General features: G+C 37.9%; 1 protein-coding gene across 3 annotated transcripts; it reads left to right on the forward strand.

Annotated features, from left to right (window-relative positions):
• The first annotated feature begins 26,930 nt into the window (after positions 1-26,930).
• GABRB2 (gamma-aminobutyric acid type A receptor subunit beta2) lies at positions 26,931-168,254 on the forward strand. 3 transcript variants are annotated; one of them, XM_068159563.1, is made up of 12 exons: positions 26,931-27,017; positions 27,966-28,083; positions 28,912-29,141; positions 29,267-29,358; positions 30,354-30,421; positions 72,997-73,217; positions 100,363-100,445; positions 142,549-142,686; positions 143,634-143,786; positions 144,900-145,144; positions 158,297-158,347; positions 161,912-168,254. In XM_068159563.1, the coding sequence occupies exons 3-12, from the start codon at positions 29,065-29,067 to the stop codon at positions 162,257-162,259; spliced, it is 1,476 nt and encodes a 491-aa protein (XP_068015664.1). In that variant the 5' UTR covers positions 26,931-27,017; positions 27,966-28,083; positions 28,912-29,064; the 3' UTR covers positions 162,260-168,254. The 3 variants fall into 3 exon arrangements, with proteins under 3 accessions (XP_068015664.1, XP_068015655.1, XP_068015673.1); XM_068159554.1 differs by lacking the exon at positions 26,931-27,017 and having other exon boundaries at positions 27,420-28,083; XM_068159572.1 differs by lacking the exons at positions 26,931-27,017; positions 158,297-158,347 and having other exon boundaries at positions 27,420-28,083.
• Positions 168,255-288,358: the final 120,104 nt, after the last annotated feature.

Here is a 288,358-nt window from a genome sequence, read left to right on the forward strand (position 1 = left end):
ACACAGTACTCAAGGTGTGGCCTAACCAATGCAGAGTACAGGAGTACAATGACTTCCCTGCTCCTGCAGGGATCCTTAAGAACTGTTATTTGAAATATTCTTGTTGCTTCCATTTTCACAACACAAAGATCTTGATCATGGGAAAGTTTGACAGCAGAGGTTCACCTGTGACATGAAAACTTAATCAGGTTTGATTTTCTAAGTTGCAATAGCATCTCCATGTCCCAGCAGTATATATTTTATTTTTTTTTTTCTAATTACTGAATTTAGGCAGTGCAAAAAACCTCAAAACCTTTCTGTGAAACTAGTCATCCTTTTCTCAGATGCTGGCCAGCAACTTCTCTGGAAGCAGAAATTCCATTCATTGTTGCCTGCAGTATCTACAGTTGAGAAAGACGAGTGGAAAAAGCTAGGCTTTTCTGATGAGCATGCAGGACTGGAACTTCTATTTGAATGGTTAACACCTTTTTTTAGGAGTTTCAAAGAGCATGAGAAATTGCTTCTGTCCCTTTCTCCAAGCAAGGAAAAAAAAAAAAAAACCAACAAAACACCCTTGAAAGGGAAAGCCATACATTATAACTAAGGTACCTGAAGTGTATGCATTTTAGAACCTGCTTTTCTAACTAAACTATCTTTTTACACATATTTACAAAAAAATAAATTTCAAATCCACCTTTCTGAGGTCTGAACAGTTTTCTGCTGCTTTCCCCTCTTAACTTCAACTCTCTATAGCAAATCTGATCTCTTCTGTAAAAACTTGATAGGTGGATGGCTTGGAAAATTAGTAACCTTGTTAATCACAACTGATTGCTAAGTGTCTGTTTCACCTATCTTACTAGTCCTTCTGATTATTTGTTATTTTTTTACACCATTTTACTATGAAGCCTTGACTCTTGAGTGACTACAAATAGGCCGATATTGTGTTAGCAGTATTTTTCCTAGCTTCCCATTTCAGGCTCTCAGGTTTTCAGTGGCTGGAGACAGAAAGTCCCAACATAACTGGCCACAGCTGAGTCATGTAAAACAAGGTGTGTGTGTGTGGGGATTGTTAATGAGGAAAATAAGGCTCCTTCTGTTGCGTGTGCCCGAACTTGTTTCCTGTTTCTAAGTATTATTTTCTGATCTGGAGAGGACTTTGCAGTGGGAAGTAAAGAGGTGAGTGATGAGTGTCTAGTTCTTGCAGCATATAGTAATGCAGAACCTGTTCTCCTTGTACATATGCTATCAGCTAGTCAGAGCTAGCAGGGCAGAGCCTCACAAGAAAGATGCTTTAATGCATTTTTTTTTTCTCAAAAATACCAAGTCCATTAATTCCAAAATAACTTTCTTATTAGGTTGCAATGTGAATCTGAATTAAGGAATCCAGCAGTGCACTCTTGGATATGTGTGTTATGACAGTTTCACCTCTTCCTTTCCCCAGCCCCTCCAGGTGTGTCATTTACTATAGCATAACAAGAAAGTGATATTGAAATGAATATAATCAAGTTAGTGTAAAAGATATATTTTTAATGTAGTGAAACTAATTGAAGAGTTCATTCTGCACAATGCAGTCTATATATTCAAAGTTTGAAAGCATTCTGGCTTTAAATTTGAAAGACATCAATGGAATGTGACTTCATACTGCGAGACACTGTACTTTTTAGTCACTTTGAGTAGTGTTTCCAAATGACCTATTACTTCTCAATATCTCAAAGCTGGTGTAATTGCTAGACAGAAAGAAAAGATTTATAAGAAAAAGATTTATAACACATTGTCTAGCATTGCTGGAAAAGACAGGTTTACTAAGGGGAAGATCTATTTAGGTGCTTTGACGATACAGTCAGATGTTTAACAGAATTATTTAAAGGCAATTTAGACAGCAGTATCTACTTCCCACTGAATTTCACTTAGTCACTTCTGTAAATCCCATATGTATCTTCTGTATCTTTAGGCACTTCAAATATCTGGCACAAAGGCAGTTAAATAGCTGGAATCTGTTATACTATGAGCAGATGTCTTTTTTCCCACTACTGGAAGAAAATAGCTTTTTTAAGGCTAGTCTTCATATTAAGAAGATTTTCTACCTTGGAGACTTTTGTTCAACAGGGATATTAAAATTGTTTGTGATGTTTTTAACAGGCCACTATGACTAAACATCTATCCATATTGCTATTCCTATCATGAATCCATAGTCATACTTTAATGTTGAGTTTTCAGACCAGAGAGAGGTTTTTACTGTTAATCATTATGAGTGTCTAAAAATAGAATTTCTTATAAAGCAATGTTATTCATGGCTTGTTGATACTTGCATTTTAGTAAGGAACTGATGTTTGCAAGATTATAAATTAAAAGGTAGCACATAAATTTGCAAGTGAATATGCCTGGCAAATATTTGCATGTTTCCCAGTAGGTTTTGGGACAATCTATTCAGGAAGCAAAAGAAATGTCAGGTAACTTAAGTGACACAGTTAAGTTAACTGAAAGGTTTAAAAGACGAATGCATAAAGCAACAGCACTTACTAGTTCATAAGTAATCTAGTAGCATTGTTTTGACATAGAAATATATAAAATATCTATTATATATATAAAAGTTATTAAGTAGTTGTGACTTGCAAAAATATTTTATTTGACAAGAATAATAGTCATCATTTGTGCATAAATGCAGACTTGTTAATGGTTTACCAACTGCAAACAAAAGTGTGGAGGAGAGTCCAATGAGAGAAATAGCTTGCTGATGACCTACAGAGACAGTGAGTGTTCTTATTAACTTTATAAACGGCTCTTGGGTGCTCATGGCAAAAAAAAAAAAAAAAAAAAAAAGAGCTCCCTTCTGTTTTGTTTCTTCCTCAGCTATATTTATCTAACATGAATTGAATGACCATTTTACTTGTTTACCAAATGATTCTGAGCAACCTGATCTAGTGGAGTATGTCCCTGCTCACTGCAGGGGGGTTGGACTAGATGACCTTTTGAGGTCCCTCACATTTTGGAGATCATTATTCATAAGATGACACTTGACTCTACAGTAACTTTTTTATCTAATCCAGATCTTACAGCTTTGATGCTATGGTTGTCTAATTCTTAGAAGACTGTAACTTTACTAAGACTAAAATAGGCCTTTCTGTCCCCCATGTGCCCTTAAAGAGATGCACTTAAATGAAAAACTACATGACAAATGGTTAAGGAAAAAAATAAAGTGGAAAACAGAAAGTTGCACCGTATTTGTTAGAGTAGCTTGCAACACATTTCAGATTTAATGTTTTCATAGACTTAGAAATTTTGGCATCTTTGTCATCCTGGGGTTCCTTGTGATATGTAAATCGAAGTGTAAGCACTGCAGTGGTTTTCAGAACGAGACTTCAATCTACAGCACAACTATAGATTATCCTGAATATGCAAGTATCATCTGCTCTACTCAGGCTCAGTGCTGATTTGACCAAAATAAAGGGGCTCTAAACTATCAGAGGGCACAACTGATCACAGCAGCTGTCGATCTGCAAATCTTAATGATTAATAACTTGAGAAGACTGTCTGAAACTTGTTTTATTTTGGTGATCTACAAATGGGATAAATAAAAGACAGTGATGAAAGAAACTCATTGCAAAAATAGTATTTCTAGGAGGGTTATATTCTGTAATCATAGCCCAAAACACAGTATTTCTAATGTATTTATTTTACAGAGTTGAAAAATAAATTGACTTATCCTGCATCAGAATGTGCATATATAAGAGCTGACATTTTCATAAGGCTGTGGCTGATTGCATGGAAGCAACACACTCCATTCTAGCTAATATAATCTATTTTGGTAACAGACATTTGGGTCAATCTGTTCTCATACAAATTCTTAATAAACACATTCTTTCCCATGCCCCCTCCATGCAGTCTGAATAGATGGGCAAATGTAAAGCAAATGGGCAAGCTAGAAGAAGTGCAGCTTTGTATTTCCTAAAAATGTTATTGTTTACTACTATATAGTATGAGGACTATAAAAGTATATCACTGTTTATTGTGTTCTATGAAGTTTCAGGGTACAATTTTAAAACTGTATTTTCTGAATCAAAGAAGAAAAACTGGTATGTGTGCAGACAGATGGCTAAACATGTAGTTATCCTGTCTGCATTTGCAAACAAAGGTTATTGCAGTTTCATTGCCTGCACCTTGCTTTCAAAATTTGGCCTTAATTTTATTTACAGAGCTGTTTATTAATAGTGTAGGAAGTTGATTCCACTGTGCCTGTTTTTTTTTACAAGGGCTCTAGAATGTAAAAGAATGAGAGTTATATCCTTAAACATTTTATCTTAAAGATATGTTTAATATGAAGTACATGTAATTAAAACTTGAACTTGATTGTCAACTTCTGATCTATACTAATGCACATATATATTTGGTTATCTTAGTGCTAGCATTAAACTTTTCAATATTGGCAAAGTATTATTGCATTAAAAATACTTAGCAAGTACTGCACAGTTGCTAAATTTAATAACCTAACCAGTTTGACTAAAATCATTAACAATCATTTTACCCCATAGTACATTTCAAACCATTCACACCAAACTGTGAGCTTGAAGAGTCAGTTTCACAAGCTTGTGTAATTCTGCACTTCATAAAATGCAACATAATGAAATGCCTTCATGAGGGATTTGTCTTAATGAACAAGAAATATTTCTATCTAACCACTGAAGAATTGCCTTGTAAGATACAATAATCAGAGGGTAGAAATAGTCTCAGTGACTGGAATCTTGTGTGTGCGTTCTGGTTTTGGTTTTTCTGGTGTCCTGGGTTAACGCAGCCCTCTCTCACAAGACCCCCTCCTTCCTCACACAGATGGGAGGGCTTTCCCTCCCAAAAAAACCTGTGGGTTGAGATAGAGTTTCACTGGAAATGTTACAATGCACAATTACCTTAGACTGCAGAAAAGTGCAGCAAAATGCAGAAGCAGCAGTAGTCCCATAAACCGCAACCAACACATTTCCTATCATACAGTGACCATGATGTAGAATACACAATCTGGCATGCTCTGTTACTCTGTGCCACTGTGGGAGTGAGGGTAGCCCTGTCCTCCCATCCTTTGTCCCCCCTACTGGGGTCAGTCAGGTTAAACCAATACATCTAGTTTCTTTGTTGTGGTTGTTCTGGGCATGGTGGTGGTGTTTTGTTTGATGGTTTGGGTTTGGGCTGTTTTGGGGTGGGTTAGTTGGTTTCTTCTTTTTTAAAAGGCAGCTTTTGCCTGATGCAGAGAATGTGCCTCTTTACTAGACATCAAAGATGCATTTTTTGATGAATTCACAAGAAAACCCAAGCCTCAGGATCATATCAGATTCTGGGGAATGTGATGCCTATGCACAGTGTGGCTTTGTACTAAGAAATGTAACTGACAATCTCTGGTCAGGAAAAGTCCAAAATTAGAGAAGATATGTTGAGAACTTCTCAAGAAAAGCTTCCTGTGTCAGAGCCCAATATCACATATAAGTGCTTTATTCTTAATAATTATTGAAAAAGGTCTCAATATATGTATATATGACGCTTGGTGCTATTGTCACAGAACCTGTGTATCGCTAAATCCCAGTTTTAAGTCTTTAACTAATAGAAGCTCAGTTGGGCTCTCACAGATGCATTTTGCAAGTCATGATTTTCTGAGATATATAAAATAAAATAAACTAGCATCTGAAATTCTGCTCTCAGTATGAAGAGGAAAAAAAACAAACCACCCACCCACCACAAACCGACAACAAAAAAAGCACCAAAATAGAAGAAGCAAAACCCAAATACAACCCCACCCCCCAACAAATCAAAACCAAAACACTTTACAAAACCCAAACAAACAAAAAACACGATTTCCCCCCCCCCCCATATATTCTGTTTTCAGTGATAGGAATGGATGAGAAAAGACAGAGGAGAGAGAGAGCTTATCTAATGAGTAATCTGGGGACTCCTCTTTCACACCGAAGTAATATTGCTCTCTTTCGTTTAGGGGCTGGTTCTTGCTTTTGGGATTTTTTTGTTTTGTTTTATTGGCTGACAATTTAAAGTTCCAACACATATCTATGTAAAAATCAGTGTCTTATACTGCATCATGACAAAGGCAGTTCATTTCTGCATGGATCACTGATAAGCAAATATCAATTTAATAAAGTATTTACAGGGACAAAACAGAGAGGGTGTCCTAATTGTGATAATGAGCTGCTGCTCTCATTTTCCATGGCTAATCAGGGAAGGGAGGGGTCCATACTGTAGTTCATGAAAAGCAAAGCTTCAAGAAGGCTCTGTAACCCTTCTGAGTCACTGAAGGCACAAGTGCTTCATCACTGTCTCTAATTCTGCTTTGTTTTTTTGCTACTGGTTTTGTCAATACTGATTTAGTTTTTGTAGCAGTTTATAATATACAATCCAAAGTACTAAAAAAAAGTGGAAATGCGGCAGTGGTTTTTTGTGCATTTTTTTCCCACTGCATGCAGTCCATGTCGGTATCTTTGGTTACCTTGGAAACTATCGTGGGATGAATTTTGATTGGCTGCATTCTCCAATTGATTATTAAAGTCGTGGGCAGTTTCAAGTGGCAGACATCTCATAGGTTCCACAAAGTAAGTAGCACAAAATGATTCACAATTTAAGATTGTTTTGTTTTGAAGCAAGCCACATGAAGTGGTATGTCTGTAATGCCTTGAAAGTTTGTTTGGAATGAGTAATGGATTGAAAAATTCATATTTATTTTTTTTTTTAAGATACAGTGGAGTTTGGAATTTATTCCCCCTCATGGATATTTCTAGCTGTTCATGTCTAGAAGTATTCCTTGATTTCTTTTATTTATTTATTTTTATTTTATGGGACATGCTTCTAGCACTAAGAGGGAGGAGCAAAGAAAACCCCACCAAACCCTAAACACAAAAAGCCCCCAAACAATCCCCCAAACCTATACTGAAAACAGGACAGATCTTTAAGAAACTATTGACTCTTACAAAATATTAGAATATATTTTGTATTGTCAGAGGAGTAGGAGCAGTTCACATTCTTTGAGCTGCTTATATTCTTCCTTTTTTTGTGTGTGTCTTAAGAATTTGTAAAAATTCTTTAATAGCCTGTGCTGCTCACTGCTGACTTCATGAATACTGATAGGCTAGAGTGATGCATTCAATATCCTCGTCTGTGCTCTGCTGAATTTTGGGTTTTTTTCAACAGTATAGGAACACAATTTTTGTTTTCAATGAAAAATTGACTGGTGACTGAGGCCTCCATATGTCAGATTGTCTCAGTTACTTTTGAAAAGGCAAACTGCATGGTGTAAAGCAAAAAATATTGTCTCAAGAAGTTCTTTAGAAAGCCACAGATAATGATGCAATTCATCTGTACTTTGGTGGTGTTTTCAGTATCTTCAGTTGTCTTCACCGTCATTGTTTGCCAACAAAGTTGCATCTGATATTACTGAAGAGTTTATATCACATTACAAAGAGCTAATGACCCAGATTACTCTAGGATTACTTATATATTTGTACTAGGAGGAAAGAATGAGCGTGAAGTAAAATTACTATACCATTTAGAGAGATACTTAACATCTCTATTTTTCAGCTGCTACCTTCTTAGGAGTAACATTTCATTTTAATTCTTGAATGTCTCAAATGTTTTTTTCATATTTATCTGTATCTTTCCAATTCAGGAAATAATGTATTGCTAAGGTATATCTTCACCTCTGTGCTCAACCATGATAGCAATTAATAGCCATGGAACAGGTTGCCCAAGGAGGTTAGAAACACTCCACCTTTTTTAAATTTTCATGGCTTGACTGGATAAGGCCCTGAATTATTCTCACTGATATCAGAGTAGATTCTGCTTTATAGCAGGAGATGAGCTAAATGTCCACTGAAGTCTCTTCCAACTTGAATTCTCTTGTGCTATGAACTATATCCATGATGACTGTGTCTTATTTCTAGCTAATCTGTAGCATTTACCTTTGTTTCCATGATTCCTTGTTGTGTTAAAGAACTCTTTTGTACCTACTGCCCCTCCCATTGTGAGGAAATACTTAAATACAAGCAAGTTACCTCTTAGTCTATTTCAAGATAAGCACCTAGACAGACACTTGTCTATGTTATTTGCTCTAGTTCACCCTGGATAAAAGAGGGGGAAAAAATCTGAATAGGAAATATTCTGATCAAATAATTTTCTATGCAATTTAAAAAAAAAATATTATTATTATTATTCTTTCTTTGTGGAAAAGGTCTCTGAAATAAACTGCTGGTTTAGTTCTTACAAGTTTACATACTAGGTGAACAGTCAGATATTAAGCGTAGACAGCCAGACATAGATACCTGCAAGGCTGCTCTAATCTCCCAACTCCATTCTAACTATATCACTCATTCTTTCAAAGCAGGAAATCCCAAGAATTCAAGGGCTAATGGTCCAGAGCAATCATCTACCTTTTTCTGCATGGGTGGAGCGCAGTGCTGGATTGTGTTCAGTTTTGATACTCCTCAAAAGTTAAGTTTATTACAGGTAGGCAATTCCCTTCATCAGCCAAATTTGTAATCTGTTGAAAGGATAAAGTCAAGCTTTTTGTCCAGGCCAATTGTCTCTAAAATTATGTAGCTGGGAATTAAGTATTTTTCTGTACTTTAATTTGTCAGGCTGTTGTAGCAGCTTTCTGTTATTTTGCCAAGAACTGAAGTTGGGCGTCTGGCCTGTGGTTACCTGATTCATCCCTCTTGGCATTTTTATTATGGGCACAACATTGGCTCTCTTCTAATCTTCTGGAGTTTCTCCAGTTTTCCATGATTTATTAGAAAATTAACACTAGCAGACAAGAGATTTCTCCTGCCTTCTCTCCTTTACTACTCTTTGGGGTTTTCATTTGTTTGTGATTTAGGTGGTTTTTTTATTTCTGGATTTTCTGATTTTTATAGTGTTTATCTTTGGTAATATTTCCTTAGCATCCTTCCTAATAATTCATTGCCAACAAATGATTTTGTCATCTTCCCCTACAACAATTTATCTTGGGTTTTATTTTGTTTCATTTCGTTTGGTTTGTTGGTTGGTGGTTGTTGTGTTTTGGTTTTTTATACAAAGCATTACTGCTTGTACTTTTAAAATTGTATCTCTAATTACTAAGCTACTAATTATATTTCTCTTTATGTATAGAGTTTCCATTTTTCATGAAATTGCACTAAATTATTTAGAATAGCCTGCTAAGTTTCTCTGTACCTAGGAAGCATCCAAAATTTATTCTAATGTCAAAATGGCAGCATTTACTTAATCTTAGCAGTCCAAAAGTTGAAGAGGAGCAGGTTCAGACTGGATCTTATGAAGAAATTCTTGAGTATGAGGGTGTGCAAGAGGAAGGCTGTGGGTGCTTCCTCCCTGGGGATGTTTAAGGCCAGGTTGGATGAGGCCTTGATCAGCTTAGGGTAGTTGAGAGGTGTCCCTGCCCCTGGCAGGGAGGTTGGAGTAGATGATCTCTAAGGTCCCTTCCAACCTAAGCCATTCTGTGATTCTTTCTTTTTTTCTTTTGATTCCTTAGTATCTCATTAGGTCACATACAGTTAAATGCTTTTTTTGATTTTCCCCCTCCTCTACTCAGGTCATTAGCTTCTTTATATCTAAATCCCAGAATACTAGAATGCACTGGGTTGGAAGATACCTCTAGATATCATCTAGTCAAACCAGTCTGCAGTAAGCAAGGACAAAAAGAGTCTCTGTTTCTCATAAAACCTGTATTTGATGTTATACAAATTAATGTCCTGATCTTCATACCAGCCATACAACAAACAGTTTTCATCAATGGTGTGAGCTATAAAAGTACTACCTGCACTTCCCACACCCCCACTACTCCTCATACCACCCCCTACTTAAGATCTACCTGGAAATAGTCTTCCTATATGTTACATTTAGCAGGCTGAAAAAATACTTAACTTTATATGGTTTGCAGTATTACCTTTATAACCTTTGTTTTCTAAATTTGTTGAAATCCTGATGCTTGTGCACAATTCCCTAATGCCATCTCAGGTACTTGGAATGTTGCTTAGTGCTTTCACTAACGGACACTTCAATGTTTAAAGCCAGATTCTGACACAGAGTAGCACCCTCAGGTGTCATTAGCTTGACAGGAAATCTTACCATACTGCATTATGGCAGGAACTGCTGCTGCCTGTTTCTCTTGTATTAAGCTGTTGCTTTTGCTGTTTCTTGTTCCCTGGACAGTCTCTAGGTTTATCTTCTCCAATGGACCTTGTTCTCTTGCTTCAGTTTTTCTCCATAAAATGTTGCTTTTGTTCTGTTTCTAAGATTTTGTGGTGCCACTGTGTGCCTGATGTAGACAGGACTGGACATACAATCTTCATTATCAATACAGGCTGGGGGATGAGGTGATAGAAAGCAGACCTGGGGTAAAGGACTTGGGAGTGCTTGTGGAGAAGCTGGACATGAGCCAACAATTGGCACTTGCAGCCTGAAAGGCCAATAGCATCCTGGGCCACATCAAAAGAAGTGTGGCCAGCAGATCACCTCAGGTGATTCTGCCACTTTACACCTGGAATACAGCATCCAGCTCTGGATCCTCAACACAGGAAGGACATGGAGCTGAAGGAGTGGGTCCAGAGGAGAGCCATGAAAATCAGGGGGCTGGAACACCTCTGCTATGAGGACAGGCTGAGGGAGCTGGTGTTATTCAGAATGGAGAAGTGAAGGTTCTAGGGAGACCTAATAGCAGCCTTCCAGTGCCTGAAGAAGGCCTAGAAGAAGGCGGCAAAGGGACTTTTTGCAAAGACCTGCAGTGACAGGACAAGGGGCAATGGTTTGAAGTTAGAGAAGAGTAGATTTAGATTGGATGTTAGGAACAAGTTCTTTATCATAAGGGTGGTGGAACACTAGAACAGGTTGCTAGGGAGGTGGTAGTTGAGGCCCTGTCCCTGGAGATATTCAAAGTCAGCCTTGCCAAGGCTCTGAGCAACCTGATCTAATGGAGGATGTCCCTGCTCACTACAGGGGTTTGGACTAGGTGACAGTTGAACTATCTGATCAATATTATCTTTCAACTCCTTTGAACTGACTTTGAAATCAATGGGATTTGCACATCAGGAATTTATTAATTTTTTTTTTTTTTTAACAGCTATATGCCCAAATATTGTTTAAACCACTTTTCATTTGTTTCAGGACCATATTCATACCTCAAAGATTTACTTTTGAAGGTTAAGCACTAGAGATTTGAGAGGCATTGAAGTACATACACCAGATAAAAAAAGCTGCAGTGCCACACAGCTCTCCAACAGCAGGCTTGTTTACCAAATGATTCCTTTGCTTGTAGCAACAAGTGCCTTTGTGTGTGAAGCAGTGACAATGCAATAATACTTAATAGATGGTGCTCTGAATATACAGTTAGCCTGGGAAATTCTCTCTGGTAGCATCTCAACAGCTGCAAAAATGAACTGATTTAGAAATAGTGCTGTCAGGTTATGCCTGACTTCAGTCATCATCTCTTCATGAAATCAGCTGTAAAATTCTCAGCCTGTTCATACTTGCATCGGTTTGTATTTGCATCCTTTGAAACATCACTACAATGATGCAGTAGATACAGAGCAGCTGTAACAGCTGGTTACAGAAAAACCCAAATAAAACAACCCCCCCCAACCTTAAACCAGTGAATGTCTATCAATTTTTATTGTGTGTAAACTGTTTACAGGTAATTAAATCTTCAGTTGACTGGATTTACATAAGAAAGGGTTGCTTCATGTAGTCCAAACCTGATGATAGGCATTGTTAGAATGCAAATATATAGTGAATAGCTTCGTATAGCAATACTTTTTTCAAGAGGAAATAGGTGAATCAGATTGAAAGTATTATTCCTTGTCTATGGGAATTCTGAAATGAAGCATGGTTTTATCTCCCTTTTACATTAAATTAGTCAAGTTCATTTACTGCATCATACTAAACATGATCTGTTTCAGATACTTAAATAGTAGATGTTTGCTCTTAATTTCTTACCTGTCTGATAAGTAAGCTACTCTGAACCCTTCTTTCAGCATATTATATCTATGATACCTTCCCCCCCCCCCCCCCTCCCCCCCCCCCCGCCTCTGGACAGAGTATTATATTGCACTGTAAGAAAAATCTAATGCTCTGGACATGCAAGGATTAGCTTTCTGATTGGTACTCTTTTGTCTAATTACTGTTATTCAGTACTTCAGGCAAGTAATAGAGAGATCTTGTCTGCAGATGCTGTATCATATCTTGGTGTCTTTCCACCCTTCCTGGAAGGAAGCAGCACAAAAGTGAGGGCAGGCAATGACGGGTTGTTCAGACTTCAATTCCATGCCCCCTTATATAAAAGTTCATCAAAATTTCCTTCCAAAGGCTCTCATTTGCCTGCCAAATTTTCTATCTGGTTTTGCTAATATATTTTTTTCTTTAAAGCAAAAGCTAACTGGGCCACTTAGATTTGTTATGCTGACTTTTGGCTGAAGCCAAACTAAAGACAAGAAATTCAGAGAAAATACTTCAGAATTTGTCTAAGTTTGAGGTTTGTGATATGCTTATTGTTTTAACATGGGCATGGCTACAATGTTGCTACTTTGTTGAAGAACAATTAATGTCTTCTGTGTCCTCAAAATTAACCCCTTCTGGAATTTCAGATTATCACTGCTCTTGAATCTGTTTATTCTAAGTACCAGATAGACTTAGTGATAAAAAAATATATTAAAGTGAAGAGTTCTAATGAAAGATGGAATTGTTTATTCTTGGTTTTTTTTTGTCTTGTGCTTAATAAGCAACAGTTAGAAGATTTAACCTGGGATGCTGGAGATTAAGTCTGATGCAGTGCATTGAATATTCACAAGTAATTGTCAAATACACCTTATCTGTGGTAAGATCAAAGCCAAAAGTTAAATGCGTGAACTTGGAAGAGATGCTTAATACATAACACTTAACAGTTATTGTGCTTGCTGTTACTATCTGACACCTTTGTATGCATCTTTATTTACCTGAAGTGTTGAAAAATCCTTGACAAATTTGACAACAACAACAAAATATCCAAAGATGTCAGTTACCACAACTATAGCACTCATTTTATCATATAGCAAAAATAATAACAATTGGCAGATGAGCTACTGCTTCTCTGCACTGCCTCACACAGCAATCACAAGAGGCTTCCCACTTTGGGTTTCTTTTCCCAAGCCCTAAGAAGGCAGATTACCTAATGTTATAGTTCTACTTTAAGGGCAGAAGAAGAAACAGAGAGATAAAAATAGGTATGCAGATGGAAACTGTTTCACTTTTCCATATGCTAATAGCAAACTACCAGGCCTCTTAATCATCCCTCTCATTAGTGGCTGCATTTTCAAAATGGTCTCAAAAGGACCTTTAAATGTGAATAGCCAGAGAGAAATCTGTGCAGATGAAACTGAGCAAAATTTTGAGGAAGAAAAAAATAGATACAAAGTTTTAGTCTTGTTATGGAATAGCTGGAATGTAATCCAGTGTGCAAATGGCTTGCACACAATACAGCATTTTTTAATCTAGAAAACATATTTAAAGGCCCATCTCTTTGAACAGTGCAATGGGATGGTATTTTTTAACATTATTGCCTATTGTTAAAGGTGGAAACTTTCTTAAAACATTTGAATGAGAATTTTTGCTCCTTTAGAAATTTTGAGTATTGAAGAAGGGGCCTACTGATGTCAAAGCCAGCAGGTGAAAACAGTGTTCATAACATACAAATGTGATCTCAGTGTATCAGTGAATATATGTGGCAAAAATTGCAACGTGATCTGTCTTCAGACCATGAGTATGAGTAGAGACCTACAGAAAAGAAAGTAATATTCAACATATCTGTATATGCACAAGAAAAGCCTCAGATTCAGATGTCCAATTGCATATTTTTCTGAGAAACAGAAAGCTGCTCCTCAAACACAGGGGGGGAAAAAACCACCACTACCAAAACCCAAAACCCACCCTCAAACACAACTAGCTCTCCAGTGCTATCAGTGGTCACTGCATAGTTTGTTATTATACATTAGTTTGAAACAACAAAAACCTTGTTTGTTTAGAATTATGTGAGGTATTATGAATATCAAGTAAGACAGCTCCATTTATTTGTGATTTATAACATGGTTGAGTTTCTTAAAATGGACATTATTAATTTCTTAAGTTATGATATTATGGCAGGAATCAGTGTCAAGTGTTAGCTGAAATTTCCCTTGGAGTCCCTGTACCATAACATGCAATGTCTTAGCATTTGATTTACTTTGCAAAAAGATTTATACTGAGCCTTCTAAACACCAAAATCTTCTTAACATAGATCCTATCTTTTCTACATTGTATGTGATGGATTTTGATAGATTCTGTGGAGCACAGCAAATATAAATTGTATCTACCCAGTGAATATTTACTAGTTCCCTGATTTATCTATTTCATTTGCAGATGGACTTTTCTGATTGTATTTTGAAACAGCCATTTGTAAAAAGGTTCTGTGTTTAAAAATAATCATTTTATATTGTAAATAAAAATATATCAGATAATATGCAGTCATATGAATGTGTTCATTTCAAAGCCTGTTTCTCGAATAATACAAAACATTTATACACATTCTTTTTGGTTGTGTTGTTCTTCGTTATTTCTGCCCGTTGGACCAAATGAAACTTGCCAGTTTATAGGACTGGTTTTAAGAACAGTTTTCAGGACAGTTAGTAATCAGGATGTCACTGACTGCAATAGTTCATATAAAATGGAACAAACTATTCTGAGTCTCACAGCTGGGCAAAGCATGCTTTCCCCAAATCCAAGCAGTTCTTAGGAGATTTGTGGGCTGTGTAGTTAGAAATTCAGGTTCTCCAATTCAGTGGGAAAAGCATTCTTACTCATTTTAAGTTTACAAAGCAAATAGCACACAAACAGATTTGTGTTTCTGAAGCCCATAGTAATGATACACAGAGCTTGCAGGCGTGTATTTTAATCTTAAGAAAGCTGTTCCAAGCACTGAAATGAAACACTGTTTTCCCATCAACTGCTACCTCTTCAGTTATCAAAGAGTTTCTAAAAGTGATTGCTAATGTCTCAACTCTTGAATTTCTAATCTTGGTTGTCACCTGTAGATGCTAATTAATTGCTGCTTTTACCTTTATCCAACCTTACTTCACTTCAGTTCATCTTTAAGAGGTATGTGTGCATTGTAGAAAAGAATAAAGTATGTTGCTATACTTTAAATTTTATATAAAGCACTCATTTCTTCCTGTATCATCTACCTCTTAATTAATAGTTCTTCATTCTGTGGCTATTTGGAGGGCCTTTAAAAGTATCTCTGTTATAAACAAAGCTTCCTACCCAGTTTCTTGCTGGACTGAGACATGAGATGGAATTACTCCAGAAAGTAAAAGACAGCACCACAATTTTGAAAGTATCTATCTGTTGCCAGAATTCACTAGTCCCTTTCGTAAGGGTGTTTTTATTTGGTTTTCTGTTTGTTTGATTGGATTTTAGGTTTTGCTTGTTTGTTTTAGTATTTTGGCTTTTTGTGGTGTGTTGTTAGGGTTTTTTCCATTTTTATTGTGGGGGTTTTTTGGTTGCTTTGTTGTTAGTTTTTGGTTTTGGTTTGGATTTAGTAAGCAATGCCTATTTCTTAGGAATTATGTGGTTGTAGTGGATAAGGATCAATTTGCCAAAAATCAGAAAGTTGTCTTGTGAGTATAGTGACACAGAGGAACATATTTAGAAGGCATATGGTAGAGAAAGCAGGGTATGCTGCACCCTGGGAGGTCTCTTCCTATTTTTCTGTGGTACTGCACTGAATAAAGCACATGCATATGGGGCACTCTTGAATGTGTATTAATTGAATAAGAGACTATTTCCTAATGATGAATTCTATGCTCATTTAGTTCCTTTCTTATTTACAAAAATAACACCCTTGAACAGTCAGTATATAATAATTTCTGGTCTCCACGAAGAGAATTAAATAACATGTCTTTGTTAGTCATGATTTGGTTGGTTTGTGCATAGCATATAACTCTCAGCAGAAGCAAAGCAAAAAAAAACCAATAGTAATACTAAAAAAGACATGTCTCTAATATTAGACCTGAATATGTATATAGTCTATTTCTATAAATGTGGAGACAAGATATAATTAAGATACGACATTGTGTATATACTGTATTAATTTTTGTCTGCCTAATCTCTTGTTTTCAAGCACATTGACACCTTCACTCAAGGACAAAATGCATCTTGTTGCAGCATCTCCTATGCTGCAGCTACATGAAGAGCAGGCTAACTTTTAGGCTAGCACGTATTGGAAATACTAGCAGCAAGCTGCAGCATGGCAGAGCTCAGTGTCGCCTGCAAGTGCTTTCTGAGAAGCCTAATTAGTGCATGCTGAGTTTCATGCTGCTATAGCTGAGCTCCTCATACCTATGCTAAATATAGTTCCACAGGAAGCCCCTCCAAAGATGCAGTAGTGTAGATGTGTTTGAACAAGTTCAGAGGCAATGCACTGCTTGAATCTTTCTTGAGGGATCAAAACAGGGCTTCAATGGGATATGTATAACAGAACTTTTTGTAGCTCACTGTAAACATTTTAGTTTCCCTATCATTCAGTGGAAGTATGTCTTGAATTATACATCATGATTAAGAATAAGCCATGGACTGACTCCAAAGATAGCAGAAATTAAACCAGTATGAGTACTCCACATAGTGCATATAGGCAGGAATGATCCAGACTAATGGATGTATTATGTTCCTAACATACGTAATAGTATTCTATCCAATGTAATGGTCAACAACAGAATTTAAAAGGAAGCTGTAAAAACTCATGATGAAACTACATTGGAAGTCATATCCTATAATTGCAATCCAGAATTCACAGAAGGAAAGAGGGCCTTAGGTATACCCCTTTTACTTTTGACTAGCTATTTCTTCTATAGAAAGTCTCAGCCTTTGACAGATGCTTAATCTGATAGCAATAGTTTGAAGTTGTAATGTATGGTATTTTTTATTTATTTTACTAATCTTGGCATAAGGCTTTACTATAATGTTAACATACCTATATTAAGAGTCCAGATAGCAGCCCATACATGTCTCAGGTCAGACTTAACCTGGAAGAATGTCCTTATTCTTTAAGTAGTCCTATGACACTATTTACCAGTCTTCCAAATATCTCTGAGAAGTTGGAGAAATATAGTTCTGTCAGAACCTAGTCCGGCATATATATGACATGAAGGTGTTAACTTGGTTTCAAAGTTTGTGTGATAGTGCATGTTACTGTTCTTTCAAAACTCATGGATAAAGTAATATCATCATTAAGACAGTTGGATTCCTCCTCTTTTTCCATCTACTGCTCTTGTTCTTTTTGATACCTCTATCTTTGGGAATGCCTCAGAAGCTGCTCCTGTGTCATTTCTGTATATAGGTATCTCACATTCTCTGTGTCTGAAAAACTAAGCAAAAAATACTATCTCACTACAAGATGTCTGGGGGTACTGGTATCCCATGTGTATTCTGCCAAGCTTCCAAAGTATGTTTCTACTGTGTTTTGTTCTTATTTTGGGCAATCATATTAGAATTGCAACTTCCTGGTCACCATTGGTTTAAAATCTGTCCTGGGTTACACAGCCTGCTCTCAGAAGCCCCTCTCCGCCCGAGACAGGAGGGAAAGTAGCCCCCAAAAAACTGGGTTGAAACAGAGTTTTACCAGAAATGATGCATTACACAGCTGCCTTAGCCTATTTGCAGAAAAGTGCAGAAGCAGCAGCAGAAGCCAGAGACTTCCCCTACCCCCTGACCTGCAGCCCACCCAGTGGAAAGGACCAACCTGCCAAAACCAGCAACTGGAACAAGAAGCTTCTCTTGTTACAATCTGAACTGCTGGTTTTGGTACTTTGCTCCAGCAAGCACTTTCATTTTGAAGCTGACATGATGGTGGCATGGTATTGAATATCAGCAGCAGACTCAACTCAACCCGTAACACTTGCTGCTGTAGTTTGAGTTCCATTCAGAAAAAGTAGCTTGAAGTCATACAAATTTTATACTTAAATCACTTCAGAACCTGCACTGTTCACTTCTTTTTTGGTTAGGCATACAAGAGTTTTCAGACCTCTTCCCTAACAGGATGGTATCCAGGCTGCTTCCTATGGATTTCTTTTAGCTACATTGTCTTTCAAACTGCTATAGTACATTTAAAAAGAGTCTGGGTCCTGAATTTCAGTGTCACAAACTAACACTTAGTTTGGTCTCATGAAATATGTCAAATTTAATTATATTATGTTTTTTTCTTTAGCACTTCAGTCATACTTACAGGAATTATTTCAGAATGCTACTTAAGGCAAAGTCAAGAATAGCCTACTCTCTTGTATGCTTCAGAATCATTCCAAGATGCTAGTGTTTATTACTTTCAAACTTGTCTTTCCAATTTATGTTGTGATGTGACATCCAACTCATTTGTATTTAGTATGATAATTGTCCCAACAGACTTTGCTACAGACTTCCAAATCGCTCTGAAGATCAGCACTCTCAACTCTAAGAGTATTCTACAACTTGGATCATGCTGTACTGTGGACCTATCTAGATTCTGAGGTATGACCTACATATACAATATTGTTTACAATGTCTCTAAACTGGCCCAAGAAAGACCATCTTAGAATAAGAGTTATCCCTCAGGTGCACAGAACCAGAAGTTTCATATACTAGTCCAGTACTCATCTAGTGGAGGGAGGAAAAAAAAGAAACAGACATGGTGTAATTTCTCAGGTCACATTGATACTGAATCACATAGTTGGTGCAATGTAAAAAGACAATATAAGTTGTTGTGAACTTCAAAATAGTGTAGTGCTGAATTGGATGTATATAGTCATCAACAGAGTCATTTTCATCAGTACAATGCAAAGAAGAGCTGTAGGAAACATTAGTAAACAACCTTTGACTTAGAATTTGCATTTTTCTTTTCAGGATATGTGACACATGCATATCCTACTGTGTGTCCAAGTACATATTCCCAAACATTTACAGACACTCTGATTTTCTTCATAGACATGTTTATGTATCTGTCTTTTATCACTGCATGAAAATATTTCTCTTACCATGTTCCAGAAGTGCAGATTTTCTCACAAATCCTATGAAACTTACCTTAAATCTTCTCATGCATGTAGATTGCTGTTGTGTATTTATTTATTTACTGTGCTAATGCATCTACTTCAAAATTATTTATTATAGTATTCACCATTTTATGTTCTGGCAGAAACTATAGGAATGAGAGTTTTAAAATCCTTTTCTTAAAAGAAAGGCAGAGTTACTATGAGGATATTCAAAACAATGGCACTAGAGTTCCTGCATTCCTTGTATGACATAAGTTGGTTGTTGCAAGTAAATTTATTATAACAATGTTTGAAGGGGATGAAATAGAGGAAGGAAATGGAAGGCAATTAGTGTGAGGTTTTTTCCTCGAAAGTCAGAAGTGAAGGAATGTTGAAAGAATCACTTTGATTGTAGAGGCAGTATAAATTAGAATTATAATAAACTTTTTATTGTAATAACCTTAAGGAAAAAGGGTCATTCATGCAGAATTATATCTGGCAGTAATGGACAAATCTCCTGTGCATATGGCGTGTTCCCCTGTGGGGCTATGCACTCATACAGCGTCATCATAAAACTGATGGGTTCAGAAAAAAATATTGCAAGTGAGTGACAGCAACATCCATCAGCCTTGCCCTGAAAAGAGAACTGTTATCCAGAGTCTCAAAAATAAGTTGTGACAGTGTCAACTGTATCCTTTGCTTAAGGTTAAGCATCATAATAGGGACTAATTCTGGTAAGAAACTGGTCCAACTCACAAAGAATTTAAACGGGACCTAAACCTCAAGATACAAAGTGTTTAACCCTTAGTTTCTTGACATGTTCAAATGACCCTTGATGCCTTATTGTTATGTAAATCATTTATATTTATAGTTTATTTATATTTATTTGTATTTATAGTGTGACTGGAGAAATTAAAATAGATTTGAAAGGCAAGCCCAGCTCTTTCCGAGCATGAGCTCTGTGGCACGATGGACATACAAGTTATTAATGTATAGAGGTAGGATTATGAAGCTTTGTTGTGGAACTTACCTAAAGCACACATGTTTTCACAGTGAGATAAAGAGTATGTATTAGTAATGGTATGTATTTGGTTAAGCTAAATACATACATAAAATTGCATAATTATTTTACTATGCAGAGGAGGGCTTACTCTAAACTCTGCTTTGGGCAGGGGCGTAGTGGTGGGGGTGTGTGTGGGATGGTACTGGTAGAGATATTTCTGATTTATGCTGGCAGATGTCCAAAATCACCTTTTTCAGACATAAAATGCAGAGTGGTGCTTTGTCTGCTGTGTCACATCATCAAATATGGATATTACTCAGCTGCTTTTTTTCACCTGTGAGAATAAATTTGCAAAATTAATTCTGTGATTAGTATTACTACCCACAGCTCTTCTTCTGTTTCCAGTGACAGACTCTTGGTCAGACTGGTTAATTTGGAATTCTTAAAGCAGCTCTGAAGATCGTTTTATTGGCCTGTTTAGGATTTCACTGATCTGTTCATTTATGGAAGAGTAATCAATAATACTAGTTGTTAAAATTACCTTTTATTGGCATATAGGGGACAGGTAGGATATATGCCTAAACATTAGGGGGCAGGTCACCCAAATCAAATTCAGAATGTCAATTTACAATTGCTTCGGACCCTCTCTAAGCTCCCTCTATCACTGCTTGAGGACAGCATACCCATACCAGACTTCTACCTTTCTACAGCAAGACATGTCCTCTATTTTGGAATCTCTAGCTTCAAAAATTACAAGAACCTAAGGATGTTTTAATGCCCATCTAGTACTTCATTAGATTAAAAAATCACAAGGTATTTCTTTGTAATTTCTCTGGAAATGTGCTACCATATTGGTAAAAAGTTATTGGATAATCGTGACTCTTGAACACTTACATTTTTGTACCATGTAGTGCTTTGTAAGATGGAGCTTGATGTTCCTGAGCTGAACATGGATTTTGCCATTGGCTTGAGTGTTTAACCAATGTCTGCTTTATCTACCTCATCAGTGAAACTGGCAGAATAATATTGTAGAAACTTATTTGCCTCAATGACATCTCTTCCAGGTCATGACTTAGTAATTTAGCACATATGGGCAAATAATGGGGTGGAAAGAGAGAATGAAAGATAAATACCCAAAGAAACATTGAGGTATTTTAGAGAGATTCTTGGATGCAAATGAGAGTATTACAAAGTTTTGTTCTGTATATAGCCTCTAGAGAGGGATTATTCCAGTTAGTTTTGTTGTTGGTTTGGCTGGGTTGTTTTTGTTTTATGCCCTAGCATTCTGAATTATTTTCTCACGATTATGATAATTTCCTCTAAGACTGAGTTGCAACTCTTATGTACTCTATGCTAACTTATTTTCTGCTTTCAAATTCCACTGTAGTTCATTCACTCATCTGGTCTTATCTATTTTACACTGCTTTAGAAGTTCTTTGATGTATGCAAACCCTTACAGTGTACGTGGCTTCTTCAAATATTCTTTAAGATAAGTAGAAACAGTGGTTTTGCATTTGCTGGACAAGTGCCTTGCTGTCTAGAATGGCCTTCAGCCCCTTTCCATGGTATGCTATTTAAGTAAAAATACCCTTTCTGTAGAGGATTGGGCAGCTTTACAAAAACACCCTCAAGTCAGCAAAACTATTCTATTCATACTTATTAATTACTGCTGAACAGAAACATCAGTCTGTGAAATTTCTGCCTTCTAGCATCCATAACTAGAGGCTGATCACATGTAAAGCAAGTGTTGATTTCATAAAACACTTGGCCTGTATGCACAAAGTTAGAAAGCATCAGTTGAGGTCAAAATGTGTTACAAAACATTTATTTATGCTTACTTGCATCACTGTGGGATATATCTCCATCACTAGGACTAGTTGAGATTTTAGGATAGCAAGGGATGAATAAGAATATTGACAAAAGCACATTTGGGGTGGACGTGCAAGAAGGTGAAAGATGACCACAAGCACTGCATTCTCCATTTGTTCTCCAAGAAGGCTTGGAGTAATAGTGCTATACATGTGCAGAAAGCAGTTTCATCTCCCTTTCTAGCACATCAATAAAAGGATAGATGTAATCTGTCTTAGAGTGAGATACCAACTTGTATTCTCATAATTCTTACTGGAAAATTCTGCTTGAAGAGCAGGGTATTGATTATACTCATTGATAGCATTTCTCCTTGAACTCTTTCCATTACCATGTTTTTCACCTGGGGTGTTGCTTACCAGAAGATACAAGGAGCTCATCTGAGTTAGAAAGTGCATTGCATAATACTGGTATCTTTTAAAATAAACACATAAAATATTTTTCATTGTTAAAATAGAATCCACTGATTATGCTTTGGCTGTTGTACCCTGGTCACAGCTGATTTCTTTGGCTTTTGCTTACTTTGATTAAGATATTTTACATGTGACAATATGTTTTTGTAAGTAGGAATGGCAAGTTAGATGGAAGTATCCTGTGAAGTTTCCAATTTACAGGAAAAATAATTTTTTAAGTCGCAAAATATTTCATCTGGATCAAAACACATTTGATAGTTGGTATCACAGTGGTTGGGAGTCTCAGTGATCACTTTTTAGTGGTCTCCCTTTGTCTAGAGAATGCAGAATTGATGTAGGAGCTGTGTTCAATTTTTGAGACAGGACTGTTTCATATTTTACACGTTAATTTAAATAAGCAATTTGGTCTTTTTTAAAGTGTTTTGCCTTTCTTTAGTCCCAGAAAAATAAATAGCCCTCCTCTCTTCATATTTCTTTGTGCCATGGCATCACGCTTGCCTCCACTATTCTTCCTTTTCTTTGACACCTTGTTCATATGCACTGTTACTTTACTTATTTAATTTTCCTAACTCAGGTTCCACTACTTTTTTTCCCAAGTGTTGTTCCCTCACCTGGTTAAGGTGATGGTAACAATGAGGAATTTTCTGAAGTGGCTAAGAAAAATCCATGTTAAACTATGTGGAATTCCATTTTACTCATCAAACTTACATACCAGAGCAATTCTGATATTGGAAGCTAAATGGCTTTAAAACTATAACAACTTCCATTTTTCATCAAAGGTTCCAACCTAACAGTTTTAGAACCCTAAGATAGTTTATAGCAGTGTTCTAGAATGTATTAGTCAATATAAAACATTTAGGAAACCAACACTCTGTGCAAGAGAGCTTAGAAAGGAAGATCAAATCCTTCAATCAAGTGATGCAGACAAATGCCATTCCATTAATTTAATAACAGGTTTCTGCAATCTGCTTTCAGAGCTGAATCTTACACAAACAGCATGGAGGAGATTTAGACACAGAGTGACATAATTTTGGTGTGCATTTTTTCTTTTAAATGTTTTACTATCCTTACCCTATACAATCACTCCTTGCACCCTGCCATCAAAGGATGTGCATCAAAGGATGCACACACTGTAGGTATTTCTTAGCTAAATGCCTATGTAGCTAAAATTGAGGAATTAATAAATTGATGTGTATATAGCTATTGAACTATTACATTCCACCACTTTGAATGAAATAGAGCATTTTGTGCTGCTTTCATGATTTGATAAGAGAACTGCAGATTTCATTCCATCATAATTCTAGGTGCCAGACATTTTGAATGCCACTCCAATCCCCATTGAGCTGCTAACAATTGTCTGCAATCAAAGCACTTGTAGATGTCTAGCACAACCTTTTATTTCCACTTTTTTTTTTCTTTTAATCTGTAATTCAGTTTCATACTAAAAGACCTTCCTTAATATACATCCAAGATATTTTGATCCCAAGCTACACAAAAGATTTTAGTGAAAAGCTGCAGCAGGTCTTTTACTCATAAAGTACAGCCTAGGTCATGATCTGGGGGTAAGTTCTTATTCTATAGCATCTTTAACCCTGTGGGGATGCCATGCAGTGAGTCACAGAATGAACAAATATGAACTTCAGCAATTAAAGCCCTGCAAAAGGATGTAAACGAATAAGAGACTTGCCCCTCCCATTTGCTGTTCTCTTGCAATTAAGTGAAATTCGTGCTTTTATCAAGTGGTACTTGTTTCCTAAGCAACTTGCCAGATTCAGTTTCTGTGCAATACTAGCAATACTAATATTTTCATATTTTCTAAGGGCCAAGAGCAGTATAAGTGGCAGGCCATTTATATCAACAAAAGCTACACCATTGCTTTTATTGATAGTTTTACTAGGTTGAATACTTGTGAATATATAGTAGTTGAGGCTAATACCACTCTGTTAAGTCCCAGATGACTGTCATTATGCAAAAGTGAATTTCATTGCTCATGAAAAGCAGAATCAAGAAACACCTGCATAATTTTGTATTTTTTTTTTCCCCTGTGTGACATAACAGGGATTTTTATGCTGACAGGCTGATTGCTAATGGGATGGTGCAGCATATGTGGACTGTGACATACTAGATCTGAAGACCTAAAATGACAAGTGGAACCAAGTATATTGAAACCTTGTTCAGGAAATTTCTGCAAGGGTTGACTGTTTTGTTTTATTTTACATGAATTTGTATCTTTACAGGAGTTGGAACTGGAAATAATCTGGCAAAGTAAATTATTATTCACTTTCTTCTGTAAATGAGAAGATCTGATGAGATACATGGAAACAACTCCCAATCCGAGTGTTTCTCTTACTACTGAATCTTATCCAAATGCTCAAAAACTCAGGAAACCTCACTTTTATGGAACTGTATTCACAGCAGCTTCTTGAGCTGCAGTCAAAGGAATTGTTGAAAATGTATATTATCAGTGTTATAGTAAAAATTATTGGGTTTGTTGTAGTTAAACTTACATTTATTACTGAAGTCTTGTTTTGCATAATCTACGTATTTACAGCAAACCATCTGAAAACCACTTTAGAGCAGTTCTCAGTACATGGCCTTGGATGTTGCTTGTGGTGACAAGCATATACTGCTACAGTCCAGGGCTGACAAGATAAACAGAGTATGATATTCTTGCATGGTGTCACATAGCAGTTAGCAAGGATTGTGGGTTATTACTTTAGAGTTTTTTAGTTGGGGATGAAGGGGGCTATTCTTTTGCACTTCTCAAACTGGAAAGCTAAGAATCAAAATAATCTGCAGCTGGCATTTAAAATTACTTTCTGCTGGCTTCTCTAAAAGATTATAGTACTTGTAATCTAATTTTAGAGATAGAAGTATCATATCCAGCTAGGAACCAGGTTGTTTCCCCATTGTAAGACACCCAAAATCTTAGATAGGAATCCTTAAACATCTTACATGAACAGTTCTACATCTTGCCAATACTGGTGTTCACACCAGTTATTTCCTCTCCTCTTCAATCAAACACACAGACACAAGTGAGAAAAAGAGGGGAATGATTTCTTTGACAAGTTGCTTAAAATAAATGGGAGATTTTGAAAGTGTGGAGAAATTTTGAATGACAGAGAGAGATTAGAATCCTGTGGCCAGAGAAGTAGTACTGTCATAAGTGCATAGCAAAGCATGCAGTCATTTACACAAGAAAAAGCATTGTATGTATTGTATGAGTTTGTACTCTGTCAGTCTATAATGATGATATGCCTATTGCATAGACTCCTTTGGGAGCAGTGGTAAGGAAGTGTTACTGTGGTATTTAGACAGTGGTGCACTTACAAATAACAAAAATAATGGGTTCTGCAGAGAATCCCAAGCATGGCTCAATAGAACCTTTAAGCTTCCAAACCCTGAGGATATGCATTGATTTTCCATGTATTACGCAGCATGGTATCCATATCTATTGAACTTGACTGAGATATGTTCCTTTCCTTTTGGCTGTAATAGCCAGACTAAGAACAGGTTTCACTACAGGAGTAGCAGTGGGCCCAGAAAGAGTACTCCCTGGTGATTAGTACATACACCAGATCAGAACACAAATGCTAGATATACTGGCATAGCTTGAATTCTTTGGGTATACTATTCTGACAATCTCATGTAAATATAGTACTTTGAATATTACCAGCTTTCAGTTTCAAGTTCCTGTTTATATCTATTTTTAATATTCAAACATGGTGAATGAAATGTTTCTGTGATGTAATGGTAACTAATAGCAGAGCCTCAGAAACAGCTCAGAACTCAGGAGTGTAGTCCCAAGTTAGAACCTGGAGGTCAGTTTCACAGTGCAGGATTAAAGCATTTTACCTCGAAACCTCCCATTCCTGTCATACGATTGCAGAAGAAAGAAGGGGGGGGGGGAACAGGGGGACGACAAAAAACACCCCAAACTAAAAAAAAACCTCACAACTGCCTACTAAACATCTAAAGTAAAATGATTCCCTGCACAGACTATCCACCATCTTCCTTCCAGGGCTGTATTTCAAGAGGTTTGGCAGTGAAGCAGACTAGCTGCGTGAGAACAGAAACCTCCACTGGTGAACAAGGAGAGTAGCTCTGTAATACCAGCCCTGGAACAGAAAGATGAAAAAGGGGGGTGGGGTTTTAAAATTTTAACAAATACTTAAATGTTCTTTAACTCAATGTTTGGGGGTTGGTTTTTGTTTGTTTTGAATGCTCAAATGAGATATTTATCACACACATCAAATCTTGTCTATCTGGAAATGGGTGGGTTTGCCCTCTTGTAGAATGCCAGTTTCTACAAATGGGAGAAAATGGTGAAACTGTCTTGGTGAATTCCTCCCCCCTTCCTTCTCTCCCCCTCTCCCACCCTGCCAATTTTTGTTTTGTTTTGCTTTGTTAATTTTTTTTTTACCTTCTGGAAGCAAAGCCCAAACAGACACTTACTTGCTCTCTCACACACACGATGTGCTGTTTTAAAGCATTGACAGTGTGTGGGGGGAGCGTGGCACAATCTGTCAGCCCGCTGGCAATGGTGCCGGTGTGTTCGGTCGGCAGGACCGTGCATCCCGGAGTGCGGGAGCCGCTCCCCGCTGGCTGGACGCGCCGCTGGGGGGACTCGGCGGGGGGGGCTGCCCTGGCCCCGCTTCAGCGGCAGGTGGATGCTGCGGGGCTCGTCGCGGGGCTTCCCCGCTCTTTAGCGCTCCAGTCAAGGTAGCTGCCTGTCCGTGTTAAATGGCTGCTTGCTTTTCGGGGCTGCTGGCTGTTTTACGGCTGTGCTGATTATCTTTTCAGCAGCCCTGCTGTCTCTCGGTGGCAGCGACCCCCGTTCTCTGCCCCGCCGCTCCCCGAGGTGAGGCTTCATCCCAATGCTTCCCTGCTAGCCCCCACCTCAGCCCTTCCTCCCTTGTCTTTCCCGTGAAGTCGCTGCCGCTGCCCTTTCTCTCCGGGCAGCCCCCCAACGCGAATTGCACCCCGCCCAGCTGCTCCTGCTCCCGGGCCAGAGTGCGTGTGCCGGCACCTCGGGCACGTCCCGGCCGTGAGAGCCGGCTGCCTCCGCTTCCTGCCAAGTACCCGCGGCGGCAGGAGGCGGTGGCGCGGGCCGGAGGCGGCGAGTCAGGGCAGGGAGCTCCAGAGCGCCTCAGCCCTGAGCGTGCGGAACCCAGCGGTGCCGAGGAAGCGAGGGAGAGGGCTCTGAGCAACACCCTCACCCTTGTCCCATCCCCCCTGGGGGGGTGTGTGTGTGTGTTTCGTGGAGGGGATTTTTGTGTGTGTGGTTTGGGTTTTTTTGTCCTTTTTTTTTTTTTTTTTTTTTTTTTTTATTTCTCTCCACCTCCTTCCTCCTAGCGCGAGTTAAATATTTCTTTTGTTAATTGACACCCCGAGTGTTCCTCGCCCCTTCCCAGCGCAGCCCGGGCCGGCCGAGGACGCGTGTGCACGCCCAGATCCGCTCGGCGAGGCAGCTCGGATCCGCCGGGCCGAGCGGCTGTGAGCGGGAGGAGGAGGAGGTGTAAAGGGAGCTACGAGCACAAAGCAGATTTGCGAGGAATAATTTAACTCCAGTGTTTGTTGTTTTTCGGGATTTTGCTTTTTTGCTTGTCTCCTTCCTTTCTATCTTTTTTTTTTTTTTTTTTTTTTTTTCTCCCTTCCTTCGCTGCTCAGGATTTAAATGTCACTCAAAGCATCCCCAAATCAGCTTTCCGCTCGTCTCCGGTTTCTTCCGAGATACTAATTGGATCACACGCTGCATTTGAAGAGCCTGGGTGTTCTACCCCCGAAGGTAAGTGGGTTTATGTACCTGCACCGGGTCTGGATGGTCACTAAATGCTTGATTGCCTTTCTGGGTGGTGTTTTTCTTCCCCTTCTTCCCCTCCCCCAATCCCGTGGCCAGGCGTAGCTCTACCTGAGGAACTTGTATCCCCTTGTTAAGCATCGTTCGATACATGGAAAATGCGCCGGCAGGCCCGGCCGGGGGTAGTAGGGCCGCGGGAGCTCCGCGCCCACACCTGAAGCACCGGCAAATTACCCGCTGGAGCCGGCGGCGGTAGCCGGCGACCCCCTCAGTCTTTAGTGCCTCTGCCCATGGAACGGCGCCTGGCAGCACAGTAAGGAAGGAAGCCGCCTAATCCCCTCTTACAAGAAACTATTCGTCATCATTTTCTTTCCTTTTTTTTTTTTTTTCCTTCGGTGAGAGATACTGTAGGCGCCCATCTCCCCTCCTCCCCCACCGCCCGCCCCCGTTGCAAGCACCGGCTCCTTCGCCCGCACCTCGCCTCGCTTCAGGCGGTTCTTTCCAGGGACCAAAAAGTTAAACTGCCCCCTTTCCTCCCTCCCTGCCCCTGTGTATTCTCTTTTTAACCTATCCCACCTCTGTCTAATCCGAGTCCGTCCAGCCCCCACCCTAACCCCCCTCCCCCTTAAAGTAGATTACAAAGCCGCTGTAACCCGCAACTCCTAAAACTTCTCTTCTTGCTGTGATTTATATTTTAGACTAACAAAAAGAACAACAAAAATATATTCGATCCTCCTGCGGATGATTTCTTATTTTTTCTTTTAAAAATAATGCATTTTCTTCTTCCCCTTTAATTTTTTTTTTTTTTTTGGCAAGGAAATTTGCTCCATCTCCAGCAGCAACCACTGCTCCTTTTGATGTTGTGGTACGCCGTGCGCATGCGCTTCACATTAGAATTACTGCACTGGCCAGAATAAGTTGGATCTCTTCTCTTCACTGAAACCCTAAATCATATCAAAAGCTAAAGGGATGCTGAGAGTCCGGAAAAAGGGTTACTTTGGGATTTGGTCATTCCCTTTAATAATAGCCGCCGTGTGTGCACAGAGGTAAGTGATGAAGGTATCTCTTTTGATTTACTTCGAATTGCACTGTATGCTGCTGCTGAGAGGAATGTACAGCTTGGGTCTGAGAAACAAGAAATAATACAGTACTATTCTTTTATTTTATTTAGTGTCAATGACCCTAGTAATATGTCACTGGTAAAAGAGACCGTGGATAGACTGCTGAAGGGCTATGACATTCGCTTGAGGCCAGATTTTGGAGGTAATTTGACTGCTTTTGAATAAGAGAGATTACATATCTGGGCTGTGTACCTTCGGTGTGTGTGTTTTTTAAACATGTTGTGGGTGCTGTTGCTTTGGTGTGTGTGTGTGTGTTGCCATTTTCCCAAGATGAACCAAAGTTAAGCCCATCGTTACTCAGTTTCTTAGCACGGAATGCTCCTAATGCGATCACTTAAATCACTTGCATATTTGTAATCAGTCCCTCATTTTCTGTGTGTGGTGATACTTTATTAACCTGCAATGAAACCCTTGTTTAACTGGCTTTATCGAGATGCAAATCTCTTAAGTTTACCCACCGTTTGTTCCTCTCAGTCTAATGTGCCTGTGATCACAGTTACTATTTTTGAGTACAAGATGTGCTGTTAACTGATACAAAAATGTCATTTAACCCCCTCCGTGCTCCGACTTCGAACTAGTTTATTTTGGACGTGTTCGCTGTGGGTGTCCCCTCCTCCTCCCCCCACTTCCCCACCCCCCCCTCCCCGGGCCTCAGTGGCCACTGTCCCCTGGGCTGTCCCTTCCGCCAACGAGCAGGACTGAGCGTGGCGAGCTGGGTACCGGAGGCCGGCATCGCACCCAAGCTTCCCGGCTTGGGGGGCGGGGGAGTTTCCTCGCCACGGCCGGCTGTCCCTGAGCCTCTGCTAGCTCGGTGTCCCCGGTGCGCTCTGCCGGCGGGGCGCGGGGAGCCCCGCGGTTCACACGTGTGTGCCCGTTACATAAACACCGCTGCCGGGGGGCGCGCTGGGTGAACTCGGTGCCACGCACGTTCCCCGCGGGCAGGCGGGAGCCGGGTTGTTCTCGCTTCTGGGAGGGTCGGGGGGGGAAGGGTTTGGGGAACACATTTTCCCATCCTCCTGACTTTCTGGTTTCGTTTAAACGTAGTTTTATTTCTGCGCTGATTTAGTGGTGCTAACTCTGGTAAGAATGAGTTAAGTTCTTGGAGATCACAATGCGGACCATCTTGTTGGTTTGCAGGTCCCCCAGTGGCTGTTGGCATGAACATAGACATTGCCAGTATAGATATGGTCTCAGAAGTCAATATGGTGAGTATTTAGGGTTTGGGGCTGGTTGCTTTCTGAGGGGGTGGTTGTTGCTTCCTCCCCCCTGCCAAGGCGGAGCAGGTGCCTGCGGGCGCGTGGGAACCCGACGTGGCCTCTTGTCCCGGAGCACCGCCGGGGCCAAGCACGCCGCCTCCGAGGGAGTCAGGTGGTGGGAGCTGGCGGAAAGAGGGTCGCATTTCCCACATCCCCAGCGAGGGGACCGGGGGTGGGCGGCAGTAGCCCGGGGGCGGCAGCGCCGGCCGCGGGTCTGGCTCCTGCGGCAGCACTCCGGAGGCGCTGCGCGCACCGTGCCGCCTTGCCGCGAGCAACGGCGCCCCCTGCCGGCCGCGCGCCCGCATGGCACCCCTCCGCCGCCTGGCCGCGCTGCCGCTCCGCGAGGCGCCGCGCTCGTGGTCCGCTCCCGCGTACCTGGCCGCGGGGCCGCGCCTGCCCTCGTCGGGCCGTGCACTTCGGCTTCGTGGGGAAACGGGGTCCGGGCATGAATGGTTACTTGCTTGTGTGACATTCTTGTTTTAATTTCTTGTTGTGATATTAAAAAGCAGCTTGCTGTTCTTAAGCACGATGTTTGGTTGTCTGTGTGTCCAAAGCTTACCAATTGTTTTTCTGTAGCCTGGCACTGTCTGGGATGGTCATGATTGAGGCAGTGTTATTACAAGTTTAATTTTTCCGAGTTCAATTTTCTCTCTTATCTAAACGGTTTGAATTGGGTGTGCTTAATTGCTGAGCTGGTCCTTAGCATACCCAACTCGATGCTTTCTATGTTTTACTTTCGTTACCTGGGAGACGAATGAAGTGTTCAGAAAATTGGAGAAGGCTCAGGTTCATGCTGTAGAAGAAGCTGTTCTGGTTTCAGACTAAACTTCTCCAACATTTGCTTTCCTTATTTGAAAATGTTTGGGGTTAAGTTTAAAAATCTTGGTCCTAACTTACATATTACTTAGTTAAGGACCCATAATTTGGCCTAATACTCTTGGGGAGCTGTACACAAGGAGAAAACCAAGACACTGCAGCATGGTAGCAGCGACTGATGCAAAATAAATGTGGGGTTTTTTTGTGAAATATTTGTTACTAAAGTTTTATTATCTGAAGCAAACTTTCCATTATTCTTGAAGAAGTTGTAGGGAAACATCTCCCTAAATACAGATATGATTTTAGGGCTTCTGCTGTAGCTGTGTGGGTGCACTTGAAAATAGAATTTTGAAACTTACCAGTTGTGTTAATATCATTGTACTACCAAAATATTTTGGTTTTAATTCCTCAGTGACATGTTTGGGTTTTCAGACATGGTGGACTGAATGAATTGGCAGGTGTTTGTTCTCAAACTGGCTGTACTGTGTGATGTGATTTATTTTTTTTCCCCATAATCTAAACTATAGCCCTTGGCCTAATCTGAGGATGACATTACTGGTGGTTGTACTTTGAGACCTGGAGGTCTGGATGCCAGACAACTTCAGCCTGCTCTTTTTCAAGATACCAGGAAAATTCTGAAGGATTTCACTTTGAGCAACATTGTTTGTGGAAAAAAAGTGGCTAAAATGGGCTTCCAAACTTTGTTTCACTAAGCTTGTAATTCAGTATTATACCTTCAAGAGATTTAGGAGTGAGGAAAAGTTGTATTCTAAATCACTTGCTTTTCATTAAAAGAACTATGTGTAGGAAAGAAACAGATGTACAGAGTTATTTTTTTGGACTGTCTTTGTGGGGATGAGGATAATTTTCTTGATGGAACTGCAGTCTACTAGGTCAGTGTTTTATCCTCTCATCTCTCCAAAACTGGTTTTCTTGTAAAAAGACTGCAGATTCTTGTGAATCTTCTTCCTTTTTTTCCCTTTTTTTCCTTTTTTTTTTTTTTTTTTCCTTTTTAACTTTAACAAGGATTTCTAGAAATTTGGTCTCTAGTTAAAGGTGGTAGCATATTACTGCAATCCGATGCTTGCAGACTAACTATAGTGTTATTTTTAGTATCTTGTAATCAGTTTATTGTGTTTCTATAAGGAAGTGTTTGACCTTTGTAAAGAAAAGTCTTTTCAGACTCTGCAGAGCTCTGGTGGGAGGAGGGGAAATGTAGAGGCAATTTTTACCCACACATTTGCCTAAAGCTCTGCGTTCATTTTACTCTAAGAAGGTACTTATTGCTTAAAACTGAGCATTCCATCTACATAATACTTGCCACTTAGAGTTTCGGAAGAGATTCCAAACTGAGATTTGGGTTTTTCAATCCATTTAACTGCAAAGTACAACATGCAGCAGTTCATCTTATTATGGTCTGTATAGCATAGCAAGTACTAATGCACCCTGATAGGACTGAAATAAATGAGGAGACGTGCAAGCAAACAAGATACTTAGAATACAAGGTCTTGACTTCTTCCTTGGAAAGTCACCAGAAACTACAGTAGAAACCAGGAGGAATACCACTGAATGCTATCTGATGCAAAGCCTTCCAAGACAGAGAGATACGGAAAGAATCTTCTGAGTTATGGACCTATTCCTAGCCTTAGGCCTGCTGTTGCTTTGCCTGCTGCCATGGCTAACACCATTGACTTGAGATAAAGGCAGATCATTGCCTGTGGTCATGTATTAACATAATGGGATCAACCTTTTGTCTTGAGAGGAAGGCTAGATAATCATAGTTATTTAGCTTGAGCTCATTTCTCTTAATTCCAATATTAATTCATTTTAAAGTTGTCATTCTTATATTTCTTTTCCAATCCTAATGCATTCTATCTATGCTATACATTTGTGCCTCTCTGCAGGCACAAGGCATGTCTCCAGTGTCATGAAGTAAATCATAAAGTTTTTGCTTTGAAAAAAGAATGTAGAGTTGCTGCTGTAGAAAGTAAATGTGTATTCAGAATGATCAAGAATGATATTGGTGACTTTGAATTCTTAAAGAGGAAATAAAAACATCATAACAAACTTGTAGACAGGCTTTACAGCTGCCTTCCAAATATTTGTTTATATGCAGCAGAGTTGAACCTGTAAACTGTTCAACTTTCTTTAGGCAGAAACTTGAACTGGCAGATACTTTACTTTTCATAAATGTTTTCTAATCACTGGTACTTGTGAACGTTTCTCTCTAGCTGTGGGGAGTACACTGAATGTACATGAAAGAAATGGGATCTTTAGGCTTATGTGGTTGTTGACAAATGTCATGACTATTTGGACTAATTTCTTGTATTTTAGGAAGGAAAAAATGTACATGCAGTACAATAATGACTATGTCTAATTCCATTCACCTCTCTGGACCAGGCCCTGCAGTTTTGTTGAGTGTATGCTTTTATGCTTATTATACTGTAGATTTTATTAAGGTCTCTCTGACTCAGTTAACAATAGACAACTAACATGGAGAGGTGTGAAAGCTGCTAAAATGGTTTTCCTGGGCTAATGAAATTGATCTTACATAAGATCAGCTGTATTGCGGTGAGTCTAATGCACTGGTCTCAAGGTAGTTTCCAGATGTTTCTTGCTGTACTTCAAGTTTCTTCTTAGCCTCTTTTTCCTTAATACTAAGTCGTTGTAAAAATAATGCCTAATGCCTCCAGAGGGCTTTCCTTTTTTTTTTTTAAATAGCCAGTGTTAGCTGGTATGTCACATTCCCATGTTTTCTTCTCCTCTGTTAGTTACTGGAGTAGAATCCTAAATAACACAGCAGCTAAGATTGTTTTCTATCTTAATTTTCTCCCCTTTCCTCCCAACAGTTCCATTATAAACTGTTTCAAAGAACTGGTGCAGGTCCATTAAGAAGTACAGAATTATTTTTTTCCCTAGACACCACTGAAGATTCTGTGTAACATGTTATGCATTTGATCTCTCTAGATAACACATGAGGATGTCCATGGATGATGTTGGTCGTGTGGTGGTTTTCAGTGTCTTGACTTTTTCCCTATTAAATAGGTCAACTTTTTTTTTCTTTCCCCCCTCCCCCCCAACTTCCTTGATCTGTGGCTATTCTGGGATTCTAGTACAGCATGTCTTGAAAATAAAAGAGAGAAAAGTTCTATAGGTATGTTTTTATGCAGGACATAAACACTTCTTGAGGTAATAGCTTGTGTATTTAATTATATATAATTATTCATCCTGTGGGAGTCTGCAGAGAGGAATCTGAACAGTTTGTTTTAAAGTATTTGCTTGCCTATCATTGCACAGATGTTGGCAGGTAGACTGGATATGTATAGGTGGAGTTAAATAGATCCAATAGATGGGTTTGTCTTAGTGGGAGCCATTAGGGTTGATTGAGTGCATTATCTTTCTATCCAGTGGGAGTTGGAGAAACAAAGGAGCTGTTATCATCTATAAGGGAAAAGTTTGCTTGTTGGTGTGTGCCAAGTTTTGCACAACATAACTTAATAACTTCAGAGCTCTAAAAAGAAAAATAAGTTGGTTTTTTTTTTTTTAATTATATTTGACTTCTATGTTTGAGATATGCCAAAGTTGTATAAAGTACTACATGTAATACTCATAGATCAGAATATTGTCAGTCTAAAATCCCAGCTGTAATTTGCTGACAGACTACTGAGTTTGACTTGCTTTTGAGAACTGAGACCCATTATTGATTTTCTTGAAATCTCATGCTTTCTTGAGGTATTTTTAGTAAGGGACAGTAACAAAGCTCAGGAGACACAGGTTTAGATTATGAGAACAATAGGAGCTGTGCAGCTACCTCTTGAGTGGCAGCAATTATCATTGTGTGTAAAAAGGGAAGGGATGGCTTGTGATATTAAAAGAAATGGGGGTTAAATGGTACGAAAATAGGATGGAGCTGTTCCAAACTCAGGGGAAAAGTCCAGGTAGAGAAAAATTAGGAGAAAGAAAATCATAAACCAGGAAAAAGTGTCCTATATAGGCTGGTACAGAAATAGGTGAGGAAAATGGTTCCTGTCAGCAATATCTTTTTTTGTCAATCCATTCTAGTTGTACATGTTGCTGTACGTCATCCCTAGAGAGAATAAGGAGAAGACAGGACTGATAATGCATTGAAAACAAAGTATTAGAAATACTGGGAGAGTGTTGCTTCCTTAACCCTAAATAATTCCTGCTGCTAGAGACTGTTGGTTTTACTATTTCCCCTGTCACAGGTGCATGTGCTTCTTCACATAAAATTACATTTCTCAGAGGACACTTTGAATGAGGCTCTTGCCAAATTACTGTGGTTGTACACTACTGACTCATTCTGAAGTGTCTACAGAGACTCCTGTGAATGCTGAGCAAGTGAGGTACACCTTAGAGGAGAATACCATCTTTACTCAAAACCTTGTTTTACAAAACCTTCAGTTATTGTCTGGGATAGCATCACAGGACCTTTATTTTCAAACTGGAGTAAATTACCTTAGCATGGATGTCTATTTCTTTTTTACTACATGTCTCTCATTTGAGTGTTTTCTTAGTTTTAAGGTGTGTAAAAATAAATGAGGTCCCAATTTCAAGTAAAATGTTTGTTCTTGGGGACCAAAAGCCAACATTCCTATTGATAATGTGATATGTAAATTGAACTTTTCATGTTGGTTTAACTGGAATATATGTAGCTACAGTATGGAGTGATTTCTCTAGAACATATATGCAGGAATGCAGTGAGCTTGTGAACACTTTTATAAGCTAGTTCATAAGCAGGGACATATGTGTATAGATAATGCATAAATATTACGGATAGCTGGAAACATGACCATTCTTGTTGTTTCTTTTTTAAGGTCAGTATAAATGGTTTGTTAATTGGATTGCACTTTCAGTATGCTGTAGTGTTGAAAAACTTTAATCAGTAGAAAATCTTTGTGCTGGTGGTAATTTTTCAGTGATCACTCCCTACAGCAGATGAGAGGATGGTTGTCAGTAATTTAAAGAGATTGCCTTGGAGGTGATTTGTATGACTGAATTAATAATTATTGCCTTCTTGTTTTTAGAAAGCCTTGACTATAAATATTTAAGTAATTTGGCTCCTGACATAGAAGAAAAGATATATTTATCTTTAACATGTTTTATGGGTGGTGTCTTGGCATTAAAGTGTGGGAATGAACATGAAGTGTACTTTGCTAGTTCCCACTGTAGGCTGTTTTATTTCATAACTTCTCTATTGAAAATCACATAAAATCTTTATAGATAAGCAGTGTAGCAGAATGAAAGATTTTTATATTGTGCTCTGCAAACTTGTTGCAAGCTTAAGCTATTCCAATGGTCATATTTGTGCTTCTTAGTGACTCTGAAGTCTGTCAGTGCACCATGACTAAATCCTTATTATTCCTCCCTTGCTTTTTTATCCTCATACCCTGTGTAGCCATCAACCGTGTTGAAGTACAGTTTTATACAGCAATAATTATATTACTTTTCTAGAAGTAATCCAGATTCCTTGTAGGCTCTTAGTGGTTAATGTTGTAGGTCTCTGCAAGTCTTTGTATGAATTAGGTAAGAAAAATTTAGTCCCTTTATTTTAAAACAGGGTCATCATCCATGAGACAATTTTTTTAATGCCTCTTTTGAGTAATGGAAGATACCATCTCATTTTTCTTCAGAGTTAAGAACTTCAGAAATAGTCAAATGTCTTGAGTTACTAATACTGAGAAATTTGCTACTATGGGTGGATGCAATCTGTAATTTAAAAATAAATGAATGTACATGATTACATTAAAATTGTAGGCACACTGTGGGCTGACAAGAAGACAAACAGGACAGAAGCAGTCTTTGTGCTTTATTGTGATTACTCTTAGTGTGCTTCTATAGGGATTCCACCCTGCTTGCATTTTGTGACAGCAGTGCTGTATGCAATGGGCATATAACGGCTCATATAACACAAGCCCTGTAGGTATAGTGATATAGTAGGCATACTTGCAGTTTATACTCTCTGAAGGCCAGGCTGTGAAGTAGCAGTGCTCTCAATCTGTTTTGTCTATGAAGATCTTTGCATGCAAATTGTATGGCTAAGTATTTTTCAGCTAGTTAAATCAATGTGAAGATTCTCCCAGACTTGGAATCACAATTACTGCATATCAGAGTATCATAGTATCATCAGGGTTGGAAGGGACCACAAGGATCATCTAGTATATATCCTTTTTGTATGAGTTTTGCAAATAAATATGTGATTACTTCCCAAATAAAACTAAAATTTCTGCTCCGAATATGAAAACATAGTTGACAGCCAGGGGGTTCACACATATGCAACCTTACACAGAATTTGTAGCTAATGTTTAACAAAGGTTATCACAGGCCAGATAAAACATTCAGAGTGTGAGCTCTTCCCATGTCCCTGGACCTAAGGAACTTACTGTCTGCTTTGTGCTGCTTTTTTGAGTATTTCTATCAAGCATTAATCTATTAATTTTTATTCTGTAAATTCTGACAGTGATTCATTTGCTAGTTTTCAAGTAATAAGAGTTTAACTCTATGGGGGAAGAAGCAGCCCTTCTGAGAGATGCATTTCAAATGTGTGCTGTTGTAGTAGATGGAGCAGTTCAAAGTATTTCCACTTATTTTCCTATAGGCAAGTCACTGATTCATTGGGATTGCACTGAAAGAGAATTTTAACTCTATCAATTATGAACCAGTGGGGAAAAATAAAATACAGGAAGTTTGGCCTTGGACAGAGCAGTATATTGAATAACCCTAATGGATGCATATTAAAAAAATACAGCTGCTTGATGTGGCAAGTCTTTGTTCCACCATCTGCTTTCTGGACTACTTCATTCCTTTCTTCTTTAATGAGCAGGCAACTCTGAAAATGGATTAAACCCCATTTTTCCTTCACAGTTCAGTGTCTGGTTTACTGCTCCTGAATGCTTTCTTCCTGCAGTCATGAGCTTTGAATTCTTTGCTGCATAGTAGCCTGGATGCACTGGACCTTTATTCTAGTTGTGAGTGGAAGTATTTAGAATAGAATAGAATTAACCAGGTTGGAAAAGACCTTTGAGATCATTGAGTCCAACCTATCACCCAACACTATCTAATCAACTAAACCACAGCACCAAGCACACCATCCAGTCTCTTCCTAAACACCTCCAGTGATGGCAACTCCATCACTTCCCTGGCTTGAAGAGAACCAGGAACAGAGGTCTTCCATGTCATTAATTAAATTAGGAAAGGCACCACCACATCCTTTATCTTCTCCTCTGTTGCTGGAAATGTTTTTGAATTACAGTAGCCATGGCTTACTACTGTGTTAGGCATGACTTAAGCATACTATGAGATTTAAATATTGCAAACCTGTCTGAATGGTTTATCTGTTTGCTCACCTGGAACAGCTCCATCCTGAATAGAAGTGCAGTACAGATCTTTGGGAATTGGGAAGCTAGTCAAAATGGCAGGAACTTGTAACTACAACCTTTTCCAGAAGTGAGTCATCACATATGTAGGGCAAAGGGCCCTAATGTACAAAATGCCCTAAATGTCGTTGGTTAGGTTGTTTGTTTGTTGTTTTTTTAAGATATGACCCCCAAAGAAAAATGGAAAAAACCTAGAGTTAGGTGAAGGTCATGCTAAACCCTTTTGAAATAAGAAGGTCTTTAAGAAAAGTTTGTGGGTTTTTGTATGTCTGAGAATTGTGATGTGACTCTTGTCATACTTGGAAGTGATTTTCATTCAACTTCTTCCATTGTGTACAGCAGTGAAGTAGCCACAAGTTCCCATTTCTTTCAAGGAACTGAAAACATTTGATTATTTTTATTTTCCACAGTGAGAACTACATGTATTAAGCATCTGAATAACACATTGAAGCCTTTAGAAAAGCTTCACTGGCACAGATGCAGAATCCTTTTGAAAATCTGCTCCTAACTTCTATTTTATATATTTTATTTTCAATGGATGTTTACATGGTCTTAAATACCTTTAACAGAGATCCTTTCTTTTTAGCTGAGTGAAATTAGTGCTCAAATTTATTTATTCTTGATGTACCTCTTTAAAAAGGTATTTTGTAAAAATAATATTTTTTATATATATACACAGACAGTACTGCATCCAATTAGTGGAACTAGTGAAATACTGCTAATTCCTTATGGTCCTTAACAGTAAATATGTGATGTCAGTTGTATAACAGTTACTACCTGGTGTAGTATAGATCACCCTGAGCACAGCTTCCAGGACAAGATGTAAGCAGGGGAAGACATTTATTATGTTATACAGCAAGGCTATATACTCTATCAGAAGGCACATGTGTCACATCTTAAGTGGTTATTTTCTACTGGCATGCTTGCAATTAAGGCATACAATAGGTTAAAATAACAAAACAATATTTTAACACATCCAACCAAATTCTGCCCAGTTTCTTCCCTCACTCCCAAGATGTTTACATTCTTTTCTAAGTCGGAGACCAAACATAACCTTCCAAAGCTATCCAAGAACACCCTTCTCCTACAACTACCCCATAGTCCTGAAGTTACTATGGGCCCTGAGCAACCAGGTCTCATGGAAGGTGTCCCTGTCTTCCAACCTAAACCATTCTATGAATCTATGAATTGTGTAAACCATATTTGTTTCTTTTAAAAAAAGGTATTTTTCAGTTAATAGACCCTGCAGCTTCAAGGAGTTGTAGAACACTGTGGAAATCTTAATATTTTTCTTAAGGACTGCTGATCCAACAGGCTCTCTTGGCTCCCTCAGGGACGTCAGAGTAAGAGTGTTAATGCGTGTTTGACAGGATGTGCACTGAAGGAGTCACAAAATTTAAGCTAAAAAAAGAATTAGTTTGAAGAGCTTGTAGACCTTAGAATTTCTAAATAAAATAATTTTAGAGTGTAACTCTTCCATTATTCCTTATTATGAGACGATTTAGTCTTTTAGATAGTATGAAGGGAAGAAGGAAACAGGATTAAACAAAAAAAGCAGGTCACATACAAATTAAAAGCGACATTTTGCCACTAATTGCATCATTGTTTCACTAATCGTGTAAGTCCAGAAGGGCCAAAGAAACCTTTTAATCAGTCAGAAATCTTTCTAAAATGTATATGAGTATTCAATCTGTTGTACTGTCCTGTTGCTCTTCTTCACTGATGTTTTGCAATGCAAGATGCTTTTAGGAATTCCATCCCTAATAGAATTAGAGATGTAACGTTCATGTCATGGAGCATATGCCACTTTAGTTTGCTCAGGATAAAATGCTGAACAACCTAAGTAGATAGAAAAATTACTTGCAAAATTACTTCATTCTTTTCAATCTTGAAGGAAGCCTTTTCAAAGGTGTAGGAACGTTTACTGAGTTAAGCATACCTGAGACCTTTTGTACCAAGTTGCAGTCAAAAGTATATTATAGCTGAAGTGTAAGTCTCTGAAAAATAGATTTGTAATGGAAATGCCAGGAGACCCTTAACTGTAATCATTCTTGTTAGTGTAAATGCCTAGAAATGAATATGGTTTTCATTGATTGGCTATTATGTGACACAAGTGACCACTTACAGAGAAATCCATAATTCTAAACTAGCTGCATTCAAAGATGCAGTTAAAAGTACCCACCTCTGTGCATAGGCTTTGAAAAATGCTTTTGTGAGCTCAAGCCCCACATGAGGTTTGTTTTGAAGCCTTAAAGTATGTAAATCCAATGGTGATTTTTCCCACTGAGGCTGTTTCTGCCCTGTTTCCACAGAAGATTTATTGGGTGCTTAAATGACTGGAAATGCCTTCCAAGATGGTTCCTATGATACCTCAGACATTAAGTGTGAATGGGGACCAGGTAGTAGTCTCCAAAATTGTTGGTGTGAAGTAGGTACTCTCTTGAAGTGAATGGGTGTATTTGTTGGGGTTTTTTTGGCTAGAAAGTCTTAAGATCTTGCTGACAGCTTTGATTTAAGGATAATTAAATGCTGATGAGTCCAATCATAGGAAAAGTGTACTTTCTTTACTCTTAGTCTTGAGTCTGTACTATAACCAAAATGCATCGGTGAGGCAGCATTAGGAGGCTTATGTGGTTCCTACCAGTGCCAAACTTGGCTTGTTGAGAAATGGAAGACATCAGTATACATCTTTCTGGCATCCTTTTACTTTGAGTTAAATGAATAAAAATGAACCTTTTTCTTCTGAATCAAAGCCCCATCTTGGCAAAAATAGATGATAATGCAAAGTCTCAAGTGTAGAATTAAATTTAATTAACTTTTTAATTGAATTGACTTTTTGAGAACACAGTGATGTATGAGCTTTTAACGTGGTATTGGAAATTTTAGTCATCTATGCCACAATAATATGCTGACTAGATAACAGTTCTGTTAAGGCATGAAGGCAATAAATATTTAGTAAAGATTCAGAATGAGAGATTTCAATCAAAATTGTTGCTCTTGTATAAGAAAAAGGTTTTCTTTAATCAATTTTCAGGGGACACAATTGCTTTTTTAAGGAACTGTTTCATATGTCATGTTACTTAAATTATGTCAAGTTTAACTTTTATGGAAGCAAAGAATGTATGCATGTGGTTTCCCATTAGGTAATTCATGCCAAAGAACATTTTCTAATGGAGCATGGAACACTGGTGGCAGATAAAACTATTGTTAATTTTTATTTCCTAAGTTGAAATACTGCATCCATTCCTTACAGTATCCATTAGAAAATTATATTGGAAAAAGCATTATTTATTTTTTTAAACTGCATATCATATCATTATTGTGACATAATATATTGACTGCAGTATACACTTAGCTGGAGAGATTAGTATTTCTACTTTTCTGAGGTTCTGTCTTGGGTTTTGGTGGATTTTGTGGGTTTTTCTGTTTGGGTTTTTTGGCTTGTTTTGGTTTATTTTGTTTTTCTTCCATTCTCTGTCCAGACTTTGCTATGCCTTTCTTGACAAACAACACACAACCACTATGCTCACATCACCATCTTAGAAGTGAATCTCTGTATGTTTGTGGCTATTTGTAATTATTGGAAAGCTTCACTGAAAAAAAAAATGGTTAGGTTCTAGGCAGGGTTTTGTAAACAAGCTTTTCTGTATTTTAGTAAAATCTTATTTATAGTTTCATAATTTCATAGTTTCATTCAGGGTTGGAAGGGACCACAAGGATCATCTAGTTCCAACCCCCCTGCCATGGGCAGGGACACCCCACACTACATCAGGCTGGACAGAGCCTCATCCAGCCTGCTCTTAAACACCTCCAGGGACGGGGCCTCGACCACCTCCCTGGACAACCCATTCCAGGGCTTCACCACTCTCATGGTGAAGAACCTTCTCCTCACATCTAGCCTGAATCTCCCCACCTCCAGCTTCATTCCATTCCCCCTAGTCCTATCACTACCTGAGATCCTGGGAAGTCCTTCCCCAGCCTTCCTGTAGGCCCCCTTCAGATACTGGAAGGCCACAATTAGGTCTCCTCGGAGCCTTCTCTTCTGCAGACTGAACAGCCCCAACTCCTTCAGTCTTTCCCCACAGGAGAGGTGCTCCAGCCCTCTGATCATCCTTGTGGCCCTTCTCTGGACACGTTCCAGCACCTCCACATCCCTGTTGTAATAGGGGCTCCAGAACTGGACACAGTACTCCAGGTGGGGTCTCACCAGGGCTGAGTAGAGGGGGAGGATCACCTCCCTCAACCTGCTAGCCACACTTCTGATGCAGCCCAGGATCTGATTGGCTTTGCGGGCTGCAAGTGCACATTGAGATACTTGATACAGATCTTGTGGATCTTTAAAGAGAAAAGTATACATTTCCATTTTAAACATCCCTATTCTTATTCACAACTTTCCTCTTATGTTAAAGCATCCTTAATAGGATCATTAGTCTGTTCTTGAATTGCCAGTAATACCATTTGTGAAACATCAAGTTGGTTTTGAATTTGAACCATTCGTTTGCTTTGTAATGCCCTCTATAATACTGAGTGCTTACTTATATTTAGCTTAAAAAGATACATCTGAGATTTTATTTTGATTGATACATGATACTCTTCCATATTGTGTGAAGTGACATGACATTTTCTTGAGAATTGTGGCCTTTAGAAAGTTGTGGGGTTTTAGTTTGTTTGTTTTCCCTCTTTTAAACTTTTTTTCATGTGCAGTAATCCAGTTGTAAGCTTTCCCCCTTGACTTTTTTCTGATACTACTGTATCCTTTTAATGCAGGATGGTAAACCATAACATAATTTGTTCCTTAGTCCCTACCCAGTCTCTGCATTATGGTAGGTTCCCATTATTGCAGGCAGCATATCTGGCAGACCATTCTGCATTTTAAAAACAGATTTTGTTTTTTTCTCACAGCTTATAGAATAAATCTAGGGAGGGGTAGTCTCCTGGGGTAAAGTTAGCCCTTGTGACTTTTGTGTCCTTCATGAATTTTCCTATCATAGTTTTTACTTGTCCTTTGACCACAGCGTTGGGTAATACAGGCACACAAATAATGCATGTATGAAAGATGAAATGCATTCATGGGTTTCTTTGGATTGGACTGATTTCAGCTGAGGTGCAAACCTCTCCTTTTCATAGCTGATCTGTTTCTCTGCTGTTCCGTCTTGTTCTTATTCTTTGTTGTTTATCGATTTCTGTCAGTTTGGCCTGACTGCACCACTTGTTTCTCTCTTCCTCTTGAATGCGTGTGTAACAGCTCCCATTCATTCAGTTCCTTGGCTAAGTTTATTCTGCTGATGCAGTAAAATGATGGAGCATCAATGGTTCAGAAGGCTGTAAGCATGTTTACAAACAAAAATGAGAAGTTGAATTTGTAGTGTGTAAATGTCTGACCACTGGCCTTAATCTGGCTGGCACTACTGTTTTTATCGTGGCACTGGCTACAGCAATAGAACTGCAGAATCATAATGGCAACCTGAGTGCTTAGCAAGACAAAAAAGAAATTCTGCATGTTCCATTCTCACATCTTCATTTGCTCATGACACATATCCTTGAAGATGTAAGCATGTGCTAGAAGATAATCTTGTAAGTGTTTTGCTCAAGTGTCCTTTCAATCATCCTGCAAAACCAAATATAGCTGGGAGATGGGAGAGCTTTCCGTTGTAACTAATGCTAATGTCATAAACAGGATTATGTCTAGAGTTGTAAGTGGCAGATTAGACAACCATCAAGAGAGAAAATCTGTTTTCCAGCAAATATTCTTGGTGATAAGGGACCTTAGGAGAGAATGCTGAAATGTGATATATAGACAATTATTTTTTTTTCTATGCAGAATATTTTTTCCAAATTTCCCTTGAGGCGTCAGCTGTTCTCTGAACATCCAAGAAGTTCGCTGTGCTTCTGATCAGCTTCCCACACATTCTCACCCACACCACTTTGCTGTGTCATCTTAATGTCATTTTTAAATACTAACAAAAGAAACATTTTGTTTATAACACAGAAATATTCTTTCCCCTCTCAAGATTTTTGTCTTTTGTATGTTATTTTAGCAGATCAGAGCTGACTCATGAGTGGCAAAAATGAAATGAAGTAACTAATGTATTTAAAATTCTTAATTCCTGAGTTAAGGATTTGTTTAAGAAATGGTTTAATTATAGTCATTAGACTTCATAGACTTTTTTTCTTACATGATAGGTATTGTATTCAGATAGTTTACCTAGCTGTGAAGTATTGCATTTAGAATATATAACAGTATATATATCTGGTAAAACTAGATACAATTTCTACTTTAAATAATTAAGTGTGCTAAACTGAACAGTGGCCAGGTACACTGGAGGCCAACTGGCAAGATGGAAAAGCAACCTTTTACTGGGATGAAAAAACCCCTAGGGTATAATTTACTTGGCATGGAAAGTTTTAGTCAACCCTTGTCATTAGCTACATTTGTGGTGGTTCCTAGGGGAAAAAAAAAAAACCACAACAAAAACAAAACCAGAAATAGGTTATTGGCACCATTACCAGCAAGTGCTCATGTAACTTATTTGCACCAAAACTAAAAATTTTCAAGATTAGTGAGGTTACACCATGTAGTCTTTAGGAATGACAAGGTGTAAGAATGATTCCTTGAGAGGTCAGTGAAGCTTGAACTAGTTTCTTCCTGGGAAAGGGAGAAAGGTGTAGATTCTGGAGAGCTTGATCTTGGTGTTGCAACATAACGTGTCTTAAAAAATGTTCCACTTGTGTCTAGAAATCATTGGCAGTATATGAATAGCACTGGAAAAAAAATTACTTATATTAACTATATCACATCAGCTCTATTACATCTCTCCTATACATGTCTAGAAAAAAGTCAGTCCAATTCTGAGTTTGCATTTGATGAAACCTTTAAAAATATTGAGATGGGTTTCAGAAAGGCCTCTCAATTCTACCAAACTGTTACCAATCCCATTTTACGGAAGGCTGAATCAGCTTCTTTTTTTAGACTTTTAGCAACATGGTTGTGTTAATTATCTGATGTTAATCATCTGATTATAGTAAGTTATGTGAGAATAGATTTTTCTCTGACTGTGAAATTTCTGCTGTCCCTTGTGCATATGCTCCCAAGATGCTACTTATCTCTTTTTAAGTGATGTGGAACAATGCTGCTGTTCATTGTATCACCCTCGTACACCTCTGATACAGCATTTTACGCAAGCCTCCACATTAGAAATGAGACTTGAACTTTGTGGTTCCATACCTTTATCACTGAATTCAGAAAATACTCACTTCCTTTACCACCTAAGTTACAAGATTTAACAAATATCTGTATTCTAAAAATAATGATTACTAATTCACAATTGGGATTTACATAGATCTTTATTCATGAAGGCAAGAACAGTTGCCATATTGCTCCTCTTTCAAACGAAGTCTTCACCAGCAGAAAAGAATTGCTATGTTGGGCTGTTTTTCCCTCATGTTTTCTAAATATAACTCAACTGCAGTCTGGTTTGCGAAGCCATCTACATTAATATGCTACAGGAAATAAAATAACATATTAGTCACTTTATAAGTGAGCATAACTTGGCAAAAATGAGAATAATTCTTCATACAAAAATAACATTTTAAGCAAAGACTTCATATGCTACAGCACAGAGGTTTTTATGGTATTAGTGATTGTGCTTGTCTCCTGTTTATAGGCACCCAACTGAGGAGGCACTTGAAAAACGATTTTTTTAAGACCTATTTTTGACAGAGTAGTAATTATTCACCACCTTCTGAGATTTTTCACTTCCTCTGTTTTCAGCCTAAAGCATTGTCTAAAAGGAAAAGGGTAATGATTACTCTAAAGGTGAACCAGAGTAGCAGAAGGGGGAAGGAGGTTTAAAGTGAACAGGTGGTGCTCAGGTAAGCCAATGTTCCAGCACATCAGCAGTGTCAGTTTTCTGTAACTATTGTCTTTATGAAAATAGTCTTTGAAAGAGACACAGGCAAAAGAACATATCCAGCATTTCGTCTTCCCTGTAATGTTGCTAATGTATTTTCTTAATGTCCTTTCTTTGGTTTGTTGCCTTCATGTGTTTGCTTGTATTGATAAATTGTAAGCCTTTATCATCACACAGACTGCAAAAATATGCATAGAAGGGCAGTTATTTAAAAGCAATATTCCTTGAGTTACCATCACAAAGATTTTATAGGTATATCAGTATTCCTCTTTTCTACTAGAAAATGTTGTCTTGTCATTACATTGCAAACCGAAACTGTGGGCTGCAGTTCTCCCAGGAAGCCATCTGCCTGACAGTGACAAGCTAGATACTCAGTATGATCTCTTCTCATGGTTCTCCATGCACTGCAGTTATTATTTTGCATTCCTTTATATTTGGGTGGTAGTTTTTCTGTTTGAATTTTGGGTCCATTTTACCTGTTATTGTTTTCTTTTTTGAATTAAGGTGTGGCAATAGTAGCAGGTGAGTGTGTGATTTGTGGTTAAGCAGTGGGAGGAACCTTTGTTGTCAGTTTTGTTATTTTCATGTGGTTTGTTTTGTTTGTTTGTTTCATTTTGGAGTTTTTTTAAAGCACAAGTATTTTTCTGAAGGTAGCTGTAGTATTTGCAGTAATGGGAAACACTTCCTTATGAACATATGGTAGAGTTAATTTGACTTACAAAAGTTCAAGGCTGTTAGTGTCCCATTTTAGCATCTATTGGTACTTGGCTTTATCTGGAGGCTGTGCAGTCAGGCTGCATATGCCCCCTTTTTTAAATTAAAACTTAAGATTTCATTTCAGATGCCAAATTGACAGCTGTAAGTCTTCAGAGAGTATATAAGACCTTTTGTCTGTGTTTATCCATAAGCTTACTTGTTGAATGTTGTAAAAGATTTTAAATTACTTATATATTGAGTGCCTGTATAATGTCATCACTTAGTATATCACTTTTGTATATTTGGACGTAATCACTCTATCATTGAGTACCAGCTCCAGATAAATGCTGCCTTTTCCATTTATGACACTTCTAATGCACACATTTCCATCCATTCTCTGTAGATAAAGTTTGGTGGTGTTTTTATCAAATGCACAGTTTGTGCTATCAGTTTTCTTCTTGCATCATTCCTTTAGGAGAACATCAGTGTGTGGCCTAGAGAAGAAGGAAAAATAGCTAGATTATGGTGTGCAGCCTTCAAGGTTGACAAAATGATTTGTGAAGGCTGAATTTAGTGCATTAAGTATTGGAATGTCTCAGTACTGTCATGGCATTCACCTGAGTTCTGTAATAATAATGCTTTGAATATGGAAGAGACACCTCAGTTTCCTTTTAGCCATATTGCTGACATCAGTCCTGTGCAGTTTGAATGGCAAATTAAACGAGTGGTCCAATTAATTTTAGATGCCTAATTATGAACTCCTGCCATGTCCCTAGGCTGTCTGTAGCACAGAGAGAATCAGTAACATAATACTTGTTTTGTTAACTAAAAAGTAGCAACAGTAGCACTTAGATTATCTGAGGCTACTGTGAGTGTTCCCTGGTCAGTGTTCATAGATGAAGGGATGATCTACTAAGAAGTAGTAATAATAACGATGCAGACTTGTTTGTTATCTGCTTTTCCAGGTACTAGTAACTAGTAACAGATTGCTTTAGCTTTTCTTTTCCTTAACAATTCCCAAACCTTTAATATTGAACAAAAGCAGTGAAACAAAAATGTAGGATAAGAGCACTAAGAACATGAAAAACACTTTCGTGTTCCTGTGACTATCCAGTGCTTTGAGAATGTTAATGGAGTAGCCATTCATACTGCCTGTAAGAAAGCAAATCCTGTAGCAAAGAGTGCAAGAACATCTGGAATGCAAGCCATGTATCTAGGTCAACGAATGACAGTTAAGTTATTGCCTTAAAATGGTATAAGTTTAGGGTAGTGGTTGAGCCTTACTTTCACAGGATTATTTTAGTTGTTTTTCCAGTGATTTAATTTATCTTTCAAGTTGCTGGGAAAACATATTTTTCAGCTTCAGCAGCTTTCCACATGCTGTCATCCTATGGCTAAGGTAATTTTATTGATTTTTGTTATTAGTGTTCATCAGAAAGTATGATCGCAGCAAAGTGTGTCACATGGGAGCAGCATGTCTTGAGACACACTTGAAATAAAGGATAGCATGCCTTTGATGTCTGAATGCTATTCCTCCAGTGGAGGGAGGTTTTACTTAACTAAAGCTCTGAGATGTTTAAATTCTTTATACCTGTAACTTTTACAGAATTTTTCTTCTGTGCAGTCTAGGTTTATTCTCATGCTAGTAGAGGGCAGGTTGGTGGTTCAGAAGACCTGTGTATGTCTTTGGAGTACTGCATTTTATATATATGTGTGTGTGTTGGATTGTATGCAAATAGAAAGGTGAAGGGGAATGAGGGAATTTGGTTGAGTATTAATGGACATGTAAAAGTAATTTGACAAACATGGCAGTCTCGATATCAGATGCTGTGTTTATGGGTAGAAATACATTTTCCTGTGTCCACCCCCTGGGCTGGACACTCGAGACACTGGAGGTCTCAACTCTGTGGATTCTTTTTGGAGGCACCCAGCCTAAATGGCCACATTATGGATAAAATGACTGCAGTTGCCTGCAGTAGAATCTTATCTTCTTTTCTGCAAGTATATTGAAAAATGTACTGCTATTATCTTAGTCTTATCCCTCAAATAGAAAATATAGCTGTGCTTTTAAAGTAATTCCAGTTGGTGGTTTAGGGGACTTTAATCATGTATACACACCATAAGTATGCCTTTAGAGCCTTTATATTCTGATGAGGAAAGAATGCAGAAAGATAGACTATAGGTGTCCTCACTTTGAGAGGTACCTTACTTTATGTAGAATCCTATTTATGTGAGCTAAGATCTTCTCAGAAGTAAATTTTATCAAATTCTGATTTCAAGGTATAGCCTTATATGTCTTAACTCCTGTCTTACATGTTAATAATCCATAGCATTTTCAGTGAGCTAAGGAATACACTTGGAATAGTTTCTAGCCAACTGATTATCTTCAGTAACTGGAAGGTAGAAAAGACTTCACAGCTATATATGTCCAGGTGAGCATGTTGTTTAGGGCAATGTGCAGCTGACAAGTGATGTGATTGATGACAGTCAGCAGACAATACCCATTAACATTCCATACAGGGTTGAAACTGAAGTAAATATTTGACTTCTGTATTCTGGAAACCTCAGTATAACATATCTAACATAATCTCCAGGAAAGTTTTTGCTCTTCAAAGCTCTCTGACTCTTTAGAGTTGTCATATAATTTCAGATTTCTACTCTTGATGATATTTTCACTCTCACTGGGAACTGACTTGTTTAGGTCAGTCTGTGCTTTATGCCCCATATTTTTTCAGGGACCAAAAGCTGTATGGAATCCCTATGCTGTGTGCTGGAGCTGATGGGAACTGGGTTTCACAGGAATTAATTCTCACCTCTCAGACTTGAATTGCAGATTAAGAGTAGAGGTTGACGGATTCTTGTAGTATGTTAAAGTGCTTCACCTGAAAGGCTCAGTGTTGGGGCACAAAATTCAAACTAGTGCAATTAAAAATCACTCATTTAGAAGGACATTGATTATATGAAAAAGAGTGGTTCAAGAAAGTATCTCAATAATTGCCTTTTGGATGCAAGGCTTAAAAAAAAAAAGAGTAAAATCTATATAATCAAAATACCTCTTAGAAGTGCAGCAGACTTTTAGTAATGGAAAGGACCTCCAGACCACAGCTGCATGCTGTAATCCACTTCTCTGTGTTAGTGCTCCCTGGTTCCATTTCATAAATAGTTTTTAGAGTAGAAAATCTTGTATTTATTTCCCTACTTCAATTTTATATCTCGACAGAAATATTTTCTGAGAAATAAGAATGTAAACAGATGAGTCCTGAAGCTGTGAGATACCCATTTTACAGCAGCAGCCATTATCTTTTATGTCACTTGTCAATGTTACTTAGCCAGTGTTTGGTAGTCAGAAGAAAGCTTTGTTTCTTAATTCTGCCTTTTTATGAGTCAGTAAAGTCAAGTGAACCAAGAGCTAAAGAAATGAATGAAGTTGAACAAAATGATCTAAAATTAGCAACATCATTTTCTTGCTGTGAGCAATGTATAACTGATTCATAATGTGATGAGCGTAAGGAGATAGATCTCAGTTTTCAGTTGGCAATCTATATTCTCTGCGTAATAATTGATCTTACTGACCACATTGACTGCATTACCTTTCTGTCCTTGTGTTTATTTGCACGTTTTGGAGATGAGAGTTTTTTCTGAGTGTTGCTGAGTGGAAGGAAAAGTGCATTTTATGCATAGATTATGATCTGAAATGATTCTGTAAGAACCTTAGGAGGGCGCTTTGTTCTGTTACAACCTTATCGCAACGTGATGGCCAACTGGGATTACCTCATGGTGAAAATGAAAAATCAGAAAGCAGTGGAATCATTAGGGCAAAGGGGTACAGTGAAAAATGCTTATCTTTTCCTGCTTCCTTTCTTGTTCTGACAGATTTTTATTGTACTGATCTATCATACAGCTTTTTTGTTTGATTAATTCCTTCTTTTTCGTTCCATTAATATTCAGTTGTCAAAAATACCAAGGTCACAGGACCATAGGCAGTTTAAAAAACTAGTGCCATTACATGGGTGCCTCTGCACTCTGCCAAGTGTATTTTTGGCTTACAGCAGGATCATGATTAACAGATTCACAGACTGCATTGGGTTGGAGGGGATGCTCATCTTGTGCAACTCCCCTGCAGTGAGCAGAGACACCTCCAACTAGATCAAGCTGCCCAGGGCCACATCAAATCTGATTTTGAGTATCTCCAGGGATGAAGCCTCAATCATGTCCCTGAGCAGTCTGTTGCAGTATTATCCCACTCTCATTATAGAGAACTTCTTTCTTATGTCCAGCCTAAATCTACCCTGCTCCAATTTGAAACCTTTACCTCTCATCCTGTCAGTGCAAGCCCTTTTAAACTGTCCTTCCCCAGCCTTCCTGCATATCCCCTTCAGATACTGAAACACAACTGTAAAGTTTCTCCAAAGCGTACTTTTCTTCAGAATGAACACCCCCAATTCTTTCAGCCTGTCTTCATAGGAGATGTGCTCCAGCTATCTGATCATCTCTTCATGGTCCTCCTCTGGACCTGCTCCAGCAGGTCCATGACTCTCTTGTGTTGGGGGCCCCAGAGCTGGACACAGTACATGAAGTGATGTCTTGACCAGAGCAGAGTACACTGGCAGAATCACCTCTGCCCACCATTGCAGCCCAGGATGCAATTTGACCTCTGGGCTGCAAGTGCTCATTGTTGGCTTATCTCCAGCTTGTCATCCACCAAGAAGCCCTTTAATTAAAGGAAACAGAATCTTACTTAAAGCAATGTATGTTTTTAGAAAGCAAGTCAAATGATGATAAAATATGTTGTCTGCACATGTGTTTTTTTATATAATTCTTCTAGTTGTGAAAAGCATAATGATGTGTTGGGGCTATTGCTGCTGCATACCTTATAATGTAGAGTGGAAAAAGATTCATAATTTCAAGTGGTCCTTGTACAAAGCATGCCAGAAGTTTGAAAATCAAATATTTGATTAATTATTGTGGCTGAAGATGAACATGTTACTCATAGAACACATCTCTGCAGATATCATTAAAATGTAACTTTTAAAATTAATTGTTGTCTTAGCCCGTAATGATTTGACAGTATAAGCAAGCTGGTGATCAGACAGAGGGTTTTGGGAGCATCATTTGACTTGTAGTTGGCTAAGGTTTTGTGTCCACAAATTATCACTTCTTTTAAAATTTATAGTCATGACAATGTGGATTGATTCTAAGTATGCAGTTCTCTCACATGCAGTGTGATCTCTTCAGAAGTATTGTTACATTTCTTTCAGGACTGTTACACCTCTGGGTGTGGGCGTTGTCTATGCTTTGAGGTTGTTTTGGGCTCTTTGTTTTTCTTGGAAGGGGATCTGAAGCTTCTGTTCCAGGATGTTGGGACTGTCATAGCCTTAATCCATTATGATAGTATCATAGTATCAGTCAGGGTTGGAAGGGACCACAAGGATCATGTAGTTCCAAACCCACTGCCATGGGCAGGGACACCCCACACTAGATCAGGCTGGCCAGACCCTCATCCAGCCTGATCTTAAACACCTCCAGGGACGGCACCCCAACCACCTCCCTGGACAACCCATTCCAGGGCTTCACCACTCTCATGGTGAAGAACTTCCTCCTCACATCCAGTCTGAAACTCCCCACCTCCAGCTTCATTCCATTCCCCCTATTCCTGTCACTACCTGAGATCCTGAGAAGTCCCTCCCCAGCCTTCCTGTAGGCCCCCTTCAGATATTGGAAGGCCACCTCAGAGCCTTCTCTTCTGCAGACTGAACAGCCCCAGCTCTTTCAGTCTGTCCTCATAGGAGAGGTGCTCCAGCCCTCTGATCATCCTTGTGGCCCTTCTCTGGACACGTTCCAGCACGTTCATATCTCTCTTGTAATAGGGGCTCCAGAACTGGATGCAGTATTCCAGGTGGGGTCTCACCAGAGCTGAGTAGAGGGGGAGAATCACCACCCTTGACCTGCTGGCCACACTTCTCCTGATGCAGCCCAGGATCTGATTGGCTTTCCAGGCTGCAAGTGCACACTGAGAGCTCATGTTGAGCTTGTCGTCCACCAGCACCCCCGAATCTCTCTCCTCTGGGCTGCTTTCCAGCCAGTCACTGCCCAGCCTGTATTTGTGCCTGGGATTGCCTCGACCCAGATGCAGGATCCTGCATTTGCTCTTGTTGAACCTCATGAGGTTGGCTTGTGCCCACCTCTCCATCCTGTCAAGGTCCCTCTGGATGGCCTCCCTTCCCTCCAGCATGTCTGCTGCATCACACAGCTTGGTGTCATCAGCAAACTTGCTGAGGGTGCACTCAATGCCACTGTCCATGTCACCCACAAAGATGTTGAACAAGACAAGTCTGAGGGACTCTGCTTGTCACTGGCCTATGAATAGATATTCCTCATGATGTATGAACTAGTTCATAAAATTTCCTGCTTTTGTCATGTGCAGAATGTAATGCAGAAGTGGAAATTGCTCCTTTTTTTTTGGTAATATCATATAGATTTCATAAAACTGAAAGGAAAATTTTGTACTTCAGTGGTATCTATTAAGCTCTGACATTAGTAGTGTAGTATTTATCCAAAGCTAATCGGGTCAGCTTTTTATGAGGAAGGCAAAAATTACCATGAAAATTTTCACATAGCATTCTGGGAACAAAACAGGTGGATAGAAAATGGTTTTGCAATTAAAAAAAAATGAAATGTTGTCAGCTATTTTGTAGATTGGTCATTGGGGCTCTCATGTGGGATAATTAACTCTATCTTACATAAGGTAAATTATGCTTTCATTCTTCGGGTGCTACTAATGAAAGGCCCTTTAGGAAAACACATAATGAACTGTAGGATCAATTTTTAAGTGTGTCTGGTGCTGTTTGCTGTAGCTACCACATTGCCTTATGCCACAGGGAGTATAAGCAAGCACATAACAATCCTTTATTCAGACGTCCATAAACACAAACATGCAGCACGTGCAATCTGAGTCGGCCTTCAGAGCATTAACGCTTCCTTTGTGTCTGCTGAGTTGAGTTTAAGAAGCTAAAGATTTTTTGGTAAAGTTGTAGTAAATTTTGGATTGTCCTGGTTTTCTAACAATATGCTTAGACACTTTCCCCAGCAGGAAAATATAGCTTATTTTACAGAGTGTCTTAAGGGGTTTATTCTTGATTACAAATAAAGTTTGTAGAAGGCAGAGAAACTTAACTGATAGTTCACACTGATGTTTTAGTGGTTGCCCAGTGATTTGGGCCAAACAAAGAAGTGAGACTGTATGAAGAGAGTAGAGGATAAAAATGCCCTGGGCCTGGCTTACCCTTTCAAATTAAAAGTGAAAGAAATTTTGAAAAGGTCAAAGCTTGATGCTTTGGAGTTGCTTGAGAGGACCATTTTAAGCTTTTGTGTCACGTTGGCTCTGCATGTACATGATTTCCTGGTCTGAACTGGATGGATGCTGATGATAAACGTTACCTCTGAATGACTTATTTTTATGACTGGTTGTGCTTGCGATGGACACAGTGCTTATACTTAGTGTGAAAGTTCCCTGAGAGATTACTCATTAATAAAAAGAAAACAATGTAGTGGTCATGAGGTGTTGGGTGATAGGCTGGACTTGATGATCTCTGAGGTCTTTTCCAACCTTATTGATCCTATGAAATAGTTATGTGAGATACAACAAAGTTTGAGGTTTCTAATACTATGTAAGCTATAAAGTAGCATCCAGTTTTAAATGTGACATCTATGGCAGATCATTAGAGGCAGCTGGATGGCTGTTATACTAAGCAAAATAAAATATTGGATGCAAGCTTATAAAAATCAACTTCCATAATTTTTTACTGTAGAGCTCCTCTTTTAGTTGCTGAAATGAACATGGTTCTCATTAGAACAGTCTTGTTTCTCCTTCCAGTGGCTGTATACGTATTTTGCTGTGGATATGCATGTGTTTAAAGCTACTAAAATTCAAGATATTTTTAGTAGTCAAAATGTGAAAGAGATCCTTTGTTGTGCCTTTGTGTTCTCAAGTGCCTGATGTCTGAGCTACGAGTAAGTTTAATTTTTTACTATATTCAGCTGGACCTCAGGGGAATCCTTGCTTTAATTAGGAAATTGCTTTTCAGTTATGTTTTTCCATAAACTAATCATGGTTGAGTTTGCATTGCAATGCAGTGCTTATCCACTTTGTCAAGTTTGGCTTAGGAGACCAGCTCACCAGCTGCACAGGAAGGAAACCAGCCAGTAGGCAGTACTTTCTTAGATCTGGAGATGCTTACTCAGCACTGGAAATGCAGGGCTATGCCTGATACACAGAAAGTTTTGGGTGCTCCAGCTTGTATCTCCCGATATTAGAAACTCCAAAAAGCCTCCTGGGCACAGCTGTGTCACTGGTCTGTAAGCCTTCATGTGTATTAGGAGAGATGCTATTGCCTTCTCACATGTGTACCGTGAAACAGACCACCTTCACTAGCAGTTATTTGTGCAACAAGAGCTGTTAGTGCTGCTGTTACCAAGGATCTTAACCTATATGGACCTGGACTTCCATTATAATATAAATAGTCTTTGTACTCTATTCAAGTACTGCATAAATACTTTCTTCAACAGCCTTATCCAGCAGTTAGGGCAACTTCCTTGCTGCTTTATACATTTTGGAATGGCTGTTGCTGAGACAGCACTTTAGCTACAGTAGCTCTGTCCGCTTTTGTAGATGTGTAATCTTAATGAGAGCTATGGACAGACACCAAGGCAGTTGCCAACAAGTCCTGCAACCAGAGTTCTCTCTTCTTTGACACTGGACTGCCCCATAGCTCATCCCAAAATCTCCTTCCACCTGAAAAAAACGGGAAGTGTCTCAAGTTACAACAGTCCATGATTATGTGAAACCTTGCTCAAATCATCTGCTTTCCCCTCGGGTGAAGGAGCATTGTAGGGCCTTGTACATCTCAGTTCCTTGTTCATCTCAGTGCAGAAATTGAGAAGACCAAAATTTTTAAAGTAGTGATTGAGTCATGCTTTGAGACTTTAAACAAATCTCGCGATTAAGTTATTACTGCTTTGAGGCCCCCACAGTGCTGGAGTGATGCATGAACAATGAGTCAAAAGAGAAGAGCAGTCTACTGCTTTAGTTACCTGAAATCTTTGAAATGTGATGCCAACATGCTCTGCATGTCCCCTTTCTTGGCATACAGCATTCCTCATCCTGAAGGTTGACAGGACACTAACCCTTCATGCTGCTGGTACAAAACACATCCAGTTTTTTACATGCTAGTGAATGGTTGCAAACCCAGCTAGAAAAGCATACCCCTCCTGTAAGGTCAGTATTTCTCCGTTTCTGCTTCTTGTCATTCTGCTGCTATACTGCAAAGTGGGACAAATCTTAGTATCTCTGTCTACAAAATTGCCATAAAATGAATATTATTTGTAATTTAGCTGAGGTTTCTGTGCTTGGATTAAAAGTTGCAGATGTTGCAGGGTTGTGTTGGGGGTCAGTTCAAGTGCTGCATGTTCAGAGTTAGTGAGTTTGAGCAACTATTGCTCTGTTACAGTAGCAGGTATGAGATGAAACGATCGAATCAACATACCCTATTCAGTATAATAGAAATGACATTTGTAGTAGAATATTATCATAGGATTAATGTCCCTTGCTTTGCAAATAAATGGCTTAGCTGTGCCTTGGCATTTAATAGCAGCAGGAGACCATTATCCTCTAACAATACACTATTTCATTGACATTATCTCTTAAGTAACAGTATTACAGAAAAAAATTGTCTAGGCATAAGTGTTTCCTTCTACACAGAAAACAATGTAAATGTAAAGTTTATGTTAGTTTATGCAGCTAATTTCTGTTGATCTTATGTGTCTTCCCTTCATTGAGATAGGATTATGAGCAGGGACAGTTCTCCTGTTTTGTTTTGTTTTGTTTAAATTGAGTCAAAGATTCAAAAAACTTCTAAGCAGCTGACAGGTGAACCTAACTGCTGTCACTAACACTGTGGGCTAAATGTGTAGTAATGTGGAACAAAGCCAGTTTGGCTCTGCCCATTTGGCTACAGAATCTTGGAGACTTGTATTTGGTTCGTATATTTCTATAAGAGATCTTAAAATATCTGTGGTAAAGCTAACAATGCTGGGTCTCTGATGGCCATATCAACAACTAAACAGATGGACACTTTATAAATACTTAAGCTAAGAATAACCCTGTAATATATATCCATCTGGAAGACAGATATGTGAATTGGAGAAACCCAAGGGAATCAAAATCAACATACCTTTTCCTTGGAAATGCCAGAGGAGATTAATTCTGAAAACATTGTCCAGGGCTATGGAATAAACACTGGCCGCCTTTATGGGAAGAAGGATGGTATGAAATCCAAACTGAAAGGTTGCATTAACCCCCAAATGATGTCTGTCATTCTCAAGTTGGAAAGCATATTGATGTTTCAAAACATTACATGATGTGGAGAGAACATACCTAAGAACAAATAAAAAGTAAAAAAAATATAAAATAAAAAAAAAATCTAGTTTTGCCAAATATTCTTCATAGGTGTGATGCTGTTGGCTCCTTCAGTGTTCAGTTTTTATGTATCAGTGACTATACAGCCAGTACTATGGGATCTAAGAATGTTTTTCTACAGTTAACACCTTTTGGTGATAGTGCCCAGAATTCTTGAGGTAGAAAGCTAAGACACATCGCCGAAGTTCAGGAGAAGTGAAAACGTTTTGCCCTTTTCCTTCTCTCTCAGTTGATTTCCTTTTCTCTTTTTGGTTAGGGGTCTCAATTCAGATAATTCTCTGCTGATTGTGTGATGGCATATTGTCCTGAGAAGAATATTTTTTTCCATAAACATTTGTTTCATAAGTAATTTTAACTAATGTCAAATACTTATGAATCATCCTCTTATCACTTACAAAAAAGAACTTTAAGTCTTCCATCTGCTTCTCCTAAATTTTCAGCTTTATTACACATGCAATTACAATTTTCCTCTTCTAAATAATTCACTGCACAGTTCATTTCACATAGAAGGTAAATGAATAAAAATTTGTTTTATTAAGCATTAGCCTGTCTGTTTTCTATGCATGGCTAGTAGCCAGGAATATTAGATTTCACCATCCAATTTTTAAAAGTGTGAATTTTAGTGTTAATAATAGATAATATGTTACGAGTATTGTGTGAATTACCCAGTGGTTGGAATCTGAATCCTCTTTTGCCAGATTTTACCCCTTCCTTTCGTTGTCTGTTATGAGCAGAATGGCTAATAACACTGAACTAAGGTGAATGTTAAAAAGTTGCTCCTGTGCTACAAAAATGCATAAGCTAGTGAATGCACTGAAGTTTCCTTATCAGCTAGAAAGTTCTGGTGAGAATGCAGCATTTGTGAGCACAGGACTTAAAAAATAAACACCAGCATCCCCCCACACCTCAAAACATTTGACGCTGTTGGGAGTGGAAAGTTTTTTCTCAAAATCCAGGCTGTGATATTTGGAAGGGACTAAGAAAGTCTTTAGAAGTTATCAGCACATAGCAGTGGTTGATTTCTGGTCCTTTGAAACATCTGGCTGATGTCATGGGGGCTGTGTGGGGAAGAACTGTTTTGATGGGTTGTTCCTATTTCCATTATCATGAAGAAGGGTTCTGGGCTCCAAGTACACATTGTTGGCTCTTATCTAGCTTCTCATCCACCAGAACTCCCAAGCCCTTTTCTGCAAGGCTGCTTTCTATCATCTCATTCCCTAGCCTGTATTGATGAAGATTGTTTCAACCCAGGTGCAAGGACCCTGCACTTGGTCTTGTTGAACCTCATGAGGTTCACCTGGGCCCACTCTCCAACTTGTCTGGGTCCTTCTGGATGATATCCTGTCCCTCTAGCATAATAACAGCACCACTCAGCTTGGTGTCATCTGCAACCTTGCTGATGATGCATTTAGTGAACTTAGTAGTTCAGTACTTCTATTTTGTAGTAACTTCATTGGGGTAGAGGAGTAATATTTAACTAAATGAATGTGGTGTGGTCAGAGAAGTCAAGGTCTTTAGTATGAAGTTCTATGTTTCAGATTGTCACCCAAGCAGTTATTTACAATTATGTATCTTGATATAGCAGAGTTAAATGCAGAGATAATTTTTTTTCTTGTTAAGAAAAGATTATATTGAAGAGTTCATGGCAGTGTTGTTTGTTGTTTTTTTTAAAACATATCCCTCTATTCCTTTGACTCATATTACAGGAGTCATATTCATGCAAGTATTTAGAATAAACTTATAATAGGGAAGATATGAACTAATTTTGCCAGTGAATTTACATAATTTTAAATTTTAAATTTTTTTTAAAAGACCTTTCTGAATGTTGACTTGGCAAAGTACTCAAAGCATCTTTGGAAAAGAACTGAGAGGTTGTGCTTAAACACTTAATGCATTCATCAAGAGTTACTTCATGAAGAATTGATATGTATTTTCCTGCCATTTGTGCAAACTTTAATTAATTTTAGTTTGTGGTTTTTTTCCTATTTCATCTAAAGAGTCTTTAAGTCTCAGGTTGTGAGAGCATCTTCAGTTGTAATTTTTCCCTGCTGAATGGGTCAGGCAGATGCTAAAGTTCCTATTTCATCCAGTTCCTAAAGAAGTGTGCTTGAGAGCACATGCAGCGTAACTGTAGTTCGTTAATTATGAACTGCTGTAGATAATCATGTTATGCTGTAGACCAGCCAAGGTGTAGCTTGACTTTTTGAACACAGCAGATATGAGGAGATAATTTAAGAGGAGTACTTAATTGTAATATTTGGTGACATTAATAACAAGTTGTCTAATGGAGGAAATTAAGCAATTAATTTAGGACATGCTTGTCTGAAAATGTTCATAGAACAGCTCAGGTTGGAAGGAAGCTTGAAAGATCAAACAGTGTTGCCTCCATTCCTTGTTCTTTCCCCGTTACCCACACTCAACCTCAAAATTTAGCAACAGTTTTGTAGATAAGCCCATGATTTAGAATGTTAGTCTCTGTGCCTGGGCTATCAGGCATTGTTTTCTTTAGAGATACTCGGCAATTACGATATGCATAATACACTCTACTAAAGATACTGCAGAGCTTTGGAAAAGAAATATTATATCAATTAATGAAGCAGAAAGGAAACAATAAAGAATTTGTATTGGAATTATAAATCAAAACTTCAATTTGTATGCAAAAGGTAAGTGACAATAAATAAACCACTTTGAGTAAAATCTATAAAGACATTTCCAGGAAGACTGTAAGTGGTTGCTCTGAAAGGATGTTGGAAATTAATAGTTACTGTGTTTGCAAGACTTTTGTTTATCAGATTAGGATTGATTTAGGTACTGGGGTGGTAATTCTGTGAGTCAATATAAATATTTGTAGTAGCAAGTTCTGTTGTACAGGATTTTCAGACATTCTGAATTGCTGTTTGAAAACATCTGGCATATTCTCATATTTTAGATTTTAAGTTAACACCAAAACCAACCAACCAAAAAATACAAATTGTGTCACTTTTGTTCCAAAACAATGGTATTGATACTATCTCCTCATTAATAGGGCACTACACAAGGGGTACTCTTCATGAATGTACTTCTTTTTTCCCTTGGTTTTAATTCCTTTTTGCTTGTTTGTTTTTTTTTGTTATTTCATACCAAAAAAATATCAAGCTTTTTAGTAGTTGGTTATGGTATAGCTGGAATTAATAATAGTATGATAATGTTATAAAAAGCCCTGTCTGCAACAGAACATGGGGCTCCTTTCCAATAGTGCTTGTATCAAATGCTAGATCTATTGTGTTTCCTTACAAACAGGAATCTGAGTATTTTCTTGTTTTCGCTGTGACTTTCTGGAGTCACAGAGTGTTGATAAGCAAAGCCCTGTAGGAACAAATTCATAAGGCGTAAGTAATGCTTCGGGTTTTGTGCTTTCTTTCTTGCTTACTTAATGGAAGGGACAAAAATGGGGAAGAAAATGAGATCATTTTGGTGAAATGCTCTTTTTGACAAGTTCATTAGGGCAAGATTTTTTTTTATTTTTTTCCAAATTGGAGAGAATTACTCTTAGAAAATTTTAGAGTACTTCTGTATAATTTGGATATGGTTAAGAAAGCATCTTAAGACTTTCTTTTAAAAAAATCCTACATTTTAACTAGTGTGCAGCCATATAAGAACATGTTGTAAAGCATTTTTGTGAATCTTGAGGAAAAACCCAATGCTGCTAAAAGAATGGATGTGTCACAAATCAAGCCAGCGAACTGATGTATAAATGCATTTCATGCATGAATCAACCAGCTACTAACTAGTAGATTTCAAATCAATGTGTTCTGCTTGCTGACTAACATGTAGTGTGCTCAAGCAGAAATACCGTGTAAAGTGCATGAGGTTGTGGCTAGAAATATATGAGCTACTTGAGATTATGTTTTTCTGATACCTGCTAAAGCTATGCATTTACTCCCATGGCTTAAAGTCTAATTTGAAAGGTAAAACAAGACACTTCAGCTGAGGTCTTTTTGAACCTGTTAAGACTAAAATAAAAAATGAATTTTTTTGTTGGTGAAGGTATAATAAGTATTCAGAAAGCCAATCAATATCATCAAGACTGAACAAGTTATCAGGAGACGGGCCAATATTTCCAGAATAATTGGAGTGGGGTCATCATAGAGCTTTTTGATTATTTTTGTGTATCAATATGTGTGTTTGAATTGTTCAAAATTGATATTCTTAGCATCCAAATATATGAAACTGTGTAACTGAATGGATCCAATATAACTACAGAATTCAATATATATTATAGTGCTGTAATTTCTGCAGTGCAATGGCAGCGTATTTGGAAGGGGAGAAGAGTTGACAGTGAACTTCACTGACTGGGGGCCAATTACGGGGTTTCCTTATCTGATTTTGGATTTTGAAAAGGGACAGAGATACCAACACAACATAGAGGAAGTTGTTTTTATTGTGGAAATGTTTAAATTTGATGCATTTGGGGGAAAATGCATCTTGATGAAAGTATCTGGTGTGTTTTTCATTGCAAAGTGTTATGTAGATCGATTGGTGATATCTTTCATAAAAACTGCTATGGGAAGGCAGATTTTTGTTACTCTCCTGCCCAACTTTGTGAAACTGTTTTTAAGTGTCAGCTTCGGATCACCGCTCTTTGTCTGAGTTTCGTATTCCAGCAGTAGGACCTTAAAATGTGTTTGATATCTACTGCTATGGGCGGGAAAGTTCGTAATAGCTTCTTCATAAACTTACAGTTTGAAACTCTGCCAAGTTACCTGGTGACTATAAACATGTTTTGTCTAAGTTCTGAAGAATGTTTGATGATCCCTGCTCCTGACAAGTCTGGCACTTGTTTCTGATTCCTGGATTAGTTTGTTTTCCACAACTTTACTAGATTCCTATTTTTCTAATCCATATAGAAAGAAGGAAGAAATCTCTCTTTTTAAAGATCTTTAAGGGCAGGTTATGTAAAGCCATGAGGAATGTGGTCTGACCTTGTTGATCTTGTTTGGAGTGGGTTGGACTAGAGACCTCCTGAGGTCTCTTTTAGCCTGAGTTTTCCAGTGATCCTATGGAAATATTAATACAGCATTGTCTCTTCAAAACTTACCAGTATTAATCTCCTGGTGATTTCTTATAGGAAATCATTAATCTTGGAATTACCCTTAGTTTTCCAGAATCAGTCTGCAAGATTATTGTGTTGTGGTGGATGTTGCAGTATTTTTCAAGAAGATGCCATATTTTTCCACATTTTTTTTTCTCCCCTTGGATTTTTCTCCTCAGAACATAATAATATCCATTTCTTTGTCATCTGAACACATCACTTATTCTCTTGGAAGTGTCTCTACTAAATGTTTTTGCTGAAGTTTGGGGCTGTCATGCAAATTGGACTTTCTATCTGTTTCCACAGGCTTGTCATCACTGTAAAAGAAATGATATGTACTTATTTAAAATTGTCCTTTTACTTCAGTGCTGGCAGTGCCTGACATTTTGAGAGAAACAGCCTGGCACATCTTGGGTTACGGGGAGGAGAACATTTAAAATACAGGAAAAGGCCTACGTGACATGATGCTGTTTCTTTTTTCCATTCTCATGCTCTTTACTCTTCAAACCCCACAAAATCTGTATGTAAGGTTAGAGGATTCAAGAGATTATTGGCTGAGGAAAACAGATAAATCAAGGTGGTTGGTCTATTCCCACAAGATTTATATGTAAACAGAGAAGAAACACATTAGTCTGAAGTGCAGTGTGTAGCCTCTGGTGTATTAGACCATGATGTATAAATGCTTATAGGAATTTATCTGTGGGAGATTTTTACTCTCCAGAGTACATTGCTTCTTTCAAGACATCAGTTTGTCACTAACAGATTAATGAACCGTTTTAGAGAACTTCTTGGAATCAGCAGACCAGAGAGACAAAGTGTTGCAGGATCTGTGGTGACAGTGTTTAGCAGAAGGGAACTGCTGCTGGTGCTTCGTATGTGAGTGGAAATGGCATTAAAATAACTGGCAGATTACAGCTGAATAGAACCACTTCCATTTGTGTTTCTGAAGTGGGTGCAACTGATAAAAGCAAGTGAAGTATTTGAATTTATCATCTAACTCATGTGTTTTTTGTGTTGTGGGTTTTTTTTATTTGAAAGGATAACCTCACAGAACTACCAAGAAAACCAGCATAGAGGTCTAGTATGATTAGTAGTACTGCGTGAGAACGTGCATGCATGGACACAAAGAGAGAGCAAAAATAAGTCAGGATATGTCATGCACATACCTGACACTTTGTCTCTTGTAAATTTCAGTGAAGTGTCAGGAGCTCTTGGAGCCTATGATAAGCTAATTAGATCAGTTAGTCTAACTTAAATTCAGTTCTATTACACACTATTAAATAAAATGTTGTTTTTATAATTCTTAGATAAATTCTGAATCTTAGAGGAAATGTACTCCTCAGACTCACTGTCTCTCGTGTCAGTAATCTCTATGAGATTGTTGTCTAATGCATGTAAACATTGCTTTGCAAGCTGGTTGTAAAATTTGCTCTAAAATTTACATTTATTATTATTAAGTATATCCTTGATTATGTAGTTTTAGAAGTGTCGTAGATACAAAGCTGTATAACTGAATCTGTATCTTGCTAAAGGATATTCCAAGTTGAACAAAAACCATGACATTGTTCAATGTCAAGAAGCAGTGAAGCATGAATTAATGTTATGTGTGTTATATTATCAGACACTTTGTTTAGGGCAATATTTAGGAAAGTGCTTTGGTTTTGTCCTCTTTTCCAGTGCTAATACTAAAGGCTTTTATTGTCTGTTGACTACATACAATAGAAGTTAACATTTTGGAAAACTACCGGGTTGCCCAGCTTCGTTAGTGGTTTCACTCTGATGCCTTCTAAAATCTGAGTGAATACATTTGTTTGAGCTTCTTAGCTCTCTGCTGAAAATATTGCCAGAGTATCGATTCATATTAATAATTCATCTTTCCTATACTTGCAGTGTGGCTATCTGAGATGTCTTTGGCCCTCTCAATCAAAAGAGCGTTTTAATATTGGTTCATACGATTTTGTTCATCTTAATCTCACAGATTTTACATCACAAGCAAAGCAACAATTAATAGCCTTCTCATTTGGAGAAAGAATTCGTAGGAGAAAAATTTTAAAGGCCTGAAAATTAATCTGAAAGCTACTTGAAGTGCTTTGGTATTCTGTAGTGCAGAGGGACTATGATGTAGATTTGGCAAACAGAGGGTAGCAGTAATAGCGAGCAGTAGAGCAGAATAGAAAAATGACCTGAGCATATTTAAGAAAACAATGATATACATATTTATGCTTCCTATAGCGCATCAGTTGTGGAAGTTACTTTGCAGAAACTTCTCCATTGCTGAGGAGGCAGCTGGCTTTTTACCTGAAAGGAACTTCTAGCAAAATAATCTTCTTAGTAGAACAAACTAAATATAGCAAAGTAAATTCCTTTGCCTATAAAAATGAACCAATAAAATATTCATATAGTATTTTTCTTTTCTCAAGAAGTGCATCCTCAGGCAGCCCAATTAAATGGGATCACAGAAAGGACACATTTTTGTTAGAATACTGTATTTCTCAACAGCACCAGTCATGCAAATTCTTTCTGAAGCTCAGGTGATAAAATTTTTTCTTCAGCTCTTTCCCTTAATGCTTTTATTATTAAAATTATACTTTTTCATACATCAGCAGGCTGTGTCAGAGGGGAATTACTGTAACTGTTTAACAGATTTTGTAATGGTCAACCAGCATCTCTAGCAGCTTTATCTTTCAGCAAAACTGTGATGAACGTAAATAAATAACCTGTTCTAGTAGTAAAATGCTGAGTGCGTCTTAAACGGGTTTATTCTTATTAAGCCTCAGTTTCTATGGGACCAAAGCTTGCAATTGAGAATTTAGGGATTGTTAGGCACCCTTTTAGATGTGAAAAAGTAGATAGACCAAGCTAGTTTATTCACAGAAATCTTAATGGAACTTTGTCATTGGAGTCTCCTTGACATCTCCCCAACTGAATAATAATAAATGAATAATAATAAATGAATAATAATAAATGAATAATAATAAATGAATGAATCAATTCTAGGAATAATTAATAATTTCAAAGATGCTGCAAAATTCTTATCTTGAAAACAAGGATGTGCTTTGAATGAACGTCGATTCAAGTATTCATTCTGTAAATGGTTCAGAAATGAATTGCAGCGCTAGGCAGCAGGAATAACTTGGCAATTCTTTCCATTTCTAGAAGTATTCTTAAGGCTTTGTTTATATGTTGGCAACTTGGAAAACTATAACGTGACAAGAAAAAGAGCAGTCATCCAAATATTATGCCAGTTCGGTTCTGCTCCTAAGCACAACTTGAGTTCTCACGTTTCAGCTAGGTTTAATCTCACTATCAGTTGCTCTGTTTTTGTCCTGGATTATGTATTTATTTAAACACTAAAAGTATTAGTAAGACACACCGGTTTCTGGTACCTCTTCCTGGTTGGTGGTTTTGTTGTTTGGGGTTTTTTGTTTGGGGTTTTTTTTTCAGTCTGTTCTGTAAAGCAATAGCTTAGGCCAATGGCTGCTCTTGCCAGACTTTCCAATTAGGTCATCATTTCACTTAATCAACAGTTTTCCCCCACTCTATTTAAGAAATTCTGGGGTTTGGGGTTTTTTGCTTTAGTATTTGCAGTACTGATTTTTGTTCTTTTGTGATACTATTAAGAATAGGCTGCAATAAAGGAAGCCTACTAATAAAGGCAATATAAATATGATTTCTCTTGTAGGTCTTTATCTTTTTTGAAGATCTGTAGGATTGTACAATTGCACAGGAAGCGATCTGTGCAGTCAGAGCTATTTTCCCTTCTCTGGGAAATGGCTTGTGATACACGAGTAAAGAAATATCTGAAATTCAGATGTAAATAAACTATTTTAATATTTCCTGTGGCTTAAAATATTTTACTTCAAAGGCATAACTAAATAATAATAGCACATAATTTTCTCTAAGGCAAAACCTCCCCATTTCCATCACTTTAACGTAAGCATAGTGTGCATTTATTAATCTTTGCATTTGCATTATTCATCTGAGAATCTTGCAATGCTGTATAAAGACTTAGGTCCTTTAAAATGTGAGCAATCTGAAGGTATCAAGATACATGACTCTTAAGTAAGTAGCAGTTAGATTACATTTTTCAGTCCAGGATCACTTTAATAAATCATCTTCTTGTTATCAAGAGACAGCAAATGGGAGAGAACTAAAAGACATACAGCAGCTGGTTTTTGCCTGGAATGACATGTAGATTGCTGGCTCAGTAAAAGTGCAGTATCATGGTTCAGTCTGGGTGACTTGTCAGGAATTAAAATCAAGTGTCATGGTGCCTTGCTAAACTAATTGACGTTACAGGAGACATATTGGCCATAACTGCTTTATTTCATTGCAGTGCATGAAATATGACACTGCATCACAGTGCAATACATAAATCACTGTGTAGAAACAATATAAATATTGGCTACTGTCAGTAGTGCTAAGGAGACAGAAATTCATGATCTTGTCACTGAAATGGTAAGCAGTCTCTTACTACAGATTTCCTACATCAGTAGTAAGAAGTTTTATGTCTAGGAGTCAAGCTCTGCTGACAGTCATTTGGCTTTTATACCCAAGTCTTTTGCTTAATTCAGGAATACTGTTTTTCTGAGAACTGTTGTAGGAGATAAACAGCCCACCTTTGCTTATTTGTTCATCTGGGAAATGAGAATTGCTGATGAATAATTCTGGGATGAGTGCTGTGGATTAATTGGTAAGCTTACATGCTGAGATATTTTCCTTTTTGGAAAGATTGTAGACTTTTCTTAGGCTTTACATCATACAATTCCTGTCAGGAAAAACTACCTGGTAAGTTTTAGTAGATAAAATTAACTAGAAGTGTTTTATGGGTTTGAAACGAGCTTGGGAAGTGGGATTCAATGGAGGGAGTTCAGTTTGAACTCTGTGTAACATTCTTGCTGCCCTTTATTTTTTTTTAAAGTAAAGATATACAGAGCATGGAAAATACTTTTTTGACAGGGCATATGGTAGAATCTATTTTGACACTTTTTAGTATCACCCCTCTCTTTTTATGTAAGTTGCTTTGTAGTGTCTCCAGTATTGACAGAGCAGACTTTTACATTAATTTTCTTGACGTGGTTGTGAGGTAAGTAATTATGAATCAAACATGTTGTAGTGGTTGGTTTTAAATGAAATGAAGATTGAAAGGATTGTCAATCAGCACTTGGGGAAACACATCACTTTTGAAATAATCCACTGAAGCTCTTTTAGCTTGAAATGCTTAATTTTAGATTCTTTTATATTCTATTCGAGCAGTGAAGTATGTTGTGTACTTCTCACTATAGGAGGGAGTAGAATTGACATTTGCTCCTTTCTTCTTAAGGGTATATATACACTTTAATGTAGCCAAATGTACTTTGCAGTGTTGACTTGTACTTTTAAGTAAAGTATGTCATCAACAGTCAGATTTTCAAATGTACATGGCAAATCAATCCAGCATTCAGGCAAAATCTTCAGTTTCTAGCATGTTCAGAAAGAAATTGTTCAGCTTTAAAAATGCTGTTTGGGGAAACATAGTAAAGCACTTTCAGAAGTTAGGAATAACCAGAAAAATGATGAGAAGTGAATATAAGTCAAACCACAAATGAGTTTTCCCTTCATTAGTGATGAGTAGAGATAACTATTTCCTTCATCTCTGTGCTGCTGTATGCTGTATTTATAACAAAAAGAATGCTTCCTCTACTTATTACTGTTTCAGTAGCTGTGTTACATCTCTCTTAGCACAAGTGCAGGCATACATTTTGAAGCTGCAATGCAAATCAATTCTGTTTTGTGTAAAGTAGAAGAAAAAGCTATATTTTAAATGCCTGTTATTTCTTCTTGCATTAAACCTTATCCTTGTGCTTTGAAAAGTATTTCATCTGGCATAGTGTTTTGCATTAGTTTCCCAATGCTGTTGGAAACATTCATGAAATTTATTCCCTTTTTTGCATTGATGCTTTATCTAATGCAAAGAGGACCAGCAATACATATTTCACACTTAGTGACCCATGGGTGGGTTTAGTTAAGGCCTGTGTTCTAATCTTTTAAGCTAATAATAGGTCGAAACTGCCATTTCTTTTGTGGCTTAAGAAACCTTTGAGAGTATTAATGAGATGAAAGAATATAAATACGAGTGCCACTTTACAGATTTGATGTTTTTCTGTGTCCTATCTTCCCTTGGATCTTTGACGTTGATAGTCATTAAATACCAGCTTGGCTGTCTGCGAGCATATATACATTTCCAGCAGCTAAACGTGCTTGCAGACAACCACTGTCCAAAGATAATGTTCAGAGTAAGTTACTCATGAATATGCTAATGCTAATAAAACTGTTCATGACTTTTTTATCCATAAGAAATTTTGCAATAAATTTGTCTCGTATTTGCTGCTTTTGATTGTGTGAAGTGAAGAAGAAATAACTGGGAAGCTGAACTTCTAACTGGTGAGAAAAAGAGGGGATAGCTTTGATCAAGATAGAACTGGAGTAACTGCCTGTTTGCTGCTGCCTGAATTTCTGCATCTAGACAGAATAAAACATTATTATCTCAACACTATAGAAGTGATAATATACAGAAAATACATTTCCCTATTCATATTATAGGTTTTACTTGTAATTTTGTGTTTACTAATAAAGTTTTGTACAGCAGTTCATGCTGCATGTGCTCAGGATAACTGACAAACCTCTTAATTTCTGTTTGTAGGATGTGTCTTTTTGTATGCCTGTATTGTAAATAGTCTGCACCTTTGTAGTGTACGTCTCTAATACACACAGGCATAGTCATCATGAGGTTTGGTTTCATATTTCTTTGAACTCATTGTAACCACTGCCTTGTGTTAGGCTTTTAAAATCAATTCACTCCTGTTCCATCTTCAAACTTAGACTTAACTTCTAACAGTTCTATCCTGTAAATTGAATAGGATCTAAGGACTTAACAAATTGAAATCATTAACAAGCCAATTCTGTTCCTCTCCTTCTTTTGTGTGCCTGTCTTCCTAAAGAGATAAAATACTTGCATGTTTGTTTTGATATTAATCCTTTGAACAGAGCAGAGTTCCCATATTTAAAGGGGTTTTTGACAGCCTTTTTTATTTTATTTCTGATAGCTGAGCATGTTCTTAATCCCAAATTATAAAGTGTTTTGGGATACTTCAGGGGCATTTTGTATGCGCACATCATCTTTTGGAATTACTGTTTCATTTGGGATTTTGCAAACACATGCGTCCCTCCTTTCTAAGGAAGGAATTGCAGCTTATTTCCCAGGTCTTCTGTTGTAGGGTTTGGGCCTTTTTTTTTTATTGTTGTTCTTGCTGTTCTTTGTTTGTTTGTTTGTTTGTTTGGTTTTATTCTAGCTAATCACTTACGCTTTGAAATAGGTAGCTTGGGCCATATTTACTTCTTCATAATAATTTATAAAATACCCACCTAAATTCAAAAGGTTGTGAGGGTTTTATAAAAAAATTATTGAAGGTGTCCTGTTTTGGCTATGAGAAACTCCAGTCACATCTGAAAACTAGGACTAACAGATGACAACTAATTTTCAGTTGGAACACCAGATCTGTTTCTGGAACAGCGTGTTTGATTCTGAACTCCAGCCTGGTGACTTGGCATTTCTTTTGGCTATACCAGTGCTCCAACTTTACAGTTTTATGTAATTCATTTCCATGCAGTGAAACATGCATGCTTAATTTTCTTCCTCCTCTTCTTTTCCTCTTTTACTGAGGTGTAAAGAGGGAAGCATGTTCTATATATAGCATATATGTGTTATATATTAATACATGCAGATTCTTCCTTAAAATAGGAATAAAATGCAACAGTCGAAGGGTAATAGAGGAGCAATTGCTACAGCTCATCTACTTTATGTTGTGATCCATTAATATAATGAAAACTAATGCATTTTTGTTATGGACAGTATATTACTGAACATTTTCTGGTATCTGGTTATGAATCAAACACTGCAGAACTGTGGAAACATAACAGTAAAATTCTTTATATGTAGGTGGAATGTTCTTGAAAGCAGACTCTCATTCTCATCCTGAGGGGGTGGGGAGGAGATTTCAGATCATTAAAATTGATCAGATTAGAATAGTTTACTTTGGTAGTAAAATAATTGGAAGACACTTATTTGGTGTTTACCTACTTGTAACTTTGCAGTTTTGTTCATTTTTGTGACCTCTACTAAAGCTGAGCAGCTTTCTGTGTTTGAGCTGCGTGTACCTGCTTCCATCAACAGTTGCAGCTCTGGCCTGAAGGCTTAGTAAGTGATGCTGATTAACCTTAAACCACTGTAAACAGGAAGACTGAAAGTAGAGCACTACCAGTCTGGTTTTCTGTTGACAAATAACAGAGGTGATCCAGCGCTCAGATCATCTTTGTGGCCCTCCTCTGGACTTGTTCCAAGAGGTCTGTGTCCTTACGATGATGAGGAGGTTGGAGTAGATGATCCCTAACATCCCTTCCAATCTAAGCCATTCTGTTATCTATGATTTCTCTCAGCTACAGTATAAACTGAAGAGGCATTTTGAAGCTTATGTATGTGGATACTTCTAGGGAAAGATGCATGAAAATTGAGGGTGTTGCCACTATGGAAACACAGGTCTCTGTAAAAAAAAACCAAACCAAACCAAAATCCAAACAATTTATACTGATTCATCTCAGCACACACTCTTCTGCAGAAGAGGAAGGGTCAGTGAGTTTTCAGGTGCTGTGCTGTTGTTTAGAGAACTCTGCTTGGATAGCCGCAGTTGTCACAGGCCCTTCCTAATGCATGATTTTAAGTGTGGACCATATACAATTTGAAGTGAATAATTACATCAGCATACAAAATTTCATTAGTAGAAGAAAAATGTATTTGTGGGTACTCAGTAATAAAAATGTAATTTCAATAGCTGTGTTGCCTTTAAAATATAAAGTAGCTAATAGGAACTAATATTAATTTATGCAGTAAAATGTTCACATTTTGCATGCTTTGTTATGCAGTGCTAGAAATTGATTTGTGAGATAGTTAATTATATATTCATTAGTAGTTAATTATTTGTTCTAAGTTAGGTGGGCTTTCTTGTTTTCAGTGCCTCAGAGTGATTCATCGACACAGACTTGCATGCTCTCATGTGGCTGTATCCTATGGTTACTGATAATCACAGCAGCTTTTGTTGACATTCTGTTGAAATCAATCTTTTGTAAGCTAACGGGTCTTACTATTTAATGAAGTCTTTGTTAAGGGCAAAATCTCAATCAAAGGAGTTTGAGGACAGATTATGATTTCTGTAGAACAAGCAAAACAAAATACAGGTTTCAGCATCTTCCTTCTCCCATTATTCAGATGTGTTTTATAGCCCTTGACCCAGTGATCTGTGAGTAGATGTACTGTGCAGACATGCATCATATATGGAGGCTTTTAAACATGGGCTAGTAGATAATGAGTATTCTGCCTCTGTGTAACAGGTCTTACAAAAATGCAAGATTTGTAATTGTTCTTTAAACCACTTAAAAATCAAAACATCTCCTAAGTACGGCATCAAGGCAAAGCAAGTCTTGTAATACTGCAGATATTTACCCAGACCCTTAATTGTGCTCTCTGAATTGTTCCATTGAAGTAACCAGAGTTAGTTCATCTGTAAAATTAAGTAGAAGACTAAGACTCTGTAGCATAGAAACCTCCGAGACTTCCCATTGATTTCAGTGCCCAGGGGAAGGTTAACAGACTTTGAAGAGCTTTTAATTTATACGAGTGTTTGGGTGGTAACTGTAACTTCAGAGATAGAAGACATGATCCTGAGCTCTACTAAAGACAGCCCATAAGATGAAATGCACATTTGTGAATGTTCCTGTTTCCAAGAACTCCCAGGCTTTTAAAGTGCCATAGAAATTGAAGACTGTTCAATGATAAACATTTTTTTTTCCCCATTTTATTTTTAAGTATTGAAATGAGAATTCTCAAATCATTCATAAAGTGTAAATACCCCATCTTTTCTGTGTTCTCATTTCTATTATTAAGTATACACAAAATGTTCAGTACTGTAAAAATAAATAACTCTACTTATGGAAATTTGGAACAGAAATGCTTGCCTTTAAGAACAGTTGCAAAGAATAAATGTGTATTTGCATTTTAATTAATTTTTTTTGCATAGTTATGCAGTCTGTTTCAATGCAAACCTCTTTTTTTGTTGTTTTTGTGATCACAGGACTATACCTTGACCATGTACTTTCAGCAAGCATGGAGGGATAAGAGGCTGTCATATAATGTAATACCTCTAAACCTTACTCTGGACAACAGAGTAGCTGATCAGCTGTGGGTTCCTGATACCTATTTTCTGAATGACAAGAAGTCCTTTGTACATGGTGTCACTGTGAAGAACAGAATGATCCGTTTGCATCCGGATGGGACAGTCCTTTATGGGCTCAGGTCAGTATGAACCATTTCTAGCTCTTCCGTCTTTTATTTTTAGCCCTTCAATCATGGCTTCAAATGATGCTAGTCTTTTTATTGCTATATTCTATATGAGTGATAATATTCCAGAAACAATTTTAACTCGCGTATTCTAAGAATGGATAAAGATGTTTTTAACTTTTTTTTTTTAACACACACACATATATATATATATACATATATAAAAATTTTGGAGATAAACTGCCATTTTTTACTGCAGTTCAGACAGTTCTATTAAGTACAGATAAGACTGTAAATATTTAAGTACCCATTCTGAATTAAAAGATAGTTTTAGAATTGCTTTCTCAAGGGAACTGAAATAAGAAATACAAAGAGAGGATTAGAGCAAAAAAGGAGCATGTATAGGACAGCTGAGTTGATAGTTTAACTGAATGATGCATTTTTAAAAATGTTTTTAAGTCAGTATTAGATCAGTTTGTATGCTACCCAGATGGGTCAGGTTTCTGATTTCACTAAGATGAGGCATGACTCGAGATGTTCTTCAGCCTGATGTTGTTATTGTGTGTAAACGTATAGAGAGCGGTGACTGGAGAAATCAACAGAAGAATGCCATTCATGAGAAGCTCTTAAAACTGGGAGGAAAATGTCTGTTTAGCAGTGTTGGTGAAAAAATAATTTACAAAAATAATGATTTAAATGATCATTGCAGGCGTTCAGGAGGAGACTTGATGGGGTGCTTGGTGCCATGGTTTAGTTGTTTAGGTGGGTTGGATTGGTTGATGGGTTGGACGCAATGATCTTGAAGGTCTCTTCCAACCTGGTTTATTCTATTATTTCTATTATTCTATTATTTCTAAATACCTTCCTACAAAAGATGACTGACTTAATATGGTGTGAGTAGATAACAAAATAGAAAGAAAGCATTGACTGTTTGAAAGAAAGCAGAACGTGCTGCAGACCTTAAAGCTAGAATGTCTCTTATATTTGCATGGAGAACCATATACAGTAATAATTGTTGGTAAGCTGATTCTTGAAACTTTCATTAGGTTGTGTCTTTCATTTTCAGTGAGATCTTTATGTTATCTGCCTATTACTATCAAGAAGCATGCACTTTTAACTTGGTTATTTTCTACCCAGCTCTAAAGGAAGTGACACCGTGTTTTATATTTAGTTCTGTCACCTGAACAAACATGCACCATGAAGTTCATACCTAATTAGGATCATCTGTTACAAGTCACACCTGGATGGGCTTAGTTTTGTTATTGCACTTAATGTGCAGGTGTTTCTAGAAATCCATAGCATGAACTACTTAGATTAATGAGACAGCAGAGCAAATAGATTTGTATTAATACATTTATCTTTAAAGGCTTTTGTATAGAACATGGATACCTACACCGAAACTCAGACATCTAAAACTTAAGTCCTTAGCTTCCTAGGACTTCAAGCTTAACACTTTTGGCATTGAACTGAAATGCTTCATGATCTTGGGTGAAATTATTCCTCCTTTTCGTTAAGCATATATATACCAAATTGGTTTTCATATCTTTCTGTGATGTGGTGTTAATTTGTTTGTTTGTTTTTATGGCAGAACTTGCCAAAAAGAAACTTGCCAAAGCCCAAAGAAAAAGTGTTTAAAACATTTTTTCTCTAGGTCAAGAATTTCAGATAAGGAAACAATTTGTTAGTATTCTAGTATACCTAGCAATTTCATATTTGTGATTATCAGTGCTTATATCCCTTGTAAGACTCTGCTTGGTATATTTTAAAGCTTTATCTCTGCCATGTGATCTATTATGAGCTGAATGATGGATGTGAATTCATCTGTCATTCCCTTGTTGTGCTGAAATGAATAATATGCTGTAGCAAGATAACTGTCTGCCAGTACTGCCCCCACCCATCCACTAAAGATTAGGGGCTGCAGTTGTCATGGGTCCTACTGTGATAATGTGCTGGAACAGCCGAGAGGGGAAGGACACTTTGTGTTTCTTGCAGAGGCAGCATGTTCTCATATATAGAGGCTATGAAGCAGAAAGAGAAACCTAGTAGATGAGGACCTGGCAAGGAAAAGTTCAGCTTTTGGCTGTAAGATATTCATGAAGTCAATTTTGTTTTCTGATGCAAGGGTGACTAAATAGCCTCCAGTCCTGGAAGTACTGTCAGATTAAAGTTACCAGATATTATTAGAAATAAAGTAATTATTATTCTTACTTGGATGAAAATGGGGACTTAGCAATGCCAGTTTAATAATTAAAAAAAAAAAAAATCATCCTTTTTGTCATTCTACCTACCCTATGCTGCACTAAAACCTTGGGGTTGGTGGGGATAGTTGGGGAAAGAATCCTTCTTGAGGTTACTTGCTGCATTTAGGAAGATACATTTCAGTGTGGATACATGATATACCTTGCCATCTAGCTTACTCTGTCTCCTATAAATTCATATGCTCTCTGTCCTCAGTTTTGGAGGAACTATTTGTTCTTCAGCTGAAAAAGAAAATATTAAGGGTTTTTCTCTTTCTAACATTTGTGACATTTAGTTTAAAAGGACAAAGGAAACACAGGCACGATAGATAATGGGCTTGGATGAAGAATTTTTCTTTGGTCTCTGTTAATTGCGAAAGTAAGTTTGGTCTAGAGAAATGGCTGTTTCTGTGCACATGTGTGTTTGTAAAATATACATAAAATGTTACACTCTTTGGGTGAGAATTGTTTCTAGCTTGATATTTTCTTTTTCATTTTGTAAAATTTGTCTGTCCTTTTCTGGCTGTAGCCTGTTGCCGATGAGGACTGTAGAGGGGATGACTAAGGACAGGAGACAAACCTGGATATCCATATAGCTTTGTCATAGTCACAAAGTTATCCTCAAACCCCCTTTCTTAGATAGCCTAATTATTAATGATTCCTGGACAATTTTTTTGTGATTAAAATGTAGAAGATAATTTCTCCTCTTCCTTAGGTTCAGCTAAGGAGATCTCAGAAAGATTTTCTGCCTACAATGTCTTTCAGATACTGGGGTGGATGGGGCAGGTACACATGCTGGTAACACAATGGAATTATGTGATTCGCTGTAATTCTGCTTTTGACTTCACTGGGCCATGTGGCAATCAGTGATATGATTCTAATGTTACGGTTTCTGTTTTATAGCTTTAAATAGCTTTAACTATCTATTTAATCTAAAATTAATTCAAAGTTAATGTGATTTAAAGTGTCCCTAGTAGTAATAAATTTAATGCCTGCTTAGTATTAATTTCCACATATCATTTAAAAAAATTCCTATGCACTATTACTGTTCTGAAAATCACTACTATTATTGCTAACATTATTTTCCTTTAGCTTGCAGTTGCAGTGGCATATTCTTACTTTGAGATGCATTCTACTAAACTGGGTTTCCTTTAAATATCAGTCTTTAATTTTTACTGTTGCCACCCCATACATCTATATTCTTTTATGCTCCTGTAGTTTAATTTCTCTTTTGGATAAAGCAAGTGATAATCACTGAGCATTATTTGTTGTGTCCTTCCTAACAGAGCCTATACATGATGTGCATGTCAGCTCTGATTAGATCTAACATAGTGAAGGTAAATTTCAGCAAGGACTGGGAGGCAGTTTTGTAAGCACCTGGTTTATGCTTTCACTGAAAGGTAGGGGGAAAGACTGAGAGAAATAGCTAATAATGAGTGTAGACATCTATGTCGTAGTTATGTCCTCATAGCCTGCCTTGTTCCCTGCTCCAGAGCGTTAGGTAAGAGCATAACAGAATCATGACCAATTTTTTACAGACATATTGGTAATTTATGATATACTGGCTACTTTGAAGTTTAGAAAGATTTTTATTTGGGGGGGATAGCTGCCAGCTATTGATATTTTGGGAAAATGCTTTATTTAATGTTCTATCTGGCAAGAAAATTCTTCTTTGCTGCCATGACCACGAGGTTAACGGGAGATCTTATTGCTCTCTACAACTACCAGAAGGGAGGTTGGAGTGAGGGGGGGGTTGGTCTCTTTCCCCTATCATCAGGTGATAGAAGGAACGGAAGTGGCCTCAGGTTGTGCCAGGGAAGATTGACTTTGAATATCAGGAACAATTTCCTTACTGAAAGAGTGGTGAGGCATTGGAAAAGGTTGCCCAGGAAGGTGGTGGAGTCACCATTCCTGAAGGCATTCAACAAACATGTGGACATGGCACTGTGGGGACATGGTTTCATTGCCATAGTAGCATTACGTTGAAAGTTGGACTTAATGCCCTTAGAGGTCTTTTCCAACTGAAACAATTCTATGATTTTCTGATTTAGTAGCCGATATGCAGAAATCACTTTTGCAGTCCAGCTCTAGAAGCAGAGTGGTGAGCAAGACGCTTTTGTCTGCCCAATTGGAATTGCAACTTTTTTGTGTAACTTTCTTTGGGTGTCTTTTGGGACTCACCTCTTTGATGGAAGAGAGCAATCAGGTATTGCATGTCATAATGAGGAAATTAAGTTTAGAATACAAATATAGTTGAAGTAGTGACTGAAGACAAAAATGTTTCATGTGGTTTTGTACCGTTAACAGGCAGATTTACTCTTGTATACACTTCTAACAGACCTCCTAAGTGAACTCTCTGACAGTGGGTTCATCATTGAGGACTGAGAATTTCATGATAAAGAGTATTGTATGCTTTTGTATCTTTTTAGTAGCCACCTTTATGCTTTTGGTAGCTGAAGCTTCAGGGTGTTTTTTGCTGAAAGATAGAATGCATGCAAAACTTCTGATAGGGGCAACATTCTGTGACATTGCAATCCTTTTAGCCAAGAGAAAAACAAAAGGAACTAGAACAGGGCAGTTTTGTCAGAAATGAAAGACTTGTCCTATTTGAAAGCCCAACAGTTTTACGTGCCAAGATTTACTTAATGCATTGCCAGTTACAAGTTTACAACTCAACCAGCAATAATTCCTATTTCACTGATATAACCTAGTCATCTCCCATAAAAGGGAGAATTATGTATATGATGATCTTGCTCTGTCTTCTCATTGTTTCTTGCTACTAGCATTGAGTCATATGTCCTGGGTGCTTGGATTTTGTATTGTCTTAGCTGTGCCTTCTGCTGTTTGCTCAGTCAGTTTCAGCTGCTTGGAAATTGTCACCGCTGCAAGTAAAAGAGATTCTCTCACACTTTGCTCTATTAAAATAGCCTTGGGCATTTTTTGGGGTATTAGTAGACCTGTTCAGCAATTTAACTTCTCATATACAGCTTATTATCTGCAACATCTGAAAGACAGTTTAGAAAACAATTGCTTTCCTAAATGCCTGTAACTATTAGAACATACTGTTTGAGAGGTGAGTTGTTCACACCAGACATCCTTCAGTAAGTCATTTTATTGTGCTACTTTTCACTATTTATTGCTGCGTTGTTGTTTGTTGTATTGGTGTGTGGTTTTGTTGGGTTTTGGGTTTTTTTGTGTTGTATTTTTTCCTGATAGGACTTAATTTTTTAATTAAAATCCTAAGCATAATTTGGAGTTAAATTTCCATATTTTTTTTTTTTTTTTTCAGTTTCAGGACCATAAAATAATTTCTGGTGGCTGAAATATAACTAAATTATTTGGACTGCACGTGAAAGTTTGAATATCCACGTAATTCACAAACCTCCTCTGTAAGAAAGGAACAGAGAGCTCTGTCCTACCTTTTTTGCTACAAAATTATGTTTCCAGATTGCGGCCTGAAGTTGTTCAAAGACATTTTAATGCTGTTCCATGCTAAGCAAAAATTTTCTTAAAAATCATAGAAACATTTTGATTGGTAAGATCAAGTCCAGCTATCAACCCAACGCTGCCAGTTCACCACTAAACCATATTCCTGAGCATCTTATCTACACATCTTTTAAAGCCCTCCAAGGATGGTAACTCCACCACTTCCCTGCTGGAGTCTATTCCAGTGCTTGACAACTCTTTCAGTGAAAATATTTTTTCCTAATATCCATTCTAAGCAACCATTTCCATTTTTCTCAATCTGATCATTTCAGAAAAGTATAAAGGACCTATGCTGCTTTTCCTAGCAGGGAAAGGTGTTATTTTGGACACTGTTCCTGATAATGTAACTATCCATTGGGGCAGGTGTTTCTGGTTCCCTTGCATTGATGCCTGTTTTGACTGTATGGCTTTCCACTCAAACTGGGGTCTTGTCTAGCCTCAAGGGGCAGAGGAATTAAACATTACGGAGTTACCATGCAGCGACATTAAAAAGCCCTGGAATGAGATACTCTTGTCACTCTGCTATATCAGCTTGAGCACCAGCTGCTTCTTTCAGTAGCATCTCAAAGTAGTGTTTCCATTTATATTAAAAAACAAATAATGAACTGTATTAACATCGTTCACATTTTCATGAGGGTGTTGCAAGTATTGTGCCAGGGACACTGAATCATCAGTAAAAACACAATGTGAATTTGAAGCCCCAAATACATACTGCAAAAAAGGGGAAAGTCATTTGTTTGAGGAAGACTTGTTTGAACATGAGAATCTCCCTACTGTGAACAAGTGTTTCCATTATGTTACCTGGGTAATTTTTTTGTGCTTGCACTCATAGATGCAATCACTTGCCAACACTTGCTGAAGCTAATTCACAGTCTCACACGCAGTTGTTTAGTTTTGCACATGAAATGAGGCAAATTGGATTTCTGTGTCCAAATTGTCAAGGCTCTTAAGAGTATATGTACACATTTATAAGAACCCTTATGTCTTGCATGCAGGTGTTCAAAGCAGGAACTCTTTAAAAGTAGGCAGAAATAAATACAAATGTATTAAAAAATGGCCTCAAAAAATTGAAGTCTTATAGCTGTTGTGAAGACATGTAGAACTTTGAAAAGAGCACTGCACAATTACTTAGACATTTTGAATACAAAGCTTCGTCTGCATTAACAAGGAAGTGTTACCACTCTGTTTCATTATTTGGAAATCCTAGGGCAGGACAGATCAGATACCGGCTCTTGTCTTGCACAGTGAATATAGATCCAGCATAAGGAAGGGAACTTGAATCCCAGCATGTTGCTTAAGTGAATTAATTGCTGTTTTGATCAGACCAAACAAGGTATCAGTGCCGGCACAAGGTATGGGCCAGATTCTGTTTTCCTTACTCATGCAAGTAGTTTCATTGTTGGTCCCAAGCGCTTCAGCACAGAAATACTGATGCTGTTATCTCTAATGATATATAAACTGAAGACTTGGACTCTTTGTGACATGAAACAAATCATACAACTCCTCTGCCTCAGTTATTCCATTTATTATATTGGAATACTAAACCCTACCTACTCACAGGGGTGTTGTGGAGATTAATTAATTAGTTTGTGAAGTGCTTTGATCCCATAAAACACTACGTAAGTGCCAAGCCTTATTATGAAGAATTATAAAATGCCAGCCTGCATATGCACCTCAGGATAGCTGCTTTATAGATACAAAGCTGTGCCATTTGCCTTTGGATTACATTGTTCCACTTTCCCTATATAGCAGCTCATTCACAAAATGAGTGAATTTTGGGAAAGATGCAGTTTTTTTGAATGAAGAGGAGATCACTAACTGTCACAAGTATAATTTTTAATTAAGGATTCATAGATTAAAGATGCATTTTGCTGTAGGATTTGGAACAGTACCATTTCAGAACACCTCCATCTGCAGCAGGAGGGAGGGTAGTTGGATTTTAAATACCTCCCCATCTGAAGGAAAACAAAGATATCTTTCTACTTTAGGTCCTTTATTGGATCTTAAATATGGGGTAACTATTCAGGAAGGTCTTTTGCTTTTATTTTATATGAAGTGGCTGTTAAATCATTAGTATGTGAATAATCAATTCAATGAGACTTAATAAGGAAAAAAGCTTTAAGTCACAGGAATCCTTTCCATTAAAAGCCCTATTATCTGAGATTATTACATGCAATGAACTGAAAAATTTTTTTTTCAGCTCTATTGCCTAACGGACTGACTGAGGCATTTACTCTGTATTAGCAAGAAAAACTCTCATCAGCTATACAACCATGTAATAGTTTAAGTTGCTCCAAGGATATTGCGTATTCCTAAAACAAATAGAGGTCATCAAACATTTAATCTTTAATGGAAATTTAAATAGTGACATAATTAAGAATTACAGCAATCTATCTTGTTTATCTTCTGTAATGCCTTTTATCACATCATTTTAGTTGGTAATTAGTGAACTTGACAATGGAAATTTTCCTATCAGAAGGACGAAAATCAAATCTGAGAATGCTCTAGGTTTAGCTAATGAGATAGATGATAAATATGTGTATAAACATTGGAGCTTACAAGCATGAGATACATACAATACATAAAAAACAATACCTGCATGTATGTATAAAGTTACACTTACAGGTACTATTTTTTTGGTCTAAAATTTGTAAAATCTGAGATGGATATTGTAACTAGGGGCAAGGTCAGTGTCCTGGGTTAACACAGCCTGCTCTCACAAGACCTCTCTACAGATGAGAGGGAAAGTAACACAAAAAATCCTCTAGGCTGAGATAGAGTTTTACTGGAAATGATATAATGCACAGTTACCTTACTGTGTTTAGAGCTGATATCCTTTTTATTTTCCCTGTTTCTGTGGGTCACAAATAGTCACTTTCTAGTTGTTCTTGTGATTGTACAGATCTTACACTCTTATAAGCATCCCATAAGATATTGTTAAATACTATTTCTTAAATGAAAGGAGCATTTAAATTATTTTTTTTAATCCTAACAAGTGTTTTAGCTGAAGATGCAAGTGTGTTTGCTTATTTTTCATTCCAGCTAGATGTCTAGTTTTAGTGATTTCTTTTTTCCCTAGCGGTTTTCCTTTATTTTTGAATGCACCTTCTGTGAAGAGGCTAGCTGATTTCTTCACCCATAATTTTACCATGTTTTATCATTGAGATTTATAAAGTAGTAAAAGGGTTTCTAAGAAATAAGAATTGCCTGACCCCATAACCTTTTTTATTTTAATGTCAATTTCTTATGACCCTCCATGTACAAAGCAGCTAAGGAGACCTTTTCATGGAACAATTTTCATTTCTCCTTAGGAGAAAAACTAGGATAATTAGCAAGAAATTCTGGGAGTTTTGTGCTTCCAGGTGAGTTCTCCTGATTCCAAAGAACAGTATAAACATCTGCAGAAAAACACTGCTAAGCCCTGATCTTTAAGCTCTAATGCAGACATTTGCTGTGAATAGAGTTTTTTTTCCCCTCTAAATTACTTATGCAAGAAGGCAATACTTATACTTTTTTCTTTCTGAACAGACATCCCTAGAACACACTCTGCTTTTGCTAGTCTGAAATAATGTAATTTGTGGAGAGAGAGAACATGAAAAGTTTGGAAAACCATTCTTTTGAATTCACTTGCATGTGCCATCTGTATGAGCAGATGGGAAAAATGTCTCAGGGCCAGAGACTTTGAGATCAAATCACAAGGAAAGAACTATATGCAGGCATGTTCCTAGTGCTGGAATAAAAAAGACAGTAGTGGTTACCTCAGGGACATGACCTGGAGACTGGTTCCTCAGAAACTGCTGTTTCTGCAGAAGAGGATGTTTCAGTGGGTCGTAACCAATACTGGATAGATCCCCATGGCGTGCAGTCTGCAGACTCTCATTTCTGGGCAACTGCCAGAAAAGATCAAATGTTTGGGTCCCCTAATTATTCTCACATATGAACTGTAAATCCACATTCAGCATTTCACAGATACAGTTTACCAGAGCGTATTACCCCCCTCATCTTCTGAATTGAGACATCATTGTGTTTTCTCCATCTTAATCTGGTAGAGTACACCAGCCTTGAGAATATTTTCTGTGCTTTCCTGTTTTCATCCTCTCTCTAAGATCTGCTGCATTTGGTTCTGACTCTAAAAAGCAGATATGACAATCAGTGCAGAAGACAGGACAAAGGCAGGCACATACTGAATATTCATCCCTCCTTTTATTTTTAATTATACACATTAGAGGCTTATTTCATAATTGCATCCCAGACTACATTTTGTTCTCGGCTAACAACTGAGAGTAAAGCACTGTGCATCTTTAAACATTAGTCTGTAGGCTGTTTCTACAACAAGAGGATCTCCAAAGCACATACAATTCTCATGTACAAATACTACATTATGGTTATCCTAAAATGTCTTTGAGTATTGTTTCATAGTGTTAGTGTTGCTGGAGAAATTACATGTATGACGGAGAGGAGATGACTTTTTTCTTGCTGTTGGATTTTTAAAGAGGTAATAGAGTAGCTCTAAGAAAAATGTGCCATTAATCATTTTTGTGTAACTTTGGTATGCCTTCAAGGAATGATTTGGAGATTCATAGAATGGTTTAGGTTGGAAGGGGGCTTAAAGATCCCCTAGTTCCAACTCCCCTGCCAGGTCGCTCATGGCCCCATCCAGCCTGGCCTTCAACACCTCCAGGGAGGGGACATCTACAACCTCCCTGGGCAACCTGTTCCACTGCCTCACCGCCCTCACTGTAAAGATTTTTCTAATATCCAGTCTACCCTCTTCAAGCTTAAGCTCATTCTGCCTTACCCTGTTACTATAAGCTATTGTAAAAAGTCCCTTCCTGGCTTTTTTGTAGCCCTCCTTCAGGTACTGGAATGCTGCTATTAAGGGCTCCATGGGGCCTTCTTTTCTCTGGATTGAACAGCCCCAACTCTCCCAGCCTGTCCCTATAGTGAGCTGCTCCAACCCTCTTATCATCTTCATGACCCTCCTCTGGTCCTGCTCCAGCAGCTCCATATCCCTCTTATGCTGAGTGCGTGAGAACTGTATGCAGCACTCCAGGTGGGGTCTTAAGAGAGCAGAGTAGAGGGGCAGAATCACCTGCCTCGTCCTGCTGGTCGCACTTCTTTTGATACAGCCCAGAACACATTTGGCCTTTCGGGCTGCAAGTTCACATTGACATCTCATGCTGAGTTTTTTTGTCAACTGACACCCACAAGTCCTTCTCCAGACTGCTCTTGAGCTATTTCTTGTCCAGCCTACATTTGTGCTTGGTATTGCCCTATCCCAGGTATAGGACTTTGCACTTGGCCTTTTTGACCTTCTTTGAGGTTGGCTTGGGAATAGTTTCCTTTTAATTTCCTTTTAAATGAAGAAATACCAAAGATATAGCAAGATTCATTACTTTTTCAGACCCTTCTTTGTTCAGCTTCTGATACAAGATGTTTTTATGTCATTGAGAAGACACAATATTCTTTCAGGATACTGGAGGATAGTGATAAAATATTGGATGCTGGTATCCATGGAGGTTATCTCTGCTTGCAGTTATACATGTCTAATAACACAAGTACATGAAACTTAGAGCTGATTCTTAAGGGTTCTGAAGAATTTTCAGGATACCTATTCTGCAGGATTCAGAGTTGTGATGTTCTAAAAATATTTAGTTAGCTTTAAAAAAACACAAATGAAATAAAAAATGGGAAAAATATGAGAAGACATGAGTACAAGGTACAGCCCCAGAAGAGATGAAAATCCCATTGTTTGAGAGTACACAGGGATTAGAAAGAGACCTTTGCTCTGCACAGGTGGTTCTGCAGGTGGCCACTGACACTCCACGTGGGGTCCCTTTCCTGTAAATCAGCAGCAGTTTTGCGTTTGGCAGGTTTCCTGTAATCATCTCTTTTCTGCTCCTCCTTTAACTGTACAGACCAAAAGCGTACAGTGCATTTACATATCGTGGCACTCTCTTGTTGTATTGAACACTTGACGTGAATCCTTTCTAGAACCATCTGAAAACATTATGTGTAGAGAGATCTCAGAATCTGATACTGTGGTGTTATGTTTGGGTTTTTTTGCTGTGTAAATGTTTTGTTTCCAAGAGTGCTGAAGGTGTTCTTCATGTGTTGAGAAGATAGATTTATGTTCCATCTGTCCTATCTAGTCACATCTTGTCTGCTTTACCTGATTTAATTTTCTTTAAGCTTCATAATTTCCTTTCATTTGAATACAGCTTTAATTTCAATACAATCTGTCTGTGATCTGTGGGATTGCTAGGAAAATGTGCTGTGTCCTGGTCATAGAAATAACGGTAAGACCGAATAAAGGCACTGAGATTGTTGGCAATGGGAATAACTAACTGTTCCACAAAATTAAATATAAGAAAAAGGACATGGAGAGCAATATTTTTTAAAATTAAAGTAAATATTGTTACCTATCTGTTGTCATTATAGCATTTACAGAATGTTATTAGTAATTTGTGCTGAAGTATAGATATTAGGCCAATTAGGATGCAATGGCTGAACTATGTCTTCAAGAAAAGAAGAATAATTATGACTTAACCTTATGAAAGGAAAAAAAATTGATCAATCTCTTTTTGTCACTTAGATTTCTTTTTTTCTATTAGGTTGTATTTGTTAGTGCAGTAAGCAGCAAAACCAGCTTTCGTTTTGTTGTAAGTAATGGATCTGAAAATTGTGTTCATCTTATGCTACGTGTTACTGATGGCCAAGCTGATAAACCTGGAGAGTTTGCTGGGCCTGAGGAGGTATCACTATTATATTCCTGAATTTCCCACACCTCTAAAATGGGGTGGGAATGTGGCAAACTTACTGTTGTGCCCATGGCAGAAAACCAGGAGTACTTCCAGAAATAATTTTTAAGTCCCATTTCAGTTGAGAGAATGAAAAGAAACAAGTGAAAAGCTTTATTCTTTGCAGTTATTTGTTGTTCAGCAATTCTTACCAGCCCTGGAAAACATTCTGTTCAAAGTGTATTTCAGGCCTGGTGTTACAAATAATCTTTTGTCCTCCATCCTGAAAGTGTGATAGCAGTTAAGAGAACAGGATGTCAGCTCAGCATCAGGGCATTTATCTGCTGAAAAAGTTTAGTGAACCCATTTTGTAGCTAGGAACATGCAAGAGTTTCTTTTTAGGTAATCCAGTGCCTCTCAGTGTTGGCAAAAAGGATCAGTATTCTCAAAACCATTCCCCTTCCCCGTCTGAGCATTACTGTTGTATTATTTTCATTATTGAGTGGTAATGAAAATAAACTATATAGGTAAGTTGACATCTTTGGCAGAGGAAAAAATCAGAGGTTCCACTCTGATTTGTAGTTGATCAAGTATATTCCTAGCACTGACAGAGCTTTCTGGCTTCCTTGTGTTTGCTTTGAAAATGTGTTATCCTCTTCCCTTCTGGCTTTGCTTGGCTACTGTTCTGCCTCATCACTGCTCATGCAGGCTTTCTGTCCAGCAATTTCCTAATTCAAAGTCTGTACAATCTCTAAATCTTTCAGAAAGACAGTTGTGTTTTTTGTGGTCAGCTTTTCATTCAATTACAGAACTTGTTTATCCCCTGACTCATCATTTTTCTCTAAAATTCGTGATGTGCTTGATTTTCTTTTCCTCTTTATTGTAAACATTGCTTGAATTGATGGGGAGGGAGGAGGGTTGCCTTAGATTAATAGCATAAGATTGTCAGTTTATCTTGATGTCATGCTTCAGCTTACTAACTACTCCTCCAAAATGCATCATTTCCATCCAACTCCAGCGGGACCATTTTTAGAGTATTGTTTTGGAGCCCTGTGACAGCTTCAGTAAATGGTGAGTTTTAATTAGTTTGTCTAATGAATATTAGGATCTCAGCTGATGACTACATAGTCATAAGTGATGATGCTTTTCCCTCCTACTCCCTCGCTGCTTAGAACTTATATTAATTGTGCAGATGGTAGTGGCTTAGCTATGTGATAGTTCGTTTTCCATCTCCTCCTCTCACGACATTTACACCATGCAAAGAGGGTGTGTTGCCATCTCCTTATTTATGAAGACTTGTGATTCATCACCTGCCTTTTAAATCAAATACTAAGATTATATCTTGTTGCTAAGAGGTGGAATTTGGATGTGCACTTTATTTCTTTAAGCACACCTGTGCCAAGCTTCACCTGAACCCTCCAAACAAATCACAGTCAGAAGCACTGAATTTTCATTTTTATTCCTACTGACAACATGTGAAGCTTGCAATGCCTGTTCTGTATGGGTAACTATAAGTCATTCCTTATGTTTCCAAAAGATTCACATACTTCTCAGTCTGCAACATAGCCAAAGCTGAAGCCAAGATTTACAGGTATTTAGGTTTCACAGCAAACATTTTTTTTTCCCAGATTACTGGAATTTGTATGTGACAGATGGAAAGTCAAGTCTTTAACACTGATTTTGTGTTTGTTGTTTGTTTTGTTTAGTTTTTATTGATATATTTATTCATTCATATGGTTTACAAGGAACAGCATGAAAAAGAATGATTTAGGTACAACTAATAGAATTCTCTAGAATTTCTTTATTTCTTTGATGTCATCTCTCTGTCATGGCTATCCAGATTGTCTGTTGTTGTTTGTTTTGCAGAACAGTGTTGCCATTTTTGCATTCACATTTTCTGGATTTGTTCTTCACAAAAGTCACTGCTTTTATGTATATCTTACTCATAATTTAAAGGCTCACTTACCTTTTAGTATCACTTCTGGGTTCCTGATCCTTATTTACAAATATTAGGGCAGTTTGGTTTCATCTTCATGGTTTATTTTGCTCTTCATTTGTTTAGGAAAGACCTTGCACTGCAGGTGCAACCAAAGGAAGCTATTTTTTTGCAGATGGAACAGTTCTTGCAGAACAGTTCTTTTCCTGTCAACGAGAGTTCTACCTCTGGTGTTTCCTAATCAGGTAGAGATATTGTCTATGGCAATACAGGGACTGATACTTCTGAACTTGATGCTGTGTGCAAGAGGATGGGGCAAGGGGGTAATAAGTCTTCAACTCACAGAGAGTGATGCTGAGAGAGAGGGAGTGATTTGGAGGACTATGTTTGGCAAGTATCAAGGTTCCTGAGACATTGACAGTCAGAAATGCGAGCGTGGACATGACCTAAAAAGAAGTAGAAAGGATGTGAAAGGAACTTGTTTTCATTACATAAAGAGTTGAGGGCTTGAATTTTGTTCATGGTTTCTGTTAGCTAACACAGAAGATGAAAAGCTTTACATAACATGTAGTTTGCTCTCTGACTCAAGTGCTGGTATTCTGAATTTAGGATGCTTTCTACTATTCAAAGAGGAGACAAGTTATTAAGACCTAGTTAAGGCACTGCAGTCACAACTGAACACGTTGACTAGAAAATGACTGTGAGGGAATGAAAAGCTGAGACAGATCCACTGCACCACAAGCATGCTTCCATGCTTTTGGAGTTGTAAATTTGAGGTTGTTGACTGTTAAAAATTCTGAAAAATACAGCAGATTTGAGCAAGCTGATTATCATCTCAGTGTCTGTATCTCTCTGAAATGTGGATTCCAGCATAAGCAGACTCCATCTAATATTCTGAAGGCCTGCTTCCTTAGTGCCACTGCACCAGTTCCTGGGTTCAGGAGTGGGTGAGGATGTGTAAAGAGGACACAGCAGCCACGTGACTCACTGCTGTTCCTCTGGGATGGCTTTATGCTAAACCTGCTATGCAAATAATGCTTTCACCTTGTGGATTTATGCTGTTGTTTTCAGTCACCTCAAACTACCTGTGCATTTAATCAAGCAAATGCCTTCCTGGTGCTATGAATTTAATTCACTGACTTTCAGTATGTGTTGTCCTATTGTTCATGTTTAAAAGACTTTTAAATAAAACATGACAGTAATTTTAGAAATTGTTTAAGGAAAAAGAAAAAAAGGGAAAAGATGTGCATTTTTCTACAGCAAAATGATCACTCTAAAAAATCCCTCACTACAGGAAATGGCTCCAGGACAGATCAGACATATCTCAGTTAAGCATTTATTTTCTTATCAAATTTATATTGGCTCTATTCAGGGTGGGACTGATATATGTTTTCAGCTGACTCTTCATCCACTTCAAACATGAACTAATCATAACTTGTTTCTTGGAGTAAAGAAGGTCTCGTGTATAGCCAAGGCAACACAAAAAGTAATGGGGTCATGTATTATGAATTAAATTACAGAAGTACAGAATAGGAAGAAATTCTTCAAAATGTAGCTTGTGTATTGATTCAGCTGTCACTGCAGCATGAAGAGCTAAAATGCAGTTCTGGATATACCAAATGTTGAAAGTGATACGCACTGCCTGTGCAAGTATATGGAAAGCAGAGACCTGATTAAACTATGATGAGAATCAGTTGAACTCTTCTGGTTTTCTTTGAGTCTCAGATGGTACACTATCTGGTAACAGATAATGTATCTCAGGCTGTTTGGCAGGTCAGAGTCAAGTGTCTTCCAAATATAATAGCTTATTGATCATAAATGCAAATAACTTTGCAGAAACTGATGGCTCTTACTGTCATTAAAATGGAAGAGACACTGGTTAGATTACTGATGTCTGTCTTAAATGAATACAAATTTCTTCTGTTAAATAACATTCTGCAAGAAAATATGGTAATTAGAAGGAAACTCTCTCTTTTTCTCTCTCTCTTTATTTTTTCCTCTTTTTTTTTCCTTCCCAATGTATGGATTAGTAGCTCCTCATCTAGTTACTGAAAAGTTTCAAAGGTATAATTTCAGAAAAAGGAAGGCACCAAGTGAATATCAAAAAGCAGATTTTCTTCAGCTTTTCTATTTACATTTCTAATATTCAGTGTTTCATATAGCTATCAAGCTCTCAGTTCTTCTTGCCAGTGTATGATGTAGCTAGTATGTCAGAAGATTTGGGTTTTTTTTCCCCATCCTTTTTTTATCCTTGTTTGGAACAAGGATATTGATATTCTAAAATGAATACTGATGATGAGGAAGATGAGGAAGGAAATGGTTGTAACTGAACATCCCAACTTTGGCACAGGAGAAGATGTAGGCCTTGGGACATGGTATGGATTTCAGCAGGATAGCTGGAGTTGACTTGGGTGCCTGCTAATTGTATTGATTAGATGTGACTTACTTTTAAAGAAGAAAACCCTGTATGCTTATCTCCAATATCCAATGAACCCATAACTAATGTTGAATTAGTCTGAAATGTAGATATTAATTTGGAAAAGTTAAAGGAGAAAGCTACTTCCCATTTTCCAAATAATATTGCTGCTGCTTTAATAACATATTAAAATAATGAGTGTATTTTGTGTCTAAAATGGACCTGATATGAAATGAAGACTTGATAGTTGAAGCCCCAGACAATTGCTGAGAAGATGTGCCCAGCTGTGACAACTGGAATGCGATAGGAGGAAGTTTGAAGTTTGTTTGTTTGTGTGTTTTTGATGGGTTTTTTACATTGTTAAAGTTAAAAGAAAGAAAAAATGTGCTGATTTAGTTATCCTGACAGTAAACCTAGCTGTCCAGGGAGAGGAGAGGAGGAGTAGGATCAGAAATAGCTGCAAAACGTTTTTTCACAGATGTCTACTTGCAGATTAGCCTGAGTAGGAAAAATACCAGTGTTTAAGAATAAAATGTGCAGAATAAGCTATTTGTATTTTGTCCAAGTCAGATTTACCTTGAAACATTTATATGAGTAAGAGGGATCCTCTTCCTTTCCCAACTCCCCATTGTAGCATTTGATATATAAAATTATCTGTATTGTCTTTTTTTGTCTTTCCCCTGCCCCCTGCAGAAGCCCTAATGAAAGTCAATTGATGTTAATAGGAATCCGTCATTCGAAACCTGTATGCTGTGAATTAGACCTAAAAATATCTGCTAAATCTTTATTCATTGTCCTCAATTAAATGCTGTTCTCATGGGAATAGCTGTTCAGATGGGGTATGTAGCTACAGTGCAAACAGGTGATTTATTAAAGGACAGCTTAAATAGCCTCAAATCCGGCTGTTAATTGGGGTGGAGAAGCCTCACTGACACTTTGGACATAGACCGACTCAGGCGAACCGTGAAGTGTTGTACCTTCATATCCCCTGGGGATAGTTCTTAGTAGGCATGTGTAGGATGTTTTGCATATGTCATATTCATCTATACTTTAAAGGCAGTACTTTAATACAAATAATGATTAGCAAAACCTAGAATAAATTGTAGCAGTTTTAAGAATACTAGTACTCATGTTAAGTCATCAAATTCTCTTCTATACTTGAAGAATATAGTTCTGGAATGCAAAAATATGTAGTAGTATAATACCTTTGTTTTTTTCTTTGCATGTTTGTATATCCACTATCTGCATTTTTATTATCTATCTTTGTCACACATATCACCTTACTTACTCTGTGCAGGATTTGGTATCCTGTTTTGCATGCACATATATCTGCTTAGGTAACTTGGAAGAGTAAATATTAGCCCTAAAACATTACTTGATAAATAGAACTTTTAAACTTTATTTTTTCTTTAAATATCAAAGTCTTTTCTACATAAAGAATTATATGATATACTTAGTTACAACCAGAACAAATAAAAGCATCACTGAAACAAAAGTAGGCAATTTAAAGCAAATCGTCAGTGTAGTTGTTTCTTCTTTACCCACCTGCAACTAAGGAATGTTTCCTACAAAAAGTTAAAAGCAAGGGAGGGAGTTGGAAGTAGTTGTAAGAGGTTGACCTCTCTCAGGTGGGGAATAAAAAAGCCTATCAGTTACCAGAGGTAAGGAGAGCCATTTTGCAAAAGTACCTAATGGCAAGAAGAGCTCTTTACAGCTGCAGTAGGTAAGGGAACTGGTGTAGTGGGTTGCAATGGTCAGGATGAGCTCCCTTGTGACAAAAGAGATCTTATTTTGGGGGATCACTCAGTATGTTTGCTGAATTGGAGTGTTTGGTGAATGACAGTTTGCTTTTTGGGCCTATTCAGGGAGATAGGAATGGGGGAACATCCTCTTGGCCATTAGTGAAAGCAGAACAGAAAAAAAAGACTCTAAATTTGTTCAAGATTTGGTCATGGATAGAGATGGCTTCCTGTAAAGTTTATGTAAATGAGGCCCTAGAAATAGTCTGGACAATAGTGGTCACTGAAAGGCACCAGCTGCTAGCACACAAAGCTGTGGATGTAGATGTGCTCAGCGGAGGACTATTTCCCCTGACCCACTCTCTCCTTTCATAGTGAGCAGGTCACCCATGGTTGGTTGTACCAGTTAATTTGACATGCTACTGAAAAAGTTTCTGATGTCTTTTAGGGGAAGTCAGGTTGTCTTTAGACAGAAAGTAGAAGAAAAATGGAGGTGATTAAATACTATTTTCCCTGCAGTAGTGAAGTTCTGTTAGCATGGAGCAAAGAGAGGAGGGAAAAAAAAGAATGTTAGTGAGGTTTTCTTTTGTTGTTGTTGGTTTGGTTTTTTTGGTGGTTTGTTTTGTGTTGGTTTTTTTGTTGCTAGAATTAGAAAGCTATATAGTAGATTGTTTGATGGGGGGGGGGGGGAAAGCAGAGTGTAAATGGTTAAGTGAAACCCTACAGCCACATAGGCAGTACAGTTATCCTTGTATTCCAGTGTGTGTGGATGAGAATTTCTAATCATAATTGCATGAATAAATAATAACTTTTGTCTATTAGTCTACTAGGCTTTGCACAGTTTGCTTTGATTCTGACTGTTAACTGTCTCCCTTTTTGATTGCATTTAAAATGTGATTCCTGCTTTAGACAGGGGAGTTAATTTTACTTTTGTCTCAGAATTTTGCAAGAGTTAGAATTTTATGGGTTGCTGCTTTGTTGTAAAGGTTCTTCAAAGAAACAATCATTTCAGGTCTGTGCTAGAGGGTTTTTACTTACTTCTTTCCACCTATTTGGATCTGAGAGTAATTCTGCTTGTGAAGAATCCACTTACATTTATTATTTCTATTGACATTTCCCAGTGGAAATGAGACTTCTTATTCTAACTCACAAAAGACAGAGGAATAGGAGCTTTGGGCTCTTATCTTACTTCTGTAAGAATTACTAAATAAGCTGCAATCATAAAACTGAATGTGCCTTTTCTACTGAAGATTATTTTGACTTTCACATTAATTTTTACCCTGGATATAACTTCCTCTTTCCAGAATGGTGAAAATGCCTTCCACTCAAATGTCTTCCTGAACAGACAAGTAATTGGTAATATTCTTGGTGGCATTCAGTGAGAAGAGAGAATTTTGCAGGATTAATTCCGTCACAGAAAGCATAGATTAAGAGTGCAGTGAAGAAGTGAATGCATTTTCTGTGTGAGCTCATCTTCCAGAGCACAATCTCTTCACTTAGAAGAAGGTGCAGAAATCACAGGTTGAGTAAACACTACTGACATCTGATTTGAAGGTGGATTCATGGGGAGCTGTGTCCAGCGTTTGCTGGAGGTTGGCTACTGCAGGTGTTTCAGGAGTGGGGAGGAAAAGGTTGCACAGTATTTTTCTAAGACCTACATGATTTAACATACAGACTCCTGAGGGAAATGACAACAGTGTTCTTCCAAAGATGATTGTTGCACAGTAGAGTGGCAGTACTACTGTGCTCGTTACTTTGTTAAGGCATAAAAAAGTAGCTTGTGGGCTAAGTTCATACTATTTTACCTCTGATAATCTCTACTTCCTTATTTCTATGTTTTAGCAGTAGTATTATCTGTACAATTTATGTACTGAAACAGTGCATATTTTGTGGAGAAAATATTCCTTTTTTTCCCTAGCTCTTCAATGATTTGATTTAACAGTGTATGTTTATCATCCTGAAATAAAAAAAATGTTAATTCAGGATACGTTTACAGGACAACATATTCACTGGATCTAAACACCAATTATTTTAGGCACTGAGAATTGATTTAAAAAGCCACCAAATTCTTATGCCTCTGTAGAAAGTTCTAGATCTCTTCCATATTTTCTAAGAGAGTCTGTATTAAATGTGAAGTCAGAATTGCAAGTTAGCTATTTTTAAAGGTAATGCAATAAATTTTAATCTTCTTTACACTTATGTGTATACAGTTGGATCTCCTGCCCCCTGACCCCCCAAAAGGTTGTGAGAGAGATGCTTTATATGTTCTGAAATGCACTGAGTTGTACAAATTTATTTTAGAAATGAAAGAGTAATATACTTATTTTTTCTTTCCTTGTTAAGAGAACACAGTTGGCTTAAAGATGTTTTGTATATATTTATTTGACTTACAGGATTGATGTGTGTTTTATAGCTTGACTTGGGTGGTGGCAACACACATTTTCAAGAAAAAGAAGCTGAAGCGATGCACTTTTTATTTCAGTGTTGGTATTATCTCAAGGAAATAGGTACACAGTATTCACAAATGGAGTAAGGAAAATGTTTTGCAAAATATTTGAAAGCACAACTTTTAGTTTTCTGGTGATGGTCATGAAGCAAAAGGATCAGGAACTGTATATAAATAGAGGACATGCACTGACTGTATTCCAAGGTTGGTTGTTACACACTGAGTCACTCTGTCATTGTGCTCATATTGTTTCACTGCTCTTTAAGTCCTGCAGCGTAGCATTCTCCCTTTATTTTATTTCTTTTGAAAGGGAGAAGTGAATATTGAAAGAGAAGGATACATTTCCTAGTGATAAAATATTTAAATTATGAAGTGCTCCTCTGAGCTTTGCTGCCATTCTGCCATGGCTGTTGTATTGTGTTATGTGGATGTTATCTTCTAGGGAAGCACATATTACTTCAGAAAAAGGGCTTGTATAACTTAAGTTTAAAGCTGAAGTTATTTTACCAGGAGATTTTACTGCAGGGATTTTTTTTTTCCAGGGATTTAAATTATGAACATGATGTCATGGCTGAGTTTTGGACTCAGTGACAGGTTAGTAGGCAATGCTCTCTAAAGAACATTTTAGAGAGCTACATGCAGAAAGATATAGCAGAAAATCTGGCATCATTGCATGGAAATCTGCAGCAAAATTCTGATTCTTCTGAGTCAGAATTCCTTTACTATGAAATAACAGTCAAATGCTCCAGTTTCCCATGACTTTTCCCAGCTGGCATGCAGAAGGTGTAACAAGCTATCCTTCCGCAAAGAAGTGCAGGGCTTCCTCCCAAGAAAGATCAGAGGCATATATATTTTAGTTTCCTCTTAAAAATCTTGTATGCTTCTTTCACCAGCAGTTTAAACAACAACAAAACTTAATGAGGTTGAAGTAGCTGTGTGTGGTCTGACTCCCTCTCTTATATCAGATGCAAAAGTTTATTGCTATCTGGTATTACATTTAGGAAATGTTTTTGCATCCTATGCTTCATATTCTCGACTTGTATCATGGTTGTGCCATCTAGCTTTAACAAATACACTTGGTGCTTTCAGAGAGTACCTAACTGTTTGGGGAATTCACACCACAGAAAGAAAAAAATACTTACATGTTGTCAGATAGCAAGACCCAAATGATGTAAGAAAAATCAGATATTAGGAGAAAGCATATTACAGGCTCTAGGTAGCCTAATCATATAATTTTATCTCAAACTGAGACATCTGCATCAATAAAACAATAATTTTTAGTGTGGTTTTTTTTTTTCCTCTACAATGTATGCAGTTTCCAGTTGAAAGATTATAGCAGTCAGTAGCTGAATGTTCAGATTTAGAAATGTCACTGTTGTTTATCCTTTGCCAAAGCCAGCTTTTAATGTAGCATCCAAGGGAAGCTTAGATTTTATATGAATAAACAGGACAAAGAGGTCTGTGAACTCTATAACTAGCAATAAATCTTTTATATATAGTAGATCTGTTAGTATGTCTAGCAACCTTGACACATATGTCTAAATCCAATAACATTGTTCAGGAAAGAGATTTGTCACCATTACAGTTTGTGGTGGTTTTTCAGCCCACCACAGAGTTTTATTCCCAGCTTTCCACATATTCAAAATTGGCTCTGGTGGCTGCTGCTGCCACTGATGACTCCAACTGTCACCCAGCAGGATGGTTTCCAAGAAGCAGAAGTGAACAGTAGGTTCAGCTGCAGTATGTGGTTTCAGTAACTAATTCAGAGAGTTTGTGACTCCCAGTCAGTGTGTGCGCAGGATTCTTCTAAAGCCCACGATAAGGAGATGGAGTCTGTTGGAGTGCGGTATATCCCTGCAAGGTCTTTGGGCTGCTCCTGATGTTGTTAATGAGGAGGCATAGTCTGCCTTCGGTTATGCAGATGTGAAACAGAACCATACTGCTTTTGACAGCATCTATGTGCATATGCTTATGAAAGAATTAGTATTTGTATTTTCCCAGACTCAACAGGATCATGGTCTGTCAGTAATAAAGTTAAGGGAGTATTGCATAGTCCTCATACTACCACCCTACTCGGAAGAGCTATCTGAAATTGTCACCATTTTGCTCATCATTTCTTTTGTGTCTGTAATCCTGTAATTGCAGATCAGGGCTGCTTCCTTCCAGGGCAGAGATAAGTTTCTGTTGCTGCTTATTTCCTATAGCTTTGCAGATCCACAGCAGCTCCAAGTGGGAATTGGATTCTATCCAGCTCCATTTATCATTAGCATTGCTCTCCTGTCTTTCAGTGCTGCTTTTTTTTCTCCACTGGTGATGTCAGAACTGTTTAAGTTGCTATTCTGAATTGCAAATCCCACTTGAACTTGTCAGAAGAGCAAAATCTATTGGATTTTGAAAAACTGTCCTCTACATAGCACTGAAAAATAAGAATTATTAGCACTGCTGGGATAGTGTTTGTGATGTCCATTATTTTCTGTATCACTTAATGTTTGAAAGTATTATAATAAAAAATTCTTTATGGCCTTCAGCTTTGCCCTGTGAAAGGAGCAGTGCCAATTTCCAGCTCTTAAGGGATTCACAGACCCTCCCAAAGCTTTGGAGATGGGCAGGTTTTCAGATTTCTCAGAATTACTGACAGCAGACTTTACTTTTGCTGCAAGTTAGTTGTGATGCAGGTTTAATTGCACTATGGCTATGCTTGTTTTGACACATGAAGTTTGCTTTAGGTCTAGCTCATAATACTTTATTTAGGCAGGTTAGTCCTTCAGGGTTGGCCTGGTTTTGTTTGGATTTTGAACTCCATAATTAGTCTACATTCAAAACTCAGAAAGCTGAAGACTGGTTTGCATTGTTAAGAATCATAACATAAAACATCAGAAGGTTACTTTAACAACAGAGAAAAAGATGAGTGTATGAGACAGGTCTGTAATGTGTTTCATTTCACTTGGCATTTCTCTGAGAGATCTGTTATGCTGTTATCATCTTTAATGACTGTAATGAGTTGAGTCACAGTGTTGCTTTTTCAAAGCTTTCCCTCTCTCGTTGCTTGTGCTCAAGGTTACATTATGCAAAATCCAATGTTGTATTTTGTGCATTAGTCCAGACTGTATAAAAATATTTTTAAACCTTTTATGAAAAATGAAATGGGTAGAGGCTTTCTGCCCGTTTCACGTATTCCTAACTGCTATAAATCAACTGCTGTTTCTTCCTCTGAAAAGGTCTAGGTCATGTGTCTTGGCTCTTGTATCAGTAATTTGGGTTAGTTATTCACCATGAATGGCAAACCATTAGGAATTACCAAAAAAATGGTAGTTTAATTTTTTAAATATCTTGAAGATGAAAGAGAACTTTTTCTACTTTACCATAAATGTGAGAAAAGTCAGGGTAAAAATATGAGAGATATACTACGAGAGGAAATGACAGATTTTTTCTTTATTTCAGCAAATTAGCATTATGGATAAGAATGAACAAGTGAGCTGAATTGAGTACATTATTCAAAACTGCTGTGTTGGCTTGATTAAAACTCTGCTCTACCAATTGTTTCATGACTGTGCCACTGTTTTTCTAGATATTCAGATGAAATAAGGCACTGTGGCTTTTACTGATTTGACAATGTTCCCTGAAGAACTTGTCTTCTAGCTGGCTGTAGCCTCTGATCAAGGCCTTTTGTGGTGTTTGTTGCACCCAAAAATCCTATGGAAGATGTCAGAATTGAGTTCTTGGCTCCACCATCAGTATAAGCACACGCTTCACTGAGGATAGCACAAGTTTGTCTCTTTGCTGAAGCCCCTGGTCTGGTAGACACTGATAGAAAAAATGTGTTTGGTGCAGAGAAAGGTATTAGAAAACTCAGTAGCTGACCAGGTTCATATTTACCACAATTCATTTGTGCACTTAAACCTTGACTGTGACTCTTTTCCTCTGAATTACTGCAATTCTTGTAAAACTTGTAACTATAATATAGACATACTGCATCAGGGCAATTTCTTTGATTTCCCTCTGAATCTTAAAAGAAGGATCCAAGAATAAACTTCCAGGAAATTTATTTTGGGTTTTTGGTGGTGGTTTTTGGTTGGTTACTTGGTTGGTTTGGGTGCTTGGGATTTTTTTTGGTGGTTGGTTGTTGGTTTTTGTTTGGTTTTGTTGTTGTGTTGTTTTGTTTTTTTTTGGGGGGGGGTTGTTGGTTATTGTTGTTTTAAATTATATATTCTACTGCTTACTCAATTTGTATTTGTTATCAATAAACATATTCCTTAGCAGTTTGATTTTTTTTTATTAACATCTCAAAGACTTCCATTGAGGAAGGATTCTTTTCTCCAGCTTTTGTCCACTACAGGAAGCTGTCTTTTGAGGCATCTGTGGTAACTCACACTGATCAATCCCCATATATTTTCAAAGCCAGTTCTTTGAAGGAAGAACTTAGTGCTGAAAGGTGTTTCTTATCTGTGAGAGCCCAATACATATGAATGGTCAAAATGAGGGTTCTTGTCAAGATGGACAAGAAAGGTGTATGAGTTGCTAAGTGTTTATAGGAGTAACTTGCCCCTACTTTTTTCTTTGAAGAAATTTGCAGGGATTCTTTTCTTCTGGAAATGACAGTAAAACGTTCTTAGAATGGCCAATAAGGATGCTAATAAAAAGATTGTGTAGCCTCAGTGTTTAAGTGCCTTGTGGAAAGGATTGCTGGAGTGAATTGTGAGCCACTGTCAGGAAATGGTACTTTTCTGCTTCTAATGAGCTCTTTATTAGGTATTTAAGGAGAAAGAATGAGGTCCATCAAATGAAAGCATTCTCAATCTTGTTTTCAGATGGAAGAGTGTAAGAGTGGCTTTGTAAACAGTTATTGAACAGTTTAAATATCTGCTATGAAAAGCCAGTAACCTTCATACAGGGAGACAGGATTTTGAGAAGACAACTGTTGGTCACCTAGTATCTTATAAATACCCTGTAAAGATGCAACTGCCAATGCTTTCAGGTTGTGCAGTGTCTGCTTGTGCTGCAGTTACTTTACCTATCCACTTGTGTACCATTTTGGAGGCACACTTACATCATCTTGTATTTTATGATTTGGGTCGAATCATTTGGTCAACTTTTAGCCTGAAGAAAGTTTATACCATTGGCTGCAGTGCAGTGCTCTCATTTTTCTATGGATGTGAAAACATTACCTAGATGGAATTGGCCAATCAACTGTACTTAATACACAGGACAAAAGTGTTTCTCTAAGAAGTCTGTAGGAATCACTAGATGCTAGTAGCTGTAGGAGAAGGTTTCTCATCAGGTAGAGGGTGAAACAAAGCCTAGAAACCTCTCTGAATCTATGAGGGGCCCTATATGGAGGATATGTTATTTTGACTGTTGGCAGTTCCCAGATTGTAATGTTTTTTTAATTACTACAGTTATATAGCATGCCCCTGATGTGAGGGTGAGAGATGAATTTATTTTTGTCTACACGTCAAGAAGACTTGATGGGAAAGTAGTTAATAAAATACTGCTGAGAAGTTTTCCCTGATTCGTATCAACTCAGGATCATGTTCCTCCAGAGGCTTATCAACACAAGATTAATTGATACTACAGCTGTTTCTCTCAAGATCTAATAGACTTACTTGACACATGTTAGTGGTAGTAGTTTGGTGAAATCTGGAGACAGAAAGGTGGTCTGAATGGTTTTGTGAAAATGGTCCTGAAAATGTTTGCTTTCTAACATGAAGATCAACTCATATTTTATTTACAAAGCAGTGTTGAACAGAAGAAAGAAGCATTACATTTCATGAAGGGATTTAGAGTATTAAGCCAGGATATGACATACGTGTCTTTCTCTGTTCTTCTTCTTCACCTTTCTGTGAGCCTTTCCTTTTTGGCTTGAAGTTCTCCGCTATAAAATGAAAGAAATACTGTAATCCTAGTTCATGCTTCCTTTTGTCAGGATAAATTGCTTGATGATGATTAAAGCTTAAAGTGCTATGATAATGGCGTGCAAAGGGGAAGCTCTCTGCTCACCCACCAGGCTGGCATAACCTTCATAGAGCAGTGTTAGTTGCAAGTAAGCAGCAGACATGGTATTTCAGTAAAAACAGACAAAAGCATCAGTTGTGCAGACTATGCACGATCAAGGAGAGATTGGAACAAGACATATTAACAAGCTCTTCTTTTTCCTTCACAGAATTACAACAACAGCTGCTTGTATGATGGACCTACGGAGATATCCGCTGGATGAGCAGAACTGCACATTGGAGATTGAGAGCTGTAAGTACTTCTGCAAATCCTACTTATTCTGTGGTCAACTGCTTTGGAGTTTTTATTTCTGTCATAGTCTTTTCTTTTTTTTTTTTCCCCCTCCAACATGCTACTAACCTACTTGTCTTTGTCTGATGACATTTAGATCCTTGTAAACACATGCAAAAAATAGCTTTCCAGATGGATTAGTAATTTGTGGCAGCAAGGATTAGCAAAAGTTATTCTGTGTTTTGATGGACAATTTACAGCTTTAAAAGTCTCATTCAAATGCCTCGTTGGAGTTCATGTGAGGAGCACAAGGATTATCATCAGTTCTTTATCCTCCTTTACTGCTGAATCGTGTGGCAGCTTGTTTCCATTTATAAATAACTGCAAGAAGTTAGAACTGTCCTTGAAAGAGGTGTTTTGTGTGGGGTTTTTAACCCCTGTTTTATAGTACAACGTAGTTTTATGTGTATGATTTAATAGCACATGTCTGTCAAACATCCTATGTAGATAAAACTTCTGTTGTGAAATAAAATTTCACATCTCTTCCCTGAAAAATCTTTTGGGGAAACTAAGTACATCAGAGAAGAAATAATTTATGATCACCTTTTATAAAGGTAATATGGTAAGCATGCTTTTGTCGGTTTTTTTGTGCACTAATTAAGATCATAGCAGTAATTAATTAGCTTGAATGTGGCAAGTGAAATGGAAATTAGTAGTATTTTTTAAGACACAGTGCACAAAAGCATGTGTAGTTTTAAAGTAGCTCCTGAATTATAAAAGACTATGTGGGATTTCAGTGTGCACAAAGTACAAAATAACAGTAGCTTGTGCAACACTCTGGTAAGAACTTGGAACAGCTGATCTTCTTTCTCCTGTTCTGGAAAGTATTTAAACACATGCTTTAAATTTGTGTCCAGGTTTCATTAATTGTAATGTAATTCAGAGATATGCCAAAATCCTTTCCTGAATTAAACTTGTGACATTGCTGTCTGAAATAATTTAAGTGGATAAAATAAGCAAAACCATTCCTTGTCACTGAAGTTCACCCCTTCTGCTGAAATACACAAGCAGCCAATGTGATGATGGACTCTGCTCTTTTGAGAACAGGTAAAATCTTGGTTGGTTGGCTTTTTTTCCCGACTTCATTATAAAATATCTGTTGGTAGCATTTAACTCAAAATTTCATGCATGTAGCTTTTTACTACTATGGTAGGCTGATTTTAAGGTGTGAGAAAACTACTGCCTTAACCAGTTTTACAGAGTTGGTTTTTTTTTACTGAGAATGTGGCTTGCTATGCCAGTGGCTTTTAATTGTAGCAAGGATCTGGAATTTTCCTTTTTTCCTGTTGTGTAAGGTGGAGAGCTGGAGAGTCAAGAGGACATCCTGTCTGTTTACAGCGTTGCTTAACAATCAACAAAGTTTTGCTGTCTCTCTTCTTTGCTGTTTTCCCTGAATATTCTTGGAATTCACAAACTATATATCTTCTGCCTGTCATGCCTGCAGGATCCACTCTGGGGAATATTCCCAGAAAACACCTCCTAGCTCAGTCCTTATGAAAAACTGAAAATTAAATTATGACCCTGCTTTTCAATGAGAGCATTTGTTCTTCAGACTTGGAATCACAGAATTGCCTGGACTGGAAAGACCTTTAAGATTCTTGAGTCAAATCATTAGCCTAGAATTGACAAGTCCTTGAGTAAACCATATCCCTAAGCACTACATCTATCTACATGACTTAAATACCTTCAGGGACAGGGACTCCACTATATCCTTGGGCAAGCCTCTCCAATGTCTGGTAACCCTTTCAATGAAGAAATTCTTCTTAATATCCAACCTAAACTTCCCTCGGTGCATCTTGAGGTCATTTCCTTCTGTCCCTAATGTGGGACCTCTAGGTTGATGGTTCCCTTTAATCTGATTTGGAGTAGAACTTTGAAGTGTTAGAATTTTTCTTCTGAGAAACCACCCTGGAAAACAAGGTATTGAGCTCTTGAAGCTGTTATTCCACTTGGTAAGAAAAGGACAGAATTCATTGTATCATATTGAAAAGATAAAAGTTTAATTCACTGTAGTGGTTAGGATGCATGTATGAGAGCTCCTTTGCAGACCTACTAGCTCTGTTGCAGCATCACAAAAGTAAAATGGATTTAAATCAGGATACTGTATGTGGCTAACCTGTCTTTCATTGCAGTGACAAATGGTGTTAAAGAATGTGGATAGAATATTTGAACTGTGCTTTGAAACACTTTCATGCTGCTTTAGAGAATTATTGCTCTTTATACATGTCAATCTCTTCAGGTAAAACCCTGAGTCTGTCTAATCTTTAGGAAATATTTCAGCCAAAAATGCTGGTAGGTAAATGGGTAGAGTGAATAAGATTGAAAGTGACTTTGAGGTGTTCATTGTGGGTACAGAAGTCATAATCACTTCTTTACACTGGTTAAGCTATATGTTAAAAGTAGCTTTGTTTCTACTGATCCCGTTGGATGTTTCGTTCTACACCAAGTGTTTTCATGACTATGAAGGCAAGAAATTAAAGTCACTGCTTGTGTCAACTGTTTTCTTTGAGTTACAAGTCTTCCCCAGCTCTCCTGGGACCTTCTTAATACATTTAAACAGTCACAGTTTCTCATAGGCTTTATTTCATGAAACCAAATATCCCAGTTGCTTTTTACTTTTTCACATGAAGGTATGTTGAGAGAAATGCATAATGAGCTAATGTTATTCTTCATTACGAATAAGTAGTACCATAACCAGTATCCTAGGTGAAATCTTTATTATGCTATGATATTAATCCTTCCCTTTCTCAAAGAGTTACCCTTGCCTTTCTTCACAACTGCATCTTTCACAGATGACAGTCTTTCCTGGAACAGTCCAGTAATGTCTTTACCTTCCTCACTCATTTCTCCAACAGTGGATTCTAGCTTTTGGTAGATTTTCCATAGTACTAAGTACACATGACTTGGCATTTCATAACCATGTTAAAAGAGATCAGTAATATTCTTAACCTTGAGGACTGTAGTGATATTATCCAGTTCTTGCTGTATTTGTTCTGATCATCTTTGTCTTAACAGTGCTGAAACATTTTGTTTCATTAGAAATTTCATTAACACACAAATACTAAATATTCATGACAAGAAGAAAAAGCTTTGCTGTACTGAACACAATCTATTCTGTCAGGGCAGCACAATTTCCTGCATATCTTTTATATATTGTTATTGCTGTCTGTTCTTAGTCCTATATCAAATGTTTTACAGAAGTCCAGGTTAGATATTTTATTTTTTATTATTTTTAAAGCAGTTATTGTCTAGTCAGATCCTTTAAGTCATGATAGATTTTTGTCCCATTTCCATACATGTTAATGTGTTTAATGTCCTTCTGTTCTTTCTCTGGCTTCTCCTTCCTTCCTTTTCTCCCCTCCTGTCCTGTTACTGATGCCAGAGGGGATTGACTTCTTAGCTGCCTGCGTTATCTTTCCACGTGGCATTGTCTTTACTGAACTTTGTGGCCAATGTAAAAATTTTGTTGCTCTAGATTTAGCTAAATTAATTTGCAAATTATGAGATTTAGCTAAATTAATTTGCAAATTATGAGATTTAGCTAAATTAATTTGCAAATTATGAATACATAGAAGAATAAACCAGGTTGGAAGAGACCTTCAAGATCATCGTGTCCAACCCACCTAAACAACTAAACCATGGCAAAATTTAATAATAATTTAATTTTAAATTAAAAATTTTAAATTTTAAATTTAATAATAATAAATTACAGTGGAAAAGAATTTTATGTATAATATGAAAAATGAAAATGGGTCAGTGACAAGTAGTCCCTCAAGGATCAGTACTGGGACCAGTCTTGTTTAACGTCTTTGTTAGTGACAGTGGCGTTGAGTACACTCTCAAAAAGTTTGATGATGACACCAAGAATATAGGCAGGGCAGTGACTAGCTTGGGAGCAGCCCTGAAGGAAAGGACTTGGAGGTGCTGGTGGATGAGAAGCTGAACACGAGCCACTAGTGTGCACTTGCAGCCCAGAAAGCCAAACACATCCTGGGCTGCATCAAGAGAAGTGTAGCCAGCAGGTCAAGGAAGGTGATTCTCACCCTCTACTCCACTCTGGTGAGACTCCACCTGGAGTACTGTGTCCAGTTCTGAGCCCTTATTACAAGAGGGATATGAACATGCTGGAACATGTCCAGAGAAGGGCCACAAGGATGATCAGAGGGCTGGAGCAAGCCCCCCTCCTGTGAAGACAGATTGATGGAGTTGGGGCTTTATCTCTGGAAAGCAGAAGGCTCTGAGGAGACCTAACTGTGGCCTTCCAGTATCTTAAGAGGGCCTACAAGAAAGCTGGGGAGGGACTTCTTAGGGTGTCAGGTAGTGATAGGACTGGGGGGAATGGAGAAGAAATAGAAATGTGTAGATTAGGATTGGATGTTAGGAAGAAATTCTTCACCATGAGGGTGGTGAGACGCTGGAGCAGGTTGCCCAGGGAGGTAGTAGAAGCCTCATCCCTGGAGGTTTTTAAGGCCAGGCTGGATGTGGCTGTGAGCAACCTGATCTTGTGTGAGGAGTCCCTGCCCATGGCAGGGGGGCTGGAAGTTTATGATCCCTGAGGTCCCTTCTAGCCTTAACAATTCTATAATACAAGAGAGCATTTCTTGTATTTCAGTTTAAGGTAGTATTACTGGGATTAGATGCTGAAAGCATAAAAGAGGACTATTGCCCACTAGTTCAAGAAATGTAATTTTTGAGAACTGAAATTACTATTATTTTTTTAATATATAGCTAGTTACATCTCTGTAATTGTTTTGTTTTACTCATCCTTAAATGACAGAAATACGTTGAATGTTGAGTTTTGCTATAATGCTTCTAAACCTGTAGGCCGTATTTGCCAAGGGGGTCTAATTTGAGCTATTCTGCTTCTCCTTTCTTTTGTTCTTTCCCAACACACTGAATAGCAAACTTAGAATACCAGAGGGAAATCAGTTTTCCTGTGTATTCATTTCTTAGTTTCCCAACTTGCAGGCAACAGAAAGCTTTTTTTTCCTTTTTAGTTGAATATTGACTTAACTCAGTAAAATAGCTCTCCTTTCTGCTTCCTACCTCTGCCACTGCAGTATGAATTGCTGAGTCTCTGATGAAGCTCAAGAATAATTTTGTTTTTCTGCTGTTTCCTGCCTCTCTGGAGTTGTAACAGTTGAAAGGAATGTCTTAGCTAATCAACCATAAAACAAGTGGGAGCTCAAAGGCAAAAAGAAATACAAGTGAGCCTGAAGAATATCTAAATTCCTATAAACAAGTAAAATATCATATTGCACATTCTCTAGCAGAGCAGAGATAAATTATTGTGATTCTTTTGAATATTTTTAAATGTCATCATTCAAGATTTCATCTGGTACGTTTGGACCTTTGTCCATTTCAATTGTGTAGTGCCACACAAAGACAAACATTTGCTTCAGTTCCTTCATATCACATTTTATAATGTGTTTGGCATAGCTATATTTATGTCATACTGGGGTAAAATGCATAAACTGCCTGCCTTGTGACACTGATTTTGTTATTACGTTTCTACTTCTTTGTTGCTGTGGAATAAACAAGAACGTGCTTCATTTCTCCTTAGAAGCACATTCTCAGAAACATTTTCTGTAGTGGATTAAAGATGTGGCTTTAAACAAAGTGCATTAAAGCCCTGCTGTCGGTGGCCTTGACAAACAGGGAGCTTGCCATTCAGATGTACTAACCGGGGAAAAAGGGCAGTCAGAATAGCATGCACAGACGGGGAAGGACCACTTTGCTGGTGAATGAGAAATGGTTGTTTGCAGCATATTTAATTTATATAACAGCTTGGGATGTTTGGATTAGACTTTTCTTTTTTTTTAATGATTCTATGACAAAAAGGCCACAGAAACACTCCAGGATAACTTTAAAACTTTCATGTGGTGACAGAATCTATAAAAAGACAGAAAAAACAGAGGAGAAAGCGTATCATTCCTTCCAGTACCAGTGCAGCCCAGTATCAAAACACTTTCTAATCACATCATCTGAAAGCTCATCAAGAAGAGAAGCAGAAGTCATCTTTGTGTGCTCAAGGTGACTTTACAAGTACATTTAAGGCATTGAAAAGAAATCAAAGATACCTTTTCCTGAAGCCTTGTCTACTTTGCAGATGGCTGCTCTGGCCATTGATCAAAGCTATAATCAGGTCACACAGGACAAATGGTAGAACTCCAGGAGCCAACCAGGTAAGGCTTTTCTGGATTAGAGGCAAAAGTGCTTGATGCCAGCCAAGGGACTGTGCTTATCCCCAGGAAATGGGGATTCAGCAAAGGAGGATACCATGGGAATGTGTCACTTCCAACAATTGCACAGTAAGTGGACAGCTAAATACGTGACTTTTGGACCACTGAAGGCTCCAATCTTAATAATGGTCAATTTTAATTTTATTTTCTTCCATTTATGAGGTGCAGCATGTGCCCTGTCCCATTTGTCCCTTCAACTGAGTCTGTTTTGCATAGCAGCCCTTGTACAGGGAGGATATTTTTCTGTCAGTAGAAGCTGACCTTATTGAAGTGCTTCTTTTCCTTCCTTGTTCATCATCAGTATGTTTGGATGCCTTAACTTGGTTTCTATGACAATTCAATCTGTACAGTACTTTGCAGGGGGAAGAGACAGGGATTGCTTAGCAGTGATGAACTCCATCTCTGCACCCAGACTGTTCATTTTAGCAACATCAGCTTTATAGTGTGGCTTCTTTGGGACAGGTACTTCGTTCTTTATTTGTCCTTAGTAATTTTGTCTCAAGTATGTTGAGAAGAAGTATAATTTCAGTGGCATAATGCAGACAGGCAATGAACAGGAAATCCTTGACTCCTCTTCAGTGCGTAGATAGGATGATTCAGTAAGAGCTAAAAAAAACCTAGCAGTAGATGATTCTTCTGGCTAGTCCAAAGAAGGGAAGCAAATTTTGGCTACCATCAGCACATTTGATTAGGATGGGTTGTGGGCAAGTGAGCAAGTTTTGCTAAGACCCCACCACATCTCCCCAATGAGGGACATTGGTCAAGGCTTTCAGGCTCTCAGTGCATCTTTGCAGCAGTTATACACAAACAAGACGATATACTGTTTGCAAGTGAACAAAGAATTGTGTGGGAGCTCTGCAACAGCTTCTTAATGCCTTGAAGCAAGCTGGAGTTAAATTTAAAGGAGAATCCAAGATACTAATATCCAGTCTCTGCTTATCAGCACCAGACATTACAGACAATGTGGATTTCCACAGAGAAATTCATAGCTTGAAGTTCATTTTTTAAATCATTCTGTAGTTGAATATGGAGGATATATAAAATCATAAAGATAAACAGACAAAATGCAAATAGTGTTACAACTTCTAGAACATTTTGCCTTTTATATCCACTCTGAGTCAGAGTACATTTGTTCTTACTGTGCATAACCCTGTCTTTTATGAAGATTATTGAGTGGAAAAATGGCCCCCTTCAAAGACTTCATATTCAGAAAGCACCAGATTAATTTGTTAAAGGCTTTGGGGGAAAAAAATTATGTCCAGAAAGCATCCTTGATGCTGTAGAAAGATGCTCTCTGAAAGAAAACAATGACCTTTTGAAAGTTACTCTGATAATCTTACATGCAGTAAGTGATGTGGGAACATGGAAAACTGGTGGGTTGGCACTTTACAGTTCTGTTTCCAGAAGGTATGAATTGTACAAGGTTGTTTTGGGGTTTTGGGGTGGTTTTGTATTTATTTATTTATTCCATATAATAAACCAAGTAGTAAGATTTTTGTGGCAACTTCTCATACTTTAAGCAAATGTTTCTTTCCAAGCACCTGGTGATTTCTTCAAGAAAAAGTCATAAGTGGTATTGGAAAGATCTGTGATACTGCTACGTATCTTAGGTCTGTGTGATTGGAGATTATAGTTTTTTAGTTTTCTTTGGAACATCTAATTTTATTAGAAGTTTGATGTACTTGAAATGGTTGAAAGCCTTGATTTCCTCAGTCAACAATTCAGGCAGAATCTTTGGGGTGTGTTGAGTGTATCCACAACAGTTATTGTTTTGTCAAGTTGTCCTGGTTTTGGTTCAGGCTCAAAAATAACTGGATTTAGTAGTTTTCACTTGCTGCCTGGTGCTTCCAAGTGTTGGACCTGATCACTATTAACTGTAGAACCACAGTTGAAATGACACAGATGTCCCGCAGGGGCAGAAAAAGCACTCAGTGCTGGCATGCATTGTCTTCCTGCCAGCAAGAGGTCACCTTACATCAGAGGCTGTTTGTGGTAACAACTAACTGTTGTTTTGAAGCGGCAATAGCAACAATTTTCTGCTTCCTGGGTAAAGGGGGCAGCACTTCATGGGTCTGGCCTGGTGACACATTAATTTGTCATACTTTTTTAATCACTGTGTCAGCTGTAGGTTATGTTACAGATTTGATGGACTCTTGTGAGGTTTATTTGCATTGGGCTAAAGTACCTGATTTTTGCAGTGGGATGAGAGACTAATCCCGTCCCTCCCTCTTTCTCTTTTTTAACCAATAAATCCATTATTGACATAAAATGTTTTGCTTCCCTGTAATGCATGGCTTACTTGCATTGCAGAGTTTAGTACTAAACAAAGGTTTTTTTTCAGGACTCAGTGAAATGACCTAAATAACAAAGTGCTTTTGTAAATAATGCATTTCAACTTCTGTCAAAAAGACTAGGATGTGGCAGTTGTGTCTTGCTTGCAGAGAGAAATGATACTGCTCATTACCTTGCTGTTTTTTTGTGGAAGAGTGAAATGTTTCAGCATTCATTTGCAGTGCTAAGTCCAATTCTAGTTTTCAAGATTTTTTTTTTTCTTTGAATGTGTCCAATTCATGATGAACTGAAAATATCTGTCAGGCTTTCTGTGAGAAGCAAGCTTCAAATACTATTTAGGTTATGGTTAAAAAAAACCCAAACAAACAAAACACAAAAACAATCTGAATGACAACATCCTGACAATGTCCTGAAGAACTTAATATATTTTACAAGTAGCTTTGTATTTTGGCAAAGGCATCTTTGAATGAATAAGTTAAATTATATAATTTTCCTTCTATTTATCACCTGGTGTGGTGTAATCTCATCTGTTTCTCTTGATCAAGTTACACAGATGCTTTCCCACCATATAGACTGAAGTATCTCTCTATCCTGTGATGTTCTCATTCTCTCATTAAGATTTAAAACTTACTGAAATAAGGACTCTCCCCCTGAATAATGATCTAAGAATTTTCATGATGACATTTGGCTCAGACATGTGTTTCATGTAATGCACATCTAAAGGACAGTTCTTTGTGTCTTGTATCTTTCTTTATTGTGTGTGGAGCACAGATCTGAATGCTCAGCTTTACAGGAATATATTGGAAATGTGTTAATTTAGGTTGTAGCTTGGGATCTTGTGGCATCTCAGATTTCCACTCTTCAGATACAGAGCAATCCATTCCTTACATTTGCTATCACACAAGCTTGTGATCTCGTGATTGATGCATGACTGTGGCCAGTATTTGAGATGTTACCTCAACCCAGGTTATACTACTACATAACAACAGGGTAACCCAAGGAACTGATGGAATTTAGTAGTCAGCTGTTTTGCCTACAAACACACCTTTCCATTTTGACATGCATATTGGAACTGTGCTGTGGAGAAGATTATGCAATATTGAAAAGAACAACTTGTAACACTAGTAGTCTTTGATTACTGAGAATGACATCAAGCACTGTATGGGGATCCAGATACTTAATGGATGTGTGAAAGGTGATTATCCAAGTATTAGATGGGTTTTACATTACCCCTTACCACAATTTCCTGGTAAAATTAACAACTTTCATGTTTTTCTGCAATAATTGTGACAGTCAACGTGCATTAAAAGTATGTGTTCAAAGCAGTCAGAGCTTTGTTCAAGGCAAAGACCTTTTTTGAGACAAGAACTGGTCTCATAAAAGCAGAGCGGGCACCTGAATCTTTCCATGTGGGAGTTCATCTGTGCCCATCAGGGGCTTTTCGAGAAAATGGGAATTTCTTTCTTCTGACCACAGCCTGAAACTGTCAGCCATCTTCAGTGGCTTACTTCTGGAAGACTGATCTGTACCAAAATGTTACACAGACAGCCTGAGTGATACTGAAATGCTGGTAAGCTAAGTTTTTGCTTTTACTCTTACTGGATTTTGTGTCTGGACCTTTGTAACCTGTTACCTATCCAATGCATGTTCTGTCACTGTTTTGGGGAAATTCTGGAAAGATGCAAATGACACAACTGTAGATTCTTCTTTCTACCTTTTTACCTATCATTCTTCTCTATCTTCTTTGCTTTGCAGAGATAAAATGAATAATATAAACAGTAACACTGCTTACTCCAGTTCTGTCAGAATTTGTCCTAGGAGTGGTATCCAAGCCAAGGAACATCTCACTTTTCGCACACAGCTAAGGTGAATGTGCAGGGAAACTGATGAACTCCAAGTGCTCTACACTTACACTGTAAGTTGTTTATGTTGCTGTAGCATAGTTGTTAGTTCTGCCATACACATCTACTAACTAGAGCAGTGTTTTCATTTCAGGTTTCAAAAACAACTCTTCAAGTCCAGAAAGATCCAGTCTTGTATGGTAAATATATGCTACTTTTCTCCTGCAAAGCCTGCCTAAGTTGCTATCAAAGCTTGCTGTCTTACTGACCAAGAAGAACTATAGCTTTTGCTTCTTCATTTATGAGAAGATGAAGTTAAAAAAAATAAGCTTTACTATGAGGGTAGAAAAACCTTTGCCTTGCTGCAGCCAGAATGTGCATTTTACCCTGCAATATACTGTGTACAGCATAGCCTTCTCTGTTTTCTTTTACAGTGATACCTCATGTACTGCTGATAATACTGTGGAATTGATTGTATGGGTGTAGCAGAATTACAGTATAAAATTACAAGGTCTTTGGTAAATATGTTAGCTTTCTTAAAGAAATAAAACTGTTTTTCATTGATGTATGTGTGTGTTTCATTATGAATTTAAGGATTAAAGGAATTCCAGTAAAACATGGAAAAATTTTAACCTTTGTTGAGGGAAGATGACTGCAAAATTGGATTTCCTGGCAGCTGATTTTTGCTGGTTTTACATACAACAAATCTAAGTAATTATATATAAAAACTGGTGGGGTGTTTGTGGTTTGGTTTTTTTGTTTGTTTGTTTCAGTTTTTTTGTCTGGGTTTTTTCGGGGAGGAAGTGTTTTGGTTTGTTTGGTTTGGGGTAGGAGCTTTGAAAGTGACGTAAACAAAAGCAGCATTTCTACTCTGCACATTCCTGTCAGTCTGTGCTACTGAGTGGTCCATAAGCCCTCTAAGCTTTTAGTCACCTTTCCTTTAAACAAACAAACAAACAGCTACCTTTTTGTAACTGAACAATAGGGTCCTACTTGCATGTATTTACATATGTACTAGTTCTTATTTGGCCTTGAAACTCTACCCAGGGACACTGTTCTGTGGCTGGATGCCAATTTGCTTTTTATTTTAAAGGATTTTAAGGATAAATTAGGTCATTATGCCTATTACACATGGTGTGTCTATAATTTTACCAAATAATAAATTGTGAATTCATGGATGTAATTATCATTTAAGGATGATTTTCATAGTTTTAATGGTTATATATGATGAGGTATTTTAATATGTTCTCATACTTTATATCTTAAAATGACTTGCTTTTACGGGAAGCTCTCTAGCCTGATTAAAACTCGAGCTTTGGCCTTCTGGGAATACTGAATCAGAGTTCAAAACTGGAGCCAGGGTGCTTCATCTGCATCTGTTACAGCCATTTCTGAGCAAGGTGTCTTTTGACTGTCATTACCAGTGAAAATCAGTCAGTATCTGCTGCAGTCAGATTTTTTTTTTCACTTGTTCTTGTTTTAAAGTGTCCATAAGCAATCTTTCATATTATTTCCATACCTCCTATTTCCATCTTAGTTCTGATAGAACTAAGGGAAAGTATTGCAAATGCGAATAACAATTTCACACAGACCTTGTTCAACACTCTTTCACAGTAGTGTTGCAAACTCAAATCAAGGGTTTGTTATTTAAAAATGTTTTCCATCTGAATATTTTCTACATTTAAAAGGCCATTAGTAATGCTTGTCAGCAATTTACTGCGGTGAGAAAAGGAAACCAAAGAACTGGGCTCTTGACACTTGAGGATTGTTTATACTTTTTTCTATATACCATATTTGTCAAACAAATTTTATGACACTTGATCCTTTGCTGATACAAAGGCCCAGCTCAGCCTTGGAAAAATGTTCTCCTTGTAGCCATTGACAATGCTTACATGTAGTAGGACTCGTAATTCCATTTAGACTGTTTAGAACATACTCATTCCAGCTTGGTGTACCTGTAGGCCAAGAATATGATCAAGGTTGGTTGGTTGAGCTTTTCAATGAGAGGAAAATATTCTAACAGGTGATTTCAATGTTTTAAAACCCAAGCTTGATGTCTATGGCATTTAATAGTGAAAACAAATAATCCAACAAAAGAGAACAGAAGGACTCTTAGACAAATGCAATGTTCAAAAATACTCTGAGGTGATAAACAAAGTAATGACATACCATTTATGTGAGAGCAAGACAAGAAGGCCACTCAGGTTTTCTGAGAGGTCCAACCAATGCATAAAAAGTGTTCCTTGAAGCATTTTTCAAAAAACCCAAAGACCTCCAGTACTGGTTCTGTTTTAAATCTGTTCTATGACACAGAAGGAGATCTTGCTCGGTCTATAAATTACAATGAAATCAAGATTTTTAGCTTCATCTAAATAATATTTCAGCAACTTAATAAAAAAGATTAGTGACTGTAGCTGTGCTAGTGTAGGAAAAGAACTGTAGGTGGTCTTCAGTTAATCTCTTGAGTCATTGTCACACCACTGTCCGTTAGAGAAAAAATGAACAATGTGGAGTCCTGATTCGTATTGTAGTTTCATTAGCACAGATAAATAGGAATAATTACTTAACTTGGTGTTTCTGTATGTGCTTCTGTAGGGAATGGTGCAGCATTAATTTTTGTCTTTTTTATAGCTGTCACTCAGCAAAACCAAGTTTGAGTCACAGACTAATTCTGAAGGTGAAATACTGGTGGGGGTGGGGTATGTGCAATTCTGAGAATTACTAATTTCCACCATGGAGTACTGAGAGTAGAGATGTATTTAGACACAGCCTTTGAAACACAAAACTCATTTGGTATTCTGTCTTGGAAGCAAAGGAAATCAGCTGCAATATGTCTCTCAGTCAGTTTGCTCAATAATACCCAAGTCAGTCCAGTATGAAACATCTAAAGAAATATTCTTTCTTGAGACAAACCAGAGCAGAGCTGGTATATGAGTATGTGGTTTTTCAGGGACTCAAGCTTGGTAAAGAAAATGAAAAAATAATCTGAATACTGTCAGTTGATTTTACAGTGTGTTTATGAGATTAGGAAAATACAGCTACTCTCACTGTACAGCAGTACTCAAGGATCTCATCAGGAGCTAGATTGCTGTATTTTCCACAATTAACTCCACTGTGGTACTTTTTTCAAATGATGGTTGTAAATATAGGGTAGAGTTAGTACCTGGTTTACTACCTTTAGCATGAGGTGATACTTGTCTTGCATTTGGACGGAATTTGATGACCACAGCAGTAAATGTTACCTCTTGACAAGGAGAAATGCTGAAATGTATGGTTGTGTTTCTTCTTTTTGTGACACAGTACTCTTTCAATAGCCAGCATGTGGCAATCTCAGTTCTTTATGGCCTGCTGTCCAGCTTTCTGTGGTGTTAGTGGTTAGACAGTCAACCATAGTCTTTTGTTCACTCCTTAGTGCATAAACTCACTGGTTTAAAGATAGAATGAGTATGAGGATGATGTTGAAAAGTGGGTAGTTAGATACAGTAAAAACCTAGAAGAGAGCACCTTCTTTTTATTAACTCTGTATTGGTCTACCTGTAAGATACTATATTCTGCTACTGTATAAGCTGCTATCTTCTATGCAGCTTTTCTGTCTCTACTTTATAGAGAGAACTGCACTTTCTTTTTTTTTTTTTTTTTTCTTCTTGGGTATGAAATCTGCTGTTGGAAGAACCTTCTTGAAAGGTCTTTCCTGATTGAGTGTAAGCCAGCACCTCCCACTGAGTTAGGCTCCTGTGACCACTTCTGTAAGTTTGCTTGTTGAAATAGAAAAACATTCTCTTGCATAAATACTGTGATATTAACATGACTGTTCTGGTGATGAGAAGGCTCTCAGGTTATGGAGGAACAATGTTGTTTCATGATATCACTTGCTTGCACTAGGAAGATGCTATCATTCTGAAGGCAGCATGTATTCCTTAAATACACCGATTTAGACAACCTAGAGCAGCTGCTTGTTTTGTATAGTTTTGGCTTTGAGTTTTGGGGGTTGGGTTGTTTTTAGTTTGTTTGTTTTGTCTTTAAAAAAAATCAAATATTTTTACCTTCAGGGGTTTGTATGATTGTGGAAAGTATTGTAGCCAGAAGGTAGAACAAAGCTCACTAGGGAGACTCCAGCTGAGACTGAAAATACAGCATTCTTGGTTGCACGTGTTTGTGAGTTAACACATGAGGCCACTTGACTAGCCAAAAATGAACTTGGTCTGTTAAAAAGGAGATAATACCTTGCTGTAAGTGCTATTGTTAATGGACTGTCATTCTGTTATGACAAATATATGTCCAAATTTCCTAATTTGCTTACAAATATTCTGTGAGTGTCTGACCTTCGAAGAAGTAAGCTCAGCTATCAGCTCAAGTGTTATCATCCCTGGTGAGTTATTCAGAATAGATTACAAACTGCTTCCAAAGGAAGAGTAAATGTCTGTCTTAAATAATTATGAGGATGATGAGTAGGCAAGCCTTTTAGTTAGATCTTTCCTTATCTAAATTGTTTTTCCAATCATGATAAAAATATCAAAGTATGCAGTAAAAATATCTGAGCAAAGTATCTAAATCAGTTGCACAGAGGAAGATAATTACCAGATAGCATGCATCTGTTCCTACAGACTCAAAGAAGGGCAGATGAGCTGATGTGGAGCTCTGCATACTTTAACCTGGACTATTTTCAGCCCCTTGGTTATCTTAGTATCTACCCACTGCATTGCAGCTCTCTGCAAAAAGGAGCCCTGTCCAATCTGAGCTGGAATATTTCCAGGGATGGGGCATCTACCACCTCTTTGGGCAACCTGTGCCAGTGTTTTACCACCCTTATGGTAAAAAAATGTCGTTCTTATATGGAGTCTAAATCTCCCTGCTTTTAGTTTAAAAGTTAGTTTAGTGTTAAATATGTGAGGTAGACTGCTCTGAGAGGACACATGTCAAAGGCAGGTTTTGGTGCTTTGTTTTGTCAAGGGAGACCTATCTCCTGTGATTATTGGAATAGTTTCCAAACTTTGGCATCAGTGCCTCGCGATGAGGCATTAAATCCTTCTTGCCTGACATTTCTAAATTGATGAACATAGCCAAATTTGGCAATAGAAAATTACACTTAAGGGAAAGAACGCGAAAAATAAATACCCATTTGTAAACCTTTTTTGTCTGTTTCCCAGAATTAATGTAGCAAATGAGTTAAACACATTTAAATATAGTTTAGGTTTTCTTTATTTGTAAGTTTGGTTTTGATGAGGAAACTATGGAATATTATTTACTGGATGTCATCTGAGGGGATCAGTCCTGGGACCTGTCTTATTCAACATCTTTGTGGGTGCCATGGACAGTGGCATTGAGTGCACCCTCAGAAAGTTTGCTGATGACACCAAGCTGTGTGGTGCAGCAGACACGCTGGGGGGAAGGGAGGCCATCCAGAGGGACCTTGACAGGCTGGAGAAGTGGGCACAAGCCAACCTCATGAAGTTCAATAAGAGCAAGTGCAGGGTGCTGCATCTGGGTCAAAGCAATCCCAGGCACAAATACAGGCTGGGCAGTGACTGGCTGGAAAGTAGCCCTGAGGAGAGAGACATGGGGGTGCTGGTGGACAAAAAGCTCAACATGAGCTCTCAGTGTGCACTTGCAGCCCACAAAGCCAATCAGATCCTGGGCTGCATCAGGAGAAGTGTGGCTAGCAGGTAGAGGGAGGTGATCCTCCCCCTCTACTCAGCACTGGTGAGACCCCACCTGGAGTACTGTGTCCAGTTCTGGAGCCCCTATTACAAGAGGGCTATGGAGGTGCTGGAAGGTGTCCAGAGAAGGGCCACAAGGATGATTAGAGGGCTGGAGCACCTCTCCTATGAGGACAGACTGAAGGAGTTGGGGCTGTTCAGTCTGCAGAAGAGAAGGCTCCGAGGAGACCTAATTGTGGCCTTCCAGTATCTGAAGGGGGCCTACAGGAAGGCTGGGGAAGGACTTCTCAGGATATCAGGTAGTGATAGGACTAGGGGGAATGGAATGAAGCTGGAGGTGGGGAGATTCAGGCTAGATGTGAGGAGGAGGTTCTTCACCATGAGAGTGGTGAAACCCTGGAATGGGTTGTCCAGGGAGGTGGTCGAGGCCCCGTCCCTGGGGGTGTTTAAGAGCAGGCTGGATGAGGCTCTGTCCAGCCTGATCTAGTGTAGGGTGTCCCTGCCCATGGCAGGGGGGTTGGAACTAGATGATCCTTGTGGTCCCTTCCAACCCTGAATGAAACTATGAAACTATGAAATTAGTGGATGTTCTTTGCCAACTGTCTACATCCCAGTTACATACTGTTACGTTTTAAATTGTTCATCCTAGTGCAGAAAGACCTTGGGGTGTGTATGATCCCATGGATATTTCAGAGATGTCTGTTTTTCAAGCACAGGTATGCTGGCTTATGAGGGCATGATTGCGCTTCCATAAATCTTGCTAACAGTTGCGTATTTCATCTAAAAGACAGGGTTATTGTTCATTCGCCGTCCATTTTTTACCTATCTTTATGACTTCTCTGAAAATTGATAAGAATAAAGAATGGGAGAAAAATAAAGTTCTGTAACTTTGAGGCTACTTTAAGAGAGAAAAGATGGACTTCTGGAATTGATGTCTTCCACAGCAATTTTTCTGAACATGAAGAAAAGGTAGCATCGTCCTGAGGATTAGCCCATGTATTCTTAGTGTTGATGATGTGAATTTTCCTTGTTAGGATCAAATATAAGAAGAAACGTCATTTGTAATGTAAATTATCTTCAGATGTGGGAGGTTGTTTTGGTTTTTTTTAATGTGAATAAAGAATAAAAGTTTTATGTCTCCCCTATGGAAAACTTGAGTGAAAAAACAATGTTGAGACAAGTTGTGTGAACAAGAGGCGAGTCCTGTGGCAGAAGCATTCTGTCATAATTTGTTTATAAGAGGAGGAATTTCAGACTATGAGTTTTTGTCACCTACTTAATGCTTCATTGCTGTGCCCTTTGCACACAGATGCTTCTTAGACTCTCAATGCAGATTATGCAGTTTCCTTTCTTCGGTGGTATGCATACAATTCCCCTCCCCTGTAGCTGTTGATGCTTTTATCCTCTGGTCCCTACTTTATTTTTTAAATCCAGTTTTCATGTTAATTCTTTTTATATGGTCAATTGTAATTCTTCCATATATTCTATTAAGGTATTTCCAAATTACCAGCCTTAGAAGATCAGATTTTCCAAGAATATCCATGGTTTTTAATCATCTATAAGTGAGAGCAAGTAGCTGTCTTGACCCCTCGGTTGTTTTTGTGTTGCTTGTTTCTCATAGACATGAAGATTCTTTACCTTCATTGCTCACAGGCTTCTTGAGCAATGAAAAAAAGTCTTGCATGTATCTGTACAATACCACTCAACCTTAAAGTATCTGGATTTTTTCAAAGCTCCACAAAATCCTCGTTCTTGTGAAATCACAGTCTAACAATTTGGTGATAACCCCCACAATGTCAGCATGGTAGCACCAGTTTAGCAGTTGTTATCCATCTACTGTAAACCAAGCTGACTACTCACGTTTCCATGTTATCTCTGGACACACTGATTACTGACATTTCTTGTGATCTGTATCATAACTCCAGACATTCTAAATATCTTGTGAACTATGTCCAGACATTTGACCAAACCTGAGACTCTTCCTGGGCTTTTTCTTAGAACGATAGCTGCCTTTAGAAAGTTAGCAAAAGTTGCTTTTTTAGTCATAAAATAATTCTCGACTGTTTGGATTTTTATTATCCTTTCCCTGTTTTCTGTTACCATTTTCCTTTGTAGGAGTAAATGAATACATGTTCTTCCCTCTGTGCATGTCCTAAGTGGATTAGTAATGTGTGCTCTACTCAAAAGATACTTCTATTTTTATTGCTGCTTTTAATGGTATGTCCTGCTCTGTGCCACTGCAGCAAGTTAATGCATTCTGTGTGTCTGCCCTGCCATGTTAAGGGCAGTGTAATCTATCTCACTAATGATGGTTTCATGCTGAACCTATCATTATTTGTTTTCTGAATTCCTGTGTTGGGATTGCTCTCCTGATTCCAAACCTTCTTTAATAAAACATGCATTAGAGTATTTGCAAAGCTGGTAGCACAGTGAGCCCTTGCACTCTCTGCTGCCAGCTGTGGAGCCCTCAAGGCTGCTGCTAGCACAACAGCCCCCTGAGAGGCAGAGTCTCCAGAGAAAAGTCATTTCTAGGCAGTTACACCAAGAGTTGGGAACACTAATGATTTTAAGTGAGCAGAGGACTTACTTGCCCAATTATTACTTTTAAAACTCCAGTCTCCAAAGCTGGTCAGCTATGTGTACACATATATATATATATATATATATATATATATACACATACACACACACACACAACCCCCAGTGCAATTATTTCCTATTAATGTGGCTGTCCTCTCATTTTGAACCTAACACTCCTTTTCATGAGTGGTTCCCATGTGGTGCTGCCTGGACCATTTGTGAACAGCAGAGTAGTTTGCTGCAGGCAGTAGGTGTCCTATATTTTGACATTAATAAGATTCCTGATGTTGCATTGAATGACATTCTTCTAAACAAGATGGGGAAACACAGATTGGAGAAAACCACTTTTGGAAAATATCATGAAGAACATAGCTGTTGAGCTTACTGGAGGAACCCATTTTGAATCAAGTCTATCTTCAGTGTTTTCATTTAATGATCTCCAAATTATGATACTTGCCTAAAAGTTTGACTAGCTTGAAAGGATACAGTTGGGTTTTTTAAGGTTCTCATCTGGCTAGAGAGGTGGTCTTAAAAAGATAAATTCCAGGTTTTGCACCTAAGAATAGCACCTCAGGACTGGAAAATAATTAGGTAGGTGTCACTCCAAGGCGGGGGTGTAGAAATCAAACAAAAAAATCCTCAAAACAACCCTGGGGAGATACCATGAATTGGAACGGATTACTGATTCCTTATCAGCCTATTGTGACAACGATAAGCCTGACATCAGGGTTTATAAATGGAGCTGGTATTTGTAGAATAACTAGAATAATCTTTCTTTTCTATGCCATAATGGCAAGTACTCAGTGGTCGGGCTATGTCCTCCCCAGTGCTGCACCTCAAGGAAGATTGGTGTCAATTAAAGAATATCCAAGGAATAGCAATGAAGTTCATCAAAGATCTGGAAAACATGACTTAAAAGAAAGATGGAATGGAATGTGTTCTTTTAAAGAGGAATCTAAGGAAGAGATGGGATGAGTCTTCTAATACATGAAATGTGATGCAAAGAGAAAGAGAATAATCTGTTTTCCATCATGTTGGTTGGTCCAAGAAGTAATGAGCTTAAATTGCAGCAGTGAAACTTCAAAGTGAAGATGGTGGGGAAGTGTAATAATAACCATAGTGAGATACAGGGATAGACTGTGGCTCTTTCACCTACTGTATCCCACCCACAGGAAGCTCTCAAGGCAAGCAGAAAATGCTGTTGGTAGGAACTGTGGTGATACAGTTGTCTCTAACCCTGCACTAAATAGTTTTTGCATGAATGGCAGATGGATACACCAGCGTGAAATTATCATTGTATAAATAGTTGATAAAAACCCAAAAGTGTGGCTTGACAAACAGTTCAAGAAGTCAATGCCTTACTTAAAGACTGTATTTGCATTTCCCTCCTACCAGTCTGAAGCTGAGATAGAATAATTCTCTCCAAGTGTAATCTACACAATTGCTCTCCTCTAACTTTTCAGGTCTCAAGAGTAGAAGTTGTTTCAATTTATTTTCTAGTTGAAGGTCTACGTGTGATGGCGTGCAGTTCCTCTTCAGACGTGCACAAGGCTCAGTAAATAGCAAGTATATTCATATTGAGTAGTATTTATGTGTAAAGAATTCATCTTTTGGTATTTGCAGCTACAGAACAGGTTGAGCTCTGACTTTATAAATTCGTGTTTGGTCTTTGTCTAGAGTAACCCGGGGAAGTTGGTAGCATGTCTCAATTACCTTCTGATTATAATTTCTGTGCTATGAAAACAGCTTAAAAGAGAATGAATACCAGCCTGTTTGGTTGCTTGCTTACTTTTTTTTTCCCTTTCTTTTTTCCTGTGGAAGAAATTACTGCCAACACACATGATCTGCCTTTAGTTTCTGTTGCTTATGACACTGAAAGGAAGAGCCCATAAATACATGTGATGTTACGATTCAGGAAATTCAGACTAGCTGGAAGGTGGCTGTTTATTGTGTTCTAAAAGTAGCAGTGATATTGCTGGGTTTTGAGCAATTTCAGTTTGTCAGTATTCCTGGCCTGTGAGTGTTCATGATATTGCCAGTGTTTTGGGTGCTGTTTAGAAACTACTATATTTCTGTTAATACTGTTCTGCTTTCAATAGTTGCTCTGGAATTCCGAGGTGGGTTTTTTTTTTCCCTTTTATGTTCTTTTAGTTTCCTCTAGTATTACTGCTTAATAGATGACATTATTTTGGGAATTAGATACTAATTATAGCTGGCTCTGATATTTCAAAGGGAGACCAATGGGAAGAAGAAATGGTGATTTGGTTTTACTTCTCTTTATAGAATAGAATAGAATAGAATAGAATAGAATAGAATAGAATAGAATAGAATAGAATAGAATAGAATAGACCTTGAGGTCATCAAGTCCAACCTATCAGCCAACACTATCTAATCAACTAAACTATGGCACCAAGTGCCCCATCTAGTCTCTTCTTAAACATCTCCAGTGATGGTGACTCCACCTGGGCAGCCCACTCCAATGTCCAACCACTTTTTCTGTGAAGAATTTCTTCCTAACATTCAGCCTAAACCTCCCCTGGTGGAATTTCATGCTGCACCTTTTAAAGATGCCATATTGCAGCAAGTATTTTCAGGATTTCAGATTAAAATATAGGAATGAAACAAAGTCTAGTTTTGGATTCCTCATTGTGTTCAGTTTCTCACTATCCAGTATTTCAAATCTAGAAGTCATCTTTCTTAAACTAAGATTTTTTTCAAGAAAAGAATGTCAGCCCTCAGCAAGAAGGCAGAATAGTACTATTTCTTCAGCTGTGGATACACCAGGGATCCCCCTCGTGAGATGTGTGATCTATGCTCTGTGCCCAGAAAATGGGAAGAGGGTGTCTGTTTTCTGTCTTCAAACATTGTAACTTTATTCTTCTCTTCAGTGTGCTGTACTGTGTCCTGCTCCTTAGTTATAAAGAGGGGTCTTTTCTGTGATTAACATTAGCAGGTTTCTGTGATGATAGGGAAAGGTAATGATGGCATATTTAAACAGTCAACGAGCTTCATATTATTGGTGTGTTCTTTCTAAACAGATTATCATAAAAGTAATAAAATGTGGAAGCAGATTCATATGTATAAAATAAAGTATTATTCAACTTCAGACTTTTGAAACAATATACAGTATTAGGGCAAAACTCTTTTGTTGCTGAAAGGTGTAAATCAAAGAGCAGCATTACTGGTTTGTAACATATGCTCACGCTTGGTAGAAGTAGTGGCAGGAAGCATGTCAAACGATGGTGCTTAGAGTATTAAAGTTTTAAAAAAATGTCAGAGAGAACTGGAAACTGGTTAATCCACAGAAATCTGTCATGAAGATTGCATTGTAAGGTGGTTTCAGCATGAATTCTAGTGACATATGGGAGCTTAAAATATAATCTAATGATATATCTTTATCGGTGAGATGTTTATGTAACATGATTGCAATGGAGATGTCTTTTCTTGTTAATTTATTAGGATAATGAAAGCTGCAGTCTTTTTTAGAACATTGCAAAAACCAAGTTTCCCCCAAACCAGTCTTAATGCTGGAACCAAAACTTTTCTTTTTTCTCTTTATACATTTATGAAGGAAGAAACGATGCATCTGGCTTGGAGTATGCTGAAGTCTGGCAGCCCACTGCATGGAAATCTGTGTTGCGGTTGTCTTCTATTATCATGGGCATTAGCATGTGTAGCCCAGCAATGAGACCTGATAGAAATACAACATAAACCATGGAACTGACTTGGCGAAGTACAAGACAAAACTTTGGTCAGAGGAAGCTCTAAAGGAAAGAATTTAATATATGAGTAATCAACTGGAGGTCTTTTCCAGTGGAACTGGAATTTGAAAAGCTTTGTCTATAATGCTAAAGACAAATCCTAAATTATTCCAAAGAGTTGCAGTTTATGAGCTAGAGGGTTTACTGAACTAGAGGGTTTATTACTGTGCTGCTTGGTTTTGTAGAAATGCTATTATGTGGAAAACATGTTTGAGGCATAGTGAGTTTCTAGTATTCATATTTATCCTAAGTGTAAATATTTTTCTGTGTTATGGCAGGTTTTTTTTCAATTGAGCTATTTTTTTTGATGAACATGTTTTGTAATGTGATGAGCTGTAATGTGTCACAAATGCTCCATAAAAGCCTATCTGATTCTGTTAAAATTCATGTTTGATGCAGTTAAAATACTTTCTGATTTAGTTTATGTCAATGGCTATGCTTAGGCTGATTAATCAAACACTGAGACAGGAAAACAGAGATCTTTTTATCAGATATTTTGTCAAAAGGTAAACTCATGGCAAATACTGTGACAGAGGACTTTTGCTGCCACAGCAAGGCAGCATGTGCATATGACAGTGAGGAGGCATTTCCCAGCAGGTCTCCTGGGTCACAAAGTGTAAAGCACGGCAGAGGGATAGGATGACGTGTCCCAGCCATATTGGTGCTCTCTGGGGAGGCATGACAGCCATTTCACTGCTTTGTGCTCTCTTGCACTTGGAAAGTGTCAATGCCTGAGAGAGAAAGTTATCATCAGTCTTAGGCTGTTAGGGAGCCGAGTTGGAAGGGCTTGGCACATCACAAATGATGAGGCACTTTTGATTCTGGCCACTCTTAAAGGTGTCTAAGTGGATGAATTTCAGTCTCTCTCTATAAGTCGGGGTTGCATTTTGTAATTATTTTCAATACGTTACAGGAAGAATGAGTAATTCCTGTCTGATATATCACCATAGAAAAATAGTTCTCTTAAATAAGGATGAAAGTTATTACTGCATATGTATTCAGATCAGGTTTGTTCTGAGTGGTTTTCTGTATACCCTGGAAGATATATGCACCTGAATATTGCCCTTCTTTCACATATTCTTTCTTTTCTATTTATCTTTTTGGATTGTGTGGGTTTGGTTTTTTTTTTGTTGTTGTTGTTTGTTTGTTGGGTTTTTTTTTGTCTAGTCTGAGTCTCAAGATCAGGAATCTGAAGTTAGGGATGCTAAATTTCTCTCTAGCCCAAACTGGACTGATGGTATCTTCAGAATTCTCAGTTATGTTAATTTTGCACTTTTGCAGTATCATCATTTAATGTATATTCTGTCTTGTGTTTTCTAATGCTAAAACTGGAACTTGCCTCAGATCCTCATTTTCTGTCAATGGATATGAAACACACATTCCAAACAGCAACTCTATAACCTGGACAGTTGACCATGGGTCTTAATGGTTGGCCATGAGTCCTTGTCTTTATATAAATCTATTTGACTCCTAAGAGGCTTTAATCGTGGTGGCGTATTCAAATGGAGAATGGTTTCAGGTGAGATATAATCATGCTTTGAAATACCTCACTTCTTCAGTCATCTTCTTGTAGCACAGGGAAAAAAAGGTCTTACATAATTTAAGTGTTTATACCTCCAGATTCTATTAGTAGCATAGAATATTAGGAAGAAGCTGCTCATAGTGAGAGAAGTATGAATGAATATAATGTAGCTTCCAATAGGGAATGGTACTATTGTATTTCCAGGTTATCAGCAATAATTGCTGATATTAGCATTATGCACTTTACATCTAAATATCTCTTTATATAAAGCTGTTTTTACAACGATTCTTGCCTTCTTCCACATTTTATGATTCAGGCATCTAATGATTTCCCCAGAGAAAGCGCACTGGATACAGATTGGCTTCATTAGAGCCAACCTTGTAATAATATAAGACTATAGTCTGTTACACATTAATTGTCCAATGATTGTTTCTTGCCTTTCTTACAGATTCCAAGCAGAAATTGATAGCATTAGGCAGTATATAAGAGTACACTAATCTGATTTGTCTCTCCCTGAAGATTACTAGCTATATGCCGTCTGTCCTGCTTGAACACAATTAAGATATTTTACTTTTATACATTTACATTAAAAAAAAAAAAATCCTATCAGTATTCACATACCAATTAAAAAAATAAAAATAAAAGAGGAGTTCAATATTATTCATCTATGCATTTTGAAAGGAAATAAATGATTTCAGGTAATCAAGGGATGTTCAGCAGCAACAAGATTTGAAAAATAGAGCAGGTATCTTGAAATCCAGGGGATTAAGTGCACTTCATCTGATTGCATTTATGTAACATATGCATGAGTTCTTCATTTGGTCTCCTTTCTCTGTTTCTTTGACTGCATACTTTTTCTGGTGTGTTTTTTTCTCTTGCAAAACAGAAATATTTTCAATGTAGTTAGTTAAGAGAGTGTAATTTTCAGAAACAGTCAAGCCAGCCTCCTTCTATATGAAAAGATTCAACTGGTGCTTTTTGCTTTGCTTTGTTTTCTTTTGTTGGTTGGTGTTATGTTATTTTTTGCTGTAGAGGAGGTAGACATTGACTAAAACTAAACACTGAGTATTGAGGGCATTTACTCATCAGAATGTGAGTGCAGTGGGGAGAGAAAAACTGTTGCTTTTGTGTCACAAGCGATCCTCAAGAAGGATATTGAATTTTATGTCTTTTCTTTTAAAACTGTAGAGAATCAAGGATGAGAATAAATGTTTGTCACAGGAGACAGACACTCCTTTTTGGAACTTAAAAAAAGCCACCAAAAAATCCTCAACACAGAGACCAGAAGGAGCTCTGCTGCACATGTTATTAATAGCAGCAGAGCTCAAGGAGACATGAGGATCTGGAATATTTCAATGAGGAACCCTCAGGTCAGAGTTTTCAGCAAGACTTGAGCAGCAAGGTCATGCTGGTTTGGATGCTGCAGTTATTTTGTCGTCTTTGCAACCAGCCAGGGTTTTCTCATCTGGTCTGGAGCATGGATTTGAGATCTGCTTGTTTGGGCTTTGGGTTTTTGTTTGGAGTTTGATCTTTTTTTTTATTATTATTTTTTTCTGTAGTGTAAATCTAACAGCAAAGGTGTGAGAGGTCAGAACAATTCAGGACTAAGGCAATAGAGCAGATAAGATACCGTGTGAGGTTTTCTGTTTGATGTTATGAATTTAAATTATGCTAATACTTTATTGCCTAGTTTTTACTGTGTCAAATAGAAAATTGGAACGTGCAGAGTGTATGTACTTGAGATCACTGATACTTAAAGATGATTTCAGAGTGAAGCTAATTTTGATATAGCTGGCATCATCACTGCATGAAAGCCACAGATGTTGTCACAACAGCACGGCACAGAGTACTGATCAGCATAGTTGCATCAAGAATCAATTCAATTTTTTGTTGCTTCAATCTGATAGTTTTGATAAATATGTGGTAGATAAACCCTAAGTAATGTGTGAAAGCATATTCCTTGCAGTTTTCTTTTCTTACGGCTGTTTTGCCCCATTTCAGCTGCAAACCTTTTCTATTTAAGGGAATTCTTTATTAGGAGGAAGAAGGAACAATATTATGTGGAGAAAAAAAAATAACATATTAAAGTGACTTCTCAGATTGCATGTTGATCAAAGCTGTTTAAATGCCAGTGGAACTTCTTCAACCCTTAGTGACAGCAGATCCAGCTTAGTGGTGGTCATTCCTAGACAAAAGCCACAACTATCACATGTCCTTTTAAACAGTCCTGCAGCTCTTCTCTAGGCCACTGGAGCTTTCTCCAGGCTGAACAACACCAATTCTCTCAGCCTGCCTTTGTAGGAGAGGTGCTTCAGTGCTCTGATCATTTTTGTGGCACTCCTCTGGACCCTCTTCAGCAGATCCATGTCCTCTTTGTGCTGGGGGCTCCAGTGCTGGAGCTGTAATTCTAGTCTTGTTTTAATATCATCGCACTTGTGACCCAGGTGGCTACAGAATGTGAGCAGCATGAAAAGGATACTGATAGCTATGAGCATAGTATAGACTTAAATCTTCTGTTTGGTAGACAAGGCAATAATGGATGGTGGTGATTTAAACCTATAATTCTTTATTCATTGTGTGTTTTGTCAGACAGATTTGGAACAAGCTTGAATTCAAAATTGCAACTGGCAGAAGAGGGCAACTGCATCAGACAGATGGAAAATAAGTCTAGAGAGACCTTTTGGGAATAAGGATTGCCAGTGCTAGATAATTGTCTTTACTCAAAAGCTGACAATGCTTCACTCATTCTTCCTCATTGCTTGCATATTTCAGATGGAAGATATACTCTCACTGTGACTGATAGAAAGCAGAAAGGTTTCAGGATGGAAGCATTGTCCTAAGGACTATGCTTCACAGATTATACCCCACAGAGCTTTTGGGATGCCATGTCAGACAGCACCTGCTTTGCAGAAGTTCCTTAGTGATCAAGCTTTTAGAACTGAAGCTCACTTAAGCTACATTTTAGTCTCCTAAAAATGTTAATTCCTACATATTGCAGAAATTTAAAAGCAGTGCTGTGGTGGGCAGAATTACAATACCTGATGTTATAGATGCAGGTTATATTTGGTGCTGGGTGCACACACAGGAATTGAGTAATTTGTTTAATTAACAGCTCACAGCCACTTACAGTGGATAATTAATGTCACTTGCTGACTGAGAACTGACTAGGGTAATCAAATGCTCTAGGTAGGAATAGAACTGGGAAGAAAATCCACAGTGCACAAACTAGTAGCATTCACACAGCATATATCATGCCCCAGAGAATTTCTTGCCAGTGTAAAAGTAATTTTACAAAAGCAAATGTGTTTACAAAATAAATTGAATTTGTTAAAGCTGGATAGATTTAATAAACCCACTACAGAAAATATAATAATTTCTATTGTTTTGTGAGATAGATTTCCAAAACATGCTTGTTTTCATTCAAGATCATCTATACCAGCAATCACTTGTATTACAGTCAAACTAGATGTGCTACTGTAAAGATTTTCCTCTAATATTGCCTGTTTGTTCATGTTCTTTCTCCTTTCTGCAACCGCCTGTTGCACTACATCTACCTTTTACTGCCAGCAGGAAAAGAAGTTAAGGAAATCACAGAATGTTAGGGGTCAGAAGGGACCTCCAGAGATTGTCAAGTCCAACCCCCCTACCAAAGCAGGATCACTTAGGGCAGGCCACACAGGAACTGATCTGGGTGTGTTTTGAAAATCTCTGGAGGAGACTCCATAACCTGTTCCAGTGCTCCATCACCCTCACCATGAAGAAATGTCTCCGTTTGTTGAGGTGGAACTTACTGTGTTCCAGCTTGTACCTGTTGTTCCTTGTCCTGTCACTGGGTACCACCAAAAAGAGCCTGGTACTTTCATCTTGTCACCCACCCCTCAAATATTTATAGATGTTTACACAAGGTCCTCTCTCAGATATTGATAGAATTTCTAAGTGAAGTTTTCAAATCTATTTTTTCTCTCATTATTTATGTAATTATCAAAGCTTTAATCTTGATGCTTTATTTGTCCTACACTGCAGGTATATGTATATTTGCTAACAGTAGGGTTCATTAATGCTTGGGTTTCTGATATTCCTTTTCTTTCACCATTAATAGGATAGGATTTTAACTCAAAAGTGTGATATAATGAATAGTTTAATTAGTGACTTCATATTGTAAACAGTGATTAGCTGTTAATGCTAACAAAGTTACCTGTGAATCTGGGGGGGGGGGGGGGGGGGGGGAAGCAAACACCACAATGACAAAACATTAACTGCAGTCATTTAAGACAGTAGAATTAAATTTGGATTTTAATTCACAACATTGGCAACTATGGCAACTTAGTAAATGTTGAAAATGTTCTTGTTAGGCTTTGCAAGATACTGCTTCTAGAACTGTGAGTGAAATGTATGTTTCCATGGATGTTTTGCATATGTATCAAAGCAAATACCAAGGAAATACATCAATACAACAAAAAGCCAGTTTCATTCACTGTCCTCCCTGCCTGTTTGACATTGTTTTCTTGCCAAAGGGAATAAGAGCTCAGGGTGGTTCACACCACCTCCTTGCCCACTTGCCGCATGGTGTAGGCACAGGCATTATACCCCTGTGGCCACTCGACAGCTTATGGGAAGCATTGTAGCTCTTTACAGAGTGTGGGTAAAATATGCCAATAAGTGGAATTTAAACTGTGTGCAGAAATGTGAAAATCAGTGTATTTCAGTGTTCCAACAATATTGCTTGGGTTGGATTAGGATTTTGGAATGAATTAGAGGTTTCCGTAAGCAGTGCGAGTAGCGGGAAGCAGAGCTGCTCTCAGTTTGAGGGAAGCAAGAATGTAAATGTGACTAGAGGAGCTGTCTAGCAAATGTAACATAAATTATGACCGAAACCTTTGTTAATACATATTCCTTGTCACTTTACACTTCAGAACAGGTGTTAGCCTGAGTCTCCTGGCAAAATTGTATCTTTGCTAATTAAATTCTGCCCTGCTAAATTCCCCCTGAAATTTTAATTGGATTTTGTATTCCTCACTGTATGCCATAAATTGATGTGTGAGGCTGCTTTGTGCTACTAAATGGCTTCATTTAATTGGTAGGTGATACACTCCTTAGCCCCTAATATAGTGTCTTTATCATTTGTGAAGTGAATTAATGCTGGTAGCTACAATCCATGAAACGTTCATCAGAGAAAACTAATTCTTGGCTTCCCCTAGTCATCTCTGTTAGAGAATTATCTCAAGGCAATGCACAGGTTGAATTATAAAGTGTTTCCTTAAAAAACAAAAGGTCCCCCAAATTCGTCCATGCTGAGAACTGATATAAAAAGACAGTACAGTACAAAGATTGCAAAATGTACTAAGCTGAACAGTGTTTTCATGAGGCAGATGTATTTTGGAAGTAAGCTACCAAAAATGCCTTTTCTCAACGGTTTAAATCATTCCTGTTAGCGCTTTGCAACACAGTATAGAGTCATTTACACATATCTTAAATGTGTACTTGAACTGGATTTAGGTAATAACATAACAATAAACACTCTATAGTCTACCAGAGTTGAAGTTAAAGCTGACAGCTAGAAAACAAAATTGTTTCCCTTGTTGTTTTTTTTCCCTAGTATGGTTTTAATTCATTTTCGTTTTAAAGAAGAGCCTTTCTTCTTTGTGATACCTTTTATTTCCCTGTTCTAATTTTATTTGATTGTTGCCTTCCTGTAAGTTAAATGCTAAGATACTTATAGTCCTCCTAAAGTGAAATTATTTTTTTCTTTCTAAGGCCTTTTTTTCCCCTCTTTTTATGATTGAGTTTCTAATGCTGCCTAATGTTAACCAGAGCGGTAAAAACAACTGAATACAAGTAGCCAGTGTCAGCCTGACTTCTCTTCCAATCACTTTCAGGGCAGAAATGTGTAAATCTTTGTGAGGCTATTGACCATCAACACCATTTGAGCATTTGCCGGTGTATTGCTGTCAGTTCCCAGAAAAACCTCCTACTGCAGTTTCTGAGTTACCAGCAACTCTGAAATACTGACATATGGTAACTGTAGAACACAGATGATGTAAGTGCAACTTCTAATATGTCATGATAAGACAGAGCACCCTTAAGAGATTATTCTGAACAAGGGCAGTGAATTTTTTTTTTGTCTTTTTTTTTTTTCTAAAGAAGATATCATTCCTGAATATCCAGTATCTGAAGGGGGCCTACAGGAAGGCTGGGGAAGGACTTCTCAGGTAGTGATAGGACTAGGGGGAATGGAATGAAGCTGGAGGTGGGGAGATTCAGGCTAGATGTGAGGAGGAGGTTCTTCACCATGAGAGTGGTGAAACCCTGGAATGTGTTGTCCAGGGAGGTGGTTGAGGCCCCGTCCCTGGGGGTGTTTAAGAGCAGGCTGGATGAGGCTCTGTCCAGCCTGATCTAGTGTGGGGTGTCCCTGCCCATGGCAGGGGGGTTGGAACTAGATGATCCTTGTGGTCCCTTCCAACCCTGAATGAAACTATGAAACTAATAATATGCAGTTCAGATATCTAAGGTCCCTTCAAACCTGAGCCATTTTATGATTCTATAAAGGTGTTTAGTAATAGGACAAGGGGGAAAGGTTTTTAAGCTGAGAGAGAGTAGATTTGAATTGGATCTTAGGAAATGGGATCTTCAGTGCAAGATTCTGGAATAAGTTGCCCAGGGAGGTTGTGGATGCCTGGGGGTGTTCAAGACCAGACTGGATGAGGCCTTGAGCAGCCAAGTCTAGTTATGAGGTGACCCTGCCCATCTCTGAGATCTCAGCTATTCTATGCTGTATGTCCTCAAGAATTTTGTTATTATTACGTACAACCCATGTGATGATTTAGTGATTTCCGATTTTTCTTTCTTTCCTGATGGTCATTGTTGTTTATATAGAATCTTTCTCGATGTACTTGACATTTAAGTTACATAGAGAAAGTCTGTAACTAGGCGTGTATGCTTAAACGCACAGTTTTATGCATTACCTCATACCCTGCTATTTATAGTAGTTAAACATTCCAAAATCTGGGTAATTAAAAGAATAGAGCATATTTTTACATGTGTTTGCAGAAATGAAGTGCCCATTTCTTTTTTTCCTGTGTTCTACTGTTTTTTCATGGATTTCTCACTAGTTTGCCAGCAGGCTCTTTGCATGTTGGTATTATGTTAATTCTCTATCTTCAGCTATTGATGTTACTCCAAATGCCCTGATGATCCTACAGAAAATGTTAACAATCTAGTGCAATTAGCCTTATTTAATGATGCGTCAAATAGTCATAATGAACAGGGTCATGAATACATTTGAGTTAGTGAAGAGGGCAACAGTTTGATCAGTGCACCATAGATTTTTATTATTCTAATAAAGCTGGAAGGTTGCCTCCTATGCATACAATTTCATCCCAAACCAACCGCACAAACCCCCCCCAAAACTTGAAAGGCAAGTCATGGTTACATTACTGTCCCCTTAGCCTTTTATATTATTAGGCTCTTCCTCCACCACTTTGTAAGTGTTGTACTAATGTTGATTTATCTTATAATTGTGCTTCTAACATTGGCAGGTTTGTTGTTGGTTTGTTTTCATTTTATCAGTGATCTCCAGCTATATGAACAGTAAGGCTGCAGACAGAATTTGGGGTGTTCCCAAAGAGATGCTCTTAGGCACCTGGTATTTCCATCCTTGTGACCACAGGAATAGGAGTCTGTTGGTTTTTCTGGGGTTAGGGATAAGCTGCTTCTTCCTGTTCACATCCTTTTATGTTTATGGCACTTAGTAGAATAGCTTTCATTGTTGTTAATAGCCAGACAGTTCCATCTGAATGATGAATCTACCTAGCCCATGTGTTCTTCCTTTCAGACATTCTAGTTTTATATATATATATCTTTTCTGACAATTTTTAAACCAGCACTGTATTGTTACAGGTTTGCAGACCTGGATTGTTCTTGGTTTTCTTCAAGGATAAATGTACCATTTCTTCCCCTTTGACTTTGCAACATTTTTTTGCTTCAATACCTCTTACCACTTTATAAAGAAAGAGTCAGACTCTGAGTTTCTAGATGAGTGCTTGGAACAGGGAAGGTAATAAAGTATTTCTTAGATATTTCAGCACTCTACATGCAGGTTGGATGTAATTACTGACCTTGTGTTCAGGAAAACATTTGGTTTATGGTCTTTCCACTTATCTATTCATCTTAACAGTTCCATATGTTCCAAGTCAAAGTGGTTGTTAAAAGCCACTTGGGACAGTTCAGCTCTTCAGTGCTCTCACTTCTAGCTTGTGTCAAAATGACACGATAAAACTCTAACGAGAGAGATCAATATGTTCAACTCAGTACCTTCCAAAATATGTGTTGTCTAGTCCCATTTGTTCTTTGCCTCTTCAGACACCTTTCATTCTAAGCTTTGGACAAATACTTACCTTATACAATAGCAGCAATAAAATGCTACTTAATAAATACTACAGCATATATGTACTTCGAACATATACTGCAGCAGTAATTCAATTAATATACAAAGTTGGGAGCACCCCAGATAGGACAATGGCTTAATAAACATGTTGACAAGGTGGCTGTTAGATACCTGCGGCACTGATGTGCTCTGAGCCATGACAGCCTCCTGGAGATCAAGGATGGTACAGAGCAGGGGACTAATCCGGTTTTCATGTTTACAGTAACAGAGCTCATTGTACTTTCAGGTTTTTGCTTCTACACAGAAGCAATGCATTCCCTGCAAATAAGTTTTCTAATTCATGAATCACACAGACATACAAACGGGATAACACTTTCCAAAGGAACAACAGCTGGAAAATAGGAATATAAACACAGATACTGACACACATGTGAAAATAAGCCTTAATTTGTAAGGATATGATAGGAATATCACTGTACAAGGAAGAAGGCAGTTTGAATAGAGAACAGAAAAGCACAGGCACGGAATACTGTAGGCTTGTGAAAATATTGTCAAATTGCTTGATTGTGTATTTTTGTTCGAAATAGAATTTGACTCATAATTTCTTCAATAATGAACTTGTGCAGTTCCACCAGAAAAGTATAGTGATTATAGAGTACTAATAACAGCATTTTCCATTGATGCATCGTGTATTATATGTTATTGTATTATTCATGTGTTTTTCTCTTAAGATTTTTTGAAGAAGGGTAGTAATTTCAAAGGCAAGAGAGAGGTGCAGTCCACATGGGGCTCTCACTGCAGCGATGTAGTGCTTTAACTTTTGTATTTGAGGCTTATTCCCTTTTATGTATGTTAAAATATTGTACTAGATTCTTTTTAATGAACATTTACATGCAGATATCCTGCTTTTCCAGCCCAAGAGGCACCTTATGTAATACATATTTGCATATTGACATAGTTATGATACTAGAGCTAAAGGAAAACAGAATAAAAGTCAACAGTGTGTGTTAAAATGTGCTTGCAGGGAGAAGTTCCTTCAAGGGTTGACACTATCTTGTCTCAGTCACATCTACTTCAAGAAATAGGCATAGCCTCAAGCAATGCCTGGAGTTGCTACTCAGAGGAAAAATGAATGTTAGAAAAGTTCTGGACAATTTTGTTAACTTAAAAACTTCTGAAATGTGAAATGCAGTGATGAAATCTTCTTGCTATGGTACCTGGGAACGTCAGCACAAACCAGAGAGGAATACGGGATAGTAGGTAAAAGAGGTATTACCTATGCAGTTGGTCTCTTCTCTCAAGCAACCAGCACCAGAACAAGGGGACACAGTCTCAAGCTGTGCCAGGGGAAGTTTAGGCTTGAGGTGAGGAGAAAGTTCTTCACTGAGAGAGTCGTTCACCATTGGAATGGGCTGCCCAGGGAGGTGGTGGAGTCACCGTCCCTGGAGGGGTTCAAGAGGGGATTGGATGTGGCACTTGGTGCCATTGTCTAGTCATGAGGTCTGTGGTGACGAGCTGGACTTACTGATCTTTGAGGTCTCTTCCAACCTTGGTGATACTGTGTTTTACTGTGATTTGACATGGTTTTCTGGTACATAAAACCCAGTATTTTAAACTGGACTAAAACAAACTCTTCTAGTGAGGAAAATGTGAAAGGGGTTGCTTCTGCCATGGATTTTAGAGAAAGTAGTTGCTTAGCACCATGCTTGAAGCTCTTCGGGCTTACAGTCTTCTGTGCCAATTAAATACAGAGAACTGAAGTGGACTTCTTTCTCCTTCTTTGGCCTTGTCTCATCTCCTGTTAAAACACTTCCACTTCCTGCTACCTTGTGCTTACCTATCCACAACCATTAGCATCTTGTTACCTGCCAAATAACTTTTCTTTGTATACCATTCCTATATCCTGGAGGGTTTTGTGTCAAAATAATTTATTTCCCTCTCTCAGCATCCTAGGGGGTAGTTGGGATACTGCCAACAAACCTGTGCTGTCGTTTCCAATATAGGTGTCACAACAGAGTTTCCTACAGAAAAGTCCTCTAAGCCTTGAGGCACACAGCTCCCACTGAAGTATTTTGAGAAGGCAGCAAAGTGGTTTGTGATATTAACCAGGCTGTATGAAGGACATCTAGGAATGTTACAGGTCTATTGCAATTTTTAGGAAGTATTGATATAGTTCAAACAATATTTGGGTGTATAATTAGTATTCCTATGAACTTCATTCACGTGGCGCTGTATAAATAGTTCTCCATAGCTAAGGTACCTGTAACTATCCTTGACAAATCTTTTAGAAGGCAGAGGAATTATCCAGATAGGAAGAGTTCCTAAATCTACATGTATTTGGATGGCTTAAGAAAGAATATTATAAATTATGTTACTAAAATAAATTGAGTTTTTGCAGGCTCAGTTAAGTGTCCAAAACCAACCTTAATTCTACATGTGTGAAAACTTGGGGTTTTATTAATGATGTCAAGCTCTTATCAATAACAGGTTTTAGTATATTATTGTTGGACAGTCGATGAGAGCAGAACATTGCTTCCTACTGCATTGCAAGCTGACATACCTTAATGAATACACATTTTGCTAAATTGAATGAGTGGTACAGGCACCAGCCAGCAGGGCTTTCTTCTACAAATTATGTTTTTCTCCTTGTGGCCTTGGATTTTTTAATACAGTTAGGGAATAATTAAGCAGAGTGGAGTATTAATAGAGTTTTATAAATAATGTTAAGGTTGCCAGATGTTGTTCATTTTTTTCTTTTTTAATGTACATCAGCATTCAAAATGTAGGCCAATAATGGGTTGTGGGCAACATAGATATGTAAGACTAAATGATTTAGCATGTTGAAAACAGACAAACCGTTAAGCAAGATAAAAGGGTATAAATTTGACATATAGTCTCTCAATGAAACCTCCTCTTAGGTAAGAAGGCTGGGAGATTTATTTACCTGTTAGTGAACAATACTCATTATCTAACCCCATCATCATCTCCAGAGCATATGTAATTGCTTTGTACACCAATTTTCCTCTGCACAGATTTCATTTTAATGTAGCCAAATGAGATAAAAGTGTGGGAATCAGCTCAAAACATATAAGGATGATTACAGGTTGCAATGATTAAATTGGTGGTTGGGTACAAATGTAAGTATTTGTTTTCCCCCACATGATCTTTGTCCTTAATAAAGGATGGGAGGAGAAAATAATTTGTCATTTACACCCACTCAGTGTGGATCTATGTTTTACTATAATAAATGTCTGGAAATGTGACCTGCTCAAGAGTAGAGACAGTAGTTGATAATAACTGTTTTCAAACATCAGAAATAGTCTTCAGTTTTATACAAAATGTTGGGGGTTATGGTATTTCTACCAATCTTTAAAACTGTGGTTTTGGAAAACAGTTCAGAAATACACTATGTTTGCATCAAAGTGCAGAAATTTGTTCCCTCTGCATCCATGATAGATCTTTACTATATAAAAAAGGTAACAGCAATTTCAGATTGAATCATTACTTACACATATGCCTCATTTAAAAACACATAGGAGATTGTATATTTGAATTTTTGATGAGAATACACATGCAAAATATACTCAGTTTTTAACTATTTCGCTTGTACATCCATATTAATAGAGGTGTTTTCTCAAATCTGCAAGTTAGATACTGCCAAATTGATTTGCTCAGATACACAGAAGCATGGCACAAGAAACTTGCCAAGTGAAGACTAAGCAGAGGCTGAAAGAGGCTGATTAGTTTCAAGATACTGGCAGGTCTTCAAAATGATGTTGGTTGAGGAAATGTACTGTCAACAGAACAAGATGGCCAGGATAACAGCATAGGACTAGAATGGTGGTGTTTACTGCCTCAGGTATTTGTGCCTTCCTTCTGCTCATTCAAAACAGGTCTGACTAGCTTCTCCCTGGTGATATTACTCCCTCTATGCTCAGATTATCCAGTTGTTTTGGGACATTTAAACAGCTAAAACTGCACCAGATGCATCATATGTTCTTGTGTTCTGGGATATGCTTAAATCATAAACATGGTTCTTGGCCAGCAGAAAACACCATGCACAAAAGATGATGGAAATCAGAGGAAAAAGATGAAGAGCATTCTTGCATTTGTGAGTTCCCACATATCTAGGAAAGATCTATACTCCAAGCTACACAAACATTGCCACCGTATAGCACTGCAGGGATTAGCACTGGATAGTGTGGTACCCTGTTGTTGCTGGAGTCACAGAAAGAATTTAGTTCTGATGACATGGCAGCAGCTTTGGGCTGATTAGGCATTGTTAGCTTTGTATCACGAGGCTCCACTGTGCTGCATTTACTCATCTCTCTGTTACGTGAGGAACACTTAGAGTTACAGGATCTCCACAGTGTCGAACCTGGTAGGTTTTTATGGTATTCATAGTGTTAGGAGTAACTGAGTTTATGGAAGCAGGAAGGTTACAAGAAATTACCATGTAGTAGAATCTAGAAGGTTTTTGACTGTTATTACACTTATATTTCTCCATCTCTGTTTCTGATCATTGTGATAATGGAAATTCAATTCTGAAAGCATTTTGCAGCAAATACCCCAAAGTACAAATTGTTTTAATTGAAAACTTTAGGAAAATAATCCTCAATGGCATCTAATTGGTTGTGCCAGGACATCTACAAGTTACCAGGCTTACTGAAAGCAAGAATCAACCTGAAGTGTCTACGTGAAAATTAAACTTGGTTCTGCTAACGCCACAAAAAGCCTGCTCTGAGCTCTGGAATCAATTTTGTAATTTCACTTGTCCATCAGAGGACCTCTTCTTAATAGCTGTATACTGCCCTACAGTAATTATGGAATCACATTTCCTTCTTCCCTTCTTTCTTCTCCCTATTCCAATCTCTTCAGTAAGGAACCATTTGTACAGCTTGAAGGTTATTGTTTTTTTGAGAATGTTACCAATTTAATCTAAAAATCAATTGAGTTTCACTGTAGTCAGAAAATTGTATGTCCTCTTTTGTATCCAAATCCTCAAAGCCTCAGGGTAAAGTCTTTGAAGTGAAATGTAAGAAGAATTTTAATGTTTTATGCAGAAAGATCGAATTTTGAGGGGTGAGAAAAAGGAGAGAGGAACAACTATGATGTGCTTTTTCCAGCTTCTCTGATACCAAATGTGTTCAGCAGTGCACAGACTCTGACTTCCCTTCTCTCCTTCGTATCACCCCATTGATTTCAGCAATAGGTGAATTGTATTCTCCTCAGCTTTGAAGATCTCTGCAAATTCAAACAAACACCTCAAACATTATTTCTGGCTGTGTTATCGAATGAATAAATGGATGATGAAGAATGAAGTGATGCACTGAACCAAGTTTGACTGTTCTGAAGGGTTTTGGAATTTCAAAGTACGCTTTGCATGTTGCTTATGGTTTTGTAAGTAATTTTGCTGTTTGTTCTGTGCAAATGCAAAACTGCTGAAAAAGATCTTGATAAAGGAGACAGTGCTGCTGTGTTTGAAAATAAATAAAATGCACAGATGCTTCTACTAAAGGTGTTCCATCATCTCTTATATAAGCAGAACTAACCATTTATGTAATATTTCTGTATAGAACTCATCTCATGGTGCAGGGCCTGTAGATGTCAAGTTTCTCAATTAGTCTGTGGCCTACATTTGAATAAATTAATGTGACTGTAAGGTAAGAATATTTTGTGTATTCTTAACCAAAATGATCTCAATTGGTCTGGCATAGATATCATGCCTCAGTTCTTCTCATTTTGGGAAGCTGGACAAAGAAAATCTAATTAATAGCAGCAGAGATAGCAGAAATTAAGTGATTTATTATTAGAATATTAGAATAAACCTTTATTAGAATAAACCAAACCAGGTTGGAAGAGACCTTCAAGATCATCGTGTCCAACCCATCAACCAATCCAACCCACCCAAAGTGCTAACCCATGGCACCAAGCACCCCATCAAGTCTCCTCCTGAACACCTTCAATGACGGCGACTCCACCACCTCCCCAGGCAGCCCATTCCAATGGGCAATCACTCTTTCTGTATAGAACTCCTTCCTAACATCCAACCTGAACCTCCCCTGGTGCAGCCTGAGACTGTGTCCTCTTGTTCTGGTACTGGGTGCCTGGGAGAAGAGACCAACATCCGCCTGTCTACAACCTCCCTTCAGGTAGTTGTAGAGAGTGATAAGGTCACCCCTGAGTCTCCTCTTCTCCAGGCTGAGCAACCCCAGCTCCCTCAGTCTTTCCTCATAGGGCTTATGTTCCAAACCCCTCACCAACTTTGTTGCTCTTCTCTGGACTCGTTCCAGCAAGTCAACATCCTTCCTAAACTAGATTCCTGTATACTTAAAGTAATTTTGTGAGTTTTATCAAAAGCCATGCGTATAATTCAGCTGTTTTTTCTCCACAATATTGTGCTGTTTTTCTTGTAAATGGTTGCTTTATAATAGTATTTAATTCCAGGACCTGCTGTAAACTGATCCTTCTGTGTTTCATGTTGATGAGCAAAAGACAAATACCTCAAGTGATCAGAAAGATCCCATAGTGCCAGCTGTCACTGAGCTTCCAGACCTGCTCAGCAAAAAACGTCAAAATGGCCAAAATCATGCTTCATAGTACTTCCATGTTGACAATGTCCAGAATTGCTGATAAAAGATTGAATTAGTGGGACGCTTTTTTGGATTAGCTCAAGCAGGTGGGGTTAGGATTGTGACAATTCCCAACAATATATTTTTGTCTCTTTGTTAGTGCTGAAGGAGTTTTCCTGAGCTAGGATGTGATGCTGAGTGTATGCATGTATTGCCCAAAGATGTGCCAAGCCGTGCTCAGGTAGTTTGCTGATTGTTCAGAGTAGAGTGAGGTTAATGCATGGCCTCAGAATACTCTCTCTGTTTTAGCCACGTTTTCACTGTTCTGCATATTTATGTAACTGTTTTTTTCCCCAAATAAACAAGTGTCTTGTCTTTGGTCTCCAGGTGCTAAGATAGTAATATGGACCACTTGAATTCCTATGCAGTGTACATGCTGTATGTGTGTCTACATATCAATCTGAAATTGAGCCTAGTTGTCATGTAAAACAAATGCATTGTGAGGTAGTGAGTCCTACTGATTAATCTGGAGTTTTTCAGAAAAGTTGGCTTCTGTTTTCCCATTGTGTGGGGCTTCTGATAATCATCTTGTGTCTAAGTACTCTCATGCTCAGTATTGCTACAGCTTTCATTTTTGGTTGGTTGTGTCTAAAGGGGCTCCGATTTTTGACTTCTCTTAAGTAGACTGAGAAAAAAATAGACATTTTTGTAGTTTCTTTATGAAGAGGTTTTTATTTTATGTTCTACCCATTGTTTGGTTTTCTTCTGCAGTATTTCATTACCTGTAATTTTTTGAAGTAGGGTCAGTGATAAACTCCCTGCCTGTGCTAATGGGAGTCGAGAATGCTTTGCTACTCTCAGTATTGGTGCCATATTACCAGGACAATGAATTGATTTGGTTGACTGCTAATGTGTGAGGCATGACAGAAATAAGAAATTGAACTTCCTGAATGTGAAGTGCATCTTGCTGCTGATGATATATAAATGCATTTGGAAAAAGCAATCAATCAGATCCTCTCTGCTGGTAGCAGTGCTATGTACAATTTAATATATAGTAAAACAACAGTTCTTTCACAATCCCAATCAAATAGTGTGCTATACTAAACTCAGGCGCTTGCAAAAACAACTTGCAGCATTTTTGGGTTTAGTATGTTTTGTTTTCTCCATTACTGACGTGTGACCTGATAATTTAGAAATACTGAACTGACATTCATTAAATCTTCCTTTTTCTTACTATTTTGAATTGGTTGATCTGTAAAGAATTTTAACTTGTAAGTAGAGCTGTTTTGAGTCCCAAATACCTGCAGATGGAGTTTATTATAGCCATAGGCAATTGGACTTTGATACCTGTAAAACATCCAGTAGAGACATGAATGGGCCTATTCTGTCTTCTGGCAGATGTTTCATAGATACTAGACCTATATCCAATTATATTTGGGTACTTTAGCAATACACAATAACATTCATGTGTGGATGACATTCTCTTTTCTCTCCTTCGCCATGTTATTAAATTACTGGGATAATTTCTCTGTCTCAGAAAGAGAGAGAAGTACTTTAATGAAAGCTTGAAGAGACTTCCTGAAATTCTTCATCATGATACCAAATAACAAGTCTTGTCATTCAGTGTCCAAGTCTTAGCATTTCCCCAGAGGAGGTACCTTAAGCAGCAGGGCATTCTGCAGTGTCCCCAAAGCAGCAGCCCAGAGCTGTGTATTTTGAAATCATCAGTTTGAACTTTTGGATGAAATTTTCAATGGGAATTCTGCTTTCCTCAAGAAGTAGTTGATATTTGACTAGTATTGAAGCTGTGAGAATACAGGGAGAGGCTTAACCAGTGTTTTAAGGTAGAAAGAGAATGCTGGAGCATTTGGCAATTTGCCAGAAAATAAAACCTGGAGTTCTGCATGACCCTTGGTACGATGAGGCAATTCAAGTCAAACCATGTGTAGGCAGTTGTGCAGAGCCAACAGATGTTCTTAAAAAAAACAAACCAACAAACCCAAGAGCTACTTGGACTCTGTAAATGTATTTTCTCTTACGTAAAAAGGTGTGTTTTGTTTGGCTTGGCTTTTTTGCTGTAATGTAGTGTAACATTTGTCAGAAAGAAAAAAAAATTGATTTATTAGTTATGAAGTTTAATAGTTAAATAGCCTCAAAATTAAATAAATGACCTTGTTTAATCTGCTGAGTTCAGTAAATGAGATCAGACTCTGGAGCTTCCTGTTGAAGGGCAGGGCAGATTTGGAATAGAATATCAGCAAAACTTAGCAATATCACAAAGTAAGACAAGAGTGAACCCTCACAACAAAGTGTTTACTATTACTCTTTCTAAACTCTCTAAGGATTTTTTTTCATAATATATCCTTGCTTTTACATCTCAAGATCATTCAGTTTATTAATTTATTTTATTTTAGCTTTTATTTTATTCTCGTGTCTGAAATCCTAGAGTGCAACTTGACAAAGATAAAGTGATGATAGACAAGGAAGCATAAGTAAACTCTCTGGCTCTTTTCTCAGATAGACTCATGATCAGATAAGTAAATGATATCATGACAACCTGATGAATTTCAGGTCTGCAGAATCTGCATGCATTCCTCACCCTGTGTAACTCTTGGAAAAATTGCCAAAAAACCTTAATTCACTAAATGAGGGATTTGTGCTTCATGAAAGTACTGAAACAGATGTGTTCCCTTCAAATGTCTTACTGAAGCGGGCATGTCTTACCATGAACACAATGGTTAACGACCTCCATCCATGTACCATTTATCTTCCAGGAAAAGTACTTTTTAAAGCAAATGAAGCAGGCCTGGAAGTACTTACCAGCGCCAATGTTTCAGCCCAGAGGCTGAAATTACAGCAAACCCACACTCTCATATCTAACCTTGGGATCAGAAGTTACCTTAAGATTTGTGTACAGTTGCTGGCTATATATGGGATGTGTGTAGTCATATTTGTTTTGTAAAGTATGCTTTATTAATACTTGTATATAATATATCTTTGTTTAAAAAACAAAATTGAAAGACACCGAGGATTGCCATTTGAACTTCTATTTAGAATTGCCTCTGTCTGTCTATGTTTATCTGTTATGTTTATGCTATTAATAGTTTAATTTTAGAAATATTTGAAGTTATTTTCTGAGTTGATTATTCTCTGGGCTGTTCTCCATGATTTCAGAAGAGATATGTATCTTAACTATTCAATTCTGTTTTTATAGATGGCTATACAACAGATGACATTGAATTTTACTGGCGTGGGGGTGATAATGCAGTAACGGGAGTGACAAAGATCGAACTGCCACAGTTCTCCATTGTAGACTACAAGCTTATCACCAAGAATGTTGTTTTCTCTACAGGTTTGTGGAAGGGAAGCTAAAAGGGGAATTCACTGGGAGGATTTTTTAGAAATTGGTTAATTCTCAATGTGAAGTTCAGAATCTGAGCAAAAAAATTTAGAAACAGAAATAAATTAGCGCAGTAGTGTAAGTTTTGAAAGGAGCAGTTTTAATTACAAATTTCATAATAAGGCATCACTTGTTAACATATGAGAAGGATACAGTAGTCTGTCTTGTTAAGGCTCTGTCAAGCTGTTATTTTCTGTTTTCTTAGGAAAACTGATTAAGCCACTTAAACACCTCAGCGCTCTAAAGCCAATAGAAAGTAACCCAGCCTCTAGGAAATATAGGAACCTTTGTCTTGCTGTTTCTAGGTGTTCCTTGTGTGGACGCGTTAGACTAAAACATTTCAATGATATTAAATTGTTCAAGAGTGATAGCAGTTGGGTTTGGTTATTGCTATGTGACATGGATATGGATAGAAAGGATGTTTAAAGTGAGTATAGAAAGATTGTGTACCCCCAAATTCTTCAAAGACAAGCAGAAACAGAACTTGAAAAATGGTGTGTAGGCAGTCATTTGCACAAGTGCTTCATATACCAAAACATTTCTGGTGTCCAGTTGCATTGCTCGGAAAGGAAGTTACAAAAAGGCTGGCACTGAAGCAGGAATACTGCAGCTTGTCCAGAAAGAAGCATTTGTGCACATGGATGCTCTGAAATGTATTTTGGATGTTGATTGCTGAATATTACAATTATTAGCAGATATGCACCTAGAGCATCTTGCTACCCTTAGAATAAAAGACTGTTTAATCCCAGTTCTTGCTAGAAATTCTGCAGCTGATTATCCTGGATCTTTCAACTCTGTGTGTACTCTGTGTTGCATGAAACCATAAAACCAAAATGACAGAAAAATGTTTTCAGGCTCTATACAAGTAAATTATGGCCATACCAAATATTCTCTTTTAGGTGCCTACCCAAGGCTGTCTCTCAGCTTTAAACTTAAGAGAAACATTGGTTACTTCATTCTGCAGACCTACATGCCTTCTATTCTGATCACTATCCTGTCCTGGGTTTCGTTCTGGATTAATTATGATGCTTCAGCTGCAAGAGTTGCTTTAGGTAGGCATTTTTACACATCTCATGCAGTGTGCATTAGCTGAATGTTTTTTCTTGCTGCTGGCATAGTGGATAGTGCATGATTTAAAAAACAAATCTGTTAGATCTTTTCATGTCTGGCTTGTTAAGCTTCATATTATTTAAATCAGCAATTAAATCATCACAATTTAAATAAAAAATTAAAATGATTTCATGTCTGAATTAGCTAACTGTATAGCCATTGTAGCCAGAATTACCCTAATTGTCTCAACATTTTCTTTTGTTGTTTCACTGCTTGTTTTTTTATCTCCAAAGAGAATGCATTTATTTTGTTTTGCCCAGGGCAGTCCAGAATGCACATTCAGTACTGTGTTATTGGTTATAAATTCCTTTTCCTTTCAGGTATGAATAAAAGAAGGTTTTACTAGGGTTGTATAGGTAACTTCTCCTTACTTTGAGGGCTTTCTTCCTTACTGCATACCTTACATTCAAAAAGCGAAACCATTTCCCTAATTAATCTCTAGAGTATTCTTAGCATCTCATCACTTATCCCATGTGTGTTTGTTTATACTGTGCCCCTCGTCAGAGGATTCAAGCATGTTACCAAAATAAGTAAGAGTATCTATTGCCAAAATTTACATAAATCAGACCAATCCCTGCCAGTACATCTGTCATATAGATGAAATAACTAAATAACCATAAAATGCACAACTGAGAATTTGCCATTTGAACTTTATAGAATACTATCTGCATGTTACCAAGGCCTTTCTGTATAGCATCATCCTATAACAAGTCAAGACTGCACACATCCTGAAAATGATGGATGAGAGCAAGATAGCAGTGGCTCTAGACTGGTAATTTGTAACTGAGACTCATTAGAGAATGTCACAGTTTAGCTGATTAAACACACACTTGTAGAATCCAACTACTGTTTGTCTGATTGAACACAGTTTATGACTGTATGAAAAATAAAGGACAAAAATCAAGAATATGGACAGAGGTGGGGAGTGGGGGTTTTCTCCACCAAGAGAAAAAAATACCTAGAATTTTTCAGCTCTAGCATTTGCATATTATAACCTGTTATGCTGCAAAATTCAAAGTAACTCTGTTGATACACCTGTCAATTCTTTTTTCCAGGAATCACAACTGTGCTCACAATGACAACAATCAACACCCATCTTCGAGAGACTCTTCCCAAAATTCCATATGTGAAGGCCATTGACATGTACCTTATGGGATGTTTTGTCTTCGTTTTCATGGCTCTGCTGGAGTATGCGTTGGTCAACTACATCTTCTTTGGCAGAGGACCACAGCGTCAAAAGAAAGCAGCAGAAAAAGCTGCCAGTGCCAACAATGAGAAGTTACGAATGGATGTCAATAAGGTAAATTGAAATGGAGATACATTTTTAGCATTGCCCCAGGAAAGCAGACTTTCACTTCTGCCAGACAGAGCTTTAAAATGTAATTTCTTGTAGAAAATGAGTGGAGTAGGATTATGATGATCTTTTCTTAGCTCTGCAGAGCAGCGTACGTAGCCACCTCAGCAATGAATGCTGCCTGTAGCCTGGAAAACTGAATGATGTTTTTTCTAAAGCATGCACTCAGTTAAGCTTTACTGTGAGATATTTTCTCAGTCAGGATATAGAGTTAAATATGTTTAATCTGTTTCCAAAGGAACAAATCCAAAATGATGGCTATAGCTCTTATTCTAGTAAGAGCTGTATGGAACATTGGAAATAAAACCTAAATTTAACCTACTTTTGTAACTCTTTCGATGACCTGGATAAGAAATATTTGTTACGGGAGTGTTTAAAGCTTGAAAAGTTTGCTTATTTTGAACACATAATGGCCCAGGTTACTACTGACCAAATGAGAAACTTTTCAGAAATAAAAGCACCAACTTGCTGCACACTTAATTTTGAATCTAAAAGTGGTCCCCTGGGAATGGAGAATTGAAGCAGAAAATATGTTTGCCATGATGCATACTTTTGGAATGAGTCTCCATTACACTTAATGAAAATGGAGCACTTATCATAAAGCACTCGTCATTTTTCACTTTGACCTTTTTGGATGAGTTTCACACAGTGGCAAATTGGGCTGAATGCTAACAATGTGCTCAGTGTGAAAAGTATAAGCTTTCACACACAAGCAAAATTGGAAAGTTAAAGAAAATGAAACAAGTGAGGTTATCTTTTTTTTGGCATGGTAAGCTTTTTGGAATTTTTCAATTCAGCATGATACTTCAAGGGGAAAAGAATCACAATGGGAGTTAAAACAGAAAAATCTAAATCAGAAAATACCAAGTGATCATTTGTGAAGTGGAAACATATGTTCCATACAGCTCTTGTGGTGGAATTTCTCATGTTTGTGCAGAACTTCTACACTACCATAGTGTGCCTGCAGGCAGAAGAACATTTTGTTCTGTTTTTTGCTGGAGCAATAATAACCCATTGCATGTTGATGGCATAAAAGAGTTTTATAGATTATAGTTTATGGTCTTTTAAGATGGAGGATTATATTGTCATGGCTCAGGTCTCACCCATTCATTAATTTCCTTTCTTTTAATTTGAGAGAAACATGCTTTGCTGGTTGAAGGCAAACGCATAACGATGAGATTAGTTCTGATGCTCTGGTGCCATAGATCGTCTACCATTGTAAAGTTCATGAAGATGCTGTTAAATCTTTTTCTTTCTCTTGGTGATTTTTCAGCAATGTGAAAAAAGCTGGAAGTTTTTATTTAATTTTCAAGTTTAATTTTTAAAAATCAGTTTTGCCCTAAACAATCAAAGCTGTTAATCATTTTATAAGACTAGATCTGCATCTACCTGAAATCTTTCCTCTAACAGCAATTAAAATTTAAGGTCCATAGCTGCTGTTGTCACCACTGGCTGAGGTGTATTTTTGTGCAGTATCTCGCTTGTGATGTTTTCTGAGTCCTTATTCACGTGATGAATCTTTCAGCCATGTAGCAGAACAGCCAAAGTCTTTTTTGTACCAATCATTTTACTTAATATACCAGACCAGCATGGTTCCCAGTCTGTGACAGTTCTGCTCTGGTATCCAGATATGCTCTGATCTGATAATCAGGTTTGCAATCCCTTAAGCAATTGATAGAAAATTGTATGGGAGAGGATCAGAAAGGAGCAGTGATCAGAGAGTGTTGTCCTACTGCTCATAGACTGCTCTGGGGAGGAGGAAAGGAGCTGACAGCTATTCTTGCTGTTTGACCAGCAGCAAGAAAACAGATTCATATTTAATGGACCTGAATATTTTATCTATGAAAGGGGGTCAAATATTATGTAATTATTTTCATGTAAAAGAACCAGAAATGGGCCTGAATTGCCAAATTTGGTTCAGATGCAGGTTTCCAGAAATGTGACCAAATGAACACTCCATCTGTAATCAGGATCCAACATGGAAGGACTGATTTTATGAAGTGTGTGTGTTCTTTTGTCATATTATTGGAGAGATGCCTTTTGTGTTACTACATGGAATATTATGAATGTATCAGAACTGGATACTGTGTGAGAAGAGATTAATGCCATGAGTAACAAACCTCAAAATATGAGAATGAAAACTTTATGCAACCATTACTGCATTCAGCATAGACATTGTAAAAAAGGCAGATAAGTAGTTTGAGACTTGATGGGGTGCTTGGTGCCATGGTTTAGTTGATTAGGTGGGTTGGATTGGTTGATAGGTTGGACACAATGATCTTGAAGATCTCTTCCAACCTGGTCTATTCTATTCTATCCTATCTTTGTTCATACATTATAGACCATGAAATCTGTGCTAGATTTCTTCAGAGTCCAACACCATTTTTTTGGTAGCAGCCTCTTATAACTTTCCAAACCACAAAAAGTGGTTGGTGAGTGAAGTGTTGATTAATCTCTCCATCTACTATTAATTACAAAAATCAAACTAGAAGTTAACATGTGCCCTGCGTATGCTGTTGAATTCTTTGGCATTGAGAGATCCCAGGGTAGGCACAGTCTCTATTTTTGCTCAGTGATATTCAGAAGATACTAGAGAAGCTAGGAAACTGTACAAAAGCACAAAAGAAGCTGTTCTTCCATACCTGTGATATCTGCTGAAACCAACATAATCCCTTGGACAGGAGAATGTCCTTGTTCTTCCATTTAAGTGAACACCAGCAGGCTGGCTGCAGAGATTTCCCTGGGCTGTTCCAGACCAAATCTTTCTTTACATTTCATATTGAATTCATGTTATATGCCCAATATGGTGGATTTGGCTTGGTTTATTCATAGTCATAGAATATTTTGAGTTAGAAGGGACATTTAAAGGTCCATCAGGTCAAACCTGCCTGGAGGAATATCAGGTCACTCAAAGCCCCATCCAACCTGACCTTGAAAGTTTTTAGGGATGGAGAATTTACCACCTCTCTGGGCAACCTGGGCCAGTGTTTCACTGCTCTCATCATACAAATTTCCTTCACTTTCTCTAGTCTGAAGCATCACAACAGATTGTAACTTCTTATAGTCCCTCATTTTCAATGACTGCTGACTGTCTTTGGGGTAAGGGAAAGGAAGAGAAGGTGTTTGGCATAAGCTGTTGTTTACTTTCTGAAGTCTGAAATCTGTGTAATAAAATCATGGAGAAATTTAAAGGACAAAAAAGTCAAGGAAGATTCAGGCAATTGATAGCAGATAAATTATCACAAACTTGTTGAATTATGTTGGACGTGCTTAATTTTCCTAGCAGTTACTTCAGGTTAAAATGACTGTGTTAAGATTATTCTGATCTTGAAGCTTCTTGAGCGGCGTTCAGCAGTTTGTTTCATTCATCTAACTTGTCATATTGTGTTGTTGTTAAGGCTAATTGTTCTTTCTATAAACAGTCATATTGTTACTTAGAAGTAAATCACTGACTTTCTTCTTACTCTAGGCATCCTTCATTTCTTTCAGATAGCATTCACATCATTTCCTCGCCTCTCTTTTTAATCCTGTCATCTTACAGAATCATAGAATTGTGTAGGTTGAAAAAGGATCTTTAAGATTTACCTTTCATTTTTTCTTCAAATGCCTTTCTTATCCTTATGGCCTAAAGTTCTTTCATCTCTTCTGTTCTGAATGGTATGCTACTGCAAATCTGTATATATAAAGATAGGTAAACTCTATCTCTACTTGAAGACCTAATATGTGTCAATAATGTGATATAGGTGCTCTCGTCTGTTATGCAGTTTTATTATGTACACTTTCCTATTTTAAAGAGGAACATCAATGGTCATCAGCATCCTTTTGACCCTTTGTAGGCACATTTCATGCTACCTTCTCTTTAGGCTCAGGGGACTAATCTAATATACTGTCTGTGTTTCTTCCAGATAATTAACAGATATGTTAAAATACAGGCCCAAATTCTAACCTCTGCCTTCACACTATCATTCAACTGACTGTCTTCCTGTGGGAAATTGTACATATGTCTGGTACATACCATCTCTTCAGTTTTAAGATAGTGTGTCGAAGGCTTTACTGAAAACCATAACTTTTATCTGTTCATTCTGTAATCACATAAAAATGCTCTGGAAGAGTTTGGTCTAGAACCCTCTAATGAGGCTTTTTCCTTCTCATTATAATTTTCATTTCTGTTTCATTTTTGGATAGAAGCAGGGAGGGTGGAAGTGGGGGAGTCCACTAGGGAAGGAAACAAACTTCTGTGATATAACCCTCAAAGTTTTCTCCATTATGAAGCCTGGCTTTGACTGCAAGGAGATAATTAGCCCAACCAGGATCTCAGCCTGGTACAACTGTCTATAATTTCTGGTGTAGACCCCCTGCCTTTTTAATATATTTAGTTTATGTTTTCACAATTCAATGACTTGGTGCTCTGTCAGTGCAGATTTATCCCCACTAAGTTTCTTCCAAAATCCAGTAACTAAGATATTTTCAATTATTATTTTTTTTCTTTTACATTGTTGGATCCAAAACTTTTACCTTTGATTTTTCCATCTGGGAGCTGTGGCTTAGATGGGCTTGCTGATGCTGATCACTGTGATCTCTTTGATGCATCTTCTAGTCTTTGTGTTGTTCAGGATTTGCAGTCTGATCACCTCCTAAGCTCTGTATTTTCAGTATATTTTCCTGTGTTACTAAATTCCCAGTCAGTCTGCTGCTTACACTGCTTTTATGTCTTTTGGATTCTGTTGCTGATTTGTCCACAGCTGTGCATCTTATTTATTCCAGACTACTACAAATATTAATTGGCTTCTCTGGAGTTGTAAGAAAGATGAAAATGCTTCTCAATATCAATGGTATCTGTGTATTTATTCTGGATAGATCAGAAAACTTCTATTACAGCTATGTGGTAATTTAATGGAAACCAGAACTGTCACTGTAAAGACCATGGTAAATGAACTGGGCTGAATGAAAGCCTGATTCTTCTTCCTCTCTGAAGAAGTGCTTCTCACATCTTGCCATCTGTACGTTTGACAAGGGGTGATTATAATGGAGAAAGAGAGACTGGAAGTGTGTCAGGCAGCAGAGACAGTACTCGCTGTGAGTATTGGTATCAGTTCCTACATCAAGGCTTCTATTAAAAGAAGGGCTACAGATCCATCTCTTGATGGAGCACCTTGTTAGCTATAGAAGACACTATGATTTCCTTACCAGGATATTAGCTAGAAACAGGATGCGAGGTTTGCATTTCTTCGTCAGATATCAAAACTTACAGAGATATTGCTGTATAATGATTTGATGCATCTTACCTTCCATTTCTAGTCATGTCTAATTCTTACAAGCATGTCATTCAGGTAGTATTTAAATTATTTATTTTCTTTTTTTTGTCTTTATAGTTAGATCATCTGCTTTTAATACAGTTAAGTATTGCAGATTACCATTTCATATATAAAATCTCTTGGTTATCTTCTTTCAAAGTGATTTGATTTGCCCATTATGTTTTTTCACAATGTAAACAAGCACTGGCTGTAGGTTTAGAATGCAGTCATAATTGAAGCCTAGACATTTCTGACCTAGCTTGAAATCACAGAGATGTTGTAAGTGTAGAGTCTGTACACCTGAGTACATGACAGCACAAGTCACATAAATAAAACTTCCTCTAATTTTGCAATCATGCTGATGCTATTGTGAGAATTAATAAAGCATTTTCCCTTTGAAAAGAGCGGGAAATTGTCACCATATTATGCAAGACTTCATAAGACTGTTTATACAGATTTATTCAGTTTGTTTGTTTTGTTGTTTGCTTTTTGAATAAATGTGAACTGACACTGCTAACCTCTACATATTTAGATGAGGGTTTTTTCCTGAACACAAAGACTTTTTGAGAATATACCAAGTGTGTTTTTAAAACAGCGAGTAATACTTTCCTCAGTAGTCTTTGTATTACGCAGGCTATTCAGTCAGCACACCTGAAAGTCACAGTGCCTTGCTCTTGCACAGTGCCAAGTCACAAACAAGTGAAATTGTCAGACTAATGGTGGGGTTTTATCAGAAGTTTGGGTACTAAGTAGAGAACACAGAACTTTAATATGATAATGAGACTAAATAGCATATTAATAGATTTGAATCACAATAGTAATGTTCTCTTGAAGAATGAATGTAGGGCTTAGCAGGCTAAGAAGGTTTAAACAAATACAGTATCTTTGCAATTCATTGCCCTCCTGACCCACCTTGTTATATCCAAATTAGCACACAGTTGCTAAAGGAGGCAAGATAGCAAAGAAAGAACAAATAAAAGATTAAACTGTTCTCAGTTGCATTTAATGTGGTAACTTCTTTGCCCTCTGATTTACTTCTGCCTTGCCTCTAGCCTTTTTAGTTTCACAGCAATATTTGTTCATTTCTACCTGAAGAAATCATTCAGTGCACCTCTAGTGAGGAGGAATTACTGCAAAGGTAACTAAAAGCAGTCAGTATTTATTACATAGAACTGAAACTTATATGCTATGTGGTAAAGCTATTTCTACTATAAACCACAACTAAATATGCAAAGCACATTTGCAACAAGATGGAAAAGCTTTTGGAAAAAGGGAGGAATTTTTAAATGGTTGTATGCACAGACTTGATAAACTGAACAAGATATTAAAGCACTATATGAAGCTCTTAAAATTTCAAACTAAAATCTCAACCCCTCATTGCTCTGTGTTGCTGGAGCTAATGCTGGTGTTGTCTGATTTAATTAAAAACATTCATCCTCTTCCTTTCCCCTCCAAGGAGAGCTTTCATTTTCAGTACAGGTAAAATTGCACAAGGGCTGATTCGTAATCCAGGGTAAGGTGTTGCTTACACAAAAGTTTATTGAAGGACATGTAGTAAAACCAGGCATGGAATACAAAAACTCAGCCTTCCTGCTAAACTTACATTCATGCATTGTCAAAGAACTATTTGCATATGAAACAACAGTCAGCAATGCACAGAGTGCTCAACCATCCTTAGTGTTACGTTGAAACCAGGTTTGGTAGGAGTGAAATTTGAGGAAGTTCCAGTTGTAGCCTGCAGCACTTTGCAGAAGCAGTCAGAAGGTGATTTATTTCCACGATCTGTAGTGGTATTCCACATGACATCAGAATAAAGGTCAAGTCAACTGTGTGAGGTTTTCTTTCTGCAGCCGTGCTTCTTCGAATGCCATATTTAATTATTGTTAAGACCAGTATGTGCACACTTCATTTGTTTAGAGCACGTTACCCCTTTTGCTTTTGTAGTGCATCCACAAATCTGCCAGCCACTCCTGTCCCTGAATGAAATACATTTTTGGTTGCAAAAAAAGAATGAATTAATGCAGTTAAAACCATTATTTCAAATTTTGGGGAAATAAGGCACAGAAAAGGCAAATTATGTACAGTGAAGCTGAAGAAATGTATGCAGCTGCAGTCCAGAAGCTGGATCTGTCTAGTGAATTTGGTGAACTGATTTGCCAAAGCAGACCAGCTCTAAAGAGATTGTCAGGGTTTAATTGAATGGCCATGAATCAGTCAACTTCTATCCAAAAAGTGGTAACTCTAAATGTTGTGTACTAGGGCATCTAAACTAGCTGTGCTCATGAATCTAGAGATCACTGGATTGTGCACTCTAGGGTGGCACTAGTGGTAAAAATATTATAATGTAGGTATTAGTTTGACAACCCCTTTGACTTATTTATAGTATCTAAAATGATTTGGTTTGGTTTTTTTTGCAGATAGCAGTGCCTTGTTTCTATCTGATTTAGAGGAAATCAATTTCAGATGATCCAAAAGTCATATCAGAAGTGTTTACATAATCAGAATTACAGTATTCCAAACTGGATATGTATATTTTCTATCCCTCCTATAGTTTTTACCCATCTTCAGTCTATTGGTAGCTATTGATTATGATGCTTTGCCTTTGTTGTAGTTTGCTCTTGAGGCTGTAAGATTAGCCAGACTGAAATACTCTGCATATGGAGAAATAGGAGTTAGTATCTTCCATAATGAAAAATTTTGTAGGTTGGTAGGATTATGTCTAAGTTTAGGTATGTGTGTCTATGTACACAGGCATCTATATCTATCTATATATCTTTTTGACTCCTTAGATACTAGTTCTTAGAATCTGTCTGTAATTATATAAGGTTCTGTTAAAGCACAGAACTCCAAATCTTGTTTATTCTTACGTTCCTATTCCTCTTTTTAGGAGTGAGAGTTCATTTTTCTTGCCTACCAAATAAACTTGTTGAGCCTTCTCTTTAAACTAAATACATGTTAAAGCTATGTACTAAAAGCCCTTCATATCTGCCCTTACTTGTGTCCTCAAATTAAACTCAGCTTTCTGGAGATGTGGTTGTCAGAAACGTAACGCTTTTGGGCTTGCCTGAAGGATGCAACAATAAAAGTCAAAGAGCCAAAATCAACATGATTATTTTCATGTAATGTTTCATTTGGACCCCTTTCTATCCATGTATTTGAGGTTAACATTACAAAGGTACCTTCAGGTAACAGAAGTAAAGGTCTTCAGAAATGGACGTTTTTATCTTACATTTTGCTAATTGGAATTCTGAGGTTTGATACTTTCAAGCTACAGGAGTTTTGGGTAGGAAAAGTGTCTTTACATAAGTTCCAATTTTTGCATGGAAGGTCATTTAATTAAAGCATATAATAAAGTAGCCACACAAGAAGATCAAAAAAAGCCTTCAACGCTGTCCCGCATGACATCCCTGGAGGTGTTTAAGGCCAGGCTGGATGTGGCTCTGGGCAATCTGATTTAGTGTGAGGTGTTCCTGCCTATGGCAGGGGGGTTGAAACTAGATGATCCTTGAGGTCTCTTCCAACCCTAACAATTCTATGATTCTATGAAAAGCCTATTTAATGTAAGTACTGTTTGAAGTGAGCTAGCTGCTGAGGGGAGGGATTCTTCAGCTTTTATTTCTTCTTCCTTTTTGCAATATGATTTGTGTACAATATATACCAATTTGCAGTTTAAAAATAAACCTCTATTTGGTCTCATTAACTCATGAATAGCTTCCTTAGTTGTGAGTAGATCACCCTTCCTGAAATGCATCTTATGAAACTTCTGTAATATTAAGCATAATCATATTTAATGTAAGCACCTACCATGTTTGCATGTTAGCAAACTTCTTTCTCTTATCTCCATAAAATTCTGTCAAGAACAAACTGCACCCTATTGCAAAAAAAAACCCTGAAACCTAAACCATCAGTCTTTTTTCCCTTCATTTTAAATGTGTTCTGAAATTCTCCTACTGTATAATTATATGTGCATGCGTATATACATTGCTACAGAGCTATAATATGTTTAACTTATCAACCTCCAGTTTGGTTTAAGTTTACAAGCACAAAAGGCTAGCAACATGTCAAAGAGAAAAATAGAATCCAATTTGTATTTTCTCTAGTATTAATGCATGCACAAAACCAATTTAAGCATAGTAACAAAATTTGTAATGCTGCATAATATTGGGGTATATTTTGCACACACAGAAATTTGCTTAGAAACAAATCAGAAATGACTAACCATTTCTTGGCCACAAAGTTTCTTCATTCTTGTCACTCATTTTTAAACAAGTGACAAAAGGTTGGACTCTCCCCTAAACAAGAGACTATCAGTGTACAAGTAAATCACACAGTGATGTTCTGAGGCCAGGTTGGATGAGGCCTTAAGCAGCCAGATCTAGTTCTTAGGCATCTAGGCCCATGGCAGGGAGGTTGGTGTAGATGATCTCTGAGGTCCCTTCCAACTTAAGCCATTCAGTGATTATGTGAATTCCACCAGTGGGCCAGCTAGTCCCTCCTAGCAAACTCCCTCCCTTTATATACTGTGCATGATGTCATATGGTATGGAATATCCCTTTAGGTCAGCTGTCCTGGTTGTGTTCCTTCCCAGCTTCTCTGTGACAGGGTATAGGAAGCTGAAAAATCCTTGGCTTTGTGTAAACACTACTAAGCAGCAACTAAAACATCAGTGAGTTAACAGCATTGTTCTCCCACTTAATATGAAACAAAGTGCTGTACCAGCTAGTAGGAAGAAAATTAACTGTCCCTGCTGAAACCATGATGCCTTCTTATGTGTGCGTACATTAATCATAGGTTTGGATTGAGAGTGAAAGTCTCCTTGCAAAGAAATGATTTGAAAACATGATTAACCTTAATGTTTATTTAAGTCCCATTAAATTAATGTATCTGTTTAAGTAAAGTGAGAAGCCCATTTCCTGACTCTCTGTCTACTTTCTGTGTGTACTCACTACACTAGAATGAAAATTCCATGTACAACATCAAAGCCTTACTTAAGTAACTTCTTTCTTCCACTTTACTAGTGATTGCATTGGACTGAATGATCTCAGCCCAAATAGAAATCTGGAAAGATGTTTTTCTACAGAATCACAGTGTACTCTTTATTCTTCTTCCCTGTGTGGAAAAGGTGATTTATCTACCTTTACTCCAGGAAAAACCCAAGGATGTTTTTGTGATGTTTTAGAAGATGTTGGTGTAAGGTTCAAGCTGAGAACAGTGCACCAGTAGACCATTTCCCTGCTTTTTTATTCTGTGCTGTATTTCGAAGAGTAGTCCTGATTTTACCTAGTTCATTTGTAGGCTTTTGGTTTAGAACACTATTTTGTGCAACAGTTCATATTTCATGGGTTTATTCAAGTGTCATCCAGATAGAGATATTTTAGTCTCTCAGTCTATGTGGGCACTTATTCTGCAATGTCTTAGGTAGGGAGATGTGTGTGAGGAACAGATGCTGAAAGCAAGCATGTTTTCAACCTCTTCTCCAGAATCTACAGTACAAGGTCATTGATGTGGTATTAAAGGTAATAACCAAGAAATCACACACATCAGAGGTTAAAAGTGGATGCCTAGAAATCGAATTACAAGCAACTAGAACAGTGTTAAAGCTCCATGTTCAGACCTCCAAGTTCTCTCACCTTCTCGGTTTCAGTTCTTAATGGTCTTGTGATTATCTTGCTTGCATTTTTAGGCTTTAAAAAGCTTAAGAACCTAAAGAAAATTATTACTTAATTTGCTGTATTTCTCAGAGATTTCTGACCTGAAACCAAACAAAGTAATCTGAAATTATAACTCAGCCTAATTTTACTGTCTTATAACTGCATGCTTTGCAGCCTGACCCATGTCTTAGCCATATAGTGCAATCTGAGTCAACACACGCTAACACGGTCTCAAACAGTTGCTGCAGTGCTGGCAATAAACACAGTTCTGTACAATTTCTTAAGGACATTGTTTCCCATATGGTTATTTTGAAACATTATCATGCTTCGTAAGTTCGTGTAGTTTTCATCTCAACAGGCTTGCTTATCAAGGCAAAAATGTCTGTATAGCTTCAGGCAGGTGCCATTTAAAAATCATTAATTCCTTTTTCTTTCAGAGTGAACATAGCAGCAGCTTATAAAGGACTACCTACCTTCTACACATTACCTTGTGCAGTCAGTGCAATCTTCAGAGATCAGTGGTTCCTAATCACTAACTCAAACCTTGCTGATGAGGTGGAAGATCCCTATTACATGTAAAGTGCACTTTGTATTTCCACCTAATCTTGCTAGTCTTACTGTGGCTAGACAGGAGTGGGACGTTATTTGTTTTCCAAGCATAGGTCAGCTGCTAAGGGGTGGGAAGCTATGCTATAGATAGTACTGAGGTTTTTATCTTTAACAAATTAATATATCTAGGCATGCTATATTGGTCTTCATAGTGAAAGGGATCTTTATGTCTGTCTTCAGTTACAAAGAATGTTATTTCATAGGACCTATAAATGCTGAGACCTAATCTCAGGTATTAATCTTTGTAATAGACTTGGTACTTCAGCATCCCTTCGTGGTTTAGTTAACCAGATTTTGCTTTTGTCTAATGCCAGCCCTGCTTAACAGAAGGATATTTCTTTTGAATTTAAAACTATTTTGTTTCACCAGACACTTCTATCAGAAATTCCAGACTTGCTGTCTATCTTATCCATGGCTCCTGAGCCATTCTGTCATAAAATGAGCCATCAGTACCTGCCTCTAAATGAAGTTTATAAGTGAAAATGAACAGTATAGGAGGAAAGAAAGGTGTCAAATTACATCTTTTCAGTTCATCAGTATACATTTTTCTCCTGTGATGAAACAGTAGAGCATAATCACCAAGATGCTGTTTTACTTCTTGCTAGTAGTTTCAGATATCTGGTCATCCTTGGAGGATTCCTTATATATATATATGTATATATACGCACATATGTGTATATATACACACACATGCGTGTGTATGTATGTATGTGGGAGTTGTAATTTCCTTGTATTTTACAGTTGCTAATGTATTATTGTAAGAGGAATTCCTTAAGAAAGCCATCATTTTGGAGTTTGTAGGTAGCAGAAGAATATATAACGGTAACATTTCTACCTTTTCCTCTCTATTCCCTTTGTTTGAGGGCATCATGAATGTCATGATCTCTTTCATGGCTCCAGAGTCAGCTTTTCTTCCAGCCGACCTGGACCTATATGTGAATACCATTTGCATCATATATTTTGTCATCCACCTTTAAGACTGATTTATTTAAAACCCCACCTTCTTGCATGGTTACTGAGCTCTGGTCATTTCTTTTCCACTTTTGCTGTCACCTTTTATTTCCATGGTACTTGCTGCTGCTTTTTCTTCATCTTCATCCTCCCTTCATTTCTTGTCCCTGGGAATTTCCCCATTAAGTTTGAACTCCCCTGTTCACCATAAGGAGTCCAGTTCTATGGTTGAACAATCCTTCAGCACTAAGAGATCTTTTTAACCTTCTTCCACCTCCTTTTGAATCCACTTTTACACTTACTTTCCCCCAAAATAACTTTAACAATTGTTTTCATATCATCATATCTTCCTTGGTCAAGTGACCAGTTGGAAAAATACATTTACATCACAACCTTATGTTACCTTGAGGAGCAGAGCAAGGCAGTAATAGGACCTCTGAAGCCAGAATATTCTTATGCTAATTGTTGGCTTAGAGGTCCCTGTACCTTTTAATTAGATGTCCTATTATTACCCTAGAGTGCTTTAATTTTAAATGAAAGATAATAGCTGCCTTATCTCTAAGGAAACTGGTCTTGATTTTATTAACTTACAGGACAGAAGAATAATTGGCACATATCATTGTCCAGAAATGTATTCAACAAAGGTATCTTTCATTGTTTTCTAATGTTTTTATCCTCAGAGACTTACTATTCAGCTCCTGACCACTTATGGTCATTAAAGATCCCATGGCACTTTTTTATAGCGTGACCATCTCAATCCCAAGCATCTGGCCAAATATCAATTTATGTAACTGTTCTGCTTACCTAACATTCCCCACCACCACTCACCCACCCCATAGTTTCAATTGGCCATTCTCCATTTCCTTGATTAAAATATAGTGTATTGTTCTGCACTGTCAGTCACCGCATTTCGCCTCAGAGGTGATTGTGCTTCACTGGGAAGTGAGGCGGTTCTTCTTTCTAATGCTTGTAAAGCGCTTTGGGATCCTTTTGATTGGGCGGTGCTGTGTAGAGGAAACGTAATTCATTAACATTCTGTCTCAGGCTTTACTTACATACAAAGGCATGTTTTATTTAGAGCTGGGCGAACCTGGTTAGTGGAAATAACACTCCCAGCTCTCTCTAATCTGACAAGGAACCTTTTGTCAAAGGTTGAGAAGTAAGGTTAATTTATTGCTGTTTTGTTGGGGGTGGGGGGGTGGTGTGGTTTGCTGTTGTTTGCTCTGATTTTTACATTAATTTGTACTTCTAAATTGGAACTTCAGGAATTCCTCAGATTGGGAATTCAAAATGGCTTGGAAAATGTAGTTCTTGTTATGACCAATCCACTGTTTCAGGTGCAGGAGATTGAAATTAATGTTCAAGAAGCACCTGAAAGTTACTTTGCTTACCTGGCTGTCCTAACACTTGAAGGTTCGCCCACCGCTAACTTTTATTGTATCTTGCATTACTACTCCTGAAAAATTCTTTTGGAATATTGCAAAGTGCCGTGCTCCAACTCTCATATCAATGTGATGTGTGCAGAAGAAGACACTTTGCCCTAGAAGATAATTTAGAATACTGCTAAATGGTTTTTCTGCCCCGCGTCAATAATCTTGCTAACCACTACCAAGATTAACAGCTAAATGCATCAGTTTGCTGCATTAAGAAATATACAGAAATGCAGGCAAAAGTGATAAAAGAAACAAAGCAAGACATTAACTGAAGGAATGTTGCTAGTAAAACATGTCTGTATCTAACTCTAGTAGCCTACAGTAACTTTTCTTGCATTTGTGTTGCATTGAAAGTACACCAGCATGTACAGAGCACTCAAATTTCTAATACAATTGCAGATCAAAAGGATAAAATGTTTATAGTAAAATCATCCTAAGAAGATTTGAGACGTGAACAAATTTGTTGGCACTAAAGTCTTTCCTCAGACAGTCTCTTAGAGTGCACAACACTGAGGCTAAAGCCACTACATTAGTGGATGTTACATCCAACTTCCTCTGATGTCATGGGAACTAAAATTTCTATTCTTATTTTAAGGCTGTGTGCAACTATGGAGAATGTAGTTTGCCAATGGCTTTGCACCCCTCTTGTAAGATACTTCCCCTATGTGTTTTTAGACATTCTTGGGATCAATGAATGCCAAGTGCCTGTAATTGCCTGTGTTTTCAGGATACTGAAACAAAAATTACACCATTGTTGTCTAACCCAAACAAATCACATGAGAATTTTCTAAATAACTGCACTCGTTATAAGAAAGTGCTTGGAAGTTATTTTGAGGAGTTTCATGCATCTATTTGAAAGCTTTTTGCATATGTTTGGTTTTGTTTGTATTGCAACAGCAGAATGCTCTGTTTCTCCTTTAGTTTTGTCTAGTGCAGATGAGAACTGATTTCATGGCCTTCCTGCCTAGGACACAATGTTTCCTCAGTATGCTCCATATCATGCTATGGAGTTTTTAAAGGAATTTTTCTTGGGTTCCAGCTCAACTTTCACATTTTTTTTCAGTGCTTCTCAGAAAAGTTTGATTTCCCTAACATGCTAGAAAATTCAGAGGTTTCATATGGCTTCGATGGAGAGCAAGCAAAAATAGTTGAATTTTGCTGCTTCTCATTGAGTCATTGCATTTAATCTAAAATTAAAATAAAATGCAACTGGAGGGGTGCAAACCCACATAGATTGGAGAAAAAAAAAGAGGGAAATCTGGCATCTCGGCAATGCCAGTTTTTATGCATCTCTTGAACAGATGTAATCACTCAAATGGCAGTTTTTCAATAGGTCTAAAGTGCTTTTGTGAGTATCCAATTTCCCATTTCATGTTACTGTGAGTGGATACTACTGAAAAACAACTGTTTTCAACCCTGATCTCTCAGGGTGCTGTGAGAAATAATTACACAGGGTTGTTTTTTTTTAGTCACTTTCACAGCTTATTGTAAATACAGCGTTACATTGGGTAGTGCAGCCACGTACCTGCAGGTGACTGCTGGCTTCTGAGCTTTAGGATAGACTAATGTCATATTATTGGTTAGAAATCCACAAAAGTCACAGTTTGTGCACTTTCAGTAATAATTATAGCTCATGTTATGTACATGATACATGAATAATGTGGCAGAACATTTCTTAAAGGAGCTCTGGGACAGTTTCTTCTCTTGATTGTCCTGAAGTATATCTGCACTACCATCACTAAGTCACTGTACTTAATTAGCTGCTCATTACCTATTATTGCTTATAAAAGATTTTTATTTAATTATACTCTGTAATCACACTGTTCCAAATATAAGCTTATAGGGAAGGCTGAGGAAAATTAGAACTTCCTCAATAACCCTGTATTTGTTTTGTCTAAGTAGATTGAAGTTCTTCTACTATACTTCAGATTTACTTCAGATTACTTAAGAGTAGAATTTAGTTCCTCATTTTTGAAACCCTCCTGATTGTACAAGGAGTTTCTTTGCAACATTGCATGAAGATTTTTTTTTTCACTGAATTGCCTTTAAAATAATTACATGAACTAACTGAAAGTACCCATTGAAACAACTGTTCAGTTGATGTGATTACACTCTGTATATGGTTTTCCTTGCTTGAAATTGCAGATCTCTGCTATTCCTGCATTCAGGTCTACACAGCATGCACTGTATTTATGAAATTCCTTGGCACTGAATGGGGTTCCCACATGTTAAAATATGCCAGTGCCTTTCCCCAGCTAACCAAAAATTCTGGCTGGAATATAGGAATAAAAATGAAAATTTACATTCTCTTGTGGAGTGCTCTGGGCCTCATCATATGGAGGCAGAAAGACCTTTGTCAGAGCAGAAGCTTTCATTTGAAAAAATAAAAATGAGAACAAAGCAGAATCTTTTCAATTCCCTTTCCCTCCCAAACCCACCAAAAGTTCAATATTTTCCACAGATATTCTACCCAGTAGCAGAATCCGGCTTCCAGGAGCTTACCAAGTACTCCATTTCCAGATACTGCTTCTGGTCACAGAACATGGGATCTAGGGAAATACCATTCTTTCTGTCATACTATCCAGCCCTCTTGCTCCCTGAGTTCACAAAGAAATGGCAATAAATACAGTCATGGCTATGCTTGAAGTCTTTTAGACAGGCTGACATCCAATGAATTAGTAATGTTATATCTGCCCTTTGTCAGCATGGCTTCACTTTGCAATTGATTCGGCTTCTTTTTTTCTCCTGTTAAATCTGCTTTCTTGTTTTTTACAGATGGATCCACATGAAAACATTTTGTTGAGCACACTTGAAATTAAAAATGAGATGGCTGCCTCCGAGGCTGTGATGGGGCTTGGGGACCCTAGAAGCACTATGCTGGCGTATGACACTTCAAGCATCCAGTACCGGAAAGCTGGCTTACCCAGACACAGCTTTGGTCGCAATGCCCTGGAGCGACATGTGGCACAGAAGAAAAGTAGGCTACGGAGACGTGCATCTCAACTGAAAATTACCATTCCTGACTTGACTGATGTAAATGCCATAGATCGATGGTCTCGCATATTCTTCCCTGTTGTTTTTTCCTTCTTCAATATTGTCTATTGGCTTTACTATGTGAACTAAGAAACAAAGCCACAGGGGAAGAAAGAACTGGATTTCTCTTCAAATCGGTTGTACAGCCAAAAGTGGGACTTAGAAAAATTCTATTCAGGACAAAAAGTTATTTTAAAACACCTTAGTTGCTGGCCCACTCTATGGTCTGGTCATATAATGTTTTGGTTGTATCTGCTAAATCATAAATATGTTAAGTTGCAGTATGGACATATCCCCTTATCAAAATACAAGTGCATTTTGAGTGTGAAGGCAAATTAGATTGTGACAATCACTTCTGTCTCATCATCCCTCACGCTCTTCTTTTTTCAATGACCGTTTGAGTTTAGCGATACAAATTATAGAGCGGCGTTTGAGAAATGAGTTCTAGTTTCAACAGCAGTCCATACCATTCCCAGAGAAACTGCACACCTGAGACATGCATCTGCACTTAAGGGAGTGTACAAAGTTATTATCATGCTTGTGAAACACATACACTTTACCTTTTAAACGTGTAAACTTGAAAACAAGTAGTGCCTATCATCTTTCCAAGATGATGATGGTCAGAGGTTTCCCAACCGTATTCAGGTATTTCCTGTTTTTTTTATTGAAAGATCTAAACCTTTGACTGATAATATTAGGGTTGGGTGTTTGCACAGAAGCTGAAGCAAAAAGCACTAGTTTTGTTTGGATTTTGAGAGAACACATGCTGACAGTCACAATGACACTAGTTGTGATTGATAGAGGAATGTAGCAATGGTACAAAAGTACAGCAACTCGGAACGGGTAGAGGTGCTGCTGGTTTGTGTTGGGGAAAAGGAGTCATCTGTTCAAAGTGCCAAAGTTGGCTGGCCAAATAGTCATCCTCTAGGTGGCTGAAGTAAGCCAATGGTGCCCTGCATTTCCAGGGTGGAGAAAGCTTAGAGAGCAATTATAAAACACAGAGCCAAGGAGAGGGAAGGCTACATATATGTAAAAGTGTGTATGTGTATATATATACATATATATGTATACACATATATCTATATACTGTGAAAATGAATGTTGTCAGTTATAGTATGTACCCAAGTCTGAAATACTCATGTGGAGTTCTGTGATTTCTTCCACACTTGCAATCTTTCCAGTTACGCTTGCTACTGTTACTATGTTTAACACCTTACATCCAGTTTGATTAAAGGTATCATACCTCTTTCAGCAGTAAAGATCCAAGCATATGTATTTCAGTAAAAAAAATTCTTACAAGGTATTTTCTCAGTCTGGATTAGGCAATGCCTGTTCAATTTTGGTTGGGTTGTTCTTTTTTTGTTGTTGTTTGGTTTGTTTGTTTGGTTTTTAACTTTTTTTTTCCTTAATGCACTTTTTTAAAGGGAAAAATTTGGTAGCCATCACTTTAAGAGTTTAATTACATCCTCGAATGTTTCCTTCTTTAAGGTAAATTCCATTGAAAAACTAGCACATTTCAGGTTTCCTTTGGGAAGCTTTTTAAAATAAATGTGGGGTTTGGTGTGTTTTGAGGGTTTTTTTTTGCCATTCCACAGAGCTTTATCTTATAGGCAAAAATAGAATAGAGAAAAAATAGAATTTTATAGGCAAAGCAGAGCTTTCCATTTTGTCCATTGTGGAAACTTTTTCTGTAAAGGAAAAGAAGAAATTCACAAGAACTGTATAAAAGTACAAATTCCTGGTGGCTTTTACTAAATTAGATCCCCAGTATTGTTTGACACTTGAGTATTTCATGAAGCAAAAGCCACATCTGTTGTATCTGTGCTACCTCTCATCTGTGTACGAATTTCTGAAAGAAACTGGAATCCAAGCATCTTCCACACAGTAAAGGAATCTCTTCGGGCAGATACTGTTTCCCCATTTCAGTATTCCTTCGGCAATACTTTAAGACAGTTCTTAAGAATATTTTTCATAAAATATTATCTCTGTATTTCCTGTTCTTGCTTTAAAAGAGTAATTTTCTTACAAGTTTCTATGTTTCTCTTTTCCCTATTTGACAGTGAATGACAGTGATAGGAGGAAAAGAGTTCTGGGAACCGACAGGCCAATTTTCTGACTTTGTTTTGAGCATATTACATGCTTATCTCTGCTTCAAATGGGAGAGACTAGTTTGAGACTGAAATGGGATTTGCCAGGCATACACACCAGCTGTTGTTTTCAAGGGAATTGTGTGTATGTTCCAATACTGCCTCCAGGTTCAGACTCTGCAATATGTAGAGCCAGGCTTTCATCACGCAATTAACTTTCTAAGTCAAAATGTTGCTTTTTGTTCACATTCTTAATTTCCAGCTGCATTTCCTGCATGACGCAATGAGCTTTGTAGATGCATCTGGAATTTCACCTGATAGGTATGAATCATGTTGGAATTAATTTTTTTCCCCCAATTCTAAGACAAGGAGCCACATCAGAATTCAGCATTTCTCTTCAAAGTCTGTTCTTTTAAAGTGGTATTAATTATCATAAATAAAAACAGTCTTACAGTGTTCTTCTGTACAAGCTTTTCTTTCATTTCACAAGTTGCTGCCAATTCCTTTTTTTTTCCCTTTCACAGAAGCATAGTGTGACTACAGGGAGTTCACAGCCTGTTTGTGGTTGATACATGTCAAACAGAAAACCTTACAGAGAATGTGTTGACTCTCTGCTTTGGTTTACTGCATCAGCTATTAGGAAAACCACAGAGATTGAATCATAGAACTGCACATTAATTTATCTGAAGTTACAGTACAAGCCATAATACTCTCTGATATTGCTATTCAGGGAGTGAAAGAAAATGTCTGGTTTCTGCTCAGGTGTCACTAGGAAAGATATATTATCTGGGGGGAAGGAGCACTTTCGCTTTTACTATGTCCTTCTGACTATTAATGTGATGTATAAAATTAGTGAAAGAAAAGGATTCTATCATTTTGTACTAAGGCTTAACACTGTGATATAAAAAGATAGGGGTGAGAAAGACTGGTGAGGCACTGTCAAGGGAAAAGTATAACTCAAGCCCAAGGTGAGCCCTTACTCTCTTCTGAGATACTTGAGTGAAGGTGAGAAATTATGCCAACATACGTGATATATGAGGTTTGCTAGGTATGCTACCCTCCAGGTAAACTGAAATAAATTTGCTTTTACTTTAGAATTGACTGAGAACAAATCTTCTAGATCTTTTTAATTGTGGTAATTGTTGTTAGTTTCAATGAGCAAAATATCAAAGTTAATAATTTAGATAAACCTTGTAAAATAATTATAGTTGCACATTTTATTGTTCTATTAGACGTAATAGCCAGCAATTAAGGTGTTTTTCATCTTTGTGAAATTCATGGGCAAATTATGACTATAACATGGCACAGTTTTAATGAAATCTTTGAGATCAATCTGTAAATATATACTGTACATGACTGCTAGTAAGTATGATACACATTTTCCGAACTGAAAATTCATGCAACATGTTTCTGTGTTTGCATAAGGAATGTTATGTTTCTATCCTATCACAGTTTAATGACTGGGAAGAAAGACTCAAGCAATGACATTGTGACCATTTCTTTTCTCATTCCCAGGGGAGGAAAACAGAGTTTTAGATAACAGCATGTTGCAGAGATCTTCAGAGAGCTTTTACATTCTAATAAAAAGGACATAAAATGTGTATGGCACAAAAGCACAATGCATAGAGAAAATGGGTGGTGGTCTTACACCTGGGGGAAAAGTCCTATTTATTTCAGACAAATATGCATTAAAATTAAAGTTCAGTTAATTTTCACTATAATTACCAGGCTGTGTTCCAATTCTTTACTACAACACAGTGCTAAACATAAGTGAACGGATGTTGAACATTATCCAACAATATGTGCATATGGACATGTACCTAAATGTCTGTATGAACATATGTGTGTATATATATACACACACATCCTGAGTATATGTATGCACACGCATTCATATGTTGGCATATTAAAGGAATAAGCTAATAATAGTTTCGTTTCTACCATCAACCAGTGTATGAATATATTTTTGAGAACAAAAGATTAATGTATTTAAAAACAAACAAAAAAAAAAACAAAACAACTTACTATACAGGGTATCTGGGCATTTCTATATCAGCAGATCAATGCTTATAATTCGTATGGAGCATTGCACCGTTTGACATGATGATAGTACTGTACCTCCTAGCATCTGAAATTAGACTAGTCCTCACATTGCTTGCCTATTTCTTCTCTCTTTTTATAACAGCATTGTCCACTAGTAAGTTTTCAAAACCAACAAAATCCTTAGGGAACCAAGAAGAAGAAGAAGAAAAAAGTCAAAAACAGTAACTATTTCTAGAAACTAATCTAGGGTGGGATGGCCAGGGTACAATACTATATCAGTAGTGGTCATAACATTTTGCTATGTGTACATAGAACATACAATGTGAGCAACCATAACTTAAGCTGAACGTGTGTAAATATTATCAGATTTCTTAAAACATTTTTAACTTCTAATTTGTACTTTATGGTAAGGCAAAAAGCTAATTCTACTTATGGTTTAGGTTAATGTGTCCTAAAATGATGTAAATAATTAAATAAGCTGTAAATGAGCAGTCGATAGATACAGTAATTGTTTAGTGACCTTTTTTTTACTAAGTACAATAACTGCAGTGCTCTAGCAGAGTAATTTAAACACCCTTTTGCATAAACAGATTTGGATTCCAGATATTAAAAAGGTACAGAAAGTACTGTAGTGTAAAATAGCCATCACGGCAACGTTACTGCTAGCACAATCGATTCTTTTGTATGGTTACGGTGTTCAGCCAACAGAAGATAGTAGCTCGGCACTCGGTACTCAGATTAGCAAAACCAAACAGGGCTGGTTTTCACTTACAGTAAGGCACCTTACCTTGCTCCAGCGAGTGGAGAGGTGAAGGAATCTGGAGTAAGTGCGAATTCAGCTGTTGGTGATTTCCTGTGGTATCTAATAGTAGACTTATATTTTTCTTTAAGAAACAAACAAAAAAGGATCTTAGACTGTCGTTAGATAGCGTAGTCCCCCAAAGCCAAAGAATCTCCACTCCAGAAATTGTTTGAAAGGGAAAATCTAATAAGTCACTGCTTAACACCAAAGGTAAAGCTTAATAAAATGCACTAGGAACTTTGTCTAAATTTTTAAGAAGCAAACGGAATGTTGATCTAAAATACTGCCCTGTTCTTCTTTGTAAAAATAGCGACGATTTAACTATCCATTAATACGAAATTGAAATAGATCATCTCTACAAAAATATGCAACACTGACATTTCATAAGTATACAATTATTTTCTTTGTAAGTGCTTTGACAAAAAATTAAAAAAAAAAGGGGAAAAAAAGAAACCTAGAATGATTTAAAAAAAAATAAAAATCTCACCTCTACTTTCATACTAAGGGTTGTATTTTTTTAATGTTTTTTCAGACATGAGGTCATCTATTCCAATTTGATAACATTTTGTATGTTTTCACTGTTAACTGTCATTTGACAGACACTCGCCAGACTGTATTGTTCATGGTCCGTCCTGTTACTTTCAGTTGAAGACGAAAAGAGCATCTGAAACATGATTAATTCTAACAAGCTGACTATGATTTGACTTCTATCACCTTTTTTCTTTGCATGGGTGTTTAAATGGTTCTGTTAGTACTGTCTTTGCACAGTTCTGATTTATCTCTTTTTGGTTTTTTTCTCTTCTTTTTTTTTTTTCTACTTAGTACTATTTACTTCATAATGTAGTAATCATCAGCCTTACTAATGACCTTGTAGCCTTTCTTATATGCACATAATGCACATTTTCCAATGGCTAGAAAATGCAAAATACTAGTGGATATCATTGCATCAGATCTTCATGTCTTTCTCAAAAGGACTGCTAACCTCTGGGATATATGAGGTAGTAAAATGATGATTGTAAATGAGTAGCACATAAGAGATATTTTCTTGAATTTAAAATTATTGCAGCCAGTTTCAGCATGTAAATATATAATAATGTTGGCTAGTGTGTAATTCTTGAACTAAAAAATATAAATAAAGAAAATCTAAAAGATGTATATGTAGTTGTGTTATGTTGGGCAGGCTCGCTCTTCAGTGCTGCAGAAGATTACAGTTCTCGTCGGAAGTGAATGTCTATGTATTTAGGTCAGAAAGGGACACCCTTGGGCATTGAGGCATTTGAAGTGAAGGCTTAATAGGTGAAGGGGTAGCCACACCATGGTGCTAACTTGACTGTGCAGCAGTCACAGGGAGCTGAGTGTCTGGGGAATATACTAATGTACAGTTGGATGCTTAGTGCTAGTTAGTATGAAAATGCTGAGAGAAGAGGGGCAGCTGAAGATCTCAGTTCATTAGCTCCTCAGAATCAACTCTTGTGAATCTGTTATTGATGGTAAGTTGCTGGTGGCCTCCTTATAGAAATGTGGTAGCAGCTGCTAGTGGTAGTTTCCTCTTACAGAAAAAGTTCTAAACAGTCTTAAGTCTTGTCTATATGGACCTAAGATATGGGAGAGTCAGGTTGCATTCCTGGCGCTTCGTACTTATCTAACAGGAGAGATCCTGTATGACCAACTCATTGACTCTTACAGGAAAGTGGATTTAGCAGATTTTCCTGCTAAAGCAATTTTGTTCCGTAAGAAAGCACCACTGTTCAGGATTAACAGGCAAGGAATAGAGTGCATTCAAGTTTGGCCATGAGTGACATCTGTATTGCTGTCCTCCATCTGCTGTCTGTTTTCTACAAAACTTCATTGGCAATAGCGACGGCTAGAAGCTGAGTCATCTTGTGCTCCCAAGATGTCAAATGTCCACTAGTTCTGTTCTTGCTGCTTCTGTCTGTCCTAGTAGATCTTGAGCATTGACTAGACATCAGAATTAGACTTTTTTGTTTGCTCTGCTGAGAGAACTGTTTATATCTATTAGTTTGTCTTGTTTGATGTCAGCCCAGCTCTCATAAATGGGAATTCATAGCTGTGACTGCAGATCCCAAGTATCACTGCATGGGGGAGAAGGCAGGGTATTTATTGGTAGCCTTAGCTTTACATACTTGCAGTTTCTGCCACAACCTGATTCCTTGGTTGATCCAACCAGGGTGAGCAGATGGAGCACCAGAAAAGAGAACAAATGGACATCAGGTAAAAGGTTGCCAAAGGCTAAAACTGCCAAATCCTCATTTTTGTCTGGAAACGGAGACAGCCGTTGATAATTCCTTTTGAAGTTACCCACCTGGCTACTCTTTGTTCCCAGCCCCACAACAGCACTCCTTTGATGACTGATCTGCTGTGTCATTTTTCTGCGGGTAAATAGCATCAGTGCTTCAGAGACTGAGGATGGTAAGACCCATGATCCTCTGCAGCTGGTACTGAGCTGAGGAGATGCTGGTTGCAGGATGCCTGCTCTGTATCAGGAGACACAGAACATGAGGGAAAAAAAATACTCCAGACTGTGAAGGAAAGCTCGAGTATGACCTCATCTCTTTGCTGTTTAACATACGTCTGCCTCTAAAGCTTCTGAACAGCAGATTCAGAAGAACGCCAGCATAGTTGCTTTTTTACAGCTATGTAGTGGACTGTTGGCCCATATTTTCAGAGAGTATTACAAGCTAGAAAACAAAATATCTCAACTTCAAGATTGGTTGGTGATTTTAGGGCCTACAGTTATTTGTACATACTGGTGAGTATCATTTCCAGATCAGAACAAATTGTCTGTGTTTTTACCTGTCTGTATCCTTAAATGCGTTTAATGTTACCACATCCTAGTAGGTATTATTTCAAACCCAAACACAAAAATACAACTAAACATTTAAACAACTTATTCCCTTTATTCTATTTGGAGCTTTTAACATTTAGTGACTTGTGTAACATTGCCTCTCCATTCGATTTCCTTGACTGCAAATTCCAAACATTAATATTGGTTTCTTATTGATAAATCATACTCTTGAACATACCTTGATAATCTCAAATTTAAAATAAACAGGTCAGAAATAATCCAACATCACTGTCTGATGTCAATGACCTCTGGAGGTCCCTTCCAACCCCCAACATTCTGAGATTCAGTGCGTGTGAGATTCTCAAGTTACAAGAAGATAATCAGTATTTTAAAGAAATGAAATGATGCATCTGTCAAATATTGAACAGTTGTGGAATAATCGAATCATGGCAACTGGCTTCTAACACATTGTAACTTGCTTATTGAATTAAAGTAACATTAGCAGCCACATAACAAGTATGTTCACTAATGCAAATTCTTTGGTTATCAAAATTAATGACCGGCATGACATTACTAATTTGTAATGCTTGTTATTCTTGAAGGATATTTGGAGTGCCTGATTTATTATGATGCTCATATCAGTCTAGGAAAGCAATAAATTAAAAAGGAATGTACAGAAATGGGGGGTTGGGCATTCAGATGATGTAAATTGCTTATGTAAGTGGAGATCTGTTTGCCTTCACTCTCGGGGTGTTTTTTGGCTTTGTGTGTGTGCTTTGTTAATTTGAGGACAAAACTTTCTTGGAACAAAAGTGGTTTTTCTCTCTGACAGATTGTCAGGGCTGACATCCTGCATTCACTTTGGCATTCTAATTGCTAAGGGCATGCTTCCAGCTGAGACCACTTCTTTAAAACTTTCTCTTTTTTAGAAAGAATACAGGCAAGGTAACCAAATCTTTTTGAAATTCTGGGTCTTGGATTGGCTTGCTCAGATTTCCTTACAAATACTTTAAAAACCAAATCATGTAGATGGTGCAGATTTTCCATTTGAGTGCTTTCATTTTTCAAACTATACTTGAGTAGAGATGTGTCTACCTGTGGATATAGAGAGTCACATATACATTTCTAAGCTTGGTTGATAATGCCTGATGCTTTCTCACATATACATTTCTAAGCTTGGTTGATAATGCCTGATGCTTTCTAAGCCTATGTAAAACTGACCTGTGGCCTTTGAGATCCCCTTCTGTTAAATGTTTCCAAAGATTGTTTCTGAAGAGTTTGATCGATCATGTCAGTCTTTAATCTTCTTTTTTTTGTTGTTGAAATTCTATGGCTTTGATGTTTATGAAGGTATTGCAAAGAGAGATCACAGGCAGGCGCAGGAGTAAATGTCATGCAGGTTACAGCAAATGGAGTCCTGTCATATGCTCTTTGGCAGTAGCAAAAAGGGAAAGATGTGCAGTGATAAACCCACAGCACAAAAACTAATCTGGTCATGGAAGGATCAGTGCAGTTCCATTAGTGAGGATGATATCTCCCCTTCTATGTCATGCAAAGAAATTGTTCCTTCAGGTGAGGGAACATTGACAGGAGAAGGAATGTGGATAATAAGCAGACTGAAACCCACATTTCAGGACAGCAAGATTTATCTGCAAGATTTGCAGAAAATTGGATTGTTTTGGCCGCTCTTCTGTATTTTATGTTATAAAAGATTGATGCTTTTTTATTGTTGTTGTTGTTAGTCACATTTCAAAAGATAGCAGGAGAAATATGTGCCAAACAGAAAAGAAAAATCACTTAGTAGGACAAGGTGACAGAAAAGCTAACTAAATAAAAAGAAACCCTACATGGGGAAAATGAGCTAATACTCTCCCAAGCAGCAATAAAGTGTAATCTACAATGTCTTAATTTGTTTTCTTTTCTCCCACTCATGATATACTTTAAAATTAGAAGGCTTTTAAGACTGTAGGAAGGACAAATTTCTCCTTCTTCCTTCTCCTCTTAATGTTTTCTTTCTCACAAAAGGCTGGAAACTTAGGATGAAGACCTTGGCTAATTCCATTGAATCATACAAGCTTTAATTGGTTTTGGAAGGGTCTCCAGATCTCTCTGAGAAAGGTTAAGCATTATTTATTTGCCTTCATTACTACCCAAAGCTGTGTGATTACTGAACAGGTTTGACATTCAAACTAATTAAGGATGAGGGGGGAAAAAAGAAAGGCCTTTCTATGATATCCAAACAAGTGCTTACACAAGGAAGAAACAACCATTAAAAAAAACCATAATGGAAATGAGAGGCAGATGAAAAGCAAAAGATATGTTCTCACTCTTGCTATGAGATTTTTAAAGTAAATACAAGCTGCTTTTCTGACCTAGTATGTTTCTCTGTCTTTCAACTTCAGCTCAGCCATCCATCACTTGGTTTTCCTATTTTGTATTGCTTACAGGGGAGCCATATGAGGTAATATCTCCTGGTGTTAATGACAGGAAAGGGTGTCCAGCATAAGTCTAGACTTCTTCTCAAGGTATGCATTTTACATCTGACAATGCTTGTAATAACTACCAAATCCTGCTGCCTTTACTCTGCTGAGAAGGCCCAAAGGATTTTACAAGGTGTTAAGCACCTTATTGAAAGAAAGAATATTTCCATTTACTGTGCACACTCTGAAAAATGCTTGAGTGATTAAAACAGTGGAGGAGAGGAGGGAAGATCTTTCTCATTTATTTACTGAGATAACAAGACAAATCTCTTGTGCTGTAAATGCAAACATTTTGTTTAGATTTTGGAAGCATTCATGCATATTGCTGAGCTGGAAACTACCTTGCATGCAAAATCTGTACAGTACTGAGAACAGAGTTGCCTTTGCTCATTTGTGCCAGAATTAAAGTGAATTGTTTAATTCTAATGAAATTAGATCAGACATTAGAAAAATGTAAAAAGTTATATAGTAATGCCTCCACACCATTCTTCTGTAGCAGGGACAAGCAGAATGCCACTTGCTAGTTTCTGTGTTTGGGATCCACCTCTGAAAGAGGATGAGAACAGTGTGCTTGTACTTTTCTTTGATGATAAGCATGTCAGTAATTCATAAAGTAATAGATGAGTTTTGATTTAATTTCATTAAGAAAATATCTAAATTTTAAGATGTAGTGGTTGTGAATTTAAAAGGATGCTTTGGGATTTCTAAATACATCTGTCAAATAAGACAGTCTGCTGCTAGATAGGGATTTGCCTCAGATTTACATCCCATGTGGCATCTGTCCTCTTGGAGACAGAAGTGTTCCACTGCTGTCCCCAAATGGTTGAGTGTTCTGTGGCAGTCTGAAGGCAGCAAACTTCTTGTACTCAAACACTGAGGACACTGCACTGTCTAGGTCACTGATACCTGCCAAAAATTTGCAGCACAATGATCCTACAAGATTTACTGTGGTTCTTTACCTCTCAAACATTGGCAGTATTGTAATACCTGTGTCCAAATTATATTGTTGATTGATAACTGAAAAAACGTGCTGCAACTGGAGCACTTTTTACATGTTTTCTTGAAGGTCCAAGTGGCAGAATGTGAATGTTAAATCAAACTTTCTCTTCACAGATCCAAGCTAATGGAGATGAAGAGGAGGCCTGAAGGGAGACTTTACTACTCTCTACAACTACCTGAAAGGAGATTGTAGTGAGGTAGGTGATGGTCTCTTCTCCCTGGTATCAAGTGGTAGAATGAAAGGAAATGTCCTCAAGCTGCACCAGCAGAGTTTTAGATTGGATATTAGGAAAAAATTCTTTACTGAAATGGTGGTCAGGCACTGGAATAGGCTGCCCAGGGAGGTGGTGGAGTTGTCATCCTCAGAGCTGTTCAAAAAAGATGTAGACATGATACTTTGTGGTGTTAGATCAACAGCTGGACTCAATGATCTTAGAGGTCTTTTCCAACTAAAACAGTTCCATGATTGTATAATCACATCTTTTATAGTTTCTCAGGTCATAAAAGGCCTATAAGAAGTGAGGATCTAGAAACTCAAGTTTCTGGTCCCTAAACACCAATGGATTAACCTACATTTTCATTAGAGTTTGTAGATCCCTGCATTGAGTAGACATGCTAAATAAAGTTATGTTTTAGGAATGAGCACCTTTCATCTGCTTATCGTTTCTCCTATCTTTGTGCATGTTGTTTGCTAATAATCTTTAGTAGCTATGAACAGAGCAAACAGACACCCACAGTCTACCTGCAAGAGCTGTGAGAAATAATGAAGTAACAGATATGTAAAAGTAAAGAGTGCCTTTGTAGACAGCTGGTGCCTAATTAATTTGCAGCAAAGCTGAGGAAGGCAGTGCCTACAGCCCGGCAGGTATCACTGGATTTTGTTCCTGCACCAATTATGATAAAGCATTGCCAGCACAAAAAAACAATAAGGCATTTGCTGTGCACTTGCAAGAAAGGCTTGCTAATTATTAGTCAACTGAAAAAGTATACTGAATCCTTTGTGTTTGTTTCCTTGCTTTTAATTTCTGACTCTCTGAAAGTTAAAGTGGAGCTTCCATTTTAGCAGCATTGGTTTTACTAATCAACCACCCTTCCCATTGTTTCAATCTGGTCTTAGATGTTATACCTTCAACAGATATTGTTCCTATAAGACAAATAGACTAACATGCTTTATTTCATTGTAACTACCTCCTTTTCTGACTGCTACAGTTTATTATGGTTAGTCCATTATAAATTACATGGTGTCTCTAGGGACCTGTTCTGTACTTGAAATATCACAAGACTGCTGTCATGCATAATGCTGCAGAGAGCTGCTAAATTTATATCCACTAAAAATGTACTTTACATTGCAGAGTGACCCACTTAAACTTTGATGCATAAATGGGTTGCTTTTCTTTTTTAATGCTGTTATTTTCTGTTTGTCCACAATTTTAACTTGTTCAGAAAAGGCCCTTGGAAAAATATGTTATTTGTGCTTGGTGTATAGTGTGATTATCATTATTTCACAAAACTTGGACATACTTCCAAATTCCCCTAGAGACAAAGCATGCAAAGGGCAATTTTGTCTGCCAGCCCATGTAAATTCTATCAGACTACATAAACAGACAACAGTGGCAGATTGGCTCCTGGAGCTTATGGCTTCTTCGGCTCCTAAGCAGTTTGTGCAGCAAGTAGGGAGAAAAGACTGTGAAGCACAAGTTACTCTAACATATAGATAATGGCAGTTTACTTGTACACTTTCAAAATGTACCCTATGAGGCAGTTTTAAATGCTGCTGGGTTTTGTTTGTTTGCTTTTTAAAAAATTAAGAATCTTCCAAATTCTGCTCTGTTTTCCAACAAAATTTTAAAAACAAAACACAGCTCTTTGGTTCCATGTTCAGGTTTCACTTTCTTAGAGGGGAGAAAGAGAGCAGGCTTAGACTTAAAATGCCTTCAGATTGCTATATACTATAAATCACGATCCACAAGAAATACATCCACAGGAATTCTGCCATAAAGCTTTAGTGTCTAATATGAAAAACACATGGCAAAATTCTTAGTCTAATTAATATGGCTTCCTGAACATAGTTGAATAGCTGATAATACATTCCACTGTGCAGACATATATAAACAAATGTAGCAAAGAAGAGGCAAGTAAAAAATGAGAAAAATCTGGTTTGATGTTTTTTTTTTTTTCCCCTGAATCATTTTAATATGGTTCAAAATGGTCACCAGCAGTTACACTCCTTTCAGACAAGAAACATCTCCTTGGTTGTGATTCTACACAGACTAGGCAATTGGACCAGATGAGTAGATCCGTTCTAACTGAAATTTCTCTCTTCTCTTCTCTTCTCTTCTCTTCTCTTCTCTTCTCTTCTCTTCTCTTCTCTTCTCTTCTCTTCTCTTCTCTTCTCTTCTCTTCTCTTCTCTTCTCTTACTCTTCTCTTCTCTTCTCTTCTCTCTCTTTCTCTTCTCTTCTCTTCTCTTCTCTTCTCTTCTCTTCTCTTCTCTTCTCTTCTCTTCTCTTCTCTTCCCTTCCCTTCCCTTCCTTCCCTTCCCTTCCTTCCCTTCCTTCTTCCCTTCCCTTCCTCTCCCTTCCCTTCCCTTCCCTTCCTTCCCTTCCCTTCCTTCCCTTCCCCTTCCCTTCCCTTCCCTTCCCTTCCCTTCCCTTCCCTTCCCTTCCTTCCCTTCCCTTCCCTTCCCTTCCTTCCCTTCCCTTACCTCCTTCCCTTCCCTTCCCTTCCCTTCCCTTTCCCTTCCCTTCCCTATCCCTTCCCTTCCTTCCCTTCCCTTCCCTTCTCCTTCCCTTCCCTTCCTTCCTTCCCTTCCCTTCCCTTCCCTTCCCTTCCCTTCCCTTCCCTTCCTTCCTCCTGTCTGAACCTCTCCTCTCCTCTCCGAACCTCTCTGACCTCTCCGAACCTCTCCTCTTCCTCTCTGAACCTCTCCTCTCCTCTCTGAACCTCTCCTCTCCTCTCCTCTCTGAACCACTCCCTCTCTGAACCTCTCCTCTCTGAACCTCTCCTTCTCCTCTCTGAACCTCTCCTCTCTGAACTCTCCTCTCTGAACCTCTCCTCTCCTCTCTGAACCTCTCCTCTCCTCTCCTCTCTGAACTCTCCTCTCTGAACCTCTCCTCTCTGAACCTCTCCTCTCCTCTCTCTCTGAACCTCTCCTCTCCTCTCTGAACCTCTCCTCTCCTCTCTGACCTCTCCTCTCTCTCTGACCTCTCTCTCTGAACCTCTCCTCTCTGAACCTCTCCTCTCCTCTCCTCTCTGAACCTCTCCTCTCCTCTCCTCTCTGAACCTCTCCTCTCCTCTCTGAACCTCTCCTCTCCTCTCTTCTCCTCTCCTCTCTCTCTGAACCTCTCCTCTCTGAACCTCTCCTCTCTGAACCTCTCCTCTCCTCTCCTCTCTGAACCTCTCCTCTCCTCTCTGACCTCTCCTCTCCTCTCTGAACCTCTCCTCTCAGACCTCTCCTCTCTCTGAACCTCTCCTCTCCTCTCTGAACCTCTCCTCTCTGACCTCTCTCTCTGAACCTCTCCTCTCCTCTCTGAACCCTCTCCTCTCCATCTCCTCTCTGAACCTCTCCTCTCTGAACCTCTCCCTCTCTGAACCTCTCCTCTCTGAACCGACTCTCCTCTCCTCTCTGAACCTCTACCTCTCCTCTCTGAACCTCTCTGAACCTCTCCTCTCTGAACCTCTCCTCTCTGAACCTCTCCTCTCCTCTCTGAACCTCTCCTCTCTGAACCTCTCTCTCCCTCTCTGAACCTCTCCTCTCCTCTCCTCTCTGAACCTCTCTTCTCTTCTCTGAACCTCTCTGAACCTCTCCTCTCCGAACCTCTCCTCTCCGAACCTCTCCTCTCCGAACCTCTCCTCTTCTCTCCGAACCTCTCCTCCTCTCCTATTTTCTTCTTTCTATTCTAATTTTTGTTCTGAGAAGATGGCACAACTTCCACTGACACTGAAAACTGTGGGACTCAAGTGACATACAGTGATAATGGACTCTTTTGAATCTCCCTTGGACAGGCAGAGATTGGTGATGGAAGTATGTTCACTTCCTCCATATCTCAGCACCACACTATGTTTAGATGAATGCTGGGCTGCAATTATGTACAGTAATGGTCTTTGCAACATAAAGTATCAATCTGTCCCAGGTCTTACCTTTTCTTCTTCTTTTGGAGTTCTTAAGAAATAATCCTCTCTCTCTGCAGAACAGAAGAGGGCTGGGAAGTTGCTTAAGAAACCATGAGAAGGACTCCTCACTGTCTCTGAATGCTCTTCTTTCACCATTGAAGAGTTCAGAGGTGAATGTCTCAGTGCCTTTATTTAAAGTTCAAACTCTGAATGGTTATCCTGATCTTTTTATAACATTTTGTGTCCAGTCTCCTTGTTTTTTAAACAGCCATTATTTAGATGTGTCTGGTACCAGCAATGCACAGCAGGAGCTGCATTCCAGTTGAACTTAAAACACATTTTCAAAATGTAAGCTTTAAATAAAGGTCAGTCATCTGAAGATTGAAAGGGCACTTAAATACATACTAAATCATAATCTGTAACAAATAATTTCCTTACTTTAGCAATTTTCTACACATATCATCCTGTATTTGCATTAAAATATCTTATTTATGTGCAGGTGTTTGCAGCTTTAGAGTATTACACAGAAAAGATATATCCAAGTGAGACTCAAAGAAATGTGCAATATAAATATCACCAGTTCAAAGTAAGTTAGAGAAAATGTCAAGATTCTGGCACAAAAAGTTTTGAGGATTTCAAATTTGGACTATTCCTGGCAGGCTGTGTGAAGTCAGGGAGGTAATAAGCTTGTCTTGGTCAGCTGGACACCAAGAAAGTTCATGCATAACCTGAAGGTTCATAAATAATAAAAATAAGGTTTTCTTAAGCTGATTTTAATGAAGAATGAGTGCTTTCATAGGTTAGGTTTTGAATAGAAAAAGGTTAATGTAGACTATAATTACTGATCTGTGAAGAGAACTAGAAATGTAGTGCCATTTTGTCTCCTTCTTTGGGCTACTCCTGGGTAGAAAAATAGTTCAACAGTTTAATGAAGATCTTTGTCAGACTCAGAAACACAATTCTCAGCTAGATCTTATGAATACATAGGAGGTATTTAAAATCATCCAGAAGAATGATAAAAAGAGCTCTTTTCATCCTTCATAAATATCAGTATTGTAATATGAATATGAAACTGGGTTTAGCAGGATTCTCTTGCTGTGAGTGTGCTGTGAGCAGTTTTCTATCATAAGAAAGCATCAGATTTGTAGAAGAATGCCTGGAAGACCTTGGGGACAACCAGTTGATTGCAGGTCTGTACTGTGCCCTTGCAGTGATGAGGCCAACTGTGTGTTGTTGTTATCATCAAGACCGTAGCCAGCAGTTAAAGGCAAAACTCTGTCTTGACATATGATGGCTTTGGTTAAATAACATACACTGGACAAAAGTTTCTCTTTTAAAAAGTGGTAATCTGTTCATAAACCATTGCTCCAAAGGCAAATTGTTCATTCTGACTAATTTATCTTTTTCATTTAATTGATAATAGTACAGAAAGACTCAGTGCAACTGAGATGACTTTGAGTGCAATACAAGCAACAGGAAAAGTTCTGTCTGAGTTCAAGAATTTAGATTCATTGCATCAAACCAGAGCCTACTTACCTGCAAAAGTGTGATTCAGGTCATAGAATTTATAGAATCATAGAATTGTTTTGGTTGGAAAAGACCTCTAAGATCACTGAGTCCAGTGGTCAATATAAGACCTCTATGGGTGTTAGACCGTGTCCAGAAGTTCCATGTCCATATGCTAAGCACTGTACATTTCCTGGTTTTTCTAGGTTTTAAAATTCAAAGTTACCTTTTTAATACAAGCAGCCTATTGCCATGTTTGAAAACCTACCTCTTATAGGCACCACAATACAGCTGCATTCAGTTAGCAACAGCAGATAAACTATTTACTTGTACTTACTAGTAATCATGGTTTATATGCTAATGGACAGAGGAGGGGATGAAATCTACAAGGGAAGGGGGCAGAATAATAGCAGCTACACTTTCCCCACCTTAAACTTCACACTGAGGGAGATAACATATATCCTTTAAATAGGAAAAAAGACTGAAGGAAATCAAGGGGTGACAGAGCAGGGAAAATACAAGAAAAAATTAGTTTACTGGAGAGACCTGAGAGAATGTGGTGTGGTCATGTGGGCCAGGTCTCAAAAGAGATGAGGTCATGGTCTGTCTGAAGATCATAGAATCATAGAATGGTTGGGGGTGGAAGGAACCTTAAAGATCACTTAGTTCCAAGCCCCCTGCCATGGGCACAGACACCTTACACTGGACCAGGTCACTCAAGGCCTCCTGAAACCTGACCTTGAACTCCTCCACAGGGGGGCTTTCACAGCCTTTCTAGGCAACCTCTTCCAGTGTCTCACCACCCTTACTGTGAAGAATTTCTTCCTAATAACCAGTCTAAATCTACCCTCCTCAAGTTTAAATTGGTTTAATGTAAGTATTGTTAAAACTCTGTGGACATTTACTTGGAATATCCCTGGTTTACTGCTGTAATAGTTGCTCCCACTGCCTAGTGGTGTTCTCTAGACTTTCCTTGTCACCTGTCTTAGAAGTGCCACCTGTGGCTCCTTGGCTGGGATTTAGAAAAATATTTGGAAGTGCAGGGTCCCAGTTTGGCCTAAATAGTCCAATGTACTCCTCTGCAAATCATTCCTCTCCTGGATTTTATTTTACTTGAACTCCCTGCAGCTCCAGGGAAAGGTTTAATGTGTGTTTAGACAAATTTCTTGCTTGTTAATCCTAGTTTGGGGAAAACCTGGGTCTGTGTTTGGGTTTTGCCTGTGAAACTGTGACTCCTCTGGGCCATAGGAAAAGTCTTTAGATATGGTAGGGAAGGCTGCCTGAAAAATGGAAGCTTTGTTAAAATTGCAAGGGTTTGGTTCTTTATTCTGCACTGAAACAAATTAAGACCGTGCAAATTAAGTTTGTGAAAACATCAGAGAGCTCAACAATGGAATAGCTGCTGGGAGCCTGAGGTTTGAGATGCTGTTCTTCCCAATTCGTTAGCGTCATGGGCAATGTTCCAAATCACCCTTCATTAGTTTGATGAATATTTAAAGAAGTATGGGAAGCCACATAGAATACCAATATTCCAGCGATTAGGACTTCAACCAAAGGTACAAGAGAGATTGATATTTGTCCCTGTTCTGCGTAACTCTTTGTTCCGACTAGAAGCCCTCCCTGTTCCAGCATCATTTTGCTCTGAATAACTCTTCCTAATTCTATATCTCTGTGTAAAAATGCTTCAGAGGGTCTTCACATAATAAGAAAATTTCTTTTGCAAATTTATCAGTGTATTCTAATATTGAAGAACAATATAGCTTTCTGTGAGTGCTTTGAAAGGCTTCACAGACAAGCACTGAACATTTCAACAGAAACACAAAATGCTGTAATGAAGTCCATGTTAGAAATGGGTTTGATTGCACTGTACCTCATCTCAAAGCAACGCAATGTCTTTTGCACACCGAGTTAACATAAACTGCTACCTTAATTTGCAGCATCTTAAAAGATAAATGGTGGTTTATTAGTCATTCCATGTTAAAAGAACTCCTCTTTCATGCTAACATATTTAAAAAGAAAAGATAATAATAAAGTCTCAGAAAACCTGATGTGTCTGAAGATGGATATTTGGAAGGCAAGAATAATCATCTCCATTCAAGTCTAAGGACTGTCAACATAACTGAATCCTCTGAGAAATTAAATATACAAACAGTGACTTTTAAAAAGCTAGATGGATTTGCTTGAATCAAGACAGCAATATGCAAGAAGTAGCAATATTTGTCTATTTAATGGCAGAATGACAGAGAAAAAAAAATCTGATCCTATGAGATAGTATCAGAGTGTTGGGTTTTTTTCTAAAATCAAGCCTCTGTTTTTCCAAATTTTTGTCTAAAGCATTTCTAGTAAGCTATTCCACCCTGGCTGGATGGGCTCCTCTTGAAGTAAGATGTTACTCAGTGTGTTGTGAGAAAATCAGAACGTAGTCCAAAGGAAATTGACAGTTTCTTCTTTAGCTGATATTTGGAGACAGGGAATGTTAAATGTCAACATACAGAGACTGCAGAGATGCCATCTTGATTTGATTAATCTTCCATGAATTTTTGCAGTGTGGAGGATATAAATTTTTCATTTTCATTTAAATACCAGAATGAAAGACATCAAGAACTGCATACAGAAGGTATGGTAAAATACTCCTGTAAACACAAATCTTCAAATCACTGCAAGTTGACATACGCAATCACTTCAATACCAGTCAGTACAAGGCATGTTTATTATATGGATGCATCTCTTGTAATTTCATGTCAGAATCCACAAAGTAGGTTGTCACAGTGGCTGTCACACAATGACCCCATGGGACGATGGCTCAGCAAAACCTAGAATCCTGGCACAAATTTTTATTATGTTAGAACTTGATGATATGACACACTAAAGCCTCCTTGGATTTTATCAGATTTACATGGTGCTGGCTGAAAAAGGATGTATGCAAGGTATGTGTCTAACACCTTGTGACACTGGCTGCTTATTTTCACACATTCGCCTTAAATTTTATTGATCATAACTTTAGTGATGAAATAGTCAATAAATCCTAGATACAGAAGTTTTAAAGGCTTGGGAAAGCTTCTGCTGAGTATTAATTGATGAGCAATACAGTAATGTATGAATTCAAAGGTGCATGATTATTCTACAAGATGCAAAACTATAAATGAAATCACAGTGATTTTACAGAGGAACTTGATATGCTCAAGCATTTTTCATTCACCCAGCCAAAGGGAGAAGTCTGACTGCAGTACTTAAATGCAACTAGAGTACTGCAGACAGGAGAGGAATGAAGGCTATTATATGTGCATTTCTGCAGTATTTAAACCCTTGCAAACAAAATAAATAAATCAGAAAACCTCAGTTATCACTATTCCCTTTGTGGGTTGGGCTCTCTATTGTCTATTTTATTGTATTGTATTGTATTTTACTTTTTGGTGTATCTGTAACTTCCTGCTTTTCTTCAAAGAAAAGATTGGTAATAATTGTACAGCAGAAGACCTATACCTTCACATTCAAGGCTAGAGCTTTCATGGCATCAGTATTGGAATAATGTTGATCCTAATGGCTACTTTGTGCTGTTGGATAGAGTAATTAAACTTCACGGGGAGAGAAAGGAGTACTGCCAAAACCCTTTAAGTGCTATCTATCTATGTGGAAGACTTGGCATTTCCTACTGCCATTTTTCACTCTCTAAGTACCATAAACATATGCTGAAGAAGTACTTCCACTACCTGGGAATAGTAGCATAATATTCAGCTGAATTACTCTGAACATTTTCATTTATTTTTCTAAATTAAGACACTATATTTTGTGAGAAATTAGTGCTGACCCAGGCCGCCACAACAGAAAAAAAAATACTGTCCTTTGCATTACTGTTGTAGAGATCTATTGCACCTCTCCATTATTTCTTTTCTAGGAATCAGAATAGCAGTAATCCTGCCTTGGCCCCCAACCACATATAATACTGCAGATGTCATACAAATTGCTGCACTCCCAGAGAGCAAATTCTAAAGTCTTGTCTTCCTTTTTCAGATTGCTTGATTTGTCCCTGTTTTTAACCCAGGAAACAGCACCGGCATAGGGATGAGTATATTATTGTAGTTTGGCACCAAGGTTTCCATTGACTTAGTAAATTACTGTATTCCTGGAAGAGATGTGATTTACATATATCCTCCACCATTTGGAATGTGGGTGGAAGGCATGCTTGAACTAAAGGTGTTAAAATGACGCTGTTAATGTTTTTGGATGATGCTCCTCCAATGGGAACAAAATAACTTTAGCCAGTTAATTATTTTGTTGGGGGGGAGGGGAAAAAAAAAAGTGACAATAGGACTTACTTCTGTCCTTGAAAAGGCAGGACAACTAGACACTCACATGTTTATACAGACACACAGAAAAGTATTAGTTCATTGTAGTGAGAACTGGGATGATTTAAATTATTTCTATAGTATCCTTATTTATTTTTCCATGCTTGTTTAGAGGCACTCTGAAGTCCTTAGCTAGTTAAAACAAATGGGAGCAGGAGAGAGGTCCTGCTGCCTCCTCTTTGCTATCTTACTCATTTCTATCTGTGCAAAAAGAATCCTCCTTTGCCGATGCATTTATAGGCTGCACAGGCTGTTGAGTCTGCTTTGCTTTTAAAGTGTAGTGCATAGACACTTAATGTAGCATTAATTCGCAATGCTTCTTTTTCTCTCTTTCCCACTGTCAGTTCATTTGGGCTGCAGAAACAATGCACTAATGATTCTAATAGAAGGACAACAAGAAGCAAAGCTGGAGAAAAGAAGAAAAAAATAAAAAGAAGGCAAATACTTTTACCAGAGCACTCCTTCCATTTCTTTTGTATAAAAATTGGAATTCCTTTATGCTGTCCATGAGCAACACCTGCATGGCCCTGTTGTCAGGGAAAAATGGGAGGTCCACATAAGCAGAAGGCAAGGGGCTTGGTATGAAACAATGAATAAAACCAGTTTTGCATTCTATGCAAAGAGCTCACATAAATATTTCTGTAAAGAAAGATCAATATACTTTCAGCAATGGTGAGACTGTCACTGATTTAGCAGCAGCATCTCCTAGCGTCACAGTTTGCCAGAGCCACACTTCTGGTGCGGTTTATGGAAGGCCTCTATAGTTTATAATCTCTTCTTCTTATAATGATTTCCTTTAGATTTTTTTTTTTTTTGCTTTGTTTTTTAAATACTAATGAGTTATTTTTAACATATGCTTTCTAAAGCTGATTTCTAAAGCATAGTGTAGATTCAGCAACAAATGCCCTGACAAGCTGGAACAGAGGAAATACCAGTGACAGCCAACTTTCTGTACCAGGCTCTGTGCCAGTACTCTGGAGCCACAAAAATACCTATCTCCAATCTCATTCTTATGATTCGAGGCACATTTATTGACATATCTCAACAGTTTCCCCTCCAAACAATGTTAAAAACAACTTCCAGATATATTTTCAATTATGTTATTTTTCATTTGGACATATTTGAAACTACAGCAACAACAAATCTTTTACTCATTCTGTCCTTTTCCCTTCAGGTTGCTTTTGTTGTTATTGGCTTTTTGTTTTTCTTTTTCTCTCTTCACACCATAGTGCAGGTTTGCGTGTCTCAAAGCCTGAGAGAAATTGATATTGAGACGTGCTGAGAATGCATTGTAGTTACCAAGGAAGTGGTTTCCCAAGCAACAGTAACCACATGAAATTTGACAGAATTTCTTCCTCCAGAGCTGTATCATGTTTGCAGCTTTGGAGGAGGCAAAGTGTGGGTAGCATAAGTGATTTGCTCATAGTTTACTGACTTTTTGAAGCAGATAGGGTGATATTTCTGTCTTTGTTAAAGAGTTAACTTCAGCTAGACCTTATATTTTTATCTTTGTTAAAGAAAGAGTTAACTTCAGTTAGAACTGAATGCTTGTTTTTGTGTGTGTTGTGGGTTTGATTTTTTTTCTTTTCATGCTAGCAAACAGATTGTAGATGTGCCAGATAGTCCTGCAGCATGTGGGCAGATGCTAGAGGCAACATTCTCAGCTGTTACACACTCAGTGATATTTACCATTCAAGAAAGCCACGCCAGCACCTTGGTTTGCTCCAGCAAATTGGATGAGACAGTTGCCAGCTTGGTGATGTCAAAAAGGGTAGGAAATATGCATGTGTTGAGTATTAGTGGAGGGATGTGAACCAAGGGAAGCATGGCGTAGAAGTTCTACCTTGTCTATGGTGGGGCAAATAAAGTGGCCATGTGTCTGTGGGGCCTCAAATAAGACAGTAGTAGAGTGCTTCCATCTTCATCAAGAAATTACAATGACACAATAAATGTAGATCTCTGAAGACTAACTTACTCCTTTACTTAACAGAAAATATTAATAAATTCTATCTCCCTCTATGTGCTGATGTTTGTTAAGAGGCAAGACCCTGCATAGGCACCATTAGGAATCCTGCATGATGAAGCAGAGGACTCATTCTTCAGCTGAGTTTTAGAGACTAAGAATATCTCAATTTCTTTCAACAATTTGTCTTAAATTTAATGATGTCTCTCTACATCCACTTTACATGCAAGGTGAAATCTAAAGAAGAAAATGTGATGGTGCTTAGAGGAGCAGTATCACATAGGAATGTGTGTATTTGAAGTAAGAGATAGATTACAGTGCTACTTCTTCATGTTCCTGTTGTGTTCCTTTACTTCTCTGAAAACTTAGATTTTGGCTTTGACTAGGATAGAAAGATTTTTTAAAACTGGCTTAAAAGAGTATTTTGTTAACTCTCCCTTATCTTCTGGATTGCAGGACACCATGGATAATGAAACAGCTACAAAGTCCATGAACAAACCATTAACTATATTATGAAACTATTGAGCATCATGGACCTAAGCCAGCTCTGTGCAAACTCTGCTGTACTGGACCTACCTTATGCTCATAACTGTACGTCTCCAAGCAGCGACACTGGAGTGAATGAGCAAGGAGACAGTTGGGCTTTCCTGACTCTGGATCTGTACCAGTCCTGCCTCTGTTTGTTTCTACCTTCCTACTTCATACAAAGAACAGCCTTTTTAACCCATCTCTCAACTCCTCTTCAGGTTTCAGAGCTAACATACCTCTTAGCTATGTATCATGTTCTCCTCAGAGAAAGCTACTTCTATTCAAGCAAGCCTCTCACTTTACCAGGAAATATGCAATGGGCACAGACCTGTTCAGGTTGGACCCTTAGTTTCATGTCATAAAAGCATACAAAAATAGTCTTTTCCGATCTCGTGGATGAAGTGTGTGTCATATAGTATTGTTTATTTAAAAGATTATGAATAATTCATAGCATGGTGCTATGTGTGGGATAACCCCCCTGTGGGCTGAATGTCAAAGAGCACTATAGTGCCAAGACCTGGAAAAAAGTCTTTTCTCCATAAAAAGAGAAATCAAGTGATAGAGATCTGAGGCTGCTGCTGCAACTGGAGTGAATGAAAAGTTCTTCCTTCCAGAAAGAGGAGGAGCTCCCCCTTCTCCTCGCCTCCTGGAATGGCAACACTATCTCACTTCCTGAGATGTGAGCTGTTTGGTAGCATCTTATGTGCTGAGCAAGGAGAGTATGTTTAAGAAAACAGAACAGAAAGCTCCAGCTTTGAAGTTGGAAAGTTTCTTATGAGCTAAATATGAAGGGCTTGTAACTGTCTTCAAGGATATTTTTTTTGCAGATGTGAAAATGCTTCCCTATGAACAACAAAGATTTGTCAGAGGCTACTTGTGATGATTGATTTATAATTTAGAGATCGTTTGAAACTGCCACTCAAGAATTATCTAACCCGCCTATTTAATCTGCTAGCCATCTATCACTTTACCTTCTGCTTCCCCTTTGACTCTTTTATAAACCACTCATTTACCTCTTTGTATGAGATGAATTATTACCTGCTCTTCCTATACTTATCTATCAATAGACAAGTTGTCTCACACTTCTCTTTATTCTGCATCATTCACAATCCTCTAACTCCATAAATTATGATCTCCATTCCTTCTTCCTCGCTGTCCCTTACTCCCTGCCTGTAGCATTCATGCTACAAATATATTTCAGGCATTTCTACCAAGTCCTTCCATTCTCATTCACTTCTACTAACCTGACCTGCAATCAGATTTATTCAATACTTTCCCTTCCTTCCTTCCCAGTCATAAACCATGTATCTTTTCAAGGAAAAAAAATAGCTCTCAGGTCACATGCTTTAGACTGCTCACCCTAAATGTTTGATGTTGGACTAGTATTTTTATGAACTATCTAATGCAGAGCCAAACCCTGCTGATTTGAGTGCATTGTGGGAACAGGTGGTCCAGGCATAAGCAGCAGTGGGATGCCTTTAACTAAGTATTAAAAAATGGACACTTGGCTGGAGGACAAAACCCAAGCAGAGGGCAGAATTCATTTTAACCCCTTTTCTTTTTCAAATTCTTCTCTTAGCCTTATAGGTTAGCACCTTTTGCATTTGGCATGTCAGAAGAATATTGATTTAGTTACTCTTCTGCTTAGAATAGGGATCAAATCTGGGGTAAAATACCCCACATTTAAGTGACATCTTGCAGTGAAAGACTGACAGATTTTCTTTAAAGTAATTTGTGCTTGGTTGGGGTTCTTTTTTTTTTTTTGCTTTTGTTATTTAATAGAACTTTATATTATTAGTTCATAGTTTAATTTATTTCCTTTCAAAAGAGTCTTTTATTAAAAAATGAAGAAAATAGGTTAAAACTCAGCCCTCAAAGCCACTAAATAGGAGAGGAAATTAGCTACTCTATGCAGATACAGGGAACAGGGTAAATTGACTCTCCCAAAGTCAGTTGCACCCAGCTGACCACAAGGCATCATTCTTTCAGGATTTATTATATTCTGATTTATTGTGGTCTAGTAAAACCTGCCTTCAGAAAGTGGAATTCAGGGTAGGGGCATAACTATTTCAAGGAAATGCAGGACAGGCTCACCTTAAGACTCTTGCTATGGCAAGCTGCTGCCATGTGTTTTTTAATATTTTATGTTGGTTTTTGTTTCTCCTCTATCTGCCACCAGCGTTTAGGAGGATATTGAGAGAGATTGTGCTCTGCCCAGATGGAGAGTTCCCTAAGCTTTGTTGTAACAACCCAAACATCATACCCGAAAACAGTGACAGCCAAAAACTGGCACCTGTGACTCTGTGCTGTAGTCAGCTGATTTAGAACTCATTAAATACAGAGTCAAAACCATTTTATAGACCATAAATCCATTCCATCACATCCTCAACATTTTCCTGCACCATTCCATCATTCTTGAACTTAGTCTGAGAGAGGAAGACTTCTGATGCTGTGTCTTGTGGTCTTCCTAGATGTTTTTGTAAGTATTACATATGTTCCTGGTATTTCACAGAATTGCTGAGATCTGTGAAATCTAAATATGTAAATACACCCTAAACCTTTATCCCAAATTGCTCAACTCCCTCTATGGCCTCTAGTCATAAGGAGCTACATGCATTCATTCGTCATTGGAACGGGTTGCCCAGGGAGGTGGTTGAGTCATCGACCCTGGAGGCGTTCAAGGGGAGATTGGACATGGCACTTGGTGCCATGGTCTAGTCATGGGGTCTGTGTTGATAGGTTGGACTCGATGATCCTCGAGGTCCTTTCCAACCTAAGTGATCCTGTGATACTGTGAAAAGGCAACACATTGTGTCTGTTTCTCTAGATGATGGCACATGGTCTTCACCCCAGGAAGGCAAGGCTGTGCACTAGTGTGCAAGTCTGGAGGTTACTGAAGTTCTGCCATAAATCCTTGCCTCTGGGCAAGCAGTTCTCTCCTTTCTGTTGGCTGTGCTTTATATTGGATGAGAGTTAAAACTGCTGAGAAATATCTCACACCAGTTTTACTTCTGTATTTCACTACCTCACAATTCATAAATCATGATGTCTGGCATCCAGGAAAAAACAGCAATGCACAGCCAGAGCAGAACAGAATTATGACAGAATCACACAGAATGGTCTGGGCTGGAAGGGACCTCCAAAAGTCATCTAATCCAACCCCCGCTGCAGTAAGCAGGAGCATGCTCAACTAGATCAGGTTGCTCAGAGCCCTGTTGAGCCTCATCTTTAATATGTCCAGGGATGGGGCCCCAGCCACCCCTCTGGGCAACAATTACAGAAGCACTGGCCTTCATGGCTGTGGAAATATATCTTGAGGTTTCCTATTAGTACTATGGGAACACTGGGACATACTGTTTTGCTCAGGAGATGATTGTCTAGTAATAGGGATATGTTACATGCAAAGTTAGAAAGAGGCAGCCCTGTGGCAGTGTTATAACCTGTACTTGGAAGTAATTCTCAAGTGGATGAATTTCAGCATCTCCTTGTGGGGTCACTTCTGAATATGAGAGACCTCTAGAAGAGAGCAGCTATCTTCAAACACTTCTGTGTGCTCATCAACATTTTGTTCAGTGAAAACAACATCAAGGCAGCAGGTCTTCGTGCTCAAGGTTTGTAATACAGTTCTGAGTGGTGTGTAAACACCCTGCAAATGTTTTTACCAGCTGAAATTGGCAACTCCTGAAATTGGAAATGCAGACATTCCTTGCCCAGGAAGTCTCTTCCACTAAGTGGCAGTAAGTTGAAACCATGCAATTCCAGCTTTATGGCATTAGCCAGTAGATTGTCTTTGGGGAACGTGAAAGCAGGAACTAATTTAATGGATTTTCAGCACATTCATAACAGTAACCATTTTCTTGTTTATTAAAATTCCACACTGTTTTTTTCACTAGCAACGTAATAAGCCTAATTTTGGTTTTCAGCAGATGCCTTAGACGTGTTTCTCCTTTTTTCCTGATAGAGGTGCAGTTGACTACTGAAGAGGATTTTTGTGGCCATAGATATGGGTCATTACTGGAGCTGGGCCCTGGTGTTATGCTCTGCTCAGCCTGTACAGGCAGCCTGAATAGTTGAAATCGTGTCAAACTGCAAATTTGCCAAAGTACCGTGCAACTTCTTTATGCATGTTGACCTGAATTATTGCATCCATCTGCTTCTTTTATTTCATATCAGATTTAAATTGTAACATTGTTTGCTGAATGTCATTAGTGCAGAAAAGCCTAAATTCCACCAGTGCACTGTTCAGTGATTCCCTCCCCCCTAGTAGGAGACACCATCTTTCATCCAACCCATTAAGTCAATTTTCCTTTTAAATAATGAGGCACTGAAGGGAGACTGCTGATAACATCTTTACACATTAAAACCCTTGCTTATTGAAGCTATGGTGGAATGATAAAACCATATTAATTCATATGTAAACTATGACACTTATATTCACTCATTGCATATGAAAGAAAAAAAATCTTATTAACATATCCAGAGATTTCAGGGCTTAAAAATAGAATTTGTCACTGAAGCTGGAAAGAAATGCTAAGAAGTTTGGAGTTTTTTAATGCAATAACAACTTTTCTATGTTGATTTTTTTTGGGTTTTTTTGTTGGTTGGTTTGGTTTTAGTAGAAATTATGAAATTGCTGTTTCCACTGGAATAAGGTTCTAGCAGAGTCAGTTGCCAGAGACTTCAATTAATTGTCTCAAAAGGGGAAAAAAAATAATCACCTGAGAAATCTAAGCACTTACAGCCGTGATTTCAGATCTTTCTGATGTGTTTGAATCCTCTTGAGGTACACTGATATGACTTCCTTGTAAAATTAGAAGACAATTATAAAAGACCTTATTTACCTACATGCTAAAGGTAAAGGCTTGTCACCATGTTCACAGATCCCTGATCTGGGAAGCTGTGAGTGGAATGTTAGAGCTCAGCTGCTCTCTGAGCTAAACCCAGGATATTCATTTAAATCTCACTTCAAGCTGTATTTCTTGGTCCCTTTTATTTTTTTAACAGTTAGATCCACTTGGCTCTTCAAGAGGATTTTGACTTCCATAGCAAAATCTTTGTTCCACCATGTGTTTTAGCTCAATTGTTCTTTTAGAGAAAGTTGCAGCTTAATTTAAAAATAGTGTTTCTAAATGCAAGGAGCAGTTAGAACCACAGCTGTTTTCCCTCTTTCACTTCCTGATCTTCTCTTGATTCTATTACACCCAAAATAGAATCTATAATGTAAAAATCCCCATCTGTGTATGAGGGATGCCTCTGCTTTCAAGTAGTGCTAAATCATGTTCTTTAAATGGTATTACCTTGTTAATTCCACATGTTTTCTTTGTGACAAATTAATCCACTTCAAAGTACATTCGTTCAAGAATTGTTCAAACAATAATTTATGAATGGAGCTTTTATCTTGAGGATCCAAGAAATAAAACAGACATCTTCTGGTGTTAGCAACTGCTATAGTGCATAATTTCTCAGAAAGATTATTCCTGAAGTTTAAATGATAAGCTTCGCTTTAGACTCAGTCATTTGCCATTGAAATTTTATATCAGTATTTTTGCTGGCAGTTTTCTACAAAGTGATCTTCTCTTTAGTTCATAATGCATCTAAAGATTGATGGACACATCAGTTAGCTTTAGTTTCCATTTAATATATTTTTCCAGAACATCTGCCCTCTACAGATGTTTCATCCTCTATACTAACTCTGAACTGTCTCCATTTCCTACTTGTTACTTCATGTCCCTCACAATAATGAAGATACAGAGTTTTCCAGGGCAAGCACTTATGATTACTGTATTTACTGCTCATATTTTAAAATGGGGAAAAGTGATAGAGCCATTTGGAACATATTTAGTTAGGATGCATTTCATTAAATAAAGCATGAGAATAGATAGAGCAATAAATGCAGTTCCCAGGATTAACTGTTAGCAATAAGTCTTCAAATAATAAACCACTTTCTTCAGACTTCCATTTCTTTCATCTGGTCTGGCTAACACCCTTCCCTCTCAGAAAAAGCACATAATACGGTTTTGAATTATTCAGCACTGAGAGATCATTGATTTTCATTGGCTAAGATTTATTTCTGTTTAACAGAAATTCACATTTCACTCCAAGTAAGCAGTAAATTCAGGCACCAGTTAAGCTACATTTGGTAAAGGATGTAGGAAAGGAACAGTGTCCTTACAATATTGACATGATCATCCCATATACAAGCCTGATCTTCTGTGTTACCTCTTCTTGATGGATCCTGTATTTTTTTTCCCTTATTTTTAAGATGAAACAAAGAGGAAATCAGATCAGGATTCCAACTAATCTCCAAAACTAAATCCAGGATTTACAAACTATTACAAGTAAGTCCAGGGGTAAAACTGAAGTTAATAACTGAAGTCATATATCAATGAAGTCTTAGAGAACCATAGAGCTTCAGAACTGTTCTTCTGAAGAGTTACTTTTTAAAAGTACATGGCCAGATCCTGAGATGCTTACTCAGCTTTGGCTTATTCCTGATACTGAACTATAGGAAAGGAAGTATCAATGGCTTCTAATACTACAAAATACTTGAAGGATTTAAGCATATATAAATAGGTTCTGAAGAACCTGGTCTCTGGTTTAGAGACTGTCATGTAGCAAGCACCCCTTGCAAAGGCATCTTTACTTATTGCTTAGTCCAAATTGCTCCTCCCTGATTTTTCTGATGTTTCTCAGAATTCTGACTAATGTTTGACTCTGTACATACAATTTCAGAGTCCTGTCTTTTTTTCCTCCCCCATTCATGGTCCTATCAATTTCCAAGGTGTGTTTCTTCCACAGATCTTTTTTTCCCATCAAATATTTTTACTTTCTTATGTTATCTTTAGCATTTACCTCAAAAAGGCAAACATTTTGCTTCCACATCTGTTAAATTATTCTTGGTTTTTCTTTCTTCTTTACTGATTTTTGTTCCTGACAAAAATTCTTGTAACAGTATTTCACAGTTTTGTTGCATCAATTGGATGCCAGTAGGATACTGAATTGTGGAACTTAGTTCTGCAAAGGACAGAATTTTGTAGGAACCATTGCTACTCAGCTTTGCTCCTCTTGCATTGTTTTCTGAAACCCATTAAAAAAAAAAAAAGAAAAAGAAAAAAAAAAAAATAAGGCATGTGTGGTCCTATCAATGCTATTTTCTTACCCAGCCTTTTGAGTTACTTAATTTTCAGTACCAATATGAAGTGTTAATTATAAACTGTCAGTATAGCTGGGAGTTGCGTGTTTCTGATTGGAGAAGGTACAGGTATCAGCTCATAAATTCACACATATAGCTTTGGAAAGATTTTCTCAAATCTCTGTCTTTTATTTGTTTCCTGCTGTGCTCTATTACTACCCCTATTCTTCAGACTCTGATCAATCTTCAAAAATCATCTGTCTTTCTATGTGTATGAGAGTAACTTTATCAAATATATTACACCACTATCTCCATTTCTTGTCTTCAACTCTACAGCACTTTGAGATTCTTTGAAGGAAAAGACATAAGATAAGGCTAAATTAAATGAAACTGAATTCAGCTGAATCTATCTGAGTAGCCTAACAACTTTTAAACTTGACAAGAGAAGTTAAGATAGCAAGTTAAAGTGATATATTAGACAGGAAGACACTGCCCCAGCTGCTATTCACCTTTTGTCCAAAATCTTCAAGGGAGAACAGACCATTGAGAACAATTTCCTGAATTATCTTTGATGCTATTGCTGCTTCTAAAACGTCAGAAAGAGCTTTTGGCAGTTATCATAATGTTCACCTGGAGACTCAAGAGGATCTGTAGAGCACTAAGATCTGACAATAAAAGAAAAAATGACTCAAGTGAGCATGAGGAAGTTGGAATGTATTATAGAGAAAAATGACACATTCTTTGAATCTTGAGACAATCTTTAAATCTAAAGGGGGTAAAAGTATTTACAGAGAGGGAAATTTAGACTTAGTACATTTGCATTGGTTAATAGTTATTCTGTTTATGACTGTACATTGACTTGAGAGATTTATTTTACACTGAGCTATTTTATTACAACAAGGACTTAATATTGTTGCAAGAAGAAATATTAACCTGGTAAATAATTAATATAATCTGGTAGATAATATAGAAACATAATTAATTTTCTTAAGTTGAGTAGCCCTGCATTTAAATACAGTATGGAACTTGTCCTCTCTCTCCAGACTACATTATACACAACATGATCATTCAGCAATTATTAATCTTTCATTTTAGGAGCCTGTAACTATGCCACATGACAAAGATTCAAAACCTTTCAAATCAAACAGCTTTTTTTTTTTTTTCACTCTAGAGAATGGAAGATGATGTGAAACAACTAAAATGGGTGAGGATACTATTAGAGAGCACTCTCTTACAGAGGAGAGTCAGGATGACTTCTCTAAGCGCTATGTAACTCACTCCCCTCCTGCTCTCTCTCATTACTACATGATTATAACAGATTCAAAAGTTTTACTCTCTTGGGATGTCTTAGCTGTAAGAAGAGAAAACTTTGTCTGTCATTCTGGCCATAAAAGAAATCGTAATATATTGCACATATATGTGCAGAAAGGTCTTTTTTCAGTGTAGAGGCTTTATCTTTGCTATTGCCTTACTACTTTTTGCTTTCTTACAAATAGCTTTCTCTTACTTCTGAAAGTCTAGATAGTTTTTGCCATTAGAAAACCCAAAAGCTATGTGCTATTTATCATAAACAGGTTTCTCATACACAGTTCCTAACGAAAAATAAGCAAAGGCCACATCTTCAAATGTGTGATAGTGTGATCTCACATCCTGTAGACAGATTACACCAATTTACAGCCACCGATGTCTTATCTGCTCTTCTCATTATTTGTGAGTTAAGCTAAACTGATCTGAGTATAATTTGGAGACTTTTTTTTTTTTTTAAAAATAGTGTTTAAAGGCACAGGGATAGAGTTCAAATATTAACATAAGACTTACCTGATTATTTGCATTACATTTATATTTGACAATAGCAATTAATATAAATTATGTTAATACATGATAACATGGGTTGTCCAGGGAGGTAGTTGAGGCCTCATCCTTGGAAATATTTGAGGTCAGGCTTGACAGGGCTCTGGGCAATGTGATTTAATGGAGTTAATGGAGAATGTCCCTGCTCAGCGTAGGGGAGGTTGGCCTAGATGACCTTTTGGAGGCCCCTTCTAACCCAAACCATTCTATGATTCTGTGATTAACAATTTCTTGTGAAATTTGCCTGTGTCTTGGCATGGAAGACCATGTTCATAGTTGCTTTTATATACTGACTTCAAAAATCATGTGAAACCTTTTGCGTATGCAGCTGTACTAGTATTTTTTTTTTGTGTTGTTGTTAAAGTTTTTACTTCTTAATGAGATTATTTTTCATGGTTTATGAAATGTTTTGTCATAAAGTGGTCATTTAATTCTTGTCTTTTAATAGTAACAGACTGTTATTACTGCTGATTTACAATATATTATCCTCTTACAAGCAAATTTAATCACAGGAGCTCAATTTCCCTCTAATCTTTATTAGAATAGTGGAGAGAAAACTCTGCCACATATAAAATTTAGCAAATAACAGTATTTACCAGAAAGGCAACAGTTCCTGAAAATAGACCAAGCGAGCAAATTTTTTTGCTAGAGAGTAACTTGCAAATATCTGAATGGCTAAACAAAAAAATCAAGAAAGAAAATACAGCAGTCTTTATAAAGAAATATCAGATGACAGTTTAAAAATATCAAGTTTTGCCTATATTTCAAAGGAATGAATGCAGAAAGTTACCTGAATGACATTATCTCTGCTGTTATAGGTAAGAAATCCTACCTTACTAATACTTCAATCATTGTAAGTAATTTTCTTCATAATCATTTAGAGATAAAGAAAAGAAAAATGTTTGCTTTATTTTCCTTAGGAAATAATAAGTGATGATGCCAAGAAGTTTCAATTTACTTTGCCATAGTTTAAGGGAGAGTTACAGAATCACAGAATGTTAGTTTGGAAGGGACCTGGAAAGACGATAGAGTCCAACCCCCATGCCAGAGCAGCATGTCACACAGGAACACATCCAGGTGGGTTCTGAATGTCTCCAGTCAAGGAAATTCCATAACCTCCTTGGGATGTCTCTTCCTCTCCTACAATGTGCCTCAATTTTTCATTATGCTAAATTTTATAAAGAAAATAGTATAAATACCAGCTTTACAAAGCTACCTTTGTGGAATTGGGGTTGGAGGGAAATGTTGGTTAAAAAATAATTAATTCAGCTGACTTGTTTTTACCTAGGAAATAGATTTTTAGCTCTTTTTGCTATTATTATCAGCCAACAAAGCAACACCTGCATGAGACACCATTGTCACAGTATTGCTGCATGGACTCTCCCAGTTGCTCTTTGAAATGTAACAAAATACGAATCTAGGAAAAACGTCTTTTTAGCAGCGTTAGAGGTGCCTATACTGCCATATTATTTACTTGGTAGTAGTTCAAGAAATAACTACTAAGCAGAGTTATGCAGTGTTTAACACATAGGGAGCAAATAGTAGGCACTATTTGTACACAAGCTTCTCCAAGCCTTTTTCTGCAAAGCAAATACACTTGGGTAAATACCATGCCATGAACAACAAGGAGTCAAGGGAAGAAATCTGTTTACACACAATTCGGGTTGGTAAGTCGTGTTCGCTTGTACAACGAGAGCTTATGCCCTCAGAAGGCCAGAAAATTACAATTTCCAGAGTCCTTCAAAACCTACCACATTTCAGCTGAAGAAAGAAGAAAACATGGAGTAAAATGAAGTTTTTTGTTTAGAAGAGTTTATTAGAAGGAATAATAGTGTGGCCAGCAGGAGCAGGGAACCTATTGTGCCCCTGTACTCAGCACTGGTTAGGCCACACCTTGAGTACTGTGTCCAGTTCTGGGCCCTTCAATTTAAGAAGGACATTGAGACTCTTGAATGTGTCCAGAGAAGGGCAACGAGGCTGGGGAGAGGCTTTGAGCACAAGCCCTACGAGGAGAGGCTGAGGGAGCTGGGGTTGTTTAGCCTGGAGAAGAGGAGACTCAGGGAAGACCTTATTGCTCTCTACAACTACCTGAAAGGTGGTTGTAGCCAGGAGGGGCTTGGTCTCTTCTCCCAGGTAACCAGCATCAGAACAAGAGGACACAGTCTCAAGCTGTGCCAGGGTAAGTTTAGGCTCGAGGTGAGGAGAAAGTTCATCACACAGAGAGTTGTTAGCCATTGGAATGGGCTGCCCAGGGCAGTGGTTGAGTCACCGTCCCTGGAGGTGTTGAAGAGGGGATTGGACGTGGCACTTGGTGCCATGGTCTAGTAGTCCTGAGGTCTGTAGTGACATGTTGGACTTGATGATCTTTGAGGTCTTTTCCAACGTTATTGATTCTATGATTCTATGAACTTAAGTTCTCCTGACATATGAGATCCAAGCTGTAAGGTACTAAGTAAAATAAAGAAAACCTCAAGAAATACCCCAGGAGAGACAGTATTGAGTCATTCATCATTGGAATGGGCTGCCCAGGGGGGTGGTGGAGTCACCATCCTTGGAGGTGTTCAAGAGGGGATTGGATGTGGCACTTGGTGCCATGGTCTAATCATGAGGTCTGTGGTGACAGGTTGGACTCAATGATCTCTGAGGTCTTTTCCAACCTGGTTGATTCTGTGATTCTGTGATCTTTGAGATCTCTTCCAACCTTGGTGATACTGTGATACTGTATCTTTATCTGAACAAAGGGATTATGTGATTGTCTCTTCCTTACATTTCTGCAGCTGTTCCGTTGCACAGAGCTAAAAACCCTCTTCAAGTTTTGTCATTTCCTATTACATTCTTGAGTTCTCTTACTGATGATGTCTTGCTGTCTTCTGAACAGAGCAGCCACTTGTTGTTTGGTCTGGTGCCATACTTCTTGAGAGCTGTACTTCTGTTCTCTGCTCAGATTTTGATGAAAACATTACCTTGTGAAATACAATACGCAAGACAGACATTGTGTATACTTTGACCTCTGCTCATAAAATGAGGATTTTTTTAAGAAGAATGCCTTCTTTTAAAGTATTCATCTTCCACATAAAATCAGTAAAAAAAAAAAAATAATTCCTACATTCTTTGCTAGTGTTCATTATGTCAGAAGTGAGTGGTGCCTTAACAGAATTAGTAAAATTCAACAATGCTTCAACCTCTTCCAGCCAAAATCTGGACCTTCAATCAAAGTCACAGGTGAATATTGGTTTAAATGCAAAGGCTGAGGGTGGGCACACGCTCTGTCATTATCACTTTTCAGGGAGAGGACATCCTCAACAGCAGGAGGGTGGAGTGAATATTACTGAGTCTGTATCCCCTGAAACCATGATAGTTACTCTCACTAAAGGTCCCGTCAATACTTTTGATCCAAATGATTCTTGCAAGGTTAGTGACTTAAAATGTGAAGAGATGTACATAATTGTATTCACTTCTCCAGAGTTTTCTTTCTATGAATAGAATAGAATAGAATAGAATAAACCAGGTTGGAAGAGACCTTCAAGATCATTGCGTCCAACCTATCATCCAACACCACCTAATTAACTAACCCATGCAACCAAGCACCCTGTCAAGTCTCCTCCTGAACACCTCCAGTGATGGCGACTCCACCACCTCCCCGGGCAGCCCATTCCAATGGGCAATCACTCTCTCTGTGTAAAACTTTCTCCTGACCTCCAGCCTGAACTTCCCCTGGTGCAGCCTGAGACTGTGTCCTCTTGTTCTGGTGCTGGCTGCCTGAGAGAAGAGACCAACCTCTGCCTGTTTACAACCCCCCTTCAGGTAGTTGTAGAGAGCAATAAGGTCACCCCTGAGTCTCCTCCTCTCCAGGCTAAGCAGCCCCAGCTCCCTCAGCCTCTCCTCATAGGGCTTGTGTTCCAAGCCCCTCACCAACTTTGTTGCCCTTCTCTGGACTCGTTCCAGCAAGTCAACATCCTTCCTAAACTGAGGAGCCCAGAACTGGACACAGTACTCAAGGTGTGGCCTAACCAAGTGATAAGGTAAGTCTGATGTGGTATCATACCTTGCCACCTGGTTTGCTTGCATTTTATCCTGAGAACTGTGAATTTTGAATTTGATGTCAGCAGAAGGCAAACTTTGATATGGTTACATACATAGATATTGTAGTCTATAGAAATAGCTGCAGAGGCCTCTTTTGTTCTTGATAAGCCTTAAAATGTGTCAGGACAGATCAAACTGATCCTGAATGCTTGAACTGGAGAAATAAGCCAGTGGTGAATTCTAAGTTGAATTGAGAATCAATGACCTTCATTCAATAACCAAACATCTGAATTACTTACTAGAAGTTCCACAGATATCAGTACAGGGAAAGTCTTATGCATCCAAAATAAACAGTAGGAAAAAAAAAACCCTAAATGCTGTAATTTAAGCACTGTGTTTTCAAGATAACATGCAATCAGAATAATTAATAGAAATGCAAATACAATGCTAGTTTCTAGAAGAGCTTTATCTTGTGAAACAAATCATTTAATTACAGTGACAAAGCTTGCAAGTGAAACAAAAGAAGGAAGAAAGATTTTCCCCTAGAAGTTAGAAAGAATTTTCTGATTATATATATTTTCCATTTAAAAAAGTAAGTTTGTATAAATGTAGGTTTGGTCTTTTCCCTTCCTCTTTCCTTTTCTTTGTCATGACAAATGTTCAGAGTGCTTTAATTTGTTGCAACATACAATGGGAAAATTCTGGAATCTCAGTAGTCTGCAATTGTTGCCCAGCTACTCACTCAAGTCTGATCTTTAGGCGTTCGCTTTTCACAGTTCATTCAAACCATGTTGATACTGATACCTGATAACAGTTTTGGTCCTAATGCCCTCATCACATTAGGATGAAACAGTCTGTGATACACTTCAAATGATTTTGAAGTTGTAAGAGATTAGAGATCACTTAATAAATGGAAAAAAATCAACATGATCTGCTTTTAAAGGACTGATTACGTCTTAATAAACCATCAAATTAATATTTTATTAAGAAATTAAATGCAATACTTCAATTTCTGCACTTTTATGCAGGTCTTCCATTAAGTTGCAGCATGAGACAGTGGGCTTTTTGGTCTCTCCAATCCAACAATCCAAAAGCTTGCATTCAAATATGATGCTTTCACTTTATTTCTAGTAATTTATATTAATGAAGACAGAAACAAGCCATTCCTTAAAATCACACATATGCTTATACATAGAGAACTGCCACTAAAACTAGAAAAATGTATTAACCTTATCTTATAAGATCAGCCACATTAAATTTACCCAGCAGATATCTGACTTACAAACTTGAGTTGCTGAGAGTAGTGACTATGATCGGTATTCGTTAGCACTGAATGGAATGAAGGAGCAGCACAGCTGATGGCTTTTTTGTATACTAGCTGTCAGATCCATAAGTGTCAGGAGTCTTAACTTCCATGTCGACTTCAAAGAAGAATTTCCTCTTGCAGCCAAACACTTTTCTGCTCACACTTGCCAAGCCTACACACTTATAGTTTGTCTTGTCCTATTTGTTTCAATGCTAGCTGAATATATTTGCTATCTCCTTGCTTTATTTTATCTACCTGCTTATGGGCTTTTATTCTCAGGCTTCTTGACTCCTTTGTGGACTCATCATTCAGGTTGTGCTCTGGTCAGCCCATGAACTTGTCTTTTCTTAGTATTGGATAATATTCTTCTTGGCAGCTTGTGCACTATGTATCTTCCCTCCTTTCCTGCTGGCTTCAGGTCACAGCACTTAGAATCATAGAATCAACAAGATTGGAAAAGACCTCAAAGATCATCAAGTCCAACCTGTCACCCAACACCCCATGACCACTAAACCATGGCTTCAAGCACCACATCCAATCCCCTTCCGAACACCTTCAGGGACGGTGACTCCACCACCTCCCTGGGCAGCACACCCCAATGGCCAACAACTCTCTCTGTGAAGAACTTTCTCCTCACCTCCAGCCTAAAACTCCCCTGGTGCAGCCTGAGACTGTGTCCTCTTGTTATAGTATCATAGTATCAGTCAGGGTTGGAAGGGACCACAAGGATCATCTAGTTCATCTACTTCCCTCTCTAACCTCACAATTCACTGTTAGTTTCTTCCCCACTTCTCACAGCAGCAACTCTGATTCCTTTATTCCTGTCCTTGACTATATTTTATATGCAGGATGCACAAGGAGCAGCTGGCCTTGCTTCCTTCAGTAACCAGCTACACTGTCTGGATTTTAACTCAGACCAAAATGGAACCAAGACTCGATGCAAACAGTGTTTGGTGGGGGGTACAGGGGATAGCCTGTACTTCAGAACTCAGGGACGTGTTACTAGCTCAAGGAATGAATACAAGAATTTTTAGCTACTATGTTATACTTACAGAATTATTGAGAAGTGAAAAATTTCTTAGCATTTGAAAATGGGGATGAGGTAGATGTTATTGGCTCAAATTACTTATTTTTTTTTTTTAATTTTTTTTTAATTCTGCTTTAAATCCCTAGATAAATGTCTCCTAGTGAAGATCTCTGCTAGAAAATATCAACGTTACAGTGAATAAGTGGCAATATAGCATCATAGTATCATAGTATCATTCAGGGTTGGAAGGGACCACAAGGATCATCTAGTTCCAACCCCCCTGCCATGGGCAGGGACACCCCACACTAGATCAGGCTGGACAGAGCCTCATCCAGCCTGGGCTTAAACACCTCCAGGGACAAGGCCCCAACCACCTCCCTGGACAACCCATTCCAGGGTTTCACCACTCTCATGGTGAAGAACCTCCTCCTCACATCTAGCCTGAATCTCCCCACCTCCAGCTTCATTCCATTCCCCCTAGTCCTATCACTACCTGAGATCCTGAGAACCAAGAAAAGTTCAAAGTTTCATCATGTGTTAAAAGATATGCATTTTAAAACCTCAAACCTCAAGAGGACTCAACTTATTTGTCGTTCCTTTTAAGCTGCGTTCTCCATTTCAAAGTCTGTAAGGTGCTTAGAGCAAGGTCATCAAAACTGAGGCTGAGCTTGTAAAAAAATGTGGGTTTTTAATTTATTTTTTTTTTACTTTTTTTCTGTGTTAAAAATACCTCGCTCTATACTTTTATCAAAGAAAACTTATAGCCTGCAGTTACTTGGCTATCACTAGGGGAAACCATGATGCTCTATTTATCATGGAGGAAATACAAGTGACAGAAGAGTTAGTCTGCACTTTTAAAAAAGCATAATTCCATTTCTGACTGCATCCTAATTGAATTTATTGTTTGTACTTGACTGAAGGCTATTACTCTCACGGATAACTTTTATATTATTAAATGAAAAATTGGTCTCTCTTTTTCTTTCTCCCACTCTTCTGTAAACTACTCAGTTAACCTTGAAGGGAACAGATCTACTTGACATAGATATGCAGGGAGAAACAAGCTGAGCACATCTCCAGAGGCTGTGAAACATTTCAAATGAGTAATTAATTAAAAAATACTTCTGAAAATGTAAATATTGTTCAAGAAGTGTAAGGATTGACTGTGGAATATTATGAACTGACATAAATTACTACAGATTTTCAAGATTCAGTGTTATTGTGTTTCAGATGCAGATGAAAACATCTCTGATCTATTCCTACTAACTGTACTATTTTCCAACATTATTGAGCTAAGTTATGCTACAGGGACAAAAACATGTCTAATTCTTTCTTTATTTCTGCTCCTGATGTATCTAAGATTTACTTGTGCATATGCAACTCCACAATCTTCCCAGTACTGGCCATCTCTAGTGCTGCAGTTTCCTTCCCATCAGCTGTCCCTGCACATTTGCCTGCAGGTTTGGTAATTCTTTTCTTGGGGACCTATGACCTGTTATTAAAGAAGAAAAGAAATCTCCTTTAAAATTCACATACTTGATTTTTTAAATCAGCCTTTGATTTTATTTGGAAATCAACGGTATTAACAGTAGAAAGAAAATTTCCTGTGTGTAAGGATGTCAGGAAAGTGTTTTGATAAAGCAGTTTACATGCATATTTAAGTCGCTTAAGGGATTGGCATACCCTGATGGTAACTAAGTCTGACCTAATTTCTTAGATCACTTCTGAAGCTGTCTTTGTCTCAGCCTACTCACTGATGTCTTGAGCATTAAACCCTTCTGAAGCAGATTTAGTGTTTTTATACTTCTGTATTCCAGGATGTGGGCCTTTCTGTTTATGGAGAAGATCCGCTTTTAAATGTGACTGTGGTATTTTCTTACCGCTACACCTGTGCAGAGGGATGCAATTCTGTGCCAGGCATCCCCATCAGCGAGGGGTATGGGCAGTTTAGTTCCACCTGGAAATGAAAAGCTTTGCCTTGTGATGACGGAAGATCTTCCGAAGCCTAAGATATTTGAGTCACTTTTTATAAGTGGGAGGCACTTTACACGGGGACGTGGCCGTGAATGGAGCCCCACTGGAAAGCGCAGGCTTGATGCTGGCCCACCCTGGCCTGTGAGGGAGGCTGCGGCGAGGAACGCCCCGCAGAGGAGCAGCAGAGGGCGCTGCTGTTGCCAGCGGGATAGAGCCTGGGTAGCCCGGGTCAGCCCTTCGGTGGGCAGAGCGCTCCGAGCTTCCAGATTTTACCTCAAGCAGTTAAATTAAGCCTCTGCGCCCTTAACCAAAACGCCTTCATATTTTATTAGTGTGGTTTGTGGGTGCTTGTTTATTTGTTTGATTGTTTGTTTGACAAGGGACACATCTGTCTCTGGCACTATTTCCTTCGCTGTTTTCTACTTAGCTGTTTATGGTCCACAGTATGTGATGCTAAACCAAGCAAACCAATGCACAAACGGGTCTTAGTTTTCTGTGTCCAGAACTGTAAGCTTTGTTAAGCAGATCTTTGTGCTTGCTGTTATGGAGACATGTATGCCAAGACAATGTTAAGATCAGATTCCCAGAAGTAAAAATGAGAGATCCTGGTCCTATCTACAATCTTGCATCTGTAATACTTAGTGCAAGGGCAGTCTGTGCATGCAATTTTTGATGAGTTTAGTGTAACTAAATTTCTATCTCATTCTGCTATGAATGAGAAAAATAATTCTCAATCTGCTGTTCACTTACCTGTTCAAAGAGTGTATCCTTACGATATCAGTGTGATGCTAGCCTCAGCCATACAGCTCCTATTAACCACAGATGTTTAGGTTCTATCACTGGCAGCAGTTGATTTAACGTAATGTTTTATAATACTGAATCCAGTGTTGCAGTAAACATCTCATTTGAAGCAGTAATAGCAGACTTATTCCAAGCAGCCTTAACCCTCCATAGATGTAACAAATTATTTAGAGTTATTCAGGGTAAAGTATATAGGTGAGATGTTAATAGAGAACCTGTTAGCCCAAAATACTGTTTTAATCAAGAATTTGAAATGCAGACTAGAGTAAGACTTGATACTGTAATAACACCTTTCATACTGAAGGCATTCTAAAGCAATTTTCTGTAATGAGCTAGGTAGTGTGGGTGCTCTGACTGTGTGGGGAATACAAACACCAATAGCCACAATTTGTTCAACATAAGCTTTCTTACACAGAGATTAGAATATGGAAATATGTTTGAATGGAATGAAGAAAATGTCTTAAGTTGTTGCACACCTTCCCCCCTGCCCTCCTCATTGAAAGCATTGGCAGCCCTTTCACCTCAGTACAAAGAGGAACTTAACAGCTAATATTTTTATTATTTTTTTGGCCTTTTCAGCATTTCTAGGACTCTTTGTCCTTTCCTCCTGATATCTCAAGCCTCAAAAATAACACACACATGCACACTCTCACTGCAAACAATCTAGGAAAACAAGGAGTGCTATAGCTAAATGCCAAAAAAAAATATCAAACTGGGGAAAACTGTTGAGAAGAGAGTGCATAAGTGAAATGTGATGATAAAGTTCTCTGGTTTCAGTGAATATTTTACTCCTCAATCAGCAGCATAAAAGGCTTCCAGAGCTTCACTTCTCCTAAGTTAGTGAGTAGTGAGTGGCTTGTAGCCAAAACCTCATTGTTCATTATCTGCATTAAGATCTAGAAACATCATGCTACAGTCTTGAAGGATCTGAAGTACTTTCAGTGGAGCATGAGAGAGGAAACTAAATATTCCTTAAGGTACAAAACATTCATCTTTTCACCTTATAATTCTATAACTTCAGCCAATTTATGGCAAATGATTTCTGAATGTTTTTGAAGCTACTTCTGCTTTATGCTGTTCTCTTTCTAATGACTAAAAAAATACCTTGTAAATATTTTGTCTCATTTAAACTATGGTTGCAGTAATTTGTACTGAAACATATTTAGAGCTGGTTTGTCTTACTTAAAATTCATCCCATAAGCACATACTCTTTATAACATATAAAATATTTTATTCCAACTGATTCTTCTTCTTCTTACTAATAGTTTTTATAGATGCCTATGTATGTATATATTGAAGCAGGGAGAATTGATAAGCAGTGGTTCATCTCTAGGATGAGTTGATTTTGATGTTGGCAAAATGCATCAAAAGCTGCTGGTCTAGATAGGAAATTATTTCCTCAGTAGTCACCTATTATATAAGTAGTTCTTGAACATGCAGTACATTACTACCTGCCTTATTTGCATTTGTCATGTTCCAGGGCTATTCCCTTATCAATATAACACCCTCTGCAGTTGTAGTGCTTGCAATAAATCACTTCTGTTTTTAATTTTGTTCTCAAGGTTATCCTAATCTCTCAAGAACACCTAAGGACACTAAAGCTATGAAGAAACAGAGAACGACAACTGGAAGTTGCATTGCAAGCTAGTGAGTTCAACATTTTGACATTTGGTATTTACAGTGAAGAGTACAGGGAAGATATGGAGTCCTTGCACTCTTGTGCACTATCATTGCACTCTCTCAACTTGTACTGTGAACAAAACACTCCAGAATGGTGATATGGAGAATGTAGGAATTTAAGAATCTAAGAAAAACTTATTTCTGAGCACACAAATTGAATTTGTAGCCCACATAACAGAGAAATATATCTTAAGCAGTCTACAGAGGATTCAGTCTTTTGTCACATTCTATGCAGAGGCAATAAATTCAATGCTACTTTAAGATGCCTTGTTTACATATGTATAAATAATTTTTAAATTACAAAGTTATAACTTTTAAAGTATGGAACAAAATCAAGCCAGCATTGCATTGACTTTGATGCCTGTGGGAAGAGATTAAATATCTTTTATTCTCCAAAACAGAGGAAATTGCATGAGGAAGTGACTAGAGAAAATAATTCTGTAACATCTCATATCATCATTATTATTTAAATTTCTCTGACTAGTACCCAACTTTTGACATTCTCCTGTGTGTCATTGCTGAATTTCAAATCAGTCATAAAATCCCTGCCAGAAGTTTTTGAATGTTGCAGACATTAAAATGTTATTTTTAACATGTGTATCTACCCCCACGTTACTCCAGTTGTTTCATTTCTTTATCTCTCACCCTCACCTGCTGGCATTAATTTCAAATAGGTTAATGCATTTTTTGACAACTTATAAATAATGCTAGCTGCATATCTGACTTGTTTGGTTGTCTTTTTTTTCCTTCATCAAAACTCAGATAATATTGAGGTGCACTTTAAATGGTGTCACTGACATAAACGGTGGTTTTGAGGCACATTTTAATCAAAAAGATGATTATTTGTTTTGGGAAATGTTATCACAACAACTCTATTATGGTCTTCTTAGAAACACCTCAAAATGCTCTTCTTTTTGACAGTTGAATCCAGTGTTACTTAGCAATCTACATCTAGAATCCAATCTGCGTGTGGAATAAAATGTTACTACTTGCTCTGCTTTACAATCAACTAAACATTAAGATAATTTTTAATTGAGAGAAGGTTGGACAATGTAGTAACCATTTGGAGATGGGAGTAATAGCAAAATTAGTTGCTCTGGCACAAGCCCTTGGCTTGTTATGGGGGAAGATGATTACTATAATTAGTGGCAGTGAAGATGTACAATTCTCTTTATGAAATGGCTGTGGATGATCTCCAAAAAAATTATTATGCTGTCTGGCCAGAAAAATATGAAAAGGGGACACCTGTGTTCCAGATAGGAACAGCTGTAAATATGTTGTTACATAAGCAGTTACTCCACACTCATGTACTGTACTTGTTGCTGGAGTTGGCCTAAACTGGAGAATTTATTCCATTCAAACAGAAAGAAATAGAGATGGACAAGAATTAAGCAAAGATCCCTTTTCTTTCACTTTTCTTCCATACTGTTTCATATTACATTCATGCTTGTATTCTGGAGGTCAACCTAGGAATCCATCTTCCCAGTTGTCTGCTGTAATTCATAGACCAGAGAGTAATACTCCTCCTTTCTTCTGCCCCTAACTCCCCAACAAGTAATCTTTGATTTCTTGTATGGAAAATGCCACAGCTTCTGTAGGAAGCCTGGAAGTTCCTCTGTCTTCAGAGCTGTGCATTTTTCTTGTCATTTTGAAACATTTCTGTGATTTTTTTCTTCTTTCTTTTTTCTTTTCTTAAAGAGAAAATGAGTTTACATTATGCCTTAAAACTCTTTAATCATAATTTAGAGAAGCTGAGATTTTTTTATCTGAAGAACTTTTATATTGAACTTCTCCTTGGGTTTATATGTTATCTAGAGTCAATGTAATCCAAGGGCATGCTTTCATGGTTGTGTCTTTGGATCCAGGAGTTTAAATCCTGTGAATTTATGTATTAGACATTAAGGTTCACTTTTTCAAGCTGTTTTGGGGTGATTGCACCATTTTAAATGTGCTGTGTGTATTTGTGCAGTCAAACAAAAAGTCTGTGAACACAGCTGATCTGGTATTTAAGTGCAATTTCAGCCAAATTGTCTGTGACATACATTAACAATCCTATAGATCATATATCTCCCTCCTATAACTTCCCAGCCATTGCTTATCACACATAGTTTATTTTTCTCTTAACAGTGCTGCCACCTATGGTATAGAAAGAATGAAGAAAATCTTATGACAGTAATTCTACATAAACTTTCAGACTGAGGAGAGAAATGCAATGTATCCAAATCAAAATTAAAGAGAATTTGCAGAGAAGGAACTACCTGATTTGGAATGAAGTTGGAAAGCCTGTGGCTAATGAGCTCATCCTCAAAAAAACCACAAGGCAAACTATGAACTCAGGCCCAAAAGAAAAGGCCATCAAAAGTAGATCGTTCATTCCATATATTTCATGAAATATCAAAAAATATTATTCAACAGTATCTGAAGTCATGGCTTAAATGACAACCATAGGATAACATTTAAATCTAAAATACATTTCCATGAGAAATCATGTTGCACTTCTAAGATGAGGAGAAAATCTGTCTCAAAAGATGACAGCACAGTCCTCCTGCTTTTTTTTTAAATTCTCTTTTTCCTTTAATCTGTTTCAAAGGCTAACAGTTATTTTATAATGGTCCCCTTCTTTCCCAAAGCAGGCATCTGAGAAGACCTTATATTTGATGCTCCATTTCCCAAACTAAAATCCCCTGCCTTGACATTGTTCAAGGTGAGCTTAAATAGGGCGAGACACATGCTGTTCTTACAGCTGTATTTGTTCAGGTGCACAGTTCCCAACTGCATGGGGCTACCCACTCCCAGTAGTAAATGCCAAGAAGAGAGAAAAAAGGGAAATAGGTAGGGAGAAGAATTTTATTTAAAGGTCCTGCTATTATTAGAATAGTTACAGTATCCAAAAGCATTATAAATAGCAGTATCAAACATAGGATTTTCTCTTCCTTGCTGTAAAAAAAAACCCAAATTATACAATTGCTTCATGGTGATAATGCACAAATTTGGCAAGATTTGGCTATGTTTAAGAAACAGAACAGTGCCCTCCTCTTTCTTTCCAAGGAAGTGTAGGATCTACCTTTTTGGTTTTTTAATTTCTCATGGAGTCCTTATTAAAGAAAATAAATGCTAATGGGATGCCTCTAGCAGTGTAATTAAAACTTTCTGCCTTGATTAAAGTGTGCAGACTGTCAACCGCTACACCGTAAGAGATTCTGCCATTGACATTTTGGAATATGCAATGTATTCAGGGGAAAATGTCCCAAAGGGGGTTTACTTTCTTCTAAGTAAGCATAATTCATGACAAAATTTCAAGAAAATCATGAAGTGAACTAAAATAAACAAGACGCATGTAAGTATGAGTGAATCTTCCTAATGTTCAACCAAAAATTGATGCTGTATTCCCAAGACAAGGCATTATACATTTATACATAAATAATGAGATGTTATATAAAAATGTATGTGCTGCAGACAGCATTGGTATCTGGGCATCTGCCTTGCTTACTAATGAGGCTAAGACACTGGAGTGAGTCATGTTGCCAAGGAATAGGTTCTTGTGTGAATTTTTGAGAGAAATTTTAAGATCTGAGTGTTTCATTCAAAAGAGGAGAGTTGAGAGGAAGGGGGCACTTCATAACATGAGGTAAGAGGTGGGGAGGCCAAAGTGATGTGCAAAATTATTGTATGTTCTAATACAAATTATCCTGTCATGAGAGAGTGAAATAAACTCCTTGGTCAGGTCAAGAGAGAGTTATAATAGCTTGCAGAGGCTGAAAATTGTTCACGTAAAATGACAAGAGAATATGATTCTATCACTCAATTATCTGTAACAGTCCCACTATTTTATTTATCTTTTATGTTGCTTTTTGTGAGTGACCCAGGAATTTGTCCAATTTTCTCTAGAAAGAAAATACACTTTGATTTTAGTTAGATGTTTTTACTGTACATAGACTGAAAGTTGTAACATTCTGTTGAGCATTTCATAAGAACCAAAAAATACCCCAAACAAACAAGCAAAAAAAAAAAAAAACCCAACAAATAAACAAACATACTATAGCATTTTACTTCTTGTGGTTTTAAAATGTATTTATTCATCTCAGGTCTGCATTTTGTTTAAGACTAAGATCTGTGGTGCATGAGACTGAGATAGGTGAAGGTGTGACATTGCACTGTGAGTAAATTCAAACATCATGCTGCATCTTTTCACTGGAACTATTCAGGTAGACGTGTCTATGCAAATGTAAGCCATGAGCAACATTTGCATGTGAGCACTTTAAGACATTCTAACTGAGACTGTTAGTGAGAAGGTGAAGCAGAGATCCAAGATACAATGCGTTCCTTCATCATCATGGTGGTGTAATTCATCTGGCTTTGTGCTAGGCATCGTTTAGCTTAAAACTGAGTTGCTTTCCAGCATGAAACATACTAAACATAAATAGCCTTTTGAAATGCTTAGTAGGCTTTCTCTCACTAATTTTATTTAAAGATATCTGTGGTGAATAAAATTTAACTATGGCTCAACTCTGAAACTTTTGCCATATGGGTTTCCCTGAGTTGTTACATAATTTCATAGGCGGAAGAGGCTTAGCTATTAATGGTTTTTACTTGAAACAAATTTTTTAATGAAGTGGGAAAGACAAAAAAAAAAAGTAGATAGAGAACAAATGTTGTTTATTTCATATTCTTTGAGAGCCACAAAATTATGTGCTATCTTGTAAATGGGCTGTGAGTTTGTTTTCCCTCAAGAAGCAAAATGTCCCTGGAACACTACAGGGAAAATGGTTTTCAAGACTCATTTCTAAATGTAGAACTGTCATTGATTGTCAGCTTCTGTGAGGATCAGTGTTTTTTTGAATGACTGCTCATCCTGGATTGCTTTCTAACTTATGTTTTCACTTTGATTATGTGTTTTTCTTTCAAGCTTTTGAGGACATAATGATCTTGGGAAAACAGAAAGGTTGTCTTTCCCAGTTGCAGGATGACAATGATATTAAAAACTGTTGCTAATGCCGTCTGTAATTAAGCAAAACACTGTAACAAGTGAAAGAAGGAACAAGCCAATAATGTCCAAATTTTTAATAGACACCCAAATATGTCCAGTGATTAGTACCTTTTTTCAAAATTCTACTTAATTGTCACGGGTTCAACTTTAAAGGTAAGAGTCCCATCTGTGGAGGAAGAATAAAAGAAAGTCATCAATATTTGAACCTGAAAGAGTTTTGCAGATAGTATCTGTTAACAAAGGTCAGGTTAATTATTTCAGTTTGGTATTTCATTAATTTCTCAATATTGTCTTTTCTGTTTTCATTATCTTGCAAGGGAGAAGAGTAATGGAAGTGCAAGATGTAGATCAAAACATGCAAAGGCAGCGCAGAAATAATTCTAAAACCCACTTGCTTCTGTTCTGAATGTGTTTTCAGTCACAGACAGACCAAACTAGCCTATCAACAAGATACAACTATGTGCCTAGTGCTGGCAGCAGTTAGTTCTAGATGTACCTTGAAGCTGGACCTACATGACATAGTTAGTTCAGGGCTGTGGGAGGATCACCAGAATCAAGCTGAGCAGCAGACTGTGTTGATGATCTACAGTGAAGGAGGGACTGGAGGTCAGATCTCACAGCAATGCAGACAAAACAATTTTTGGTGGTTTCTGCTGCTTCTTGGCAGGCAATTTTTATGTGGAGGAAAAGGACATGGAACTGCATAAAGTATTTACTCTTACATTATTTGTTAACATACTATTGCCTCTTTAACAAATACACAAACTGTTCTGATAGTTTTGTAAATATTTCTTTGCAGGCAGAAAACCAGATTTCAAGGTTTGGCTCTGTGTCTCTAATCTTTGTCCCTGCAGGGTGTCTTAGTAATGATAATTTGACGTTTGGAGTTTAATTAAGAAAAAAATTAAGCTTTACTTGTGTTCTTACAATAAAATGCAAAGAGATTTAGAAGAACCTGCTTTGGGTATGCAAAGCTAAATAATACTGACAAGCCAATAAAAAAACAGTAAGTATTAAAAATGCAGCTTAAGTCCTAAATAAGGCAGAGGAGATGAGATACATAAAAGCTATTTTGTATTGACTTGCAGGGCAGTGAAGTATTGGTTAACACTTAATTGCAAATCTTATTCAATTAATAGATACTAAAAAGTCTTAAGCAGCTATTCTCACACTTTAGGAACAGATAACTGTTCATATTGCCACAGGTCTTTAGTGCTTTCACTAGCTCTTCTATATCTGTGTATTACTTTTAATTATTTTATGGTGGTTTTTTATTTGTTTGTTTGTTTTTTTCCTTGAGCAATTCCTGGTTTGTTTCTCATTGCACCCTTCCTTTTTGGACTTGCTGCTACATTCAGGCCATCATATTGGACCTCACCTTGGACAACTGCAGTGAAAATACATCTTTTGTCTTTTCATCTATCCTAAAAGCCTGATTTCTGGCATACTGTCCTACACATAAATGCATATACATGCAAATTCCTCATGATAAAAATAATGAGAACTAGATGAAAATAAAGCATAGTTTTAAAATGTATTAAATTAATCATATGAAAGCCTTGCATTATCAATTCTACCATACAGACAAGTGTTATCTTAAGAAGCTTCTTTAAGGGAACATCAAAGTTTCCAGTACAATTTTGTATCCATTTTCAGCTTGGTACGCTTAGCAATTGTGTATTCTCACCAAGATAAATCAGACTGTCAATGTGACTGAAGCTGGGCTTTTACTAAATCCAGGATTTACAATGGAATTTTCAAAAGTACTGAAGGATTTTTGAAGATCTAATAAAAGGCACTCTTTGCATCACATCTGATTCCTGGCTCTCCAATTACAGCAGAGAAGTGTACTTCTAAGAGCAATTTCAAAACTTAAGATTAATAAAACAGTATGTTCTGTATGAAATTCAACCACTTCTGATATTTCATGAGTTTGTAAACTAAAACAACGTTAGGATAACCTGATCTCATGTTTCAGAATTATTGGGAGATTCAGAAAACATGTTTTGTTTTATTGTTTTTCTTTGCTTGTTTGGGGTTTGTTTTGTTTTGTTTTTCTCTTGAAGATTTTCCCTGTTAGGTCTATTGGCTAGTTTTGTTTGCTGAGCAGTAGACAAGACAGTGACTGGACATAGCGTGGCCACATCTGTCATTGTCCGTATGGAAGATATACTATCTTAGCAAGCTTAGAAATATTCAAAGCATTTAGAAGGGCCATGCAAGTTGCCTAAACTCACCTACAATAGCTACACCCATGTATGTGTCACCTGTCAAAAACAGATTTCCATTTACAGTGTCACCCCCAGGCATTCTTCCTTTCTTAATAATACATTTAATGCTTAGCCTCAGTGACTTCCTCCACAGATATCAGCTTGCTCCTTACTATCTTTCAAAAGATTAATTTTGTTTAGAACTGCATACTGGCCATCAGAATGTTTTATTCCTTCCTATGAAATAGAGATTTAGATAATTTGTGTGTGTGTGTGAATACCATTTAAGCTTAAGTTGTACATTAAGCTCTGATGTCTTCTTTACAGTTACATGGGAATTTTAAAGTACTTTTTCCTGTGAGTCTTCAGACACCTCATTAAGACAAGCTCAGAGAAACTAATAAAAATCACTTGTGCCCATCCAAACACAAACTCTTTAAAAACATGGGACACAGATTTGCGCTCAGTAGTTGGAGCTGAATATTGCAGAGTGTTGTTAATACTCCTTGGTTTTGCTCTGTATAAACTTGACACATGCTTTCAAGACTGCTGGTAGGTGTTGGAATATGTTTGGAAATTTTGTGTCCCTTAGTTTCAGGTGTTTGTATTTTTTTTCTCCCCCAGGGTTTTCAGGGCTGTTTGTTGTTGTTGTTGTTGTTTGGTTGGTTTTGCCCCCTATTAGCATGAAAATACTAAGCCTTATCATTGTTATTCAGCTTGGTTTAACCCTGGTATTCGTCTGGTGTTTGGTTTTGGGTTTTTTTCAGACCCTTTTTCACAAAAGGGAAACTGCAAGTGGCTAAGAGTGTGAAATGACAAACTTAACATATAAAAGGTCAATAGACGAAGTGCAAGACAATGTCAATGTTTGAGTAAATCTCTAAGCCCTTTTTGATTTCATTAAGCAGGCTTAGAAAAATGTTCATACCTCATGTTGAACCTGTGTAAAACCAACATGATACATCAACGAATACAAAGGAAGTTTTGCCACTGTTGTTACTGGTGTGGTAAATACAAGGTATTTATTCTATGTAACAAGAGAATACTTAACTAAGCAGTTCTATTCTGAACTGATACCTGGTTTTTTTATACTTCCTAAGGTTTAGACTTGCCAGTTATAAAGAATAACTGCCCATTGAAGATACAAACTCAGCTTGACACCTGCAGACTTCAAATCCTCTTTTAGAGGCTCCTCCTACCATTGATAGAGTTAATGTACTACATCTGTCCCTGTAGGGATGTAGTTTCCTTTCAGAAGCCAAGTGAGTTACCTCGTGGTTCTGTCTGCCAGTGAGTACACATGAATTCTTTCTGTAACAGAATTTTTCCTATTGTCTAGCTGCACTAACCCTCACTGTTGACTTGAATTCATTAATCCGTGCTGTACATTTGTACAATTGTTGGTTTACATGTCAATAGTTCATAATTTGCTAAACTGCTCTGTTATGTGGTATACTTTGAGTAATTGCTACAAAAGCATGTTAGTAACTGTGAGATACCCTGCCAGACCCATGCAAACTACTGCTAGTAGTGAGGGATAGTCTTGCAAAGCCCCAGAAACACTAATATATCTGCTTACTTTTTTTTGTCCTTAGGTGTATCTTGGTGTATGTGGAGAGACAATTATCTTTGTTCTCTATCTGTTTCTCATTCTTCTTATTGAGTTGTGATTTACTTCAACTGAATTTCAAATGAAGAAAAAAAAAATAATTGCTTTAGTATGAGTGTTCAGTTAAACACAGTGAAAAATACCATTGCTGTGAACAGGAGATTCTGTGTTCTTGTTTTGGTGACAGGCTGAACGTTTGGCCGAATACTTTGCCAATTATTGCTGAGTATTTTCCCTCTGGTATGTGACTCAGAAGTCACAACTTGTACACTCCAGGCCACAATGTCAGAATGCATTTTACCAATTTAACTATAAATGAGCTAGAGCAACAACAAAGAAAAGCAATCTTACAGGTATGTTTTCTTTCTGTATTTTGTGTCCAAGAACATTCATGACTGCTTCACTCATTTTGACACTACATGCACTAAGGTGTAAGACTGAATTTGCTAGACTGAAACCTCAGGCTCAGGTTTATGGCTTTTTGTTGAGATACTGGTGTTATAAAACTCCAGGATCAGATTTTGCTTATAGGCATAATATTGGCAGAAACAAATGATGTTTCTGAAGACAGATATTTCACTGAGGGACGGTTCGCTTTGCTCTATATAGCTTAGAGACAAAATACTGTAAATATTGGGTAGGCCCGTGAATTTCCTGCCATGCCAGGTGACTAGCCATTGAACCTAGAACAGGCTGTATAATGCTGGATCCTGAATGGTAAGAGATAACTTACTGAGAAGAGCTGATCACAGGAAATAACTCTGGATTGAGTGACCCTGATTTAATTCAGTTTAAATGTAACAAAAACATAAACCAAATGGGTTAGTAATTTCATTTTTTAATTACCTCAGAAGGGCAAGCTTTGAGAAATTAAGGGAGCTTGTTAGAATTCAGCTGTGCTGAAGAGCTCAAGCTCTTCAGTGTCAATGAGGCTTGATGGTTTGGAGTTTTTGTTGATAATTAAAAATGAATAGCTTTCCAGAGTTATCTTTACAAACTTTTGAATGTATTGTAGGAAATGGTTTTCAGCCTGCTGGGTTTTGGCTACTCGGGAGAAGAATACTTCAAATATGCAAAGGGCATTTAGGGAATGGAGATGGATTGATCAGCAAACCTGCTTTAAAGGCCAGAAAGCCAAAGGGGGGGTGGGGGGAAAGTGTGTGTGTAAATAAGAACTGGTAAGAAAAATATTCTGGTAAAATTAAATCATGAAAGATTTGTGGAGTAAAAATTAAAGATAATGTCTACCCTCAAAGGAAAATATGTTACTTGTTTTTCAATTGAGGTAATTTTAAAGTGGAAAAGGAGAGAGGTCATTCAATGATAACAAATAGTCTAATGATCACAAGTTTTACTAAGAGTGCTACTTCCTCAGCACCCTTGGAGCATATCTTATTTCTGGGGAGATCTATTTTTAGGGTACTGTAACTTTGGAGCAGTATCATGCAGGAAACACCAGTTAAGCTTTGAGCATCTGTGCTCTGTGCTGTATTTTCGTTGGTGTACTCCAGCTAAGTGCTCCTACATGTACCTGTTGAATACTTTGATTCTTGGTGTTCATGGATTACATTTAACCTTCTCTTATAGTTCACAAATAAAAAAATAGGTAGAGTGTTATAATTTTAATTTAATATAATTTTGCAATAATCTTCAACTCAAGGTTTTATATGTTGTCTATATGAAAACACTCCCTTGTTTTCATTTGCTTGTATCTGGTTTGTGGGGAAAAAAAACTGTATCCCATGCTGCTGTCAAAACAGAGTCTTCTTTCTGAGCATGATTTTTGTCTGTGAGATTTAATGGTGTCCTTCATGCTGGAACCATCTTTAGAGACAACTGAAAATAATGTGTCAGTTGCCATGGACACATCTATGTGAAAACCCTATATTCCTCTTTTACTGTGTGACTGCATACTGATACGTGCTATACAGAACAGACTGAGTGTCCTCAGCTTAATTCCTAACATACACTGTGACTTTTATGCAGCTCCCTACACAGCTAATTTACACAGCTTGCTTTCGTTGCAGTCTATATCAATTTTGGCAATTTCTTCTGAGAGACATGGCACCACAAGCTCAGTGATAGCTCACACTAAGCCAGTATCTTTGCTGTAAAGATAATTGTGAACATTGTTAAATGAATGTTATGCCAGGGGGAATGAGTATCCTTCCAAGAAGGCTTTTCGTTTATCCTGTGGTGTCAAGCACAACAAACAAACTGTAATCAGCCCAAGCTTCTTGGGATTTCTAGAATTGGAAATTTCTCCTACAGTGAAAATTCAGTGCACTCATATATGAGGAGAGCAGTGCACCCTTCACCTTCTAGTAGCACCCTACAAGTCCTAGACTAAACCTAGTTGGTGATTTGCTTCAAAAAGTCTGTCTAGCCAGATGCTTCTGGATGAAGAATTGCATAGTTTTATCATTACAATAGTGATAAAAAATGAGATTAAGGGAATTGGGAGATACTGATAGGTAGGAGTAATGTCGAGAATGCATTTTACATCCTTAATATTTTGCTATAAATATTAATATATTATAAAGGCTATATATGGGTCATATATGTTATAAATTTAGTATAAACAAGAAATGAAACTGACAAAATATTGCTGAATGGTCTTTTCCAACCTTACTGATTCTGTGAATATATCTCTAATAATTTCTTTTACTATACAAATTATTTTATACAGACATCATAAGAGCCTTTTGGTGTAATATCCAGCTGATAGATCTGCTACCCTCTTCATCAGATAGTATATATGGTGCAATTTGGGAAAAGACTGTGTTTAATTCATATTTTTTCCACTCCTTCTGGGCTAAAGGCTAGTCCCAAGGCCATGAAAATGCACAGAGATCTCCTGACACCCTCAGAAGGAATGACAGGTTACTTTGGTGTAATACTGGTTCTTTCAGATTTTGTGTGAGCTAGAACTTGAAAGAGGAAGAAGCAGCAAACTTATCAGCTACCTACAAATACAGAAATGCACAAAGCACTCTATTATTTAAGTTTCTAACTGTTCACATATAGCTAATGGTAGCTATATTCCCCCATTGAAGCACAAAGAAGAGCAATGTTGCCTTTATTCTATTCTATGAAAGCAGCTTTGGTAATATTCTCTAAAAAATGTCATATAATTATATTTTTTTAAAAAAGGAAATTCAGTTTACAGTGTTGGATTTATTTAGTCAGGAGTAGAGAGGAATAAAGAAGCTCTCATGTGAAAAAATATGAGATCACGGTAGTTGTGTGGGAGACAATATGCCATCTTCTGTCTGATTCCATGTGAGTCCTAGAAGTCTGCATGACAATAAAGGAGAGTCTGCAGACCAGGAGGAATGTGTTTGTACTTCCCTAATCATAGATGACAGGATATTGCAGCCAGCTGGGCTGCCCTATGTTGCAATGGCCCCATTAGGAAAATTGAATTGCCATAATGTAAGTGTATTTGCTTCCATCTGCCTGGAAATTTCCTGAACCTGTAGTGAAAGCACTGGGGTATTTGTCCAAAATCTGTTCTGCTATTTTGCTTTGATCTACCTGTTAAAGCTACTTTGCTTTGATCTATGTAGTACTGACAAGACACAGACTGACACTAAGCAGCCAGTAGACAGGGTGAAAGGCTCATCCCAGAGCTGTGTAGCTAAATTACAATGAGACAGCATCAGCACTAGTGACCTTGAAGGAGATGGAGTGATAAGGTTGTGAAGGCAGTAATTCATTAGTATGGTTATAGTACTATGGTAACATATGAAAGACTACAGGTGAGTCACTGTAAAAATGTCTGCTCTTGGTTGTGTACACTTGTCTGCTTTTGGCTTTCTGCACTTGCAGTTCCAGGCACTTTCTTTCCTTTTCTCTTTTAGAGGCGTGTTAGAGACTAAGATATATTAAAGAGTGTTCTACACATGATGTTGTGATGAACCAGATAAACTGTTGTTAAATTAAAACAGAACTGAAATCTTCATCATAATTCCAAGACTATGTTATGTTAGAAATGTCCTGGATTTGTTGGTGCTTCTCTTAGATGTAGTTCAGAAGTAGAAGAGATTTGTACAAGCATTTGGGGAGTTGTTTGCTCCTGCAGTGGAGCTGGTATATGAAGCATCCCTATCTTTACAGCTCTTTGCAGGCCTCCTAGATGGTAATTCCATTCAATCAGATTGGTCTTGGAAGTTCAGGAATAGTAAAGTTTATTTCTTCTGTGTATCCTGAAGCAGGAAAAAACAGTAGCATCTATGTGTCTGTGCTCTGAAGGCAAAGGAAACTTAAATGGTATAATACCCTCCAAAAGTACAGCAGGAATAGGTAGATCTTTAAGGCAATTCTTACTTCCTCTGAGAGATCCCAAAAGCTTCTGTAATCTCAGTGGGATTCATCACATCCTTCTTCTGCCAAAGCAAAATACTCCCATGGGTTTATGTAATGACATTATAATATTGTGTCTGTTAAAAATAGACTGTTACCAAAAATGTCTCTTAGAAATCAGTCTGTGCATTATGAGTTCTTTTCATGATGTTATTGGAGAAATTTTATAAACTTAGTTTGTATTTTTAAAGCAATTTGGATCGTTTCACACCAAAAATTATCTAACCTTTGAAGTAAAAATAAAAAGCCATCCAAGAATTAATATTCCATAATATAAACTGTTCTAGCAAAATATTTTCAATGTGAGCATTTCTTGATATACAGCTGAAATTTCTTGGTCAATTAACCATCACTGATGCACAGAAGAGGAATTCCTTGAGCAAAATCATGCATAACATTTTGGCATTTACTTCACTGCAGCCCTAAAGCATATCAGAGAATGGATGGAGCCATCTGGAAAAAGGAGGGGGTGGGAAGTCTATGTGTGTGTGTCTCCTGAGGGAATTCCATAGCTGCCCAGATAAGTCTTTAGAAGATAAGAAATTTGTCAGCATCATGTAATCCTACCATTTCAATACAATTTGGCACTGCACTACTTATTTCTAAATGACTGGTAATTGGAAAGGAAAGTCCATTTTCCTACTTCCATGTGATGATGCAAAACTCTAAGAGAGCTGTTAGGTCTAAACTAGACTATTTCTCTCCTTACCCTACTTTGACTATCACTCTTCCTCACAGGAAAAAGGGTAAAGTGTGTTTCATACTGTTTAGGCAATGGAAGGTCCTATCTCCCTGTTTGGATTGCATTAACCTTCTGACACTATGTATCAGGAGTAACTACCATTAAAGTATTCATTCAATTCAACCTTATATCCATACTTGTTATTCTCTTTAAGGAAGTATGGGACAAATATCTGAATTTAGAGCTGATGGGTTTGCTGTCAGTGACCAGCCTATTGAAGAGGGTGGGAGGATTTTAATGTCTAAGTTAAAAGCGAACTGTTTCACAATATTGCCTTTTTTCAAGTTGGGTCATATGTTCTTCATCACATGTAGATCAAGACTTGTTGGGAAATACTAGAACCCTTTCTTTGTTCCTCTTAACACCTTGCCATGGTTTATAATACCATGTCATTCGTGGATTATAGTTTAACGAAGAACATAGAGTAAGGTTCATTTTGTCTGTGAACTATTCAAGGCTTTCAGGGGATAAAAGCTGACAGTTTGAAAAGTCACCAAAGGTACAGTACTTGGTGGGGTTTGGTTGTTTTCACAAAAGCTGTCAGGCTGTGCAAAAATTCCAAGTGCTTTCAGTAGTAAAGGTTTTGTGTCAGAGAGTGTAATTTCTAGTGGCTTTTTGCATACATATGTAAGTTTAAAAATCTCTCTGCTTAAATATTTCTTCCTCTTAATTGGCATAGATGTATTGCCATTTCCTTGACAAAGTTTTGGTATTTTAAACTTACAATAGGTATAAGTGTCAATAATGTCATGCTTCTGAAACAGCAAACACTGTTAATCTTACTGTAGTGGTTTTTGTTGTGGTTTGTGGATTTTTCGTGGATTTGTTTTATATTATATTGGGTTTAACACTGTTTAGGTAAACTTCTATCAATTGCTATCAATCTTGCAGTCTGTCCAATAAACATTACATATGTCCCACATCAAAGATTGTGAATAATGGCAAGTAGTGCTTAAACATTTGCTTATGGAATAGAATAGAATTAACCAGGTTGGAAAACACCTTTGAGATTGAGTCCAACCTATCGTCCAACATAATCTAATCAAATAAACCATGGCTCCAAGCACCCCATCCAGTCTCTTCCTAAACATCTCCAGTGATGGTGACTCCACCACCTCCCTGGGCAGCCCATTCCAATGGCAAATCACTCCTTCTGTGAAGAACTTCTTCCTAACATCCAGCCTAAACCTCCCCTGGTGCAGCTTGAGACTGTGTCCTCTTGTTCTGGTGCTGGTTGCCTGGGAAAAGAGACCAATGCCGCCTGCCTACAACCTCCCTTCAGGTAGTTGTAGACAGCAATAAGGTCTTTGAGCCTCCTTTTCTCCAGGCTAAGCAACCCCAGTTCCCTCAGCCTCTCCTCATGGGGCTTGTGCTCCAAACCCCTCACCAGCTTTGTTGCTCTCCTCTGGACATGTTACAGCAAGTCAACATCTTTCCTAAACTGAGGGGCCCAGAACTGGACACAGGATCCAAGGTGTGGCCTAAGCAATGATGAAGTACAAGGTCAGAATGACCTCCCTGCTCCTTCTGGCCACACTGTTCCTGATGCAGGCCAGGATGCCATTGGCCTTCTTGGCTAAGTAGGCACACTGCTGGCTCATGTTCAGTCTACCATCAACCAGCACCCCCAGGCCCCTTTCTGCCTGGCCGCTCTCCAGCCACTCTGACCCCAGCCTGGAGCACTGGATGGGGTTATTGTGGCCAATGTGTAGAACCCGGCACTTAGATGTTATAATTTATTCTGCAATGTTGGGTTATTCCAGAACAGGCCAAGTTTTATGAATCATTTGCTCATTAAATCTTCCATGCTTAGTATTGATGGGAGCATGATAGAAATCTTATATTTCCATTAATTCTGAGTCTACACTACCAATGGGAATCAAATTAATATGGGCAGACTTGTTGAGTACTCGATAAATATCTGTGCCACTCTGTTGGGAATGATGCAGCAAGCCATAGCTGTGGAGAGAACATTTGCACTGTACCCAAACTGTTCTGCATGCCTGCGATATTACAGGTGAATGTTTTGTTTCTCTTTCTTTAGACCATTTTTATGGACTTTGGCACACTAGACTCGCTGGCCATACGTGTGTAGGAGTTCAGGTTGCCGTTTGCAAAACAGCACTTGTAGTTGTCCCTTGTGGCTGATTAGCTCCTTCCCTTCTTACACCCAGGGCTTGGGATAAGTATTGCATCCAGCACTCTAAACCTAGGAGTTGCAGGTATACATTTAAATATTTTATTTTCACTGTTTTTTCTTCTTTTAAAAAAATCTCAACATGTTTTTGGTCAGATCTCTGTGACTTTTCTATCCCCTGCATCTATCACATCAGGTTGCCATGGCAATGCTATGAAAATATTCAGTCACAAGACATTCATGAATCATTCTAACCAGGTTTCAGAAATTAAAGTTAAAACAAGTAACTTAAAAGTGACCCTGATGTCTATGTATGTCTTAAGGCTTTACCACCTAAGTCCTGAGATCAGTCCCCAGGTCTATCTATGATGTCTATTTACATATGTATGTGAATATATACTGTCAATGTTGGTAGACTAGTAGGACTCTTTAATTATACTCCAGGGATTTTCTTCCCTTCTCCCACACCAGCTTCCACTAGTAAAAAGCACAAGGTTGAGCCACATATGCATCTTCAGTCTCAATTCAGTTTCTGGGCAAAAGACTAACACAGAATGGTCATCTTATCGCCTCTGCCTCCTTGTGTTCAGACATCGTTACTAGTGCTGTGCTGTTCTTTACAGATGCTTGTGTAAGCTGCCATTGTATCCTCCACTAAGAGATGGAGGTTCGGCCTTGCAGGTAATCCCACCAAGAGGTCTTTTGACTGTCCTTGCTGCTGAAAATATTTTTCCTAATGTCTTACCGGAATCTTTCTTCCTGAAAGTTATTACTCTTATTTCTTGTTCTGTTCCTAACAAATGACAAGAAGAGATTGCGCCTTTGCACTCCCCAGCACTCCTTTTTTTGAGTGAAGACTCTTACTCTATTTTCTTAGTACCTATTCAACTCCCTCTGCAAGAATCTTTGGACATAGAAGACCTGTTTCTAGATCTACTGTTGTTTCCCCTGTTCTCTTCTGGGTGTTCCAGTTGACAGTGCTGTGTCATAATACAGTGCCTGATTTTGCCCATTATCATGGCATGTGCTCAACTACGATTCCACAATACCCCCCCTAGAACCTCTTTGGCAGAACTATTTCCCATATTGGTTTTTATGTATCTTAAACTCATTAGTTATAGCAAATTTATCTTGATCTTTAGCATAGCATTTCTTCCCTCCAGACCAAATCTCCCAATCATCAAGAGAAATATGCGTTCTGAGCATATCATCCTAAGTACTGGCAATCTTTACTAGCCTGAAAATGCAATAAGCCTAATCTTTATTTTGTCTGCCATATAAAATTACAGACTGAGAAGATAGATTTACAGAACCCTATTCAGTGCATCCTTCTACTTTGATAATGATTCTTATCTATTCTTTTTCTAACTTTGAATGGAGAAAACCTTGAAATCACCAAAATTATGGAGAATTGCCTCAGCTGCCTAGGAATCTTATATATCTATAATTCAGCCAACCATAAGTTATACTGAAAACTGAATACCATGTCTGTATTGCACTGAAATATATAAAGTAACTGAGGCAGATATCAGAATAAACCTTTATTTAGAATAAACCAAACCAGGTTGGAAGAGACCTTCAAGATCATCACGTCCAACCTATCAACCAATCCAACCCACCCAAACAGCTAACCCATGGCACCAAGTACCCCATCAAGTCTCCTCCTGAACACCTCCAATGACGGCGACTCCACCACCTCCCTGAGCAGCCCATTCCAATGGGCAATCACTCTCTCTGTGTAGAACTTCTTCCTAGTATCCAACCTGAACCTCCCCTGGTGCAGCCTGAGACTGTGTCCTCTTGTTCTGGTACTGGCTGCCTGGGAGAAGAGACCATCATCCGCCTGTCTACAGCCTCCCTTCAGGTAGTTATAGAGAGTAATAAGGTCACCCCTGAGTCTCCTCTTCTCCAGGCTGAGCAACCCCAACTCCCTCAGTCTTTCCTCATAGGGCTTGTGTTCCAAACCCCTCACCGACTTCGTTGCTCAGGTATCAGAACTCCTTCAAATGTGGTAGTGTGCAGCTCCGAGGGAAAGCCCGACAGCTTTTTGTGGTGCCTGTACTGCCCTGATTAGACTCTTCTGTAAATCTGAACTGTTCTGTAAAGTACAGTTATTCAGGCTGCTAAGAAAATAAAAAAGAGCTTTAGAAAATTTTGCTTTATGACTGTGGGTCATAAAGTGCAACACAGTCAAGCTGCTTCCAGAAGAAAATGTAACACTTTCACAAGCCTCTCTGTCTCAGCTATCAGGTCGCAGTAGCTATTTGGTTTTGTGATCTAATCAACTTTTCTTTCCTTTTCTCCTGCGTTGTATAAAGCTATCACTTACTCACTTCATGGAATGTGTAGTGTCACACAACAATATTAAATTTGTCTTAAAAGAAGGAAAAACATAAATTATCACCACTGAAATTAGTAGTCCTCAAAGTTATTTCTGGCAAAGCTGTGGAATGTATGTGGCAGTAGTATGTACAGAGTATATCTCAGTGTGCTGCAGGTGTCTGCAGCAGTTCTATCATAAAATTCTGGAAACCACAAGTTTTAAATAGACATTACTGTCTCTGATGAAGTGCATCATGCTTTGTACACTAAGGTCAAACCCAGAACTTTAAACAGAGATGAAGACTTGTATGAAGTCAGGAAGGAAGGACTCATAGGAAACAACAAGGAAACATTACCCATTAGGTTCCAATTCACAAATCTTTAGTTCAATTTCTGTGATACTTCTTTCCAAGGCAGTTTTTCAAGGCATGCTTCCACTGAGGTTGACTTTGTCACATTTCTTATTATGTATCTTAGGGATGTTGTGGTTAATCCACCAGAAAAGAGTTTAGCTGAACTAATGAGCTTCTACAGAGCTCTGTTGTTTCAGAGGAGCCTTTCCCAGCACGGTCTTTTGAAAATGTTCTTTAAACTTGCACTAGAGAGGCAGCAGTAGCTTCAATACGGTTGTTTTGCCCATAGCAATTGCAAGTTTTCTGCCAGTCTAACAGCCAGTATATTTTGTGTCTGTGTGCATGTTGTGTTTGTCTGGAACTGTCCTTGTGACTCAGGATCACGTGCATATTGATATCTTGCTGGGTTTTTTTGTGAGGTTATTAACCTTGCCTTTGGCTTTTGTTAAAGCTGCCCTGTTGATTTTTCTTATAGACTTATTGCCAATACTTCATCCACTTTCCAGTGTCAAGAAAATTAACTGTAGAGCAAAGGATATTATAATGGATGAAAAGCAGTAATTGTTAGCAAATTTATACTACTATGAGCACTCATGATTCAGGTTTAAAATTACAAATGTGTTCATTTAAATCCTAGAATGAAGCTTTATTTGTTCTTTATTACTCAGCATTCTACACTGATTTTTCCCATTTTTAAAATGTTACAATTGCTAGTTACTAAACAATATTTGATAGAAGCCTTAATTGGAATTAAAAGGTTTTTAGGAGTGGCAGTGTACACAGAGAGGAAAAAGCTACTCAAAAGGGAAGAAATCATGTTAGAGGATATCACCATCTTGTAAGATCTGTATCTCCTATGATGCTATTTACTATCACAGTTATATGAAAAGACAAGTTACTTACTTCAGAAAGATATCATTTCAATTCTTTTGAGGCTTTGCATCAATGTCCCTTGCTCTCCTTGTGACTCTTGTCATAAGGGATTCCTTCAGGGATTCATATTGGGCACAATGTTGTTTACAAAAATTAACAATGGAGATGACTACAAATCATCCAGCTCTCTGCACCATTTTCTTGTCCATCTATAATTCAGAACATAAAGGAAATTATGACAGAATTCCTTATTTCTACTGAGAATATCAGGTCTTTATTAACCACAGAAAGTCAAAACACAGGTGTCTCTCAATAATGTCTGCAGAGATATCCCAGTACCTGGAGACTTCATTATTGTCTGTGTTCTTTCTGTACATAAAGTCTGTGCTTATGCTCTAATACATCCAGCAGAGTTGAGTCATCAACGTAATCTGTGATTCATGGTGCTGGCAGAGAACTGAAATGACTCTGAACTGTCTTCAGGTTACATTCTTTGCCCAAGCTTTAATAGCTAAACAGAAACATACAGAAAGTGCAAGAGGTGTTTTGTTTTGTTTTTTTCTTCCCCAATGTTTGGTTATATTTAATTCCCTTATAAGAAGCTTCAAGAGATTTCTATACATGCGTGTGTGTGTGTGTGGTGGATGAAAATGGGATCAAAAGGGCTAGGACTGAAAGGTAAGAAATAGCCCATATTTATATAACCTCTCAAAAGGCAGAGGCAGGTAGGGGAGGAGTAGATTGAGGTATCATAGGTTTTTGAGTGCTAAATAGCAAGCAGTGCATTTTGGGTGGGATTTTACAAAGTGTAAATTTGTTTTGTAGCTAATATTATGCATGACATGCATTTGGTTTCCAAGTTTCACCTTAGTTGTTTCACCCATAGAAGTTTTCGTCATTAAGTGTAGCTTCTGTTTCTCCATGTGTTGTTTCATCTGCTACTCAGCAAGCCATACAGACATCATAATTTCTCAGCACTAGATATATTGCATCTGAAATGTCTTTCTTGCTTTCCTAATACTTCATGCATTTAATTTGCTGCCCTTTAAAATGTCCTCCACATGGCACATCTTTAATCAACCTGTTTCTTGTTATTTAATAGGTAAATATGGATTTTTTGATATTTGCCATGTCATAGGCTGCTTTTTTTTTTCCCCTTGTTCTTTCAACTCCAGTTTCTACTGTTAAAATTTATTAAGTCACAAACCTGAAAGGTAAAAAGAAAAAAACAAGGGGATAAAAACCCAAACTCATTCTATGGTTCAAATATTGCTGCATTCATGTATATGAAGAAAAATAATTCATTTAAAAATTTTGCATACAAAATGCATATAGAACCTCAACTGAAATATTTTGCTGGGGCAGACCCAAGAAAAGAGACAAAAAACACGAGATGTGAAAACTCTGATAGACAATAGCTGAAAGGCTGAGTTCTGCCTGCTAGGCAGTTTGTTTTTAGTTCTCCTGACAGCAACAGAAACAACAGCTACCAGTGACATATTATTTACAGAACATTATCTCCTTGAAGGGATATAAGCATAACCCTGATATATTTGGGCAAGTATTTAGCTAAAATTGGCATGAGCAGCTGTAGATGTCTTCAATTCAGTGACTGGTAGTGTTTAAATGCATTTCTATTTTGTCTCTTGAGTGGAAGTGTTTGGTTTTTTCAGTTCCCTGGAGCTGCTGTTTTCAAAAAAATGGGCAAATATTTTTATTATCCTCTTCCAAAACAGGTTCAGGACCACACCTGTATGAAAACCTGTGCTAAAGGAATACATTCTGGTAATGGCATAACCCAAACATATTTAATATTACTTTTCTTTTTTGGTCCATTCTGGTGGTTAAAGAGATGTTGTGTTGTATTTTACTTCGGTACTCTTGCATACCACCAAAACCTGACCTGTGTTTGCAGTGGTTCCTTTGATTTGCTCCTTGCCTTAAGCAGACCATCCCATGATGCTAGATATTCATTATTTAAAGAATTTAGCACCTAGATGCTTAGTCATAAATTAGGTGTGAACCACCATGTACCAATCTAAAATGCAATTCAAGGAACTTCGAGTGGATTCAGAAGTTGTATATTGGGCAAATAATTTTACCCATGATAGGTTTCTGTACATATGCTTTACTTCATTTTATTTGTTTGTTTGTTTGGGGGGAGGTTGTCTGTTTGTTTGTTTTAAAATGCAGATTGCAGCTTTCAAGCCAAGACTGTTAGACTAGTACACAGAAATAGTAGATACAGTCCAACTGCCCATATCAATACTGGGGTGCAGGTACACTCTGCGGGACGCCATTCACCAACTGTGTGCCCTGATGTCTATGAGCATATGGATAAAGAAACAAACATTAGTATTTTTAACTAATAGCATAGGATTTAGACCATTCAGTCACACTTCAGTAGGCTATATCTACTTACACAACAAATATTTTTATCAAAACCAAAACATTTTACAAGAGTTGTATTTCCTGTGTTTCACTGCTGTACTTACATATTTGGTTTATAATCTAATTTTGTGTTCTTAAACTCTTACACATTTTAACAGAGGAGTATTAGGAAAACTTATCCTTCTTTAGTTGTCTTTCACAGTCCTAGTAACAGACTGGAAAACCATTCACATTATCCTGGATATTAAGGAACTTTGTCCTTTTAAAGCATCTTTCTCTCTTGCACCCATGCCTCAGCACTTCAGTGATTTTCCTTCATCTTCCAGGGTTCATATTTGCCTCTTCCCTGTAACTGAAGCTCTGAATGTGTGGTCAGGTTTTTCTCAACTACAGTGTTTCTATAATTATTTGGAATTTATTTCTTACATTCTCCAAGATTATTTATTCCTTTTTAAAAATGTCACCAGAATTTTCAAAGTAAGGAAAAAGTTAACTTCAAGCTTATTATTCTCTCTCCTCTTATTACACCTATGTTAAACATCTTACTAGCTGCAACTTAATTGTGAAGCAGCAATATGCAATTAAGAAAAGAGTTTTCTAATTTAAATCTCTCTCTCTTACTAATAATTTACATGGTAAAGAAAAAAGAATTGTTTTCAGTCTAAATTTCACCTTATTTTCAGATATAAGTATGCATACTTTTTTTTTCCATATCAAGAAATAAGATGCTAAAAATGATAGGCAATCAGTTTTGCCTGTCTGGCTTAGAATCTTTTTGAGGTGGGAGGATCTAACTTTATTCAAAATGTGCTGAGTACCAACCCACAGAAATCTGGCTTGAAAACCAAGATTGCTTTTAAAGAAAGCAACCTGCCATAAATACATCTTTCTGTTTGTATTTGTTAAGTTAACAAAACTGTGATCTGCTTTCGTTTCAGCTGAGGAAAGGGGGGAAAAAAAAGAATAAAGGTCAAAATTGTAGTACTGGCCAAGAGTTGCTAGCTGCATTGTAGAGCATTAATTATCTGGCAAGGATTTAAGTTTGATCCAGGCCTATTGAAGTGAATGAAAAAGATATTTTAGCATTCTCATATGATTCAAAAATTGCAGGATCAATTCACAGCAACGATCAAAGATTCTTTGGATGTCTCAGACATCCTTCAGACTATCCCATACCCCCCCTTTCTCTTTAAATTCTCTGCTGGGCCTTTTTTTACTTTAATGCAAACTGATGATTCATAGTGACGACTAAGAATATACTTTATTCCTTTTTAAAATGACAGCACTAGGTTCTGAAATCTAGCATAGCTGAGAAGAATATGCTTGAATAGAATTTTAAAACTACTGCAGATCTTTGTACAGTGCAGTGGTAGGGGTGTTTTGTTTGTTGGTTTTTTGTTTGCCTTTTTTTTTTAATGGAATCCCACTGCCTTAAATGGTCCAAACATGTTTATCTTCAGGTATTATTAAATTTGCTTTCTTAATGTTTTAGGAAAAAAAATGGTAATGCAGAAATGCAAATGGACTCCTATCTACCTTTTCTTATTTCTGAATTGAAATTAATTTGGGATAGCCTTGTTAAGTAAAACTGCCTTGATTTTTGCTTTATTTCTTTTTCTTTCTAATGTTGAGCAGCTGTTTTATAGAGCTACACTCATTTTCACCGCAAGATCACTGTGTACACTTTGTGGAATCAGTGCTTTTTAAAATGAAGGCCAGGGGATTTTCAGGATATTGAAGTGTTAATTTATCATACTCTATGTCCATCTGTTGGAAAATAAGATCTTAAGGTCTAAAAAGTAATTACAGTTTTTCAAGGATACACTTTCCCCTAAAACATCATGAGCTCAAGCATCTGTGATGCTGGTTCAGATTCATCCAGTCACCATATTCTTGTTGAGATTATTTATCTGCCTTTCTGCTATGATGTCATAACCCTCAGGTATCTAAAAACACCCTCATATTGTTGGACAGCATATCTTCTATTACCCTCCCTGTACTATTACAAAGACTTTGTCATATGGTACCTAGACCTAACAAAAACTATGATTAATAGAATTGCTGGGATATATTAAGTTCTTGGCAGGAAGACAGACTTCAAGAGGAGACAATCAGATCTTCATAAACATTCAATAATGTTTTTTCCCTTCAGATCAGAGTTATTTTTATTCCACTGCTCCTAGTGAAGGATAAATAATGAAGTGACCAGATTGTGCTGTTCCGGGGAGATGCTGTGTTGCCTTAGTGTATCTTTAGTCCTCTTTCAAATGCCAGTATGTCTGAATGTCACAGGCAGAATCCGCTTATGAAATGCCACTTCAGCAATTATCATTTGCAAAGAAGGAAGCACAGAGAAGATGAGAAGTGCAAATCAGTTTGGCTTTATGTTCTAATTAAGATTTTGATCAAACATCCAGCTATATTTCCTGATCCCTACTGCTGGAAGTGGAGAAGGCCTAGATGTGAATATGAGGAAAGGCTTTTCCCTTATAGATTATAGAAAGGAACAGGCTCTCTGCTCTTGAAGTACTCTGTCTCCTGAAATGCAGGGCTGCTGCAGCTCAGGGTAGCAGACTGTCCCTGGTGCAGACCACCATCTCTATACCTGGGTTATGGGTTTAGAGTTGTCTGCTGTGCTCTGGACACAGCAGCACTGCTTCATCTGCTGTGTCTTTCTGCCTTCATTATACCTCATATTCTCTTCTCCTACTGTGAGCCAGCATGATAAAACAAGATGTTGTGACACAGAGGTTAATGAAAAAGAGATACTAAAATATTCTGACTTTGTCTCTTACATCTGGAAATCACAACATGATTTAGAGACGAAAAATTTGCATCGTATTTTCAGTTTCTCCACGTACCTTGTGTAGTACATGATCTTAGAATATTTGAAACTGAAATTTGGATGGTCTTCCAGTTGGTCTTAGATTGCTTTATATTCCTCAGACCAGATATTCAAGTGTTTTATCATTTTTAATATCACTCTTCACCACAACCTGTAAGATTCACTACTATACCCCTTCTAAAATTACATATAGGGAGGTTAAAGCCAAATATTGGCTCAGATTAAGTATATGCCTTTAGTACAAGACAGGGTTAGGCAGTAATCAGTGACAAGGGTTTTCACAGAAATCTAAGGGGCAGAATCTCAGCTTACATATTCAGTCCCAAATCAGATGGAAAGTCTGTGATTTACATACACATTCTAATTTTTGGACAGTCCTTTCCAATTCAGTTACTCAAGCAGTCAAGTGGAACTAAGACTCAAACATACCCAGTGATTGAGGCTAGTTTCTTTGGCTGGAACTGAGGCAAGGAACATCAACATATTGCAAAGCAAATGCTCTCAGTTAACAAAAATAAGTGAATTTTTATGTTGTGTTGCTCAAAATTTGTGGTCAAATTGAATGCATAGTTTAATGGTAGTTATTCTTGATACCTGGTGTTTACAAAATCTTTTACAATGTATTACACTGCCCCATAGTTTTCCTCCCAGCTATGTTAAGAATTCTAAGACAAAAATGGACACACACAGTAATAAGCTTCTGTTTTTGCAGATACAATAATAAGAAATGCTGAAGTAAATCCAGTAGAGGAAATAATCATAGGGAAATTCATTGGACTAAAATGTTATTTGCTTTCTTTTCTTACAATTTAAATTCACTTTTTGTAAAGGAAATTATTATCCAAAATCTATCTCACTTGAAGGTGAGATAGACTCTAAGCTTTTCCCAAATTAAAATAAAGGTCTTGCCAATACTTTTCTTAGTGGTTCACAGACTTGACACCAATTAGAGAGAACTGGGATCACAATTTAGTCACTGTTTATATTTTTGTAGTACAAAAGATGATCAGTAATTTGGTTGTACAACCAGATGCCAGCTATTTGTAGGCTCTGAACCTCATTCTGCTCATGATTGTACGGAGTTAAAAAACAGCTGCTCTGCTCTAGTAGCCCACACTAACAGGTTAGGCTAAAAGTGAAAGCTCATTCTGTTGTGATGCATTACTAAAAGGTTACAGCTGTGTTTGGAGCATCGTGTCCTGTTTAGAGAGTTACTGTGATACTGGACTGTAGGCTGAAGTCATCAAACTCCTAAAATATTTGAATCAAAGGCTTTCACTCGCAGAATGTCTGTCCTGATGGCAGCTGAAAGTAGCCAACAATCTCAGTGTGGTGTGCTTGTATATGAGAGCCTGAATCTGTGCTCATGACTGTTGGGTCTGGAGGGGTGGTGGAAGGAGGGAGATTTCTGTCTCAGGGCCCATATTCCAGTAAGACCAAAACAAAGATCCAAAGTCTGATATTCGAGACACAGCTTCAAGCTTCCCCATTCAGACTGTGGTAGGCCAGGGCTGCTTAGGATATTTCACTCCTCTAACTTCTGAGCACAACCATTTCTGAAGATCACAGCTCACATATCAGTGTTGTGTTTTAAGACCATTTTACAGCAGTTCATAAAAATGTGGACAACTTTAGCTCTTGTTTACCCAGAGATGAAAGCAGGAGCACTATTGATGTTGACAGTTCCACAAATTGATTAGCAAAAGGCCTCTCCATTTGTCATCTCTTAGAAAAGGCACAGGGCAGATTTTGCTTAGTCACAGGCTGGTTGGGGAATGTGACTAGGAGCACAGAACATAAGAATCTCCCTGCCACCCCCCTTAGAGATTTAATAGTTTGTGAATTGTTTGTATTGTTGAGCTATATTTAGGATGTATTTTACTGTTGATGTGCATGAGTTTTTTTTCACCTGCATCCTATGTTTGACTTGGTTAAGAAATGATTGACTACAACTTTGTAAACTATCAACAGAGTTATAAAAACTACTTAAAATTGATCCATGTGTCAAATCCAATGAATTCTGGAGGTGAAAAAACAATAAAAGGGTTGTTTACATGACTTAAGAAGTAGGCTATTAATTTGCAAATACAAGTGCTTCTGCTGTGAGGATTTACTGTCTTAGTGTGGTGTGCAGTAAATAGGAGTGATATTAAGCTAAAAAGATTTGAAGTTAATAGAGGCTTGTTGCTTCTTGTAGAGTATTTATAGCAAACATAATGGCATTTATTAAAGACTTTAAGTAACCCAAATGCTTTTGTACTGTGACTATTCAAATTATATCTGATGTCTAAACCACACTGCTGTCAATTAATATAAGTAATATACATTTCCAAATCCATGGGGAACGAATGTCAGTAAGTGCTAAATGCAATCACCATCTTTATAAAGCTACTTCATTCCACCGTGTGCGCAGATTGTAACACATTCTTTGATGATCTGCTATGGCTTATGAAGGGGAGATGTTATTCTTTCAGTAGAAGATAAATTAAGCATTTCCTTGAAGTAGTCATTTGTCAGCTACAAACTGTCAGTTAGACTTAGCTGAGTTTTTTTCTAATCATGATAATGCTTAAAATTTAATGACGTGATGAAGAGTCTATGGAATTATGTATCCAATGTGTATCAGAGTATTGAACCATGAGTAGTCTCATTGGACATTAGGAGGAAGCTCTTTACAATGGGAATGGTGAAATACTGGAACAGGTTGCCCAAAGAGATGGTTGAGGCCTCATGCCTGGAGGCATTAATGATCAAACTTGTTGGGGCCCTGAGCAATCTGATCTAGTTAAAAGATGTTCCTGCTCACTGCAGGGAGGCTGGGCAAGATGACCTTCAAGAGTCCCTTCCAACCTGATGCATTCTATGGTTCTCTGATTCTATTCTCACACTGTAACTGACTGGCTTGCAGATTTGGTGTATGTGTAGTAAGTTACTCCTGTATACATCAAGCACAGCTCTTTAAAAAATCTGAAAATACCCTCTTTGGGGCTATACAACTGATATGGTAAGGGATTAACTGAAAATCCAAATAGATGTGAAAAAAACTTTCCTGTCTTCCAACATTGATCCTGATACAGTCAGGAGCCTGAAATATCAGGTTTGCTCTAGCAAATATCCTTACCTAGAAAAATAATTTCACTGCATTAAACTAGAGGTGCAGGCATTTTATTCTTGCATCTAGTTTCTTCCTACATATGACAGAACTTCATGAATAATAAGCCAGGTTTGCTTTACATTTCAGGCTACTGAGTACATAAAGCAATTATTTCACTTCTTCATTGCACTATAAGCTTCAATGACAGAAAAGTCATCTTAACACAATGTGAATATGAAATCTGTTTCAGTCCTGTAGTTGAAGAGTTTTGTAGGAGAATGTGGGTACTTTATGTAGCTTTATCTTTCTTGTATATTAAGTGAATTATTTCCCTAGAACTGAAAATTTGATGGGTTGACAAAAGTCCCCTAAACACTTCAGGCATTATATGAAATATATTCTATTCTAGCTCACCATAAAGCTTGCATGGAATTCCTTTATCATGCTTATTTAGGTTTTTGGCTCATCTACCAAAGATTTCAATATATGTTGCAGTTAGTGCCATTAACAGTGTGGTTATAGAGATGTGATATTGGAGTGTGACTCTTCAGGGAACACATACACTGTCAGTCTGGCTCTTTCTTTTGCTCCTAGGATCTATTCACTTACCATTACATAGTCTAATTTTCCCCCTGGGCTCCCTTCTGAAGTGAGTCAGCTAAATTTCTCTGTGGGAATCTGGGCACAGTTCATCACACAGGCTCAAGGGTTCTTCCAGGGATGCTGAACATGCTGCCTGCAGCAGCTTTGGCACCCACTGCCCAGGGTTTCCTCAGATGCCTTTGCAGCTGGTCCAGAGATTTTGCACACCCTCCTGCCTTGAAGACAGGCTGTTTAATACTCACTCAGAGAGTTATTCTACACAAATGCTTTTACAGGCTGCAATGTGGAGCCCTCACAAATTTAGGCAACTGAACCAAATAAAGAACACAAATAATTATCTTTTACTGGGCCACAGGGATGGCATGGCATGTATCTGGACACAGCTAAGTCAGCTTTGGGAATTAATAGCTATGGGCAAGGTGAGCACAGGAACATCCAAAACAACTGGTCGTGGCACAGTTCACAGGCACAGTGGACTGGATAAACCAGATCCCTTCACACTTACCACTGGATTCCACTATCTTAAACATTCCTGCCTGAAAAAGAGAACTGAGCTCTCCACTACAGTCACATGGTTTGATGACAGCACCAACAAACTTTCTGAGAACCTGAAGCTGCCAGTTGAGTCCATTTCACAGAGAAGCTGAGAGACAATCAGAACTGTTATTTGGGCAGAAGAGGCTTGAAACATGGCTCTAAAGTAGTTAGGAATTAAGTAAAGAAAACACTGACAGTTTTGATATCTGAGTCTCTATGAGTTGAGAACAAACAGAACATCAAAGACAGATGGACAGAAAATGCCAGTAAGGGGGTGCTAAGGTAAATTAAAATTATAAGGGAGAAATACAGCTATTAGGAGTCTGAGGATACGTAACAGCTGGTGGCTTTTGAAAGGTGCATGAAAAAGAAAGGCTTAAAGACTATGTGTGGTGGTTTTGGGCTATGCCTTTAAAATTCAGCTGCAGATTTCAAGCAGAAAAGTAGAAAAATATAAATAAATCACTATTGTGTGTAAAAAGGAAAACAAAATATTATTCTAAACACATTCATTAGGTTAATATCTGGAATAAGAGGAGCTGTGCTGTAATAACTTCCCCCTTTTTCTCTTCTCTTCTGATCTCGGCTGTTTTGGTTCACTTAGGAGAGATAACATGCTTTGGCTGACCTTGGCTAAGTCTAACCCACTACTTCTTTCTCTGCTCCTCTCTTGGGACAAGAGCTGGGGGGGCAGTGGAATGACTTTCCCGGTCTTTTTGACATGGAGAGTTGTTTGCTAATTGCAACTATCTGTATAATATTGTAAATCCTGTATATTTTCTATATATTCATTACATTCCATTGTAGAGTGTAGTTTTTGCTTGTAAAAACAGCTTCGTTTGCTTCTAACCTAGTTGGTCTCACAAAAAGTTAATGCTTGGGGGAAATTTCAACCCACCACACTATGTAATAAGGGTTAATGACATGGATATTAAACTTGATCTTGTAGCAACCCTACTTCCAGAGCCTCTAAAACTGACCATCATATTTCCATGAGAATACTGTTTACAAGTGCCATGAAAGAAGAAGAAGGATTTCTTGCTAGGTGCAGAGTAGTATATGATAAATGCCAGAAGATGGTTTAATTGCATGCAGTAGCTACAAGAATAAACAGAAATATATTAGTGAAATTAAAGCCAGTGGTACTTTAGTGGGTCAGATTCAAGGCTGTACAATCACAGCTGAATCCCAAATCTCATTTTGAAATATTCCAGAAGCCTAAGAAAAGCCAGCTTCATTGCACTGTAGCTTACATCCTAAAGTGTTATTTGGGAAATTTCTAAATGATTCCAAAGTAAATGTAATGCTTGTTAAGTTGCAAAAGAATTGAGGATAGAATTCTAGTCACATAAGTCTGCAGTGTATGAGATAAGAATAAATTAGGTTGAAGGAGAGACAAATTAAAAGAAAAAGAAAGCTCCAGATTACTTGGTATCCCAGAGATTCACCTTCTTGGCCATTTGTACAAGCCCAAGACTGCAAACTTTCTATAAGTGATGCCTGCTTACTGCTTCTGCACAAGCCAGACACGCACAACCCATCCTTCTTGCAGTCTGCTTTTCAGTTAGTGCTATCCAGGTTCATGTAATACAGCCATGATGTCACACACACTGATTCTCTCTTTTCCTTCAACAAAGCATAAGCACATTCAACACCATTAACTGTTTGTGAATGACTAATAAGGATAATTTTATTTCCATTTAACTTTCTGCTGTAATGAATGTGTTTATTCTGTGAATTGTGGTGACTCTGAGCAGATGCAATTAGTACTGCTCCCCCTTAAGCATCATGTCCATTACTTTGAACAGCTCTTTTCTTATATTTTTGCTACTAATCCTTTCTGTATTACAGAATAGGGGGAGGGGGAGTAATTCAGAGCATGAAAATGAACATTCCCACATGCTATAGCGCTGGCAATCTTAAACCAGTTGCTAGTAGAGACAAGGCAGGCTGGAAATATCATTGAAATGTGACCACTGTCAGTGTGGTATCAAAAGTTTGAGAGTTAAGGAAAATTACTACTCGTTCTGAAAACTGATACAGATGCGCAGATGCTTGCAGCAAAGTCACAATTTCTGTCACAAAGAGCTCTTTTCAATTGGTTATATTTCCCCCCAGCTAATGCTTTACCTCAGAAAATGAATTTTAAAAAAATCAGTGAATAAGATAAGCAAAAAAAGAGAGAGAGGGGTAAAAGTTGAAGTACACATTTTAGACTCAAAATTTCCTTTCTCCTCTTCTCAGCAATTTCTGTACAGGTCTTTAAACTGTCCTGGAGCATACATTTCTAGCAGCTGTACTGTGGAATCTGTGGATCAAAAATGTTAGGTAGGAGGTAAGATGAGGTTGCTTCAGGCAAGCAGAGACAGTTCAGTTTAAAAAGAATGCAGAAGTTTTGGTAGGAAAGTTTTCAGCTTTATCTCTGCTAATAGCTGTGATATCAGAATGCAGTGGTAACCCACTGGGCAGTAACTTCATAAGTGGAATACAAACTTCTGTAGACATAGGTTCACTCCATAGCCTGCAATTCTTTAACTCCTTACATTCTATGCCTTTCAAGTGGCTCACAAAGAGTAAGCTAATTAGCCTTAGTCAGAACTAAGATATGAGTCTCCAAAGCTTCACTTGCATTCTTAAGTTTGATGCTTGTACACACTTCACAGAGAGCAAAAGCTTGGACTGAGTTTTGTTGCACCCTTCAGTATCTGGAAGCAGAATGTTGTCAGCAAGCACTGGTTGCTTGTTAGAAGGTATAACATTTCCATCACTGCTTCTGTTGTAGGTCCAGTAGTATTACAGTCACTATTGTATAGCAGCAGTGAATTCGGTAGTCGCCATTTTACTTCCATATGGACCTCTTCTTTCCCACTTCATGTGACCTAAAATAAACCAAACTATAATAAATGGAAACATAACAGGATTTTTATCTTTTAGATATAGCAGGTAGAGGTTTGGATCTGGCTGGATCTTGGATTTTAATTCCCGCAATTCTGACAGTAGATTAAATTCCTTTCTGCTGAGATTGCAAAAATATTTTCTGATACACATGCTTATTGAAACACTTTGTAGTCAGCTAAATACACATGTTTAAGTTGAAGGAAAGATCTACCATAATGCTTTATCAAAAGTTGATGTGTTCTTGTGAAACATTTGGGATTTGTCAAAATGACCTTTCCTGGTACACAACAGTTTGGTTAGAGAACTTGCAGCCTCTCACTTCTTTCAGAAATGAAGTCTCCACTCATGTAAATAGTTCCCCATAAGTGAGATATGAGACCTTCTTCCTTTATATGCTTTCTAGTGCTTGTAATGAAAACTTTTGGTGTAGGGTTCTTGCACAGACAAGAGTTGAAAAGATTTCCATCTTTATTTCATTTAAAGCTGAGAGGATATTTGCATAAAACTACAAATTGCATTCTCTTCTTTTGAGACTAGTATAAAAGTGGCCATACCAGAGGATGGGAAGAGCTGACTCACTGTCCTAATTATAAATCTAAAGGCCAATTAACCTTCCGTGACTAAATTAAATTCCAAAATAAAAAGGACAGAAGCCTTTAAACAAAGATTTAAAGGCCACCAATATATAAAGTACAAAACATATTCTGGAGACTGGTTTTGCATTTGACATTGATGAAGATGTACTGTGTTTGCAAATGGTAAAAGAAACACTAGTTTGGGAAACAGGCACTCAGAGCTCAACAGCTGAGGCAAATGCTGTCACAACTGCAATGTAGTGCTGCAGATAGCTCCAGAAATTTATATTGAAATTATTTACAGCAGCATTGTTTCAAATCGAGATTCATTTGTTCATTATTTTGAATTAAAATGGATTGATCCTATTTTTAGTCGACTTAAAGGCAAACCCCACAGAATAATACAGGATTCCTGGCAAGATTTTTTTTCTTCTTGTTGTTAGTGGGGTTTGTTTGTTTGTCTGTTTGGGTTTTTTTAATTTAAACAATCTGCCTTGTATAATTGACAACATTTTTGCAGACTGGGGAACAAAATTCCTTTTCCCTCACTGGAGCTTAATCAGCTTCGCAAGGCCAAAGAGCAATAACATTTTCCATCTGTCCAAAAAAGGCAAATAAACCTTATTTTGAATGGGTGAATAAAAGACACTTTGGTGCATGTTTTTATCTGTTTCTACTTCAATAGTACCTTAATTTAAGATTTTAGTATGTCTCTGAAATAAAGTCATGACTGAAATAATAGAGGGCTGAACAATACCTTCCTTGTTTGTTTGGGGTTTTTTCCAAGTTTTTATTCCCAGAGATAAAGGCCAAGTAAACATCAAAGATATACTTTACAGCTACTGTCTCTGGCCTTGCTTATTTGGAGTGAATATTCTGCATTATTTCTTTTGATACTTTGTTATATGACTGCTAGGCACTCTAGATTTTGCCAGTTTGCTCACTCAAGTGTGGACAACTCAGAAAAATATCTAAACAGGCTCACATACACATTGCTACAGTATGGCGTTTTGTGAGTTCTTTACGAGCCAGAAAGGCTTTTCTAAGCTTTTGTATTGTTGCTGATTTTGATTTAAATACAGTAATGGCTACAAAGTATTAACTTCTGCTGCCGTGGTTTGCCTCAAATATATGACTGCCCTTTCCCTGGATAATTAATTAATTAAAAGAAAATGTTGAAGTTTCTATTAATAACTGTGTTGCATAAAATGTGCTGCTGGTTTCTTCTGGACTGCTGAAGGATCCTATTAAATAAGATCATGTCTTAACAAGAAGTGTCAAGATCAGATAGGTTTTCAGAGTTAAAGTTATTGATAAAATTAACCTGGACAACAGAATGTCTGCAACTGAATGCTACTGAGGAGACCTTACAGACTGTTTTAGCCATTGTCCTGTAAGATGCTGAGGGTAGGTATTCCTCAGCTGTGCTTAGAATTTCAATAGCCTCATCTACAACTACCTGAAGGAAGGTTGTAGACAGGCAAATGTTGGTCTCTTCTCCCAGGCAGCCAGTACCAGAACAAGAGGACACAGTCTCAGGCTGTGCCAGGGGAGGTTTAGGTTTGATGTTAGGAAGAAGTTCTATACAGAGAGAGTGATTGCCCATTGGAATGGGCTGCTCAGGGAGGTGGTGGAGTCACCATCACTGGAGGTGTTCAGGAGGAGTCTTGATGGGGTGCTTGGTGCCATGGTTTAGTTGTTTAGATGGGTTGGACGCAATGATCTTGAAGGTATCTTCCAACCTGGTCTGTTCTATTCTGTAAGTCGTTGGTTACTTCAGCATCAGTATTAATCTTCAGGGCTGCTCAGTATCTGTCAAATTTAAGCTAATAATAAAAATAAATACATTGTTATGTAAGAATCTTATTAATAACATTATGACTTAAAGAACTAACTCCTCTGTTGCTTCAGTATATCATTAAGACCTGCTGAGTTAATTAACTTAACACTAGAAAAATTAATTTTCAGTGTCTGTTGCCTTTTTTTTTTTTTTAGTTCAAATCATTGCCCTGAAAAACTCTTTTAAGAATGGAAAAGTATAAAAGATGTATTAATATGTTTATGTAGGTTGAAAGGTATCACTTTAATAGTGTCTGATTAGAATAGAAAGTGAAATTAAAACAGAGATATCCCTGTTCACTAGTTTAGTGAATTTTTTGTATGACACTTGAAGTTTATAGTAAGTTTCACATTAACAATTGTGGTGGTGTGGTTCCATTTATCACAGAATGGAAGTGTTACCATTTATCACAGAATCAACCAGGTTGGAAAAGACCTCAGAGATCATCAAGTCCAACCTGTCACCCAACCCCTCATGACTACCAAACCATGGCACCAAGTGCCACGTCCAATCCCCTCTTCAACACCCATAATCATGCATAAAATCTATAAACTGATTCAGGAATTTCTTCAGCCTAAAAAGTACCAAAGAACACAGCCTAAAGTTAGCAGACCTCAGCCTCCCATAAAAACAAAAAAACAAAAACCCCCAAAATAACTCTCTGTAAGCTAAATTTAATAGAATCCTAGAATCATTTTGGCTGGAAAAGACCTTTAAGATCATTGAGTCCAGGCAGTATCTAACTCCACCAAGTCTGGTGCCAAGCCATGTCCCTCAGCACTACGTCTCTGTGTCCTCTCAACCCCCCCAGGGACAAGTATTCAACCACTCACAGGCTGCTGGGTACAGGGTGCAACCAAACAGAAAACTTACTTTTTTTACAGTTTGCACAGTTCTTTAGTATTTGTCATGGTCTACTTGTTGGTGTTTGTGGTTTTGTGGGCTGTTTTTGTTGGGTTTTTTTGTGGTTTGGTTTGTTTTGGTTTTTTTTTTCTTCCCCAAATGAGAAAATACCATCACAGAAACATTCAGGTTGGAAAAGATCCTCAGGATCACTAAGTCCACCAATAGCCGTACTCTACAAGGTTCACCCCAACCATATCCCCAAGCGCCACATCCAAATGACTTTTAAACACTTCCAGAGTTGGTGACTCAACCATATCCCTGGACAGCTCATTCCCATGCCTGACTTCTCTTTCCCTGAAAAGATTTTTCCTAATGCCCAATCTAAACCTGCCCACTCACAACTAAGAGGCTGTTCCTTCTTGTTCTATCACCAATTGGCGTTGGATGATGGGTTGGGTGTGATGATCTCAAAGGTCTCTTCAACCTGGTCTATTCTGGTCTATTCTAATTACCTGTGAGAAGAGACCAGCACCAGCCTGTCTACAATGTCCTTTCAGGTAGTTGTTGACAGCAATGATGTCCCCCTCAGCCTTCTCTTTCTCAAACTAAACAACCCCAGCTCCCTCAGTTGCTCTTCATGGAATTTATTCTCCTGAATGGATATCTGAATAACAGTTTAAAGAAGATGAAACCTATTTGGCTTACTATATAGTTTTATTCACCATGACAACCAGGATATTTCTATTCTATTACAGCAAAACCTTTCCTAACCTTTATTCATCATAGTATTCTTAAAAAAAGGATTTGTGTGGGTTTATATCTATCTATATATATATATATAAGCACACACCCTATACATTTATATATATATATGCACATTTTAATTTTTTTTAAATAGCATTTAGGAGAAAATAGCATTTACATGAGTGGGCATCCATCCAGATATGAAAACCTAAACTAAGACACATTTAAGGCAAGCTTTATGAGAATGTTTTTCTGATGAAATGGAGGGTCATTAAAATTCAGGGAAGGTTAGAGAAACCTACCAGTTGATCTGCAGAGATCTGAAAATTAGGTTGTCAATTCAACTCCCGTTGTGAGGCTTGGCATTTAAATAACCAGTGGCTCCTGTCAGGAATTAGAGAAAAGCTAGTTCTTTAGAGATGAGTGCTTTACTGCTCACTGCAAATGCAAGGAGACTTGAGGTGCAACATTGCATGCCAATGTGATATTTCTCTGGTTTATTGTGGTGCAAATACTAGTTATGTACCACTAAAACACCACCATGCCTGCGCTTGTATGAATGGCATCATCTTCAGATAATCCTTGTTTGCTGGAACGAGTTCAGAGAAGAGCAACAAAGTTGGTGAGGGGTTTGGAACACAAGCCCTATGAGGAAAGACTGAGGGAGCTGGGGTTACTCAGCCTGGAGAAGAGGAGACTCAGGGGTGACCTTATCACTCTCTACAACTACCTGAAGGGAGGTTGTAGACAGGCAGATGATGGTCTCTTCTCCCAGGCACCCAGTACCAGAACAAGAGGACACAGTCTCAGGCTGCTCCAGGGGAGGTTCAGGTTGGATATTAGGAAGAAGTTCTATACAGAGAGAGTGATTGCCCATTGGAATGGGCTGCCCACAGAGGTGGTGGAGTTGCCGTCATTGGAGGTGTTCAGGAGGAGACTTGATGGGGTACTTGGTGCCATGGGTTAGCTGTTTGGGTGGGTTGGATTGGTTGATGGGTTGGACGTGATGATCTTGAAGGTCTCTTCCAACCTGGTTTGGTTTATTCTAAATAAATAAAGGTTTATTCTAAAACATTGTAATGGCAATGTAGAAAGAAGGGACTAATATTTAAAACATAACAGTGTAAAGGCGTGGATGTGAATGTATTGGAATAAGTTTTTTGTCCTGACCTTTTCCTTTTCTTTCTTAATCTGATCTACTTCAGTTGAAAAGCTTACTGATGTCAGCAGTGTATTAACAGACAACAAATCTAATAGTTTATGGTGGCTGAGGAAAAACATGCAGGCAAAATATGCTGCTGCACCACTTGAACCGTGGAGACATTTATCTATGTATGGGATTGCTCAAAACATTTGTCACTCTTGGAGTAGGGGGTTGCTTTATACATTATATCCATGTGCCTTCTTGCACCTCGTGGTTTTTTTTACCAGTTATAAAATAATTCAGTAATTATTACTTGATTTTTTGTTTTTACTGTCATAAAGCTTCCTTGAGAAACCAAGCACTTGCCAGATGCACTGGAGTTATCCTGCACAATACTAGCGATGAATAGCCTGAGTTTTTGCAAGAACTAATTCTTACCTAAGACTCCAGTGAAACACAGACACGTCATAAAACCAGTTTGATTCTCTCTTTTCTGACTTGTTTAACTGCATTCCTTTGCTGTGGATGCAAAAGGAAAAGACCTTTAGGGGAGGGTATTGACCTGCATTTATTGTACAATGCTTTGAAGTAAAAACGTGCCACTGAAAACTGTCAGTGGCTACTACCTTAAAATGTTTGGCTGTAAAATACTAATCCATTGGTTTCAGAAGAGCAGTATAATAAAATAGAAAATATGAGGTTTAAGGAGAGTAAATGACATCTGAAAATTGCTAGTATAGCAGATAAATTGACACTAGGTTTTTAAGCTTGAAGATAATTGTTCATAAGAAAGTAATTTTGTTCTCTACTGAAACTTTTTACTTTAATATCTTTACAAAATTGTCATAAACATGTGAATGGGAATCAAGAAAGTAGAACTATTTGTACTTTGTGATAAAACAAACTTTTGGTATAAAAACAATTCAAGCTGTCAGGTGGCAAATGCTGCCATTTGTCTCCTTAGCACCTGGCTAATGATCCATGACAGAAGTATCAGACCTGAGTGATAACTGTAGAGTGATATAATCTGGTGTTGTGGCACAAACCTTACATCAAGGACTTTGGTGATATTTTGGCCCCTTTGCTGTTGAAGACTAGCACTGAAAGGGCTTTCCTGTCCAAATAAATTAATCTGGGTGACAGAAACAATTTTTACAAAGCTCTAAATGTTCTGCTTGGCATATTATTTGGAAGATCGAAGTGTGGATTATTCAGCATTAATAATGTTCTGAAAGGTATAATTAGGATTGTGTCTGATTAAACCTGTCTATAAAGCAAAGGGCTGCATGATTTATAGACTGGGGTTTTCTCCGTGCTCTTCAGTCAGGCAATAAGAAATAATCAGATAAGACTTAGCATGATTTCAAGATGCCTCTGCTATCTTTCCTGTCCAAGATCTCATCACCTCTCAGAAGCTAATGAAGATTGTATTTAAACAGTTAATTTTAGAAAAGCATGTTCCACTGAAGGATAAAAACTTCTTATCTTGATGAAGGGACAAACTTCTGTGAGGGTTTAGCACTCTAGAGGTAGAGATTTACAGCTCTATGTATGCTGTCTCCAGACTGGATGTTTAATTATTATTGTGTGCACTACTGGGCAGTTCCAAATGATTTATCTGACAAATGGGTAGAGGACAAACCCCACACCTTTACTACCTCAAACTTTAAATTCAGCTGAAGTTCATAGATATGAGCTGACATGTTTTAGCCCAGTAGCAATGCCACTACATGGCTGTGAATTGATTCTGTTAAAAAAATATTTGAATACTCTTTTTTTTTAAGGCTAATTTTCCTCCATAGGATAGTTACAGCAATCCTTTTGTGCCTTTAGCCAGACTGATTGTTACAAGTTGTAAATTCCTTGAAACCATCAGAGTTCTAGTTGTAGTAGTGAATAAAATAGAATATGTATGCACCAAATTAAAAAGCAAGTATTTTTTTATCTATCTGAGGGATCACAAGTCTTAAGCCCTCTTCTTCAAGGGCCAGCATCTGAGGAGGACTCTGCCCACTGGTGCAAACCCAGCTGCAATCCAATCCCCCTTTAAATCTAGTTTAAAGCTCTGTGAATGAGCCCTGGTTATTCTTATCCTAAAGGTTGGGGTTTTAGGGGTTAGGGTTAGAGTCAAGGGCTTAGGTTCTCTGTATGAACATTTCTTTTGACCGTACTTGCAAGGGGCATGTTCAAATATACCAGGCAGATGAGCTTGACCCTTTCAGCCACAATGATTACCTGTTCTCGTGAGATAATGCTGACAAGTGATTGAATAACAGAGGCCATAACAGAGAATCAATTCTGTACTAATGAGCATGCAAGGCTGTTGGGGAAACAAATAGCACACAATTGGTTAGGTTAAAGACAATATTCATCTACTCGTGGTGAAAGGAAAGAGTGCTCCTGGCCCTGTGAAATGCATTGTGAAAGTAAATTTTTTACTTAAATGTTCTTGTCCTGTATGTCTTAACCACTTTTGCCCTTAAAAGTTATGGAGTTACAGAGTTCTTAATTAACTTTTTTTTTGTCTTCTACATGTATTTTGTTTGAACCTCTGCAATCTCAGTGCATGCTCTTTTGTGTGGACCAGTATGAGGGGTCACAAGGTACTGTTGTTAAGTTAGTTCATATATTATTAGCTTGAGTCACCGTCCCTGGAGGTGTTCAAGAGGGGATTGGATGTGGCACTTGGTGCCATGGTCTAGTCATGAGGTCTGTGGGACTTGATGATCTTTGAGGTGTCTTCCAACCTTGGTGATACTGTGATTGAGAAATATGCTCTTCCATCAACAGGAACAGATGGAGCCTCTGTGACCAACTTCATTTGGAGGGCAGCTATTTTGTACATATACTCTTTCATAGACAGTGTAAAGGAGATCTAGATTCTGTAGACTGACATTCAGAAGTTGTATGATAATGGAGATTTTTAACTTGCTTTCATCATAAAATACCTCAGAATGCATCAATACCACCTTCTCTTATTTCCTATCCTATTTCTTATACTTACTATATGTAGTAGCATTCTCAGAAGCTGTTATAATCCTGCCTGCTCTGAGATAGAAACAGAGCATAGGACTCACAGGGTACATACAGCAGGCTGTAGATCAGATGGACTGGGAAATAAGGGTATGGGGCTCTCTGCGAGGGATTGTGTTTCTTGGTGTTTTCTGATGGTGTTCACAGGTCTCTGGTAGAAGACAGGAAATTAGAAATAAGAGATATTTAATGCATAATAACACTTCTTGTTTCATTTGTTGTGCCAATTCCCACCCCAAACTTGGCATGCTTATTTTTCTTCGGCATGATCAGTTTCCAAAAATAATCATAGCACCTGTCTCAGAACTGTTGGCAGTGCGCTCTTTCAGGCAAAGGCTCTCAGCTCACCTGGCCAAATGACTCATAGTTTCCTTGCAAGGTGAGGAATAACTCTGTTCTCACTAATCATTAATTAGATCATCTTTTATCTGTGATAAACACTTCTCACCTTGACTAAAGGGCCAACAACTTGATTTAAGATCTAGAAACAAAGCTCTTCAGCTAGGGTCTCTCCTGGATACATACTCTCCAGTGTGCATAGTCTAATGCCATGGACGTATCTAACTCAAAGGTGCACGGTATGAATCCCAAGTAACTAGCTATTATTGTTATCTTTCATAAACTGGTATCAATTGTCTTGCAGATGTATTCTTTTGCCTATTAAATATAGTTCATACTAATAAATGCTGCAATTATCACTGACTGCTTGCCTGGCTTATAGACTCACCCATGACTGTAGGACAGCAAGGTCTTGTGAGAGCATCTAATCAGTTATGCTGTGGAAGAAGTGCTCACCTTAGGTCAGATATGAGAAAGATGGCTTGATCATAATTCAGATTTCTCCACATGTTCTCTATTCCACTATCAGTATAGCTGTTTTCAGCTACATGAAGCAAAATTATGCATTTAAAAGGGATTTCATGTTTTTGATCTATTGGGTTGGTTTGTTTTCCTGAAACTTCCTCTATGTGTAACTACAGGGAAAATAATTTCTTGACATGTTAGGATTGCTAGAAAAGTCTGGGAAGTAGTACTCACCAGATCCAACATAATGTAATCTGCTTGGAACTGTAAAACTCAGACTCCCAAAAATAAATGGGTGGTCTCATTACAAAGTGATGATACGGAGGGGCAAAATTCAGACAGATGTGGTCAGCATGAAGAGCAGAAGATGCTGATCTGCCTTGAGGAGTCAGCAATGCTTTATCCAACATATTTTAAAAAAATTATTTATAGTATAAAGATGCTGCCTTTGGGAGTCTTCAACACACCCTCATGCTAATGAAAAAACAATCAGGTACAATAAGAGGAGTTGAAATTCAGACAATCCATGGAGCTGATTTAACAGCTTGAAAATTGCTTTCCTCTAGTGAAAGTGTTGAAATGCAAATAACACAAACCTCATAGAGAAAACGGCACTCTGTTAGCTGTTAACAGTTCAGTTCAGATACATGCCCCACTTTCTCTGTCTTATGTTTAATGCCTCTTGAGCTGAGCTGTGGAAAAGGTTTCTGAGAAACTGAGTAGCTCTGAATATCTCACTAGATGACTGCATGTTTTGTCCTGTTCTCCTGTCACTGGCAAAACTGATGTGTGGTTGTCAGATAACCTTTCATTAATGTCACATTTCTAGTCTTAGGAACAAAAGACCACTGAATTTAACCCTAAATAAAGAAAGCCTATATCACAGTGAGATTTTGTTTATAAATGCTTCGATGCAGAAATAAACAGTCACAATATGTTTGGGCATTTCTTGCATAGCAGAGCTTTTTTATCAAGCTTATAAATTTTAAGATGACATACATGAATTATTGCTGAAGGATAGCTATTCTTTTATAGCTAGCAGTTTGCTTGTTACCTTTTCATTAGAAGTAATTTAAAATGAAGCTAGTAGTTTCAAAACATTTCAAAACTCTTGTATTAAATTAAGTTCAACTCTATCTTTTCCTTCTCTTTTCTTGACTGGCACTGTGAAGTTATACTTCTAGCTACTTGGCTCTAATCTAGGCACTTATGTTTTCACTCTTTTGCTATGTCTCTCCAGTTAATCAAACAAGTAGAAAAATCCATTATTCCTCAGTCCAAGTATTACCACTCCAGGAGACAACCTAAACCAGGGAACTTCAAATGAGTCTATAGTCTTAGTCTTTCACAGACTCTTCTCCAAATCTCTCTGTTCACATTTCCCATATTATATGGCAAAAGGGATGCTGTGTCTCTGCCCTTATTATTATGTTCTCAGTTAAGAATTCAATGGAGGTGTATTTTGGGTACTAATGTGTACTAAAATTGGTTTTCTGTGTTTGTGTGTGCTTCAAGATTGCTTTTAGACAGGAGATAAAAAGTTGGAGCATGAATTAACAAAGGAGCTGGATGAAGTGGAACTTTTAGGTAGTCAGAAAACTTTTCTCACAAGCTGATTCAGTTCTGACTTGAAACATATCCTGAAAAAAAGGCCTTTCATTGAACATTCTTTTTAGCAAAACACCCATGGTACTCTTCAATTACAATGTGCTGCCCCACAGGTGGTGGCTAGAACTCATGTGCCTTCAGCCAATTTCGTTAGAGTCTATACTAAGCAGCAAGGTTGAGAATAACCAGCCTTTCGTGTCCATTCATTGTACTTAATTAAAGCCTTTCATCTGACACCTATATTTTCAACTATTGCCTTTTTTCATTGGAACTATTAGCTGAATTAAAGATACTTTTGTAGTGTGTTTTAGATTAATCACCATTTTCAGAAATTTTGTTATGTTGCCTATAGAGCACTGTATTTTTGCTGAAGCACAGGTATAAGAGACATACCATGGAGAACATGGAAAGCTAATTATTCAGCTCTACTTGACAGTACTAAGTCACTAGCTGAAACACTGAGATTTTATTTTTTGTCTAACACCTTAAAGCACTTAAATTCACAATAGAATGACGAAAAATAAAGATGGAAGATGGGAATTACAAGGTAAGATTTCTAGAACTGGGCATCTTCCATGCTAGGCAGAAATACCAAGGAGATATGCAACCATGTACAGGTATTTTTTATGGGGTTTGGGTTTTGGTGTTTTGGGTAAGGAAACATTAGCACTTTGAAACTTTTGATTTTGACAGGTAAAAATGGTTGTTCTTGGTGAGAGCAGGAAAAAAAAAAGTAATTGACTTAAAGATCTGTGAAGACCGCAGAAATTATATCACAGGGAATAATAATAATCATAATCTGAGATTCCAAACATGGACTATATAATCAAGTATTAGTGTAAACTTCTCTTTCTAGAGGAAGGAAAAAAAAATAATCCTTTTGTCTTCTCTGATATTTAGTTTATTCAAGATCTGTAGAAAGAAATTGTCTCTTGTCATACAGTATTTGCAGTCACAAGCCAAGTTTGTATTCCCTTGTTTCTCTGGGAGCTCAGACACTGAAATGCTAAACAAGCCCAAGGTTTTCCATGTGGTTTTGTCTGTAATTCATTCCAGCAGATCCTGCTGTTGCAAGTAAGGTGAAATGTTTTTTTTTCCCAACAGATTCATATTCATTCTATCTCTGGCTTTTACTATACCTGTTTTCCATCATTAGTACCTTCATGATTATACCTTTGCTGAAATTCTCACATTCAAAAAAAAGTAAACCAATAATTTATCTGACTCATGAAGGAATCTGAGCTTACATTGGTTCTAAGAATGATTGAAGTCACTGATATTGCAAGCCTACCATCTTTTCATATCCCTAGAGAGCTTTAAAACAGGGGAGGAGGGCAGTGATGTAGTAAAGTGAACAATCAGGATACTTACTTTGCTTATATTGCTTATGAAGAAATACAGGAGACTATCTGAGTGTTGGTCACCTGTCTGAAATGAAACAGATGATTGCATTGGAGATAATTCCTGAAATAGCAAATTTGAGTTGGGAACAAAAATAAATATAAAACTGTCCTGCACTTGGACACTAGGCTCAAACAAAAAATACCAAACAAAAAGGCAACACAAAACCCCAAACAAAATAACATCAAATAACAAATGAGAAGACAAAACTTTTCACTTAGCATTGAATGGATAAATTGTGTAGAGAAAGAGAATAAACTCAAACTAAAACGTATGAGGGCAATGAAAGGGGAGGAAATGCCAGTCATGTTCATTCATTGCACATCAAAATTCTAAACTAATCTTTGAAACAACATTTGCTTTTATTCTTTCTGACTTGAGCTAATAGGATGAAATAGCTTCAGAATATACCATTTCTTTTCCAATTTCACATAGTCACAAATCCTTTATTATACAGCCATGACCTTCAGCACTCCAGTAATTTTTTTTTTTTGTTGTTGTTCTTCTGATTTTTGCCTTACAGCAGAAACTTAGTTTCATGTCAATCACCACTACATAGACCATGATGATTAGCTTTTAATTGGTTAATGTACAGAATGGGAAACTTCATTTGAAGTAAGAAACTGCCTGGAAGAGGAGTTTTCAGCCTTCCTGGAAGAGGACTTTTGGTAGTCCATTACTTGTCACCTAGATACAATTTTTATTTGGAAAAGTAGGTAAAACAGATGCAAATGATGTAAGAAAAAGCAATAATAGTATTGCAGAGTGCCTGGAGATAATAATCTAAAGGTGTGGATTTCAGGTTTTTTCCTAGTGTTCCAGTATGTGGAACTGTTTCAGTTAGGTGACAACATATCCCAGTCTCCCACTGCTCTGGTCTTGCAAACAGTTTCTTCTAAGGCTGCTGTTTTCAAGTGGAAAATGAAATTAATATCTTCCAAAACAAAGCCTTATTCTTTTGATTCAGGAGTGATATTCCAAACAGTAACCTAATGAGACTGAACACTGATTCCTTCGGTGCTTGCTCTGACACAAACAGTGATAGCAATGAAGCCTGAGGCTGTGTAAATGGACTGGAACCAGTACTTTTGTCTGTTTGAAATTCAACAGCAGGGAGTCAAATTTGGATGGTCTTTGAAAAGTGGAATGCAGCAGAAATATGGGTCAAAAGTGCTGAACTTTTGGCACATACACATGAATTGTTTTATCCAACATCAGGCACTAAACAGAGAACAGCTTGTTACTAGGTTGCAGATGTCATTCCACCAGATCTAGATTGGAAATGACCTTTTAGATCATCAAGTCTAATCATTAGCCTAACACTGACAAGTCCTAAACTAAACCATATCCTTAGACACCAGGTGTACACTCATCTTAAATACTTCCATGGATGGGTACCCCACCACATCCTTGGGCAAGCCATTCCAATGACTGCTAATCCTTTCAGTAAAGAAATTCTTCCTAATATCCAACCTAAACTTCTCCTGATGCAACTTGAGGCCATTTCCTCTTGTTCTATCACTTGTTATTTTGTTGAACAATCACTGTCTCATTTTATATCAAAGATCCCTTCCTCAAAGCATATGTGCATCCAGCCCATGTAGGAAAAGGAAAGACACTTCTTAACTGCTATATTCTGGAAGTCTTTTCATTCAGTGTGGCTTCTTTTATTTCACTCTGAATGCTACATTAGAAACAGATGGCAATCTGTGATCATTTATGGGTGTTTGAACATCTTAGTTTTATTTTCCAAGGAAAGCAGCTTTATACAAATATGCTGTGTATGACTGTTGGCTTGTGTAACTCAAATCTAATAACTTTTTCTGTTTTCAGCCAAATTACTTAAAAATAAAAGTAATAATAGTAATAACAAAAAGGCAACTTGGGACCACTTCACAAAAACACAGGAAAAATGACCAGTTGATTCTGAGGTAACTCCTCCAGTCCATCGCTTTTGCACAATCAAATATTCAAAGGATTTAATCTCCCTCTGGTTACTGACTTTCACAGAATCCTAGACATTTATGCATTCAATTTTGAAGAGACATCTGTCACCCCTTATCTTTCTTCCCTGGTCACTCTTTTCTGTTTTCTTCATTTTGTGCGAATGTGTCTTGTTCCTTTGTGCTTTGGCTCTGAGAATGTAAGTTAATGCCTTGGCGTACTTTGAAAGAGAAAATGTTATATCTGACCAGTAACCCAAAGATTAGAAAGTCTGAGGAGATTGTTTGCTTGTTTGGAGGGTTTTTTATTGTGTGTTGCCTTCCAAGAAAAAACAAAATTACACAGATACTGGTTTAGCAGCAGAATTTTACTTCTATTTTATGGTGTCTCTTCTTTGGAGTGAAAAAAACAACAACCATGAACAATTCATGAGTCATACCACTCAGTGAGAAGTTTGTTGTTGTCTTTTCTGTTCTATAATGAAAGCTTTGTGTGCAGAAGTGTGTCTGGAAGAACATTTGTACTGATGGATTGATCACCGTTGATCTAGCATGTTAGCCTTTGTTTGTGTTTTATGTAGTGTTAAGTTTTACCTTTCAGGTCTGTTTTGGTTTCACCAAACAATGTGGTTTTCCCAATTTGTAGCTTTAAACATGGCACTTCTGTAATGCTAATGATAGACTCTGCTTTCACTAAGGAGTGGTTAAAGATTTGTCCAAAACCTGCTCTTCTGTCAGGAAATCCAATTCTGGCTCAAACTCCTGAGCACTCTTCATGTATAAATAAATGTGGCATGCAAGGAAAAAATTTGACCCCACTGTGTCTTTAGCTGAACTGATAGTTTTATCAGAATCAAGAGTTCATGACTAGTTTCATAATTTCTTTTACCCGTGTCATGTGTACATCTGGACAAACCCTTTATCTTCACTTGAAAGGAAAATAAAATATTCCTCTCTTGTCTGTCCAGTGAAGTGAGGCACATGTGCCACCTTTTTAATGTTTTCCTTCTTTCTTGCTAAAATGTGCTGAGATCTGGCTTGCTTTAATTAAATACAGGACTTTTTATTGCCTTTAAGGATACAAAATGGATTGAGTTGAAGAATAGAGTGGAACAAAATGGAAGTAGTGATCTTGAGTCCATATATTTGGTCTAGAAATTTGTTCATACCTCTTTCTCCAAGTTATCTGTGAGGACAGTGCAACTTAACATTAATAGAGAGGAGAAACAGGATTGAAATAAAAGCACGTGTCCAAATTTCTCAGAGGAAAAAATCTGAATTTCAGATTGAGGAGCACCAAATGAAGAACCTCAGGACTAGCAAACTGTCTAAGGTGAAATGTCTCTATCATTCTCTTTGTTCATATTCTACCAGAACAGTAATGTTCTGGGGTTTTTTAATAAAAAAACAAAACCACCACCACCCCCCAAAAAAAACCAAACCAAAAAACAACCCAAACAAAACAGTACCCAAATACTGTCTGCTGAACATAGAAGCCAGTGAAGAATATTTATGTTTTGTTACCAGTTATAAAATACAGCACAGTAGCTCCATGTTATTGCTGAAATATTAAATGACAGCTTTAAAAAAACCAAGCCAGTTCTCCAGAACTGTTTTTCCTTGATAAGCAAACAGGATTTTACTGTAAATTGCTGAATGCCTAATCCTTCCTATTATGCATTATACTCTCTGTGTTTGTTAGGGATGAAAGAAGAGAAATGCATCCTGTTTGGATTTGGACTACAGATTGAAATGCTTCATTAGTAAAGCTCAGTAATGCTGATTATCTTAAATAGCTGTCATAGAAGAGAGTATGTAGTCATCTAAATCACTGGTGCCAGATTCTGGGTTTGGTTTTTTAGTGTTCTTCCAGGCAATATGGCTATATACAACCTATTCCAACCAGGGAACCTTGTCAGCACATACTTGGATGAGGAGTTATGCAGCATAAGGACATTATTTCAACAGTGATAGAACATAAATACCCCTTCTGCTCTGTCTTGGATTTATCCAGCTCCTCCTCAGAAACTGAGAAGTTTTCTTAGAAAAGACCAGGGGCATAATCTTTTGGGCTCTAATAGGTGATAAGGTCCATTTCCCTTGCTGTTTGGTTCAGAAAAAGAGAGAGCACAGAACATGAAAAATACCACCAAAAAACCCAGCTTTTCTTAGTGGCTTTTGTCTGGAAAAGCCTTGAATTAATGATGACTTTTGCATTGATTTGTAGTCTTGACTTGTATTAAGAAGTTTTCTTGTTCTAGCAGTCTTCTCGCCTGCTGTTTTCTTCTGTCATCCCCATCGATTCTTCCCTTCTACCCCCCTCTAGTGTGCCTGGTTTAGGATTAGGATGTACACAGGTGCTATATATATGAGACAGAAGTAGGAAATGGTGAGCAAAGAAAGAACAAAATTGTTCTAGTGTTTCACTCGACAACAACAGAAGCAGCGCCCTGGTAGATTGGATATGTCACAGAGAGATTATAATGGGAAAAAAGAGAAATTATTTTGGTGGTGGAGGATGTGTTTCCTTCCACCTTTTGAGGCTTGTGTCTGATGTTTGATAATCCCAGTTTACTTGCTTCATAGATTTCTGCAGATCCACCTGTAAGCACAACAGAGGTGTCATCAGCTCTTTCTGAATGTGAGAGCAGGTCTCACCAAAATCTGGCATATAAATGCTAGACATTTCATGTGATTCTGTGCAACTTTGTTGCTTCTCATGGCAGCGAAAATGTTTCTTTGGTATGCTACAGAGAATAACTTCAAAAATATTAGTGTATGCTATATTCTGTTGACTACACTCCATACAGGAAAAGAGAACTCAATGCATGAATGAGGCCTAACTGTGCTTTTTATTACAATAGCGATTTTTTAAAGTTTTTTAACATTATCACTGACATGTTACACATCTCTCAGTAGTAGCTCCACACATAGAAAGATTAACAGGACATGTCCCTCAGAAGCATCACAAATACTTCAAATGGAGCTCCCACTCTTTATATACACAAAAGTTGCTTGAGGAGAGGGCAGGAAGGAGAAGTTGATAATGATCATGGCTCTGGGCAACCTGATCCATTTGAGGATGTCCCTGATTACTGCAGAGAGGGTTGAACTAGATGACCTTCAGAGGTCCCTTCCAACACAGACCATTCTATGATTCTATCGTTGTTCTTTAAAGCATGCACTCATCACCCTGTAAACAGTGTGTTCAGCTGGAGAGTTGCAGGAATTCTGCAATGATTGATTGCTTTGGCAAGCTTTGAGCCAAATCAAACCGTACCAGCTATGCATTGACGACACATTAGGTAGAGAGAGTCTGAATTCTCATTGTGTGAATTTCAAACAAAACAAATCTGCTGCTGGTTTTATGCTAGTGAAAACAATCTGTGTTGTGGGATGCATGCACTTTGAATTTTCATGGGATTTTTGTTCTCAAGGTATCTACTTAATACTTTCTGTAATTTGTACCACTAAAAGTGTGAGTTTTTAAGTTTTGAAATCATAAAGCAGTAGCTTTTTTTGTGGTATCTGATTTAAAATTTTAATGTATCATGCTGTACTACAATGCACTCTAATTTTGTTTATAGCATTTGATTATCTTGTCAATTTACATCCAGGGTAGAAGAAATTGGCTGGATATCAAGCAATAAATTTTAATAGGTTCACCATCTGCATCCTTTGGTATGATATTCAGTGATTTTTGTCCTGATGTGACAAACAAGTTATCATTCTTTAGGCATTGTTGATCTTTAGTTTCGCATGACTAAGCTAACTGCATGTTGCTCAGTCCCCAATGTCTGCCTGCACATCATAATAACCTCTTAGAGGTGGACATGATGTGAAACACCAAAATGGCACAGGTATACTCCACCAGAGCTACCACTTCCAAAATTTTTGCTATGTTCAGAAGTTAGTGGTAGAAAAGAAATTCTTTTAAGAGCTAATTGCCTGAACACCATTCATTAGGGGGACTCAGGGTTTTGAGCAGACTGAAAAATGTGGAGAGATGATAGAAACTGTGTATCATAATCAACAGTCTTAAGTACTTGGCTTTGATTTTAGCTCTTGCATCAAATTCTTGTCTGTACACTTTACCCTCTTTATGGTAATTGAGTGAGGGGCAGCCTTTGGTGGGTGAATGTGGTCTGAAAGCCCTGTCACTTTGCAGGGTGCCATATCCCAAAGCCAGGGTTCACAAGATAACCCAAATATTTGTACTATCTGAGGTTGTGTCTGTACCAGAGATATTAAAGATGAACAGGATGCTTTTGTCTGTATGCACCTCTCCTCATAATCCAGTTTATACCTGTAGGCTCCTTATGGTGTTTACAGTATGTTGATGCAGTTTTCCTTCAGTTTCCTGTGCAGCTTATCAGGAACTGCATGCTAATATCTTGAAGATCATGTGTGATGGGTAATATCAAGGGGGATTGTAGACAGGCAGAGGTTCGTCTCTTCTCCCAGGCAGACAGCACCAGAACAAGAGGACACAGTCTCAGGCTGCATCAGGGGATGTTCAGGCTGGAGGTCAGGAGGAAGTTTTACACAGAGAGAGTGATTGCCCATTGGAATGGACTGCCCAGGGAGGTGGTGGAGTCGCCATCGCTGGAGGTGTTCAGGAGGAGACTTGACAGGGTGCTTGGTTGCATGGTTTACTTGGTTGGGTGGTGTTGGATGATAGGTTGGACGCAATGATCTTGAAGGTCTCTTCCAATCTGGTTTGGCCTATCCTATCCTATCCTATCCTATCCTATCCTATCCTATCCACTGGTCTGTAGGCTTCCTTTGAGATTATCACTGAAACATGCTACAGACTTCACCCTGTCCTGGGTCAGCAGCAAAGTAGAGTATGCTCCTCTGTGCCACATACTTGGAGAGTGTCAAAGACAGAGGAGAATAAATCTGTAAATTTGTAGTGTCTTTCACCAAAGAATTGAGGAAGACAAAGCAAGCAGTACAGTCTGAACAAACTCAGCAACTGCATGCATTGTTTAGTATGACCTTTCTGTTTCATTTCCCACTCTTCCTCTTGCTACTTACACCACCACAAATTTTTTCCTTCATTGCTATGAAGACAGACTTTCAATCTAAGTTCTTGCACTTGAAGTGACATGCAAGCCTCTTGAAATGTGATGACCAATAGCAGTTAAAGAGAATTGGAAGTTTCTGGTGTAGGAGACATTTTATCCCTTGTGTTTATATTCTTTCTTATGCTAAGACAAGTCAGATATGCAGCCAGATATACATATTTCACACAGCCTGCAAAGACTGATAATGAATGTATAGAAAAGCAACAGTGAATTAAGAAATGTTATTTAGAGTGTTCTCCTACATTCATAACTAATGGTTTATTTCATTTTATGACTTTTATAGTTAAAGAAACTTCATTTGTCTGAGTATCATGGCAAAAAGAGGAAAGTAAGCAAGGGAAAATAACCAGGTTATGGTGATGTATTGAGGAAAAACTACAGGAATAATACAACAAATTGAGAATAAACAAAATACATAGTCTTAGTATGCTGAGAATTTGACAGTGTTTGCACAATATTTCAGGTGAGAAAATTGGGGAAGGGAGGGAGATGAAAGGTTGATAGACCTTCATTCCCTACAAGCAGCCAAATTTGCATTTAAACAGTGCAGTGGGAGCTTTAGTGACTAGCAAGGAATGGAGCAAGCGGTCAAAGTGCACTATAATCACTGAGGGGTTTTTGCCAGCCTCAACTGGTGACAGAGGAAGAATCGATTTATCACTGTATTTTCAAATTATGGCTGTCTACTGCTCACAGCCAGCTGTCACCTTGCAGCTTTGCTTTGCTTTGCTTGCTGTCAGAGGTTGAGTGGATAAACTCCTGGACAAATTTTCAGTTTGTAAATAGCCTGAACTGTAAATCTATGCTTATCGAGATTTAAGTGGCTAATTTATTTCTCTGAGACAACCTAACACTGCAAACACAGATAATGTTTCTGTAAGGAAAAAATTTCTTGATTTAGGAGTTCCTGTTCACAATGGAGACAGAGGAGTTTAGTAAAACTTTATTCGAATAAAGGGAGAGTCCACAGGACAATTCCTTGCTGGGAGACACAGCTCCACTTTTATCAGGATGCAAATTTCCCTCTCCTTTTCCCCATTGGCTAAGATCCTCAGGATGTACAGTCTTTCTTGAAATGCCCACTGCATGTCCCACTTCACATGCAACCCCTCCTACTACATACATCATATGTTCATTTAAATTAGGTTCTTTGCTTCTCTGGGCAGAGAAATTAATATTCAATAGTCTATTAAGCCTGTGCTCTGGCCTGAAAGTCTAGAAGTTTAGGCTGTGTTCAGTGTCTTGTCATCCTCAGACAGACCCCCACTGATTTACAGTGACTTTTAAGATTAGGTACTTTGCAGCTGCCCCTTTGTTGTTTATGCACATAGATAAGGGGTACTGTCTGGTCCCCCCCCTTCCTCTTCCAGCCCCCCCCAGTCAATTCTTCCTTTGTGAAGGCAGTGGTTACTTTTAAACCCATCATTTCCAAGTCACACAATTAAATATGGTGCCTTTCTTTGTTCTTAGATAGGTACTTCTAAATTCCAGCTGAGATGCAGTTAAAGGGTTAGGTTTTGCTTTTGCTGTTCTGAAGGAAACCAAGTGTAAAGAACTTCACATGCTGATTAATAATTTTCTCATGTTAATAGAGAATCATAAAAACATGACTCATTCATTAGGGGCAGATGTTAGTCAGTTAGAGGGTAGAAAGGCTCTGCAGAGGGATCTTGACCGACTGGACAGATGGGCAGAGTCCAATGGGATGGCATTCAACAAGTCCAAGTGCCGAGTGCTGCACTTAGGCTACGGCAATCCCATGCAGAGCTACAGGCTGGGGTCGGAGTGGCTGGAGAGCTCCCAAACAGAGAGGGACCTGGGGGTGCTGATTGACAGACACTTGAATATGAGCCAGCAGTGTGCTCAGGTGGCCAGGAGGGCCAAAGGCATCCTGGCCTGCATTAGGAATAGTGTGGCCAGCAGGAGCAGGGAGGTCATTGTGCCCCTGGACTCTGCTTTGGTTAGGCCACACCTTGAGTACTGTGTCCAGTTCTGGGCCCCTCAGTTTAAGGAGGACATTGAAACACTTGAACGTGTCCAGAGAAGGGCAACAAGGCTGGTGAGAGGCCTTGAACACAAGCCCTATGAGGAGAGGCTGAGGGAGCTGGGATTGTTTAGCCTGGAGAAGAGGAGGCTCAGGGGTGACCTCATTGCCCTCTACGACTACCTGAAAGGTGGTTGTAGCCAGGAAGGGTTTGGCCTCTTCTCCTAGGCAACCAGCACCAGAACAAGGGGGGACAGTCTCAAGCTGCACCAGGGGAGGTTTAGACTCGAGGTGAGGAGGAAGTTCTTCACGGAGAGAGTCATTCGTCATTGGAACAGGTTGCCCAGGGAGGTGGTTGAGTCATCGACCCTGGAGGCATTCCAGAGGGGATTGGATGTGGCACTTGGTGCCATGGTCTAGGCATGGGGTCTGTGTTGATAGGTTGGACTCGATGATCCTCGAGGTCCTTTCCAACCTAAGTTATACTGTGATACTGTGATTCTCCTAACAGATTTTTCTAGAGTGGCATAGGTGTATGGTAGCATCCAAGGAATCTGCACAAGTTGATTTTACACACCAGGATCAGTGTTATCTGTTCCATGGAGGCACACAAGTAGGTGTGATTTTATTTTGGTTTTTTTTGGTCTGGCTTTTTTAGTAAGATGAAAAATCAAACTTTATTTAAACTTTTTTTATACATAACCTGACACTATTATACAAAGAGCTAAATTCTGCTAACAGGTTACATCTATGAGCTTTACATGTTTTCCAGAGCTCTTGAAGATTCTTCATACAATGTATATATTCCATTGTCATCAAAACACCTTGATTTAAAGTTCTTGATGATTAAACCAGCTGAATGGACCTAGTCCTATTATTGCCAGTAATCTAGCAAAAGGATTGAATAATTTGGTAGATTTAGGCTTCTAATCTTACATTTTATTCCCTGCTTTTTAATACTGTGCCCATAAGCTATATTATGTAGGCATTGCTGTCATTTGCAGTTAAAGGAGGAGCAGGTAAAATTGAATACAGGCACGACCACGATTTCTTCTCATTATGCTGATGGCTGTCACTGAGTTTCTCATTTACTTGTCCTCCTTGCTTTCACCTTGACTCCTTTGGTTTAGTTTTGAAACATGAATATAAGGGATATTGAGGCTTCATTTGGTTTAGTCTTTTTAGTTCAGCCGCTAAAGATTGTTTGGAGAACCTTATGCAAACTGATAAAATGCAAACAGTTGTCCCCCTTTTAAACACCTTTGTATTGTGGTAACCTGTAGAAGAATCAGCTGTGCCTTTTCTTCCCACTGTGCTAAGTATAAACCAAAAATCTGGCCAATAAGCTTACGAATGTAAAACACAAACTCCATGCACGCCGGATATAAACTAGTTTCCAAGACCATGAAAGCAGGACTGGAAACATATAATTGCACTACTAAGAAGGAGATCTTAGGTCACAGCTGCTTCTGAAATACTGTATATCTGTAGTGCTTGGAGAAAGAGGAAATTAATAGCTTGTACTCTAAAACTGGCTTGTGCTTTTTCACACTATAGCACTTTTTTTGAAGACTTCTTTACTTCCATTAACTGAACAAACAATACTCATCACTTCTGACTTCTGGATTCTGCATAAAATATTTGAGGCATAGACACCAGTGCTGACTTTATTTTATTTTATTTTTATTTTTATTTTCTTTTGAAGAGGAATTGCTGCTACTGGCATTGGTGCCCTGGGGCTAGCCTCCTGCATTTAAATTACTGACTTGTCTAACTCTACATGGCAAAACTGTTGGCAGGCAGGCTGCCAATACCAGCACTTCAGGTGCTGTGAGTCCCCTTCTGATCCCATTGTTTTTCTAGAAACTGGAAATTTAATCAATGATTTTCATGTCAGTAAGGTCTTATTGGCACGTTCTCCAAGATTAAAGAAATTGTTTCCCATTTTTATTTGTTTTGTGGAGGGTTGGGGTTGGGTTTTTTTTTTTTTGGTATTGCCTTTTTTTTGGGGGGGGGGTGGGGGGATTGGGGTGGGTTTTTTGTTGTTTTTAATGAGATGACAACTGAAAGGTGTGAGCTGTTTTGTTTCTTCTGTTGAAGGTTTTATAAAGAGTAGAATCAGGTCAAGAAGGTAGCACATAATTACTACAGCATCTTCCCATGAGGTATGCCTTTGCCTGGGAAATGCTTTAGTACTTATGAGGAGCAGCTGAGGGAACTGGGACTGTTTAGGCTCAAGAAAAGGAGTCTGAGTGGAGGACTTATTGCTCTCTTAATCAACCTGAAAGGAGGCTGTAATGAAGTAGATGTTGGTCTCTTCTCCCAAGTAACAAGCAACAGGACAAGAAGAAATAGCCTCCTGTTGCACCACGGAAGGCTTAGATCAATATTAGGGAAAATTTCTTCACCAAGAGGGTTGTCGAGCATTGGAACAGGCTGACAGGGAAGTGGTGGTGTCACCATCCCTGGCAGGATTTGAAAGACAAGCAGATGTGGCACTTAAGGACATGGTTTAGTGGTGGACTTAGCAGTGCTGGTTAACAGACTTGATCTTCAAGGTGTTTTTCAATCTCAATGATTCTAAATGAACTCTTGTTGTTGTAGTTAGGGGAGGATGGGAGAAGATTAGCATTTTGGTGTTATTTTCTCTCTTTTAATAGCCAGTAAATGAACAATATCTGCCAGCCAAATGAAAATAGAATGGGCAAAGGCTAATACTGCCAATTCTAAAGGTTCTCTGTGCTTCAGAAATAATGGTTGCTTTGTTCAGCTTGTTATAAAAGAGGAAAAAATGCAACTTGAGACAAATGACATTTGAAACTTTCAGCCTAGCTGTCCTAAAACCATTCAAGCCTAAGATAATGTTGTCTTTGAGTCTACTTCTATGCTTTAAAGCTTATAATGTGTTTCAGGATGAGTGATTCACTGTGTATTACCTCTTCTTCTTGAGAAGAGTTTGGGTATGTTAGAAAGGAGTGACTGGTCATCTTGGCTTGACAGACTTGAAAATGGAGTTGATACTGAGGCAGAACATAAAAATAAGTATGGTAGAACACTTAAAACAAAACCTGTAATGTTTAGTGCATTTTAAAAACACAACCTAAAGCCCACAGAAAACTAAAATCTCAAGTGACCATTACTGGAAGTGGTAAAACCACAGTTTTGGAAATGTCTCTTAAAATCTGCCTGTGTTGTTTGTTTCTTGTAAGTGATGGCCACTTAATTTTCCGTGGTTCAAGGAAATTTCTTCTGCTTTTATTGTAATAATTCTGTCAACTTTCCAAAATGGTAGGCAATAGTTTTGAGCTCTCTGAAGTTGAGTGATCCTGATTTATTGGGCTGTAGAACCAGCTGTGGAGCTTTATTGGATCAAAATGTTTAAAGCTCATGCTTTTAGTTCTGCAGGTTTCTGACTTGAGAGATCAGAATGACCATTTGATTTCATCATTTTGCTGGGAATATCACAGATATTACATCTGTGTAATGTGTCCACCCTCTTCAGCAATGCTACCACACCATGATAGAACAAAATTAATTAAGTTGAAGCACTGGTGAAAAATAGTTTTGTGTGTGTTTCCAAATAGCTATTTCTCTTAAAATTTTGTGTGGCTGAATGGTGCTTAAATGCAGAAAAGTATTTCTCTGAGCAACAACTGGAACATTGTATGTAAACCTATTGCAGCTGACTGAAATAATGGTAAGCGTGAATGTTGCGATAAGTATTGGGGGTTTCCTTGTATGAAATGAATTTTCTGTGTGCCATAACAACATACCTGAAGCTTTTTCTGTGATCCTTTTGGAGTTTTGGGCAAGACAAAATAAAAAGTGAACAAGAATGAATTAGAATGAATTACACTTGAGGAAATCTGGATGGATATTTTACCTCTTTTTCTTCAAATATAAAGTTATGATTTTTAAGTTGTTGGTTTTTTTTTTTTAAGGCTGTCTGATTAATAAATTGCAATCAATTGCAATGCCTAATTATCTCCTTGGGGGGCTTAAAGAGAAAGTAATGAATGAGACATGATTTTCTCTCAGCATGAGAGGAGCTGGCTAGAACAGCTTCATAACTTGAAATAAACAAACCTTCACTGTAAGTGAGGAAAGTCTTAACTAACAAGTGTGCATCTGATTTTATTTTTCTTGTTTAAATCAGATAAACCCAAAAGTGTGGTGTTTGTGTGCAGGTAATTGAAGCAGTGGTTTAGAGAGAAACCCCTTTAAATTCCTCTGAGTCACAGTAGAGATTACATTTCTGTACAATATCTGAGGGGGGAAAAGCATGTGCAGTATTAGGGGGCCCTGTTAGAAGTTTGACATATACAGTAAGTGGTTTATAGTTCCCACTGGTACAGATTAAATTGTTAAAGGAGTCTAGGGGCATAGTCCAAAGGAGAATGCCATCATGGTTTCAAGGTCATTGTGTGCTTACTCTATAGGAAAAAAAAACTATCAAAATGTACTCATTTTTATGAAATACAGCTGATTTTATTAAGAATTTCTCTCCCCTTTTCTCCCTCCTGACATACCGAAAAGGGAAATTTTCAGCTTGAGAATAGAGCCCCACTTTAGACATGTTGCCATGTCTTTCATTACAATGGTAGATCCTGGGAACTGCAGAACTATAATTTCCATGCTCAGTAAGATGGTACAGCCTATGCTATAAAAACACAGGATCTGTAGGGGCAACTCTGTTTCACTAACTTGCTAAAGTGCTGTGAAGTTGTCAATAGACAATGGAGTTATAGAAGATCCTGACAGTTCAATGTATTCGCATTTCAGAAGGCCTTTGAGAAAGTCCAAACTGTATTGAATAAATCATTATGATATTGGATTAGATTTAATGTTCTTTTCTGTATAGGAAAGCTGGTTAAAGAGTAGGAATTAATGGATGGGATGAAATTGTCATCCCTCGTGATGGTGAAGAGTGAAAAAGCAGGGTAGGAGAAAAGGCAGCAAAATTCTGGATGTGGTCAGAGGAATAGGAACAGAAGGCAATATTTTGTGACTAAATGAAACCCTGGTGTGCTCACCTCTGGGCAGTTTTGTTTTCTCCATCTTGAGAATTAGAGAGTCAGAGAATGGCAATCAAAATGACTAAACATGTGGCCTCTGCTTATAAGGAGAGAGGCTGAAAAAAAAATCTGGGACTATTCAGTATGGAGCAACAACATCAAGAAACATGACAAAGGTTTATAAAATCATGATGATAAAATGAATGAAAAACACTTGTTCACCAAATCCTTGTAGTGCCAGAAGTAACAGGTACTGGCCCATACCAGTGGGAGGCTGGTTTAAAACAAAGTGTGTACTCCTCTATTAAGATGGGTTTGCACTTTTGGAATGTGTTGCCACAGGAGGCTAAGGTATCAGCTGGGCAGTATCAGCAAGTAATAGAAGGAATTTAGATACATTCCTTTTGTAAAAGCAGTAAATTGGTGATTAGTCATTAAACAGAACTAGCAGTCATGTATGCTCTAAGACCACTAATGCAGCAGGGAATGGTAAGACCAGTGAGCTATACAAAAGGGCAAAGTGTATTTGTTCTCCTAATAGCATTGTGTATGCCACTATCCAGAGAAGAATATGAGGTTTGAGCAATGTTTTACTCAGTAGAGAATTTATTATGTTTTTATAGAAGAAAATATATTTTAGCTTCTCATAAGAAAAGATAACTGTGAACTGTGGAAGCTTTCTAGTTGACTTTGGATGAGCACATTACTTGATGCATGCTCTCCTTTACAGAGGAGCTTGGTAATTGGATTTGTTTCATTATTGGATCTTTGTACTGCAAGTAACTTATCTTCTCATTTTAAAATTCTAAAGCCTGTACCTGTTTTGTTTTGGTTTTTTTTTAAAACTTTTTAAATTCTATAACATTCTTGAACCCTACAAGTGTTTTTGGTGACTTTACAGCGGGATAGGATAGGATAGGATAGGATAGGATAGGATAGGATAGGATAGGATAGGATAGGATAGGATAGGATAGGATAGACCAGGCCAGGTTGGAAAAGACCTGTGAGATCATCGAGCCAAATCTATCATCCAAAACTATCTAATCAACCAAACCATGGCACCAAGCACCCCGCCAAGTCTCTTCCTAGACACCTCCAGATGAACACTTCTGACACACTTCTGCTCCATACACTTCTCTGGAGATGAAAACTTGCATTTAAAATGTAATAGATTATGCTTTTTCATCCTAATAGAAGCTCTCAAGCCTGTGCAAATAAGACTCCCATCCCCTGCTTCCAGTGCTAGCAGAAGATGCTGAGGTGCCATTCGATGAGGCAAAACTTGCTGATAAAAACCCAGACAACAATAAGCCAACCTAGGTTTAAAAAAAAAACAAACAAAAACCAACCACCCTATTTCAAGGGAGTAGAGATGCTAATCAATATTTACTTTGAGCAGATGGAGCACATAAGATTGCAGTTGCTGTTTCCCAGGCACAAACAGAAGTTAAAAAATACCAGAAACCCCAGTCACAGATAGAAAGCTAAGAATGACAAGAGATAAAAGTTTTCCCTACAAGTTCCTGAAGACAGTATTGATATCTCTGACAGACAATGAATTGCCCGTCAGTATTTTGTCGTTTGAAAAGTTTTTGCTTTTTGTAAACAACTCCTCCTTGAGCATTTTTCATTTACTCAGAGACCAGCCATTTAAACCTCCAGCCATTCATCAGGAGGTGTGTCGTGTGTCACTTTATGAATGCCCAAGTACACATATTATGGAACATGAAAAATGCCTTGCATAGAGTTCTGTTAACAGGGATGGGGGGGAAATTCCCTCAATACCACTCACTGCATTATCTTGTCAGACCAGATTTTTGCTCTTTTTGATAAGCTTCCTATTCAGAACACACAAAGGATCCTGGGAACCTATATATATTGCTTACCTTTCTGCTTTTCCTGCCCTATTCTCTATCTCCTCTTAGAGGCTCACTTTAAACATTCTCCTTCACCCCTACTGCCACTTCTTAAACCTAAACTTTGAAAAGCAAAAAAAATTCCAGCTAAAGAATTGGTGGCTTTGCGCCCAGTTGTCATCTAATCTTCTGTTCTCCCAGGAGTTCTGTCCTCTGCTGCAAGGTTAAGCTTCTCCAGACTCCTCTGCTGGCTTGTAGCAACAGAGAAGGGAGGCAGAGTGATTGTAAAGACTTCCTGGAAATAACTGCTCGATAAAGGTAGCCAAGTGCTAAATTTATAGGGGGAGGGAGGAGGAAGAGTCAGAATTTATTAGATGTTATTAATAAAGGCAATAGTATGTTTGAAATATCTTTTTATTCCCTGTCTTTCTGTCTCTGTCTGTCTGTCTTTGTGTCTGTCTGTCTTTTTTTTCCCCTTGCATATAGTTTGGGCCAAAACTGCCTGCTAAGTGTTTGCCAGTATTGCTGTAGGGAAACTCTACTTTGTCCTCAGTTTTTCTTTGCGTGTCCTGTGTAAATAAAGTCACAAATTTATTTCACTTTTAACATGCCCCCATCTGGTATGGGTTTTCTTTTTTTCCTCTCAATGCTAAATATGAAAAACTGGTTTGGAAAGAAAAAGTTACCTAGGAGAATAAGCAGAACAATGCATACTTCTGTCAAACTAATGATCTCAGCTACCTACTGTGCAGTTTACTGTCTCCTGCCAGGCACACAAACAACACACCTTAAGGAAAAACTCCACGAAATGTTTTAATGTCAGAGTTTTCACATTGTCAGTATTGGGCATCTAAGCTTAAAAGCAAGATATCTGTGTGCACTTAAAGGGTTATGTACTCTGAGTGCTACTATAATGAGTGTCATCTCTTAGTTCCATATTTGACTTTGCATTTCATTTTGATAGTTGTTTTGCCTGTTTTTCTAATGGTAGCGGATGCTTTCTGCTTATCAGAGGCTACCAATGGTGAGCTAAACTATGGGGTTTGATAAGTTGGTTTTTGCTTTGCCAGAATTTGGAAACATATTTGCAAACATCTATGCAGAAAATAGGAATGTTTGAAAAGAAAACAAAAAATTCATAGCTCTCCAGAGTACTTTTTATATGATATGATAAGCAACAACAGAAAGTAAAAAAGGCATTTATTGACACACATTTCAAATGCACTTACAAGACATACAGGATAACGTTCAAACTACATTCAGAGTGTTTCTAGCCAAGTTATATTGCTTTCAAATGTCTCTCATTTATTGCTGAAATGGATGTATTTAATGAAGATTTAAAGCAAAAATATGAACAGAGGAGTAAACAGCACAATTTTAGTGAGATCCTTGGAAACACCTGAAAGAGGAGAGGGTACTAAAAAGATGATATAAAAGAAAGCGTAGATATCTTTTATCTCTTCATTCCACAAAAAGAATTTACCAGTTGTCAAAACTGATAATCTGGCAACAAAGCTGGTGAGGGGTTTGGAGCACAAGCCTTACGAGGAGAGGCTGAGGGAGCTGGGGTTGCTTAGCCTGGAGAAGAGGAGGCTCAGGGGAGACCTTATTGCTCTCTACAACTACCTGAAGGGAGGTTGTAGCCAGGAGGGGGTTGGTCTCTTCTCCCAGGCTATCAGCACCAGAACAAGAGGACACAGTCTCAAACTGCACCAGGATAAGTTTAGGCTGGAGGTGAGGAGAAAGTTCTTCACAGAGAGAGTTGTTAGCCATTGGAATGGGCTGCCCAGGGAGGTGGTGGAGTCACCGTCCCTGGAGGCATTCGAGAGGGGATTGGATGCGACACTTGGTGCCATGGTTTAGTAGTCATGAGGTCTTGGGTGACAGGTTGGACTTGATGATCTTTGGAGGTCTCTTCTAACCTTATTGATTCTATGATTCTACGATTTCGGTGTTCCAAGTATAACAGACAGTGGATTGAAAGGAGGTGGAACAAGACAGATTTGCACTGAGCAAAGTTAAAACAGACTTTATGTACTTGCAAGTAATGAACTGCTTTGAGGATGCTTAGGATGAGTACAAACAATTGTCACTGAATCTAAGTTGTGATGGATGTGACTGTTATCCTAGCCAGTTTAGGCAGGAGTAAAAGCTTGCTGATGCCTTGCAATGCTGGAGAGCTAAGAGCCATGAAAACAGGCAGTAATGCTCAGGATTATGTGGGACTCTGAAAAATGATGACAGAAGATATTAAATGATCATTTAAGACACTGAAGAGATCATTAAAAAGCAATGGAGATTCTAAATAGAACTTGGATTTTTGTTTCTCCCCTCCCTCCCATGTTCTCAAATGACAGGAGGCTTTTAAGGCCAGAAATTATGAACAGACATTTTTATAGATACTTTTACAAAGATATTTAAAGAAATAGATCTTCCCTATCCTAACAATATGAACCACTTCACATCTACCCATGCCTCAAAACTGATTAACCCTGCCTCACACCAAGCATCTTCTTTGTTCCAGCTGCCCATAATTACTCCAGAATGTAGGGTGGTGATTGTTTCGGTGTTGGTTTGTTGGGGTTTGGTTTTGTTTTGTTCTAAAAAGGGTGTGGGAAGAAAACATACAGAGGGATTGTGGCATAAACTGTCATAACCTGTTGAAAAGACTGAATCTGAACTGAAAATACAGACAGCTCCTCTGCCATCTGTTATACCTGGAGATATCTGGCATATAGCTATAGCAGCGTCAGGTGGAAAAACTACAGGAGACTTTCTAAGGTCATAGATATGATAAAAACAGAAAGAAAGGATGCTGTGTAGGTGTTAGATACCAAAAATGGTTTCCTGATAAATACCAGTTTGATGGAGGTGAAATAAAGGGACTCCCACAATGCTAAAAGGAAATACAAATAGTTCTGAATAACCACAGAGGAGTTAAGAAGGAAAAGTGAACTTAAGGAAAAGTGAACTTAAACATCTGATGTAGTCCAGCTGCCTATGTATTGACAAGTGAGGAAGCTGATTCCTGCAACATAGACTGATAATTCTAAACACCTTCCAGGAGGCTTTTGTAGGAATTTTATCTCTGGGAGCTTGGATTTGGAATCTACTCATCAGTGACATAGCCATAGCCCTGGGAGAGATTTGTTATCCCACCAAATAATTTAGCCACAAGACTGCTGGTTTATTCTTTTGCCGTTGAGTGGGCATCCTTGAAAACATAGCTGTTCTCTTTCTTTTAGTCTGTTGCTACTCTGGGGAAATTTTGTATTTCTTTAGAAAATGCTATACCTGACCCTTGTTGGTTTGCTTTAGATGTGTGCTTGGTTTTGTACAAACTTGTCAGATTGCTGCTTAAGAGCAAAGAATAAGCTCTTCACTGTATGTCTGACTATCAAAAGGAAAAAATAGCTTATTTTTTTTACAGTGAATTCATCTACTGTTAAAAAAGACTATTTAAATTCAGTTGTAATTACAGATGAAGATGAATTCTGGAACACAAAGTAGGGGGAAAATATTATGAAGCAGATGTAGAAAAGAGAGAAGATGGCAAGAGAGAGTTATTCATTTAGCAAAGTATTTTTCTGATAGATAATTACTTCTGAAAGGCCAAAGAACACACACTTCTTATGGTCTCTGTGATTGGAGAGGATATGAAAGTATTTGGAATTTGACTTGATGAGTTTAATTTCTAAATGCAAATCTGTAGTGGTAGAAACTATCAAATTAGAGTAAGGTCAGCTGGGCTACAGTAATTCACACCAACTGTGCCCCACATTTAAATTAGTTTCCATCACTTGTGAACCTGGATCAAAGCTCATTTTGCTCACAGAAATCTCTGTGCATGGAAAGCACCCGCAAGGCAGGAGCAAAAAGGTAGTAAGAAAACTCGTTTAATAAAAACTCATTTTGTTCATTTTGCTCTAGCTATGGCAGAATTCAAGGAACCTGAGCTTATTCCTGCTACCGTATATATTTGGAAAATACCTAAGAAAACTGAAGGTATTCTTTGACAAGATTTATTCCTTGGACTGCTAGTTAGCTTATGCATCACAAGAAAATTTAAACACAATTCCTGCCATTACACTGAGACAATCAATCCTTAGAGGCTGGGTTTCTGGAAGCAAGGAGAGCATGAAGAATTTGATTGTCTTTAGGATGCCTGTTGTCTCTTTCTCTCCCTCTCCATGCTCTTTTGGAAGGCAATGACTATCTAACCAGGATTTCACAAAAATAACTCATTAGAAGGTCCATAGGAATGTAAAGCTGTAGCACTCCATATTTATCAACATTACTGCCCTCTTGTTTCAAAAGATATATCAGAGCACTCCACTATTCCACTCCCCTCCCTGTCACGTACAATGTTGAAGGAGTTCAGTGCAGAAGCCACAGATGGTCAGTACAGAAAGTTCCTAAAGTGTTGATGGACAAAGCTGTACAAATGTTATTAGTAATCAAGTGATTTTCTGAGGTTTGCCACATTCTTTTTGTTATACCATAGATAGTTTCAATTTTTTTGTTTTTTTCTGGAACTTATATTTTTTTCTTAGACCTCTTTGTATATTTTACTTTATAGGTTTAGAAAGTCTGTATAATACACTGCCCTGTTCTAATCCTGTGCAGTTACTTACTTAGGTTGCTAAATTAATGGTATTTTGTTTCTGTAAAACACGTTGCCTGATTATTGCTCTACTTGAAATCAGTTGATTATCTCACACAAATACTGGCATGAGTATAGAAGTAGACACTCAGAGACACTCTTACTGGCAATAAAAACTTATGGGCCTGTTTCTTGTGGAGTAAAATATTTTTAAAATAGCTTTCAAAGTGATTTTGCACCTCTGAAAAATATTTGCAGCACAAGAGACAGGTAGGGAATTACTTGGATACCTTTTGTAGTTGTTCTATCCTTCCTTTTGTTCTGTGCCATAAAACTTGTATCTTTTCATATAAATCTAAAAATACTGCATAGTATTGTCTTGCTCTTATCCTATGGAGGCACTGCTTTCACTTAGAGAAGCAGTGGTAAAACTCAGAGTTTGGGGAAGACTGTCTAATGACTTAGATGGACTTGCTGGTACTGAATTTGCAGTAATTTGAAATCTAGCAACGACCTTATCATATTTCTGCAGGTATTTTCTGCTATGGCTCTATGGTTGTAACTGTAGACTAGCAACAGAGGGATGTGTATTAATTTTACATTCACTGGACACTGTTGAAAACAGTTTATTTTGTAATTAAGGATTAATCTGCTGCACTGAAATAAATACCTTATCTCACATCAGTGACTCAGATGGATCCCTACCCTCAATGCTCTGCTAACATTCTGTGTAAGGAAGCTTGTATAGATAATGGTTCATCTTATCTCAGGCATCATCTAAGTGTTGTGTGAGCAAGAAATTACCTACCCTCTTCTTCTGGGGCTCCAAAAAGCTGCTATCTCTTGTTCCAATTGATCAGGACTAGGAGGAAGTCTTGGCAGTGCTGCCATGAATGGAAAGAGGAAGATAAGGAAATAAGAGAAGTTGTTTCAGCTTGTGGACTGGATGTATTTAGACAAGATTCATATTAAAGTCCACAAATAATCAAAAAGGAACTTGTGACTTTTTCAGTTGTAGGTGCTAAATGTGGTTGCATACTTGGAGATTAGAGACAGCTGCTCCAAATGTAAGAGAGGCTATTTAGTACTTTTGCTTCATTGCCATCTTCTATACTCAATGTTTTTACCACATGCACATCCCTGAAGTGCTTTTCATCAGTAAAGAACAGTCAAATCACAATTGTAGTGCAAACAGTGTTTATTTAATTTGATTTCCATGTGCCCTTCATTGTCTACTTTCTTTTACAGTCTCATTTCCATCTGGAAGGCTGGGAAGGCAGCTGGCTTCCCAGCAGATACCAACTCCACAATTAGGTAGCTGGCAGGCAGATACTGCTTTCCTGTTTGTGGAGACTGTCTGCCTTGCTGGATCTCATGGCACACTTGCCCACTATAATCCATTTGCACTGGGAATCTGGCTGCACCTATTGGCCCTTGGTCAGGAACATAAAGGGTTCAACTGGCTCTGTAATAGCAATGACATTGTATACAGCCAGGCATTAGAAAACATACGGACTGTAATGATTTGAAGGCAGTTTGCTAGGTTATCTGTACTCTTTATTTACCTCCATAAAAACTTTTGGGTTTTTCTTTGAGGTACATTCAGAAGGTCTCATTGGGGTGGCACAATAATGCTTCCCGTGTCTTAATCAGAAACATGCTCCTGAAGCTGTTTCTTACATACTGTTCTGGCAGGATGTTTCACACAGTCTGTAACCTCTGAGAAGCACTAATCTTTGAGGCTATTTTTAAGCCTGTTCAGTTCTTCTTACCTTCTCTCTGGCTTTAGATTCCTGTAATTCATAAATACTATGAACTTTAGTTATTGCCAAAGATTCTTCTGATATTCAAAGCCCCTTCAAAGCTTCACTGCATTATCCTTGCTTCTCTGAAAACCAGTAAGCACCATCCATAGCTGCTTACTTGTTCTCGTGTTGGCTTGCTGACAGATTAAAGAAATATAGTTACTGTTCAAAATTGGGAGAGCTAGATTATCTGAAGGCTAGATATGGGGGGAAAAGGAAGAGAAGCAATAAGCCCATATAATGCATACACACCTGGAATGGTATATATTACATTATACAGGACCTCTCTGCCCCCAAAGATTCACAGAAATTACCTGAACTGAGGTTATTTTTGAACTGATAATTGTGCTTCTTGGTGCGAATCCTAGTTCAGCAGTTTCATTTTTCTAGTATCCTGCATTATTTTTCTTTTTCTCCTTCCACCTTCCTGTCATATTGCAGAGCTTTTGAGCACTCTGTACAAGGCCTAAGATTCAGATTTTGGGACCTCTTTTACAGGCTATGCTTCTCCTCTCCTTCAGTACCATCTATCCTTGTAAAATAACTGCACATAACTTGAGGTCTCACAGTTACCACCAGCCCTGCTCCCTTCCAAACAAACTGTGATTTTACCAGTGCTAATGAGCTCCCTTAAAAGGATGTGCCAGCACTTTCAGAGGCAGGTCATAGAGTTCGTTCCATGCTCCAACACAGAGTATTTCCTTAGCTCCAGAGATGGATCATGATAGAATCTGCTAGTGAATATTATTAAAAAAATAACTTTTTGAGGTTTACTGTAGGCTTCTTTTGTGGTTAGTTTTTGTCTGTCTGTTTGTTTGACTGTTTTCATGTTTGTTTGTTCTGGTTTGGGGTTTGTTTTGCAGAAGGGATTAGGAAGGCAAAAATCAGTAACAATTAAAAGTCTCATACTTCTGTCTCCTAGAAAAAACAAACCCAAGCTTAGATTTTGTTTTTCCATTCCTCGTTTTCCAGATCCATACAACAGCTATCTAAAGAGAGCATAACATTTTGTACACATCACTTACTGACACTAGTTATTTTTATCTTTTGCTTTCTCTGGCAGACAAAACCTTGTTATCTTCATTGTACAGAAAGGAGCTTCAGGCAGAGGGAAAGATCACCTTATAAAATCCAGTAGGCACCAGTCTGCATCTTAAAGCTATCCTATAACCAGATAGCATCTGAAGCAGGGATTGGCAAGAGATTTTGTCTCCATCCTTCAGTGTTGTACCCTTCCACATTAACCATCCTTCCAGCTTCTTTATTTCTCCATAACAGAAATACCTTGCCTTTCTTTGTTGTACATTAAAGGAAGAGTGGGGAAAAAAGAGGAGATTGGTTACTTCTAGAATCAAATTTTAGTTAATTTGGACACTGGTTGTTATGTCACCAAGCCCACCATCTTCTTAGGTAACACAGGTACACATGTTTTCTCTATGTTATAATGGAGATGCCTCTGTGAAGTGTTTGGTTTTCAGAAGATCTGATCTGTTTTCTTAGTTTTTGGTTCTGCAAAACTAATCTGCAGGTGAAATCTTAAGAAAATAGAGATTATTTCATTAAGTCACTGGGAACAAAACCAGAAGCCATGGGTGAGAGTTCTGGAAAGTGTTATGGAACCCTACCCACCAAGAAAACCTCAAATTATCATTCACTTAATGACATTTTTTGCCCACTTCTCCCACAATTTCTGGATCAGAGCTCACCAGGCACATTCCAATGTCTTCTATTGTTTTTGTCCAGAATCTGATTTTTCTCCCCTTCACACGTGAGGAACACCTCAAGCTGCATCCTTCAGGTAGAAATGATGAGCATATTCTTACAAATAACATCCACTTGATGTTAGAATCACAGTCATCTTTAACTTTCTGGCTGCTGCTACCATCTTCCAGCTTTTGAAATGGCATCTGTCTAGCAAAAAGAACACTCCAGGTGTTACTTGGCTTCAGATTTTGTTACAAGATTTTTCTCATCGTCCTGTTGCTAATTTGAATGTCTTGGCCAGATTCCAGTGCAAGTAATTACATTCTGTCTGTCTAATTTTCCCTGCCATTTCCATTGCAGATGTTATTTGTCACCACTTGCAAGAGTGCTGAGAGGCACTGGTCTTGAATTTCCAGTGCATGTTTGGGTAATGGAGAAGAAAACTCTGCATGGAGTCTAAAAGGGGTTTGCCTTCCACTCTTTGAGATTAAATATCGTATCAATAATCAGTTTTTGAGGGGAAAATCTCAAAATGTAGGTCTGAGGAGTTCGATGCTAAAACTGGCATAAACACTTGTTTAGCAATGTGTTCCTTATATCAGTTGTTTAATTACCAGAAACAAGCTGGATGTAAAGTTATTACGTTTGAACATCCATCATGTAAAGGTCCAGGATTTCAAAATCTCATCTAGGTTAAGATGATGGGTCATATTTAATTGGCCTTAACTGGTAGGTCACATTTAATTAGCCTTAATTCAATTACATTTATATCAAATAAGGCCCCAAACTTTCCAAGACTTCACATTCAGTTTTCATGATCTCTTTAATCTCTGACCTTGAATACCATGATCTATAGAAATTAACTGTATTTCACCAGCTGCTTAGTACAAAAGGACTGATGTCTGCTCCAGAAAACACTGAGGTTCTCTCACATTGCTACATATGTGGTTTCTGATGTATGAAGTAATTCAGGAAAATCTGTCTCAGAGTTCAACTGGAAAACCAGTAGGCACAAAACTTAACTTTCAGCCTTTATGAACGAGTAAGGTTACCTTACTCGTTGCTTGCTATCATTTATTATGATTGCATTTCTAATGTCATAGTAGTTTATTGTGACCTCTTTGGATTAGTTTGATTTGGATTAGTTTGATTTAAAGGAATTAGATTCATTCTTTCAGAGTAGTTTAATCTATAAGAATCTCAGAAGTGGTTGAATCAGCATGAACAGGTATCACCACAGTTTAGTACTGCTTCATGTCAATTAACTGTGCTGCTGTAGAAACTTGAGAACCAAGAATTTCTTGTATACTGAAAAGCTTTATCCTCTTGCATTCAACAGGATTTGTTTCTATGCTGTGTGTTTTGTTTGTTTGTTTTAATTACACTAGCGCTCTAGATCGAGGGATAAACAGGTAAACCTAATTCTCTACATCAAAGAGGACTGAATTTTATAATTTGTTTATTTTTTGGACTACTTGTGCACTTTTACCATAAGAGCAGTTTCCAGCTCAGTGGCACAAGAATAGGTCAGCTGATGAACTGACCCTATGGTACATAAGGTCTGTGGGAGGTAAAGGCACGCAGAAATTGCTTCGGCATAGCACAAATTTTTCCATTAGGTCAGTACTGTCTCTGATACAGTCAGAACTGCAAGCAGCACACAAATAAATAAACTCCAAGTTCTGCTCACACAGGATAACAAATACCAGCTCATTGCAAAGGAGCAGAGGTAAAAAGATTGGCAGTGTGCTGAATACATCTACCTTGCAAACTCCAGTGTGGCGTAGCCTGGCAGCTTCAGGTGCTAGCAGCAGGTCAGCTATGGCAGCAAGAATAAATGATCCTGCCCCACATGTGTGCCATTTCATACAAAGTGGAGCCCCACAAAGGGCATTTTGTAGTGAGTCTCTCTGTGCCCACCTTGAGAAAAGTACTGCATTGCAGGTGGTGTTTTTTATGCAACTTGTCTTGAAGGAGGACAGGGAGTCCCAACCTGAGAGATAGTTTCCCACAGGTATTGGGATGATTTTCCTTGTAGTTGAGCATATACAGATTTTTAAGAGTTTGGCTAAGCAAAATCAGGAGTACTTTGCAACTTTATATAATATTTTTCATTTAGTAACTATTTTGAAGCACTTTAGGTTACAGCTCTAGCCTTCTCTAATGCATTAAAGTGCAGCATAAATACTTGCAAAATAGTTTTCATTAATATTAGTTTGTTGGGATTTTTTTAAGTTGTGCCATTTCACTGAGCTTCTTTTCACATTCAAGGATATAAGGAATGCTGCCCCCCTCCCATCCTGAAGAAAAATCATACAAAGTCCTATGTCTGTGTTTTCACTGAGAATGTGATTCTACATACTAATTTAAGGGAAATGGCACAATTTCATATCTATGAGATTATAAAACCTCTGGTGATAAATATTTTCTATATGCCACAAGACCAAGGAATAGTTTTAGAACCTTTACAGAAAATGTATTTGAGAAGCTAGGAGCAATTCAGTTTAAAAAATTCTGGAGTACCTAAACTACTGTATTAACTGTGACTATCTCCATTTGCCAAAATGGGGCACAGTATATCTTAAAAAAAAATAAGCAAATTATATTAATGCCACTGCATTAGCTGGCACATACCTAGAAATTTACCCATTCTCTTCATTGATCACAGATATGATGCCTTGAGAATGAAATAGCCCTTAATGGGAAGGTTGTGAGTTCAAGCCTGCAGTGGGCAGTAGTGTCCTCCCTACTCTAGTCATGAGGTCTGTGGTGACAGGTTGGACTCGATGATCTTTGAGGTCCCTTCCAACCTTAGGAATACTGAATAGCCTTTGCAAAAAGCTGATACAAATGACAGAGTTAATGGAAGTGTTACAGAATCCTGTGAATAAAATCTTTTAAACTATGTAAAAGTCAATTGGGAGTTGTTGTCTTCTTGTAACAATCATAGGCCTTAGAACATTTCCTGCCGTTCTATATTTTTAAGAACACTCTTCCTTTCCCACTCCCTCCCTGCCCCCCCCCCCCCCCCCCCTTACAGAGTTTTCTTCCTTCTTTAATAGGTATTCTTCAGCAATACAATGCCAAGTCTAGTTCTAACTACAGGGGGAAATGCCCAGTACATGAACTGTGATTGCCTTTTGCTGTACCTTCTGCCAGAGCAAATATTTCAGAGGAAAATACAAACCCACTGGCTTAAAGGCTTACAGAACAAGTCATGTAGTTCTTGCTTACGTAAGTACTTGGTAAGATGCTTGTCGTGATATAACTGTTCTGCTTCCCAAGACATTAGCTGTTCTGCTGAAATTGTATTACATCACTTTGTGAAATATTTCTAAACAACAGAAGCAGTATAGTTTTGTTCATCTTTCCTTGGATATCACACTACTCTTGAGGTATTAATTAACATGCAAGAGTGGAGCCTGCTTGGTTGTTCAGGCTCCCCTCCTTCTCTGATTTAAGCCAGATTGTATATATCTGCAATTTAATTAAAACTTGCATAATATTTAATCCATGTGCCTTATTTTCCACTTGCACCTAGAAGCCCTTGTGAGAAATGCCTTAATTAAAGAAGTAGCGCCATGCCTTTAGTTTCAGATACATTGGTTAAAACTTTAAAGCTGACATGATACTCTGCTCTGTAAAGAGAAAGGAGAAAATTGCTGAGTGAGAGACAAGAAGAAAACTTTTTCTCCCTCATGTCAAAAAAATGATACAACAGATCCTGCAACAAGTATTGCTTTGTAGTTTTGCTCTTAAACATCCATTTACATAAAGCACATCTCATGTTATTAAAAGCAGTTATTATAAGAGTGACAATATGTGGATGGATGTTTTCCTGAATTTATTGAGTTAAGAGCTCTCAGACTTTTGCCATTTGCATTGGAATGGGAATGGCACCTATAAAGGCCTTTTGTTCTCAGTAGCCTACTTCATGATTTGTGTCTCTGACACAATTTAAGCTTTGTAAGATAGGCTTACCATTCACCAAGTAAACACAGTAATTCTGCATTAAATATTTTTCTCTATGTAAAACAGATCACAGCTGACTTCTGCCTTGGAATAACATCACCGTTCTGACTTGACCCTACAAAACCCCCAGAAAGTCAGAAGCAGGACTAAAATTAGCACCAGATGCATCAGTCGATAACTCATGCCAGAATGCAAAGTAAATTTTCTGGATTCAATCTGATGACTTTCAAGCAAAAGAGATCGGAGGGTTAACAAAGATTTTTCACATTTAGGCCCTATTCCAGCGAAGCACTTAGGTATATGCTGAAGTCCTATAGCAATGTAATCATAGAATCATACATCTAAAGGTCATTTAGTCAACAGTCTAGTCTAATGTCCAATACTGTTTTCATTATCTGGAGATAACTAGCTATAGTATCATTTTTTGTCTTAAATCTTTTCTAACTCAAGGCTGATCACATAAATACATGGTTTATAGTTCAATATATAAATGGGATGTTATTCAAGCTGATTTATTGAGTTATTAACTCTGGTAGGTTCCTAACTTGGCCAAGAGCCACAGTAATACCCTCTCTTTCTCAAGATTTGCAACATACAGGTTGGACCTTTTGTAAATGATGCGAGGCTGCGCAATATCTGTATTGTTCCCAGATCACAAATCTCCCTGTTGCACCATCTTCCCTTCTAATGACATTAACTGTAAAACTTCCTTCTGTCATAGGATATTTGGATTTCCATTTGCTATTTTATCTATTTTCTCTTTAAAACTTGTAGATTTGCTGGTTTTAGTCTGGGGAAAAGATTGCTATGTTTTCCTGTAGGATGAAACAGGCAGGGTTTTTTTTCTGGCTAGAGCTGCCATGGAACTCTATCAATTACTGTTTGCAGGTAACTCTGAAGTTGTAAAGCAGGAGCTTATAGGGAACAGCAGGGAACTGTCATTGTTTTGACACTGTAGGAAATAAATCCTGGAAATACTATTCTCTGCTTATCTTGCTGAAGACAAATTTGCTGGGTTTTGTCTCCTGAATACCACTTCAGCCAGCAGAACAAGCATATTAATTAAGGCTGCAGTAAATGACAATGGTTCTGAGTAATTATCTTGAGATCTCCCTCACATGCCATAGCTTTCAAAAGGTGCCATATAGCATTTCTTCAAAACAAATAACATCAGTAATTATTTGTCCTTGTCTTGCCATTTTTTTTCAGTTTTTCAGAAGCCTGATTCTGGCAGAATGAAGGAAATACAATAGAAATGTAACTGTATATTCGTTCTATAGATTTGGCCACACTTCTGCACTTGTAGAAAGTTTAATGCCCATTAAAACATCCATCCCCATGCATATGCAAACATCTGTGGTTCTTGTGTGACTCTAAATGGTCCTATTTGCCATGGCACTGTGAAAATAGGCCCCCAAAAAGCCAGCCAGCCAGAAAGTTTTGCTCTCCAGTCTTCTGCTTCTGTTCCATCAATTTTCTAACTGCTTGGCTGTTGTTGAGCAATGGTTTTGACAATCATGGTCTGTTTTAAAGGTAGTTGGAGTCAGTAAATTACTTTTTACAGAAAGCTATGGAAGATAAAACTATGCAACATTCTGCCTCTGTTAGAAGGGACTTTCATCTTTGTACACAGTACAAACAGCACAGTATTCAAAGTGTACATCTGACTGATGCAAGTGGGCAGCTCTATTCACATATAAATCATGCACATAAGACTTCAGAACTCAAAGCATTCTTCTGATCTGCAATAGACCACAGTTAAGAAATCTGGTTTTATTAGTAAAGGAAAAACTCTTTCTGGCTCTACCCTTACCCTACAGTAAGAGTAACTTTACAAATCAACTCAAAATGGTGAAAACATCAAAGATTTTATATAAACCCAGTAATTTTGAGGTGTTCATATTACAGAGAGCCTTAGGGATAGGCTGTCAGGTTTTTAAATCTGCCATTCTTCCTACATCTCCCAGAGTTTCCCTCCTTCAGTTCTGTCTTTCCTTTTCCCTAGGCAAATTAATATTGCAATACAATGTCTCCAGGACTTTGAGTGGGGGCAAAGTATTTTTTTTTTAAAGCATACTACTTGTTAGTTCAGACTAACTCTACCTTCTTTCTTACATGGAAAAAAACAACCAACAAAACCAAACCAAAAAATTACACACAAAAAAACCCACCCTAACAAATGTACATTTGTTATATATATTCTTATTTTTAGGTATGTCAGAATAGAACTTCAAAGGGGAATTTTTTTTTCCCCTTTTGAATACAACATTAAGAGTTCTATTTGTTATCAGGGACCAGGAATTTCTTTGGTATTTACAACATTAACCATGTGTTGGTGTTAAGACTTACATTTCACCAAGTTCTGAGCAAAGCTTAAGGAGATCATGTGAGGAAGCTAACAATTGCCAAGGTGTTTGCATCCACTGTCCAGTTTTGGACTGGAAATTCCAGTGTAATACCTTTTTTGTTTGCTTGGTTTGGGTTTTTTTGGTGTTTTGTTTTGAAAGCAAGCCTTTTAGTGCAACATTCCTGATGAAGCCCACACAGTAAATGATTGTTCTTTGACATGTGCAAGAGCACCCCGCCTCCTTTCTATGGGGTTTTAAGCAGCCACTCAGTTCACCAACTCCCTCTTCCTTGCATTACTCTAGGCCAAGAGAAGAGACAGTAAAGAGAATCCTTTGAGCTTGGAATGGGGAATTCCAAGAGACACCTTGTTTATAGTTACAAAAAATAATTCAGTCCCTTTAGAGGCTTTGGATATCAAACTCCTCAGCTCCTCCTTTCTTTCCTCCTGGACACCACAGACTACTTTGTCAACAAGGGGAACTTCTGCAAAGTATCCTAAGATTCATCTTTAGCCCAACAGTTACTTCTGAGCCTCTCAGAAGATCTCTTTTTCTTACCTTTTGAAGAGCTAAGGACACCCTCTCCAGTCCTACTTTGATCCCACTTTCTAAATCAATAAGGCAGGAGTAACTTGTACCTCTCAATCTAACACCTGCCCTTGCTAATCCTGGATCAAGGTTTCTTTTCTTTTCCAACAGAATCTTTTCTTTCTAAGTGCATGCTCCAAAGAGGTAAGAAATTTTTTTTTTGTTCCTTATTTATCCCTGTTTGTGCTAGTACATACCTATGAAAGTGCCAGGGGGATGGGACTGTGAAATACATAGACTATTTAATGTCTAAAGAAGGACTTCTTCTCTTTTCAGGCTTCTCTAGTTGCTCCAGTTGAAGCCAGAAAATCGAGTATGGAGCTTTACTCTAAATTTTCAGAACATTCTGAGTGTCTTTTTACTGAAACTCAGTTAGTGCAGCTGCTTAATTAACTGTTTCCAAAAATCTGAGAAACCATAAATCTTTATCCCTGCAGGAACTGCACTGAGATAATATTCTCAGGGATGAAAGGCAAACAAGATAGTGTGTCACTGCAGGATGCCCCTTTCCATAGGGATAGATATTCCACCTTGTTCTTAGTAGTAATATTTTGTTGCAACTGGCATAAACAGACCTTTTAAAAAATGGAAGGGATGCTTTTGTCACTTGTCTCTGATTTTTAAGTAGACTTTATGTATTATTTAGAAGATTTTTACAGCTCAAATGAAGTGATGATGTCTCTCCTCCAACAAAATTATCATCTGAGAACATGACCCAGTCAACAATATCTGCAGCAGTACATATGTTGTTTTGTTTTGTTTTCATTTAAAAGGTTATTAACGCTTCCTCCCTAGGCATTTGGACTGCTGGCATAAAATAAGTTTTGAAGAAGACTTTAGTGGTTATTTTGAAGTCCAAATAAAAGTACCTCAATGAGCTGAAACTGTGAATCTTTTGAACAGTGTCTGGAAATCTGCACTCAGTTTTGTTCTTACATATGGCTCATATTACAAGAAGGTATTAAGGACTGTATGAAAGTCAGCTAGCTGCTGTATTATGAACTGTTTGTTTCAAACACTTGTGCTGTTCTGAACTGGAGTGTTGTAAAGAGGCAGAGACCATGTCTGTAACTGCTAAATGTTTGTTTATATCAAAAGGAAGCTCAGGGAGAAATAGTCATGCTCCATACAATTTCAGAATTTGAGACAGACTTTCCTGTGGTGTCTTATTTTACAGAATAATTCTCTTATTATTCCTTTTGAAGGCACTTTTAAATACATCACCACCCCAAAACCGAACCAAAACCACCACCACAACAAAACATCCCAACCAACCAAAACTAAACACACAAACAAAACCCAAGCAAGCAAGCAAACAAAAAGCAATGCTGGTAATAGTGTAATATAGCAGTGGTCCCAAATCAAGTCAACTGCATCTTCTTAAAGTGGAAGGGACTGAGGTAAATCTGACACTGATTTTTATCAACAAACAGCTGCCATTGGTGTTCTGCTCTTCAGGACAAGGCCAGGAGATGAGACATTTCCCTTTAGTTAGCCCACTGGGTGATTTGCAGCAATGTTTAACTGTACCTTGCCATGCTTTAGGCAATTGCTTGTGACAGGAAAATTCTGATCTCTGGATTCACAAGAAAAAACATGTTTTCCTGGTAGGTAAAAACTGAAGCCTGCTAGGGCTGATGCAATAGACCATATGTCCTCATTGTAGGTGTGCTAAAAAGCATAAGTGCTTACTGCAAAAGAAGTTATTAATGATACAGGACTGTAAATCTGTTTGGCATGATGTACTAGAGGGATTCATTTGGCCAGAATAATTTGACCTTAAAATAATTTCTAGAGAATAGCATTTTATCTTCACCATTTCTCCTGAAACAAGTTTGCTTGAGTTTTAAATCACAGTCTGGTCCTTTTCCTCACCTCCTTATTGTTTAAGTGGTCAATGCATATGATAAATCATTAGTTACCAGGTTTAATCTACATGAAGCTTAATAAAACTTTTAATAACTTGTTACTAAAATATAGAAAGCTTCTATATTTCTGTTTCTTTAAGGCAGATGTTAGTGTGTATCTGAAGCATTATTTCATGGATGAATGGTTTCTTCTTCTAACTTACTTTGATGCCTACATTTATATCGATTTGTTTGCTACAGAAACAGACGTGTCTCTGGCTGTAAAGGCTTTGTTGTCGGCATCTCTCTAGTGTGTGAGCGATTCAATTTGGTTCCGTTGCAGATGAAGCCACAATCAAGTAGTAATTTGTTTTTCTGTATGTATACACTGCAGAGGAACAGGAGCTGCAAAGTGAGAAGGAAAATACTGTGACTGCTTGAAGCTCAGTCCCTGACAAAACTTTTCACAATGTGCTTTTAGCCTCTATTTCCTATACTTAAAGGTGGGTTGTCAGTGTAGTTTTCATGACTATTTGTCCCTAGCAATAGCCAAGGCCTGTAAGACTGAGAAAATGAACATTTGCAGCAATGATCTTGTGTCAGGGTGAATTAAATCACTGATTCATGCTTATCTCAATAACTGTTTTTCTAGATGGTATTTTCTTGAAACAACAAAACAAACAAAAAAAGAAACTGTGAAGCATTGAAAAACAATCAAACGTTTTAGGTGGGGATTTTTTGCTGCTGCTGTTTAGTTGAGTGTTTTGTTTTTTATAGAAGTAAATGTGAAGTAGTGCTCTGCTTTCTTCAGCTGCCTTTTAAAAAATATTGGATGGAAGTTCTTCTGCCCTCTGCTTCTTCGGGCACAAATTGTTTTGTCAAACCAGACATTCTGGGAATGTCTTAGAGAGCTGTTTCACAGAACAAGTTACTCTTTGTACTTTTCTACATTTATAGAATGAAAAGATGATGGTTTACTCTGACAGAATTGGCAAGTGTGTTATGGGGATGATGAAATTTCCTCTGCAGCTTTCAGTATAGATCGGTGTGTAAATTGCCTCCTTGAAGGAGGCAGGGTAATGAATTTCCACACAAGTGCAAAGTTGAATGAAACCACATATACTCAATTATTTTGATTGGCTTATAGACAAAATGTTGTATTTGTAATTATAGCAGTTGCTGTTATTAAAAAACAAGCAAACAAACATATGCTTGCTAATTAAAAAGATAAATGAAGCAGGAAAATATAGTATCACTTTAGAGTTTCCAAACTGCAGAAAGATTCAGAGCTGAGCTATAGCCATGACAACGTTTTCTTCAGAATATTTTCAGAGTATTTAAGCTTACAGGTTGCATTGGTAGTTGGACTTGACCTAAAGTAGATTTGAAGTTCAGATCCTTGGTTTCTATTTCACCCCTGAGTTGGACATTGCTTTCTCTGTCAGGTTCATTCTGCCAACAGTTTCATGGTGCTTGTCTAGAGTTTGTATGCAGTTTGCTGTAAACACTGGTTTATATGACATTATTATACCAGCAGTGCCAAAGTTTTGAGTTTGTGTGATAGATGCCAAAGCTACAGTTTTAGTTGGATCCCTGAATTTGGCCTGGGGTTTTCTCCTATATTACTCTGAAGACTGAAGGAGTTGGGGCTGTTCAGTCTGCAGAAGAGAAGGCTCCCAGGTGACCTAATTGTGGCCTTCCAGTATCTGAAGGGGGCCTACAGGAAGGCTGGGGAGGGACTTCTCAGGATCTCAGGTAGTGATAGGACTAGGGGGAATGGAATGAAGCTGGAGGTGGGGAGATTCAGGCTAGATGTGAGGAGGAGGTTCTTCACCATGAGAGTGGTGAAGCCCTGGAATGGGTTGTCCAGGGAGGTGGTCGAGGCTCTGTCCCTGGGGGTGTTTAAGAGCAGGCTGGATGAGGCTCTGGGCAGCCTGATCTAGTGTGGGCTGTCCCTGCCCACGGCAGGGGGGTTGGAACTAGATGATCCTTGTGGTCCCTTCCAACCCTGAATGAAACTATGAAACTATGAAACTCTATGGTAGTCAAATGATTATCCATGCTTCTCAGATTAAGCATTGAGCCAAATTGGGAGACTGTTCTTAGTATTATTTGATTACTTTATATCAAAACCAGTTTTATTAAATAGATATTGTAATTCTTTATGTATATTTGACCTTAAAATAATTTCTAGAGAAGAACATTTTATCTTCACCAGTTCTTAGCCTGGAGAAGAGGAGGCTCAGGGGAGACCTTATTGCTGTCTACAACTACCTGAAGGTAGGTTGCAGTCAAGTGGGGATTCCTCTCTTCTCCCAGGCAACCAGCAACAGTAAAAAAGGACACAGTCTCAAGCTGTGCAAGGGGAAATTTAGGCTTAATTTTTAGAAAGTAAGTTGGGTGATTGGTTGGACTTGATGATCTTGGAGGTCTCTTCCAACCTGGGTGATTCTGTGATGTGAGATAGGAAACTGTAACGTATATGGGGTTACGCTTCTGAAATGAGATTAGCTTTGTAAATAATTGATTTCTCAATTTCCATCATCCTTTTAGAGACTAGTTCATTACATTTGTTTTAAATTGCTTCCTACAGATTTATTTTTTTTATTTAATGTGCTTCTGATGCTGGATCTTGTAAATTAAAAATCTGATGATTTTCAACTAGAATAGAAAATAGATGCCTTTTAAAGATTCAGACAATACAGAGAGTAGGTTATTATATATAACACTTTAAAGCCCTTTTTGATTTTGTTTTGGGAGAGATTACTTCCTTTTTTGGTAAACCTTTGTGAAAGTTGTGCTTTCTGTGTACATATTAACAATCAATTTAAGTGATTAATAACTAATAAGTAAATCTAGCCTATTCCATATTTCTAGTACTGCTTTGTTCAAGTTTGCATACTGAGAATATCCAAATCAAACCTTTGTTCCTGTCTCCTCTTTCCCCACACCGATGTCTACCAGTGTAGTGATGTTTCTTATTATCATGCTTGTTTGACTTCTGTATATTTAATTCAAAAAGCACTGCCAAGGGAAGCTAAAGAGTGTTTAGAGGACTGGGGTAGGTCTGTTTGTTTCCATCTACTAATTTGTTCTGTCCTGTTAGCTTTATTTATTTTTCCTGTATATTTGGCAGGGAGCAGCAATGAATACAACTGTGTTCTTTTGAACAGCCGCCACTGCCTCAAGCTGTTTCAGGAGCTCACCTTGCCAGAACATTTCCCTTTCCAGTTTTGTCTCCTTGAACAAGGAAGGAGATTTGGGGCAGCGCTCATCACCTAGGAGTTACTTTAAGACTAGCTGGGTTAGTATCACAAGGTGAAATATTTTTATTATGCTGAAGCAGGGCGGAAAATGTTCACAAATTAATAGGGGAAAAAAAACCAACAACCAAACACCAAAGCCAAACAACTTTGTGCAAACATACATAGGCTTGACTGATATTCAGTGGATGTAAAAAAGAAAACTACTTCTGTGTCATCAGAGTATATTTGAAGTAAAATTGCAAAGTGTTTAAAATTGAAATTTATCCATGAAGTTAGGTCTATATCAAATTATACCATCTTTAGTTTTTCTTATTTTAGCTTAGAAATAGCAACTTATTTTCCCTTGCTAATTGTTTCTCTCTGAATATTTCTCAGAAGCTTTAAAAACAAACAAACAAAGATTTATTTTTGTTGATAAGTATCCAAGCACCTCTAGTAGCTGGAATCCTTCCATGTATTGGTAACTTTACAGCAGTAAATACATAAATAACTCTTTATCACCTGTGACTGACTCGCACTTGTTTAAAAGTCTTCCGCTTAAATATTATGAGGCCACAAAATCCTGTGTTTTAGTGAGAGGAAAGTTGCTTCATACAGGCTAAGATGTAAAAGGTTTAAAAGTGCAACAGAAAATCTAGTTATTTGAAGCTATGGAAACCCCTGTACTCAGCACTGGTTAGGGCACACCTTGAGTACTGTGCCCAGTTCTGGGCCCCTCAGTTTAAGAAGGGCATTGAGGCACTTGACCGTGTCTAGAGAAGGGCAACAAGGCTGGGGAGAGGCCTCGAGCACAAGCCCTGTGAGGAGACACTGGGGGAGCTGGGTTTGTTTAGCCTGGAGAAGAGGAGACTCAGGGGAGACCATATTGCTCTCTACAACTACTTGAAGGGAGGTTGTAGCCTGGAGGGGGTTGGTCTCTTCTCTCAGGCAATCAGCACCAGAACAAGAGGACACAGTCTCAAGTTGCACTAAGGTAAGTTTAGGCTCAAGGTGAGGAGAAAGTTCTTCCCAGAGAGTTGTTAGCCATTGGAATGGGCTGCCCAGGGAGGTGGTGGAGTCACCATCCCTGGAGGCGTTCAAGAGGGGATTGGACATGGCACTTGGTGCCATGGTTTAGTATTCATGAGGTCTTGCGTGACAGGTTGGACTTGATCTTTGAGATCTTTTCCAACCTTATTGATTCAGTGATTCTATGATACGTCGTATTACAGAGCTGCTGACTTACACTTCCTCCCCCCCACTGCAAAGGGAGAGGTCTGCCCAAAGCGAGTGTGCTGGGATCCAGTGGCAGTCTTACTCCTCCTGCTGTCTAGTTTTTAATGTGATGTCTGACGTGGCAGCAGCAGTTTAATGAGAATTCTGGTAATTAATTCAAACTAAGCTGTTGAAAATGAACCATTGGTAATTAAGTGAATGTGGTGTGATGACTAATTAGTTGATGTAACAAATAGCCAGAGTGCAGCTCTTTTTTTTTTTTTTTTTTTTAAAAACAAATATTTGAATTGTTTGAGAAAATGTTCTGTAATGCAAGCAATCATACTTTGTTCTGTTTTGGTTTGTGTTTTGGTTGTTTGTTTTTGTTGGTGTTTTATTATTATTATTACAACCTCAATTTACTAAAAAATTACTTGCTGTCTTCCTAAGAAGGCAGGTTTCAAGGTCAGGCCTAATCAAAAGGTAGATTGTCTGTCACTAGGTGTTTGTCTATGGAGATAAAACCAGCCTACTTCTTTTTCTTCTTCTTCTCAGTTGCTATATAGTTATTCAAAAGTTTGCAGTTTATTCCCTATCCCCATCATGGAGTTGCAAGTCATTAACAGATTTCAGTCCTTCCTTGAAGTGAACCACCACGGATTTATTCAAAAGTTTATTCATATTCCATCTCATTCCTGTTGCCATAATTTTATCTTACACAGGAGAAATGCATTAATGAAGTCATGATTAACACTCTGATTGTTAGCAAGCAGTATTTTAATGGTAGTCATTGAGCATAATAGAAGGTGTTACTGGAAACCTTCTGCCTGCTGACCATAAACAACACTTAATCAGAAATGTAGCCCTAGAGCAGAAGGTGAACCTTTGCTCTGAAGTGCCTCTGTTGACAGTTCCTCCCTTAGGCAGCCTGAGACACAGTGAGAACAGGGTGGGTGAGAGGTGCTGCTGCTTTGGGCAGAACTCATCCTCCAGCCAAGGGATCCACTTGTTTGGTGCGACCTCAACAGTCCTCCTTCCTTCAACTCTCTAATGTTTGAATACTATTCTGCTTCTCTGCGAAGCAAGGTCTGTAATGGGAGGGAAATTAGCTTATTATTTTTTTTTCTATAACTTCCTTAATTTTCCTTACAGTGTTGTTCTAGGGAGCATTATAAAAGTGTCAGTGCTAGGTTAAAATTTGCCTTCATTTTAGAAAAAATTCTGGGTTTTTTCAGTGTGACAACAGTTAGAGGTATTATAAGCTCTCTTACAATAGTCATTCCCCAAACCCAGTGTTTTGCTCAAAAGAATTGCAGTCCTAGGAAATCTTAAGCACAGACTAAAAGAAATCTCAACTTCTCATAGGAAACAATCCTGTGGAGAATTGGTCTTATTTTAATCTTTCCCAAATATTTCTAAAGCACAGCCTTACAAGTCAAATATGACAAACTTCATGTGCGTGTTACTAGTGCTCATTTGAAAAGCCAGGAACAATAGGAATGCTCCTCTTACCGTTGGTCAAACCCCAGGTCATAATGTGTTTCAGTTCCT

This window comes from Melanerpes formicivorus, unplaced genomic scaffold (genome assembly GCF_026170545.1).
Source record: "Melanerpes formicivorus ecotype bairdi unplaced genomic scaffold, bMelFor1.0.p_v2 SCAF_2, whole genome shotgun sequence".
NCBI lineage: Eukaryota > Metazoa > Chordata > Aves > Piciformes > Picidae > Melanerpes > Melanerpes formicivorus.

Excerpts from the sequence above, each read along its gene's own strand:
- GABRB2 (XM_068159563.1), top strand. The coding sequence starts at position 29,065 with ATGCTGAGAGTCCGGAAAAAGGGTTACTTTGGGATTTGGTCATTCCCT. Across the intron at positions 29,359-30,353 it reads CTTGAGGCCAGATTTTGGAG|GTCCCCCAGTGGCTGTTGGC; the intron begins GTAATTTGACTG and ends GTTGGTTTGCAG. Across the intron at positions 100,446-142,548 it reads CACATTGGAGATTGAGAGCT|ATGGCTATACAACAGATGAC; the intron begins GTAAGTACTTCT and ends CTGTTTTTATAG.